General features: G+C 40.7%; 2 protein-coding genes across 6 annotated transcripts; one reads left to right on the forward strand and one right to left on the reverse strand.

Annotated features, from left to right (window-relative positions):
- The first annotated feature begins 12,461 nt into the window (after nucleotides 1–12,461).
- HAPLN1 (hyaluronan and proteoglycan link protein 1) lies at nucleotides 12,462–47,848 on the forward strand. Of its 2 annotated transcripts, none has more exons than XM_086629507.1 (4): nucleotides 12,462–12,561; nucleotides 28,559–28,933; nucleotides 39,437–39,739; nucleotides 47,559–47,848. In XM_086629507.1, exons 1-4 carry the CDS (start codon nucleotides 12,462–12,464, stop codon nucleotides 47,846–47,848), a joined length of 1,068 nt encoding a protein of 355 aa, XP_086485633.1. The 2 variants fall into 2 exon arrangements, with proteins under 2 accessions (XP_086485633.1, XP_086485634.1); XM_086629508.1 differs by having other exon boundaries at nucleotides 28,562–28,933.
- A 47,238-nt stretch (nucleotides 47,849–95,086) lies between these two features.
- Nucleotides 95,087–200,894, reverse strand: VCAN (versican). 4 transcript variants are annotated; one of them, XM_086629229.1, is made up of 15 exons: nucleotides 200,825–200,894; nucleotides 191,573–191,944; nucleotides 179,508–179,682; nucleotides 179,273–179,400; nucleotides 165,751–166,044; nucleotides 151,990–153,534; nucleotides 150,334–151,944; nucleotides 124,869–130,373; nucleotides 122,602–122,715; nucleotides 120,139–120,252; nucleotides 113,137–113,295; nucleotides 112,301–112,383; nucleotides 96,976–97,120; nucleotides 95,660–95,842; nucleotides 95,087–95,217 (listed from the first exon to the last, which is right to left on the reverse strand). In XM_086629229.1, exons 1-15 carry the CDS (start codon nucleotides 200,892–200,894, stop codon nucleotides 95,087–95,089), a joined length of 10,629 nt encoding a protein of 3,542 aa, XP_086485355.1. The 4 variants fall into 4 exon arrangements, with proteins under 4 accessions (XP_086485355.1, XP_086485356.1, XP_086485353.1 ...); XM_086629230.1 differs by having other exon boundaries at nucleotides 150,334–151,541; nucleotides 151,746–153,534; XM_086629227.1 differs by having other exon boundaries at nucleotides 150,334–153,534.
- Nucleotides 200,895–229,913: the final 29,019 nt, after the last annotated feature.

The raw sequence follows: 229,913 nt of genomic DNA on the forward strand, positions 1-229,913 counted from the left end.
TTTTTTCTAATTCTTTGCCTCCTTATACTAGTCTCTTCCTTCCATATCCTAAATAATAATTTCCCATGTTGAGTCATAGCCAATGTTTTGATTCTTTCCTGGAAACCAAGTCGTGTAGTGGGATCAAGTTCTTATCTAGACACAGAACTAGTCTGGTGTGATCTCTCTATAGGAAAACTTTTCTCCTTCGCTGGCACCTTTACCGTTCACTTGTCACAAAGAACCATTCCAGCTTCCCAGATGTATTTCTTCAGGATTGACAGTTTACAACTTTAGTTTTCAAATTATTATCTTTTCCTCTTGAATCCAGTAAATTGTTTTCCCATTTTTTTCCAGTGCTGCCGTTAACTTACTTAGTTCAAAGTGCAGAATTGCAATCACTATTTGCCAGTATCTGCAACTGGTAGATATATGGAATCTGGACCTTTGAATAAAGACTGATTTTTGGCATCTTTCTCACATCTGACTGATGAGGAATGTCTTTGCAAGTCTCTGTTATCATTGCTGTAAATCAGCAAAGAATGCTTTTTTAATAAACGGTTGAGTCATGCACTTTTTTGACTCAAAATAAAAAGTAGCTTTCAGAACATAGTTTGAGTTTGTGGTTTCTTGCTATTGCTGATTGTTTTGTAAACAAACAAAAAAACCCCACCAGTGTATGCATAATACTGAGGTGACACTGTTTAGCAATAAAGTTTGAAAATGTTGCCTTTATCGTTATCTTACAAACATCCATGATCTTAAAAATGTTTGTTTTAAATAGAATTTAACTAACAGGACATTAACTAAACAATCAAATGACTCGTGTTCTTCCAGTGCTCTCAACCTTAAGATATTGCAATGAAAGATATTTAAGAAAAGCAAGGGGAAACTTCGTATAAGTAGACATCTGCATGTTTGTCTGCCTGTAAATTTATGGTCAGCTGTCACATGCTGCTTCAGCACATGAAAGAGTATAGTATTTGTGAGCAGTATTTGTGTCCCCTTCTGTTCTAAGTACTGATGTGTCTCATTGGAGCAATGTGAGAGCTCTTTCTAACTGTAAATATATTTACTTCCACAATACCCTCTGAGCAACAGAAAATACTGTCATGGTGTGTCACAGATAGTGAGCTAAGATAACGAAAATTAGTCCTCCCCACCACTTCTGCACCCCGCCAAGGTCCCACATGAAGGGTAGAGAAGGCAGAGTTGAACTCATGTCCCCTGAAGTCTGAACTCATGCCATAACCTCTAGACCTCCCTCCTCTTTAGAATAACTGATCTTAGTAGAAAGTATGTTTTGCTATTGATTGCTGATTAATTCAATTTAAAAATTGTTGAAAGAATTGTGCTTTTACAAGTGATCCCCATATGGCTTTCATCTGCCTGCACCCACAGCTAATTCTTCGTGACCAAATATCCAAAGAAAACTTATGTATCATTGTAGTAAGAAGCAGATGTTTGATGGAAACAGTGCTGTTGTAAAATTAAAGTGTTTACCTTCTTAGAAACAATGATTCAATGGAGACTTGCACTGGCAATGTGTAACAGCAATTTAAAAAATACGCAGAGCATTATATCACGGTTATTATTTCTTTAGAAAACAGAGTGGCTTGTTAAAGTCATTCTCAATGACACTGAGAGTGCAGACAGGGCAATTCTTAGACCACAAAAAAGAGGGAGGACAGGACTAAGCACTCATGGTTGGCTGGACAAGGAGTCCCGTTTTATGCTTTGTACCAGGATCCATGCCAAAAATGGTATACTGCTAGTAATTCCTTACAGCAGGCTGGCACTGGGCACCTACTCAGTAAGTCTGGCCATCCATCTGTTCTCTTACATAGTGGGATCCTTCAAGGATATCAAAGCACTGTTAATGTTTTTAATTTTTATTTTTGTATTGCTGGGATGATCAGCTTATCTAGGGAAAGGGAATGAGCACTCCGTTGAATTAAATGTGGGACAGTCAGAATAGAGATGTCGCACCTCCCTTAGACAAAACAGATAGGACCTGGCCTATTTGCATATCTCGAGGTATTATCATTACATAGACTGTTTCCTAACTCTGCCATCTCAGTAACTTTTACAATATTTCCTAAGCAATAAGTGTAAGACTACCTTTTAAGTTGTGACTAGATCATTTGGCTTGAGTGACTTACCAAAAAGTTTGACTGAGTTTGGAAAGTTGCTGTCTACAGTGACACGGAACTTCTGCATACAGTATCTGCATGTGATTCTTCTGGCTTCTCTTGAATTGATTCCTTTTGCCACATTTCTATAAAGGAAACTTCCTTCTTTACTTTGTCCTTATAGGGGGGTTGTGTTTGGGGCTCATTTTGTTTTCAGTGTGTAATAACAGTTTTTCCACCAAGTTTACACTTGTACACTTCGAAGGAGATCTTCTAGGTCTCCTTCAAAACATCAGAAGTTTTTAGGTGGCTGAGAGCATGGGACAGCTCTCAGGGGAAGACATGGCATGAGTTGTAGGATGGATGAGCAGCCATTCACCACTGAAAACTAGGAAATGAGACTAGTGCTTAGACAACTTGTTTCTTCTCATCCTGAGTCCTGCACCTGACAGAGCTTAGTAGCCAGGCTACAGTTAGTGGTGTTGCTTTGATGCTCAGTAACCCAAATGTTCCCAATGGGAACTAACAGTCTTAGAGTCTTCCTACTCAAATGTCCCAGTCTAATGCTAATTAAATGTCAGAATGTCGACTCACTTGAATGGGCTTTAAGTAAAATTCTTTGCCTTTCACTCTGACATTCTGTCCACCTGCTTAGAATGGTCTATGGATTGGACTAAACATTCACTTTTAAAGCATGAAATCTAGCACTGCAAGGTTAGATACACAAAGGCGGTTCAGATTCCCAAAGATAGCAATTATAATAATAATATAATCAGATGATTATTTAGTATTATAAACAGGTCAAAATAAAAGTTTATGAGAACCTAACTAAAGATATATCATATATGATTTTTTTTTAGTGATCCAAAGAAGACAGGCATCCATCTTTCATTTATCTTTGGTAAGGGAACAGAGCACTAGAAACTTAAGTCATTTATGCCCCTGTAAAAATCCAAGCATCCAAAAAAGAACTAGCAGAACTGGAGGCATCAACAGGGTGAAGGTCAGAGAAGCTGAAAAACTCTGGCAGAACTTCCCAAAGTAAATGGCCTGGCAGAAGTTATGCAGGCAACTGGGAAGTATAGCTGCAACTAAGAAAACACTTTGAAGAAGAGATGTAGGGAAAAGGAGGGGCTGATGAAGAGCTGGCTTTGTAAATATGACCAAGAGACAAGAAAAATGACAGAGGGAGATCAAGTTTTCTTACTGATCTCCAGTGACCTCCAGGCTTGCATGCTCAAGGCAAAAAGAGGCTTTTTGATGAGGAAGATGTCAGAATACAAGCACAATCTGGCTGGAGAGCCAGCTCTTGAGCTGGATTGCAGAAATTCTTTGAAGACCACTGGTATGTGGAGACTGCAGGAAGTACTTTCTCTAAAGAAAGGGACTGCAAACAAGTGGATCAGCTTTATAAAACAAAAAGCGGAGTTACCTTTCTATGACATCACACTGTGTGTTAGCAAAGAACATCCCATTGCCATACTTCAAGCAAAAACAACTAGGTTCCTGAACTGAAGGCCATTATATAGTACAGTCCATTATAAAAAAAAACAAGAAAGAAAACTATCCAAAGCACTCAGTGACTGATATTCCATCAATGATAAATCTTAACTGCAGCACATTTGCCTTATCCTTGTTTGCCTTAAACCTATAGTAGCAAATTTTCTGACTTGCAGTCATAAAGCCAGACCACATGACCTTGGCTATACTCCATGAATAATGTCAGAAGTGTTGTTACCATTGTTACCCTGTGTATCTGGAAAAAATTTCATATCTAACACAAGTCAGTTACTTCAAAGACAGTAAAGATATTTTCTCTCTCCCTGCAAGCAATTTATCAGCATTCTTCCCAGGGAATTAATTGACTCCAGGGGATTCCAGGTGTCTTTGAATGGTCATGCTGCTTTTCCACTGAACGGTTCTGCCTATGGTTAGGGAACTACTATGACAACCTGTTCTCCAGACATTGACCGTCTGGCACTTTAGATGGCCCCAAGACTCACATAGTCTCACAAATTTCCAAATTGCTTTAACTAATAAAGTAGCATGGGAGGAGGTCTTGGAAATCTTGCTCTAAGTCATTTTAATGGAGCATGTAAACATTATCGTTCTTATGCCACCAATTATTCATTCTTTCTGCCATGGCATCAGCAACATTTCTGTTGTGGGAACAGTTTAGCTTGGGGACTGGTATGCTGAATATGTCTCTTGCCTTAATTCCATCAGCCCGGAGGGCTTTTTCACTGAGAAGAACCTGTCCTCCTAGCAAAATAAGTGAAAGTAGAATCAAGACTACATGATATAAGGGCATATCAGGGCAAGAAGTGGATTTTCATTTGATTTTACTAAGTGGGGCCTTAAGTCTGTAGGTTGAACTGAGTATTTTACAGTTGCCTTTGGCTTCACTAGGGGCAAATCCTGCCTGACTAATTTGGTGACCTTCTATGATGAGGTTACAGCATTGATGGATAGGGGAAGAGCAACTGACATCATCTACCTGGACTTGTCCAAAGCATTTGCCACTGTCCCACATGACATCCTTGTCTCTAAACTGGAGAGACATAGATTTGACAGATGGACCCCTCGGTGGATAAGGAATTGGCTGGATGGTCGCACTCAAAGAGTTGTGGTCAACAGTTCAATGTCCAGGTGGAGGCCAGTGAAAAGTGGTATTCCTCAGGGGTCACTACTGGGGCCGGTGCTATTTAAGGTCTTTGTTGGTGACACGGACAGTGGGATCAAGTGCACCCTCAGCAAGTTTGCAGATGACACTAAGTTGTGTGGTGTTGTGGACACTCTGGAGGGAAGGGATGCCATCCAGAGGGACCTTGACAGGCTAGAGAGGTGGGCCTGTGAGAACCTCATCAAGTTCAACAAGGCCAAGTTGTTGGTCCAACAAGTGCAAGGTCCTTCACATGGGTCGGGGCAATCCCAAGCACAAGTACAGGCTGGATGGAGAATGGATTGAGAGCAGCACGGAGGAAAAGGACTTGAGAGGACTGGTGGATGGGAAGCTCAACATGAGACGGCAATGTGCGCTGGCAGCCCGGAAAGCCAACCATATCCTGGGCTGCATGAAAAGAAGCGTGGCCAGCAGGTCGAGGAAGGTGATTCTGCCCCTCTACTCTGCTCTCCTGAGACCCCACCTACAGTACTGCATTCAGCTCTGGAGTCCCCAACACAAGAAGGACATGGAGCTGCTGAAGCAAGTCCAGAGAAGGGCCACAAAGATGATCCAAGGGCCACAGCACCTCTCCTGTGAAGACAGGCTGAGAGAGTTGGGGCTGTTCAGCCTGGAGAAGAGAAGGCTCTGGGGTGATCTTATTGCAGCGTTCCAGTACTTAAAGGGGGCCTACAGGAAAGCTGGAGATGGACTTTTTACAAGGGCATGTAGTGATAGGACAAGGGGCAATGGCTTTAAATTGAAAGAGGGGAGATTTAGATTAGCTATAAGGAAGAAATTCTTCCCTCTGAGAGTGGTGAGGCACTGGAACAGGTTGCCTGGAGAAGTTGTGGATGCCCCATCCCTGGAAGTGTTGAAGGCCAGGTTGGATGAGGCTTTGAGCAACCTGGTGTAGTGGAGGATGTCCCTGCCCATGGCAGGGTGGTTGGAACTAGATGTTCTTTGAGGTCCCTTCCAACTCTAACCATTCTATGATTCTATGAATGGGAGACCTTTGAAGGAGACTGTAAATATGAAGCTAGGTGCCCTTCAAGAGTAAGGCTGACTTTGCTGTTGCCTACTTTGAATGCCCACTTGGGCATCTAAAAGGAGTGCGTCAGTGCTACCAGGATGAGTCAGAACACTCACCCTCCTCTGCAGTCAATAGAGAGACGAGTATTTGTTTCTCAAAGTTTTGCTTACCACGCTGAGTGGGAAGCTGTCTAGAGTACCTAAAAGAAATGCTGATTATGAGGGGCTCTGAATCACTTGTAAGGAGTTCCTGAGTCACATCTGTGCTTCAGGCACCTCTGTCCATTGCTGTCCCTTTAATCCGGAGTGATGAGTCCTTGACTAAACAGGTCTGCATCTGTACCTTCTTTGCAAAACAGCCTCATGTTAGACCACTCAGTCAAAGAAGCCGTGTGAGGCATGCCCTCCATGTAGGTGTACAGGATCCAAACTTGCAATTCCCACTTCTCCTGAGACATCACGCTGCAGATACTGGAAGTTATTCAAAGGCAAAAGTGGACAGACAAAAGGCATCCTAAGGCAACTAAACAACATCTATGCTCCACTGACTGCATTGGTTAAGTATAAACTGACTGTTACAATAGCTTGAAATCTTAAGTGAAACATAAACATTTTACATACAGACACACTAGCTTATATGTCCACAATCTGGAGCTGAATTCCATCCTTATGGTTTGACTCAGTTACCTAAACCTAGGTCACTATACATATATATAAGGTATGATCTTTCGGAGACTTTGGCCAGTCATTTGATACTAGAAATCTGTCTAATCAGCTAAATTGAAGTATTCTACTCCAACTTCCCAGTTTTAGGAAAGGCTATTGAAGAGAGTGTGTGAGTAGTGCCTAGACTGGTTTTCATCCTGTTCTATTATCTACCAGCAGTGTCTAAGGATGAGAGACTCTCAGGTACTGCAGCTGACACCCTCTGCCTGAAAAGATGTAAATTTTGTCTCCTTAATAGGTACTTCTCTAGTGCTTTGCACCAATTCCCAGATGGAACAGAGCTCCACAGAGAGGAGGCCTGTAAAAGCTTATATTGTACAGTAGGTTTGTGCACAGATGTGAACAGTCCACAGATTTGGGGGCTATTTCAACTCTAAATTATTGAGACTGATTTTACTGATTCTGTTACCTGTTTTAGATATCATTGGTTACTGCCTTTACTTGCTGGGTCCCACTGTGTTTATATATAGGAAACTCCACAGAAAGACAGAACCATTTATGAAGAAGTCCCCTGTGTCTGGCCAAGGAATTTGATTTTCTCTCTGTCCCTGTGCACTGGTACCTCACCTCCTTCTTCCACAGGTACTTGCTTCATAGTCCTGCAAGAATCATAGTCCTGCAAGATCCAGAGCAGCAGGGGTGCTTCCAAAATAGCAGCCAGATTTTTGCACAAGTTAGGTGAAATCTAGTTCAAGAACCTATCTTACTAGGATCACAGTGTCAGCAGCTGGATCGTAGGAGATGGTGGTTGTATTACCGCATGCTCTTGAGCCATACAACTGCTACTACATACTATGGAGTTCAGGCTTCCGTAGGCCTTTCTTCTCAGTGAAAGAATCATTTGTTATAGGACATCGTAATGTCTTAATATAAGACAAAAATTAATTTCTCTGAACGAAGGCATTCCCCAGGTTTTTAAGTACTGTCAGAGAGGGGATATTGAGCAAGGTGAACCTTTGTCTTCACACAGTGGATGCTCTCATGTTCTGTAGCTAGAAAGTAGTTGCAGTAGTAAATAAGAAATTTGTTATTTTATTAAAAACAGAGATTGGTATGTCACATTATTTTTCAGTACCCTGTTCTTCAGAAAAATGCTTGTTACTTATGCAGTTGAATTACCTGGAGGCATTCTGTTAATTTTCAGAATTTTACATTAAAATACAAATGTTGAGGTGTTATAGCCTTTTCAGTTTGCCAGTAGTAAATGAATTATGGCTGAGTAAGTATGACAAAATGGCGATAAATATCAGAATTTCAAATTGTATCTAAGAATGAACAGTTCTTGAGAATTTAAAAACTGAATGTACTGTCACCTTGACCGCTTCCCTGAGCCATGAAGTCTCCTTTTAAAAACTACTTTTCAGCTGCTTTGTATCTCTGTCCAGGGAGATAGCAGATTCATAAACTGCAGTAATTGAAACCTGTGCGAATTTCTTGAGTATGACTAATCATTACCATTCCTTACTAAAAATTCACTTACTCGCAGCCAAGATTTTATTAATTTTAATATGAAAACATCCACACCTATCATTTCTCCCCTGAGATCTTCCTAGGCTTCTGCAGAAATGGAGTCTGACTTCTATTGCTTTGGCTAGAGTTGGGGATGTGAATTCCTCTGGCTAATTGCTTTTTGGATAACCTACAAAACACCAGGGGTCGGATTCTTGGCCTGATAATGTTGCTTCGCACTGCCCTGGCTTGATGCCACAGCTCCCATCATGGGGAATCCCAGGAGGAGAGTGGTGCGAGGTCAGGGTATTCCTGACTTCAGGTACCCACATTTTCTCAGCTGCTGCTGTACGTGGCAATAAAAGGGAGCAGACTTAAAACATCTCTGACTTAAATGGAGAGTTGATATGGCCCCCAGCGAGATGCTTCTGCCCAGCTAAAACTTTGCTCTCAGTTGATTGATCTCAGATATGAAGCATCTGGTGACTTTAACAAAGACAACACGATTTTCTAAAACATTGACCAGGCTTTTGCTCCCCTGGGATACAGTTTTTAAGTTCTTGCTAGTTTTGTGCAGTCAGACAGACAGACCTTGGCAGTGCAGACTAACATTGCCAGAGATGCACAGATGAACCATCTGCGTGTGTGCTCCTGCGCACGCAATGAACATGTCAGGCTGCCCTTTTCTGTCTGTGGCAATTAGGGAAAAACAGAAATCCAGCCTGTAAACTTTCCCTACTAACAAAGCTAAAGTACCACACTCTTGGGTATATCCCTCCAAAAGACCTGTCGATCTGTAACTGTAAGGTTGATTTTGGCTGGAGAGGTGGGCCCGTACCAACCTCATGAAGTTTAACCAGGCCAAATGCAAGGTCCTACATCTGGGTCGTGGCAATCCCAGGCATAAATACAGACTGGGTGGTGAATGGATCGACAGCAGCCCTGAGGAGAAGGACTTGGGAGTACTGGTGGACGAGAAGCTCAATATGAGCCGGCAATGTGCTCTTGCGGCCCAGAAGGCCAACCGCGTCCTGGGCTGCATCAAGAGGAGCGTGGCCAGCAGGTCGAGGGAGGTGATTCTCCCCCTCTACTCTGCCCTCGTGAGACCTCACTTGGAGTACTGCGTCCAGTTCTGGAGTCCCCAACATAAGAAGGACATGGACCAGTTGGAGAGGGTCCAGAGGAGGGCCACGAAGATGATAAGAGGGCTGGAGCACCTTTCCTATGAGGACAGGCTGAAAGAGTTGGGGCTGTTCAGCCTGGAGAAGAGGAGGCTCCGGGGTGACCTTATAGCAGTCTTCCAGTACCTCAAGGGGGCCTACAGGAAAGATGGGGAGAGGCTGTTCAGGAGGGCCAGTTATGATAGGACAAGGGGTAACGGTTTTAAAATAGAGGGAGGTAGGTTCAGGTTGGATATTAGGAAAAAATTTTTTACCATGAGAGTGGTAGAACACTGGAACAGGTTGCCCAGAGAGGTGGTGGATGCTCCATCCCTGGAGACGTTCAAGGCCAGGTTGGACAAGGCCCTGAGCAACCTGATCTAGTTGGAGATATCCCTGTTCCTTGCAGGGGGGTTGGACTAGATGACCTTTGAAGGTCCCTTCCAGCCCTAACCATTCTATGATTCTATGATTCTATGATTCTATGATTTTGTATCATGTCTGTGGCATGTGAAATACGCGATTGTTGCATCCAGGAAGTTGAGGAAAAGGAAAAGCAGGTCTCCAAGTCATCATAGACCTGCCTCTCATCCTGCTTGTGTTACTCTACAGAGTAACATGATGTTTGCCTGAAGGTACAGGCAAATATCCATAAAAGGTTTATCCTACCCTCTCAAGTGCACCAGGCTAATCCTGAAGCTAGTTGTTCTGACAACCATCACCTGATGATACTGCATGGAGGACTTTCCCCCATCATATTAGGGAGACCTTCTTATTCCCCCTCTACTCTGCCCTGGTGAGGCCGCATCTGGAATATTGTGTCCAGTTCTGGGCCCCTCAGTTCAAGAAGGGCAAGGAACTGCCTGAGAGAGTCCAGTGCAGGGCCACAAAGATGATTAAGGGAGTGGAGCATCTCCCTTATGAGGAAAGGCTGAGGGAGCTGGGTCTCTTTAGCTTGGAGAAGAGGAGACTGAGGGGGGACCTCATTATGTTTATAAATATGTAAAGGGTGACTGTCCTGAGGATGGAGCCAGGTTTTTCTCACTGGCATCCAAGGACAGGACAAGGGGAAATGGATATAAGCTGGAACATAGGAGATTCCACTTAAACATGAGGAAGAACTTCTTCACAGTAGGGGTAACAGAACACTGGAACAGGCTGCCCGGAGAGGTTGTGGAGTCTCCTTCTCTGGAGATGTTCAAAACCCACCTGGACACATTCTCGTGTGATCTGATCTAGGTGGTCCTGCTCAGGCAGGGTGATTGGACTAGATGACCCTTTGAGGTCCCTTCCAATCCCTAACATTCTGTGATTCTGTAATTCTGTGACCTTGACAAGGAAGGGATGCATGTGTGGAGTTCTCCATCCATGTAACCAGAAGGTAAATCTTTCTTATTACACAGTAGAACCGAAGTCCCTGTGCACACAGTTTGATGGAGATGTGGGTGCTGTCCCCCAAAAAGGTATTACTGTCATATGGTTATGTGGCTGTTTCTTTTTGCTAGTGACATGGAGAAGAACAGGTTTGTGATGGGAGGTAGAGGCGAAGTGTTAATGAGCAGCCCAAAAAAACCAAACCCCAAACCTTAAGCATTTTTCATTCTTAGAGGAAATACATTGGGTGCTCAGTATAGGATTTGTGAGGGAATGAGCAGTGTGGTTTTACACAAGTGTTCCCTGCTCTCTCAAGCAGCCAGGCATCCTCCCACAGTGGGGGCTGCACTTGTGTGACCCCTCTGGTCAGCCGGGGCTTGGGCTGATGTGCTCTAGAGGGAGCCGCATCTGTCCTTGCTCTCGGGAGTGGAGGTCGTCAGCTTGCCAAGCTTTCCAGGAAAGAGGGAGTGGCCGCGGAGTCTTGAGTTACTGAGCCTGGACCACCTGGAAAATAGTGTGCAGCAAGCACTTGTCCTACCTCTAGACACTTCACAGTAAGGAGTGAGAGATGCCGAATTGGCTTTGAACTCCCACCCAAGCTCGCTTTGAAGAAATGGAAGGGCAGGCAAGTAACATTCATGTTCTGTTATGAAAAAATGGCAATAGCATTTCTGCATTTTAGTCTGCAATAGGGGTTGGTTCGAATTACAGTATTTGGATCTAGGCTTGAAACCCAGAGGTGTTTGGGTTTATCAGGGCACAGGGACTCTTTACAAAGCTAGGACCCTGACCCAGGTTCTGACTGAGAGTACCCTGCAGCTTTGATGTGTTTCCAGCTCTGGTAAAGAAAAAAGGAAAAACAATAAATTTCTCTCTGCATTACAGAGAAAGCATACTAATAGTGCTGCCACTGTTTGGTGACTGGGGAAAAAAATCCTAGTCTTTTGAAAGGCAAAGTTGGGAAATAGCTATCTTTTACTTCAAGAAATCAGGGTCATAAAAATTAGAGCTGTAAACCACAAAGCAGCCTGAACCCTCTACATAAAACCTCTTGTATTTTATGCCTCCTTTTCTATTTCAGGTCTTCATTTGCCTAATTACTACTCAGAGGCTGGCAGAGATTTTCCCTGCAGCGCTGAGCTCTGCTGACTGCAGAGACCCTACCTGGCACACTAAGTTAGTGCGTCAGCATTCTAGGTAGAAATGAATGAAAAATCAATCAGGGCAACTGCAGTGGTAGCATATACAACTCTAACCTACTTTGTGCGTGGTTTCGAGCATTTCATTGTGTATTTAGGCATCTTTTAAAATGGTAAGTGGATCTCAAATAAAATACATCTTGCTAGTCAGCCTAAGAAACGTTTTGTCATCTTTACTGCTGAGCTGAAGCAAACTTACCACCCTGACTGCTAAGCTAACTTGCAGTCTTGATTGAAATGCCGAAACCTACGAGAAGATTGTTTTAATCTTGGAAATCTATCACCGGCAGATTGCATCATGCAGTAGATACAGATACAGTGATAGCTTTGATTGTTTAAACTGTATTTACAGACCAGATCTAGAGTCGGTCTGGAAAAGCAAAAGCATGCTAGAACCTTTTTTGAAACACAGGTATTACTTACACATGGTCTTGCAAGGAGTTTGGTTAATGAATATTTATGTGTGATTTTATTTTTTTCAATTTGTGTTTCTGCATAGGCAGAGTTAAATTTGGATTGCCACTTTCATTTAATGAAAGTCTATGATAAAAATGTCCAGTCTTCATGACTAAAATATTAGTGGCTCTTGTTACTTTTTCAGCTGAGTGGGTTAACTGTGTTATAGATCCCTCATAAGATCATTGCTGTAACAAGTTGTGCAGTGCAACACTGTAAAGGTTTCCAAAAATTCACAAGCATCTTTGTATATGATGCCCTTACAGTGAAGAAGATTCTTTTGATTATAAAGATGAAGAGTCTACTTTTTCTGGTGCTGATTTCTGTCTGCTGGGCTGAACCTCACCCTGACAACTCAAGTCTGGAGCATGAAAGAATTATTCACATTCAAGGTAAGGAAATACGTGAGAAAATACCAGCATCTTCACATTGCTGAGGAAAACAGAATAATGTGCTTAATGATCCTTAATTTTTTATTCTGCTGCACTGTTTTTCAAATACTGCTATTACTGGTGACTAAACCTTTTCTTTTCTGGTTCTGTTGCATTATTATTACTCCTAGGGAAAGTAAAAAACTGAAAGTTGCACTGTTTAATAGCACTTAGTCACAACCTTGCAAAGATTAATGAGTAAAGTACAGTATGATTTAAGATAGAGAAAAAAAGCATGCGTCCTGAAGTAATAGGCAACTGCAATGGTTTGAAATACCTTTGGTTTATTGTGGAATATATTTGATTTTAAGACGACTGTCATACATAGTTCTTCACAATATGGAAATTTATTGCTGTTCATTATTTAAAAAGACTCAGCACATATGAGATCATAATCAGGCAATTTAAACGAGAAAAAAAAAAAGGTAGCTTACCCCAAAAGAAATGTGTATTTCTTCATACCTTTAATTCACACTAAGTATTATGCTGGCCTTCTGCATAATCCTGTTTGGTTCATGTTTGAATCCCGGAGCTTATAGCTCTAGCAGGATTTGAGTCTGCAGTACAATGCAGCTGTTTTCTCAGTCCCAGCTTCAGTCGTTGAGGGTCATCCAGCATAAATCTCCTGTTTTTTCTTATACAGTAAGGACGGGCAGAACTAACAGGGATTTTCGTGCTTTCATTTGTATATTTCTTGAGGCTGGCTAAAATTAATCTTGCAAAATTAAGAAACGCAGCATTATTGTTCTCTCTCTCTCCTTTAAAGTTTGATTCTTTTCTCTCAACAGCTGGCAGATTGTGTTATTTGAGAGTTTGTGTAAATATAAATTACCAAGTTAGGGCAGGTTACTAAGAAAGCCTGAACGTTTTGAAGTTCACAGGAAAGTCACAGAAGTTAAAGGTACCCTGCACCTATTAAAAGAGGCAATCGGGTTGTCAAGGTCAAACAAGGAATAACAGATAGCTGGTTTTGCTCTAAGGAAGCTCTGAGGATGAAGGTCAAATGAACGTGTTGTATCAAAATGAAGACATATCACTGTTGTGAGATAATGAATATTTGTTCCCCAGGGTACCTTTCAAATTCGATGCCGATGTCTAGTAAACATATACTTTGCCTTTCGGCATGTGTACAGTGCAGTCTGCAAGTGCTGAATAGTTCAAAGCTGATAAAAGTTTCAAGATGGACTGTTCTCCCTACTTATAAAAACTCATTTGAATCTCGAGAGTTATTCCTTCAAGGAAAGTTGGATAAAGCTTAAAATTGAGCTCTACCATGAGCATTGTACATCAGCTGATCCAGGCTCTGAAATACGCAGACCGCAAATCAAAAAGAATAAAAACTGCTTGGAATTTTGTATTTTTACTATAATTTTTTCATTCATCTTTGCATTGTGGAATCCCATCAGGGTTGGGGTTTTGCCCTCCCCAAAGCTGCATAAACACATATGATCATCTACACCTGGAAACGAGCTGGAAATTAGGAAAGGCTGTGAAACACATGTGTTATAGCTTCATACAAAAGGTATTTTATATTACATTAAGGAGTGTAGCATCCCCCTCCACAGCTGAGATCCAAGAGATGTGTAGCTAAACTCCTGCTGGTTTGCATGCTTTGGAATGCCTTGGAATTACAAAAGGTGTAGTTAGATGTTGTGTAGTCAAGTAGAGCTGAAAGACATCCCCTGAGGCAATGAGCTAAAGGGTCATCTATTCCCCTTTCTTTACATTGCGTAATCTCCTGTAGGTTTAGTTTCATTTTTTAAAAATCTGGGTTTCAAATCTTGTTACTGCAAAGTAGTTTGGGACCCTATTTTTCTCATATGAAAAACACTCTCCTAGTTCTCCATGTTTATTCACAGCCATCGTATGTCCATATGCTTCTCCTAGAGTTGTTCCTTAGCTTCAACAATTTTTCTTCTTTGACGTTAACTTTAAAACATTGACAAGATAACACCATATCCTCACAGCTATCTTTTGAGTAAACTTTTTCAAATTCTTCTCTAAGTGTATAACTTCCGGTTACCCAATAATATTAGTAGTTCATCTCTGCACTGGTTCTTGTTTGAAGTCACACTTCTGGAGGGTGCCCAGCCAGGATTTTATTCCAGATAAGATCTTAGGCTGGCATTAGTGTTTTTGTTTTCCAGCTAACAATGTTTTGTTTTTCAGACCTCGGATCAAATTTGTGCTCTTCCCAGCCATGCTGCAGTGCTGATCAATAGTCTATTGTGATAGACAATATTTAACAGGCATTCTCCCTCATTATCACTTGCAATTAACAACTACAATGTTTATATCAATAATTCTTCATACTAGGCCTTGAAAATCTAGATTATGCATTCAATATTAAATCTTATCATACTTTTCCCACCCTTCCATCTTCAAACATTGTAAATATCCATTCTCCTCCCTTCCATGATACATAATATGCCATGTGAAAATTTTATTAATTCAACAGTCACATTTACTTTATCAGGTTAAATTAGTGGTAACATTAAAGAGTCTCAAAAATTATACTGGAGACAGTTTACTGGCCTTTTTCTAGGCTAATCATTTAAGTTTCAGCCCAACCAGTTGCAGTCTACTCTGTACCTGGTTGTTAGACACTTAGCAATACACCTATTTTCTCCATCCTGGCTAGTTTCATAGACTTCCCTTATCACTCGCTTCTCTGAGCTTCAAGCAATGGATACATCACATTTTCCTGGCCTTATACATTTATTTTTATTATATAGTTGATATCAAATTAGTCTGACACTCTTTGGTAGGTATCTACTACATTTTATCCCTCTTTCTAGTGACTTACTCTATTTCTCTTTTTCAACAATTTTTCTTCAAAAATTGTTCTAAGATCCTGTTCGTTGTTGAGGTCAGGCTAATCAGCCTGTTAATGGTTAAGTTATTTTTTTCCTTATATATATTTGTGATTTTGCTGTTGTTCCGAAACACATGGTACCTTTCTTCAAGTGATAGATGATCTAATATCTCTGCCATCAGGTTTGCCATACTGAGTGTCAGTAGAAATGTCAGTACTTCGGGCTGTGAGTTTTTCTCTTGTCCTCTGCCTTTATCTGTGTAGTGACTGTGTACTGCAAGATGAACCTGTGTCTGTTTAAAAGACTTTTTTTCACTGCTACAGTAAGATCTTTCACAGTTCTTCCTGACATGGTTTTGATCCATGCTCCGTTTTCTCCTCTCTATAATTTCTTATTTCTTCACAACCTGCTAAAGCACTAATGTACAGTGCCACCTCATCACTTTTATCTTTCATTTGGCCTTCCTGAAGTGCTGCCACCTGTTAATACTGTGTTATGGTCTAAAGGCTATTTCAGCATGCTTCTGACTCCCTTAACTCCCTTAATATCTGTGTCAGGAACCAGAAGATCTAGTTACTCTACTTTGCTGCCCCTCCGTTAGTGTAAAAACTCCTGCTGTCTCTCTCAGGCTCAGCATTTGCTAACCAGAAGAAACAGTATTTCATAATTTGTATTCTTCTCTAATTATACTGACAAGTCATTACTTTCATGAACACAGAGCTCTGTCTTTCAACTGTCCACTCTTTAAACTGTGTATTTCTTTTATTTTTACTAAACACTTGCCAACCCATTTAACATTGCAATAGGCATAGATATGTTCTCTCTCAAATCTTTCATTTTTTATTAGAAATGAGTCCCTGGCTTTGTGAGTGTCTCTGTTCCAGCTGTCAGTGTCAGCTCTAGCTCCTGGTTCTCCCCTTGCTGGTTAATACAGTGAAACTGAACCTCAGAGTTCTCATATGCTAGAAAGTTTTACCTACCTCTACCAGTATTCCTTTCTGCTTCTTCCCTCTGACACACTCGTTTTGTTTATATCTTTTCTTCTTTGGTTTTATTCCAATATCTGTGAACAAAATTTATAAAATATCTAAAGCTGCGTTTTCTCTCTTCTGTGACTTTATTTCCTTTCCTGAAGCCTGTGGTGGATTTTGTGATTTTGGTCAGGCTGCTCTGTTATGCCAGGCTGCTTGACTGTGTCACCTTCCTCTCTTTATCTGCATACAAAAGTCATTGCAGTTTAACTTTTGTGGATAAAAGTGAACGAGAAGACTATATTTAAATAAGATATATTGTCCTCCCAACTGCTCCACCACAGTAAAAAAAAAAAATCATAATCCTAAATGAAATCCAGTTTCACTCTTTAGAAAATATCATAATCCTAAATGAAATCATCGGGTGAATGTGAAAATGGGACAGAAGTATACGCTAGCCACATAAGAGTCCACAAGAAAACAATACTACTCTAAGCATATCAATGCAATTAAAGATTCAGTTTTTTCTCTGAAGTCAAGATCTGCAAAGGACTCTGTGACCCATGGGAGAGAGAAATTATTCTTTTCAGTGCTCAGCTTTGTATATCTCGCTAATCTATCCGTAGTGCTAGTTGCTGACCAATTACTCAAAGAGGCAGAGTACCCTCCAGAGATAAGAGCATTCTTCTGTGTGTAGCTGATCTGCAAAATAAACGAAGTTGACTAAGCCATTACAGTAATTGCTAAGTTAATTACTTAAGGGTGACAGGAGCCTTTAACATCTGCCTCCAGTTTGTTCAGGTTTTAGAAATACGACAAGAAAGGCCAATGAAAAGATTACTAAGTTTGGTTGGTGAAAGATCAACCTTTAACTTTTTAGCTATTCCTTGAATATAAGTGAATTTATATTATGCAGCATTTCTTCGCGTTTCAGATACAAGAATATACCCCTATTCCTATCAAGATCTCTGCACAGATTTATTTATACATACCAAGAAATCTGTCAGCATGGAATGAGCAGAAAACTTTCTAATATCTCCCTACTAAAAAATAAAGAAAGTTGAATCAATTAATCAATAAAAAAAACCCACCAAAAACAGAAGAAATCTTTGCCCAACTTGTTCTGCATGGTAATGAGTTTTATCTGCAGTCCACTTTTCTTCAAAATCAGACAGAACCAACAGAGAGAAAGAAGCTGCTGCGACTTCCTGGACTAGCCAAAAACATGATAAGAGATTAGATGCACTACTGATTTGACCTCTTACACTAATTCTTATCTTTCCAAGTTTCATGCTTTTCCACTTTACTTTTGACTTTGTTGCTTTGGCCCGCCTTTCTACATTTTCCCATTTTCAGTGATGTTACCTGTTATTTCTTTCCATTTTCTTGCATTTATCTTATCCGCTTGAAACTTCTTACTAGTTTGTTGTCATTCAGGACACTTTTTAGATTATGTCATGATCCATTTTGCAATCTCTTCTTATAATCGAGCTGCTTCTTCTACATCGACACTATTTGCTTTCCTCTTCAGAGCACGGCATTTTGCAACAGCATGTAATAGAAACGTCAGTAAAGAGCAAACTCACCTTCTGTGAGCATATTGGTTTCATTAAAGGTATTCAGGACTGCATATTCTGGAATAGAACATAAATGATAGGTAGCAGTATCTCTGAGTTGTAAAAAAATATTACAGAAGCAAAAGGATTCACATTAAACATAAATTTGAATCACTAATTTGCCTTTACTTGTTACATCAGTCTAATTCCACATATACACCATTTAAAGGTAATTAAAGAACTGGAAAAGCTCCCCAGCAATTCTGTGTGATATTTTAGTTTTGTCAAACAGTCTCAGTGCCACCCGTGAAGATTTCCTTCTGTGCAGAAGAGGAGCAGAGACATTGTCATGAGTCATAGATTCATAGATTTCTAGGTTGGAAAAGACCTTAGAGATCATCGAGTCCAACCATCCCTAATCCCCATTAAACCATATCCTCAAGTAGATCATCCACCCTATTCTTAAACACATCCAGGGATGGGGACTCAACCACCTCCCTGGGCAGCCTATTCCAGTGGCTGACAACCCTTTCAGAGAAGAAATACTTTCTAACATCCAACCTGAATCTCCCCTGACTAAGCTTATGCCCATTTCCTCTTGTCCTATCACCCATCACTAATGTAAAGAGCCCTTCCCCCACCTCCCCACCATCCCTTCTCAAGTATTTATAGGCTGTAATCAGGTCTCCCCTCAGCCTCCTCTTCTCCAGGCTAAACAGCCCCAACTCCCTCAGCCTCTCCTCATAAGTTTTATTTTCCAGCCCCTTGACCAGTTTAGTTGCCCTTCTTTGGACTCGCTCCAGGAGCTCAATATCTCTCTTAAAGCGAGGGGCCCAAAACTGGACACAATATTCCAGGTGCGGCCTCACCAGTGCCGAGTACAGGGGCAGGATCACTTCCCTGTTCCTGCTGGTTACACTATTCTTGATACACGCCAATATCCCATTGGCCTTTTTGGCCACCTGGGCACACTGCTGGCTCATATCAAGCCGGTAGTCAACCAACACCCCCGGTCCTTCTCCGCCAGGCAGCTCTCCAGCCACTCTTCCCCGAGCCTATAGCGATGCTTGGGGTTTTTATACCCCAAGTGAAGGACTCTGCACTTGGCCTTATTAAAGCTCATGCCATTGGCCTCAGCCCAACAATCCAGTCTGTTCAAATCCCTCTAAAAGGCCTCCCTACCCTCCAGCAGATCGACACAGCCTCCCAGCTTGGTGTTGTCCGCAAATTTACTGAGGGTACATTCAATTCCCTCATCCAGGTCATTGATAAAGATGTTAAACAGAACTGGACCCAGCACTGAGCCCTGGGGAACCCCACTGGTGACCGGCCTCCAGCCGGATTTAGCCCCATTTACCACCACTCTTTGGGCCCGGCCATCCAGACAGTTTTTAACCCAAAGGAGGGTGTGCCTATCCAGGCCAGCAGTTACCAGTTTCTCAAACAGAACACTATGAGAAACTGTATCAAAGGCTTTACTGAGGTCTAGGAAAACTACATCCACAGCCCTTCCCTCGTCAACCAGGCGGGTCACCCTGTCATAGAAGGTGATCAGGTTTGATTGGCAAGACCTGCCTTTCATAAACCCATGTTGACTGGGCCTGATCACCCGGTTAACCTGTATGTGCTCACTAATAGCACTCAAGATAACCTGTTCCATGACTTTGCCCGTCACCGAGGTCAAACTGACAGGCCTGTAGTTCCCCGTATCCTCCTTCCGCCCTTTTTTGTAAATGGGGGTAACATCCGCCAGCCTCCAGTCCAGCGGAACTTCCCCAGTGAGCCAAGACTGCCCAAAGATAATGGACAGGGGTTTGGCAATGACATCCGCCAGCTCTCTCAGGACTCTCGGGTGGATACCATCAGGCCCCATAGACTTGTGGGCATCCAGCTGAAGGAGCAGATCCTTGACCCGTTCCTCTTGGATCACAGGAGCTTCGATTTGCTCTCCCTCCCTGCACTCAGACACCAAAGGCCAGCTCACCTGGGAACTGCTGACCTTATTATTAAAGACTGAGGCAAAGAAGGCATTAAGGACCTCAGCCTTGTCCTCATCCCTAGTGACTAACGTACCCCCTGAGTCCAGTAGGGGCTGGAGGTGATCTTTAGCCCTCCTTTTGTTATTAATATATTTATAGAAAGACTTTTTGTTGTCCCTTACGGAGCAGGCTAGTCTAAGTTCCAATTGGGCTTTTGCCTCCCTGATTATCTCCCTACATGTCCTAACTTCCTCCCTGTATTGATTCCTGGATGCCTGCCCATTCTTCCAAGACTTATAGACATCCCTTTTTCTTTTGAGATGTTCCCAAATCTCCTTTGTCATCCAAGCTGGTTTTCTACCCTGGCGGCTCGACTTCCGGCACACAGGGACAGCTCGCTCCTGTACCTCCAGAATTTCCTTTTTGAATAGTAACCATCCCTCCTGCGCCCCCTTACCCTTGAGAGCTGTCTCCCATTGGACTTTGTTAACCAGACTTCTAAACAGCCCAAAGTCAGCTCTCCCAAAGTGTTCCCCCTCCTAACTTCCCCTAGAATTGAGAATTCTATTATCTCGTGGTCACTATGCCCCAGGCGTCCTCCAACCTTCACATCTCCCACAAGACCTCTGTTCACAAACAGCAGGTCTAGGGGAGCACCTTCTCTAGTCGGTTCACTGACCAGTTGTGATAGGAAGTTGTCCTCCACACTCTGCAGGAACCACCTAGACTGTTTCCTGACTGCCATGTTATACTTCCAACAGACATCAGGTAGGTTAAAGTCACCCATAAGGACAAGGGCTAGTGAGCGCGAGACTTCCCCCAGTTGTTTAAAGAATAGCTTATCAGTCTCACTGTCCTGATAGGGTAGCCTGTAGCAGATTCCCACTACAATATCCGCCTTCATAGGCCCCCCTTTGATTTTCACCCACAGACATTCTACTAGGTCATCCCCAACATTTAACTCTAAACAGTTTAGACCTTCCCTTACATACAGGGCAACCCCACCACCCCTTCTACCTCTCCTATCCCTCCTGAAGAGCTTGTAGCCATCCATGGTAGCACTCCAGTTATACGAGTCATCCCACCATGTTTCAGTGATGGCAACTATGTCATAGTTTCCTCGGATAACAAGAGCTTCCAGTTCCTCTTGTTTATTGCCCATACTGCGTGTGTTCGTATAGAAGCACGTAAGTTGGGCTTTCGACCCCACTGCACCCCTAGGGGGGGAAGTTTTATTACCTGAGCTGTTATTTTTGGGAATCTCTTTTACCTCTAGGCAACTCGTGTGTTGCACCTGACTACACATATCACCCCCTACTATCACTGAGGCAGCAGGCCGAAGGCACCTGCCTACACTCCTTTCATCAGACAATGGAGGGCCGTCCTCGGCTGTTAATCCTCTAAGTCTGACAATACCCCCCACCCCCTTCACATCTAGTTTAAAGCCCTGTTGATGATCCCAGCTAGTTCTGTAGCAAGCAGCCTTTTCCCCCGTGGAGACAAACCCACCCCATCCCTAGATAGAAGATCTGGCATTAAGGTCAGCCCGTGGTTAAAGAAGCCTAGGTTGTTTTCCTCACACCACTTTTGTAGCCAATTATTTAAATCCTCGATCTTTGTTTTCCATCCCGTGTCATGTCCCAGAGTCAGTATGATAGAAGAGAATATTACTTGGGCCCCCGATCCCTTCAACATTCTTCCCAAAACCCTGAGATCTTTCTTAATAGTCCAGATGTTTCTTTTCCTAATGTCATCCACACCAACTTGGAAAATAAGAAGAGGGTAGTAATCGGTGGGCCTGACTATAGACGGGAGTGATTTTATCATATCCCTAATTGTTGCCCCAGGAAGGGAGCAGACCTCCCTATGTAAAGGGTCAGGTCTACAAATCTGGCCCTCCAGTAGTCCTGTTCTACTCTGCTCTATGAGGCCTGATCTTCATGCAATTTTTTTATCTATACTGAAGTAAGCACATACTTAAAGTTTATTTAAGGCCAAAAGTGGCAGTATTTTAGAAGAGCTGGAAGTTTGTAATTTCCCTGATGGTTTTATGTGCTGTTAGGTCACCTAGAAACCTGAACTTGACTTAATACGCCCCTTTTAACAATTCCCTGCAATGTGTTACTCAGGTTGAGCAGAAGGGATCAGTTCAAAATGTTTTACCTCAATTTTGTCATCTCTGTGTTGAAAAGACAGATTTCTTCTCTGCCATTTATAAAATAGGTATTTTTAGCTGTACTATTTGGAACTTTGTACCTGAACTTTTAAACTGAGATTTATCTAGCATCTCTCTTACCAGTTGTACATCAAAACTTAAAAGTAATCTATGGAGAGTATTTTGTCTTGTCATTTTAGAGGTTTGATGCTTATGTTTTATTTCTCAGGACATAAACAAAATGACAGTAATGCTTGGGCCAAATAAGAACAGATTTTCCCGGTCTTATAGCTGATATACAAAAGTTTTTAGATTTTTTTTTCCAAAAGAAAAAGTAAAAAAGTAGTTAGTTAAACATAGTTAGAAAAAATGTAGTAGGAAAAGTATATGGAAAAAAGTGTGTGCATAATTCTTCCTCATATTTTTCCCTTTGGATTCTCTGACTAATGCACATATATATTTGTGTATATCAGTAATGCAGTTCCGTACATATTATAGCAAGTGGGAATTATTGTTATCACAGAAATTACTTTTGAGTTTTAAATAAGCATGGTATGATAACAAAACATGCCACTGCTATAGGAAGAGTAAGGATATTTTATCACGAGAGTTATGCCCAAGTCCCTGGTAACACTACAGGAAAGCAAGAAACTGATTAGTTAAAGTAGGATGGCACACAGTGTTATTAACCTAATGGCTTGCTAACAATATGGAACATTTAGGCAATACATGAGTTTATCTGACAAAACACATCTATGATATGATCCCTAACTTACGAATTTTTCCCTCTAAAAATGCACATATTTCTCTCAACTGTTGCTCTGTATGCTAGTCCATTAAAATGCAGGAATAATTGAGTTTTGCAGCCAGGTCAGCATAAGCTTCTGGACAGTTCTGATGGATAAAGTGGATAAACTATTTGCCAAGAGTCGTGGCATGACTCATCCTCTCTGCCCCACACTATATTCCTGGCCTTCTAAACCTGGCTTGCCATTACTTTTGAGTGCAGAAGCCACTTAAGAGAGGGAAAAAAATCCAAAACAAACTAAAAGAAAATCCCACATCTAAAAAAGATAAAGCAACAAAAAAACCCAAACAACTAAAGAGATAAACCAATCTGGATACATGTCCAGCAGTAAAATTTGGAACTAAACCAACAAGTCTGCAGGTGAGACTGAGCTGAGAGCTCCAGCAGCATGAGAGCAAGTCCACCGACTGTCCTTGAGATGAAAATCACACTGAAGCCAAGGTTAGAGGTGCATGGAGTAATGACAACCGGAGCAGCAGTGCTAATTGCATAGCATTCAGACAAGGGAGAAGGAGAGGTGGGCAATAAAACAGGTGGATAGCATGCTGCTGTCTGTGCAGTTATTACTTAGGGTAGCAAGATACCTTTTCACCTGATGTGTATACCTGCTTGATTTGGCACCATTGAGATACAGACTGACCAAACAGCGAGTGTCCAGGAGAGTTCTTGTTTGCGGCAGGATCTTTCCCTACAGCTTGGAAACACAGCTCCCAGAGTTGCGTGTCATCCCACACAGCTGGACGGCTTCTGCAACTTGGACAAGCTCATTTTTAGCTAGCTGAGCTGTTTTTGCATTATATTGCATTTGTCATCTATCTAATTGCACCAAGAGGATTAACGAAAGGCCACAGCCTGTCAGGATTGATAGTAGGGAAGGAAGAGTGGAAAAAATATGGCAAATTAGTCACCAGTGGTGCCTGGTTCTGTACTAATAGCTCAGATGCTGCCTGTCTTACCAGGAAAAGTATGTCTGGAAGGGTGAAAACCCCACCTAGCAAACCTTTCTCATCCCATTTCTACCCTTGGAGCTGAGACCAGAGCCAATATCCAGGCTGTTGCAATCTCTGTTCTTAACAGAAGGAGCAACTGGAGTTTGCCCAGCACATTCCTCACCCTTAGTCCACCATCTGAGGCTCTCGAGTGGTCTGTCTTGTCTCCAGCAAGGATCCAAACCATCCTGTTGCAGTCAACTGTATGGAATCACAGAATCACACAGAATCACAGAATGTTAGGGATTGGAAGGGACCCCAAAGGATCATTGAGTCCAATCCGCCTGCCTGAGCAGGACCACCTAGATCAGATCACACAAGAACACGTCCAGGCGGGTTTTGAACGTCTCCAGAGAAGGAGACTCCACACCTCTCTGGGCAGCCTTTTTCAGTGTTCTGTTACCCTTCCTGGGAAGAAGTTCTTCCTCATGTTTAAGCGGAGCCTTGTATAGTGAGGGATTATCTGGGGTTTGCAGAGTTTATAGTTGTTTGGCCATTCACCTTACGAATTCTCTGATGGTACTTCTGAAGAAAGTAGTTCTGGGGAAAAAAAAGTATTGTCGTCTTCGAGAAACACGCTGGACTGTGTGATAAGACTCGTGTGTCTCATCTTTTTCCTTCTTACACTCATTTTGTAGACATTCCTGCCATTTAGAAACAATGATAATTTTATTCTGAATCAGAGAATGGTTCAGGTCAGAAATGCCATGAGGAAAGCAGCACGGAGCCACTCTGACAGGCATTTACAGCAGTGTTTACCCCATCTTCCCTGATCAGATCACCGTTTCACAACAGATCATTGCTCATTGTATTAAGATAACCCAGGAAGCAGGATTCATTCCTCATTTAAACTGGCTTTCACAGTGGTAAGGTAGAATGCTGCATCTAGAGTGCTAAATGTATTGTAAATTGAAGGATTCTGGTTTACCCTGTGTTCGGGCATTTTTTTGTTTATTGTGTTGGGTTTTTTTAACTCCTTCTCTGTCGACTCCAGAAAGACCAAGACCATTCATTTTGTCACACTCCCAAAATATGCAGTTAGGTGAATTTGGCCCTGGTTCTCACCAGCTGCTGGATAATAAAGACCACTTGGCCTCTTGCCAAACCACACTCATCTCATTTTTAATCCTGAATCTCTGCTGCCTGCATGTCTTCTAGCCCAAAAGGAAACTATGCAGCATCCTCCAATCTGACATCTGCTTTTCCTCGAAAGCCAGAGGTTCTTCCTTCATCCTCCCCTAGGTCTGCGAGCAGCAGCAATGTAATTTTCTGCCCCAATGTCCTGCCAGAGAGAAGGGCACATCATGCCTTTTTCTGTAAAAAAGAATTGACTTTTAGAAAACTTGAGGGTGGAGGCATATTTCAAGCATTGCATCTCACTTGTGAACCTCTAGGGACATAGGAGATGTTCCAGGCTGAGAAAAGCCACACTTTTCTTTCCTTTCCCAGGTTGCCATGCCCTCGATTCTTTACACTTAGACATAAACTCAGGCGATGGCTGCTGCAAGGGGCCAGAGGAGGTAGGAAGCAGCTTGTGGAGAGGTACTCCACCGCATTAGGATGCTGATGCTGGAGCCAGAGGTGACAGTACTCTGGGAAGGTCTCCAGGCCTCACTGGCACAGACCAGCTGTTGTTAGAAAGAGCAAGCATTAGCAGCCTGAGTCAGACTCTCCCTCCTGCCCCAGTCCTTTCTGCTAATATTTATTAACTTGACTATTTCAGTATTAAAACCCCAACATAGTTAAGCTCTGATTCAGATTTCTTGGTAATAACCACCCCAAAGCATAACATTTCCCCTCCCAAGGTGGACAGAAGTCTGAGGAACGTCTTTGTCCCTGGAGGAAACAGGGAAATTCGCAGACAAACCATCCTGGCTGCCTTCCATTTCTTCCTTCTCCTCGTCCTGTGGAAACTGTGTTAGCAAACACTTTCCATGGTGCCTTGCCTCAGATCACCTTTCTCCTTGGATGCTCTCCTCTGGAATGGGAAAGATGGGTTATAGCAGCAGCCCTGAGCCTCTGCTCACCTCTGGGGAGAAGGGCAGTGAAATGAAAACCAGTTATACAGGGCTGCAGGTGATCTACTCTGTGATTTTTCAGTAGGTAGGAAGGTCTCATCCTGGTAAAACAACTTGTGGCACTCAAGCTTGTTCATTCTTGATGACACTGGTGCCCTGGCTAGTCTGTGCAAGTAACATCAATGCTCTTGATACGGCATCTCCAAACAAAGAACTGCACACTGGGGATACCTGTTTTTCTTGGCAGATGCACATTTGCACTCAGCAAGCTTGTCTTTGCAATGCCCACCCTTGAATGTGTTTGCATAATCATAAAATATTACATACCCTGGGGTTTCTGCTGCTGCTTGGCGTAGCCAGCGTGGACAGATAGTGAAGTCAAGCTGAAGCTGCGGTTTAGGTGAATATATCATTCCTGTCAACAAGACCCAGAAGCCTAGAACTGTCTGGAGACATTTATCAGCTACAGATCCTACCGTCTGCTGACACATCACAGGTTTCTGCAGTGCTGTGAACAGACAGCTGGCTGGGTGTGAGATTCCTTGGTGGGCTCATCTCCATCCCAGTCCTTCCCTCCTTCAGTCATCCACACTCCCTCTGGCTGATGACATTTTTGCATATTTCTGCTGTTTTGTCCTATCAATCCAGGTTCGTCTTCATGGACGCCAGCAGAAAATATCTGCTAGAATTTGTAGGGTCAACCTCTCACAGCCTCCACATTTAGGAACTTCTCCTTGACTCTTTCTGAAGTTAAAGAGAGCCACACTGAGCCTAAAAGTCAGGAATCATATTTCTAGGCAGTTACATTGACGTGCAGAACACATACAGGGAAGCAGGTTGAGGGAGATTATTCTCCACCTCTATTCTGCTCTCGTGAGACCCCACCTAGAATACTGCATTCAGCTCTGGGGTCCCCAACAAAAGAAGGACATGGAGCTGCTGGAGCAAGTCCAGAGAAGGGCCACGAAGATGATCTGAGGGCTGGAGCACCTCTCCTGTGAAGAGAGGCTGAGAGAGTTGGGGCTGTTCAGCCTGGAGAAGAGAAGGCTCCGGGGTGATCTTATAGCAGCCTTCCAGTAATTTAAAGGGGCCTACAGGAAAGCTGGAGAGGGACTTTTTACAAGGGCGTGTAGTGATAAGACAAGGGGCAATGACTTTAAACTGAAAGAAGGTAAATTTTGATTAGATCTAAAAAGACAATTCTTCCCTCTGAGGTTGATAAGGCACTAGAACAAGCTGCCCAGGGAAGTTGTGACTGCCCCATCCCTGGAAGTGTTCAGGGCCAGGTTGGATGAGGCTTTGGGCAACCTGGTGTAGTGGAGGGTGTCCCTGCCCATGGCAGAGAGACTGGAACCCGATGATCTTGAAGGTCCCTTCCAACCCAAACATTTTACATTTCTAATCACAAAGTCTTTCTTTGCCATCTGTGATGTAGAGTGAGGTTGGTAATTCTCTCCCAGCGAGCAGAGCACTGGTGATTCATTACAGGTTTCGGTAGAGGATGGCAATATCTACAGAAGTGCTGAGCTTGCTAAATCAATTTTACAAACTGCACAAAAGGAAAGGCAAGAGGTACTGAAAGAAGGAAATATTCTCACCTTTGCATACATCTGCTGCCTGCTGTCGTGAAATCTGTATTTTCCAGGGTTTTTCCAGGGTTTTCCCAAGGCAGCACAGCCTCTCAAAGAAGCCCCAGAGACTTAAGATTGGAGGCAATCACCTGCTCAAGCTGACTGTCCTAAATGTAATAATTTCAGAGTGACATCATCCATAGTGACCTACTGGAGAGAAAAGAGAGCAGGGAGTCTGGGATGAGAGTGAGGAGGAGAGGAGCCAGCCAGTTAAATACGGGTTTGTGTGAAAAGTGAGATCAAAATATTGAAGATGAAATAGTGACGTGTTTGAAGGAGATGAGAAAAACAGATGAGGAAAAAACAGATTGAGGTGATGAAGCAAGTGAGCAGGAGAGGACCAGTTTTTACATTTAAAGATAAATTGAACTTCCTTATTTTGGTGAACACATGTAGAAGAGGAATTCAAACTCCAAAATTAGGATAAAATGCAAACAGAACATTTTAGAATTATGCTGACATTTTTCATGTCAATATAAATAGTGCTACTTGATACATTAATGGTTTTTCTGTTTTGTGAGTGTGATTTGCTGCATCTCAGATCATGAGGGACTTTGTATGCTGATGCCTGCTGTCGTCCACACATAAAAATTGAATTATGAAAAAAAATGCAGCATTGATAGATAGCTCTTGAACAACCCACAGGGAAATACAGAACATTTCTGTGAAGACTTTTATGGATGATGGCATTCATCCACCAGCTATACAACTCTCCAAATACATTTATACAACTCCATCTTCCTGACTATAGAGTATATAGGGTGGATTTTGCCTGTATGGGGGGCAATGCTGTCAACGACTTTGCCTCTCTGCCAGTCTGGGAGCGTACACAGACAGACATACTTGCAGCTAATAATTATTTATGGCTGATTTATATGCCCTACTACTGCATAAGTACAAAATGATTGCAGGGAAATGATCCTGCAGACCTAACATGTAATAGAGCTGATGGTTGTCATAGCATTGATCACATCTATTCTGTAAATGGCAGATTGCAGACTAATTCTTGTTCTTGTTTTTCTCCTTGAATTCTAGCAGAAAATGGACCCCGTCTACTTGTGGTAGCAGAGCAAGCTAAAATCTTCTCCCACCGGGGTGGCAATGTCACACTGCCATGTAAATTTTACCATGAACACACGTCAACAGCTGGCTCAGGAACCCACAAAATCCGGGTCAAGTGGACCAAACTCACCTCAGATTACCTCAAAGAAGTGGACGTCTTTGTTGCAATGGGACACCACAGAAAGAGCTACGGAAACTACCAGGGCAGAGTGTTTCTGAGGGAAAGCAGTGAAAATGATGCCTCTCTCATAATCACCAATATAATACTGGAGGATTACGGGAGATACAAGTGCGAGGTGATTGAAGGATTAGAGGACGATACAGCAGTGGTAGCTCTGAATTTGGAAGGTAGGTAACATCTGAATTACACTTAAATTCAGATTTGTGCGGTGTTGAGGAATATCTGCTTTTTTTCTCCTAATACTGCTGATACTGTATTATCAGTGATAAGAGCAAGCTGAGAAGTGGGATTCATTGTGCTCTGGGGATCTTGGCTGGACAGCCTGTGACAATGGTAATAAGTTAGAAGAACATTAAGGCATCTATAACTTATGCTTGCCTACAGTATATTCAGCTCCCAGTGAGACCTGATGTGAGGGGAGCCAAAACAGAATGACCAAGCATAGTACGGAGAACTCCATGTGTTTTTAATTTGCTTCTGTCATTTTACAGAAGTCATTGCATGTTTTTACAGTAGACTTAGGCAAAATTGTATTAAATAGTCCCCTATTAGCCATTTTACAGAACGTAGGGATATTTTAGATTATCGAGCAGATACAAATCTTCTTACAAAAAGGAAAAATGTTGAAGTAGTTTTCCAGAGACAATGGTTTTGTTTTTCCTGCCTTACAATTACGTAGAAAAGGTCTCTATATTGCCTGCCAAGACAACTCCTACATGTAGTCTGTATTCATTTCCCTCAGTGATGTTCTTGAAAACAGTAGAGTACAAAGCTTTAGAAAAATTAGTGAAACACGTTCAAAAAGGACAAAAAATTCAGCTTTTCTTTTACTCTTATGAAATTCATATAAATTTCATGAGATTCAATGCATACAAACCAGCATGTGGCCTTTTTCCCCAAAGCATTGCACTGAACTCAGCAGTAAACTAAAAGTTGCATGAAGATGTCTCCCTTACCTCTATGCTTACGAGCAAGTGTGTGCCAGAGGGAACTTTACAGAAGCCAAGTTATCTGTCAAAAGTATATAATCATAGAATTATAGAATGGTTAGGGTTGGAAAGGACCTTAAAGATCATCTAGTTCCAACCCCCCTGCCATGGGCAGGGAAACCCTCCACTACACCAGGTTGCCCAAAGCCTCATCCAACCTGGTCTTGAACACTTCCAGGGATGGGACATCCACAATTTCTCTGGGAAACCTATTCCAGTGCCTCACCACCCTCAATGTAAAAAATTTCTTCCTTATATCTAATCTAAATCTGCCCTCTTTCAGACTGAATCCATTGCCCCTTGTCCTATCACTACGCGCCCTTGTAAAACGTCCCTCTCCAGCTTTCCTGTAGGCCCCCTTTAAGTACTGGAAAGCTGCTATAAGATCACCCCGGAGCCTTCTCTTCTCCAGGCTGAACAGCCCCAACTCTCTCAGCCTGTCTTCATAGCAGAGGTGCTCCAGCCCTCGGAGCATCTTCGTGGCCCTCCTCTGAACTCGCTCCAGTACTTCCATGTCCTTCTTGTGTTGGGGACTCCAGAGCTGAACGCAGCATTCTAGGTGGGGTGTCACGAGAGCTGAGTAGAGCGGCAGAATCACCTCCCTCGACCTGCTGGCCACACTTCTTTTGATACAGCCCAGGATACGATTTGCTTTCTGGGCTGCCAGTGCACATTGCCAGCTTGTGTTGAGCTTCTCATTCACCAGCACTCCCATTTTCTTTTCCTCAGGGCTGCTCTCAATGCATTTCTGCCAAAAGTAGTTAGGCAGAAAAAAGAAAAGAAGAAAATGAAACCCCTGGCTCTCACATCTGTAAAGAGGTGAAATATATGAATCTTTCATTGAGGGATATTATATATTATGATGGTTATATAGTTACTCTACACAATAAAACTGGCTGAGGGGTTCTTGGAACCAAATAGATGTCATAGGCTTATCTTACTTCTTTACATCAGTTTTTCCATTCTTGGTTGGAAGCTGCTGAAACCTTCCATTTCTGAGTGCAGAAAGACCCTGCACAGTTTCTGTGCCAGCAGGAAAGTTCATTTAGGTTGTTTCACCTGACATAATCCATTTTAATAAGAATGCACACTGTTCTTTCCAAACTTGGGAAATAAAGAAAACTAGACCTATACATGTCCAGTTTCAAATGCTTAAAACAGTTTTGAGTGAAGACAGAAATGAGTAGGAGGAAAAAGCATTTTACTTTATTCTTCTCTGCTAGCTGAAGTCTCTCGTGTGTTCAGTCTCCTCTTGGCTGGGGCAGGCACTGCAGAGGTTGCTCCTTGCAGCTGCTGTCATTGAGACGAACTGCTGAAGCAGTTTCTGCTTGGCATGCTCAGCTCTACCTAAGTGAAAGCAAGGCCCTGGTCAGCTGCCCAGGCTGCAGAAATGGGGCCTGTGATCAGGAGACCCTTCACGAGGGTGGTGAGACACTGGAACAGGTTGCCCAGAGAAGTTGTGGCTGCCCCGTCCCTGGGAGTGTTCAAGGCCAGATTGGATGAGGCTTTAAGCCACCTCATCTGGTGGAAAGTGTCTCTGCCCCTGGCAGGGGGGTTGGAACTAGATGATCTTTAAGTCCCTTCCAACCCTAACCAGTCTATGATTCTAAGAAATAAAAATGCGGTAAGCACAGCTATTTACTGGACCTGAGAAATAGCAAGTCCCATGTAATCCGGTCAGAAACACGCAGCGTCTGTTTATCTGTGTTTGACCCCAGCACGTCTCTTCTCCTTTTGTGCTCTTGTGCAGATGGTCCTGGAGCCCACCCCTGGGTTGTGAGGATGCTCAATAATTGGATAATGTTTTTCTGACAGTCTCCATATATCCTAAGTACATATCTCTATCAGGCTTCAAGAAATTCCAGATAAATAACCATGTGTCTTGTTCCCTCTCATTTCTCCCTGTGTTTTACGGCTTTATGGTATTTCTGTCAATGTAAAAGGGTCACAGCCAGTGTAAAATCTTTAAAGTGTTCATCACACCACACATCCTGACCAGATAACTCATCTGGTCCCACTTAGCATCGTGCCTCTGAAACAAAAGCTCATTAGCTTTCTGCTGTTAAAAGCGAGGCGGTTCCATTACAAATGCCTCCTGCTGTGCCAGGAGTGCTTGGAGAAGGGGAGATGCTGATGACTGTAGTGGCACATCGGGAAGTTTTGCCTGAAGCTTGGTACAAATTCTTGTGCACACACAGGAATCCACACTTGAGGGACAATATTTGGTTGATACTAAAGTAAGAAAGCAATGATAAAATTTTCCATACTACGTACAGTAACACAACTGAAAAAAAGGATATTTTCTGTCTTCTTTACTGTGACTGTTTCATGATACAGCACCAGCCCATTGGATACAAGATCTGGATCCCACCTCCTGAGGTACACTGTCCTCTTTAACTTACTGCTGTTGATCTAAACAGTGTCTCCCTCTGAAGTATGCCAACTCCAGCCCATCCCGTACAGCAGCACCACTCCTTGTTTTCCCCCACTTCCAAAATAAGGAAATTCATAAGGATAGGAGGAATCATATTTCTTCAACCAAGCATGTTCCAATCTCTGCTTGAAAGAAAGTTTGTATACTTTAACTAGAGTCTGGCTAACATAAGGAACAATGTCTTTTTAATTATTTTTGTCAGACATGGGACAGGTGTAAGACTGTTCACTTCCAACTTCACAGAGTGATGTTTCCTAAACTGAAGGGAAAGCTTCATTTGCGAATCCTCATGGAAAAATGTAACCTTTCAAGCTAGATAGGACTAGTGAGCGTGTCAGTGTCAGTCCTGCTTATGGCGACTAAATCCAATGATTCTTGGTCTAAGTTTCATTGAAGTTTCCTTCTAAAATGATAGTGATTAAAATGCTTTTGTATTTACAGTGGACATACACAGGTGATGGAATGTGTTCTTCTGTTTGCATGCCCCTGTGCTTATTTTTTCATCTCATCTGCAGCTCTATGCAGTCCTAGTTTTAATTGTTGTTTCATGTATTTGAGCAATGCAGACCAGATCAAGGAAAAAACTCTCAGTCTTTGGATAAGAATAAAAATATATCAGCCCATCCTAACGTTCTACATCTGTTGTAAATAATAAGGTTAATCTCACAGTGGGAAGGATTTGCATCAATAGCCTGATGCCCTGAGATGGTGGCCCTAAGGATGTTAATTGGCAGCAAGAAAAAACCATTTATATCCAGGAATGCCCACTAGCAATGCAAAACAGCTGATTGCTCCAATGTGAGCTCACTGTACAAACAGTATAGCTTTAACTAGGGGAAAGCATGTTAATATATCAGTATGAAAATAGTTGACCTCTACCTCAATGGACCTTTTTTCTTCCCCGAATGTGGTAGTGTTTTATTCTCAGACTTAAAGGCCTCCTGGGATTGTCGTTAAATAAACTTTTCATAGTAATCGGGTACTTTTAGCTTTGAAAAAACAGTGGAATTAGGTTCAGTCTGTATTTGTTACATACCTTACATGTTTTCAGTATGTTTTCTTCACTGTTGTTTAATGCAGAACCACAGCATTTTCCCCCTACTGTAGCAAGACAGTGCTACTCAGCAGCTAAAGCTTAGGACTAGGATTCATCACAGTATTTCATGACCACCAGCTTTAAGAACTATTCAATCATGTAATGGTTGTCATTCTGTTTGTATCTTTAAGTACAAGGACTGGTTCAAGGGCAGGAGGGTTGGACTGGGCACGGTGGCTGCAAGAAATGTTAAATACTGCAGAGAGTGAGATACTTTTCATGTTGGCCTTGTCACCAAAGCCATTTTCTCACTGAACCAACCTTACTCTACTCCTGCACATAAAATATGGATCATGAGTTTTATACTCTTTGTCAAATGATCTGAGGGTCAAAAGCTTAACAAATTAAAAGGTCTCCTATGGCAGGTAAATATTGTTGGCTGACTTATAAGCAAAGAAAAAATTCTCAGCTTACCTTACATTTTCTTTATGTTGGTGTTTCACTGTTCTACACTAAATTTTCTTTCATGCTAGTGCTTTACTATTTTCCTTTCTTATGGATAATAGACACCATAATGAATCTCACTACATCAGGTTTGCATGCTTCGTCTTCCCTGCCATGCAAAGGTTCCAGCCCTGGCCCTCGGTTACACTGCTCAGGCACAGATTTTATGTATTGTTCCTTCATGGCAGTGAGACTCGTGGACCAAGTGTCAAAGAAAGTGGAATGAGGCTAAACTGCCAAAGGGAGATTTTTATTCCATTAGGAATTTTTTTAATAGTTTCTGTCTTCAGGGACAAGTGATAACTGAACACAGGAGTTTTGCAATACAGGCTATAAAATAATTACTTTATATGTTCAACAGTACCAGAAACATGCAAATCTAGGTAAAGCCTTTCAAAATCTCTGTAGAAAGCTGCTTCTAGACAGAGGCTAACTCTTTGGGTGGCTCCACATGAACCAAAATCCATCAGGTTTTATGATCTTTCTTGGAGGTCTGTTAGCCTCTATGTCCAAGACAGAGTAAGAAAAAGAACAGGTATCCGTGTAAAACTGACTTTTTAGTTCAAAATAGATCAAACAAATCCATAAGCTCCACAGAAACAAATTCTTCCACATTGTCACAGTAATCATTTTCTAATTTAGTGATTTGCTCATATGCTGGATGTAACCAGTGAGGAATTCATAGCTGAAACCAGTATGCAGAGTCTAAAATATACCAGCTCTATGCTCTCAACAGCAAGAGAAATCAGATTGAGCCTAATAATATATTTCATATTTGTTCCTTCTGCGTATTGCTGTTACATTCATACACAAAAAACTATTTCAAATATCCTTTGTGTGACAATCTGTTGTTCTCTCCACTATAAAGCTGATGTTGTAGGACACACTATTTGTGAGTCCTTAGAAGACAACAAAAAGTCAGGTAAAAGACAACACGAGTTTGTCAAGAGTAAGTCATGCCAGACCAGTGTAATTCCTCTGTGACAAGGTAACAGGTCTTTGCACACAGCTGTGTTTGCAAGTGCTGCGAAAAATGGTACTTGAAAGATGCAAGTGATGTAAAAAGTTCGAAATAGAGCAGCAAAAAATTATCTGGAAATGATAACTTGAAAGGAAAACGCTAAAAGAATTAGGACTAATTAGCCTAAGGAGAGCAAGGAAAGACTACCGTCTCCAAATTTTGCTAAAGGCTGTAGAAAAATAAGGGAATAATCCACCCCCAGTCCAGACAAGTCTAGTTTGTATGTCTGTATTTGTCAGAAATAAGCAGCCTCACTGACCGCTTGGTTATGGGATGCAGTGTGATGGAGAGACACCTTCTCAAGCTTCAGTTTCATTTTTAGGGAGGTTGACATCTGCTAACAGCGAGAAGCCCACCCATGGAGTCTGTGCTGAGTTATCAGATATCTGACAGTCCTGATGGGCAGAGAAATTGAGATAGATTGTCAAGGAAAATGAGGGACTCGCCACTTTTCACTGAGTTTTAGAAATCCAGCATGGAAAATTTTGCCATCAAGTGTATGAACCTGCCAGCATAAAACTGTACCCTACAGTATAGTATATAGCAAACCCTACTGTTACCAGGTGTTTACACTGGCTACAAGAAAACTTACTTTTCTGTTTGGGCTAGAACTCAAGGAAGTCCATTTCTTTACTCTGCCTGTGAAAAGACCATTTTCCCCATATGGGTCAACAGAAATTTGTGTTACTTTGTTCTATGTGTAAATACTTCTAAAACGGCTAATTGTGCATGGAGCTGGCTTAAGAGACACCCATAAATTGTTACAGGAGTTGAGCTTTCCAAGGTTATTTCCTCACTTTGTTGTCTTGGGTAACTGTTACAGCTCCCTGCGCTGACAGTGTGTCAGTAGTGACACAGTAAATGCAAAGCACTTGCACTGGGTTTTAGGGATTACCTGCATATAAGACTCTGGAATGCAAATGTCTTACAAAGGACACACAAGCATTGTATCTTTTGCATTCTTTAAAAACCACATTAGCAGAAGCAGAGTTGTACATTTGTCGAATTAAATGTATGAAAGGCATTCATGAAAATACAGGTGTGCATATAGGGAGGATATGTATGCATCTGGTTGCTACATTCTGATTTGTTAGAAATCCTAATTTCCATTACAACAGACATTTTCTGGACTGCGATTGCGTTGTCACAGGTGCATACGACAAGCGTCACCTGGCCCTCCTCTTTCAATAACAGATTTATTCTCCACTGAATTGATGTGTCTCAGGTTCTTCCCCTCTTGCTTGGAGCATGGTAGGTCCTTTGCTGGGGTAGGACCTCTTCCAGAGAACTGCGTAAACTGGGAGAGGAGCCACTCTGTGAAGTCTGTATTTTAAATTATTATTCCCCATTCAGGTTCCACAAGTGTCTCAGCTTCTTCCTTAGGGTAAGGAGCCAAATCATTAAGGTCATCTTAAGACGCCTCAGCTCAGTCTTCCCACAAAACAACCAGATTTTAACCTCTGAGGCTGGAAGTTTTTCTCTTTCTCTGTTTCCTAAGCTGGATTTGTTAATGTTCGGAAACGAGTGTTTTGTCTAGTGGTAAAACACAGGGTTGGAGTCAGGAGTTGAGATTCAGTTTGTACTTTCGGAACAGTAACAAGCCTTGGGACAGCTTTTGTCCATTCAAGAACAGATGGAATGGATTATCTTCTGACGGGTTGTGAGATCCAAGACCGAAGAAGATGCTTTGCAATTAACTGAAGCTCAGCACTGCTAAATTGTAACAAAAGGAAGATGAATTGTAAGATCTAGCTGTGAATTTAACCGTTAGGTTTGACAGGGAAATGAAGAAGAGAAAAATAATATTAACAAAGAGGAAAGCTAATAAAAAAGCTACGCGAAACTTATATCCAGTCAATTTTGCTATACAAAATCACCAATGGCCACCCCCATCTGCAGGGTGAAATTAATGCTAATCAGTTGCAGACTTGTACTGCAGATGAACTCAAACAAAAATCAGCTTCTATGCAGCCTACCCGAGTATAGCCTAAAGCTAATATTACAGTTTTGTGCATATTAATGTTATTAAAACATTATGTCCCAAACTGTCAAGCTCAAGTAGATTTGTAACAAACAAATTTACATACATATTTAACCCCTTTTAAAAAACGTTTTGGAAACCTGAAGAAATCAAATCTGTTTGAATAGTTTCCAGTGAATTGTTGCTCAGTTTTTAGAAGCATGTAAGTTTAGATCTTGATGGAAAAATACCCACCTCTGATGATTTTGTGGTTTTTTAAACATGTACATGCAAATCAGACACATGCACTGGACAAGTAGCTGGTTGTCTGGGGAAATGTAGTTCTGGAAAAATAATAAGTATTGGATTTATAACAAAGCAATAAGCTTGGATTCCTCTGACATGCGCTACATTTTTAGTATAGCCAGTGATATTTCCATCCATTACCACTAAGGGGAATGAATAATTTTTTTAAAAAAGAGGTGAGGAAAAGGAGGGAAAAACAGAGATCCAAAAAATATGAAACGTCTATTATGTTCTTGTTTATGAAGTTACAGCTAATAATGAGTTACATTTCACTCATGCTTTATAGTTCAGAACAGCTCGTATCTGAAAAGCCCTTTAACAAAGGATTAACAAAAGGAAAGATCCTCAGCAGACTCTTTAGTTAATTGCTGAAGGAGAGCAAAATATTGTTTATTATTACCCTGCCAAGTTTACATTTGCATGCTTTATTTTCTTGGACCAAGTTACTGAGGTTTAGTAATGACAAAGATTTTGTTTAACAAAAATAATGCTTCTTGGACGATAGATAGGCGAGGGAGAGAAGGGAAAGAAAGGAGACATTAATATACTGGTGGAATAGACACCAAAGTCAGTTTGAATGTTCAGAAAGAAGAATGACTTCATTGCATGGTGACAGTCTTGTATGGCCATGATATAATTTCTCTGTCCTATGCTACATTGCCCCAGAGACAAGGAACTTGTTATAAGCAGGAGAATTCATCAGCAAGGCAAAAATAAAAAGAAAGATGGATGTTTATACCAGTGTAAAGGTTTTGGCTCATCTTATGTGTTATCTTGTCTTTAGTCTCTCTGCATCCTACAGCATTTAGTTCTACAGAGATGTTTGAGAATAAACATTCTGAGCTGGATCTTCTCTGATGCCATTTTAATTTCAGCTTATGATGAGACTGGGCTGAAGCCAACTGTAAAATTTAGATCTGGGTTAAGTTTCTAAACCCTGCTAAAGTTTACGGTGGTCTGATCCAAACTTTTGTTTCAAGTCTTTCTGTTCTCTTTTATCAGAACCACATGGGGAGGTGGTTCTCCAGCATTTTCTGAAACACCTTTCGTGCTTCAAGAAGTAATCTTTGACTACAGATCTTTTTCATAAAACAAGCAGAAAACATACTGTGGAAAAGTCTGTCAGATAAAGGCAACGACTTTTGATTAAATGTTGCCACTGCAACAATTCTGGGGGTGTCCCCTCCCCACATTTCTCATCTCCACTGGAATGCCTTCTGTTATGAGAAGGTCTCTGCCATACCTGTCTGCAGTGGCTCACCACCAATGAGCAACAGACAGGGCTTTCTTTGGTCTTCAGAGGTGGAAGGAAGCATTTGGTCCATCCTCCTTGCACAGTGGCTCTCTGACAAGCATCCTTTGGTTAAGCCAGTGGTGCTTTTGGCAGCTATAGAGATAGTGAGAGAAGATGGTGTCTCACATGGCTTCCTACTAGGTCTTGAGTTGCCACATGCTGTGAGCTACATGGCTCACCATCTGCAACTAGGGAAGCCTGTCTTCTTGGGGAACTGTGATCCCTGATGCCCTCTGTGAGGAACTGCCCTTCGTTGAGTGGTGACAATGCCAAAAAATAGCTGGAAAGTAGCAGAAAAGTCTCCTTAAAACCACACATGACTTCACTGATTTTATTTCCCTGTAGATTTCCTACTTTAAGACCCCAGGACACTAAAATTATGCCTTCTACCAGTCTAGCCTTGAAATGTTATTATTAAGTTGGGCATGAAATACCTTCCCGTTCCTAAGATGAAGTGAAATAAAATAAAAATAAAAAAACAACTGTCTTGAACCTTTTAGGAAATCTTCGCAAGGGTCCATGCAAAGAACATAGCATTCTTTTATATCAATGAAAACATTTATTTTTAATGTCTATGTGTAAAAAGAAATAGTTCGTGCATCTTTATACTACAATTTCTTCTTTCTAAATGACTGCCAGAAAATCCCCAAGCCCCATCCTGCAAAAAATAGAACTAGGCTAGGTTTTAATTTACTTTTTTTAAATGAGAAGTTGATTTTATAGATGATAAACAGGAATTTTCTGATGAAAAACGTGCAGTTGCAAAATTTCAGCCAGCTGTCCTCATCTTTAGGTGCTCTTAGAGTGCATGAGGGCGAGATTACAGTGGGGACAGCAAAGCTGCGGATGGGAGCAATGTGCAGACCTGGCACGGTTCCCATTGGGAAAGGGATGAGGTTACAGGGAGAGGACCTGGCCAGGTAACGGCGACAGCCCTATCCCCTTCTCAAACCTAATGTCTGATGTGCTGATGGTGCATTTTTTTCCGCCAGAAATGAAACAACTCAACAGTCTGACACTCATCATGGAGTTAACCTTTATTTCTCCTTCTGGTGACTGTAAATGCTGTTTCCCTTTCTTCTGCACTTTTGGTGTCCAGTAACTCACCCTCTTTCTACCACTTCAGGTGTCGTATTCCCTTACTCTCCACGCCTGGGTCGTTACAACTTAAACTTCCATGAGGCTCAGCGAGCGTGTCTGGACCAAGACTCTGTTATCGCCTCCTTCGACCAGCTCTACGATGCCTGGAGGTCGGGGCTGGACTGGTGTAACGCCGGCTGGCTCAGCGATGGCTCCGTGCAGTACCCCATCACCAAGCCCAGGGAGCCCTGCGGAGGGAAGAACACAGTGCCCGGGGTCAGGAATTACGGATTCTGGGATAAAGATAAAAGCCGATATGATGTTTTCTGTTTCACTTCAAACTTCAACGGTAAGAGTCTTCTTCACCCCCACCTTGTAAATGACTGTTTCTGTGCTTAGGAAAGAAACTCCAATGGCAGCAAGTGATATTTGATTTGTCAAAGCTTGGAAAATGTTATTGTCGAATTTATGAGGACACGCACTCTGAGTAAAGTTGTCATTGCCATGTGTTCACGTAGATCGTTTTTACAACTCAGAACTTGTATTGGCAGGAGTATCTGCTTTCACCCTGTTAAAATTTATATGTACTCTTCTAATGTTGATATATGCCCAGTTTATTTCAGTTAAAGTGATGAAGAAACCTGCGATTCATTAATTCAGCTTTCCTGTTGAATTCAATTAGAATTAAGTTGTTTTACAACTTCAATACATCACCAGAACAAAATTCTGATCATTTTGTCTATGCTGTTGTGTCAAGCAGCTCCTGCTCATGTACCAGGTCTGATATGACTAATACTTCCTTATCAGCAAAGCTATTTCTACCTTTTATGCGTAATAATTTAGATTCCTAATATTAGTACATTGCCAAAACCCTCATCACTTCTACTGTGAGCTGGTCTGCTCTAAACTTTATTTTAGTGACTGCAAGCTTTTTTGCTATTAGTAGGTGTTAATTTACATATGAAATGACTTGATGTCAACTTACTATAATTTCAGGTTTAATCTAGTGTCTGAAAAGGATTTAGAAAGCATGGCTGTGAATGAGAGGATCGCTGTAAGTGAACACGTGCAAAAGGAGTCTGTGATCCTCTACAGCATCATGCTTGTGGATAATTCCTACACAACTTTGCACATGTTTGGCTTGCAGCCCACTCAGACCAAGGAGCATGGCCTTTTTGTTTATTCATAGATTGCTTATCCACAATGAAGCATTTTTGTCCTTGTTCTCAGAAGATATGCTCTAGTGCTAGGTCGGCTCCATCCTCCATCAAAAAAACGCCCAATCCTCAAAACAACAACATTAAATTAGACTGAATGCAGTCTGAAACAGAAGTTTAGCTGATTTTTATCATGCTGCATCATTCCATGAAATGCTGGCTCATTTTTTTCTTACTTCATTTACATAAGGCAAAATCCTATATAAGCTCATCTCTTACATGCAGATTTAACTCTAATGTAGAAGTAGCACTGAGGAATAAAATAAACAAGGAAAAATAATTAAACTTTGATAGCTGCACTATTTATAATGTTTGCAGAGTAAACGTTTGTGACTAACGTTCACTAATGTCTCGGTTTGAAAAAAAAAAAAAACAGAGGTCTGCTAAGGAAGGCAGGAGCCTCCCTCGAAATGGAAACTGTAAACCCCCTCCCTCCGAATTACTAAAATTTTGAAATTAAAGGGCTCTCAGGCAAAGATATGGGAGTAGAAATAACAGTTCTTTACTGGGAAGATTAAAGAGAAGGGAAAACAACAACAACAACAACCCAAATGCAATAGTACACAAAAAGAAGAAAAAAAACCCGCTGACAGAGTCAGAATACGACCTGACACCCTGCTGGTCAGGGTGCTGGCAGCAGTCTGATCAAACGGTGGCTGCGGTCCTCCTGCAATGGCAGACGTGGCTCCACAGAAGCAGCGATCCTGCCGAAGGGCGCGGGCCCCTCCGAAGGGCCGGCGGTGCTGCAGATGGCCTGGTCTTCCTCGAGTGGCTGCTCTGTCCCAAGTAGTCCAGCAGCAGCCCGAAGTGCCCGTCTGTCTCCCCCGGTGACTGCCAGAGCCCGACCGCCGCCGCCGCCCCTTTCCCGCGCGCCCCCGGGTGCAGTCCCCAGGCCCCCCTCTCCTCCCCCGCTGGAGCATCTCACATGGGGCCGATGTTGTTCTGGGAGTCTGGCCGCAGATCCTTGATTGCCCATCAAACAGAGATGGCTCCTGGAGGGAGTGATCCACAGTCATGGGCAAGGCATTGATGGCCCATTAACAGAAGACAGTCTGGGAGGAGGAGGCAAGGGAAACATTGCCCCACCTGGTTTCAGCAGCTCATGAAGATGGTGATAGAATACATACTTTTGGGCACATCTTACATCATAACCTAGGACAACTAATCACCACTCTTTTCCACAGTAGCAGCTGGACAGTATCTCCTAAAGAGAGAGAAAAATCATTTTGGGGGGGCAAAAATAAAAAAAAATTGACAGATAAATGTTGTCTGTGCATTGATACAGCAAGAGAGAGAAAGAGGGAGAAAGAGGAATGAGGTAAGGTGAGGATAAGGTGTGCGGATAGTAGAGAAATCTGCAAGACACTAAAGTGAATCTCATCCTTGGTGAGTCTACCCTGCAAGACAGAATATTAAACAGCAATAGGATGATGTATAGAGCAGAGCATCATCTTTTCTAGTTCTCTACAACTCAGTGCCATGTAAGTCTCTCAATGTGTCAACAGAAAATCTGGACTTCTGCTTCTCTCAGTATCCTTCTCCTCAACCAGCAACTCACGAGGTTACGTTATCCTCACACGTCCCTGCTATGTTCTCCACTATTCATGTCCCAAGCTTACCTTAACATCCACAATAAACCCAGTCCCTCTCCCAAAATGCCAACTTCCTATTTTCAGCTCAACACTTCGGATAGCTTATGTATGCTTAGCAGCATACATTCGCTTTCTCACTGTAAAGGGAAAAACTTATAATAACCCATTTTGCCACCAGGTTGCCATTGCCAAAGATAGTGGCTACAGGCAAAGAGCTATTTCTGCAAGACCCAATATTGATTCTTGCAGCTCAGGAGCAGCCAAGGAAAATGAGAAGTGGTTAAGACACCATGCAGTGGCAGCGACTGCTGGAGTCTCCTGATGGTATGAAACAGAGAAGCCTTCAGCTTTATGTAAGGGAGCTGGAAAAATGCCAAGGGCCTCTGGATCAGGGGAGTATAAGGAAAGCTTAAAAAAAATAAAAATCTCAAAGAGTGTGAGGTATGAGAGCTGCTATGAAGAAAGAGAGTGTGAGGTTTAGATTTCTGCTAACAGTTCTTTTTAGGGAAAGAAATAGCTGCAATACATTACGATTCCAGGGACGACTAAATAAATAAATAAATATAAGAGCTCAGTTTTAAAAAGTTCAGCAATCAAAGCTAAAAAGTCTTTTGTCTAAAATACATGCAAAGCTTGCTTTTTACATGAAGAAGAAAGGTACACAACAGCAAAATTATATTCAGCCATTAAGGTGAAAAATGAAGATGTAGTCATCAATGCAGTGAGTTCGAATGCAGGTTCAGTGGTTTTTTCCTCTGGAACTGTTGGATCCCATCTGTGATGAGTGAATACATCAAAAAAAAAAGGTAAAAAAGGAGGGTTTATACCATTAGGGAAGAATTCTACAGGCATTTCTGTTACCTGCACAGGGAAATTGGTTTAGCAAAGTTTGTCTGCAATGCAATACAAAATAATATTAGTACTTTATGAAATTACCCTCTACAGTGTCTTTTCTTGGTCTAGTGTAAGTGCCATACTTGAATATTTTGTTTTACCTGTATTACTGCTTTGTACTCAAGTCTTTCTTTTGGTTCATAGACGTATTCATCTTTTGTGCCTGGGCAGGCCAAGCCAGAAACCTGAAAATGTATCATACGCTTTAGAAACGGTAGTACCAGCAATTTACCAGTTTATAAGAATATACAGTGATGTGTTTCATAAAACAATGCAAAGAGTAACATTAGCATTATGCTGTCCATTAAATCCATCAAAATACTGTGAAATAACGTAACTTTTCTGCCTGTATAGAGATCACTATTGGATGGCAACTGTTTTTCAACCTCCCTTACATTCCTCATGTTGATAAAGACTATTGAAAATGAATATGCCCAGCTGGGATGTATCTAACAAATTTGGAAATTCCATGTTGGAGTTTTTGATGTCTGAGGGCTCAGCTCTGCTCTCTCACAGTCAATTATTCCTCCACTTTTCCTTCACAGTAGGAGCCACTTCAGTCCATGTTCTTTTTAGGAAAGCTAGAGGTTCCTACTCCGTCTGGTGGGACAACCTGCCATGATCCACACGTTTGCTAGGTCTGCAAGCCATCTCAATTTCTCTCCTTGCCATTCCCCAAGGAATGAGGGTGTTCTTCCTTGTCTGAAGGGACAAAGAATGTATGATGGCTATTCTTTGCTTAATTTCAAAGGTTTTCTGAAGGAGAACCATGAGTTTCTCAAAGAACCCACATGGGAATCTTTTGTACTGGCAAATGTTAAGTGAGATACATATAAACATATCTATCAGCTCCTCTATAATTAAGCATTTTCAAAGAACAAAAGGTATAAGGAGAGCTCGTATCACACTTTCTGCTCGTTAACATGCTTGTTGTTATATACTTCGCACGCAGAACCACAGTGCATAATTCGTTATCAGCCCTAGCAGAATCAAGTAAAAAATCTCATGTTAATGAAGTTTAAAATACAAAGAATAAATTTTAGGGATCATGTTAAAAATGCAGCTGTGAACCACCTGTTTATTACAGTAATGCATATGATAAGCTAACCACCTCCACCATTTATGGGAGAAAGGTATAGAAAGTCACCTCTGAATAATGCAGACTGACCGCTCATTTGACCATTTCAAAATATTTTATCACTGATAACATGAAGCTGTTGTTCCAAAAAGAGAAGCAAGTCCACCCAAAATGAAATTAAATACCCTTTCTTAGAAGTGGTTGCTTCTGAGTCACCAGAGTCACTGCTGGTATACTCGGGGGGGGGGGGCGGGGGGGAAGGAGGGGGGTGAGGAGCAGGCAAGAAGAGGATTTTTAAAAATTATTTCCACACATCTAACATAGCAATTCAAAATCAATTACCTGGGGTGATCGGACCTTATGATTAAAGGAATGGAAAGTGTTTCACGTCTCACAGTTTTTTAACATGTTCTTCAACTTTGAGGAACAATGGCCATGCTCAAATGTACAATGTTGCGGTAAGATATACTGAACGGAGTCTGCTGAGCTGACAGTAGGGTCTACATGTTGTGCAAGCTATAGATATACCCTGCTGCCTCCTGAGAATGCCTTTTACAGCTGTATGAAACCACAAAATTAGAGCAGTTTGCTCTCTACGCAGTAAAATACCTTAACCATTTTCTGTGCCAGTAAGCTTTTCGCGTTGATCGCTGTCTGCAAAGGCGGTCCTGCACTTGGCGGTCCTCCTGCGCCAGCTGCCACCCCCCTGCTCAGATCCTGCTGCACCGCATCGGAGCTGCGAGGCTGAGCAAGAGGCTTTCCCAGCAAACTAGTAAGCTGTGCTGGGAGCAGTCCTGGGGCTGAGCCCAAACGCTGAGATGCTGGATGTTTGGCTGCACGTGGAGGCATCCTCTCCAAGCACACCACCAAGAACCTTCTTTTGAAGGCGTTGTGTTGAAGCTTTCATGCAAAAAATAGCGAACAGGGTGGTACTATCTCTGTGCCTCTGAAGATGATGGACCACTGCCTAGTACACGCAGCTGCGAGGCAAAAACTTACCATTTTTTATTGAGATTTTTAAATCTCTCAATTTAGAGCTGAGCCTGGAAAAACTCTCCAAGGGTCGTGTGTCCCTTGAACTCCCACAGTCACAAGGGTGTTGCATATTTAGGTCAGGTGCTCAAGTTTTCATCTTTAAGCTATTCTGCTACGTGCAAAAGCTTAAAATAGCTGTTATAGATGGAGTTTGATTAGGTTTGCATAAACCCCATGATTTGGATGTGAGAAGTCAAATCAAACATGCTCATCCTCTGTAAGAGTGACCCAACTACCAGATATTAGTGAGAGACAGGCAGCTAATGCCTCCTTCTCCTTCCACATCAATTAATAAATGCTAAGATTGAGCAGTTAGGATCCCTTCTAACCTATTGTCAAGGGAAAATCAGCAAATCTATACTGAATTTATTAACAAAATTTTATGTAAACAGATATTCTGGATACACATTGCACCCCTGTGGGGTTTACTATTGAAGTTCTCCTATTTAAGGAAGAGGCAGAGTATAGGAGTTTTTATTATTGATGTCATATGTCAAAAGCCTGACCTTACTGCAAATCCCTAGGAAATTACATTCCATGGACATATGGTTTGAAGAGCAACTAATAAGCTAGGTGAAGTTTACATACTATCAGTCCAAATCCCTGTTCCCCTAAGTCTGAAATCCTGTTTGCTTTGAGGAAACCTCTTAATAGAGTAGGAACAGGTTTCCACTTCATAAATATTCTCTTTAGCAACAGCCAGTAAACACTTTCAACTTGCTGAGATGGAGTTAAGCAAGCATTTTACAAAAGGATAGATTAACTACTCTCAACAGTTTTCTATGGTAATACTGTAGATATTGTCTCTGGCAGCAATTGAATTTTTAAAACTTTTCTTCTCCATCACAACTGCAATGTAAATGTCTTTTTTTTTTTAAATGTTCTCATCATGGTATACAATTTCCAACTTTTATGCAAAGTTAATTTAATTATCTTTATATTATCATCTGACCTGACACTTCTTCACTTGGAAAAAAGCCATGTGTTTTTTGCAAGGCTCTAGAGCTGACATAACTCTTCATCATGCTCACCGCCTTTTCTTCACCAAGAAAGTGATCTGAAACTGAGCAGAATTCTGTTTGTGGTTTTGCCTGTGTTTTTTATGAGGGATAAATAAGGATATTATTCCAGAGTATGCTCTTAGTTAAGAAGTAAAGAGAGTTCTCTGGAATTAGAAGATCTCCACATTAATAAATTTCTTTTTTGTTTTTTAACTAACTTGCCTCTTACAGAACAGTCAGATTGAAAATGTTGTGGATTTATTTGGAAATTATTATTCCTTCAACTAAGCAGCATTCCTCTGCAATCAGTTTCTGCCTTGCACTTGGTTAATTGTCAAATAAGTGATGATAAATAACCCGAAGTATAATGAATGAAGAGCTTACAATAAATTTATTTTGCCTTGTTAAATGAAATTAACGTGAGTATTATTGCTGCTTACGGACTCGTAGGGGAGACTTCCTTTCTGAGCTTTATTTGCTGGCATATGTTTTCATTACCTTGAGAGGGAGGCACGTTTTTCTTGGTAGCACTATCAGTTCAATGCCATCTTAAGGTGAGGAGACACCCTTTGATGCCTAAAGAGAAACAGAGCTGCGGAACTGCTGCCCCTGGTTTTGACGCTGCTAATGAAGCCTTAGGACAGGCGCGGTTTTGATCTACCACAGGCTCAAACTCTGCTGCTGAGAAGCTGCGCAGTATCTCGGCTTTCTTACAGAAGACAAACCAGTAATAAGCTGCACTCGTACTTTGTCAGAAGCAGGGTCACCGCCTTGTCAGAGAGCAAAAACTGCATGTGTTACATCAAGCCGCCCTCACCCAAATGCCACCAAAGGCCACATCTTGCTATGCCATGCTTCGGAGACAAAAAGTCATGAGGGTTTTAGGCTAATGCTGGGAGCATAATGTAGAGATGTGCTGCTTCAGACATTTAGCTGATTTCCCTCTCTGACAGTAAGCTACAGCTGCATGAGATTTACTTTACCTGAAATCTACAGAGTTCCTTAGATATTTCACTGGATTGTCAGTGGCACCATGTTGGTGTTTTTCTGCCTCTGAGGATGAGTATTGAGTATGCATCGCAAATATAGCGCACTTTTTTTGTTGTTCAAGTAGCCTGTTTTCTCTGACTTTTTTCTTTTTTTTTTACTCCAGATATTTCTCAACTCACTGTACAAAAAATTAAGATATTTTTAACAGCGCAATGTCCAAATTGCACGGTTTCAAATCAAGCACTGTTTGACATGATTCTGCAATGGAACATCTCCATTTCTCCTCAGAAGCCACCGTTATATTATCACATTAACTTACTCATGTCGCTGATGACCTTTTTTCCCTTCTTTCTCTTACTAGGTCGTTTCTACTACCTAATTCACCCAACCAAGCTGACCTACGACGAGGCCGTTCAGGCATGCTTGAAGGATGGAGCTCAGATCGCTAAAGTTGGCCAGATATTTGCCGCCTGGAAGCTCCTGGGTTACGACCGCTGCGATGCTGGCTGGCTGGCTGACGGCAGCGTCCGCTACCCAATCTCCAGGCCAAGGAAACGCTGCAGTCCTAACGAAGCAGCGGTTCGCTTTGTAGGCTTTCCTGATAAAAAGCACAAGCTGTACGGTGTCTACTGTTTCCGAGCATACAACTGAAAATACCTAGAGTGCAAAAGTTTTAAATTCATTAAGAACATGTGAAAGATTTCATTTCGATATGAACTCATGCAAGTTACCAAAACTGTGATAAACCTTTTTTACTTACTGTAAAGAGTCGTTTTCATAAACCCAAGCCATTAATTTGTTTTGTTTTGGTTTGTGGTTTTTTGTTTGATATTTTTGTAAAATTTTCATTCCATAGATATTTTAAATTAATATAATTTAATGGAAGCTCTAGGTAAGGAAGTTTTAGAACCAAATTTTTTTAAGCTACGTCATCCCAACAAAATATACTTTACATGAATGGGGCATGCAATAGAGCTTGATTGTTGCTAGGGCACAATTATGGAATGTAAGGCTACTCAAAGCAGAAGCTTTTAAAAGCACAAATTTTACATATTTGTATCAGTTTGAGAAACACTGCAAATTGAGTATATCAGGAATTTTGAAATAAGATAATCTTTTCGTTAAAGGGGATCAGTGAGGTTTTGCAAAAACCTCACAAAAACGTAGGTTAGCAAATAGCTGTTTTCACTGGTTTCACATGGGAATAACATAGAGTTTAATAAAAGCAGCTAAAAAAGTCCACAAAAGTAGGACTAGTTTTACAATTTAAAATCTTGCCTTTCTGGAAAATAGTCTTATGGTCCCATGCATAGGAACAAGCACAATTAGTTCTCCTGAACATTTCAATTCTGTTTTTGCTGTGTATAAATCATTGATAAGGGAGTGAATAATCAACTAATGAGAAAAGCCAATTTTCTTCTTAACTCTGATTAAAGATATCTGAGAAGTGTTGTGTTACCTTTGAGTAGCTTTACTGAGTTATTTTTAAACTCCTAAAGGCCATTTGCTAAGCAGTATATAGCATCTACTCAGGGCAGTTGTATAAATTAACTGCTGGACAGAGAAATTGTAAACTTTAGCAGCTTGATTTTACATTAGCCTTTGAAATGTTATTGTCTTAATGAAAAAACATAACAATATTTAATAGTTCTTACCTATTTACACATCACAAGAAATAAAAATTAGAAAAAAAAATCATTAAAATTATTAAGTCTTAGAACAAGATGATTAAAGAAAATCTGAAACCAGCTATTAAGGTTTAGAAGAGAAAAAAAAAAAAAAAAACAAAAAACACTTTATTTCCTTACATCTCATTTTTATCTAAAAAGTACATCTGGTTTTTAAGCTATTGATGAAAAAATAGTATCACTAGCCCTGAATTAGTTAGTTAATCCTCCTTAGAGTTAACAGAAAAAAGTATTGAAATACTTCTTTTCACTAAATCTGCAGTGGTCCAGGTGGAAGATGTTTACCTATATCTGCCAGTGTCAGAGATAAACATGCACTGTGCATGGTGCCTAGGATTTTCAGAGCTGCCTACAGCACTAGGTCCTCCCTAAATACCAATTTGAGGGAATTTGGATTTCTGATGCAAACTTATTTTGGACACAGCAATTCTTGGTGCTCATCTTCAGATACCTTAACGCCACCAGTTTTTCAGAGAGTGGGTGCTCAAGGCTTTCTGAAAATTTACTACACTCATGGTGTCTCAAGCTGGATATCCAAAAAGCAAAGAGGCCACTGATTAAAAATATCTTGGTCTTGAGTAATCTCTTAGGCAGTTTTGACATTCTTTATCCAGTATTGGTTCTACCACTTAAAAATGGAGAACTATTTTTCCTACTCTACGCTTGCTGACTATGAAGATTTCAGAGGACCAATATTTGTATTATGCAAAGTTTTATACCTTCCCGTTGTTTCCATATCTAAGTGAAATATAGTGGTATTTATCCAAATAGGACACAAGTGGTATGCTTTCATGAACAGTTTGGTGTAGTTATTTTCCCATGGATATGAGTAAATAAATCTCTTTCCCAGAGTGGTTGTGGTCCTGTTTTAAAACTCTTTGAACAAACCAGGAACGATATACGATAGGATTGTAGTGGAAAGATACTATAGTGTAAGAGGTATTATGTTGGAGTTCACTCTCATCGAGCTCAGAGCCAAATTTCCATCCTTCTGAGAATATTTGCATCCACTGTGGATACTTGCTCATACTATACAGACAAAGCAATCTTGCTGTCAATCCCACTCCCCCCACCTCTTTTAAATCCACTAGGAACTAGATTTTCTTGAAACTGTCACTGAGCTATAAATAGATACTTATTACAGGTCAAGCCCCTAAACCCATGTAATCTTTTTCTGAATAGCCATTTTTTAAATCAGTGTCCGTTTCACACATTTTCTGAGGCCATTCAGAACCTTTTCTGAACCCTTTCAAGAAAAAGTGGAAATGGAAAGAGAAGTGAAAAATATCTGTACAGGATAAGGTATGGGGTATCCAAGACTGCACTGTGACCAAGACGAGCACATGTTCTTCCCCCATCCAACCTTCAGAAACACGGAAAAAGAGGAAGACTATCTCATAGCCTTTTCTGAAGCTTGGACAGGGTGGTCGTGGGGTGGGAAAAGCTGTAGGGAATATCCCAGTTGTTACCCCAGCTAGATCCAGAGTTGCTGTAAAGAGGGAGACTTTTTATGCAGCTGGCTCTATCCTCCTCAAAGCTTTGCTAGATCTGGAGGAGGCTGCATAGTTTCCTATTGCACAGAGGTGAAGAGACCCTCATGAATTTTTCTTTTCTTTCTTTTTTTTTTTTTTACCTCTCCAGGGAAACCTTTCACAGGGTTTCACCCAAACACATCTTTTTTGCAGGACTGGGGATTATATTTTGCCTGCATAAAAAATGTACACATCCAACCCACTCGTGGGGCTGGCTAAAGTGCCCTCACTGCTAGACCAAAGGCACTGCGGGAAAGGCGAATTCAGCCTTTCACCAACTTTGCAACGCTCTGGAGATGGCTGGTCAGGTCCTAAAATCACAGCAATCTCAGGCTTGCTTTAGCTTATGCCTTCTGCATCCATATATCCGGGTTGCCGCTGTGACAGCCCGGGCGTAGCATCCCCCCAACCCACCCCTGCTTTGTGCATCACCCACACCCCGGGCCGGTGGCTGAGCAGGCTCTGCACCACCCAGGTGGTCCCTCAGCTCCGGGGAAAGCCCCTGAGCTTCCAGCTTGGCAGCACAAAGAGACCACAGGGCAACAAGGAATTAGGTCTCCAGAGAGATGCTGAGCTGGGATACGATAACGAATGGCCAAATTTATTGTTCAGTTATGCCTGTAAGTTCGCATTGAAGATATCGCTTGCTAGGAATCATATGTTCATGCCATGGAGTCGCAGTTTGCGAATTTGCATTCGTTGTGTTACTTACAAAGAGCCCAATAGTCTTAATTTGGAATCAGGCTAGATTTAGATCTGTGTGGTGATATACAACATTAAGCATTATTATAACAGATACAGTTAATTGGATAGTTTGATGAAAATACATTTGTATGAAAAATTAATTAGTTCTAATGTAAGCAGGTGTAAACACCATAAAAAGTGTATGATTCCAGAGAAGTGGGCACAAATAGACAAAAAGACACAAATTATATTTATTTTTACAGCTACTGACTCCATTTCCTTTTATAATGTCGAATGTCAGGATGTTTTCTTATTTTCGACTAAGCTAGCTAGGTGCTTGAATAAAAACTTTAAAAAGCAGCTTAAGAACTGGATAAAAGTCTGTGCTATTTTCTGTTCATGAGAGAATATTCTATCATTAGAATCGATTCATGTTCTCTGTCATTATCTTGTATTTCACAGTGTATCTGAATTTTAATGCCCATGAATTGACAACAATTAAATCATGTTGTTCTTTTCAATACGATGATTTTTCCTTATTGACTGGCCATTCTTCTACTTCTGTCACAGAAAACACAAACAGAAGAGGAATAGATCAAAGTATGAGAATACTTACTTTGCCATAGTAAACAAAATAATTACAAGAGTAAGGGGGAAAAAAAAAAATAAGACTACTCTGTGAATATGATTTACAATGAAAATAAAGAAAACTGTATTCCAAAGCCTTTGTTTTATGCTTCTTTGAAGCATTTTGAAAGTAGAAATCCTAGTACCAATTTCTTCTTTGTGTTCTCTGCCATCTTCTAAAATATAATAAAGCATAAATAAGGCGCTTTTTTTTTTTTAATATGGTTGGTGTTACACTGCATATGCATCACTAGAAGTTGGATGTAGAACAGTGTTCCATGTACGGGAAAATTTATGAAATTATTTATATAATCCTATGGCCTTAAAAATTAAAACCAAACAAAAATCACATTTTTGTAATGCACAACAAGAAAGATTTCCAATGTCAAGCAAAGAATTAGTTATTCAAAGCACTGGGCCAGCTTTTCGGCTTCTGTAATCACACTATTTCTGCATTCTTTTATTGATCCGTGCTGGAGAGTTAACCCTGAAAGTTACCTACACTGCACCACTTTGTTGAGAAATACTAATCTTCCAGAAGCTTTCTTTATAATAGATGAAAAAGAGTTTAGGAAAACTTGTCATTCGGAATAAGGGAAATCTGTATTACCATTAATACATGATCAAGACAAACGTACTTAATTTTCTAACAATTTAGTTAAAATAATTTTAAAATTAGTAACATTTTCACTTTACAGCATTAAGCATAAAGTTAAAACTTCCTTTGGAAGAAACAGTCCATTAATAGTGGCAGCTTCCATTGAACGACATCCTGCTGTTCAAAATAAAGACACTGTATTTATGTTTGGAAGTGACTGGATGGCACCATCACAAAACCAGAAATGCCTAGATTTTCACCTAAGGACTCAGTAAATTAAGTAGTAGGCTGCCATATTATTTAAGCATTCTCTCGTTTACCCACAAAGGATACCAGCAGCTTTCTTTTCAACAACTGCAGCTAGTTGTTCTTGAAGGTTTTAAGAAGGTGAATCTTACACATTTCTTAGCCATTTTCTCCCTTTTTCAGAAGCAGTTACACAATTTGAACAAATACGTTGCAGAGCAGTAAAATTCCAATGCCAGGCAATTTACTACATAAAAAGAGACAAGGTTTCTCTGAATTCCAGATAAAAAGTACGAAAGTAACAAACAGTCTTAATTTTAGGAGAAAGGAAAGGTAAACTGATGAAAAAATAACTACTACTGAAAAATAATTAATAATTACTAGTGAAAAATAATTACTCCCCTTCACATGCCATGAATAGGGATGATCTCTTTAAAACGAGTGATTCTGAAAGATTCTTTAAGAAGAGAAAGGAAAGACAAAAGAAAGCAATACTTCAGCTCCTGATCTTTCACACTAAGTTTGCTTTTGTTATGTTTTGCCCAATAATTATCAAGCCACAAGTTTAAATATATAATCAAGAAAAACCCCTAAGAGATTAATAATAGACGAAGAGTTTGCAAAGAATTTCTTCTTTTTCTTCGTCAAGCCTCAAACTGGAAGTAGGAAAGTCCTTTGAGTCTAATATTTTCCCCTTTTTGTCTGAGAATGTCTCAATCCATAAAGCCACAACAGGGTAAAATGTAAAGTCCATCTATTTCTTCAATATTGTGCCTGAGGCAAGCAATTGTTTGACTAATAACAGCAGCCCTAACATGGCACTCAGCTAATGAATTATGCACTAGCATATTTTCCAATGTGTCCAGTGGGTATTTAATGGATTCTTTTTTTTTTAAAAAAAGCCTGCAAACAAAACCAAGATAGTATGCCTTGAAACTAGTCAAATGAGAACAGTTTGGGTTTTATTCTTTACTAAAAAGATATATTGTAATGCATTTCAGCTCCTTACTTCCTACGCTGCGGTTCACTGTACTTATATGCATGATGCCATTTGCTTTCTACTTAATTTCATCCTGATTTCTTTAATAGCTAGAAGATAATTTTTCTTTTGGTTTTCTTTTGTATAGAAAAAGATCAGATTTCAAAATTCTGAAGTTCCAGCTCAAACAAAAGATAGAAATATGAAGAAGTCTTCATTTCAGCAGACTGGCTTTTGAATCAGTGGTTGCTTCTTACAACAGCAAACTTTCAAATCCCAGCATAAAATGAATTCATATTTTGTGTTACTAAACATGAGTCATCAGTGACTATTCTTTTTCTTGACTTTCAAGGATAGTTTTATGAAGGTTTTATTAGTGCTCCTGATGCGGAGTTTTTTGTTTTCACCAATAATTAAAATAGAATTAACAAGAAAACCACTGCTCAAAAAAACTACTCACCAAAAAAAACCCACAAAACAATAGAGAAAAAGGATGACAGGAAAAAGCCAGCAAACTAAGTGGATAACAGCAATATGTTAATAATGATACTGAAGTATGAAAAACAACAGGCAATTTCACAGTTCCTGATCTCGGAGGGTGACATTGCTTCCTTCTGTTGAAGGCTTGCCAGCAGACCCAGGTCTTTGCAGCTCCAGCGTAGCTCCATGTCGATCACCGTCATGCCACTTTGCTTTCCTTTCTCCAGCTTTCTCCAGCCCTAGGAAGGAGAGCAGGGATGGGAATATCCATCAGATAACACGACAGGGTGCTTGCACTGTGGAAAGGGTGAAGCTGCAAACAGCCCAGCTGGTAGGAGCTCTGAATTCGCTCTGGTTGCTTGTAGATTAGGAGAGTATCTCCTGTGTAGTGCCCCAATACACCCATTTACTAAGGTTTTTGTGGGTGAACGTTTGAGACAGGGACACTCAGTCACACTCCAAGGTGTCTGCATGCTCAGGCAATTTGTATCATGTTGACTTTCATATTTATATTATTAATGATCTCTAGTGGAAGAAATACCTAAACTACTTACTTGACCCTGCTTAGCCCTTTCTTGAACTTAAACATCTGCTAGCTAAGTGTTTCTAAATTTGTGAATATAACGAAAACAATAATGATTTCTTTAGTTGGATGACAGTTTAAATGCTGTGCACAGGGCTTTAGGTCACAGCTACATATGGCTGCACATACATTTAGAAAAATCAGTGCAATTAAATGAAGGCATGTGGTTTTGAAGTGTATCTTCCGATCGTCTCTGCTTCTTGCCCTCTGTCTTGTTTCAGATGGTAATTTTGGTGTACGTGAATTAGGTTCGCTTTGGAGGAAACTAAATTGGAAGCTCAAGCTGAGGTGGACATCAAATGCATCCGAGCCATAAGGGGGATATAAGGGTCTAAACCAGCCCTCGATGCTTCATACATCTTCAAATCACATCTATAATGTGGATTTTTTTTTTGTTTCAGGGCCCAAACTAAAATCTAGTGAATCTGATGAAAAAACCCATATAACTCATACTGTGCTGATGTAGGAATCTCAGCACTAACTGCTCCAACCCACCAAACTACTCCTCTTGCATTGAATTACTTACTCATGCAGGCACAGCTCAGATGGAAAACTTGGGCCACTGTTTATAAGCGTATGGACGCAGGGACAGTGGCTGAACGATATTTCGTAACAGTTTTAGTTCTCAGCCATCATGAGTATTAGATAGGGCATGCTTGTACCTGTAGTACAGATCTCCTCCAAGTCCTAGTGAAGTCAAAAAGCCTGCCACCTTATGCAGTGAGGCTTATGGAGGGTTTTGGCTTGCCACTTATCTTTATACCCACAAGTGCTTTGGGTACAGATATTAATAACATTTTCTTTTCTAAATTTTGTAAGAAGAAAAAACTTAATATACATTGTTGTGTTGAGTGGTGTGCCCAGCTGGAGACACAAGCTGGATCCTCCCTTCTGCTCTGAACCTTTCATCCCCAGTAAAAGGGATGGAGTGGAAGAAGTGGCTGGCAGTGGTCAGTGCGTAAGTCTCAGACGATAAAAACTGGTGAACCAGCTACTCCAGTGCAGGCAGTTTGGAGCAAAACCACACGACTGTCCTCCAAAGCCCACTCTCCCTTTTGCAAGCTTTCTTGTAGGGATCTATTAGGGTTGAAATACAGTGACAGCATTGGGGTCAGTCTTGGACACCGAGTGTACCTCAAAGCGCGTAGACATGAATGAAGAATGCAACCTGTTTGCCTAACCTCTCCCAAGCTGGACATTAAAGCAAACAGCTCCCAAACACATTCTCAGAGCTAGACAGTTTCAAAAATATGTTTTAAAACTGTTTGTGTGCAGCCTGTCAAAATGACAACACAAAAATTAGAGGTGAGAGAGGCTTTCAGGCTCATCAGACTGTGTTTCAAACCGACAGTGCTAAACTTCGATCATACTGCTCTTATCAGGTTGTTATAGCCTAATCAGCTCCAAAAGGCCCAGGTAATATGGTTTCTGTCCATTCATTATAGAAAATGAACAAACTCCTTTTTGTTTAGTTACCAATGCGGCACAACATTATTAGCATGCACCGAATGTTGCTTGGGTGGAAAGCCAGTTAAAATAAGATTTTATGCTGCTACTGACTGCAATCAAATATAGCTGAGCTTTACTGCATCAGCTTGTCTCAAGGGAGTTTCTTCAGATACTTAGTTCTGAAAAATACGGTACTCAGCACAAAACTAACATTCGGGATATTTTTAACCCTTCATTTTGTTTCTCTGCCTCTTCACTCTATAGTGACATGTTCACCTTTATTACAGCAGGAAGTGACATCCTAGTGCACAAAAATGGCCTCAGCTAGAAAACACAGAGCTATGAAAAAGTTTTCAATTCACACGGCTTTTCCAAACACCAAATTATCTCTAAGATAATTATCATAAAAGGAGTGCACCAAGGATTGCACCAGGAAAGTCAATCTGTCTGATTTTTAAAACATGACCTTCAAGGCTGAATACTTTCAGAAAAATTGTATCTACATCTAAAATTTCTGAAAACAGATAGCATGTAAATCTTGATCTGCTCCAGCAAAAAGAAATCATTTGTACATGCACCCTAAAAAAACCTCACTCTGCGAAAGAAACACTAGGTTTCTTTATAATAGCTCTCAATCATAATTAATGTTACTTAAATAGGTGTTCACTTTTCCAATGCATTTTTCAACACTGAGGTTTCCCCAATGATCCACAATGCAAAGGAACCTGATCATTTTCAGCCAATTCAACGATATATTCTTTAAAAAGGTTTTTCTCGGGTGTGTCCAAGCTGCAGTAGCAATGCAGTAATCAGCTGTGCAAGGTTAACTGTACACAGAATTCAATCAGACTTTTTAGAGGGAATTTTTCATTTCTCATAGACAAGCAGATTTTTAAGTAACACGCATAATAGCACTAATTTGAGAAACATGGGGGATCAATATAATCAATAATGCAAATTTGTTTGGATAATTTGGATTATCTTTACTTCTAAAACTGTTAAGCCTCAAAAAAAAGAGAAAAATTATAAAAGAAAATTATTATTTTATTATCAAAAATTATGGAGAGTCACATGGGGATCAGGGCACTTCCACGTGAGTTCTGCTGCCCCAGGCAGGTAAGTGCCCGGCACGGGAACAGATACACCAAAACACCCTCTAATTGGGAAAATCAGTCCCCCAGGCCTGCCTTGCAGTAACTGCAGCAGAGCAGGAAATACGTCAACTATCAAATGCCGAAGAGAAGAGCTCTTAGACAGCTTCATCAACAAAAAAAAATAAAATAAGATATCCAGCATAAACCTTCACTTTGGATGCAGGTAGCTGAATCACTGTTTTTTCTTAAAATACAATCAAAGCCAGAGGAGTTGCAGCAGTAAGGATGCAGTATCACTCCATCCTAAAGTTTTTTAAAGCCTAGTGAGCACTGGAGATGAAATTACAAAAAGCCTTGTCTAAGAGAGAGCCATCAAGCCCCTCAGCACAGACAACTTAATGGTGTTCCCAGATGTGTGCAGCAGTAGATGTGCAACAGCTGTGTGTGTTCTACCACAAACTGCTCCACTAGAGCTGCTTAAATTTAATCCTTTATGAACACAGGTCTGTCTCTCAGTGTCCTTTAATATAAAGATATGGCTATAACTTAAGGCTTTGCAGCAAACCCTGACGGCTTAATACATTACATCAATGCACTACATAAATTCAGATGAAACAACTCACTAACACAGATCACTGTGGCAGGATTCACATCATTTGGGGTCATCTGCTCACCTATTGTTGCTCGAACATGAAAATAAGTATTATTGGCCATTAATTCAGCCAGCAACCATGGAAGAGTCAGGTCCTGCATTGCAAAAGGTATTGCAATATGCAAACTGAGCACGCACATCTCTGTCATTCCTTTCACCAGTTTGGAGGACCCCAGTTTAGCTCCTTGGTGCTGAGTTAGGGTGTCCTTTACTCCACTCACAATGCCTGGAAAGGAACCGCTCAACAACATTCTTCTCAAGAGGCAGCACCTTGAACAGGCAGCTGCCTGGCCTGGGAGCTGCTGAGAGGGAGAAGTGAGATATGATCCACACTGCAAGAAACCAAGGAAACCACATTTGCAAGCTGCTCAAAAATAAGTAAATAAATATGTAAATTAAATAACTCAAGACCCTCACCCAATCTGTCCTGCAATGCAAGATATCTTCTTTAAAGTTCCTCTATCACTTGATTTGGTGCTAAGATATAACTTACTTTTTCTGTTTGTTTGTTTGTTTGTTTTTCTCCTAAAAATGCCCTATCAGGAAAAAAGGAGCAAACAAAGTGGGAAGGACTGTCACTCAACACTAAGGGGGCAAGGATGGAGATGGATGGACATGCATGCATATATTGACAGTCCTAGTGCTCTCCCCACAGCGATGGTACCTGGACAAAAGGCCTTGTTTAATCTTTTCCAAAGCCTTGGCTTAAGTCAGGGCTCTGAGTGACATGAAGGCGTTAGAAAAAATCTGTTTTCCATATGTTCACCAGTAAAAATATATCAGCAGTTGAGCACAAAGGACAGTTCAAGTCCCTCAGTGACCCCACCAGAGACCATGCTGAAGGGCATCAAGAACCCCCTTTTTGGCCAAGGGCAAGAACCACTTTAGAGGTGGCAAGTGCTGTAAAGTGGGAGAGCAGTGCTGATGCAACTGCAATGCACAGCACCTTGGTTCACAATACAGATCAGCTAGAAACATGGAGTATGTAAGTATTTTGTGGACCTCAGTCAGTGCTAAAGATTCATGTGTCCAGCAATGACACAGAGGTCTGCTGTAGCGAAATCCAAGATATTCACTGCCTTTTTGTGATGGTTGTGCTCTTCTCCAGAAGCACATTCAGTTTATTCTAGAGAGGAAATCCATCCCTCTCCATCACTTCTGGAGTTAGAAGATACTGATGGTTACAAGGTTGAATCTGCGCTGCACTGAAAGGTTTTTCTGGAGACAAGCACAATCTCTGTTTCATTTCCCATCTAGAAGAGTACTTCAGTGTAAGTCGTAGAGAGTCTTAACAAAGCCTTATCCACACTTTTCTGAATAACCTTTCTCTGTTACGGAAGGGTGAAGACAAGGCCTTGGGAAGAGCATTAATACCAAAAGATAGCTTTGTGTGAATGTCCAGACAATCACGTTAAAAGGTGTTGAAAATCTGCCCAGAGACGCTGGTAATTTCTAATTATCCCTCCCTCTCCGTCCCCAACCCCCTCACACTGAGTTTTGTCTGCCGAGCAAGACAAAGGTCTGGCTTGCTTGTACAGCTTTACTATTTTCTAAGCAGACCAAGTATTGCAGCAGTGAAGTTGTGGCAGACAAGCACCTGGCCAGTTAGTCATCCGAAACGTATCTCGTATGGTTTAGGTGTCTTCTGCTTCTAAATAGAGCCGTCAAAATGGCCAGCTCTGCACATACATCCTAGATCAGAAAGACAAGAAAAATGAAGTATTATTTATATGATCTGTAGAAAACATTACAGACCATTCCAGTTAGAAAATGCATGGAAGGAAAGCAAGAGAGCAAAGTGAAAATACAAAGGAGATTGTGGGCTCATACAGCCAGACTTGTCAAGCTTTGCCCACTGCATGCGAGATACGTACAGGACTTTCCTCGTTTGCAGCTGTTGGTGGGGCAGCCCCTTTCTCATGTGCGCAGCCCCACACACCTCAGCCTCCTGTCTGCACCTGAGATGAAAAGGCCTCTGCTCAGAGGTACATTCCAGAAGAAAATGTGAAAACTTGTACCCTACAAAATAGTGATTTACATGCGTATGGTAACAGTCTCCCTTGTGATTGCACTGGGGACAAAATTTATGCATGTCAGTGGGAAGATGAGGACATGACTGATTAGCAATTCATATCTACTCTTGCATTGTTTTTAAAAATTCGTTTCCATTACAAATTAGGCAATCATTTCAGCCCAACTTTGAAGCAGAAGTCCATCTAAGCCATAGCCTAAAACATAAATACATTCATAAAAGTCTTTGCCTAAACTGTATTTAGCAGACTAAAAGTCATATCCAGGAAAAGTGACTTAGATTTATGAATGAGAACTCTGAAATCAAGCATCTGAACATGCACTGCTGAAAATTTCCATCATGGCAGGGATTAAATTTCACACTAATAAATCCACTACATTTCCTAAATGCAAAGTAATGGTTTGTTAATCAGAACTCTTTAGTAAAAATTTGTTGTAATGATTTGTCGTAAAGTTGTAACATTTGCTTTGCTGTTTAAAGATTCCTTGACCATGTGGTAAATGCCTATTTATAAGCATTAAAAATGCAAAACAGTATGTATATCTCATTATTTCTTTCTCCAAAGCTGACCTAACCTAGTGAATGAAAAAAAACCTCATCATTTCAGTAACACAAGGGCAAGGACTCTGAGGTATCTGTGCCCCACCAAATTGTATTCCTGTACCAATTACTCAGACTTTTAGTCCTAATGCATAGGAGTAAGTGGCCACCTAGGTTGGAGAAAGTTGGCAGATGAACCTGAGAAACATTACTTTTTATGGCTAGACATAGCTGTGGTGGGAATGAGGCAGCAGCTAACGGCACAGGGAGGTTACCATGGCCCCTCCATCCCCTTCTCTGCAAATACCTTTCTTGTGTGGCCAACAGGGATGTACAGCCAGTGCCCATCACCTTCTCCAGCTAAGGGTGTGAGCAGACGACATGCGTTACACACACCCAGGGCTTGTGTTCCCGTGGGGGCTGGCACCTCCAGCGAAGCAATGCAGGACAGGAACGGCTGTCGCCTAATTCCCAAACCCACAGGGATCACATCGCACAGCCCAGTTGTTCACCAATGGCCTTGGAGTTACACTTTTCAATCACTCCTACTGAAGGCTCCTTCAGGTCCCAGATCATTGATTTTTAGCCAGAAAATGGAGTATTCAAGCTTTAAGTCCTCTAAAAGTAATGTTAATGAGCTATATTGAACTAAACGTAACCTCCTTACAGCTCTTTCAGTATAACATCACCTTTCAGTCTTTTTCCAGGAACCACGATGAGGAGCTTTGTTTCGTTTCTCGGGATAACTGCAGTGCAGCTTCACAGGCTGCACAGAACAGCTGAACAGAAACCTTCAAGTAAAATAAAAGGTGTTGCCTCCTTCTGGGACAACATTAGGAGCATCCAAGTATTTAAGTAGCTTACAGAGAGCACTGATAGGGAGAGATGCTTTAATGCTCCCTAACAGCAGCTAATCAGCTAATTACACAAAGCAATTTAGGCCTGACTGGTAGCAGATATGTTGAACTGTGGTTTCCTAATAGGAAGAGTAAACAAGGCAACTGCGAAGTACTACTTGCCTACAGATTAGCACAGGCAGAGACTTTGCAGAGAGACTGGTGTTGTCCAGTCCTCCCCACTCATCCAAAACACCTCGTATCTCATAGACCAGTGGGTTTCGTTATACCTTTTCCTACAGTTTTGCTGCAATTATAGAAGGCATTATAGTTCTTGGCATTATATTAAATATACAAAATTGTATTTAAATGTAATTTGCCTAGACAGAAATTGTTTGGCCAAGCTCTTCTGTGACATCTGTCAACCTTATATGACCACTGTCAAAATAGTAACTTCAGTTACAATGGTGATGACAGGATGAGAAGAGATGCCTTTACTCCGTTAGTCAGCACTTTCTCAGGTGCGCAACCAGAAGCAGAGATGCCCCTTGGTAAGTCAGTGTGAGGTCATCTCTGGTACCCCCACATGTACTGCAAGCATTATGGGAATACAAACAAATACAATAGTTTCCTGGCACAATAAAGACAAAATTTGCTGTTTTAAAAGCAGGTTTAATTTTCAGGTTTAATTTTCAGGTTACAATGCATGTTGTGTTCTCTATTTCAAGTTGGGACAAAATCATTTTAAGTAGATAGCGAAGCACTCAGCTGCCATCCTTTATGAATGAGACTGGGAAGGTGGAAGGGGCCCCTTCCAATTCCTTGCAAAAAGTGGTCTTTTCTGTATTTCTGATAGGGTGAGTAGGGGCCACATCAAGGAGGACAAAGGGGAATCTCAAGGGCTACCTGTAGCAGGAGGGCTGTATCCAGAGCACACGGACAAACCTGGGCTGGTGATGCTGGGCATGCGCCTGACCCATGCCATCACATCACAGCCCAAAGAGGGGTGACTTAACACAGATTCATGGGGCCAAACATGGTTCACTCAACCCAGAAAGCCAAAGCTGCTCACAGGAGCCATTGTCTGAACACCACGTTACATAAGCATGGACCATAAGCAAGGTAAACTCAGGGCATGGAGGCCAGTAGAGAGCGTTGTCCTGTCTCCACTCTATCTTTACAAGGCATTGAAGCCTCTAACTGTGGCGCTTGGGAATGGGTCACTCGACAATTATCAGGCTTAACCTAACCAGAAGGAGAAAAACCATGGACAGGTCTAAATTCAGTACTCAGCTCAGTACCATTCCCCAAGTACCAAATTTAGACCTGTTCCTCATTTTTCCCTTTCCTAATCTAGGGGAGAGCACTGCCAGAGCTGGTTCAGCTGCGACAAACCAAGCAAATCCAAACCTTTAATCCACTTACAAAAGACCTCTTTATTTTTGAAAAAAAAAAAGTACTTGTCCTGTGATCCTTTATACATCCCCTTTGTGTCTGTGATGCTATGTAATTTTTTTTTTCCCCTTAGATAGGGTATCCTTTCACTATTCTTCTGCTTTTCAGTGAGGAGGCAGAAAAGGACAGCAGGCTTATTTAATGTGCCCTCCCAAGGCAGTAAAACATTTCCTCCTCTCCTTTTCCAGTGGTTCGTGAGTAACAGAGACAGTTTGTGAAGATGTAGTCTAAAACTTCAGGGTTTTCTGTAGGGCCATTTGTTTGACTCAAAACCCACGATGTATGCCAAGCCCACGACATCATGTTCAGAGCCAGCAATTTAATGGAAATTGTTTTAAGTTTTTATTTCCTACCACAGGCTTTCTGAAGCGCTCTCAGAATTTTCCTTTCAGGTTAAGCTAAAGCTGTTCTGTATAAATATTTATGTAAGGGTGTGAAGGGGGAATCACCTTCCGTGCTCCACCCAACAAAAATGTTGGAAAAAATTATGCATTTTTGGTAGTCCATTTTAAACATGTGGACAAGGACAGTCTTTGACTGTATTTTACTTACTTGCTGGCTGGCATCCACTTCAGTCTTTGCCAAAATAAAAAAATACAGAAAATATTATAATTTTTTGAAGCTAAAGGAGAAAATATTTTCCCTGACCCTTTAAATTTTTTTTTTCTGAGTTTAAATGTATGGCTGTCTGTAAAAGTATGACTTCTGCTCAGGAAGTCAGATCTAGACATGAATAAAACACTGCCCCAATCAGTTACAAGAAAAAGGCCTTTTAATGATGTTTCCACACCGGAAAAATAAAATAGGCTGGTTCTGTAACATGCTACAGCAGGCCGGGATTCCTTACTGCCTGTTTCTCTCTGACTTCTCAGAAAAGCACGGGGAGAGAGAGCTCATTGTTAGGGCACATAGAACTGAGCGGGTATAATTTCTGGAAGGGGAAGAGAAACCAGAGGCCAGTTCTGCACACTTTTTATTTGAGGTCTGAGGATTTTGGGATCCTGACATTTCTGTCTCCATACTTAACTCCTAACTTGTTTTTCCTTTTATTATCTTTAATTTTACACCATTGGATTGACTTCAGCTGGGGCTTACTCTGATACTCAGCCAGATGAGCAGCAAAAAGTTTCAGGTCCCAGAACAATAATAATAGATAAACATGAAAGCAAGGCTGCTAAGGAGCTCAGCACCATGACACCCTCCAAAGTGGCCTCGAAATTGATTTTGTTGTTCTTCTGTTATTTATGGAAGGGGAATTTGGGAAGAAAAGTCCAATAATTGTGACTATCAGTTGACACCACAGAGGCAAATTACTTCTGCCACCTCCCAGGGTAACTTTGAAGCTCTGTGCTTGCTGCTACCCTTTGTACCCTGGTCATTGAGTCGCACAGGATAACTTTTTAATTACTGATGTTCAAAATCTGTCACTGAAATGTAAATTTGCCGAGACACATTGTCTTGTCAGACTCCAACCTTCTGTTGGACACAGCCATGATATAATCCTCTGACCTTCCTGAAGGACAGCAAAGTCCCAATCCCTGCTCTGATCTCTGTGTGCTAACAGATCTACCGTACTCTCTGTGCTTCGTCAGAGGGAGAAGGAGAGACATATGCTCTGTGGCTAATGAATAAAAGAATGAATGAAAACTGTGTCAGGATGTGCCATTTAATTCCCACACTTCATTTATTTGCTTAATTTATTTTTGAACTCACACTGTTATAACTCTATGTCAGTTCATGCTCATAATGAGTTTAGATCATTATTTAAGAACCTCACTTTGAACGTATTTGAAAATCCTGTTACGTTAAGTTTATATTGAATTAGTGAACGACTTCTGATCTAGAAAGTAATTATAATGAAACCTTGGCAGTACAAATCCATAATATCAAGGCAAAATTTCAAAAAAGAGTCTGTTCATTCTTCCCTTGCTCCCCAGAAGTATAAATATTATTCCAAACAAATCCCAAAGTATTGTTTTAATCAGATTGAGGCCAATCAGTTTGAGGGAAATTATTTGTGGAAATTCTCCATCAGTTTCAATTAATTTCATTGCCTTTAAATCAAGACCAGATGACTTTCTAACAAATAACACTTAACAAATAATTGGGATAGAACTGGAGGTTGCTAGATTAATTTTACGGTTTCATGGAGTCCAATTTCTACATGAAATATAATGGAAATTGTCCCTTCTGAATTGAAAAAAAACCCATAGCCCTAACGGGGTTTATGAAGGCAGTAGACATTTCTCTGCTGACATCTTTCTGATCAGCGCTGGGGCTTTCAAACCAACTCAGGTGTCCAAAAGGAGCAAGAGAAAAATACAGCGGAAATCTGTCAGGATTGGGCCAGAAAAAAGTGCCTCCATGACAAGTAAGGTCTGCAATGGAGCACATACAGGGAAAATTGACCTGATTGGAACAGGCAATGTAACTCCATTGCTGTCATAAAAGTGCCAGAATAGAAGTCTAATTCACTCAAGCTGAATCCATGTTGTAGTACCTAGTACAGCCAGTTTGGGAATTGATATTTCTTTGCAATGGCTTTTCTAAGGGAAAAAGAGATCAGGTTGGGATGGGAGTAAAGGTTCCTGTGTCAGCATGTTTTATTTGTTTTTAAAAAAAGCAATTCTTGTTTTCAGAAATAATCGAACATTTCAAACTCAAAATTTCTTGCTCCCCTCCTTCCCATTTTGGGAATTTGTCATCAGGGGGAGAAAGAATTCCTGTAACTTCTCCAGTTCGTTAAGAAAGTATATGTTTCCTACAAACTCAGCTGTTTGACAGCATCTCCAGATTAGTTATCCTGACTCTTGCATGGTCTTGAAACAACTGAGAAGGGAGCATTTTTATCCGTCCTGGTTGCAGGCGACTTTTCTTGTTACCGTACCAGAGAGGGCTCGTGCAGAGGTTTGTGCTCCAGACTATGCGGAGGTTGAGCAATCTCCAGGCCTGTGCCAAAGAAAAGAGGGCCGAGGAAAGGGGATAGCAGAGTGCATTTCACAACACGGTGAGCACTGCTGATGTACCCTGGCAGCTACTTTTACAATGCCCATTTGTCACGGACTTGCCATTAAGCCTGTTTTAATCAGTTTTACCAGGAATTAGGAACAACCACAGAGAAAAATATTTCAATGAGGATATTCAAGGGTGTATTTTCCTGCACAATGGATGTATCTTTGTGAAGAAATATCCTTGTGAAGCAGCACAACCTCGTGCCTAGGAGGGCTGGTCCCGAGGAAAAGCAGGGTTCATCAGCTGTATGGAGCATCCTGCTAATAAAGCGAATCCCACTGGCTCTGCAAACTGAGCCATGCCCTCGCAAAGTGCTATGTCTTTGGCTCTAAGGATCCACCATCCAGTGCTCACTCGGACATCTTGCACAACATCTTTCTGTATGGGATAGCCAGGCTTTGGGATTGCTTTTGACACGCATCTGCCTGGCTGGCTGCTCCTAAATCTGGGCAGAGTGCAGAAAACAAAAACAAAACCTAAGCTAAACAATCCAGGATATCTTGTCAGCAGTTTGCGTAATGACAACATGCTTACAGGCAAACTCAACACAGCAAAGCAGAGTTTTCTTGCCTGGATGCATACAGCCCACAAATTTTGTTTCCTATAGAAGTGGACACAGGTGCTTGGTTTTCTACCTCAGTTTGGGGATGCACCTCCTGCCTCCTGTGTTCCCTGCTGAGTGCCTGGACCCTCAAGCTCAGTTACCTTAAAACTCCAGGTTCAGTGCCTGCAATACTGGCTGAATCATCCCCTCTCTGGTTCTCTAAAGCCTCACAGGCAGTACATGCTTGCATTTAAACCTAGCTATATTTCCAGTGTAGACTTGTGAAGGCTCCAAGTACACGCAGCAGACTTGAGTTAAGAAAACAGCATCAAAACCTGTGTTATTTTGGATTTACCTTATACAGAACAGTTCAAGTCCTCTAAATATTATTGTTCTGACATAGAGCGTAAGCACCCTTGAACACAAACCACAGCAAAACATATCATTGTGCTGGACAATGATACATGTCAGCTGTAAGCACTAAAGACCAAGGAAGGTCTCAGCTGACCCTCAAATGATTCATTGCATTGTGTATGTCACTCAGTTTTCGTTGGCACCTATGTTTGGCTGCATAATGTGTTGGCTCAGTAGGTTATTTAACGAAAAAGGACAATGGCAAGTAATCCCAGAGACTGATCATAATAAAGAAATTGAGTGCAAAGCAGAGGAATGCATCATTTTTCACATCTTTTGGTTAAAAGCCACAGAGCTCTTAATTCTGACGTGTCAGCTGCTAAGATATGCCATCTCCAAAAACGTGGCAGCGTTCAGGAGTTGAATACCTAGCCAAGAAAGATAGCAAAGACCACCCATTTGTGAAAGAAAACTTACAGCCTTGAAAATTCAGCAAATTCCTATCACTCATGCTGTCAAAACAAGTGCCTGCAGGTAGCTTATCTTGTATCAAGCATGCCACACAACAAAATAGGGTAAAGAAATCATCGTTCTCCTCTTGATCAGCACAGTGTCAAAAGTTTAGGAGATAAAGCAACCACTGTCCTGGGAAGGGTGGAATCTCTTTTTTAGATGTTATTGCTTCATGCTGTGTTAGAAGCAGTGATGACAAGGTCCACAAAGATACTGTATAAATTTGCTTAACAAAACTAAATCCAAGACCTTCAAAATAGAATGTGGCGTTTGTTTTAAACAAATCTAATATCAGTCACACTTTCAGGTCTCACCTACTCTTTTTTTCATACTCACAAGCACCAAAACTAGTCCGGCCAGTGTTAAAACACACAGGACGAGGGACAGCAGCAAGTTTCTATCATGTCTCCTAAGTTTGTCTCCATCGTCAACAACAAGCTATTTTTTGCGCAAGTCCTTTAATGTTTCTACGAGTCATAAGCCATTACAGAGTCAGAGTCTCCAGTAAGGTTGCTGTCTTAGAAATATCCTCAAGATTTAATGGCATGTGGCCAAAGACTTTCCAAGAGCCACACGGTCTCAAGATGCATTGGTAGTGTATGGCCATGGGTTTGAAAGGACTCGAGGTCCCATCCTAGCCAGCCAGTTCACCTCCACCGAGAGAAAGATGTAGAGATTCAGAAAGACTTTTCACAAAGTTGCCCAGCATCACATAGCTTTTACATAGTGTCAGAATAGAAGGGTACAGGCTCTTTAGAAAGGATAGGCAGGGGAGGAGGAGGGGTTGCCCTCTATGTCACTCCCTCTAGCTGGAGTGCATGGAGCTGCACCTGGGGACTGACGAGGAGCCAACTGAGAGCTCATGGGTCAGGATTAAAGGGAGAGCAGGGACAGGGGACATAGTAGTAGGGGTCTGCTACAGACCACCTGACCAGGAGGACCAAATGGATGAGGCCCTCTACAGACAGATAGGAGCAACCTCACGTTCACAAGCCCTGGTCCTCATGGGGGACTTCAACCACCCCGATATCTGTTGAAGGGACAACACTGCAGGGCATAGGCAATCCAGGAGGTTCCTGGAATGCATGGATGATAACTTCCTTCTCCAAGTGTTAGAGGAACCAACGAGGAGAGGTGCTTTGCTGGACCTTGTTCTCACCAACAAGGAAGGGCTGGTGGGGAATGTGATGCTCAAGGACAGCCTTGGCTGCAGTGATCACGAAATGGTGGAGTTCAAGATTCCTAGGGAAGCAAGGAGGGTGCACAGCAAGCTCACTACCCTGGATGTCGAGAGAGTAGACTTCGGCCTCTTCAGGGATCTCCTTGCTAGAGTACAATGGGATGAGGCCCTGGAGGGAAGAGGGGCCCAAGAAAGCTGGATAATATTCAAGGATCACCTCCTCCAAGCTCAGGAGCGGTGTATCCCGACAAAGAGGAAGTCAGGCAGGAACACCAGGAGGCCCGCATGGATGAACAAGGAGCTCCTGGGCCAACTCAAACACAAAAAGAAGGCCTACAGAGGGTGGAAACAAGGACAGGTAGCCTGGGAAGAATACAGAGAAATTATCCGAGCAACCAGAGATCAGGTTAGGAAAGCTAAAGCCCTCATAGAGGCCAGGGACATCAAGAGCAACAAGAAAAACTTCTATAGATATGTCAGTGATAAAAAGAGGTCTAGGGAAAACGTAGTCCCTCTCCAGAGGAAAAGGGGGACCTGGCTACCCGGGATATGGAGAAGGCTGAGGTTCTCAATGACTTCTTTGCCTCAGTCTTCACTGGCAAGAGCTCCAGCTGCACAGCCCAAGTCACAGAAGGCAAAGGCAAGGACTGGGAGAATGAAGAACTGCCCACTGTAGGAGAAGATCAGTTTCGAGACCATCTAAAGAACCTGAAGGTGGACAAGTCCATGAGACCTGATGAGATGCATCTGTGGGTCCTGAGGGAACTGGCGGATGAAGTTGCTAAGCTGCTGTCCATCATATTTCAGAAGTCGTGGCAGTCTAGTGAAGTTCCTAATGACTGGAAAAGGGGAAATATAGCCCCCATCTGTAAAAAGGGGAAAAAAAGAAGACCCAGGGAACTACAGGCCAGTCAGACCCACCTCCGTGCCTGGCAAGATCATGGAGCAGATCCTCCTGGCGACTACGCTAAGGCACATAGAAAATAAGGAGGTGATTGGTGGCAGCCAACATGGCTTCACTAAGGGCAAATCCTGCCTGACTAACTTGGTGACCTTCTGTGATGAAGTTACAGCATTGATGGATAAGAGAACAGCAACTGACATTGTCTTCCTGGACTTGTCCAAAGCATTTGATACTGTCCCACATGACATCCTTGTCTCTAAACTGGAAAGACATGGTTTTGATGGATGGACCACTCGGTGGATAAGGAATTGGCTGGATGGTTGCACTCAAAGAGTTGTGGTCAATGGTTCAATGTCCAGGTGGAGGCCAGTGACGAGTGGTGTTCCTCAGGGGTCAGTACTGAGGCCAGTGCTATTTAACATCTTTGTTGGAGACATGGACAGTGGGATCGAGTGCACCCTCAGCAAGTTTGCAGATGACACCAAGTTGTGTGGTGTTGTGGACACGCTGGAGGGAAGGGATGCCATCCAGAGGGACCTTGACAGGCTGGAGAGGTGGGCCTGTGAGAACCTCATGAAGTTCAACAAGGTCAAGTTGTTGGTCCAACAAGTGCAAGGTCCTGCACGTGAGTCAGGGCAATCCCAAGCGCAAGTACAGGCTGGGCGGAGAATGAATTCGGAGCAGCCCTGAGGAAAAGGACTTGGCAGTGCTGGTGGATGAGAAACTCAACATGAGCTGTCAATGTGCAGTTGCAGCCCAGAAAGCCAACTGTATCCTGAGCTGCATCAAAAGAAGCTTGGCCAGCAGGTTGAGGGAAGTGATTCTGCCCCTCTACTCTGCTCTCGTGAGACCCTACCTGCAGTACTGCATTCAGCTCTGGAGTCCCCAACACAAGAAGGACATGGAGCTGCTGCAGCAAGTCCAGAGGAGGGCCACAAAGATGATCCGAGGGCTGGAGCACCTCTCCTGTGAAGACAGGCTGAGGGAGATGGGGCTGTTCAGCCTGGAGAAGAGAAGGCTCTGGGGTGATCTTATAGCAGCCTTCCAGTACTTAAAGGGGGCCTACAGGAAAGCTGGAGAAGGGCTTTTTACAAGGGCATGTAGCGATAGGACAAGGGGCAATGGCTTTAAACTGAAAGAGGGGAGATTTAGATTAAAGGAAAAAATTCTTCACTCTGAGATTGACGAGGCACTGGAACAGGTTGCCTGGAGAAGTTGTGGATGCCCCATCCCTGGAAGTGTTCAAGGCCAGGTTGGATGAGGCTTTGGGCAAGCTGGTGTAGTGGAGGGTATCCCTGCCCATGGCAGGGGGCTTGGAACTAGATGATCTTTAAGGTCCCTTCCAACCCTAACCATTCTATGATTTTATGATTCTATGATTCTATACTGAAAGGATATTTCCTTTATTGTGCCTAATGCTGGGACCTGAAACACTGCTTTCAGAACTCAGGAAAAGAACCTCATTGGAAAGTTGAGGGATGTCTCAAACACAGCGCATACTCTAGTACCGCCATCACATCCACATCCCTCATGCCAAAAACATCAAGCGCCATTGCTCAGCTACGTCACAGCAGCCAAGGATTTCCATGTTAGGTCACAAGAGCGTACTTCAAACAGCACTAAGATAATAGAAGAAATAATAAGGACCAATCTATAAAAAAACAATGAAAACAAAACACACACAATGAATATTTCCTGCTGTAAAATTTCAAACACCATCAATTTCTTTCAAGCTTTGAACATTCTCAAGAAACCTGTCCAGTCTCACAGGAAGCCATCCAATGAACACTTCATTTCAGACTGATTTTTTGTGACTGTTTGCCACTCGGTCAGTAAGTCTTCTACCCTCTTGCAATGAGATCTCTCCTCATGTGAAGAAAAGAGGTTAGTTAGATTGTTATCAGGCACAGAGACGCTACAGTTGTAGGAGTCGCACAGTGCCCACAATAAAGCGTAAACCCAATTGTCTGGCCAAAGAGCAACACAATAGGTTATCCCAAATGGCACCTGTAGAGGAGGTAGCTGATATGTAAAAATCCATAGCCACTCTTCTCTGCAAAAATTTATAGGGATAGAAGGATGATGGGCACAAAGACTCCATCAGAAAACCTGGATATTGTTTTTTTTTCCCCTTGAGTGCAAAAGAGAAACTTCAGAAGGGTCCTCCAGGTCTCAGATTTCAGAGGGAGGATTAGGGGCCTTTTGGAAACCAGCAGGAACTCATAAATCAGACAGGAGGGGACTTCGGGTCCACAGAGGAGGGGAAAGAGATATCACTAACCCCTTCATCTTAAATGTTGACTTAGCTGCATTGACTGGACGTCTCAAGATAAACTGCCAGACATCTTTTGAAGAGATGGCCCTGCTGCTTACCACCTCTTGCCAAGAAATCAGCAAGTTTTGTCTGCATCTCAGCTGGAGTTCACAGCTGTGGTCACAGAATTCATGAAAGTGCCTTATCCAAATTCTTGCCTCGCAGTTTCTCACTTTGTACAATGCTCACGGGTCTCCTCTGCTGCCAGCCCTCCATCACGCGCAGCCGCAGTGACACCTCTGCTGCAATACGGGACCTCAGAGCAGTAACCTGGATTACCTTTTATCGGCTCATCCATCCTTTTGGCCTGCCGGTACATTTCAAATTGTACCTCCTTTACTGCCAAACAAGACTTGAAATAGCTGTGGGCCGTGGCACTTCTGCTATGGTCTTGTCACAACACTCAAATTTGGGTCTGGGGAAAGTGAAACATCAGAGGAGCACACGCCTCTACTGCAGCTAAGCGTCTCCTCTTGGCAAGGGGAGGCTCGCTGGTTTCAACGGGGCTGCTCAAAGAGTAAGGCACTAGTAGCTTTACGTGTTGGTGGCAGGGTCTAGCTCTCGGCCCCAGCTCACCAAGGCAAAAGCCCGTGAGACCACTGCCTCCCAGCCTCAGTGCACAAGTGAGCAGCTGCCCTGCAAAGAAATCAGCAGAGACTAAGAAGAAATATGACTTTATTGCTCCTCTGCATCAAGAGGAGCGTGGCCAGCAGGTCGAGAGAGGTGATTCTCCCCCTCTACTCCGCCCTCGTGAGACCTCACCTGGAGTACTGCGTCCAGTTCTGGAGCCCCCAACGTAAGAAGGACATGGACCAGTTGGAGAGGGTCCAGAGGAGGGCCACAAAGATGATAAGAGGGCTGGAGCACCTTTCCTATGAGGACAGGCTGAAAGAGTTGGGGCTGTTCAGCCTGAAGAAGAGGAGGCTCTGGGGTGACCTTAGAGCAGTCTTCCAGTACCTCAAGGGGGCCTACAAGAAAGATGGGGAGAGGCTGTTCAGGAGGGCCTGTTGTGATAGGACAAGGGGTAATGGTTTTAAAATAGAGGGAGGTAGATTCAGGTTGGATATTAGGAAAAAATTTTTTACCATGAGAGTTGTAGAACACTGGAACAGGTTGCCCAGAGAGGTGGTGGATGCTCCATCCCTGGAGACGTTCAAGGCCAGGTTGGACGAGGCCCTGAGCAACCTGATCTAGCTGGAGATATCTCTGTTCCTTGCAGGGGGGTCGGACTAGATGACCTTTGCAGGTCCCTTCCAGCCCTAACCATTCTATGATTCTATGATTTATTGAGATGTTCTGGGGCAGGTCAAATTTATGTCAAGGAGGTCACACTTTTTTTCCTTCGAGGGCAGCTGGAGTTTTCCTGGGTGACCCCCAAGAAGTCTTGAGAGTGAAAGTGCTGAAAGTCTGGTCAGGTCTCTCCAAATCGATGGTGAAAGCTGCTGCTTTCAACACAGAGACCAAATGCTGGGTCTGTGGAGGCTCAGGACTCTGGCCAGGGAGGGAAGCACACCAGAGCACAGCCAGGATCTTCCCCACACCACCTCATGCCTCCATTTTTTCATAAGAAACACTTAATACTCCTCGTTACTTGGGTTTTATTTTGCACATACTCATACAATAATTAGTATCTTTTATTTAACGCCCCATTTTGAATAAATATAAAATAAATGTACTTCTTTACTATTTGAACCCTATTGAAACTTGCTTGTTTCAACTCCATGACAGAAAAAGAAACTGAGCTTGTATTAATCATATTACAAAAAAAAAAAGAAATCTGATTAAATTTTCTTCCAGACATTTCACAGTAAACAAAGCTCAGATAAACAAATTTCATTCTGGAGGAAGTTTCAACTAGTAAAAGTAATCTCTGCCTCTGGAAGACTGATGCATTTGGCACATTTAGATATCGAGTTTGGTGCTTAGCACTATTGCAAACTTTTGCGTTATTCAGTCAATGAAAAGGAGACGGAAAGCTGACTTGAATTGCATTAAAGACACTCCTCTTGAAGAAGATGTGTAAATAACTGTACATTTCCCACTCTTTGACACTATTTGACAAGTTTCAAATGAGGATGCTGCACTCCGGAGATGCAGCACAGACTCACAACTTCATTGCTTTTGCAAGTTAAAATAACAAAAACCAATTCTCACAGGAGCCCCAGTATTAAGGCAAGAATACTTATTCAGCAAACCTTCCTCTGATCCCACTTTCCAGGCTGGCCCTAACCATACACAGCAAGGCCTGATTGTCTTGTGTCACTCAGTATTGGACTGTAACGGCTTCCGAAAAGGATCCCTGGACTGTGCACTTGGAAAATTTCCATGGACCTTAAAGTGTGTTTAGGGCAAGAAACGGAGAACTGGCCTAAAATACACATGGAAAACAATTTCTCAATGTTCTTTTTGTATGTTTAATGTTACTCGCTACTACTTCTGTGGTCCTTATAAAATATCTCTAATGCTGTATAACCAGACGTACATTTAGCTCTGTAACTCCTCCCCATGTGTGAGATACCACAGCTAAGTTGAGAGCGTGCTTGGGTCTTCAGACAAGTCTTTCGGGGATATCCACTGTTTAGCTTCCTGCTGAAAAACAACAAAAAGTAAACTAAAACATCACCTTTCACGGAAATACTTTGAGTTATATGTGAGCACTGCTTTTGTTTTGCAGAATGACCCTGGATACAAATGTTTTTAGAAGAAATAAGAACCTATACAGATGTTGCAGAGGTCTGTGTCACTGACAGAAGAAACTGTGCAGACACCATTGTAGATAATTTTTGCCCTGCATGCCACTTTATTTGGGTAAAATATTGCACTATTTCTAAAATTTGTTTTTGTTTCCAACTTGGCCGGTTTACTGTCACACAAACAAAAACGTCAATATCAAGGTTTTGAGGAAAAGTCTGGGGCAAGGCTGGGAGTGTGCCAAAAGAAGATGTGAAGAGAACAGAAACATAAAAATGTGCCTTCCAAATAACAAAATGTCTTAGAAAAATTATGAATGATCCAAAGTCAAGAAAAAATTTGAAGCATAATTCTGGAGAAGAGGGAAGAGAAAACAATTATTTTGTTTCTAATATTGGGCAACTTTTTATTACCCGGTCAATAGTGGGTTGCATCCGAGCTCAGATAGGGTTTCAATCATGTGACCAGCCAGTTAACCAAACCAACAAGAACTTTTAAGATTTTTAAAAAATTCTAAATCTAAAAGAAGAAAACAAAAAGAAAAATAAAAAGTCCAGATGTCCTTTATTTCCTCAGTGTAAGATGGAAAAAATAAAGCACACCCAGCCATTATTCACATTGAGAGTTACATTTGTGGTGTGATAGATTTGCAGCCTGATCCTCAAGTGATCCCATATGAATGCAGCCAATTGGGCACAAGCATAAACATACAAAATAAGCTGGAGGACTAGCCAGCTGTCAACAACTTATAAAAAGACTGTTTCTCTCCTAACTCAGCAATGGTCTGTCACACTGTGACTGTACTTGGTTCGAGGTCAGATTCTTGTTGCCAGCACAAGAGACAATAACCCCCATCTGATTGGCATCTGCCTTCGGCACACGATCCCAGGGCCACCACAACAAGGTTTCGTTGCCAATGGCTTTGCGGAAAACTTTGCACAACAGGAGAAGGTGCTCAGCCCTGGCTCCCGCAGGAGGAGCACCATGGGCACTCAGTGCCGCTTTCGTGGATCGGCTCTTCTGGGCTGAGGACTAAAACCAGTACATACGTGAGGAATCAATGCTAAATCCTGCAGGGGGTCACTAGCAGATAGCTACAATGCTAAGTCCAAGGTCGTGTTAAAATAACCTTTGAACACTAGTTGCACAGGGATTATATCATTGCTTTATGACTACAGGAATAGATCCCCTTAAAAATGTCACTGAATTAACTGAAAAAATGATAATTTGCAGGTTACTCACAGCACCCCAAATCTTGACTGATAATGGAAGTAAACAATCACTGAATTACAGTTTTACAAAATCAGAACTTCAAAAAAACTATAATTTGTTATAAACAAATGGAAATGTGTTTCTGCTTCCATTGATCTATTCTGGATCCACCCAGCACTGCCCTTTCACGCTGACAGCCTTATTTCACTCCATGTAGTGTCCAATTCACAGGCGCTAGTATTATCAAACACTAGCTCTGAACTATTTATTTGATTAAAAGGCCGACATCACTTGGCGGATAACCACTTTTGCAGGGCGCTCAGGCAAAAGACATTGCTGCCTGCCTCTTTCACATGACATCATAACTTATGAATAACTGTAATATTTGGCCATGCAATCCTGCACCTCAGATACTGCTGCCAGAGATACAGCTCAGCAGAGGTTCGCTTGTACTTTGGATCTTGTGCTTGTCACTAGCAGAGACACTAGTCTCAGCTAATCTCTTAGAAGTCACATGCCTGTATTAAACATCTTAAAATTGCCTTCTCTCTGAACTAGCATTACTTGCGTAAGAGCAAATATTCTTCCCGATCCTACTTAATCTGCATCTGACCTTTGCAGTTGTACCATAACAAACTTAAAGTCTGGGTACACTTCGGTTCAAATATTTTTCTTCTTACAGCAAGTGTCCACTCTATGTTAAGTATGTATCATATGCACATCATCAACTCTCTGATGGCTCGTCCTGGTTTTGGCTCTGATAGAGTTAGTTTTTCTTTTTAGCAGCTAGAAGAGCTCTATGTTTTGGATTCTGTCTGAGATTTGTTATGAGAAGAATGCTGATAGTGCACTGATATTTATAGCTGGTGCTGAGACGTCAAGGACATTTCAGCTTCCCATGTTCTTGCCAGTGTGCAGGAGCACAACAGGCTTGGGGGGAGCATGGCCAGGACAAAGGGCCCACAATTCCCCTTATGATTTGAACTTAGACTTAGGCTTGAGGGCCAAGTTGGCCAATGTCATGTAATGTCATGCCCAGTATATAGATGAGGGTTGACCAGGAAGAAGAGCTCTTGTTCTTCCAGTAACTCTTTCTCTTCTGAGTGGTCTCTCTCTCTCTCTCTTTCTCTCGTTCACCTTTTGGGCTTCTCACTTGTCTGGGATTATGGTGTTGGGACTTAACTGTTTCAGAATCATTTTCCAGGAAGGGACAGGCATTGGTCACCGGGTGATGAGCAATTACACTGTGCATCATTTGTTTGTATCTATTATTATCATTATATATACTCATATATTATTATTATTATTACTACTATTATTATAGTAATAATAATAATAATTATTATTATTATTATTATTATTTTATGTTATTTTCATTATTAAATTGTTCTTATCTCAACCCATGAGTCTCTTTCCTGTTTTCCCTTGAATTCTCTTCCTCATTCACCGTGGGCCGGGGAGGGAGATTGAGCAGCTGCACGGTGTTTAGTTGCCGGCTGGGCTAAACCACAACATTTGTGAAGAATATATGCCCTGTGAAGAAGAAAGAAATTGATTATTCTAGGAGGTATCTTGAGGATATCACTACAGATTATGACTCATAATCAACATTTTTGGTTTTGTTTAATGATATATACACACACACACTTTACGTATGCATATATAAAAATATGTATATATATTACATATAGACAAGGAAATATCAGAGCAAGTCCAGCAACAGCCCACACAGATGACTAAAGGGCCAGAGCATCTGTCATACAAGAACGGGAGTTTCGGAAAGCTAAGACTGGAGCATCTTCTCCAAGCTCAGCCTGGAGAAGATGAAGTGCAGGGGGACCTTATCCACAAGTATAAACACCTGATGAGAGGGAGTGAAGAAGGCTTCTCTCAGTGATTTCCAGTGATAGGACAAGAAACAATGGGCAGAAACCCACCCAACTTTTTTGTTGTGAGGGTTGTTGTGAGCTTCAGGACAACTCACACAAAACTGCTGGGCAACTGTAATGATTTTATTAGAATGAGACACACAATTGCCCCCATTCCCCAAAGAATCTTCAAAAAATTAAGTAATAAAAAGTAATTAAGTAATAAAAAGTTTGCAAATACAACTTGTAGAATTCTGCATGATTTCAGGAAAATGTAAGGCTCATACTTCAACTAGTAAAGGTCTTAATCTTTATACCCAGGAAAAAGAGTTACCAAGAATGATGCACAACCCCAGACTTTTCACTATTCAATTCAGTACCTAATGTGGCATGAGAACTGAGGGTATTAATGAAAAGAGAAGATGAATAGTTAAATTGAGACAGACAACTGTCTGTACCAAAAGCATGTGTGATTTATCTGAAGCATCTAGTGCAGCTCTGGATTCATTTAAATTTTCTTCGTTGTCAGTAATTGCAGCAAGAGCTTGCATTTCTATAGCAACTTTCAGCAACAATCCCAAACGTCTGAAAACACTTTTAAGTAATCTTCACCTACAAATGGCAGCCTTCAAACTACCCTAAGCATGCCTGTGACAAGGATAGATCACTTTCTCCTTTGGATAACGTATGCAACACACTGTTTTTATTTGCTATACCAGTGGATGTTTGTATAGCTGTCGGTCTACCATGAGTTAACCCATATATGAAGCTGAAAGACGTAAAAAACCAAAACGAAACAGAATAAATCTCTTCCTCGCCGGCTGCTCCCCCGGCCCCCGCCGTCCCTCCGAAGGGTGGAGGGAGGATCCCATGCCATAACCCTCCTCCGTGTGACATCTAGCGTCGGTTTGCCTGAAGGACAGGCCCCTGTAAGCCCCGTGCAGCTTCGCAGAAGCCGTCCCGGAGCCCACCACACCGGTCTCACCACCCACCCCGGCAGCGGGCAGCTCCGCTACCCCCAGCGCCGGCTTCCACCCGCCTTGCAAAGACAACGCCTGCACATTCACTTCTGCAAGGCTTTCCTCACCCGGCTGGGTTTTCATTTTTATTATTTGAGAGGGCAACTCTGGCAGCAGTAGTCCCCTTCAACGGAACTAACCAGAGAGTGACCACGGCATGGAAAACACTGGGCAGTCACCCACCAGCCAGAGCCGAAGGAGTCTGCTGGGCTGCAACTATACACTTGCATTATCAAAACGGGGGAGAAAACCTAAGGCTCCTCTCATCTCTAATACCTCACCCAAAAGTGACCATTCTGTCTTAAGCTGTGATAAATTCCATCCCGTGCTTGAAGCTCTCCTCCAAGAACAGCAGAGAGGACATCCGGGGGGTACCCAGCTCAGGAGGCGATGGCACTGTGCCCTCCCATCACTTATTTCTAGGTCACCCTCTTGGTGCTGGAGGGGACCGTCCTGCCACACGCTGTGAAGGAAAGAAGAGGAAAGAGCCTGGAGCTTACAAGGGTCATCCAAGTTGATCCAGCTGCTTACTCAAAAAAAAGTGAAAAAAGGGGAAAAAAAAGTGCATCATTGTGATACAATTATTTGATAACACGGATGGAGTTGCTTTACCCCTTCTAGAGAGACCATTACTAGTACTGGAAATAAATTAACCAAGTATATTCATCTGACGGTGAATAGAAGAGTGTTTCATGGGCATTGTCTCAATAGTGCACAAGATCAGCTCATAACCAAAAACCATTTAAGGAAATAAACTTTGCTGAGTGAGTTCTCGTGCTCTAATTTCCATGCAAATTGCAAGGAATGCTAGAGTTGTATTTTAGATTCTTAATTGGATATGAATGCAATGACCACTGCTGTACAGAGTTATTGACATTTATAATTTCAGTCCTCATCCATGGACAGGCCAAATAGATAAAGCACAGAGAAGAGATTTTCAGAGGCTCCTAATTATAAGATAAAAAAAAGTGCAGAAAGTAAATAGTACTTGTGTCCCTCAATACTTACTTTTGATACCATTGCAAACCTACTCTCAGGTTTTCACCTTCCTTGGTATCCCACTTTATCAATTACTGTCAGAGGAAAAAGCAAAAGCTGCAATAGTCTTTCTTGTTGACTGACTGATAGGAAGAGAGAATACGCAGCTTGTAGTTTTCATTTGAAACAGTATTTCTCGCTTAGGATTTAATTTGCAATTTTAGCCAAGGTCGTCTAGGGATATAGTGAAAGGTAAAGGTAATAGGACAATACAGGATCTTTCATTCACTAACCAACATAGTTTGGATAAAAGATATTTCTACAGAGCAGGGGAAAATGAGACCCTTTAAATCCTTTGTTCTAAGAGGAAAGCTGAGAAAGAGCTCTTGGGAGTGCAGTGCTGTCTTTTTCCTTGTCAATGCAGACAATGTTCAGGTCAAACTGCAGAGGTCTAGCTTGAATCTGCATTTTGCTAAATATTTTGCAGTCCTTTGATACTCAAAAATCTGTCAGGTACTCCATCACGTCTACAGATCACTGAAGAAAGCCGTTGTAAAATTCAAGGATATTCCTGCTCCATGCAGGAATACCCCTGGAGAAAGTGTGTGGTTCATTTTCCTTGTAAGAAAGCAGAAAAGACCACCGATTCATAGGCCATGTGAGGTCACTTTTTCTTATGAACTGGAAATATCAACAGATGGAGTACTTGAGAATGATTTGGCCTGGCACTGCCAGAAACCAAATCGAATTGCAAGAAAGACACCCCATATTGCAAAGGACAGTAACTAATCACAAAGCTAATAAAAAGAACGCTGCCCATACTAACAGAAAATAAAACTGCCAATGAAGCAGCAGAGAATCAAATGCCCAAGAAACTAATTTAGAAAGTCTTGGCTTGCCAAGCACTGATATTTTAACTCAAAACACCCTATCACAGTAAATTATTAAGGCCATCAGTTTAGAGCCTTCAGGGCAGAAGGACGGAAGCTTTAGTACCAACAGCTTATAAGCTCCTTCAGCCAATTAAGTCCAAAGTAGTTATGGAAGACATACATGACAGAAGAGAAGAAATCCTAAATAAAATCTTCGAACGCTTCTCCCCGTTGTGGTGAAGAGAGAAGGTTACGCTCCAGCCAGCAACAGCTGTCAGCCCTAAGCCCCATCCAGGTTGAGGCTGTACACCATAGTTACATCTCAAGGTCAGTCCCCCAGAAACTAATCAGGATGTTACCAACAGCACTTTGAACCTGACGTATATAATATGTTCTTACCTGGTCAATGGTAAAGGGGAAAAAAAAGAAAGAAAGAAAGAAAGAAAGAATTAATCCCCATCAGAAGAGCAGACACTGTGCAGAGGTTTTACTGCATTGCCTGGTCACTGTATCTGAAAGGGGAGTTCAGGAAACTACAAGGGTTTGGAGTTAAAAATTTAGTTGGAGTCGATGTCATTGACTTTTATCTGTCCTAGACATTGCTATTTGTATATTTTAGCCAAAGGGCAGCTGTTTTAGTTTAGTTGGCATTTACCTTAGTTGATTATATACCATTAAAAAAAGATAACATAATAACCACAAAGTCAGTGGACACTCATCCTTAGGTAGGATCTGTTAAATTACTAAGACTATCATACATATTACCTAGAAAAGGTACATCTCTGTCTCACATCAGGTAGCATTGACAAGCAAATGAACAGCAGCTTGCCACAAGCTTCTCAAAGCTTTTTTTATTTTTATTTATTTACCTTAGCTTTATTGCATCCCGAACAGTGAAATAAATTAGAGGAATGTGCCATGCCTTGGCACACATGAAGAAAGCATAATCTGACTGTAGCCAATTTATTGGAAGAACAATGAATCCCTCTTCTTCCTGGGTTTCCCTGTAAATATGCACGTAAATATTTTAAGGGATAATTTTGTCATGAGTCAATCAGCCAAGCCCCCTCCAACACAGAACGCCGGTGGTTTACCCTTTGGACTCAAGCGTGCTCTCCTTTGCAATGCTCTTAAACCTTTTGCTATTCTCTCCAGGTTTTTCATGCATTGTCCAGGAGCTGCAAGCCCTGCATCTGAGGTTTGTCTCTCTCGTATAGCCACCTTCGTTTCTTACTTAAAATAACCCGGATTTTCCAAAGTGCGTAACTCACCTGAGCTTCGCGCCGAGCTAAAATGCCCAGAAGCTTCAAGGTCAACTGGTCAGTGCTCCTATAAATCCCTCTCAGTTGACACAGTATAGAAATTTGTTTTTCCTCCTTTTCTCCTAACTCGCTTGCAGAAATCCCTATTCACAGCTGCCTTTCTACGCCTGAAAGGAAAAGGCTTTGTGTGTGCTCTCTGTATATTTAAGTTTGACCAAAGAGTCCCTAAATGGACCTTGTTCTACTTCAGTAAAATGCACAGGGAAGAAAGAAAAATAACATGTCATTTCAGGATTGTTGTTTTACAAGGACAGACTGATAGCTGAGAGCTTTGGTTACTGCATGGTGTTTGTTGCTGTTAGTCTTCTTGGTGAAGAGGAGGCAAATGTTGCACACACTTACTTCAAGGTTAAATCTGAAAATTGATCCTAATAGGGTAACAAATGCCAGGTTTCTCTTGAAGTATCCAATCCACCAAGGGGGAAAAAAACAAGCAGCATTTTTACCGTAAACACATATTTTTACACTTCCATTAGTCTTTTCTGCTTTTATAAAGGATACATGACCCCACCATGAAGACTCAAATGATGAAGGGAAATAATATTTTTTTTCCATTTTCAATTTTAAGCAACTTTAACAGTGGTCACAATGGAAGATATATTAATAGGCACCAGAACTTCCCAAGTCAGTTCACCATATTATTATTAATAAAATGTACATAGTAGTCATCAACGCAAACCTTTATGCCTCAAAGGGGGCTTCTGAATGTGTCTATAACCTGAGAAGCTCTTTTTTTCAGTTTCCCATGCAGTCTTTGGATTCAACTCTTACACCACAGGTCTTGCAACATTCAGAGTTTTCCTTGAAGTCCCAATTGTGCAACTATGCAGATTTCATTAAAAAGTGAAAAAGTTCAGTCTAGTAGTTTCTGAGCAAAACCTCACAACTTTGTACTGGTAGATGGAGAAACATTGGTGTCATTATCGTCATTTGTGTTAAAATAGCAGAAAAGAGTTTGGTGTAAAAGATGAAGGGACCAAACTACAATGTATATATAGTAGAAGCTGTAGGGTAGATCCATGCAGTGTAACACTAAAAATCTCAATATAAATGCAAGAAAACACACATTGCTGTTGTTCAGCCTGATAAATTCTATTAATGACCACAACTTAGAATAGCTACGCTCTTGCAGATATTACAAAAAGAAAAAAGAAACAAGAAAAAAGAAAAAAGAAACAAGAAAAAAGAAAAAAAGAAAAAAGAAAAAAAGAAAAAAGAAAAAAAGAAAAAAGAAAAAAAAGAAATAAGAGATTTCATTGGACTTGCAAGGGGAACTTTTGCCTTTTTCTTAAGACTGCAGACATAATGTGTGGGCAGTGCGTAACCTGTTGGGACAGTGAGGTGTGTGGTGGTAGAGACCAATCTTTTAGTGCCGTGGAGGAGGCCAGGTCGTGTGAGGTCAGAGAGCTTCAGGAGCCAAGACACTTGCATCTGATTAGGGGAAGAGCATCACCAGAGCAAGAGACAGGTTTTAGAAAACATAGCAAGGTTAGAGCACAAGGCTGAGAAAATCATCCTAACACCAGTGTCCGGCGAACGCGGCAGCAATGCATGATGCAATGTCAAGTCCCAAGAGAAGGATATTGTCATAATGGGTAGAAAATTAAAGTCTACACTGGTATTTTGAATACCGGGGTGGCTTGAGAGACTCATGCATCAGAGATTCAGAAAGGATTTGCAGACATAGAGGAGATGCAGGATCTCTCTCCCTTTCCCAAAGTCCTCCATAATGTGAGGTCCAGGATCTGGGGAGATTCCTTGCATTACACATTAAAGGGCCAATTGGCAACACAGGAGGAGGACTGGGGAAAGACTGACTTGAAGCAACCAGAGGAGGAAAGAATTTTGAGCTGCACTCGGTGCTGGTGGCAGCTGAAAGCAGAGGATGAGCCCAGGATCCTTCAAGGCCACTTCTACAAAATGAAAGCAAGTCAAGGGCTGAAGTGAACAAGCAGAGACCCATGTAGGCAAAAGAGAAATCACTATGATCAGCTTATAACGTAATGAACTATAGCCAGGTGCAAACAGCAGACAGTGGCCTGTAGAGTCAGAGGGTGCATCCCCCCACACAAATAGAGACGCCAGCATCCCACAGCCACCCTGGAGGGACTTCGGGAAGACAGGCGTTTATCGACAGTAACACCAAATTTTACATTCTTCTGTAATATTTGAGACAGTACCTGGCTTGGTTAAGCTTCCAGTCCTGCTTTCAGGGGTACATTTGTAGCTCCCACAAAAGGCAAAGCCTGAAAACTGAAATGGGATTGTACCCTTGATACGTGGCCATTATATAGCTTGTCTGAATGTTTGATATTGCAGATAGTCACATTTTACAGCTCTCCCTTTTTACCCAGCCGTTTTGAACTTGCTTCTGAACACACACTGAAGTAAAACATGGAATTTCATCATTTGTCAGTTTAGTTGTCTTTGGCTTTATATTGGTAAATATCACCTCTGGGTATAATGTAAACTGTGTTGTACAATAAGATACTTATTACACTAATATCAGAGCAAAGCCTCAAATCCCAGGTATACCAAACCATTTAGTATTGAAAATTAGTTTGCTGAGATCTTCATACTCATGCATTTCTTCATGATCCTTGGACAGAAGGTATTTCCATGAAGTATCTTGAAGAAGTATGCTGCTATAAAAAATATGGCTTGTTGGCGTTGCTCATACACTGTAGATACAATCAGCAATTAGTACACTAATATTTTAAGCTATCCTGTGTTTTACTTCATGACTCTGGTCCATGTCAGCACAGATTATATAAATCTGATGATGATATGAAACTGATATTGTAGCTATGCAAAGAAATCGTCTAAATAGCTGAAAAGCAATATTAATTCTTACTGACCAAAAATGTATGCTTAAGATTCGATCCTTGGTAAGTTCCCAGTTTAAAAAAAAAAAATCTCTGAACTACTAGGGAATGCATCATCAACAAAAATAATTTTTAAGGCAATGAATTTTCCCTAACGGTATCAAATATCTCCTCTGTTCTGGCCATTTTTCTCCCTGTGAAATTTTGAGAAAAAATAACCAATTGTTTTTCCCTTTTCTCTTTTCTTGACTTTTCAAGACTTTACCCCCTCAACTTTGGAATTTTAAGTAAGTAATTTTACTTTTAGATAAATTATACGGGGAAGCAAATAAACATGTTTCACCTCTAACTCCCTGACTATCTCAGAAATTAGGCAGCTATGTCTGCTGCAGGAAGGGTACAGAAGAGAGATACAGTCCCTTAAAATGCAAAGATTTCCATTCTGCTGTTGTCATCTTGCTGGCTATTTCATCCAGAGATGTTTTGCCCTGAGGCATAACTTTATGGGTTTAATTTCTGTGCGTATGTGAAGTTGAAGAAGTCATAAACTTTAATAAAATCCATGTAGTCCAATACCTCGTGGAGCTTATCTTGTTCTTGGATGCAGAGAGACTGATCTTGGAAGGACGCTTACTAACATCCACCAAAACTTATCTCCAGGCAATTATTTTTTTCATAATATTTCCCTAGCCTCTTGCTCTTCTTCCTCATCCAGTCATGCAAAATATACATATACATATATGTATTTGTAATATTTGTGCCAAAATTGGTGCTTTTCCCCGGTTGTTAAGGGAAGGCTGGATGAAATACCTCCTTGCCGTTGCATTTCCATCTACCATGTTAATCAGTTCTGGCTTAATCTACATGGTGAGGGCAAACATTTTTCCCCTTAACTCCTACTGCAAGTGAAGGATCTCAGATGGCATTTTCAGCAGTGGGTGCAACTATTCCTGCTCGTTCCAGAGTGAGCGATCCCAAGCAAGTACAGCTTCTTTCTTCAGGCAGGGGTGGTTTTGGAGCACATTGTTACTCGTGGAAGGGCACAAGCTGCCTCTCTGTCTGGCAGATGGGACTTGCCACTCCCACCCCACATGAAGGGTAATAAACCTCCTGTCACTTCTAGTCGCCCTCACCACAAAACGTCGATACTGAGTCGAGGGGAAAAGAGAGGTAGAGGTTTGCATTAGGCCTTGGTTACATTGTGCTCCAAGACTATTAAGCACAGCAACATTTCCCAAAGATGACCCTAAAAGTTTCGCTATCTAAAAGTATCTACCCAGTAGGCTGTGGGGGTGGGTCAGATTCCAACTGTAGTTGCCATAAAACCGCTAAGAGATGTTATGAAACTGGATATTTCAGATCCAAACTCAGGTGGGTATCGGTCCCTTGATTTGAGAAGATCCCTTTTCTCCCTCAGCTGTACAGTTAAATCCCAGTTTATTTGTACATGTTCTGGCCCCAGTTTCAGATGGGTTTGTTTGCCTCTGCAAAACCAGATTACAATAAATCACAGCAAAGGATTTCTCCTCTGTCCTGCTTTCTATGACACCTCCAGCAATGATTTTAGATCTGAATGGTACCTTCATCTTTCTTCCTGGGAATCTCTGCTGAGTTCTGCCGCACTTGGCTTGCACAGAAACACACAAGTGTTTGAGTGAACGCATGAAATACTGGGAAAATACTGCTCAATTTTTTTTAGTTACTCGTTACCTATACCTTATGTCACAAAAGTGGTCATGGCACAACTTTCATTTGAAGGGTCTGTGGTTGGAGTAAGGCAATATAATTGATGATAGGTGAACTTGATTTCTTCCAGTTTTGAGAACGTAACATCCCATTTACTCTTGACTGAATCTGTTCTTAAAACATGTGAGATAACTAGTTTGCACAAAGATTCATGCTCTAATAAAGGAAGATTAAGGCTACTAAATATTTGCACTTTCTCCTTACTCCAGGAGAGACGTTTCTTGTTATGATATGCAATAAATAATTGAAAAATAAAATCTGTCAGCATTTAATAATTTATGAAACCTGGAGAGCATTAATTAATGAAACACACTTCTCAGGTGAGATGGAGGGATAGCTGTTGATGTATGTTGAAAACTGCTGTGGTATTTTTTACACTCTTGAGAATGAAGGGTCATGGAGAGATATTGCCATTATCATATCTGAAGACACACAGGTCTCAAAAAATTCTATTATAAAAAGCAAGGAGATTGGAGCAGTTAAACGCTAAGATTATTGATGACGTAAATAGTGATACAACACAGATGAGAAAGGAAAAAAGTTTTTATTACACAGAATTTACTTGTTTCGTTTTTGTGGAACACAAGTCAAAAATTTACAGCCAAAAAGGATTATTTACGTTGTATGAGATCGGCTAGAGGCATTTACACTCGATCTATCACACAGCATATATATAGGCCAAGATCCAAACAGATGTCTCTGCCATGAGGAGGTCATAGAAGACATCAAGAGGCGGTCCTGGATTTCCAGGTACAGACAACACCGTACTCTTGTAAGATGGTAAGATAAACAATGGAAAATAAAGCAATGTGTTAACTTTGGCAGATTATTATCATAGAGGTTGAGAGAATTATTTTGAACGTGCAGTATTATTTCTTTGCACAGAAAGAGCAAGATCTGTGAACTTGACAGAAGTAAAGTGAAGCATAGCAGCAGCAGAGGATGGTTTGGAGGAGATACAACCTCAAGGAAAGGTGGGTATGCCAAACCATGAATGCAGCAGAGTAACTGACTTTGCTTCATATAGGGGAAATAGTTTTGATCTGTACCCAATTCTGAAAAGCCACAATGATTTAACAGAAAGTTAGATCCTTTCCCCAAGAAAGGAACTGAAACTGCCCTAGTAGCCTGACCTGATGACTTGTTGGACCACGTGTATCATCATTTGCCTCAAATTTAACAGTGGTTACAATTGCATTACCTTGGTCACTCTAGAATTGGGTTAGCCCAGTAGGAATGCCCCAGCATCATACGGCCAAAACCATGAGTCACATCACACCAGGGGAAGATCGAAGTCTGATGCCTGCTGGGTCAAGGTGACAGCTCTCGTGGGCACCCCAGCCATTTCTCCATGGGGCTCCTGCAGGCCGAGGGTTTGCTCCCACACTGTCTCGGTGACATCAGCATCAGTCATTCTGCTTTCTCCCTCTGATGGTACTCCCCTGCTATCCCATGCTGGCATTGCTGTCCTGTTGCTCCAGGTGCTTGGAGCACATCTCAGCTGCTCAACAGCTGCAAACATGGCAGCCTCAGAGCCATCCTCAGCAGCCTGGAGGAATCCTCATGGCCTTTCTAAGATCAAAGCTGTGCTTGGGTTGGATTTCTGCAATTTTATTTGTCTCTCCTTTGGCAAATAGTTTTTCCTCTCAGGTTAGCCCTGAAGCTGTTAATGATGCCTTGGACACAATACATTGAGTCAACCAAAATACACATATCTGATTTTTTACCCCTGAAAAATGAAAAATTTACTACCTACAACTACATAACTGTGCCCTAAAAGGTAAAGGTAAACTCGCTTCTCTGTGTAATTATGCAGCAGCTAGTATACAGGATACTCTAAATCTCAAAAGACTTCCATAGACTAAACCCCAAGCTTTTCTTTAACTTTCACATTTGGAGTCTCTTCTTCAGGAAGAATCTTCCACTCAAGAGGGACAGTAAGTGATGCTGGATGTCCTAAGCTCTTCTATTAACTTTAGAGGCCATTTCACTTCATCAGTAAGTTGATGTCACTTCAGGCAACTTGAAAAATCTCTGTGTCCATGTTACCTGTCATATTTAACTAAAATGTTTTGCTTTACAAGTACAAACAGCTGTTCCTAACAATTTTCAAGGACTGGAGAGTGACTGAAAGCATAGACCACTTGTACAAACATAGGCTAAAAGGTTTGTCTTAAATAAAGTCCTGAAGGATTGAAGTAGCTTTTTTAAAAAAAACCCAAACCTGTAACCATAGAGAGCAAACAAAAACTACTACCAAAGAGCACACACATTTAGGCCAGTTTATCGAAAACTACAATAGCATATATTTTATATTACAGGCAGCTATTATACTGGTGTGTGCTTACTGGTGATATCACTGTCTGGTTGGTATAAATGCATTGGTATAAATTCAAATTTCTCCCTAATACAGAGTTAACATGAATTGATTTTCCATTTTCAAATCAATACCATGTACTTTTCCTCCCATCATTCTTCCTGCATTTTTATCTCTCTCATCACAATTCTCTTTCATAACAATATTATTTTCTGATGATTTTCATCTTTCTTACTCTGCCTTTGAAAATGTCAGTCTGGAAAGCATGACCGCAGCGGGGGAACCAGGCCACTGGCATGCGAAGTACACAGGGGAGAAGGGATCAAAACATCCCTTTTTCCAGTCATGTCTTCTTCTTTAAAGCATCTTCCACTGATTTCTGTCAGTGATGGCACAGTGCAAGCAGATACACCTTTGCTCCAACACGCTCAGAGATACCTGACTCAGATGGTTTCTGCAAGACTCAATAGGGTGTAATTGATTTGGTACCATGATCAATGACTCTGTGCTAGGTTTAGTATTCTTTTTATAGCCTGAAAACATGAGAAAATCAGCATGACCTGTTCAGCCTATTAAGAGGAAAATGTCTTTATTTTCCCCAGAAGCAAGGGGAAGTAGTTGACATATAAGCACTGTATCATCAGCCACTCTCAAGCTGTAAACATCAGCCTGGCCACAGCACGGTTCAAAATACACCGAAGTCCATGGGTTTTGTTAACAGAGCCCACGTTCCCCTTGAAAAGCCCTTTGGGGAGACACGAGGCATGAGTTCCAGCCTGGCACTTGCACCTCTCTGCTGCCTCATGCTGCACGTAATGCAGGGAGAGCATCACCTCTGCAGCCACGTGCAGCTGGGGACTGCCTCCCCTCTCACTGAGGGGTCGACATGGAATGTGTACCGAGAGCGGCCACTGGCCCTGTTACCCTGCCATACCCTGTCCTTGGTGAGGATTTGAGCGTATCTAGAAGCTGCCAGGGTTTAAGATGAGTGAGCTGCACTGGAAGAACAGGTACGGCTTTTGTGATTGAAGGGAGCCTTCATTCAGCAAGCAAACAGCACTGCCAGAAACATCTGCTGCTTTTTACCCCTTTTCTAAGCTTATTTTAACAAAAATATATAAATATATTAACAAAGAAGTGGTACACAGGTGAGTTCAAGGCTTATTTAAACCCTGAAGAGAGAAGCCTGAGATCCTACTGCATTTGAAATCAAAACTTCCATCACCTGCTTAGAAAAGTCAATTTTTTTTTTTTTTTTTTTTTAAACCTGTGACGGAACAGGACCCTTAGTAAACATGGACTCGTTGCCTGGGTCTGCTGCAGGTCTCTGTGTATGACCTCTGCCAAGCCTCTGTGTTACTTTTTTCTCCTACCACGTAGGAATATTGTATAATTATTACCCCAAACACTGCAGTGTAAGAAACACAGGACTAAAATTCCTGCCTTTCTCTTGCCACTGAAGACAGCCACACCATTTATTCCCTTTCCTAAAGTGATTGCCTGTTGTCTTAAAGTAATAAAGGCCTTTACTATCACAGGACTTCCCACCAGGACGTGATGCAACTTCTGGAGCTTAAAACCAGAAGCCATGTATTTGCTCCTGAAGACTATTGCATCTGTGCAGGACCAGCACCAATGTCTGTCTTCCTTTTAGCTTCTCCACTCTTCTGATTATCCCAGAAGCATTTCCGTCCCAGAAGCTGGACCATTTCCAGCTGGAATTAATTTCTCCTGGCTATTGGCAGCTGGAAATCTGGATGCATTTTGGCAGTATCATGAATCGATTCCCACCCTCGCAATAAGGTCCTCACTAATACATCTCGAGGTCCCATTTCTTTTTTTTATCTGCATTTATACAGTAACTTAGCTTCTATAGCAGTAATAGCTGATGGCTTCCCCGCTTGAAAATATTTATTTGGTGTGAAAATCAAAATTTGCTATTAAATTGCACTTTACAGGCTCTGAAATTTCCCTCCAGGTCTACTGCTGGACTGTTCAAATGATGCACCTTTGTCCAGATGACATTTCTGTCCTTACAACAAATAACCTTCTTGGCTTCACCATGCTAACGACTTTGCATGGCCTGTAAGCTTTTGTCCATGCTTCGTGCAAACATCGTTTGCATCCCTTTCATCGTTTGTCAGGAAAAACAGTGTGCTCATACAGTTCTATGCAAATTACTGCTTACAATTGATAATACAAGTTGCATGTGTTCTCTGAAAAAGAACACATTCCTCTTTGTGCATTAACACAGTTGCACTGAACTCAGATTTCTCCGGTTGTTTTTGGTATGTGACACCTTAAACATTTCCTGGTGAAGGAGCAGTTTTGTACCTGAAGAGCTGAAGCCTACAGAGAGTTTGAGTCATCTTCTACCTCTGGAGGACAGGACGGCATGTTGCAAGCCTTTTAACTGAACAAAGAGCATGACCACCCTTTTTCTTACCATAGCTCCAGTTCACACCAAGAGTGATTCATACCCCTCTGACATATCCATATAAACCCCATCGAATATCACAGATCTGCCCAGAAGCCATAGGAGGCATCTTTGCAGCTGCTGCTCCTTCAGCAGCCCTATTCATGCTGATGAGGAACTGTCCAGGGTTTTTGTTTTTTGGGGTTTTTTTTGAGACATAAGAGCAGCAAGACTTCTTAGCAGACAAAAACATAGCTCTTCCAAACACAGAAAGTCGGCAGTTACAATGTGGAAAATAAAAAAACCCAACCAACTAACCAAACAAAAAAGCCCCAAAACTCAAATTTACTAGAAGTGCAGAGCTTCACTGAAGATTTAACTATATCCACAAGTCATGCTTTTAGCAGGATCCAGGTTTTCAAAAGTTACGTAATATCATTTACATTGGTAGCTGCTCCTACTTCTCCTGCTCTTGCTTCATTTCCTCCTCAGTCACCCCAGGTCACTGTGCTGCTGAGCATTTTACAGCTCGAACTTGCACCAGCTGCTGCAGTTGCCAGGAGAGTATCTCTGCCTGCACGTGCTGGCTTCTGCATATGCTCACAGCAAAGATGCTGTCTACAGAAATGAAGACTTTTCACTTAAAAAAGTATTATAGACATTATAGACCTTAACCACAACCATAGGTTGAACTTCAGACAATGTTCCTTCAGCCACTGCCATGGCAAATCATTTTTTGACTGCAAAGCCCTCTCTGCAGGCTATCCTTTCCATTTGCCACCCCTGGCCAGCCCATTTGTATCTTGCTGGCCCACCTGTTGCATTTCCAGGAACTTGTGTTTTCTCCCACACGGTTCATCCATCCCGTCTCTGATGAGTTGCTACTTGCAGTGACACCTCCGGCAAGAGATCCCATAGAACCCAATGTACCTCAAGGAGATCTGCCACCAGGGAGCTGTCTCTTCCTCCCTAGCTTCATGGAGTTGCTCATCTTCTAGGGTCTAGCTAGAATACAGGAATACCAGCACCTTCTCTTGCTATTTGAGAAGCTCTACCGAAATAAGTGGCCTGGCTTTTTTCTATCCTGTGTGGTGTTAACCTCTGCAGGACTTTAATCATCAGTGCCCCATCCTCTCCTAACCTTTCCGCCTCCTAGTCTACAGCTGTTTCTGTAACCCTTTTAAATGGCAGACAGCGTGTTAGTAGAGACAGAAAGTTTGTTATTTATGGAACAGGTGAAGATTGCTACAGGAATACTACTATGATACTTGTCTTGCCTGTATTTGTAAAACACAATTTAAAGAGGACCATTCCATCTTTGCAGCAGACACAGGGTAACTTTAAAAAATCATTTAAAAAGAATTCTGGTTTAACTTGAAAAGCAAGAAAGCAAAGCTAAGAAACACTCAGCAAATCTGTATTTAAATCTCTAGTTTTGTCTTCCATCCCTCTACTCCAAACCCAATGCACTTCCGCATACTGGAGTGCTCAGGCAGGGGGATTGGACTAGATGATCCTTTGAGGTCCCTTCCAATCCCTAACATTCTGTGATTCTGTGATTCAGAGATGCTCCACCAAAAGGAATCATGGCACTAGCTGTGATAACGCCCTGGCTTCACAGCAGACCTAATTTTGTGATACGAGTGGGTGCATTTTGCAGAGTGTTGGTATTGGAACGTTTTGGGTTTACATCAGTCTTAGAAAAAGTCTCCAGAATGGAATAAAGTTCCATTCTCTGTCTAAATAAACAAGCATGGGTAACAGTTTGGGTTTTTTTTAATAAGGAATGTTGTCAGTCCTATTTTATTATGCGTAATAGAAGGAAGTGAAAAAATCAATATAAGCACTGTATCTAACCTATTTAAAACTACAATCACAATGTTATCTGAACGCCTTACAACATTGTTTAAATCCAACAAGTAGACAAGAAAACAACAAATCTATGCAGGGTTTTTTATACATATGGTGAGAAAGTTTGAAAAGTGTTAAAATATATTTTCTGTTCTGTATGTTGCTGGTACAGGAAGTGATGTGTAGAATACTGTATATTTATGAACAGAGCCTTGACTTATACAAGCAATAATCGACTTCAAAACATACAATGTATATCTTAAAATATCCCCTAGAGCTGCTCATATAAAGTCAAATCCAGCACCTGCTAAAGTTCAGCCAGCTGACTCTCTTTGACTCCAGTGGGCACTTGACTAAGCCCATGATAATTGTGAAATACCTGACAGTCTAGTTGTATTCATATGAAAAAAATCACATTGCATAGATTTAAACAGGAAGACATGCAATAACAAGACAAGTCACAGTATAGCAAAACCTTGTTTCTTTGGTGAAACAGAAGCAGATATAAAAGTTACAAAGATTTTAGATTTTCATTCACAAAAACACCCCAGACATTCACATTATACACTATACAAGATAATAATATAAATAGAGAAAAGTATTATGTGCATTGTTTGGGGGCGAGGGGTGGGGATTGATCTGGCCAACACAGTGAGGCACTGCCACCTTGAACGCACAAAGATTGGGTACACTCGGTGGAGCAGTCACCGCAATTTCTTAAGAGATGTTCTTGTCTGGAACTGTAATTACTGTTCCCGACGAGCTATGGCAAGGTCACTCCGTGGGCAGCTCAGCCTAGTAGGAACTCTTACGTGTTGGCTGGGTTTCAATTCTTTTCCTTTCCCTTTCAACTTTTTGCATTGTATCCCCACACTGACACAAAGGCGTGAACCTCCCATCTGTGTTTGTATTTGTGATGTTATTTGAAAAGGTATATCATAGCGAACTTACTTCACTCTTTTTTTTTATTTTTCACTTTTTGTCCTGTGCCCAAAGGTGTGCAAGGCACTTTGCAGAAATAACAGTCCTTTCTGTGGAGAGGTCGTTTCAAACATCACCTTCTACACTTACTGTACACGTCCAGGTCAGTCACCGAGCTGACCAGGGTAAGAAATCATAATAGAAAACTCCTATGTACGCACTGCACCAACTACAACCTATAATCTCTTTGTGCACACACTTCTTTCTAGAAAGCCAAGATTCTGATTCTTCTGTAAGTCACACAGTTCTCACCCATCTAACTGCAAACAAATGATCCCGTTTAGCAGGAATTTTGTTCTCCAGGGAAATATAGCAATTGAACTGAAAGATGGTTCCAAAAGTGGAGCTCAGGGGCTAATACTGCACTGGCGAGCTCTTTTAATCTTCTTTGCATGGGTAAAATAACATCCAATAAATTAAATCAGTATGGCTTACTTCATTTATTTATGTACGCTTCACAGCTGCAGCATTCATACACAAACATTCATTACTTTATAAAAAGATTAAAAAATGGTTATATATACAAAATTATTTACTTTTTTGATTTTTGCTTGTTTTTTACAAAAAAAAAAATCCCCCAAACACCAGGTCTATCTCCATTTTAGAATGCAGAGAACTGTAACATAGACCTTGTGGTTAATGTCATGAAACTAATTTTTTTTTTCTTTTTTTTTTTTTCTCAAAAAAGTGGCCCTGGTTGATAAAGTTAATGTATTAGCACTTGGATTTTTACAGGCCCTCCTTGTCATACGCAACTCCTCCATGCAGTCCTTTCTCATGAATGGTGAAGCTGGAATGGAGAGCAGAAAAAAAGTTCCACATTGCAATCCCTAGTTCATGCTTCATGCCACTTTTATGTGCTCTGTCTAAACTTCGCATCACATGGACACAAACTGTGCCTTGAATGGGAATCGGCACAGTTCCCATTAAAAAAAAAAAAAGTCATGTAACTTGTGTGTTTATCTTCACCTGATAATAGCAAATTTCAGTCAGTGAAGTTATTTCAACCATTTCCAGCCTAGGTAAACAACAGAAAAACAACGTCATAAATGACTGAAGACCTCTGAGGCCGTTCTAACGATAAATATGCCTGAAATTAGTGTGACTTTTCATTTTATATACAGGATTTTAAAAAACAACACACAATTAAACAACATTAAAATCATCTTATTTACATTTTCATTGGTGCTAAAATCGAGCTGTTTAAATATTGCAGAAGGCTGGTATATATCATAAAATGGTCCACACCGATGGCATATAGAAAACTAATAATCTTTATAGGCTGGAAATGGTTTCCTTTTATCCCCATAAGCACTTCTCCTTTTGTTTTTTTAAAAAAATTTCTGATAAACACCATATTTTTGCAAAATGCATTGTGAATACCGCAGTCCATAGTTTCAAAACAATTTGATAATACTCCTATAAGTGATAGAAAAGGCACAGAAAGTTATGACTTTGGCTGAAATGGTGGAACTCCCCATTCACCATTTAGCTCTCAGCGCCTTGAGTCCTGCCACGTCCTGATCCAGCGATGATAGTGTTTTGATGAATTTAACGATGTTCCCTTTCCTGATGAAGAATGTTTATAGTAGTATTTCTTAGAGTAAGTCCTTTGGTATGTGGACGCTGCAATGAGAAGGAGGAAAAAAGGGATATTAATTAAAAATTATTTAACTGTGGATGGGCTGGTTACGCTTCACACTACAGTTCCATTTATTCTTGATTAATTAGAGGGTTAATAAATGATTGACTGGTACTATGACCATGTTACAGACAGGAGAAGCATCTCTTACACATGGTTAAACCACAGTTGCAGAAAGAATTGCTAATTGCTAGGAACCTGTTGATTTCAGGAGCTTTAAAAGAATCTTAGTGGTTTCTGTAAAAACAGAAGAGGAATGTGTTTTGGAGGCCTGATGTTTTTTCCTACAGGTAGAGAGAGCAGTATTGTTGTCATAATCTGTCATACCAAATTTGCACTTCTCTTAAAATACATGTTCATTATTTATTAATCTTAAGTTAGTCTACTGTTTCTGATTCAGCACTGGTTTGCTTTCAAAGAACTCACGATTCATGCAAGTAATTTTAGGCATATCCCATCTTCCATTCCCTTGACACCGGATGGTTGGAATATGACGCTGGATGAAACCGTCTTTGCAGTGATATCTAATAAGAGAGTTGATCTCATAACGAGGTTTCATCTTCCCAAAGGTCTTTGCGTTTTCCACAACAGGAGGCTGACCACAAGCAACTGAAAGGAAGAGAGACATAAACCAAAACATCAGTTTGTAAATGCACTTCTGAATATGGTACTGACCTCTAGACCTTGGCTAAGAGAAGATGTCAAGGGACCTCAGTTAAACTCCCAAGAGACACATTCAAACAAGGACAGGGAGATCACTCTTTTCTGTAGTTCTGCAGTCTTGTAGACCAAATACAGTAACGATAAAAATTGGAAAACAGCAGATAGTATGGTTAGTATTGTTTGTTAAATTTCTGAGGTAAATTTGAGCCAAAAAGGTTGGCATACTCACACAAATAAGTGATTTTCACTGGTAAGCTGTGAAACCTGAAAACCAGGGAAGTTATTACAGGCATTTAAGAAAAAAGTCTCATTTTGAATACTTCTCATGTCTTCCTCAACAATAGGCTATTTAAAAGCACTTAAAACTGATGGATCTGTCAAGGCCCAGAGAACATGTTAACAAAAAGTTGTAAATAGTAATTAGGAACAATGTGTGCACACAAGATTTTGGCTGCTTCTTTACTTTCCCAGTCTGAAGAGGCAGAAGTGATTCCTAAAGTATTGCTATATAGCTCCTGGTAATAGTCAGGTTTCCTGGCTCCTGGCTCTAACAGCGTATAAACCAAATATGCTTTTCAGATTCCAGCAGTGCCATTAAACTAGGTGTTTTGGAAAAGAGGAAGACAAAGGTCAGCATTACTTGATGGGTGAAAAGTATGCTCAACTGCAGCTGAAAAGCTAACCACATACCAGTGGCCAGCTGCCTGCTCTGACTGCCCACCAATCTTCTGCTGCCCACATACTCCACAGCGATGCCATCCCAGGAAAGAAGAGTTGGTAATATTTTCATGGTATGCAAGTAAAGCAGGCCTGCAGGGTACATAAACGTCTCTTGTGCTGAGATCTGTACTTATGAAGAAATTTGCCTGGTTTTAACCAGGAGTTTGAACTGCCTACACTTTTGTGCCTGACTCAAAAACAGATAAGGTAGAGATGTAACGTGGATACAGACGAAGGATGACTTTGTGAGGCTAAGTCTTTTGAGGGCTCACTGCACTGGTCACCAGAAATCAGCTAGAATTTGTCATTTTAACTTTATAAAACCAGAATTTAGAGAATTGTTACTGGAAAGTTTGTACCTGTTCCTTTCTTGCAGGTATAGGTGAGGTGATAATTGCATGGTACATCATTCCACTGCCCATTCTCATGCCATATTATAACAACACAGTCTTCTCCAGCAGAAAAAAAGCTGTCCGGCTGATTTGGTCGCCAGTTCTCATATTGCTGCGGAAAAGAGGAGCAACACCGTTATTCCCAGTGCCGGAGTATATTTACATTCCATTTTACAGAAGAACATGCAATATTACCTTTGGTGAAGAGCAATCTCAATTGTTAGATTCAGGCTGTTAAGCATGAACTAAACACAGCTAGATTTATAATATCCTCCCACTCTATTAACAGATTATCTCAATGGGAAAAAATATTCTGATCTAAATTCTCACTTACTGTAAACTGATGTCAGGTGAACAAAACAAAGTGACACAATGTAGTCTAAGCAAAATCTGATCCTAAGTATGTTGAAACACACTCTTTCCTACACAGACAGACTTGAAGTGGAAAGCCAGAAAACGCAGTAAATAGCCCATTACCCTTATTAGTCCATGTCTACAAAATGGCAAATTACAGGCTAGCTAGGCTCAAATTATTTATTCTCTGACCTCATTTCATGAAGTCATTCAATGATGACGTGCAGAATTAGGTGTAAAATAAGTAAAGGTGTCAGAATGTGCCCCCAGATCACTGCAGAGTGATATTTCCATTTAAAAGGCCTAGGTGGCAGACTGAACATACACAGCAGCCTTTCAGCTTTAGAAATGATGATCCAAATTCTGCCCTCTGTAGAAAAAACTACTCCAGACTTCTATGAATAAATATGAATAAAATCAGAAACTGGCACACTAGTTTTAGAAGTACAAATCTGACTGCTGGTATATGACACAAAAAAAACCCAAACAAAAAAACAAAAAAAAAAAACCACCACCAAAAACCTTCAAAAGGCTGAAAAATATCTTCAGTATTAAAAAAAAAATAGTCTCTTAGCCTTGCGCCTGGGACACACATCTGGCATATCGATTTGGGCAGGCTCCGTTCTTTGGGATCCAGGCTGGCTACATGTGGCACTTATTCAGCTAAATATCTACACAGTTCTGCATCTTTCAGCTCTGCATCTACCTAAAGATATATCCCTACCAGGAGCTGTGGATGCTGGCTGCCGGCAGGCTGTGCCCGGCTCCATGTGTGGGCAAAACCCGCATTTATTCCACTGTAGAATGCCCTCTTTCAAGCATGGCTAAGCTCGTCATTGCACAATGTCATTTTTGGATGAAAATTAGGGAGGATTCAGGCTGTTTTTTCAATCAATAAGCAGGAAAAATAGAAACAAAGAGAGTGTCATACCAATTGAAAATCTACTCAGTAGTCCTTGGTAGGAGAAGTATAGCCTACTGTCCTTGCCATCAGCAGAGGTGGGATAATCTTTATCCCACTTCCTGTTTCATCTTGATACCAAATGAAGCACAGTAATTTGAGATTTTCATAATTTACGTAAAGAAAAGCGAGAGAATATTTGGGAAACTGTTCTTAGAGATTTTTTTGAGGATTTCTGTTGTGTCACTCCAAGAAGAATTTAATGAAGGATAAAAATAGGTATCTGAAAGAACTGGAATTCACATAAATGCCAGACATTAAGCAGGCAGCTAGCCCCTTGTATGGTCAAAATGACACAGTTTCTACAGTGCTTATATTTTCCTCGGTGCTTACATTGTCTAGAGCTGGCCTATATAAATGTCATAAAAGTTTAGCTTTCTATTTTCTTAACTTTATGAAGTAACCACTGTTCACTGCCTGGGTGAATATAGTTTAGAAATAAAGTTAACATACCCCACACAAGTACTGTTTATCTTACAATGAATCAAACTATGAAAAAACTGAGTTAAATACTTAACCTTTTCCTCCCACATGTCATCTTACCCATCACAGGTTTTAATTATCCAAGCAATTTAACAATCATGATCTAAATAAATTTGTTCTTCACTGAATTTATTACCTCTAATAAAACATCCCCTTTTTCATGTGGAACTAACTTAATTCCATCTCTACATTTCAGTGTCTAATCGTCCTAAACTACAATACACACTAACTCATTTACTCAAGTCCAGAATTCAGAATTTCACATTAGCTTATAAATCAGAGTACAAGTTTTGCAAGCCTGGTAGCCAAATGTCATACATATGAGTCAAACGGGACCTGCGGTGTGAGGGGCTTCCTAGTGCAAAAAAAGAAAAGCGAGGTCTGTGCATATCTCCTGAGAAGGAAAATGGGGAGGAAGGCATATGCCCATGCATGGTGTGCATTAACGTAATTTAGAGCGCTCCAAGACCCCTTTTCCAAAAGGGTCTTTTGGAACGGAAGCTGAGCCAAAGTTGTAGCAAGTTTTTACGGCAGAGCTGGTTAAGGATGCAGGAATCCGATCAGAAAAGATCATGTACCACAAGCTAGAAAGCTAAACCAGGATAAATCAGGAGTGCCTGCACACACTGAAGGCTTAGGCTTGCCCATGGTACTGCCCCAGATACCCGCTCCATCTCCTCTACACAGTGGCTGTGATGCGCCTTCAGAAGCACCACGAAGTATAAGACATTGAAGGAAAAATGGGTGCAGGTTTCACTCATGCTGGAGGGAAGTCTGCCTGACTGCTGTGGAGGTGGGGTAAGCAGAAAGAAGTGATTGCTTCTCACCTCTGTCTTTACTACCCAACCCAGCTGAAAAGTAGCATTTACTAATGTAAATCGTGAGTGTATGCATGGTTGGTTACACGGCTCAGGTAATGGGAGGCAACTTCTTGAGCTGAGGCAATCCAATCACTTTCAAGAATATGCCCAGACATAAGGACACATAGAAAAATTAAAGCAAACAGCCAGAGTAGTGGTAGAAAAGTTTGATCAATAAAGTCCTGGCAGCAAAAGAAAGACTTCAACAAGCCTTGCAGCTGTTTCTTGTGGAAATGATACCAGAGAGCTGTTTGCTTCCACAGGGACCGGAGTGTGGGAATGAAGGATGTTTAATGGCTATTTAGGGGCGTGTGAGCTGAAGGTGCTCAGCAGCTTGCCAGCTCCCACCCTAAAGCACATAGGCTCCGTATGCTCTTACTTCCCTGCCATAATGACTCCAAAGTCTCTGTTTGCTTTGCTGGCAGGGTTGCAGCGTAATGACAAAGGATCATATCTAGGCCCTGTGGTTTCTTCAAGAATGTCTGATATCCTCCAGCATGACTTGCTGTTACCTCACATCTGATATCGTCATTGCACGGATTTATTTTGGCTGAATAACTCTGATTTTGCTTGGGTTTACTGCCAGAATTGCTTAGCAGAGGAAGTTCCAGACTGCTGAATTGCTTTCTTAGGTCTCCACCCAGCTCTTCTGTAGTTTTTCAAGTCCTTATTTAGCCACTGATAATGGGATAATGATAGAAAAAGATTCTCACAGTTGGAGTGGAATAAGTTGTTAGACAAACAAATTAATATTTTATTTTCCTCTTACGGATTACATTTGTGCATGTTCATGAGCATGATTCTGTTTTCACTTACACTAGTGTAAATCAGAGGTGGTCACACTATCTCCAGTCAAACTACATCAGCCAAAAATTAAGGGGAAAGAACCAAATCCCCAAAGTCACATAAGGATTTGTACTGTTTATTTTCAAAGGTATCCCTTACAATCTCTCATATCAAGTGTGCTAAATGTAAAGATACCCCTACCCTTGCAATAAATGCAGTAAGGATCCAAGATACTCAGATCATAATTATTCTGTTGGGAAACACTGCTCAAAATACCCTGAATAAGATGCCCTTTTTGAAGTAGCTATGTCATTTAGAATCCTTGTATTTCAATATATTACTATCTTTTAGAAAAACACATTGTACAAAAAGAAAAACAAATAAATTAACTTCCTTCCTTGGCAACATGTACCATTTGGGTCTGTTTGGTTTTTAAGATCGCGTCCAAAAAAGATCAGCCATATTCAGAGATAAGCCAAAAACTGCTGGTGTTGTTCCAGCCACCCTGCTGCTAGGTTATATCTTCATGTAAAGAGCTATTGCTTCAGCAGACCACCGAAGCTAAGGAGCGCTGTGTTTGAATTGATAAGGCTCAAGACATCCTTTTTCCAACAACCGAGCTTCAATTGACACCTTTAGCAATACTCTTATCTGTATCATTCATAAAATATGAGTTATGTTTCTGAAAACCTAAATAGATTCAAATGCCAAGTTAAACATGGAAGAAAAGCTGCTACGACCTTTTTAGTCCTCAGCAGAAATACTTACATGGGATGGTCGCACAGAGGGACCTAAAAACTATTACTACTCTGGTTTTGAAGCAACATTACCATAACATAGGTGAAGCTTTCCCTTGGATTAAAATGCGAAGCACTTCCAGACTGTACATTTTAGGACATATAATCTTCATTATGTACATGACTCAAAACATACTTCAAAGGAGGTTTGGCCCACTCTACTTTTCTCCTCCAGCTATGAAGCATGCTTGCAGGGGTGGCTGTGGAGAGGGAAGTTCAAAGCAATGCAGAGGAGCAAAGGTTGGAAGCACACGCCTCAGGCTCAGTTTGAACACCCATGATGGCAAGAAACTTATGGGGTTTTTCATTAAAAAGCTGAGGTTTCTGTGTAATCAGGTAACTGCAGGACCTAGCCTTGGGGACAGGATTTTGGTCCCTGTGCATTCATTTGGTGCTTTTGGAGCCACACCACTAGTCCGTCTTGCCATCATTTCAGGCAGAAAACTGCAGCTCCTGTTATGCTCTTTATGCCTTTAATTATACCATAATAATTAACTAATCTTTCTTGTACAGTTGTGGTTTTTTTTTTTTTGTTGAAACCAAACCCTGCACTGACACGCTGAATTTACTTATTCTAGCTTTCTCTGCTAAAAAGCACTGAAAATTTTTCTGCAGAAAGAGGGTGGCTTGTCAGTGGGTTAGAGCTGCAATGGCGATTGGCTTCAGCTCTTCAGGCTTCCTACGTGGCATGAGACAATGCACTGGGCTGGCTGTGTCTCAGTCTGTAAAACAGTGACAATGTGCTCTCTTGCCTCACAGGAGGAGCTTGGATATGATGGTTACAAAAGCCCATGAAGACATTTTGCTAAGTTCTACATTTTCGAGGAGGATTTCCTTATATGGCATTGCATTAACTCACAGCCATAATCTGCCAGTTGGATAACAGGCTGACTTTTCACGTAAATTAAATCTAAGAAATCTAGGATTATGGCAAGAGCTGTAAACCTGATAATTTTATTAGCTAGTCATTACTTTTTCTCCTTCAGATGGCTGCTAATTAAACTGAATGAGCACAGCCTTCCCATCATGAGCAAGATCCTACCTTGGGGGAGATTTTCTATTTAAAATTTCAGATAACCAGCCTTGTTTCAGGGACTCATTTCCTTATTAATGAGTAATCCACTCAGCTCAGATGTTTGCACTGCCAAGGTGAATCTACGAGTAAGCAGTATCTCAGCTTTGTGACTCTTGTTTGGAAATTTCAGCCATTCCTTTATCTCCAAAAGGCACACTAAGTGGCTGAGATCAATCGCTTGGATTTTGCATTCCAAAATAGTCAATAAGCACTGTGTTTAATGAAGCACAACAAAATAAACTACTGATGCAAACAAAACTTTACTGCTTGACCTCCTTATTGTGTAAAGGCCAATAATCTTTTGTACATAACTAAAGCTAGGAGATAATTTACTTGAAATACATCTATTCAGATTTACAGGATTAATGCTTTTCCTTTTGGGAAAAGGAAGCATGTTTTCAGCATGTTTAAATAAGCTTAAAGTACAAATCTGTCTTGGCACTTTTTGGCACTTGTAATTTCCAAAGTGATTTTTATTTTCTTTCATTCTGGCTGCTTCCCTATCTGATTGCTTCTTAATGCAAGACTAATGAGGCAAATAAAAAAAAAAAAAAAAAAAAGAAGGAAAGATGTAGGGATTGGCTGACTGGATACTCTATGCCATTTCATTTTAAAGTGAGGCAACATTTCCTGCCCAGTATTTATCACTAAACAAGCTGAAACCAACACTGCAAAGCTTACTGGCTGTTGTCCTTTTTCCCCTCCATAACTCTGCGAGGAATAGGAATACACTTCTTTTACAATAGCAGACAAATTCTTAGAAACCTTTATCAGGAAAGCCCCTGAACAAGTCCCTCGCTGTGGATGTTCTATTACAATTGGATAGTTTAACTAAAAATTACATCTCACTTTCAGTAAGTCCTGGCAATTACTCAGTTTTATAGGTTGGCTGAACTACAACAGGATCAGCACAACATTACAATGACTATATGGATCCGTTCAGAAAACCCTCGTTTGTAGCTCATGCGGTTATACAGCATCAATTCTGTTACCTGAGACACTCATGGAAAGTTTGAAAGGGATTGCATTTTCATTTGATAGAAAAAAAGTCAAACAGATTACTGTGAAGATTTGGCAATGACTGAAATGCTTCCATTAAGTTCGTCTAATGCATTTATACTTTGGGAAAAACAAGAGACTACCTTACAGCATAGGCTCTGTTTCACTGAATATCACCTCAATCCCGCAAAGGATTTTTCTGTTTAATTTTATGAACGGGAGCAGTCTGACAGAACTCACCAAAAGCATTCATGAGATTAAAAACTCCATTCAGTGAGCACTTAAGCATATACCTTGCTTTCAAGACCTAGGTCGTGCCCTAAACTCTATAGGGTGGATCACGGGCACAATTCAGACACATGCTAAAATAACTTGCTGAAGGAGAGACGAAGCTAAGTGTGTTGGTAAATCTTTGCTGGGAGAAATTCTAGTCAATTTGAAGATAACTGCTATATTTTAAACTTATCTACAAGTACACAGAAAAAACACGTCACGATCCTGATAATTTTTAGATCATAGTTGAATGGCTTCCCTCAAGCCCTTAATCTGGGCTTTATTCACATGGGATTTGGGAAACTGGAAGGGTTTGGATTAGGCAGGCACCCAACACTCCCCATTACAGAGTCACACTGTGAGCAAGACAAACTCCCAGAAGGAGCTTTGCTAAGGACCTTTGCAAAAGATTTCACTTGAAAGGGTTTTTTGGTAACAGAGCAGTGGAATGAATTGAAAAACTCTTTGATTTCCTATGCAACAGCTTGCAAAAAAAGGGACTTTGAATAACATGCACTCATGTATATCCATGAATATCCACAAGCACTGATTGCAGATTGAATAAGCAGTAAGATCTATGCAAAAATAAGCACTTTGGGAAAGAAATCTAGGGAATACTAATGAAATAAGTAAAAAAGGCCAGCTGATGAAGCTGAAACATACAATCACTATCGGGAGCTGATCATGTGGTGGAGCAGAGGAGTAGCTCTAACATTTTTTTAGAACAATACCATAGTATGACAACTCCATGAGAGGCAGAAACCACCAAGTATGGCAATAAACTCCCACTAGATGGCAATGTCTACTCACGACTGAGCCCAGATACTAATTCTAATTGGTTCCAAAACAATAATTATTCAGAAAAGACATCTCTTTTATTAACTCTTTAAAAGCTAAATGAAGCCAGTGGACACAACTCCATTGAGTTTTATCTGCTCTGTACCAACTCCTTCTAGAGTAGTAACTTTCATCATGCTTCACACACTGTACAGTTCAATTTTGTGGATATACTGTGTGTGTGCTGGGCTTTCAGAAGCCACCTAGTACAGAGACTGAAAAATGCATGGCAAAGAGCTGGTGAAATTCTTTTGCTAATAGGCAGGTGTGTTACTGTGGAAGAAAAGTATGGTAGGGTGCTAAACTTTGGTTGGCATAATATACGTTCTTTGGGAGTTGCGCTAACATGATTACATATTATTGACATGATGTAAATTGCATGGGGTGTGACTTATTCTTTTTGAGCACAACTACTAGGAGAGCCACTGAAAAAAAGGAATATCCTGCACTTTGTCATTTACGTCAACAATTACTGCAGGTTTGAAGCTGTCCAAGAGTTTTAGCCAAGACCCAACCATAACGAGGCTCTGAAGTAACTGCTGACCCCCTGCTAAAAATGAGACAAAACCCCACTTTGTCCAACAGCCCCTCCTTACTGCCTATGACATACTGAACTAAAATATACCTGTCATTAATAACATTATATAGTTCTCCTCCATTTAAATGCAGGTCAAACGAGCGTCTTAAAAAGAGGCTGTAATGACTGACTGCAGCACAAAACCAAAACATTTGGTAGGTTTAAAATCTCCTTCTCCAAGGATCCTGTGGGACATGGGCACAATGAGCTTTTTGTTTGCAGCTGACTACAGTACTTTTTAGTTTATTTGCTTTATTTAACCCTCAGAGGCAGGCTCCTTCCCTACAATACTCCATGCCTTTTGAAGGTTTTTGTGTTCAATAAAGTTACTCTTTCTGAGAGGGGTGCAGTTACAGATTTGTTCAAGTTAAAGCATTCTGATTCACTGACCAATAAAACAAGGAAAAGAGGGGGCTTTGTTTTTGCCAGAATTAAACTTCTGTTTTGTCTTGCTTTTTTTTTTTTTTTTTTTTTTTTTTTAATGCAGCTACCTAACACTGACAACCTGAGGTCCAGCTTTGCAAAACACAAAGCATAAACGCTCCTATGCTGAAGGGAAGAAAAACTAACGTAGGGTCTCTGGACAGTTTTAAAAGTGGCAATATGCCCCATTACTTTCCTAGCTGGCAGCATTCTCCAAGTGACAGACAATCTGGCCACAGACACTAGCCAGCTCCTTATTACAGCACTAATCTTATGTAATGGGAGTGAGCTCACCGCCCTACAAAGCACTAATTATCAACAGCATTTTCCAAAGGATATGAATAACTCCCCTTGTGAGACGGAGGCCCAAGGCACAACCCCAAGTAGCTATATGCGCTTAATCCATGACATGAATAGCTCCAAAGGACTCCTTTACCGCTGTGCCTGCTCACAAGGGTCCTGAACGCTGAAATGCCAGCAACCCAAATACAATGGAGAAGCTGCCAAAAGCAACACCAGTTTTTCTCTATTTGGATGAGTGTGCTTTACAGCTGTAAAAGTTACTATTCACAGAACTAAGCAAATTATTTAAATTCAATTTCCCTAAGATATTTTCAAATGTCACGTTGTGCTCACTCTTCCTTCGATCAAGCCAATTATTAAATGTCACCACTGATAATGTAAGTTTTGTTACTTTCTAGATTGTATTACACCAAATTCAAAGTATACAAAGATCCAAGTAGGCATGGACAAATTCCTCTTTTCATATAGTTGTGTGAGAATTTCGGCCTTGCTTTCTTCTCCTGTATCACTGTGATTTTCCCAGATGTATCTGTTTTTATTGCTTAGAGCTTTTTATAATAATCGTGGGATGAATATTTTCCATGATTCAGCCTTAAAGAGTTGTTCACTATCACAGAAAAGTCTAAAGAAAAGTAAAGGCATAATTTTGATTCTGTAATTTTTTGAATGTAAACAAAATCTTACTTATAGCCATTTTCATTCCTGTGTAGAATACAAATCAGAGGAAAACTAATGCTTTCTCAAGCCAAATGCCAACAGAACAGCCCTATAAGCACACTGCAAAAGAAGAAAGGCAGGGATAACCAAACACACTCTTTAAAATACTATATTGTTTTCTTCTAACACTTGCATCTGTCAATGCAATCGTACCTGAAATGTCTTGGGTAGAAATTGGCGTGATTTTCAGGAAGTAATGAATAATGAAGCTCTAAAAATGTTGAGGTGCTGTGAGATCTCAGAACACAATTCAGTACCTGTTCTCACTACCTTCACCTTTCAGACAAATTATCTGAAGGTAGGGACTAGGCAGATACGCTAAAGTTTGCAGCTTACAAATTCCCTTCCTACTGGTCCATGAGATCTCGGATGTTATGGGTATTCCAAGCCCAGGCTTATGGCAGTGTCCCCTAATCTCCAGCTCTCACTGAACTTGCACCACAATACTAACACAGTGGCAATCAACTCTTTTCCCTTGATATAAAAGGGGAATTGATGCTGCTTCTAAAGTGTTTTTCACGTGGCACATCAGCTCCAGAAAAATGAATCCACCTCTCCCAATGACTGGAAACACCGAAAAATTATTTCTTTCAAAACAGAAAAAAGGAAAAAAGAGAGAGAGAGAGGGAACACGTTGTAGATGAGAAAATATTGCTTCTTGCCATACGGATACAGCACAGCAAATCAGAACAAAGTAGATTCATATAGGTGGCCAGCAAAGGATTCCACAGTTTAATTATAGCTTATTTTGTTCTGCATACTGGACAAGGTAACCCGAACTTAGCCAAGGAGCTCCTTTGAAGACGTGCTCTGACCTCAGCCAAGAAGCTCCCGATTTGTTTTTAAAGACTTTTTACAGGCTGAAAGAGTTGGGGCTGTTCAGCCTGGAGAAGAGGAGGCTCCGGGGTGACCTTATAGCGGTCTTCCAGTACCTCAAGGGGGCCTACAAGAAAGATGGGGAGAGGCTGTTCAGGAGGGCCAGTTGTGATAGGACAAGGGGTAATGGTTTTAAAATAGAGGGAGGTAGATTCAGGTTGGATATTAGGAAAAAATTTTTTACCATGAGAGTTGTAGAACACTGGAACAGGTTGCCCAGAGAGGTGGTGGATGCTCCATCCCTGGAGACGTTCAAAGCCCGCTTGGACGAGGCCCTGAGCAACCTGATCTAGTTGGAGATATCCCTGTTCCTTGCAGGGGGGTTGGACTAGATGACCTTTGAAGGTCCCTTCCAGCCCTAACGATTCTATGATTCTATGATTCTATGACTTTGCAAAAAGACAAATATAAGCAAATCTGCCTGGCCAATAAAATCTAGTATAATATAATATCAGGTACCTGGAAAGCAATTTGTTTATGGAAAAGTAACACCTAGACTGACAAGTAAACTTTAGGGTATGAGAGGTATGAACCAAATATATTTTGTTCATGTTATTTTACACTTTTCAAGCCCACTGTGTGGGACACAGTGGGTACTGCATGCTGAAAGGCATCTTTTACCAGGAGACGGTGAGACTTTATCTACACAACCTGATCCATAGCATAAGATTATGCCATTTTGCCTGAAAGGCAGGAAACTGCTGAGCAGTCTTAAATTAAAAACCACTTGTAATTGAGAAATAAACCTGCCAAATTCCCCTAAAAGCACACAGATAACTATGCATCAAACACTTCACTGAGGTACATCAAAAACCCTCCTCGAGTTCTCTTTGCAGAGACAGAGCCTACAATAGTCATTTGGGAGTGCGCCTATTTCTATTTTGTTAAGATAATTTTCCTTGTCTTAAAAGTTCTTGTTATGGAAAACAGGTAGACTCGATACAAATATGGACAAATGTCATGTGGACCAAAAGCTTTTAAATACTGTTCTCACTGAATCTAATTGTACTTGCTTCATTATTCAAGACACCAATATTTTCCTTTAGCAACTCTGAGAATCAGAGCATGTATTTACAAGATCACTGTTCATTTATTACAAGACTTTCTTACTGGCATTATTGTTGCAAGTTAAACATAAATTCAAGTTGATACATGAATAACATGCACAGGAATAGAGGGACTTTTTTGACTGCTGTGATTTTTAGTGAATTGCTAACAGCCAGTGTTTTCTATAGGGGTTAAAAATAAGAGTGCCAAGATATCAAAAGTTACTAACTATAGCTAGTCCACTACCAGGTACCTAAATAATTGCCCCTGTTTTCAGTAGGGCTATGAGCCTGTCAAGGGCAGTTTGGGTTCAATGTAGGTTTCCCAGTAAGAATCTTAATTATTTAAAAATTTTAAAATTTTTAAAAATCACTTTTTAAAAATCTTAGTCACATTGTCCCACATGCCTTAAAAAACAGACAAACCTCCCATACCACTGAAGGGGCATGAGTTGGTCTCATCTGGACACTGCACAGAAAACTGAATGACCCTTGTGTATTTGATTGGTGGAACTATCATCCACTGATTCATGAAGTAAGGAAAATTTCCACAACCTCATCTGAGAACTTAAGCTTTCACACATTACTAAGCCAATGACAAAGGTGAGTTTATCACTTTCAATTCACATGAATTGACAAGAAGTGTGTTCAAAAAAAGCCCCCCTCTCTATTTTGAGAACCAGTGGAAGTGAGACAGCGTTAAGATTTATAGGCTAGTGCTGATTATGACTATGAAGACAAAAAAAATAGCTAAGGTGAGCATGTGTATTCAATAGCTCACTGTAGTCAGAAACAATATGCAGTGCACTTGGAAGTACGTTTGTTGGTTTTCACTAAGGAACTCACGTATGTTCTTTGTCCAACTATCATATTTAATGGCGGCTGGCACTTAGCTTCAGTTTAAAAAATCTGGAAAAACACAACTTGGCATGAGCTGAAAACGTCAAAAATGACTGATTTCCTTCCATTGAACTCATTGGTTGAAATACCTTTTAGGTGTAAAGGAAAAAAAAAAAGATATTTGATCCCTTTTCCAGAAATTGCTAATAAAATACATTGCAACACCTGGCAAAAGAGTTCCTTTCAATATGCTGAATATTTAAGTTGTGGGTTTCCTTATGACCATGGAAAATAAGTACCAAAGCAATTCAAACCTCATTCCATAATCTCTAGTGGTAGAGCCTGTAGTTCAATGATTCCCAATTCTAGGGGTTTTTTTTGGTTCTGAAAGAAAACTCATTTGAAAGAGAAATCACTAAAATCTATCACAGCTATTTCATCTGGGCAGTAGTAGCACTGGGCCAACAATTCCATCCACAGCATGTCTTGCTGTTGCTGTTGTTTTTCATTCGCTTTTTCTTTTAAGTTTACCAAGCACCGGAACTTTTGTTTTAGTCCAAAACTTAATAAAATCATGTAAGCATGATTTTCAGATTAAACCAAGCTGTTATCGGTAGAAAATTCAAACAAATATGAAGATAAAGGTCAATGTACGTCACTTTTAGATGCACAGTCTAAGAGCTGGAGTGACTTTTCTGACAGTATCTCCAAGAAAATTCTTGTATCAGAGGAATTCTCAAGAGACTCGGCAAATTTTCCTCCATGCCAGAAGTGTTGAACAGAGTTGTAGATGGATATATTACCTTAGAGAAGACATGGTGCTGGGCAACAAACTTAGAAACACCTAAATTAGAGATGCACTCTGATACATAAAACATAAGAAGGTTATTTAAATTTTGGCTATAGACAAGAGCTACCTCTAACCTCAGAAATTCAAGTTAGAACCTGAGTGCTGATGTAATAACTCTGATTTTTACAGTCACAAATTATATTAATGCATTTAATGCTATCATGACTACTGTTCACCTGCAAGTACACAAATTATGTAATTTTTTGACCTACACAGTATTCAGATACATTGGAATTTTAAGATATTATGAGGGAAATGCATTTGATGCATATATTTAATTATGTTATTGTTCCAGTTAATTACTAGAGAAGTAATAAATCACTGTACCAGAAAAGTGGTTAGAAAGTATGTAAAATAAGTTAAAAACTAGGGAAAAGGAGCAAAAGAGGAAGTTGCTCAGAACCATGGTATCCAAAACTATATGGAATAAGTTATGAGAGAAAGCTATTGAAGCGATGGACATAAATGATTTCAAGAGACACCTAAATTGTTTCCGAATGAAGAGACAGAGGGAAGTCATTCAAAATAAAAGAAAAATAAAGTGGAAAAAAGCTCAATTAAAAGACAAATCTGTTGCACATATGGTCTTACTCTGTTCCTAGAATATCTTCATTTCTTAAAATTGAAAATTAAAGTAAAAATGTAATATCATATTTGCCCAGTAGCTTGAATTAAAAACCAGAACCTGAGCCCTAATTTTAATTTCCTTGAATTCATTGTTCAGTGACATACCAAATTTGGATTTGGAATATATATGAGCATGTATTGTGTTTTACACCTCCCACTGCAAGACAGGCTGCCCCCTCAGGCACTACCTTTATGCTCAAATTTATCTCACCTAACTTTAGATCCTTTAGTGAAGTGTAGGCTCCTTGACCAACCACTGCAGACACCCTGGACCACCCCTGAGCTCCAACCAAACCTAAATTAGCCTCAGAGGGGGCCTGGTTCTGTCAGGGAGGTGTAAGAAGCCACATTAGGAGACAGAGAATGAAGTCATCCAGAATGAGTACAGTTCAAGGCCACTAAAAACACATGAGGGGAGGCAAGAGAAAATGATGAAATGAAACTCTGCTGCTTATATCCTGAAAGACTTTGTGGCGCCAAGCACAAATGGGTGTATTGATACCACCACAGATGCACTGAGCAATCACTCAGGCAAAAAAAAAGTTTCACCAGCGTTTTCTTCCCCCCTGTGTTGTCACCTGCCACACAAGGTAGCTTTCCCAAGAAACAGCTTATTTACAAGTCATTATAGAGGACTTCAAACCTCTGGTTATTTACATGAGATTATAATAAATGAAGCCTGCTTTGCCCCAGGTGCCTTTCTGCATAAGTTGTAGCCACATGGTACGCAGCAACGATTGTTGCATGCATGTGTGAGCATGTGCATACATGTGTCCACATGCTTTCTGCTTTAAGAAGAATTCACAACTGGAAAGGAAAATAATAAGCATAACCAGTGTGGATTTTTTCTTTAATGTAATGTTCTTCAATAGGTGTTAAACAGTATTAAATCACCTGTCCATTGTACAAAATAGGCTGTTTTGAATTGGAAGGAGCTCAATCATTTCCTGTATCTGTCAGCAATTTGATTTAGGCTAGTTAAAAGTGGGTAGAGAGCATCTTCCCTCTGCTGCTGATTTTTCTTCTTGTTTTAAGGCAATAAGAGGTATCGACAGCACCTTAAATTTTTATGAACATATTCTTGGTTACAGGCCTCTTGAACCACCTAAGGATGGCTGCTGCTTGACCCTAGCTGTAGAGCTGCCATACAGACTAGAACAATCTCCAACAGTACTTGGGAGGCTCCTTTGTGCACTGTCGCAGACTCGGCGAACACAAGAGCTTGAATGCCATATCCTCGTCCGAAAAATGCATTCTGCTCCACATACAGAAAGGAGAGGAGCATTGCCAGATTTGTCCTTGTATAAGATGAGAAGAGCACACACCAGCTCCAGCAGAGACCCTTAAATTACAGTCTCAGGCTTTTTAAGTTTTCCTGTTTGGAAGCTTTGAAAGCTCCCGCATATACAAAAATAAGAACTAAGACGAAGATTTTAGGACTATACTACAAAATAGTAGTTATCTCAAAACAAGAGTTTGCTGGCTGTTTGCTTGGGTGCATATTTAGTGACTGCATTTATTCATTCAGCTTCCCTCATTGCTGGTGGGAATTTGATAAGCCACCACAAAATGAAATGAATGAGTGATTTCATTTCAAAGGCATCTTACCAGCGGGCTACCATCAGTCCAGCGGAAATCACGCTCAAACATCTTGTCGTTGAGGCCAATCCACTGGTAGTCATGCCCAATACCTAAGGAATCAGAAGGATATTTTTATTAACCTTCCCATAAATGGAAGAGATTTCACCAAAGAAAATAAAAAGAATTTGAACCAAATGAATCAGACATCCTATTCTTAAGATTTTTCTACTCATTATGCAAACAGCTATTTACAGGCTGTTTTTCAGCTTTTCGAATTTAATTTGGGATGTCTATAAAAATGCAGATTCTCATCTAACAGTTTTAAACAATCCTGTCTCTTCCCTCCTGATGGTATCACCCAAAGAAAACAGATTAGTTTCCTACCTAAGTCCATATGATGGGGGTAAGAAAAAAAAAAAAAAAAGATTAAAATAATAAAAGCCCATATTTCAATCTATGTTTTTCAAGTTTTGGTTAGGCTGTGACCAGTGTTTTCTAGACTGTGCAACACAACATATAGGAACTGTTTCTTTATGCCTACCTAATACAATATATGGTGGTGTGGTCACTGATGTCAAGCCCTCCAGAAAAAAATGTTTCATCAATTTCCAACGTCAAAACAATAATTTGTGTTCTCTTCCTCAAAATCAAGTATTTTCTATGTAACAAATAATAATTTAATAGTGATAGAGAACTTGCACTGACTGCAGAAGTAAACATGGAGAACACAAAGTGTACCTTTTAAACATTATAGAAGTATATTTTAAGACGGAGGTGTAAAATTTGAGTGATCAGGAGGATGTTTCACCAGCTCTGAACTCTCAGTGCCTGCTCTTGTTTAGAGGAATCCTAACAGTACATACGGTTCACAAAGATCTGCTCCTCATGAGACAAGATGCTTGTCAAGTGTGCACCCTGGAGACGGCATTCCCTTTCAGCCGTGTCCCATGTACGCCGATGGGCAAAGTATTTGTAGCACTGTCCTTGGAACTTGTGCCAGCCATAATCACAGGTCTCCGTGTCTGTGACAAATAAACAAAAAATGAGTCTGTCAACGGGTGTCAAATTCAGGCATGTTTCATGCAAGCAGGGCAAAGTTTCAAGAAGATACCCACCCATTAATCAGTACAAATGCAAGCAATCAACACTCGTCCTTGAGACCTCATTACATTTTCAGGTAGTTCTGTTTACCTAGTTCCAGTACAAGCTGTAAGAATAGTAATTATGTAAGGAGTATAATTGCAACTGGCAACTTTGTCAGCTTCAACTGATTGAATTGTGCTGTATCTGGACAATTTCAGGAGGACATCTTCAGTCCCTAACTCTGCATGAAATGCCTGGATGTTGAACTGCAGCTAATCTACATTTCATCTGAGTTTTCTGAGCTTGTGTATGACGATGGGAATTTTTACTTCTAAGGGTAAATAGTTCTTTGAGTGACTGTACTGAATTACCTTGGTTTGGAAGAAACTGATAATGGAAAATAATATGAAGGAAAGTGCTTGTGATTGTTCAGTCCACAGATGCAAAGCTGCAGTAACATCTTTCTGAACTTACCCTTGAAATCCTCCTCCAAAACTCATCTTCTTTGACAAAGCCTAACTTAATATACTTTAGGCATCAATTTCTAAGGAAGGCTGTAAAGATTAAATACAAAAGAATGAAATGCACATTGTCTCTGCTTGTATGAGGGATGATACTGGTAAGAATGTATAATAGAGAGAAGTTCACATCAGCCAATATATCCTTTCATCAAAAGAGAAATGAACACGAGTCTTGGAACAGTAACAATCCATGGATTTGACATTAATTATTTTGTCAAGGTTAGGCAGCTGTAAACAGAACAGATGGCAAGAAATAACAAAGTTCTGGTTCCAAGTTCGCTTTTGCACCAGAGGTGCAGGAATGAAAAACAAAATCAGTATTAATGAGATGGGCATAACAAATATGATGCCTGAAGGTGTCTGAGCTGTGCTTGACGATGAGAACAACTTGCCACTCAGAAGAGAGTGTTTTAGGGAGGAATGAGAGAAACAATAGGAAAACCAGGTGAAATGTCATCATAAAGGACGCTTCAGCACAAGATTATGGCTTGTTCCATCTCTAGCCGGTTCCTCCTATCATGTACATCATGGCTCACCCCAAGGGGCCTCAGTTGCAGGACGCTGAAGACCAGAAACACAAAACTTGTCCTTCCTCACCCACCAAACTGGAACTTGCCACTCCCCATCAAATTCTCTCAATCTCCAAACAAAACTGCCTGGAAGCAACTACCAGGCCTTTCCGGAGGTATAGATATGTTCCGGGTATGGAACTGGATTTTTTATTTTCAGTAAGCCAATATAGTCAATAGACAATAACATACTTTGGCCAAAGAGGCTCTTTTTGCATTAACACAGAAAAAGCCAAACATTACAGAATATGCCAATGACACGTGACTGCAAATTCTTTAACTATGATATTTCTTAGGTTTAGGCAACTGCCATCTGAAAGACAATTGTGCAATATTTTTTTCACAGCACAAGGCTAGTTCTTAATTCATAGCAGGAAAAGGCCAGTCACATCCTGAACTTTTTTTTTTAAAAGTTTTTAAATCTCCCAAGATAAACCCCTAGATTTTACATGCACATAAATGGATTGAAAAGTGCAAACATATAACTTCAGAGGTTTACCAGAATTTCTCTGACAACTCCTGGTAATGCTAATAACACAGCAGTTGTTGTCTTAGGCGCTAGTATCAAAATAATTTTTTAAAAGTCATCAGTACAGACATAAATGTACAAAGGCATAATAGAGTTTAAACTTATTCTCTCTCTTCTATTTTCATCAAGTTAAGCTGTAGAAAACTGCTTGTGCCTTGAGTAATCCCAGCTATGAAAACGGAATGTAATCTATACTACCAACTTGTTAGTTTATCTTTTTCCTCCTTGCATTCTGTATGAGGTACAGGCTGCAGATACAGCTTTAATCTCTGGCATCTAGGCCAGTTTAAAGTTTAGTCTGTCTTTGGCTTTCTAGAACGTTTGTTTAACCACACAATGCTGACTAACAGTGCTATGTCCTTTGTGAAGGCATTTATTATTCATCTTGTTCAGGGACTCCTTTGTCCCACAGGAAAGAAGTCAGATAGTAACAACCAGCATTGCCTGCTGAGAAAATTGTGGCCAGACAGCACTTCCAGGGTATTCTAATCAAGCCTTCCCTGGCCTCTGCTAGGGAAGCAGTGCACGATTCAAGAGAAGATCTGCTGAAAGGCACATGGGGGAGGCAAAGAGGCTTGAAAACACAAAACCTAGATGACTGTATTCAAAGAATGAGATATAATGGCCTGAGCGTGAATCATAAATAACAAAACTTCTGTCCTCAAGATAGAGGATGCCAAATGGTGACATAGGTACTCTTAGTTGAAATTCATGCACTGCAGTGCACGTACAACCTTTCCCTCCTATCCAAAATGGTATGATGTTTCCCAAAGGGGAAAAGTTGAGTAACTTCTTCTGCATCTGTTTGTAGTCCAAATCTACAAAGACAGAAAAAGACAAGGCTGATGGCTGTAAAATACATAGGAGTTTTAGAAGGGGAAAAGAAGTTTCTGGTTTGGTTTTTTTTTTTTTGAGAAAAGAGGTTGATGAGAAGAGGGGCAAAAGGAATGGTGAAAAGGAGAGTCAGGAGGCTAGAGGATGAAAAATGCAAACCAAGCAAGTAAAAATACGGGGACTGTTTCATCTCTGCAGTGCTTTGTCCTGAGTGTGTATATTTTACTACATTAACAAAGCTGAAAGGGTGACACAAAGGTAAGGGCTCCACATGGGTGTAAGTTTTTAACGCCTTTACTGAACCAGTAAAGCCTAATTGCAGGTGGCTGTAAATTTTCTGACCCTATCACCTGTGAGCAGAGTAGGTACAAGCACTTACTGAATACAGTACTCCATGTTCATTGTATATTTGTTCAGGGAGGTAATCACAGCTTTCTGTAACCATATTCCAGAACATGATGGAAAGACTGAAACACTGCTTGCCATATTTATGGTGTTTCAAAAGTCGCCTGACTAGTCTTAAGATTTATGACAATTTACAGGCTTTTTAAGTGATGTGTGCAAGGAGTTACTTACACAGCTCCTGTGCTCTGTAACTGCAATTGTGGATGTATAACAACATCTCTAAACACAGCACTAAAAAAAAAAGTCCTCTGTAGGTTTAACACACAGATAGGTACTGCTTTTTCAACAGCTGCAATAAGCTGCTGACAATAGGTCCCTTGTCTCTAAAGAAATTCCATAAGAGGCTTAAAGAAAATAAAGACCAAAACCCAGGTACTAGAACATAATGAGAGTCTTACTCAGCCATGAATTTTATCTGTGACTGTCTGCCTTCAGCTAATGAGCAAATGCCTGAGGCTCATTAGCCCACACATCTTGAGGAGAAACCATTTCTCTGGTAAATACTCAAAATAATCCCTTCTCAGTCGAAACACATCAATTAGAGACCATCTGTTTTCAGAAAGTATCTTTGCACTGAGCCCTTCTCAAATACTTCCATCCCAAGCTACCAAGCCCTAGGAACAAAGTGAATCAAATGAGACCGGAGTAATCACAGATATTTGAACAATGAACTTGGGTTATAAAGAAACATTGTTCCTGATACGATGACTAAAAAAAACAGTTGTTTTGTTTTCAGAACCCGGAAGACAACAGCTGGCTGTATTATCCCAAGGAGGCATGTCCCGTAACAAACACTTATGTGCCATTTTGGCACACAAGTCCATGCATGCAGCTGCATTTGGTAAACAGGCTAGCCTAGGTGCATCTGCAGAGATCCTGCAGCAGAGAAAGCCAAACCTGAAGTTCAAAGCACAAACATCGTTCTCTGAAAGCAGGTAGACACCAGTTAGAATAGCAAAAGGAGGAAAAGAAAAGGAAAGGAAACTGTAGCCACTCAAGGAAGGAAAAGGAAAATTTAAATGTGCTCATTTAGTTCTCATAAAGAACACTTAATCTTGAAACTGTGGCTCAAATTACAATTCTCTATCATTTTGTTGTTTCCCATGTAACTACTGATGAAGTAAGGTACTCCTTACCACAAAGAGAAATGGCCAGATAATGCAACAACAGCTGCAGTCTTTCATATATCCCACTGGTTCCTAGGGACTCTTCTCTACAATTGGTTCCGCCAGCCTGGTGTGAGACGGGGTATCAAACAACCCTCCTCTCCTCTTTCCCCAAACATGGAGCTTGCAAAGCAAAGCTTCAGGCAGCAAAATTGGGAGTATCTGAGCTCTGGGCTCATTTATCTGGATGTTGAGAGCTTTCATAAGGGCCTTTCACAGAGGGATGACAATGGAAAGATTGATGGTTCCCTCAGGATAAGACTCACATCAAGATTTGCTGAAGCCTGCAGTCACCCTTTGAAAAGGTTGGTTGGGGATACTTCTGCATTTTATGAAGTGATGTTCAAATGTCACCAAGTGACATGTAGAATATGCAGCTGTACTTTGAAAAGATACATGTGGTGGGCAAAAAGGGATGTTATCTAACAGAGGTTCTCCACTCACTTTTAATCTAGTCTGAACCAGAAGCGATGCTGGTTTACTGAGCTACCAGTCTAGTTTAAAAAGGAAACACCCTCAGCTGCTCTATTTCTATCATCAGACAAATGTAGCTGTCTTCAGGAAGAAGTTCCTCGGCTCACATTGTCTGCTGAACTGTTTCCACCTGGCAAGAAAAACAGCTGTCAGGGAGCCAATTGCAGCTCCCTGAGTCTCAGGATTGATTTTCCTCACCCTAGGTTAGATCGCCCTGAAGGCTCCTCTAACTTCTACCACCTGCCTGATGTGCAGCTGCACTGTCCTCTGTTCACATCCCCTCTTAACACTGCAACAGACATGATACATCAACCAAAGATCCTTTAGTCCAGAAAAGTCTCACGGGGGCATCTGGATGATATTCTGAGCTCTGAGTGTTTTCTACACCAGTGTCATGGCACCAGGATGCAGTGGAGTTGTCTCCTACTTTGAGGTTCATTTCCAGAGGGAATGCACACTTGCTGCTTCCATTCCCTTCCATGGCATCTTGAACACTCAGCACCATGTCTAAGAAAACCCTTCAGCCTGACTTTTTTTTGAAGCTTTCTAAAATGAATAGTATATATTGGAGGGGGAAAAAAAAGTAATGAAATATAATCTCGGTGTGCTCAACTCCACCTTTCCTGTGGCACCGAGGTACGCATTTTGTCGTTCTGGCTGGTCTTTAAATCTAGTGAGGTCAGGACTGGTGCCTTGAAATAAAGCCTGCTTGCCAGACAATCGTGTCTGAATTGCCAACACAGTTTTATTTTGTCTGGTGGAGTGGAAATTTGGCACTAAATGCTTTTCCCAAGTCCCAAACCACTGCAGGACTTTAAGTGGAGGAAATTTAAATTCCAAAGCTGAGTGAGCAGGGCTCTGGTTCTGATTGACAAACTAGGAAATGTTCCCATTAACCACCTAAAATGCGCTCTCAGGTTGGTCATAAAAAGCAGCTTAAAGCTACCACAGTACTCAGAGCCACTCGCTACTATGGATTTGCTGGAATGAAGGGGAGGAGGAAAGGAGAGAGAACACTTATTTCTTTTGTTGTGAAAACACAGTCAACTTATAATTTTGGAGAACCAATTCAGAAAGTCCTTTCAAATTACAAGGTTAGCTAGACTACTGAAAAAGTTAAACAGTGAAAAGAGCTGGAGCTGATCAGCTTTGAGAGTTCTTAGCTCTAACAAACAAATCTCTATAGGTTGAGCTGGAAGAGTTTGCAAACTGCCTTTCACTGAAGATGAGAAACAAACATGAAAATACACAATATCAATTAAACAAATCCAAAGGTCTAGTTCATTCACCTGTGACCAAAACCATTCAGCTGAATAAAAAGAGGAAAGTGTTTTCATAAGCTTTAGAGAGTACACTTTAAAACACTATTTCTTTTTCCCATGGAAATGCCTTTATTAATTTTACTGACAGAACAGATTTTGCTACCCTATGACTCCTCCTACACACACATATTGAGTAAGCATCTTGCACTGTAAATATTTCTTGTAAATACAACGGGATATCTTGCAGGCAATGTTCTCATAATTACAAAGACTTAGATGTTTAACCTGATGTCAGTTGTCCAGTTTAGAAAGCCTTTTACAACTTCTTTGTAATTGTAATCCTGCACCTACTTTCCCTAAAATAATCACAGAAAAAATCAATTTGAAAATTCTGAGATGAAGTTGTCAAGGCTATGGTCCCCAGTGGATGGATATATAACCTGCCATATTCAGTAGACCGTTCCTACTTTCCAGTGATGCTTGTTGGAAGTGATGGATTCTGATGTCGTTCACACTGTATATAATTTTTTAAGACAGAAGCTTGGTCAGAGAGTAACTCCGCTCCCACGCATTATCCCATAAGCATCACTACATTAATGAGAGAACCTCCTTATATGTCTTCCCAGTAGTTTGCATGCCAATATGAGCAGGCTGAGCGTGCCTTGGAGCCACCTGAAAACTGTACGGCTGTTGTTATATTGACACAGAAACTGCCCAATATATCAGTTTATATTCAATACAGTAGTAATGTAGCTTCAAGTCAGGTTAGGATGTGGAATAGTCTGCTCTCATCCACCTGAAACAGACGGTACAGATATAACCTTAAATAAAAAGTCCTGAGCCACAAATCATGAGAGTCTAACATACTCAAAAATTATAATCTCATCATTGATGACTTCCCACAGATTTTGGCAGTTTCTTCCATCCTTCCATTTTTAGGAGGCTTTGCCTAGTTACTCCAAAAGGGTGTTGAAATGGAAACAGATGACCTTGATCTCCATAGATTAAAGCATACATCTTACCTTGTTCACAGAGAGCACCTACATAGCTTGGCAGACACAAGCAAGTAAAGGTATTGAGGCCATCTATACACGTGGCTCCATTCCGGCATGGGTTAGACTGGCATTCATCAATATCTACAACATAAAGATAAAAATCTTTTTGTAATCCGCCCACCTCCTAGAAGGGAAATGTTCTTCAGCCTTAGTTATACTTATTACTAGGGCCAGTTTAATCTAGAAGAATGAAATATTGCAAAAGACCCAGGTGACAAGTTTATTTGCATGATAACTCTTTTCACTACGCACAACCTTCCTCTCTCTTCCTTCCATAAGGCAAGGAGCAGTTTCCTCAGGAAATGTAACATTACTGATCCACAATGCTATATCCTGCACTCTGACTCCTGAGTTAATTTTTAAAATCTAGACTATCCATTCCTCATTATGTAGCTGAGAAAGAAGTGAGTGTGTGGTGTGTAGTATCTTCCCATACTGGTGGAAAATTTGACTTGAGACTACGACCATGGCACAAAAAATTCTCATCAAGTACCAGAGACCTCAAATATCTTCATGAATCTCAAATATTGGAAATCTTATCATATACCATCAAATAAACAGCTAATTTCAGTCTGCAAAGCAGCACACCCTGGCAGCTTATTGGTTTGCATTCCTCATTTTGTCCTTGTCTAACCTCATCAAGACAAGGCCAAAGCATCATAAAGGCAATCTCACTAAATGACCAGTTAGTTGGTAACATTCATAGTCATGCGCAGGTTTGCTACTGATCTTATGGCTCTAGAGCAAACAACATTTATCTCCCCCACTCCTCTGGCTGCTTAAGCCTTGTCTTCACCTTTTAAATGGGAGCATTAGTTCATTTAATAGAATTACTTTGCTCATGCATTTGCACACATTATAAGCTAGTAAGGCTCTTTATAAAGATGATATAGTGTTTCCTAATGAGCGCTGTTACTCAGAAACAATCACAGCTTAAACTGCAACGCAGATTTTGCAAACATCTTAGTCCAAAGTGAACCGCTGGTAGTGACTGGCTACTAAAATATGAGAGAGGTTAAACGTATCAAACTAACAAACAGTTGTGCAATCCTAGAAATCGCTGCATCATGTGAAAGGCTTTTTAATTTTTTTTTATTTAAAAAACCTACTTCTGTTCAAATTTTATGCTAGACCTTATTTCTTCCAGTCATTTTTAAAACTCTCAAGTCAATGTTTGACGTCTCATCTACAGAATATCCCTGAATCCAGGGCTAAAAATGCTGAGGTTTACTTTCTTAAGCACCACGGAACATATTTCTATATGGTGACTGTCCATGGAGTGAGTGTCTCATTCTAATTTGTTAATAAGCCACTAAGAGTGCTAGGGGACAAGAACTGGCCAGATTGTTCTTTTATAATCTGAAAAAAAAAAAAGTGAAAATTATTATCTCTGACTTCTGGTTTGCAACCAGATGCTATATTCCTTGACAAAGAAGAATAGCTAGGATGCAACATCTAAAACCTGATGTCTACCAGCAACAACCCACTAGGGAACTGGCAAACTAACCAACACGAGCTAGGAAAGCAGAGGAGGACATTGGCTAATTTTTTAATCATATACTGTCTTGCAGAACACAAATAAAACCATAGTAGTCCTGACAATTATGCTGCACTGATACTAGCCTTTGGATGGAGTTGTCTTTTTTTTTTCTCCCAAGCTATATATGATGAGTTAAATGCATTTTAGCAACATTGCATAAGGTTTTTTTTTCTTTTAAATTTGATAGGAAACTGTGTTAACAGGCAAATCCATAGTATTTATCAGGGAATGAAACATCACTTTTCAAAAGACTATACCAACTCTACACTAAACAGCCAAACTACCACTTTCATCATACTTTGAGTCGCTGGTTGGAAGGAAAAATTAGTTATTCTGAACTGTACTGGAGAGTGTCTTCAAACCCACAGACATAGCAGTTAAACACAGATGTCACCGGCAGCTTGAAGAGATCCTCAGCTAGAAGTCACCAAAATACTAACTTATACGAAAGGGATATATGATTATGATCATATTTACAATTTCCTTGAAAAAATATCAAGCTGGCATTCAGTGCTCAGCTTCCCAGTCACATTGGGATTAGTTTATTTTACCAACCTTTCAAGTAATTAAACAAAGCTCTTAAGAACTATTCCAAATATTAATGTTTATTTGGCTTTATTTATGAATTTAATCTTATGAATTCTGGGTCATGTAGTTCATTTACAATTCTCTTAAATTTGTCTGCATACACATCTGTGCACTTTATAGGAAGAGAGAAAAGGGGTAAGTGAACCTCCTTCATTTTATTGTTCTCTTCTTAGGTAAGGCCTCACTGTAGAATTTTTCAAATGTTTATGTATTCTTCAACTTCAAAACACACCATTTCTGCAGATCTCATATATGAAAACATTATATTAGACTTTACCAGTATCTAGATGGCATCAGCTTACCTAATTCACACTGCTCGCCATTGAAGCCCGGCAAACATGTACAGATGTAAAATGAACCACGTGGATAGCAGGTACCACCATTAAGGCAGGGATTGCTTTTGCATGGATCTTGGCCTGTTAAACAAGTAGAAAAAGAAAACTGAACTTTCAAGGAACTGATGTCATCTTGATATTTTGGAAGAAGAAATCTTTCTTCATTGCTGCATTGATGTTGCAGGCTTTACTGTAGTTATAGAAACTCTATTAACCTAATAGACTACTGAGAATAATATAGTTTTGTAAAACAGTAAAGCTTATTTTCAGACATCACTATTTTCTACTTTAACAACAACAAGGCATTTACTATGAACCAGTATAAATAATTTTCAGAGTTACATTTTTTCATAGCAATTTGTACTATATTTGGCAGTCATGATATTCTATTGAGGATTTAGTTTGCATGACATGACAATTAATTATAGCTGAAAACAGTTAAACATATGCAAAATGAATGGAAAATGCTTTTTTTTTTTGAATAGGGTTAGTTACGTAGAATGATTGGGTACACAGAACATACTGGCTGACTGCTGTTGTTTTACTTTGTTATATTTAATAAACCAATGCCCATAAAGTCTTATTTCTTTGAAAGAATGTTTTCATACATGCGTATTTCCCACCCGTCTTTCTTAAAAACACATTTCAAGAATACAAATAAAGATAGAGAATACATTTGTAACTGAACTAAACATTAAAATAAAAGCTTACCTGCTGTGAAATCCTCAGTTGTTACAGGAGTTATCATTTAAATAGTTTTTCCTTGTAGAGCTTTGTGCCTTCTAGTGATGTTTATTTCAAATGAGTTTAGATACCTAGGTATTTGCATTTGATTTAATGCCTAGGAGCAATCACTCGCACAAACAAGTACGCACTAGGTAACCATTTCTAAATATGAGCTTCTCAGAAGTAGAGGAAAATCATGAAGACAGTCCTTTTGGGATACAAGAAGAAAGCCCTGGCTTTTAAAACTCACAAAATAAGTAAGAGAATTCTGTAACCTAAGTTAATTCAGAGACACGAGGAAAGTTTAGATTTGTGGTTACCTTTTTCCAAAATAATCTGACTACGGTTTATGAAATAGAAGATAAGTAACATCTATTTTACCCTTGCAAGATAGACATTCAAAGAAGTCTTCTTAAAGTACCAAGTTCCCTATCTACTCACTGGAAAGCAGAAGGTTCAGTTGAAAGCCTCCAGAAGAAAAACCCATCTACATAACCTTGGTATTGTAATGAAGTGGGCAGGATTAACTTTGGAGGTTTTGAAAAGAATGTGATCATATCCATAAAATAGGATGCTTGCTTTAGGACTGCTTCACTGAAAATCCCAAATGTAGGGCTATGTTAAGCACCTTACAATGTTCATTGTGCTTTTACTGCCTGTTTGTCCTCCTAGAGACTGAATGTTTTCCCAATAAACGTTTTCAAATTGACAGCTGCCTTGATTATTTGAGGAAAAATAATAGAAAACCCTATAAAATTAAGCTAGTTTAAATCTTTCCTCAGCTATATCTAGATAAAATATGAATTGAAGTGACACTAACCATACTGACCCTACCTGCATCATCTGTGTATTTGGTGAAATGGTGCCTAATAAACCTTATGTAAAACAAAATATTGTGGCAAAACACATCTAATAAGATCTGTAATTTATAAGGGACAGGCACTGTATCAACGAGTTAAAGCTACAGACAGGTTGAAAACATGAAGTCTTCGTTTTCTCTTCTCTGGAAAGTTACATTGTAGGTCAAGGGAAGTTAATTTTTATAGAAAATAAACGTGCACTAGATCTGCTCTCTAAGTCAACTGCAAGATGTTATAAAACAACTCTGCCTATAAACCAATTGTATAAGCACTATCATCATGCCGACACAGAAATAGGATCAGACAAAATTATCTGTTGGAAATTAGAAAATGAAAGAATTACAGTTGAATTCTTTACTACAGTCAATGTTACCTTCCTGTCTTTTAGAACTGGCTGATCACCTCAAGTCTGATCCAGAGCTCCACGATGCAAACACTCAGGAAGAGTCACTGAGCTTGAGTTTTGGTACCCCCATCCTCCTTCACTTTGTAGGGGTTACAGTCGTGCTGATTTCAAAGCTTGAGGCTCACGAGTTCTGTTGTTATTTCACATGGTGCTCTGATTGTCATACGTCTTATCATAGTTAAGACACACATTTACAAGTATCACAACAGAAATATACAACAGTGATCATATTTGGAAGTTACCTGGAATCTGCACTGCTGTGCCTTCAACTGAACCCACACTGGTGCCAATCAGGAAATCTGATCCATTAGTGACTTCCGGAAGGGAAAATGTTGAAGTTACAAGTTCAATAGTGTTTGGCTCCTCAGAGCTTATCGTTGACTGCTCGTTTTGATACGGACTGTTTCCAGGGGCAATGCTGTTTGTTGCAATGTTAGAAGAAATTGTCGTGATTTCCTCTCGATCAAACAAAGCTGATTGTGTTTCTGTGCTTGCATCCAAAGGTTGTGAAGATGAAGCTAGCATTGTAACCGCTTCCTCGTCAGGTTTAAATACTTCACTTTCAATGCTATTGGGTGAATCTGAAACGGGTGTGGAAAAAAGCCATGGGATCTCTCTCTCAGTACTCCTGTCATCTTCTTGGTGGGGGTTGTTCACTCTCCCTGAGGAAGCTTCAACTTTTACTGTGCTAACTTTCGGAACATCTGTGCTCACTCTTTCTCCAAAATTCAGAAAAGCAGTAGGAAAGATATGTATTGATGGAGAATCTCCAGAAACAGTAGCTTCTTCATCAACAGTTAAATCAGTTACAGAGGTTTCTGTCTCCTCTGTCCTGTCTGTTACAGGCCTGTTAAGGTGAGGAGTACTTTCAGTAGTTGTGCTTTCTGAAACAGTCTTGGGAGAAAACTCCAGCAGAGAAGATTCTGTACTGTCGAGTAGCTCTGTAGTGGGTGGTTTATATGTTGCAGCAATATCAGAACTAACCTCTTTGAAGGTTCCTTCTGATGAATGATTGGACTGATCTGAATCCTTTGATGATGATGTACTTGGAACCTCAGGATACTCAGATATTCCATTAACTAACTGAACAGTTACTGAGGACTTAGGAGTTTGAGGTGCAGGATAAAAGCTCACTGAATCTGTTTCTTCATACTCTACTGATGACGATTTTGTGTTTGTGTATACTGTAGGATGCTTTTCTTCATTCTTGCTAGATGATACAGTTGTCAGTTGGGAGGTATGCTGTGTGGTGACAATACCTGCATCAAGCATGCCAGTTGTCCAAACCTTTTCTGTCTCAGTAGTTAAAACTGGTGTAAGAGAAGGAACCACAGGCTGCTTATCATCCAGTTCTTCTTGGCCCATTCCAGAAAAGCCAGAGACAGTTTCACTTTGATCTGCTATTACTCGGTTGTCTGCTGAAGTATTCAGCTCATAGGTGTCTTCTGTTGTGCTTATTACAACATGTTTAGTCTCATGAGGCACATGAGGGCTTGCCAGTGATGGTACTGTAGGAAGGAAAATGCCCAGTTCAGAGAGTTTGGTAGTGATTAGAGTTTCTGTTGCAAACTTCATGGGATTACCTGAGCCCAAATCCTTGTCATCTGATTTTGGTCTGTGCTCAGCTGTTACTGATTCACTACTTGGCTGACTCAAAGTAGTCAAAGAAAGACTATCACCAGATCCAAGTATCTTCTCTTTGGTTGTGGAAAATTTAGGTGTTGAATCATATTTCTCCCCTTCAGCTGTCGTGCCATCATCACCACCATATGTTGATTGCATGACAGGGTTTGGCATTGTCTGCACACTTATTATATCTTCAGGCATTGATTTTGAGTGATCCACATCTATAATAGCTGTTTTTTCTGATGGTATTTGAAGTCGTTCTTCAATTAATGTAATATCACCATATACAGAAATGTTCAATATAACACTTCTTTTATCATCAATCATGGGAATAATTTTCTCATATATCCCAGTATCACTTGTTAGTTCTTCTGATGTAGCTGTCTTTGGTTGAACAGCAGATTGATTTGCCACAATCTCTTTTTCTTCTGTAAAAAGGGATGATAGTCCTGTGATCAGAGTCTGTGATCCATCTATCGGTGACTCTGTTGTCAAAACTTCGGAATAAATGTCCCCAGGAACACTAGATGAAGCATTTAGTTCTACTTTTGACACAAGGGGTATTGACAAATGAGTAAACATATCAGGAGAAGATGAATCCAAAACACCCACCCAGCCAGATCCTTCTCCAGAGCTTTCAGGTAATACCCTGCCTGGCATTTTCATTGTTGATGTTACAAGCAATTCTTCTGTTTCAAGATTAGGAGTTCCAGTCAGTATCACAGAAACAGGAGTTACACCATCTTTAACCAGCAAATGTGACGTTTCCTCTTGAGAAACAGCTTTAGAAGTAGCTGTTGTCCTACCTGTTTCATTTTCTCCTCTCCTATAGTTAGTTTCATTATTGTGAGGTTCTTCAATTGCAACAAAATAATGTGTCCTATCTGTAATCTCTTTGGAACTGAAGCTCTTGGAACTCTCTTCTGCCAAAGTTGGGGAACTAGTGATCACTGAGCTGGCAAACTGGCCTTCTGTTTCTAACAGCAGTTCAGTTACAGCACTTGTAACTTCTTCATTAACTTCAGAATAAGATTCAGTACTTCCTCTTTCAAAGTCTTGTGTCTTGTCAGTTGAAAGTTTGGGTCCCCTATCTTCAGGATGAGAAGTCTGAGGACTTGAAGTACTCATGATTTCTTTGACAGCCAATGGCACTACAGAAGGAATAACAGCAAGGCCGTCTCCCGATCCTTGTCCTGAGAACAATGAATCACCATTGAGCTCACTATTTGTTAGCTTTTCTTCTTTAGGTGTCAGGAGTGATTTGGGAACATCTTTTGTAGGGAAAATATTTTGTAGCAACTCCTCGTCTTGCTCTATACCTGTAACTGGGGAGCTTATGTATTTCCTTTCAATCTTTACAGACTCAGTTACTCTGTAATCATTAAATGGCAAAAGTATTTTTTTAACAGATTCAGTTTCTAATTCATTTTCTTCTGAATACGGACTGACGGTTGGAACACTTAAAAATCCCAGATGTTCATGATTAGCCTGTGTACTTTTAAAGAATGGGTATGTTGTAGTTTCTTCAGAAGATTCTGTAACTTTTGGTGAAATCTCCCTTGGCCTATCTTCCCTAGAATGCATATCTTCCACCAAAGGAACCTTCATAGTAAAAGCTCTTACTGTCAGTTCATCTATTGTTTTCTCTTCTATTCTTCTGTCAGTTACAGTTCCCAATGTTGTTACTTCATGTTCAGTACTTGTGACTAGCTCATCGGGTTTGGTAGTGAGGGCATGATCCATAGAGGGTGTGCTGACAACTTTTTTGTCATACTTCTCTTGCGTTTCTGGTCTCCCAGTGTGTGGAACTGCTGTTTTTGCAAATGATTCAATCAATGTGCCTGCTTCTCCAGATCCCTGATCAATAAATGAGAAATGACTTCCAAGTATTTCTTCAGTAGGTCCATTAGACATCAGTTTTGTGGTGCTGCTGTCACCTTTGAATTCTTCTCCAGAGCCATGCTCAATCAAGAGAATCTTACCTAATGAGACAGTTGAACTAACTTTTGCATTTTTGCTTTCTGTAGATTCAGCTACTGCTTTTATATTGCCAGTAACATGTGTCATCATGATGTTGTGAGGGCTGTTACTAACCACTGATTCTGGAGCTGATGTGACCTTACCTGTTTCTAAATCTTCAGTTTTAACTCCTGGTGCAACATGGGATATTATCTCTTTTCTAGAACCAGGAGTAGATTTTACTTCAGAAGGAGCTGTGTAAGGTGGTTCTGTTTCCTGGTTTTGTTCTCCTGGGTTTCCTGTACTAAATACATCCCCGGACATCTGACTTGCTACTCCAGACTCCTTTGTCAAGCCATCTGACCTGGTACTTGAAACTGATATTGCTGATTCATCTGTTCTGGCATGTTCCTCATATTCTGTTGTTGCATTCTTCAGTGAAGTGCCATCTATGCTGTAAACTTTTCCTTCATGCTTTTCTGTTTGTGTTTCAGTGACAGGTCTTAATGGAACCGAAGTCAAAGTTGCAGACTCAATGATAACATCTATGTCTCCAGAACCCGGATCAATAAACGGGGAGTCAGTACTTACCACTTTTCTTGTGGGACCCCCTGAAAATATGTCTGATGGTTCTTCTGCTGATCCTTCACTTATAAAAAGCTTCTTCTCTCTCAAGGGAGGAACAGTGGAGACCTTTTTGATTTCAGAACTTATGCTACTTGTTACCAGTACTGTTTTTCTGTGTGGGGTGGGCTCTTGACTTACAGTTCTGACTTCACTAGTAGTGCTTACAAGTTCATTCAACTCTGAATTTCCCCCTGCAGCAGTAGGTGAATTTTCCTGACTTGAATAAACAGTGGTCTGTATTTCTTTTTCATCTTTAATATTCTTTTCTGTTACAAGAGAACTGGCAACTACTTTTTCCGTAACAAACTCAGACACAGAATTGGTGGCAAGAGTTCCTTCAGAACTTTGATCAAAAGCAGAATAAAGAGTGCTTATTCCTCTGGGCAAAGAGGAGGTGATTCCTGAAATGGTTACGGAAGTCTCTGTTGGCAGTACTGTGCCAGGGCCCAAAGAAGCATCTTGCATTGAAAGTGTTTCTGTTACTGCTGTTTCCGTTGTCATGGCTGAAGTTATAATGATGTCTTCTTCTACATATCCAGAGCCTTCTAGGACTATAAAAGAAGAAGCACTCATCTCAGGCTTTGCTGTATGACTACTTGTTTCCAGAAGATTTTCAACTGGGGAATTTGCATTAAGTTTAATGGTTGATTCATAATGATCTCCTGGAGCAGGGGTTGCCTCTTCTGGAGTAAAGTCTTTCACACCTATGCCTGCCATAGCAGTATTAAAAACTACATCCAGAGAAGCAGTTACAGCAGAACTTTCCACAGTAAATGCATCAGGAATAGAAGTTATAGCAGAGTTTTTTTCGTCATCTTCCTTTCTTGACATTGTCACAATTTCTGAGAAGACAGAACTGGATAAATCAGATTCGGTGGAGCCATCTCCAGAAGATTCACTAGTAATCAAAAGCAAGTTTTTTGTATCTTTAGTAGAGCTCTCCTCAGTTCTATGCCATGTTATAGTCTCTTTATTTTTTTGCAGAGATTGTTCATATGAAGAAGTAATGGCTGTTGATTTATCTGTTGTGGCAACTTCTGACTCACCACTATAAACAGGTTCTAACATTGCAACATCTGCTGTCGGTTGTGTAACTTCAAATGCCCCTATTACTTCTCCAACTTTGCTTGGCTGCATAGTACCGGAAGCTTCCGTTTCAGGTATTATAAATGTGTTTGTTTCATTGATTTGGGAAAAGGTTACATTTTTGGAATGTGCAACGCTTTCAATTTGGTCACTTCTCGCTTCCTCAGCTTTTGTGCTCTTAGGTGCACTAGTAACTTGTTGCTTTCCATTGATAAACTGCAAAGCTGGAGGAGTTGTAACATCAGTAGTATTTTCACAGTCTTCCTCTTCTTCAAAATCTATTAAGTTTGGAAAGAAAGGATCCAGTATTATAAATTCAGACGAATCCTGCACAGAGTCTGAAGTACAGGGTTCAGTCTGAGCTGATTCTGTATCAATGTGGGGTTCATCTATTGCATGAGGAAGCATGTGGCGACTGAATAGATCCAAAAATTCATTCACCGGATGATCTGCAAAAAAAAGAGAGCTTTTCATAATCCCTAAGTGACAGTGACGGTTGCGCATTATAGTAGACATATGAAGCACAAGCAATCCATGGGAGAAAAACCAACAACAACAACAACAAATTTCAAAATTAAACGCAGTAAATTCAGTGTGTTCTTCTATTGACAGAAAGTTAAATGCTGCCACAGTGTTTGAGTTTCTAGTTGAAGCCTTCGTGTATATTGAACACATTGATGATGTAATACTGTCAATTACCATGCATGTTTAGTCCCAAACCCACACCTGAGCTAACATCCTACGCTATTAAGGAGAGATAAGAAACGGACAAGATGAAAGTCATTTTTAGACTAAAAGGCTCTGGTCCCAACCTGCAGCAACTGCTTGCATGGATTTGAGCCACTGACTAACCTTTACCGAAAACTGAAGTTAGACAGAGATAAGCAAGGCAAAGTCTAAATAAAATAGGATATAAAGAATATGCCTATGTAACTCCATTTATTCTCAGTATAGAGTAACTCAAATTACTAGGAACATTGTAAAAACTACACCAATTGCTCTACTCTTTACACTTGGACCCTAGGTCAGTAAATAAAGTCTCACTTTACAAAGTTGTTGCTATTTGGCATTATAAAGCATTGTGAAGCAAACACGAAAAAATATCCCGGATGCAAAAATCAATCACCATTCAGACAGTACATGAATAAAGTCCAGCTGTTTTCTTCTGCTTACCACTCCTTTTGAATTATTTACACACTCCCATAGATCGCACACCTCTCAGATTTTTTTCTAGGTGGGCAAGCAGATAAGGAGGAAGAGGAAGTTCTAAGTAGACAAGGTTTTAGCTGCATAAACCCTCATGAACTCGTCTAAAATTTATGATACCAAATTCCATAGACACTTTTAAAATGTGCCCTCTCAGCACAAACATTACTTCAAACCTTCTGTTCCAGACAATAAATGCTACTCTCATTTTTAAAAAGAAAAAAAAAGAGACTATCCAACAGACTCAGAAAAAAAGCCAAATTTCAGGCTTGACCAACTGACTTGAAGCCGGAAACTTTGTGCTGAAATCTTATTCCATTAATTTATCTTTATTCTGAATTTATGTTGATAACTGTTTTGTCCAAAGCAAAATTACTGTTTGCTGGTATAAACTGGTGTAGCCAATGGATCTTTGTCTACATCTGCCAGTAGAGGACCTGAACCTACATACAAGACTCTTACAGCAATGATTGCTCCCCAAAGAGTATCTGCAGGTATTCAGGCATACTCAATATATGACAAAGCACAATTATTAAGTAAATCTTTCTCATTAAAACTATTTACAAGACTCAAAAAAAAAAAAAAAAAGAGAATCTGACAGGAAAAGTATTTCATTAGTTTGAAGTAATTCCTCTACACACAAACATCATTTCACCTCTGTGACTACTGAGCCCTCAGAGATGGAGTAATCAGCTGATCATTCTGCAAAAGAATGTGTTAAATCACATTAAATTGATGCAGAGTACTGTGAAAGGTTTGTGATTCTTTGGCTTGAGCTGTTTTGTGTGTGCAAATTGACTGCAAGAGGTCATTGCAATTAAGGTCTATTAAGAACTAACATTCTAAATCTCATGCTGTACTTACAGCTAAACTCACAAAGTATTACTGAATCTTCATTTTGCTAAACCTCCAGTTGAAGAGTAAATGGCAACTTCAGGTCTGTTTTACCAAGAACACATAATAAAGTACCCTGAATTCAAGGCTTTGATCTAATTCTTAAACAACTTGGAAAAAATTAAGATCCATGTCAGCCTTACAGAGAATAAATCACCTTCAGCATTATGTGTTTCCACTAAAATATTGTTCGTACAGCACTAAGCTCAGAGTTCTCAGTGTAACAAAAAAAAACAAAAAAAGGTTGCTTTTAACCTCATTTCTACCTGGCTATTCTATATTGCCCCAATGAAGCCTGATGTTTATTTTGTGCTATGACAGCTCTATTAGATGACTATGGTATTGAACCACCTTCTCTCTCCCTTATGTGTGCTTGGAAGTTGTTTTATGCAATGCTCATAAAAAATGCTCAGAAAGAATTTCTCCCTGTTCCTTCCTCCAGAAGGTTAGAAATATTTACGAGAGGCTGCCCGGTGCCATAGAAAAAGATAGCTTCTCCAGCCATTTATTTGAGTCTTCCCAGATCTCCCTTTCAAATTTTGTTCAAGCAGAAAAGCAAGAATTTAGTTTTTTGTCCAAGATTTGCAATATGCAATGGAGAAGTATGTCTAATAACAACACTTTCAGAATCCACAAATTTTAGAAACGAGAAACACTAGATACTGAGGAATCATATCTTCATAAAAGTAGAAGCTCTAATCAACACAGAATTGTACACCTTCTTTTCAAAACTGTGAATGAAAAAAATACACAAGTAACTGAAAGAGGAATAGCAAGTCAAAGCTGCTAGGGAGCTTTGACAGTTTCTGATTCTCAGCAAATTCACTATAAAACAACTGCACCAACATACAAAACCAGAGAACCACATACAGAAATGTGCATGGGCAAGAAAGATGGCTCATGCAGTGTTACTTGAGAAGTATTATGTACAGTATTACTTAAGAAGCAATATGTATAAATAACCTGGTATGTAGACTAATGTGGCATAAGCATTAATTACAGTTTCATACACAGCTGTTGGGATTGTGTGCACAAAGTGTGTAGTATGCTTTTGCACAGAACTATACATTAGAAAAGATTATAAAACCTGGATGGGACTGGATAGGCTGTAATTTATAGTAGGGTACCATGACTAACAAGTTCTGACCAGTGTATTATTTTTGTAGCAGTGCACACCTGGGAGTCCCTCAAATTACTAGCTCACACTAAATCATTTATGGTAGGTAATAAATTTAATGAACAACATCTGTTCCAAATTCACCTAGAAGACATACAAATTCTTACATATGCAAAGATCTCTATCAGACCTTACTTTTACTTTGTTAGCTTTTTCAAGATCTCACATGCCACAAAGTTCCACATAAAAGAACCTTAGCTAAAGGTATATTCCAATAATAAACTTTCAGGAGGCTCTTTCATTAAATACTAAGTGGTTTTGTTCTTGTCTTTTTTTTTTTTTCCCCAAGAAAATAATAACCAGCTTTTAAGAAAATAGTAAAGAATCCAATTGAATTATTTTTTTATTAGAATTCTTATCCTTTTTTGAGCTTTGATTATTCTGTATTAGAAATCAAGTTGCCAATACTCATGGTTAACAGCTATGGAAAATTCTCTTAAAGCCCAGAGATGGCCAATAATCTATATAACAATAGACCTCATACAACCTTGTCCTCTAAGAATAAGTAAGACACTAGGATGAAAACATAAGTGCTACCATAAAATACGAATACAGGAGGGAAAACTGTTATCTGTTGAACCAGTTTGTTAGACCCTTAGGGCAGACACATATACACTTGCAGTAGTCTTAAACTGGCTAGATGCAACTGACATATGTTGCCCCTATTTATGTTCATGTACATTCCAGCTGCAGGTAAAGACATATAGACCTGACCCTATTAAGAGATGAAATGAGGACTTTAAAGGAAAAGAGTTTGGCTCCTAAATATGTAGATCAATAGTTGACACATATCATGGCAAACAAGCCAAAAGGAGCACTTGTTCAAAGAGGTGCTTTGTTCCCATGGCTTCAAGAAAAAGAAAGTAAAAACAAGTAGCTTAAAAGTAGTAAAACCAAGGGTTGTCAGTTCAGACTGCCAATCCAAACAAGTTCTAAAGGAGATTTATCAGTCAAGCCTCTTATTGAGGAAAGTGATGAGGTATGCACTGAAACAGAGATGGAATAGATAGGTGGATGAGTGTTTATGCAAACCTAGAGTGCTTCTTAATCCATTTTAAATTACTTGTATGGAATAGGCATCTATCTCAGTGTCAACTATGTGTAAGAAATGGAAATCCCTCTGACTACAGGGTGATTTTTAGCCACAAGAGGACTTGACTGCTACTATATATAACCACTGAGCAACTGACTGAGGTGGCACTAATTTCCATTACAACCTTTCTAATGACAATTGGTACTAAACCCATATTAATTTTTTTGCTGAATCAAATATAAAAGTTGCCTCTATGTTACTAATGGACAAACTAACTTCTGCACATCCAAAAAATGTGTAACGTGTAGCAACATTTTTTCTTGAGAAGACTTTTAATATTCTACAAAGAACCCTAAAGGGCTTTTCCAACACCATTTTTGAGGGGGCAGGCAATAAAAAGCATTTTCTCTCTCAAAACCTTCAGAGAGGCAGCTGGCAAAGATTTAACAGAGAATTAAACAAAAAGTAGATTCTGATATTTTCCAAACTTCAAAATAACAAAAACTTCATTCAGAAGACTTATGGATTTAGCACCGTTTTGTGAAATTCTGGGCCTCTCATTCAAAATGAGACTCTTAACATCTAATCTGGCATCCTGCACATAACAGAATTTTACCTATAGATTCCTGCAATTTCTCCATTTACTGCTTCAGAGCAACATGCTGAGTTATTTGTGAGTAGTAACAGAGCTCAGTCTTTAGTAGAAGGACTAGAGGTCGGATAAACCCATGAAATTCACAGAAAGATTCATGAAATCAGGACTTTGAATCAGGCCCTATATTTTGTTAGAATAGAGCTAAAAAAAAAGAGTTTAAAAAGAAGACCAAAAGCATTCTGGACTGTTTGTTTCAAAAGCATGCATTTCATTGCATAATGTGACACTATCACAAACTCTGTAATATTCACCACCAAGAACTCATAACCACAAGACAGGTTAGGATGAGAAAACAAAATAGTTTCCATCAGTCAAATTTCTTTCTGCACTCAATAACCAGAAAATTTTGGGTTTGGCTTCAACAGAATTATATCAGGGTAGTCAATTCAGATGATAGTACGACTAAAACTCATTAAAATATTGTATATATAAGGTTTTGTATCAAATTTCTGCAAATGTAACATTCGGTGACTGTGAAAAACATAATGCAGTAACTTGCAATAAAAATAAAAAACGTTTGGCTCAGGGAGAAAAGAAAGAAGCAATTTAGTTTAAGATAAAAACTGAGAGCATGTGCATTTTTTCCCCTCTATGCATACTCATTAACTACTTCATTTTCCTTGTTAAATCGCCTTGTGTCTTCTCCACAGATATGTACTCTACATTTACTTTTATATGCCTTCTCTTCTTTACTACAATTGGTCTGCACAATACCACGGTCATCACCTCTGCAGAAGACTCCCATCACACACATAATGATAAATTTGCACTCCTTGGCAATGGTCTTAAACATCACTTCCAACTGATCAGATGGTCTGAGATCAAGGTCAGAGGTGTCTGGGACTAGGACCAGGTGACAAGCAAAATACCTTATACCTAGCAGTTGGCACAATGGTTCAGCTCATCATGGAAGAACAGGCCATCAGCTTAGGTAGGCTGTTAAATGATTCAAGTCAGATGTCTCAAGCTTCATATAGCTATTGATCAGACCCTCACTCATTCAAAAAAACATTATTCTGTGAAAGTCACTGCAGGAATAGATTGTAAAAAGGTGCTATGAAAAGCACACTGATGGCAATGAGAACCGAAGGCAGACTCACAAATCATTACCTTCCTCATTTTTGTACATTCATAGAATTTCCTGCAGATTGAAGCTGGTATGAAAAGTGGATCCAAACAGACAATCCACAGAATAATTCAGTAAACATGCACACTGTGCTTGATTAAGACTCTCTGAATAACCTACACGAATGGCTTTAAGGTGTTATCTCAAAATCCCTGCACATTCGTGGGACACTCCTGATGGGTTTCCAAAGGTGACCTACCAAGAGCGAGCCTACAGTCAGCAGACTTAAATTCAACCAACAGGCATCTCCACTTCATCTGGAAAATATTTTAGAGTCTTCAAAGTAGAAGAGGTTCAAAATGGTTTATTTAAACCCTCTGAAAGTCCAGTGAAGTCTCGTATCTGGGCTTGGGATTGGATCTAGCATGAGGAAAGACGTAAACTGCTTTATGTCACATATTGACCCCATTGAACCTCAGCTCTGCCAGGAACCAGATTTGCAGTCTGAGTGGATTCAAGTAGTTTTAGGACTACAGCTTGCTGAAACTCTTCCAGTGAAACAAACTCAACCAATTCCACAGGAATGTGTCAGTCTCATTGAGTACATATATATTTTTTTTTTTTAAAGCATACTGAAAAAGTAAAGAAGCAATCTAACAAGATGATAACAAAAAAAAAAAAAAATCATTTATTTTATTTCAAAACCTTTGTATAAAAGATTCCCCTCCCACCCCTTAAAATACTACATTTAAATTGGAACAGTCAGCTTCAATTTTACAGAAATAAAACATTCTGATAACATCTTTTGGCCATTTTGCTTCATAGAAAAGGGATTTTTTTTTTTAATTGTTCTTTTCATCTCATTTCAAAAGAAATAAGATTTTGAAATACAGACGTTTCCTGCTGAAGGAGAATTCCAAGTGTCAGCCTTCAGTACATGTAATTCCTCTAACTTGTGCCATCTTGTAATATCATTAACCTACCTAAGCACGGTCAAAGTGCAACAGCACTTCAGGCATACCTCATCTCTCCCATCAGGAAAAGGTGGGAATATTGCCAAAAAGCTGGTCTAAGGTGTTAAAGAAACATGGCTACTATTATACACACCTAAGTAAAAGACAACAAAAAAAGGTCCAGAAATAATCAAATTTTTGATTATTTTAATCCTTCTACCTCATATTAACATGGCTATTCCGTATGATGAGGTCTAGTAAAATCCAGTTCTTGATTATTGTTCAGTCTAAACAAACAAAAAATTGTATTTAGTTTACTTTAAAATGTTCCCTAGTTAGATATATATTTCTAAAAGTTTTGTTAACTTTGGCTCCCTTTAGAAACGCTTAAGGATGTAGGGAACATTTCAATAGGTGTGGGTTTTCTTTTCACCTTCTAAATTTTATCAGAATTTATGTTTTGTTCTCCCTCTGATAGACAAAAGAGAAGTCTGCATTTTTTAAATCTCATCAGCAGTAAAAAAAATAATATATATAAATTGATATTGCATAAAAATCTCAACTAGTCAAGTAAATTTCTGGAAGAAAATATATGAAAATAATAATTTTTGCACAGCTGGCTGGGTAGGAGTTGAAAGTAATTCAAGGTGGGTGGTCAGTCTCGTCTACTCGAATTCACTTTTTTTTTAAATTTTATTTGGGTGTCTCTGTTTCCATGCAAGATACAACCCTGTTGAACATCTGAGTATCAATTGCTGGCATGTTCCTAAACTGCAGCCTTTTCACAGTTATACCGTTCCCCCAAGCTCCATCTTGACAGAGTTGTTGGCTGTGACCAGAAACACCTGTGGAAAGTGGATGTTACTTATGTGGACATCTGTTTTGCACAGGGCTCTGGCCTGCCTGGCTGTGCTTAAACACCCCTGCCAAATTTTAAAGTAATAGACATGATGATACAAAAACCATGTCAGAAATAAAAGAATTGTTTTGTTATAAAAGTGTATCATGAAGCCTCCTGGCAATCTCTGGTGTCTCCTTTAGCTTCATTGCTTCCTGTGTTCCCCCCTCAACGCAGCAGTAAACTTGTTAAGAAAAAACAGATTGAGTAAAATGTCAAGTTGTTAAAAATGGCAGCCTGGTAGTGTCAAGCCTAAGCCCCAGCAAGTGCAAGATACAGTTCCCTGGATAATGACTGAATATTTGTCATACAATATTCTAAGGACAACTATTCCCATTTCCTTTCTACTCCAATATGTCACTAACAAAATGACACTCCAGCCAGCAGTGTCTCCTCCTGAGCTGTCCACGACACGAGCATCCTTCCAATGACAACGTTTTACTTACTGCCTATGGAGAAGACAATTCTAAAACTCTGCCGGGCTAAACAACCCCAAAAACAACCAACCTGTAAGTAATAAATCATGTTCTCCAGCTGAAACTCTAAACAAAGCAAAAAGTCAGACTGTGAAGTCACATGGTAACTGGATTAGCTGGTCTGTCTGGATACATATATAGAAAAGTCCAACTCCACAGGACAACTCACCAGGTCAGGTGGTAAACAGAAGAGCTGGCTGGGAAGGAAAGCAACTGCTCACCAAAACAACTTCAGCCTTGATCTCATGTGTGATATTCCATGGCTGAGGTGGAAACGGTAAGATATCAGCAGGTCTTGTCCTTTCCTAGCCCACTTCACAACCATCCCTTGGTTACACCTACACCGTGTTACACCAAGGCAACCTCAAATGCTTCTGCCATTACACAGATGGAACAAAAAGGAACCAGTTCTGGTCACACGGGAAGAGTGTCCCCACCCAGAAGAACCAAAAATGACTTATCAGAAATAAAATTCGGGGCAGAAGTCAAAATACTACAGTTACAATGTCAAAGCAGGTGTCCATCATTTGACTGCTCCTTTGGCTGCTCAGGTGTGAAATGGCCTGTAATGAATCTTCCTTCCTCTGTCCCTTTCTCCACTAATGCCAACAATATTTGGCTTTCAGAGCAAATTTACAGTATATTCCTTAACATGGCCGTTCTGGAAACAATTAGGTTATATTGCATTAGTGTAGGAGTAATAAAGGTTGGTTTACATAGTAGGCATGCGCTGAATTTTACTTTCGTCATCAAAGTAATATGTCTCAAAGGAGGAATTTTATGTGGCAAAAATAAAACCAGAAAATATTCTGACGTTCAAGCTCTAAGACCTATAGTAGTGTTTATATATGTGGCTGTGTATTTATGAGAAAATAAAGAGGAAGAGAGAGGAAGGAAAGAAGGGAGGAAGAAAGGAAGAGAGGAAGTAAAGAAGAGAGGAAAGACGGAAGAGAGGAAAGAAGGAGCAGAGGAAGGGAGGAAGAGAGAAAAGAAGGAAAAGAGGAAGAGAGGAAAGCAGAAAGGGAGGAAGGGAGGAAGGGAGGAAAGGAGAATCCTCCCTATGCAAAATGGCCTTGTTCTGAATAAATCTGTTCAAAGAACTAAAGCCACGGTGATGATTACTCCACCTGAACTATCCCACAATGCTCTTTTTACAGATATCTGGAGAAGTTTATGTATCTGTACTGTCACTTACCATGACGCTTTTCTGACATTTTATCCTCTACAATTTTACAAGTATCTTTCAAGTACTTTGTGAGCACACTTTTAATTTAATGTCTGCACAACCCACTGGTCATAGAGCTAGCACTCAAAATCACAGCTGATTAGCTACACTGTTTGGCTGCAGTCCCTGTTCTTTTTGGGGAGATACTTAGCGCTATTAATCATGTGTCAACATACACTCATTCTGTCCTGGCAAATCTTTTTTTAAGCTTCAGTTTCTTCATTGAAATATGACCAAAGCTTTACTCGAAAAGTCTATTGTGGGGTAAATCACTCTTGTCTTAGACCTATCTGCTTGTGCAATATGTTACAGTAGTAGCAGTAGTAACTCAAGTTACTACAGTATCTTCATAATATCTTAAATGGAAATATATGTTTTAGAACATACAATAGAGTGATTATGCACATAAATACTGACATACACGGCACATGGATTTTTGCAAATAGATCTGAGTCTTGTGCTTTGTAACTATTATTCAGAAGACACAGAGTGGATTCTGTAATTGCAATTTAAATGGAGTATTCTTAGCGTCATCCCTTGACTTGTGGGAAAAAAAAACCTGAATAAATTTGAAATTAGCTATAGGGATTAATAAACATGGTTGCTTTGGGTGCTAAACATCCAAAGCAGCCTGGGATAAATGGCATTCTCAGTTAAACGAACATAAGGCTGTAAAAAGCCCACTGCTGCAGATGGAATGATGCAAGTGTGACTCTCCCTTTCAGACAAAATTGTAGGAAAAGGAGTGCAGCACCATGTTTCCAAAAGCCTTTCAAAAATTAAGTACTAAACAGTATTTTGAAACATAATTTCTACCTGTATTAACTTTTGGGGTGCCTTTGATCCTCACACTTTCCTGAACTCCGCAGAAACATGTGAACAGAAGGTGAAATAGAAAGAAGAGCAGAGCAGAAAAGGAAGTCTGATACAGCAAACACTCTAAAATAAACTTATAACTGAAGCAGACCTATCTGTGAGCAAGCTGTAGTGTATCTGTAAATATTTAACCATTTCATTGCTCAGAGCTGGAAAAAGAACATATGATGCATACAAAGCATGAGCTTCTTTTTAACCATATAATCACATGCACATATAAAAAGGAGAAACAGTTTAATTTTTCTTGTAAAAGTAGAATTTTTTCAATCTAGATTTTTTTTTTTCTTTTTTGCAAAAATTGAATATTTGTTTTGGAAAAATATTCACTTGTTTTTAGAAACATTTGTTTTTTGAAAAAGACATTTTTATTGGAAAATACTTGAGAACAAAAGTTTTTGACCAACTATAGCTAAAAATAGATGCATAGCTGTGGTAATCTTGGTGCAGCACTAAAAAAATGGCAGAAGGAGACAGACTTTTGACTTAAACCTATTAGCACAAAGTCCATCCTATACTAACATGGTTATACGGCTACTGACTCAGAATCAGTTCACAGCAGACAGGTTCTGAATGTGGGCAGACTAAACTGAAAAAAAAAAAGCATATAGCCCAAGAAGCCAAACAATTCAATTAAGGTAAGAACAAATAAATGCTTGAGCAACATTTTGGAGATGTATAAGTACTTCAGTCTCATTGATTTTCATAGTGTTCCTACTTCACACAGGGTAGAGTATACAACTAGCTTATGCCCTCTTAGGTCATCTGGTAATCTTGGTAACTCAATACCATACTAAACTGCTATCCATTATGTGCACTGCAATGCTCAGCTGTGTTTCTCACTTGGTGATGCTGAACTCCTACATCCAACACCCACAAACTGCAAAGCCAAACATTAGCATCTTTGTTATCTATTGCAATTTAGTAATTTCCAAACTGTGACAAGTTTGACATTAGTGTCCTTGTCCCTGATGGCATGAAATTAACCAAATTTAGTTGTTGTTCAGATGATTAGTTCAAGAAATTCTGCTGGAGCTTACACCAACTTTGGTTTCTTTGAGCATGAAAAGTAGTACCTCCGCTAAAGCAAAAGACAGTGACCACTGAAAAGCTTTTTCCAGGTTCATTCACCACTGCAACGCTATTATCATAATCTAGTTTCACCACAGGATATATCCTGTGGTCTTTATCCTTGCCTGTTAGTTGGGCCAAGTGTATATAACATTTCCAAAGGACTGAAGAATTTGCTTGTAGTATTTAATATTTAACGAAACATATCACTGGAAACTCACTACACGCCTGACTAGTAAATACATGAGCAATCCAAGAACTGTTTCACTCACTACTGCCAAGAAAGGAAAATAATAGTTTAGACAAAATCCCACAGTAAAATCTTATTAAAAATCTCGATGCTACTCTATGTACATATAGGCATATTTTTTGCTATTATTTTGGCAAAAAATTTACATCAAATACAGGTAAATTCTTTTCTTCAAGCTAAAAACTTCCCACTGAAACTATGGAACTCTTCCTTGATGAGGTACTATATGAAAAATCAAAGATCATGTTTAAAAAAGTTAAAAATTAATGTTTCCTATGCACTCTTTAAGCTAATGCTTGGTAACAAGAGAGTAATGAAGTGCAGCAGAGGTAATATCAAAGCAGGCACAGACTGCTGGAAGATAATATTGCTCCTGATCAGGAATAAAATTCCAACTGCACTTCTCCTCCTCATGGATTTCAGCTCTAATCATTAATGAAAAGAAATTTCTACACAATTTTTTATACTGAGTTCTCCTCATTTTATACTGAGTCTCTCCACATAGTAATATGGGACTGCTCAGACAAGTGCTAATATAACTCACTGATCAGTTTTTCAAAAAAATGTGAATTACTCCATAGAAAAAGATAGATAACTTTAGCTCCATGTTCCCAAAGGCGATACAAAACATACAGCAGAAACCCTGAACACATTCTAACTTGTGCCAGGAAATAATTCATAAGTATCTTGAAAGACATCAGCAGGTATTATGTATAATTATTGATCAAATTTATCATCTAAACACTTCCAAAAAGAGGGAGATAGAAAAAGACTAGCTGGATTAGCAAGGATTAATTCAATCATTAAATCTAAAATGTATAAAGAGCAACTGCAAAAAAGACCACTGATAAGTATATACTCAAAAAGAAAGAATAGGCAACAAATATTTTTTAAAGTGCTATTATTAGACTAATTATCAAGTGACTCATCTTAAGGGAATTACTATCTATTAAGATTTTTAGCCTTTGGGTCACTTGTAAAAGTATTTTTATTTTGATTTCCAGGATCACATCCTTACATTCTGAAAGAGGCAGAAAAGGTTATATCCTCATCATAAGTACTAAGATTCGTTACAATCTGAATATATTCAGAAAACTTTGATACAGAAAACCACTTTCCTCAAAAAAAATAATTCATACTGTGTTTCCATGTAAAAGACAGCTCATCTTTTTGCAATAGGATTTCTTAAGACTTTCTCCAAGTGTAAACAAAACTCCTAAAAGGATTCCTCTCCTTCACAACTGAAGTATGAAAAACTACATTGCACCTATGAATAAAGTTCCTTCATTTCTCTCATGAATAAACAAAAAGAGCTATAAGAAAGCTGGAAATGTGTAATCCCTATGTCTAGATCTGAGACGTTTCCTTGGAAACAATGCAAAAACAGCAGGGAATGTGTAGGCATCCTCTGAACAGTATTTAATGTGAGGGCACTGTTTCTTGTATCTATGGAAGTCTATAAAGGAATGCAAAAAAAGAAATTATTGTTCTATAATAAGTCTTCAGGAAGAGCCAATAGTGGTCTAAAGACTACTTATTAATTCACAGTCTTAGCTTCTTGTGAGACTTTCTAAGTATCAGGTTTCAGCTCTGTTGGTTATGGGGTGTGATTTTTTCTTTTCCTTTGTTTTGGAAAAAGGAGCAGTGTAAAAAAAGTTCAGTTTTATTACAATTACTTGTTTATTGGAGCTTGCTTTCACATAGGGCATCATTTCTTAAATCATTAAATATTATTTCTATGTGATGGTGTACAACCTGTTTTAAAAAGCCGTCCACAGCACCAGTATAACATGAGCATTCTAACATAGAAAAATTCCAACTGGTTTAATTAAGCAAAAGGTCTATTAGTTTGGGTTAAACATGTGACACAAATTTGTTCTGAAGAAAAAAATCACCTAATTATAGGATGAACCAGAAGCCGTAAAAGTTATGAAGTTACTCCGATATCTACCATCCCCACATTCCCATAACAATTCTGCTCGCAATCACCTAATTGGAATTACTATGGTGTAACTACACTGGGGAAGATGATATCGGAATCTGGCCATGTTACTTAGCATTTAACACTTCAGTTACTCTAGACAAAACAAGAACTTGGCTGTCTCTATGCCAGGTTTTATGAATAACACAGAGAGTTCAGTTATTCAGGGCACGAAAATGACTTGCGTATCTGTTGGACATTGACAAACCTGCTTCATTTGGAAATGTGTTTCAAAACCACCAGGCAGATTTTTTTTCTTAGCTGAACACACAAGCCCAGAGCTCGAAACAAAACACTACCGGGAAGGACCACCATTACTAATTCAAACACAGAAACAAGACCATGTCCATTGACTGCAGCATGCTCAGGGCAGCAGGGAATGTGGTCATTCTCCAGCGTTGATGAGGAACAGCAGCTGCCATAGGCTTAATATCAGATGGAATATTACAGTTAATAAAGAGACAAGCCCAGCCCTCCATTAAATAAATCAGAGATTTTGCATTTAATAAGATGGGAAGTTGGTTCAGCACACTTGAGGTCACTTTTACTATTGTTTCAACATCCCACCAGAAATAAATTCAGGTCGGTCTAGTTGCACAATACCAATAAACCATGGCCACATGCATACAAGATGAAATATACTTGCAAATGAAATGGTACTTCGCTCTCCGCAATGTTTAGGTAAATTTGGAACTACTCTTAAATGCATGACAGTGCTTAATTCTTATTAAGCACTTGTTGAGAAAGCTGAGCAGCTTGCACAGACAGGAAAGTCCTACTCATACAGATCCACTTGGGTGTGTTATCAGTCGCTGCACAAAGCAGCAGAATGCAGTGAATGCAAGACAGCATCTTTCCTTTCAATAAACTTTGATTTGAAATAGGTCCTATGAACAAACAATAGCTTTCAGCAGCACATATTTTTCACCTGAGGAAAAACAAATGATGATTTCAGCACGTAAAAGACAAAATCTCCTCACCTTCAGCAGACTCCTCACCTTCAGCAAAAGTCTCTCTAACACAGTAATTAATATATGTAATTTTTGAAAGGTACACCAAAAATTGCACATAGCATGTGTGTGCATACTACAAAGAACAGTGTCCAGATAGATGTTTGCCAATGGGCATAAACCAAATAACTTAAAAGAGAATGACATGAGTACAGGTGCAGACAGAGACAAGCCTACATGCTGCATGATTTTAAGCTGGCTCTATTGCAAGCGACGTGCTGCCTGGAAATAGTGTTGCGAGACATGCTGCTCCTATCCCTCCACACCATCATCTGCTCTGGTCATAACACCATCCTGACACCCACAGCCTCCAGAACAGAGCCCGTGTCTTTCCTCCCAGCATGCTCCCAGCGCGTTTTCACTCTCCCATGCACGCACGCCCCTCAGAAGTTAGCAAAATGAAGGTTGAAAGGGGACCTGGTTACTCTCTATAAATGAACAGAGAAATAAAAGTATCAAGGGATAAGTGTCAGGAAGAAAAAAGACCTATTCAAGCTAAAGACAATGCTGGCAAGAATAAATATGGGTATAAACTGGCCAAGAAGCAATTCAGGCTAGATATTAGAATCAGACTTAAAGAGAGCCATGACGATCTGGGACAGCACTCCAGAAGGAGCTGTGAAGACAATAAGACTAATTGAATTTTAAGACAAGGCCAAAGACAGACCTGAAAAGACTTTATTCTGCCTTCTTTGTTAAGGTTTATGACTATGACTCATTACCATTCTGCATTTCATTCAAATTTCACATGCCCTCTTACACTGCTAAGACAGAAATATGCATGTCAGTGAATTACATGTTGAAACACAAAGGTTTGTAACCTCTTTCCATAAAATTCCACATCTACAAAGCACAAGTTCCTGCAATTTCATTCTGTTCAAAGCTGGAGGGGACAAGAAACCAGACAGAGCTGGTGTGAGTCCCAGGGTCCAATAAGCACTTTGAAACATATTCACTACGCAAAGACTTTTAAATGTCTCCAAAAAATGCAGGTGTGCAAATTACTCCTGATACAGTCAGGAGTTATGTTTCCAGCATCCCCTCAACCACTGTTAAACAACACCCCCACAAGCATTTTTCAGCTCATAAAAGCTTTATGAGACGAAAAGTTCCTTCAGGTTTGGGGTTTTTTTCAGCTGCTAATCCATTACCTTCTAGCAACAGCATCAGCCCTCACCACTACAATACATGGTAGCTATGAGAACAGAAAAGGGTACGAGGTGCCAAGTTTTGCGTCTTTGCAATGAAAGACAAACTCCTTTGTCCTATCTGATGCAATGGAAAGCTGCCAATGCGATAACACATCACAGTGCAGGGCTATTTTGCTTTCTCACTTTCACAACATGGTCACAATCCCAAGGGGATAGCCTGCTGTTTCGCTCAAGTGAATGAAGTCCCAAGCTCATTCTATCATGAAACATGTGCATGGTCCTTTTTGTAGCATAAAAAGGGATGTTTCCCCACGTACAAATATATTTTCCTCATTAATTGGAACACCTGCCCTAGATCTGCCCATGTGCCATAGGCTGTCAGAAAAACCATGCCTTATATCCCTCATTAATTTGTGCACCTGCCTTACACTTGCTCACATGGAAGTATATGGATTGTTTGTACAGTACATTTTCTCAATGAAAACTGCCTTATTCTTATACAAATAAGCAGCTTAATCCATTCATGGGTGTGTTCTTTCTTATCAGCACTAGAGCGCATTTTCCAGAATTTAAGCTAATGAGCTTGACCTTCCACTAAGCCCCCAAATCACTTCTGTTACCGTGGGTAAATTTTTTTATCTAAAAGTAACAGAAACTTTCTTTATGAAAGTTTTAGTTGATTGCAAGCATGCATTTTAAAAGCTAGGAGTGTAACTATTTACCTCTTGGATGGCATAAGAAAAGAAGTTCTCTAGGAGAAGTTTTATCTGGTCTAATAAATGTAAGGGTTTATTGTATTAAAAATCGAAAATATTTAATATCAACTTTCAGTTATATATTGTACTATGTCATATTAAGGAAGGAGTGTGTGTCTAAGACAGCCTAAGATCCTTGCCACTATATTTAATTTAATTTAACACAGTCAACATTCAACATCTTTCAAGTGCATCTTGAGTCTAAAATAATAAAGAATAATAACCCCCACATTCCATGCATCCATAAGAGATTCCATACATCTACAGCACATTCCAGCCAAAGGCTTCAAAGTGCTTCAGCGAAGTTGCTGCCAGTTTAGCAAGGGTTTGAGACTGAGAAGAAAGGCGCAAGAAATTCTTCCCACTTCTCCCTCTACTAGTGGATGGCCACAGGTGAACTCATCAGACCCAGAACAGCAACCGGCTGCTCTTGCCACACTTCACTGGGAGGTAGGACACTCACCAACCACAAAGGGACTCCTGTGCTGCAAGGGATATGCTCTGTCCTGCTTGCCGGGAACTGCTAAAAACATCTGCATCTCTCAAAACTCCATTTGTTTGGCATGACTCTTCTCTTCCACATGGAGTACAAAATATTGCTCCTAACTTACAAAGCCTAATAGCACCTCCATGGAGCACTTAAATATTATTATGCCTATGTTATAGATGGTAAATGGAGCTGTAGAGTGTAATATTCAACTGTGTTAGTATAACAGCAGGTTTCTACTGTAATTAAGTGATACAGCTGATAGGAAACATGGTACCGTATTTCTGCTAAACCCCGATTCACTATTGAAGTGTTGCTTCAGGCAAAAACTGAATAACAAGGAGGTGAAAAAAGATGAAAAAAAAAAAAATCTCATAAATACTTCCAACACTTGTGCATACACAAAAAGGAAAATATTATATTCATTTATACACAATACTGTTTATACAACAAACCTCTCATTATTATTCCTGTTTGAAACAGCTGTTATCTGAAGGGCTTTGGTAAGCAAGTTGTCAATTCTTAGGAGGCACTTTTGGAGTCTTGACTTGAAAATCATGAATAAGGAGGAAAAATCTTTGTTTTATGAGAGAGGTGTAATGATGAAAACTGTATTTCTTGTTCCCATTTAGCTGAGAACAAAAAGCCCAAGGTACAGTTTATGTAGTTCCTCTATGACTGCAGATCAATTTTCAAACAAAGAGTGATAGCATAAGAAGTTGAACTATGTCCTAGTGAAAGGCATATGTTAGTAATATTTGCCAAATTCATTCCTCTCCAGTACTTCCTATGTACATTTCCTTCAGCACAAAGAAAATTTTATGGACTAAGGAACAATGAAGCAAAACTGGGCTTGATAGGATTTTTCAGATGCAGTTTTTCATTTCTGGAGAAAGAAAAGAAAACACTAATTTGAATCCTCAGACAGAATAAATCTTTGGCAGCTCTACCTTAACTTGCGGCAAGTAGGTATAGGTGCCTTTTCTCTGTGGATAGCTAAATGGAGGAATTTCTACTGTCAGATTCTGAAAACAGAAAAAAAAAGAAAACTCCTTTTTGACCTTGCACTAGATACATGATAAATCCCTTTATGTTTAAAGATAATACAGATACTGCCACATAAAGAACTTCTTAATTTTTCAAGAAAAAGAAAAATTTTTCCACGCTGACAGACTAAACCATTCCTAAAGGCAGAATTTTAAGGAGGTACAGCTTTAACTCTGCTTATAAACACCACCACACATATGCACATCTATATCAGGAAAACGCATGCATGGCTTTAGAAAGTTTGCGAAGATGCAGAAGGCAAATCATGAAGAAAGTCTGTCCTAAGGATCTGATCACCTGAGTGAAAGCAACAGTAGCCATGAAGAGCGGCTATGCATTGATCCACTGTCCTTTAGATTATCTTAGATAATCTAGCTTGAACTATTTCCTCATTTAATGAATCACAGTACCCACACTATTGTGAAAAAAGTATAAAATAAGACTCTCCTTGATGTATACGCAGAGAAATCCTGAATCATACACCTTGTGCACCTGTTATCTGAAGATAACACCAAGTTTCCACACCCTTCCAAACCATTCTACTTCCTTCTGTCCACTTGGAACACACAGCTGCCCAGCACAACCCACTCTCACATATGCAATAAACCATAGAATAACTCAACAATGTAACAGGGAAAACCAGTTCACTACTACACATGCCAATTATTAATTATTAAGCCAAACTAACCAAATTTCCACAGGTACGAAAGCATTTAATATGTGGCTTAACTCTAATCTTCAGAAATTACCCTTCTGTTATGACTTACCGGCCTTGTCTTATTTAATTGAGACTTCCAAGACACTGGCAACATATAAAGCTTCAGACAAAATAATGGCAATATATCTCAGAAACAAAAGTAGTGTTTAAATATTAAAATAACAGAACTATTATTTTCTGAAATAGAAGGTTAAGCTACTGTTGATATGACTTGTGCAGTTTTATATCTTGTAAATATAAATGTAAATATAAAGTAGGAAAATAAGCATAAAGTGAATAAAGATACAAAATCCAAGAAAAGTCCAATAATGATATGCAGTAGGAAGCTATTTCTGCCTTTTGATATTTGAATGTAACTCTACTCAGCACAAACCTGATAAAACCAACAAAAAGACTTCCATAAATTATGAATTCTGTTGGATAAGTTCTTCAAAGATACGGAAGTTATGGCGAAAAAATAATGAGAAAACAGTTTCTTATACAATTATTCAAAAGCATTGCATATAATTAAGGTATATAAGACATAAACAAATTTTTACTCTGTTCCTTCAAAAAATAAAAGAATTAGAAAATAACTAAACAGAATGCAACATTAAACCTCATAGATATTTTGAACTTCATACATCTTGTCAGTTCTTTTACGTTTCATTTTTTTAAAAAATAAGGTTTTACCAAGACATCTTAAATAATAGTCAGTTGACAGGCTTCTTTAATGTAAAATTGCATAGCCTTCAGCTATTCCATTATGGAGACATATTCATCATAAAACTCTACAGTTCATTGCTACTTCAAGAGTTTCTGTTCTGGATACCCATGGAATTGAAGCTACATACACATGTACAGTGCCATCAGCTAAAAAATGTGATGAAACTAAAAATTATGACAATTTGCATCACAGATTTTGTAAAATGGATTATTATTATTATCATATGCAACGAAACCAGGCAGAAACCCTTCCCCCAAATCACGGGAGGTCTACTTGTGAACGCAGTACAGTGTCTTGACTCTTAAACTTTTTTAGCTGACTACACCATACATGGCACTGTTAATTGCTACAGACTAATGGAATGTTAAAATAATCTAGTGCTTCATTTAGGACTAGTAATGCATGGAATGGAAGCTGTGGAATTAAAATGCTTGTTTCACGTATAGCTGAAGTTAAACCAGTGACTTGACAACGTTAAACAAGAAAACTGGACTATAGCCATCATGACTTTTAAGAGGAAATGCAAGAGTTTCATGTTCATTCTTATACAGAAATTAATCTTACCCCAAACCACATATATAACGCATTTCTGAGGGTTTTTTTAATGGATAGAAAAATAGACCTACCAATATTTAGTAAGTTGCTGTCTAGATAAAACTTGTACCTTGCATCCTTCAGTGATCCAAGAAACACCTCCAGTATATTCTAAAATACATCAGTTTGTTACGATAAACTGCCCGTTGTGATGGACTGCAGGTCTAAAAGGCAAAATCTTACCTGTATCATTGCCTGTGATTTGAATAACATACAATCTTATGTCTTTTTCACTATCAGGGTGTGAAGTAGAAGGAGACACCTCTTGAGGTTGTAAAGCCTCTGTGGCCTCCTTCACTTTGGGTGGTGCAGTAGGTCGTGCAACTGCAGTAGCAGTTGATGCTGTGAAATATTCCTTATCGATTTCTGGTTCTAACATCTTTCCTGTCAGATCATCATCAGCTGTGGCTTTACTAGGAGAAACAGATTCATCGATTATGATGATGTCATTGCTTGTTATCTCCTCTTCTTCCTCAGGAATGATACGTGGTGACTTTTGAGTAACAAAAGGTTTGGATACTGATGTAGGCTGAATTTTTTCTACGGAATTAATGGAAGGTATTGTTACATTGCTGAGAACTGTTGCCTTATCTGTTGCATTAGCTGAAAATATAGCTGTTTTCATTTCCTCAGGTTCTTCTGATATTCCTGAGCCTTCCAGAGTTTGGCTTGGAGAAGCTCCCAAAGTCAGATGAGTAATGCTTTCCACAGTAGAATGACCTGTCGGCATTGTATAGGGGGGAAGCACAGATTCCCAGCTCACTACGTCACTATCTTCTTTCCTGGTGGGGGATCCTTTGCTTTCGTATGTTTTTGCTTGAGTACCTGCTGTTACAGGTGTCACTTCAGTGACCTTCTCTTCTTGATCGGTAGCAGTTTCAGCTTTTGGAGTCGCTGTGAGATGCAAGGTCCTGGTGCTAGTTTCATCAGGTCCCAGAACTCTTCCATAATCTGTGAGCTTCACTGCAGGCACTGATACTTCTGTTGCTGGATATGTCCCATCATAAGCTGAACCTGTCTCATCCTGGTTTTCCTCAATAGCCGTTTGAGATGATTCAGATTCTGGTGCCGTCTTGTGTTCATGTATTTGGACAGACGTCACAGATAAGGTAGACTCTGTGGCAGTATCTTGTCCCTTATCTTGATCTTTTGTGGAGAGTTCCTCTGGGAACACCTCACTATCTTTTGCAGTTGTTTCTGTTGCTTCTGTATGAAAGATACTATCAAAAGGAGTCTGATCAGTAACTGGCATATCTCTACTAGTGACCTCACTCTCTACAGTAACTGGAACTGGGGAAGCATCATGTTCTTTCTGTGGAACTGTAGCATCTACCTTTGTTACCTCTGTAAATATAATAGATTCTTTTGTCCCTCCAAAGCCAGTTGATGGTGTTCCTTTTCTGTCTTGAAGTGTTGCCACTGACTCCTTCTCAGTTGATGTTGCAATGTTTGTCTGGCGTTCCTCTGTCACTGTGTATTTTGAGATCTCCATTTCAGTAGAGACTTCTTCAGCAGGTGTTGCTACCGATGTTTCAGTAGCTTCTCTTTGTTCAACTTCTGGGGTAGGAATGGACATTTTCAAAACATGCCCTGATGTTTCATCTCCTTCATGTTCAGTTACCTCCATGACTGTGGGCATAGCAGTTAGTAATACAGTAACACTGGAGGAGCTAAAAGATTTTATTACTGCACTACTTTCATCCACTGTTATTTTGGATATTGTGATCATTTCCAAATCCAAAGAGCTGCTTGTGTGGGAGACACCTGTAGTATCTTTACTCTGATTAAAATCAGCTGATACAGCTTCTTCATCACTTTTCGTTTCCGCTGGCTCCATGCTTGTCTCAGTTTCATCTGTAACTGCTGAAATCAGAGCTCCTGGATGCTTTGTATATTCTGTAATTTGCCCTGGAGACAATGTAGGCTCCATTCCAGAGATACCATCTTCTGTATCTAACTCATGTATTCTCTTAGTGTGAGATGACTCTTCTGTCATATACTCCTGATCTTTATCTGTTGGCAGCCACATGCCAGAAGCTGGAGGAGCCTGTGTGAACTTCTCACTTGCAGACCATCCCTCAGATTCTGTTGTAACACGAGTAGGAATGATGGTTGTGGCAGGAGGGATCTTAACATCCATTGGTCTCGTTTCTGGCTCCTTTGTTTTTTCCTGCTCCTCTAAAGCGACTGATCCTTCCATGTGCTGAGATGACTGGATAACAGATGTGGTGCCTTGTCCAAAGTTTTGTGGGGAAAGAGTACTTCCTGAGAGAGTGATGGCCTCAGATCCTGTTTGGTCAACAGTTGATACAGAAAAGGATACAGGTATTCCAGATGACATGGTAGGCTGCACATCTCTCAGGTCCTCTCTGCTTCCTTCAGCTGACGCTTCATTATCAAACACCGTCGCAGAACTAAATTTAATGAATGAAGTTGACTCATCTGCTGTAGAAAACTGCCCAGTGGTTACTGCACGCTCGTCTGTGAGTGTCTCTGATGCAGCAGGCACATCTGATTCTGGAACGCTACCAGTAGCCATGCCAGAAACTCTATCAGGCATAATGGTGTACATGCTCTTTCTGCCCTCCCCCTCTGTAGTAAGATCATACCGATCAGTGAATAAAGCTTTAGGGATTACAACAGTTGTAAGTTTCTTGTCAGATTTCGCCTCCATTGACTTTTTTGTGGGTTCTTTTGTTGAGTGGGCACCAAGATACATATTCTCTTTTGTTAGTGATACTGAAGTCCCTGTCCTGGGAAACTCTCTCTGAGAAGTTGGTGACAAGCTATCTGTAGCTGTCATCATAGGACCCACTTCTATTTGTTCAGTCTGATTATCAGCATCATGTTTTTGTGTATCTCCTGTTTCAGTATCTTCCCATGAACCAGTGGAACTCTTAGCTACTGCTGTGCTATCCTGAAAAATTATAGAGGTCAAGAAAGCGTCCTCAATGCTTTCAGACCTACCTTGTTCCTCGGGCAATTCTGCTTCGGAGTAAGTGTGCTCCAGTTCCAAAGCTGCAGATGTGTTCTCTGTTAACCTAGGTGAAACATCATATTCAGTCCTTCCCAGTGTATCGTAAGTGCTTATTTCGCCATCTGTGACAGTCTGAGGTAGAAGGGTGGTTAACTTAATGTTCTCCATAAGCACCTCCATTTCCCTTTTCTCCTCAGCCTCATCAGTAGTCATTTCTGTATCTTCTTCAGTCTCTACGGTTGTTTCCTCCAAAGCAGGGACCTCTGTTTTGGTGACAGCCACTTCAGTAATTGAAGGCTCAAAACCAGGAGGTTTAACAGTAACTTTAGCAGATGACGATTTCACACTGTCAGTTTTCAGAGACGTAATCAGCTTAACCGTTGTAGGCTCTGATATGATTTTTTTACCTTGAAAAAGAAAAAAAATGTTAAGCAATCATTCAGTCAGAACACAAACAAACGTTACTTTCATTCAGTTTGAATGTCCCCAACAAAAACTAAACGCTACAATAAGAAATATGTATAAAGGTCAAAGGCTTTAGATAGTTGTTTAGCATACAACATAGCTTTGAATGACATAAAATATCACATTAAAAAGCTGCATGACATCTAACTTAAAGTCAGAAGAAACGAGAAGTGTAGCAGTATTCTTCGTATTCATTGCTTATATAACTACCCCTAGAAGTCCTCATTTAGTAGAACTACCCCCTCCGAGAACCCATCAGACAGCTAAGTACCGATCAGGGAATATAAAAGTTTATTTCATGATATCACGAATGAGTACTGAAAACCTGTGGGTTTTCTTCAAAGCTTACTGTAGCATACAACTCAAATGTATAAAGGGAGTGAAATACCACTTTAGTTTATTTTCAGCACATAATTACAAATTGCAAAAAGGAACCCTCACTGAAGTGAGAGCATGCTTAAGCAACAGGAACAAACATGCCATCAGAAAGTACTGTTTTACAATGCCGCAAGAGCTGCTGCTCTGCATTTAAATTACACTGAGAGAAATTTATTATGGGGAAAGGTGAGAACAGTAAACCATAAGATCATAAACTTAATATTATAATGATGTTGATCTTTGGAAAACACTTCAAAGATATACATCTGAAACTCCTTCACACAGAAAAGTGCTTCTATGGGAATGCTGAACATGAAAAGGCAGAGTGTTGAACCCTTTGAATGACGGGAAGAGTAAAGGGATAGCTATCCTATATTCACAAGAAACACAGAGAAAGGTCTTTCCAGGGAACCAAACTGTGATGTTTTGAAGAATCTTTGTGCCTTATGCTTTGTCCACTCTCTCTGTCCCAGATTTCCACCCTATCTGAGGAGGAAATATGTGCCAGCAACCATGACACTGCAAAGTCTCGTATCAGGTTTTAAACACCAGAAAATGGTGAGTTTGTGCTCAGAAAACAGGATTTACACAGAAAAAAGGCCAGGGTGGAAACATCTTCTCTTCTGCTAGTTCTTCCAGGTCAGTAATCTTCAGAAGGGCAATGGGAACAGACAGGTGGAAGACATGAATGTCTTAAATCAGTGCTGTTAATCACTAAATGACTGAGAGTCAAAAGTCTTATATGGATGCAAGTAAAGAGCAAAACATGGTTCTTTAAATCACACTAAGTATATGAAGAATGCATTAGATAAGCAGTTACTCCTTATATACACAGCCTACCAGACTGGCACAACTACACATACAGCTTTTGCAAAAGAAAATAATCTTCAATTTCTAATAAAGCAAAGATGTCTTTTCCCCTAACAGACAGAAATCAAAACAGTTACCATATTTTACAAGAAAATATTGAAGCCAAAGGCTCATTATTATAGCTGTGAGTTAATACAAGAGATCAGGAAACTTTACTCAATGTAAGGTATGACTACCAGTTATCAGGGAAAAAAGTGAGTGCTGAGATTGGATTTTTACTGCCTGGCATATTGGGATGAAGATGTTCTAGATGATGGTGCAGCCTCTCTGACTGACTTGGGACTTGCAGGAGCTAACAGTATGAGCAAAGAGGAAGAAAATAAGTGAAAGATTTAGAAAGACTGAACGTAGTCACATATTTGTGCAACAATGGTTTATATCAAGCATATACAGTATGTATGCACAAATCAGTTCTTTTCACACATTCATGTCTAATTAGGTGCCCCTTTGATATTTGTAGATATGAATTCCACATGTGTAAGTTAGGGTCACACAAATATTTGTTTAGTTTCACACACCAAGCTTTGAAAATGCCACCTTTGCAAGAGATCTATTTGATTCACTCCGAAGGAGACAGGCTTGCCAGATGATGGCTGCTTAGGATTTCTAGAAGAACGGGTAGATTTACAGAGTAGGGAAATGAGGAAAAAGAGCTGATATTTCAGCTATCTTGAATGAGAAGTGAAAGTGAAAAGGAAATTGTGAGGGTAAGAAAATATGATGTTGCTATGTTTAGCAGTGGTGGTGGTTTTTGCCAGCAGAAAAAAGAGCGGATTCTTTTCCCTACCATCTGTTAAATCTTTTTGTGGTTTTACAAAGAAGACTTAGCTACTTATATGCTATTTTTTTTGTAGGTTAAAACATTCAGTTGAGCAAGAAGGAGTAAAGTTCTTGAAATCTCACTAAGAAAAGCGCAGTCTTGACACAAGTGATTTTTGTGTCTTGGGTTTCTACAAACTAAAGTGGATGTTTATTGCTCTTTCAATGTCTGTATGATTCAAGTGTGAGATGGTGTTCACGCAGTCAAGAATCAACAAATTCTTACAATTTATTTCCCTCTCTGCTTGCCTGAGGATGGTTTTAACTGTAGAGTTTTGCTTCACAACTAGGGAGTGAAGAGTGCACACAAGTAAGTTAGCACTGTCCTCCTGATTGGTAGTAGGTAGCTGTTAAATTTCTACCAAAGAATCCACCAATTTGCCTTAACAGCTTTTTTATGGCAAAATGGAAAGGAGACAGTATAGTCCTATATTCTCCCTTTTAACCACAGGATGAGTCTCTTTAATGCAGATGGAATTCGTTTTGCTGCCAATATCAAGTACTTATTGAGACCCCAATCACCGTATTTTAAGTGTCTATCAAGATCACTGTTCGAAATAATATGAAAACATAATATCCTCTAACAAAGCTAGACAAAAACGAGTGCGTGAGAATAGATTTTAAAATCCATGGGGGAAAAAAGGTAACTTTATTTCATCACTGCTAGGAAATTGCGTACACTTACTCGCAAACATTTATGTAGCTTCTCAATTTCAAGAAATGCTTGCAAGTCTCAAAAGTTCACATATTTATGCTTGAGATGCAGTTATTTCTTGTCCATGACTCATTATCTGCTAATTACTTGAAAAAATAGGTACATATTTATGAAGTAAACCTGAAAAAACAACAAACCTATTTGATTCACTTATATCAATAAGTGAATCAATAAATATTAAATTCATATACTGGAGTAAGAAAAGCACATATTTTTAAAAGCTTATTGATAAACTGCTGAATTTTCTCCTGTGGAACCTGACACAGGGTTAGCAGTGTGCGAAGAGCAATGCAAGTTAAAATCAACTACAGGGCTTCTAAAACTGCTTTGTCATAAATATGACATATAAGGTTTTTCATACAGTCATTCAGATTTGCAAACTTGAGTGGATCAAAAAAAGATGATTCTTCAAAGACAAATCTATCAATGTTAGGTTTTGTGGGGTTTTTCCTTAGGAAAAACAAAAAAAAACAAACAGAAGGTTGCTTTTTTAGTAGACTGTACATCAGTTTGAACTGTCGTCCACTCCACCCAGATGTTTTGCATTACTGTATTCCTTGCATCATGCATGCAATACTCTATCTCCTTTGTCCTTCTTCTGATTCAAGACATGAGACAGATTTTCCTAATAAAATTCATGAACATATTAGCAGCAAGAAAGCAAATTATCTCACCAACAGCTGCTCATATCAAAGACTATCCTGACATTTTCTAATCAATTCCTTTTATATTGAACAACCTGCGTGAAGTTGATTTTGGATCGAATAGAAGACTTTGCAGAGGCACTGTATTTTTTCACTCTGTGTTCATTTATTTTGTGCTTTCACTGTACAGGATTTTTTTCCTCTTCTCTCCCACCATTGTTTAAATAAGGATTCAACATAATTAAGCAATATTAAAACTTAATATTTTTTCAAGGAAATCACACTAAACAACTTTAGACATGGTTTAACTTTGTCATTACCAAATTAGGATTTTAATATGATCTGTGTTACTTAATAGTAATTTTGGAATATCTGGGTGTACTTTCTGGAGGAGAAAATGCTTATTTTAAAGATTATACATTATATATACTGTAGTTATTATCTAAGCATTTTCAACATAACCAGTTTCATAAAATTTTTAGCCATGTGTCTAACTTGAACCACTTGAGCAGTTTCTCTGTGCTCAGAAACATTGTTTATGTGTTTACATTTAGGTATGTACTTATCCTGGAAGGACATAGACCCTACTGATAGAGAAAGAAATTGTTTTGAGTCATTGCCAACAGCCAAAAGAAAAAAAAATGTTTTAAGTCAGAACAAATCCTGGAAATAGTGAATTCTCTCTGTGAATAACAGCCAAAATAAATTATTCCAAAATATCAGTAATGTTCAGACAGTCAAAATGAATGCTTTGACGCCTTTAGTCTATTTGGATGGGCTATGCAGAGATGCCTGTGTGGAGAGGTTGCTTTGCTTAATTCATACATATTTTTGCACGTGAATTTGTTTGCTGCCTTATTCAGTTTGTTCTGTGTGTCTGTCCCTTCCCTGCTACCAACCCTGGTAGAGAGGACAATCCTGGATGTTCCCCAGACTCCAAGAGTTATGCCAGCTGGAGTTTAAATTATTGGCAGAACCTTCCAAACTGGACAAGTCTAAGAGGAAGAAAAGATCAAAAAAGTAAAAAAATTGGTAGTCTGAGTTACAGACTGAGACAGAAATCTCTCATTATTACACTGACTCAGTACCCACTCAATCACTCATTTCAGGAAGCAGAAAGATGGACAGAGGATGTAGAGTTTTGTTCATTACTTACGAGACACATGGTATCATAAAAAGGATTCAAAATCTGATACTGCAGCTATAAGAGTCTCTCTATAACTGTAGGTGTATACTCCCACTTACCTACACTGTCTTTTGACATCAAAATATGAGCCAAATGTAATGAGAAAAATAATTAAACAATCTAAACGCAGTATCCATTCTTACTTACAAAATATGTGCAATATCAGCGAAAATGAATGAGATTCTTAAAAAAAAACCAAAAAGCTATTGGTCTTTCTTATTTTTAAGGAAAAACTTAAAAACACAACAAAAGGTCATGTATCCTCTTTACACCATTGCCCAAGGTTTTTTTCTTCTGGCTAACAAAACAGTAGAGGCATCAGCTCCTTTAGCTCTGTGAAGACAAACACTCTTAAGTAAAACCACGTGCTATTTCATAACTTCTAAAGTCAGATGGTTAAAGGGAATGATATGTTATCTCCTGGTTTCTCCACATGCAAGTATAGTTCTGTGAACAAATTGTAACCTGTCAATCCATCCACAAAAGAACAACAGCAAAAAGTATTTCTCTTTCCATGTTATTTATAAGAAAACTGCCAAAGAGGACAAAAAATCAGCGAGCCTCTTTAGTCAACTCTTCCTTATGAATCTGTATCCCAGCACCAAATAAAAGAACAGTCTTTGCTTGCTGACTGAAATAATCAATTGAAGAACAAAGCAAACCAAGATTGTCACTCAGGTCAGGAAATGACAGCAAAATTCTTGCTGCTTTGCTCTCCCCACCTAGCATGAAGAAGACAAATTACCCGTATGTCCCATGAGTGGTACTCAGTTCCCACAGCAGTGAACGAAGGCATTAAAGAGCAAAAATTATTTATCTTTTCTGTACTTGAACACCTAAAGAGGCAGATCTTTTACATCTTGACCCTGTCTCTCCTAATCCCATCCTTGTTACCTGACCCATTCAGTGATCTGAGGTAATGAAAGGAAAATGCCTTCAGTGTTATCTTCTTTTCTTTCCCCTTCCCTCTGTTCACAATACTTGCATTTGGGGACTATTCTTAAGGAACTCAGATTTTAATCACTCAGATCAATGCAAGTTCACTTGCTCTGGCAAAAGAAGCATCATCTCCTCCTGAAGCTCCAACTCCTGAGGCTCCTAACAGTTGCTTCACATACATCAATTCAATTGATAAATCAGGTTCTCTCTGTTCACATTTTACACAGCATTTAAAAGGTCAAGCTGCACCCAGCCATCACCTCCTCCTCCTCCTCCTCCTATTAGTGGAGGACTAGTGAGGTCTATGGTGCAGGATTGCCTGAAGGAGACTGAGATCTTACTGTTCTCAGCATGGTCTAACTGACTTCTCACAATTCCTTCACCATGTGACTGAAGCAGAGTGGGGTAAGAAACGTGCTGGAAGCTGTCCGTGTGCGCAGCCTCTATGATGTTTGCCTGTTGCTATAAACCCAGCAGAGAGCTTCAGGGATTTATTCCTCTTACACGTGGTCCAAGATATTATTGGAGAGCTCCGCAGCTATGTAGGTCTTGCTAAACTGCATATCTGAAAGAAGCAGAGAGATCTACCTTCTTAGCAAAATAATAAAAGCCAGAGAATTGTTATCTGGCGGTAGCTGTCCCGTAAGGCAGCTTAAGCCCCTTGCATAGCTTCACCTTCACAGAGGTGAACGGAAGCAGAAGCAGAGCCAACAGCCTTGTATACACTGTGGTCAGTGCCATGACCTTGAGATGCTTGCCTGCATTTTACCCATTCTGATACTGGACTGTGAAATGACAGAGGACACTGACTTTATTATGTTCAACACTCTATTGTGTTTCATCTAAGATAAACTTTTTTCTGGTTCTTTTTCTTCAGATTGAAAATTTTTTTTCCCCTGGGTGTCACCACGCCCTATGTCTTCAGTATTCTGTGGTCATTCCCAAACTGATCAAAAATCCACAGATCTCCTGTAATACAGTCCCTGACATCAGGCTGGAAATAATTCCCTCATCCAGGAAATAGCTGGGACATGTAGCTACTAACGGTTGCTGTGGAAAAGGGCAGAGCTGCCTAGCTATTCAAAGTTTTCCAAACTAAGTCACATGCAGCAAAAGGGAAGACAACACTTCTTCTGCCAGCTTTTGAGCTATGCCTAAAAATCTAATCCTTTCTGTTGCCGGGCAAGTGGAGTGAAGTTGATGTTTCCTGAGCCTTAGGCTGCAATCATGGTGGCTTACACTGTAGGACCTCCCAAAGGGCTTTTTCCTCTTTCCCTGCTCTGGAGTCCTCCATAGAAAAACACTGCTTGCACGTCACCTTGCATTACTAAACACCCCCGTCCTGGCAAAATACTCTTACTTGAACTGACAAGAAACAGAGGGTTTGGCTTGGAGAGGTTTTGAGGTGGGCAGGGGATAGGTTTGCAGAAAGACAATTATTCTCCACTTTGATCTTACAAAGGTCTATCCTGTTACATGTCATGGAGGTTCCCGCTTCCTATATTTGTTCTATAAAAGTGCACTCTAATTTTGAGATTTAGACGGATGAAGTATCAAAGAAAGAGGCCCTCAGTCACAAGCAGCAAATGACTTGGATACACTCTTGACGAGACTGTTTTGAAACAATCAAAACAATGTGGACTCCATTCATGATGAACACATATGGCAACACTGTCTTGGATCTGGAATTTTCCAATCTCCAGCTAAAATGAAATCATAATGCTAAACCAAAGTGGCACAACCAAAGGCCATAAAAAAAAAAAAGGTGCATGAAATAATGTCAAAATGAAAGAGCAATTCTGAAACAAAATGGTCAAATCCAGAGTAAAATGGTCAACACGTGTTTTGAGTCAAGCAAAAAATGTTTTGCTGAAAGATTTGCCAAAATCAATACAGGTCTAAGAAAGAATTTAGCTTTAATAAATCAGTGTTTCTCAGCAAAACGCAGATCTATGTTTCAAAAATTCAACCACCTCTGTGTATGAAGTTCATCAAGTTCAATTTTGTTGGAGGTATATAAGACAAAAACTGTATACATTTTGATTAGTTCATTTTCTGGAGCAAAATTTATTCTACAGATACTATAGTATAAAATGCCCCATTCAAAGTCAGTTCAAGTCTGTGGTAAGATTCCCACAAACTTCAGTGTATTAGACCTGGTGGGACTGGGGGGCTGAGGGACAGAATTAAATACCCTTAATATAGCTCTATGCCAGAACTAACTATTAAATAGGTACTCATTAAAACCAATATTTTTCTCGCTGATACAATATTTTATTCTCTTACAAATAAACATAAGTGTACAGCAACATTTGTTGTACCTTTTTTTTTTTTTAATTTTAAATAGAAGCTCTATAAGTTAACACTTGAAAAACTTTTCCTCTGATGATGGCCTTCAAGAAGCTTCAAGTACTTAATCATATGTCTAACCTGAAAACTTTTCAAGCCCTATCAGACACATGATTAGGTACCTCTCAGACAAAAAGAACTCAAAAGTCTGGGAGAAGTCTTGAAGGGATGAGAGGAAACACACGAATAATGTTTCAGAAACTCAGTCATGTGTTTTCTGTAGAGTGAAAACCGCTTGTGATCAAAGTGAAGAAGGTTTTTTTAACAAGGTTTTTTGATTCTAAATCATGTATTATTAGTCTGGGCCACTTTTCTTTTCATAAAGTCAAGACATTTTGTACAATGTAATTTTGAAACCAGAACACTGATGAAGTTAAAATCCTGAACTTAACTGTATTGTTAAATGTTGTCCAGGTTGGTTGTTTTACCAAAACTAGTGGATATCATTTTTAAGTTGAATTTACTACTTGGGTTACTATTTTTCATGTATTTTAACAAACATGATTCCTTTCTAAAAGTAAGTCAAATGTTCAAAATACAGATTAAGGTTTCTTTTAACTGCAGTTTAAAATCAATATGTTGAGATTTTCCACCAAAGAGACTTTTAATCACAGAATAGGAGTAAAGACTCTAAGCAGGGCTGGAGAAAGAGATATCTCCTTTCTTAAATATACGATTTGTCTTAATAATGACTAAAACAGATGCCTGTTTTGCCACAAATCTAACGCTTCAGAATACGTGTAAATCCATGCATTGGACTTATCCTTTTTGTAGGTGGGAGGCATATGTTTTCATGGCCTTACTCAGGGAGTATAGTATTACTCAGCATGAGTAAAAGCAGCACACGCAGCTCCTCCATCATCGTCGTTTCACTTCAGACTAAATGTGCAACATGTGGCCATAACCCTTGAAGCTGAGTCAATGGGAACTTCACTAGCTTTCACACCGGAGACAGAGGAAACTTTACAAGGATGCTGTAAAAAACCTGAGATCACCACATCTGTGCTGCAGACCTTCAGAGCTGGTGCTACCTCGGTAGCTGGCTTGATCCTGCCCTGTTCACAGAGGCACTCTGTGTTTTTCCCTTTAGCTGACTGAGACGTCATAAATGCATGTAACGACCTCCCTTTTTTCTTCTTTGTCAGCAGCAGAAGTTTTTTGCTGGTGTGACTGGGTATTCAGGCAAGGAGGGAAACATAACAATGTAATAAGCACAGTAAGAGCTATAGACACCGTACTGAAGTTACGTGGCAAGAGTCAAGATCTGAGGGAGGACTGTTTTGTTGTCTGGCACGGTGGGAGTTGCTGCGTAAAAGCTTTATACCAAGCTAAAAGCAGTCAGAGCTTGGGGACAGTGGACTTTATGTGGTGGACTACTGCACTGAAACTTTGAAATAGAGATAATGGGAAGCTTTGGAAGAAACTTCCAGATAAAAGATGAATTGAAACAAGAACTTAATTCAAGCCTCCTACTATATACTGTAGAACCATTTTTTTCTCTCTCTCTCCCTTCTGCCCCCAAAAAGGGACAGGCTCCAAGGTTCCAGCAGGAGAGAGTGACTCACTAAACAGACGCTGCTTCAGGCAGCTGCTTGAGATGTGAAAGACCAAGATGCTAAGCAGCAAGTCTCATTACTCACTACTTGCATAAATCTTTAGCAAAAGCAATGAAGAGTTATAGCTGGATCCTGTGTGATGCTGAGCACCTTCCTGTGCTCCTGAGGGGAAGAAAGAGCTTCCAGTAACTTCTGAAACATGTGGTAGACAGGCACCCTGAAGGAGGGTAGATGGTTCACCATTACACTCCTGCATTTCCCCTCACAAAACCAGATGTATTTGGCAAAACCTGAGTCATCTAGCTAGCAGCATTTAATTAATTCCGTGTAATGCTGATTGTAATTAAAACTGTTAGAGAGCAGCCCACTGTTACCAAACTGTGTTGGTTCTGTTTAGTCTTTTTTTTTTCTTACAGAAGGGTTGATAGTCACAGGCTGTCTCCTTCTTGGGTTGCAAACTGATGAAGTATCTATTCTCTGTGTATCAAGGGTAAGAGTTTACAGAAAAAGCAGTTATACAAAAAGCAACAATCCAATACTTATCAAGAATATTTCTAGAACAAACGGTATATCACTGGAATTTGTTTACTAAAACTTCCAGAAAGAACATTGCAAAGGCACTTGGTTTTTGACAGGGGTGAAATTGACGCAGACAAACAGAAAGCTGGAATTTGTCTTAGCTAAAGACTAGATAACAGGCAAAACATCCAGTCCCTGCTTCTGTCTTTTAGAGGAACTGATGACTTTCATCCCCTTTAAAGTCAATTTGACTCACAGCACTTAAAACTGATCATAAACAATTTGGACGAGGGACAGAAGGAGTGATATGACAAAACTCTGCTCTGTAGAACACACACTCCTAAACTTATCTAGTCCTTACTCCTCTGTGGAGTTCCCTTGAGGTCTATTAGGACTACTTCCACGTGCAAAGTTTTGGAACATCTTACCCACAAACAATACAGGAAAAAATCCTGGTTTAAAATATTGGAGAAAACAGTGTCTGAGAACAGCTAGACTGTAACATTACACCAGATGTTGGGATTTGTTCTCAAGCAGTAAGGTTTGTTCATAAATAAGCCTCCAACGCCTTGAGTTGGAAAGATCTGTAGCTGCAGTTGGTTCATCATCACAAAAATGGGGACAGTAGAGGCAGCACATTTCAAGCAGCTCTGACTTACAGTCACAGGACTGAGTGCAGAAAACCTAGATACTCATAGTTAAAGACCAAGTTCTGAACTTTTAACTCAACACAAGTAGACTGTACACCTTAATGTCAACTGTGCTATTTGCAACCATAGGACGTTCCTTGAACAGAGAAGCTTGCAGGAAAACTGTTCAGCAGTCCAACCCCCCTATGCTGCTGAGAAGGCTGCAAGTCTCAGGGAAGCAGAATATTCAGCCTGGAAGAAGCACTCTGATCGCTTAGATGTGATGCACTTTGCAACAGAATCAGTGCCCTCTTGCACAAAGAACACTCCTGTGACGGAGAGCATCTTAAAGGATAAAAATAAGGTGATGGGATCCTCTCTTAGCAGACACAGATAGCTGGTCTGCTGTATTTGACAGGGCTACACAATAACTTACGTGTTGCACATCATAAGATGCATGGATGGGTTTCTGAAAGTGTAGGGAAAGAGTAAGCAGCCATCACTAATGACAGAGAGAGACGTAGAAGGGATGTTCTAGAGAAGGCCAGGCTGATGAGACTAGGGCCTCCATGGCGACGGTCTGTGAAGCACTGCCAGGAAAGCCTGGGACACAGGCAGGGATCTGGAACTGATGCACAAGTGAGATCATATAGGGAAGAGAAACTCAGGTAAACTAGAAGCTGGTGAACCTTTTGGGACAAAAGGAACCTAGGCAAGGCTAGGCTGCACCATAATAATAGCAGAGCCAGGCTGCTGACACTGAAGATGGAAGAGGTTACAGAGAAATATTTAACCATGAGGCCAAAGGAAAGCTGACAGATGTGGAAGAGATGCAGTTTAGATTGATGCAGTCTACCAAGTGAATGTGGCAAATGCTTAATGCACCTCTGAAAATACAAGAAGGGAAACAAGCAGCAGTAAGAAAGGCAATTTAGACCATTCACAGTACCGGCTGACTGCCACAGCAAACACTGAGCTAGTGAGAGGACAACTTACAACCACTTTAGAAGCCTAAAAACTATGACAGGACAAAATCCCTGGAGTCCAGATGTAGCCTTTAAATTACTGGCATCTCAGAGACCTGAAAAGGCCAGGCTTGTACGCAATTTGTAAACAACTTCTCTTATTGCCATGATTGGAGACAGAATATCAAGTTAGATGACAGTCATTCACCTGGTCAGGTAGGACATTTCTTCTGTTCTTATATTCGTTTACATGATACAAATATAACAGGGTGCACTTGGTCACCAAAATTTGTCACATCCACAGTTTCAGGGTGATTGTGGATACGGTGTGTCACTCAGTGTAAAAACACTACTCAGGCTAAAATCTTACCTTAAAACTTTGCCTATCTTTATCTACCAATATTACTTTAAAACATTTGTTTTAGTTGGGCTTTCCTCTCTTTTTTGTAAACGTAGAATACAGCAATAGAACAATTTTTTAAAAACTCATGCACGCTGCAAGAACTGAAACAAAACACACAGTAAAGAAAATACTTTTCAGGGTTAGCATGGAGAGCATACCGAAAATTGTAACTGGAAAAAAGCTTACGTTCATAGCAGTAGGCATCAAACTTGCTATCTGGGTAAGGAAAGCCTGTTTGGTTCTCATAGCGATACAGGGTTCTCACCCCAAGTAAACCTCCACCACACTGGGGCCTCGCCACCGAGGCCGGGTAACGAACGCTGCCATCCGCCAGCCAGCCGTAGTCACACTGGTCAAAGCCATTCCTCCAGGCAACATACATGTTCCCAACGGAAGCAAGAACGCCATCTCTTTTCCGACACAGCTCTTTAGCTTCCTCAAAGGTGAGCTTCTCAGGGACTGAGACATGAACCACTTCATCTAGAGGAAGAAAACAAAGATAACAAAGACTGAGTATCATATTCCGCCATCAAGCCAGCTTAGTTGTAAGTTAGATAGTTGGAAAATCAAACGTCCCAGATTTTAATATGAAAATGAACCTACCACAAAGCATGAGCATTTATGTTCAAACTTAATGCGATGAAGTATACTGTGGTTGGAGACTGAGTCCCTCTCTCAGTCTCGAGGCAGAGGTAACAGTAGCCTCGAAGCTCCTCTGTGACCTCTGTTGGAGTAGACTTTGCAACTTAACTACGTTAATTAAATCCAGTCCAACAGGATTTACTTTCTCCGTAAAACAAATCTTTTACATCTGCAAGCCTCCTACCCAACCTTTTTAGTCATCCCTAGAATCTGACTTGAGACACAAAAAAAGCAAATGCTCTTCACTGGCTGCTCCACAGCAGCTTCTAATGTCATATTTCCATCAGTCATTTTCCCTCATGGGGAAACAAAGGTGAGGAAACGCACTAGACATGTTGCATGCACAAAGCCCTTTCTGCGTGCAAAGGTTTAGTTAGTGTAGAATGTTGCTAGTACAGCTTAGCTTCCATGGAATAATAATTTTTAAAAAATAGCCTTCCCATTGGAAACTGAAACAAAACAAATAACATATCTAATATTTTACTTCCAAGCCAAATCACCACTACGCAGTTGGCTTGGTTGTCTCCTTTACCCAAACATGATAGAGAAAATCAAGGCTGTAACGTTCATATCCTGGGAAGGGAACGGTAAACTGACTCCTTTCTAGATTTTGTTCAGTCTCTGGGTAGAACTGATGAGGCCTAAAATCAACACATTCAGCTGTAGAAAACAGCGCAAATTCAAAATATTTGTTACAAGACAGTAATTCTCTTCCTCAACTACAGTAGGCCAGAACACAACAGTCACTTGCAGGAGGGCACTGCTTTTTCATATCAGACATGCAATCTGCCTTACCTCTGCAGTTGTCTCAAGGTAACCTAGCAAAAGGCAGAAACTGCATCACCTCAAGCAGTTTCATTCATCATCAATATTACACTTCTTTCGGACTTGAAAGGAATGCAAGTGTGAAAGGAGGCAATGTGTCAATTTTCTTTTTCCTCCTAGGCAGAAACTCTGATTTGTTATTACAGCTGTAACATCAATTCCATAGTGTAAGTCTCTTTATACATGTAGTAGGGAGTTTCTAAGTTAGAAGCAAAGGGACAAGGCATGTCTATTGGACACATTTTAAGATTAGGAAAGCAAAGAATCATTCACCCTCAGAAATACCAGAATGCTTCATTGAGCTCGTCAGACCACAGGAATAATGTACTTTTTTATTAAATACTTCTACAGAAGACAGCTTTTCCTGCATCAAGGGGCAGATCTGGTATCATGGCCAACACAGAAAGATGGATGCAGTTATCCCACCATACTGTCGAATGACAGCATCATGAAACAACGGAGTAAAGAAAGATCTCTCCAGGGCAGCCTCTCTGTTCTGAGGATATACAGCACCCAGGATGTATATGAAAATTAGTAGTTAAAAGATTGTAATTAAACAGCACATAACATCAGTCCAGTTAGACAAGAAAATGAAATAAGTAAAAAAAACACACAATGTATTTTAGTGGTTTTCTAGTAACAAAAGCGAAGGATCAAAAGTAAATAATGTCAAACAATCCCACAACATTCTTTCTGGGAGAAACTTATTGAAAACATAGGAAAATAGTTAAACAGTACAAAATTAACAGCAAAGCAATTTTTCCATTGACTGATTTGGATCACTGCCTCCAAATAGAGCTTGTGCATACACCATTATAGTTAGCTCTGAGCTGCCATCTGCACTCTGTTAAAGCAAGGAAATTTCGTGAATAGCTATAAGACTTCAAAATCCAGGTTTCAATCAGAACATGTGTAAGAGAGGTCACTTTAGCTGAGAATTTACTCATCAAAGTTGCACAACAGCATTTCTATATGGAAATCTGTCTTAAATTTGTCTTGAAGTGTGCCCATATATGTAATATTGATAGTACCGCACATTTAAAAATGGGTGGCATAACTTGCTTTGTACTGAATCTATTCTACTGACACCACGTGTTTATGTGGTTGTCTATTAAAAAGTCAGCTGCTGTCAAACAGATACCATTTTGTCAAAGGGTGTTTTACCAAAAAAACTAAACAATAAAAACCCCCATGTGTTTAAGGAAAAATACAGCCTAATTAGAACAGTCGAGTAAGTTAAATCCAAAGTCAAATTCTTTGCCAAATGTTTGGTGTATTAAAGAATTTGTTAGGATAAATTCGCAAAGAATGCAAAAAGATACCAGAGCAATCAGCAAAATGCCCTTATTGTCATTCCACCATATACCAAGTAAATATTCATTTATTTCAGGAACACTGGTGATAAGATAAAGAGCAAAAAGATGTTAAAACATTGCAGCTCGCAATGGCTTTAGTTAAAGAGTGTTTTGCTATGATTCCAGAATTCCTATTTTAAAACAAATACCATAAAGTGCAGAAATCAGCTTCTACACATTGTTGCCCAATCAGCCTACACAAAAGCTGAGCAATAGAGCAGGAAACACAGAAGAAAGCATGTGAAGAAAGGTGCTGATCGCTGAAGGAAGAAGAGCGAGCTCTAGGAGTTTCCTCTGGCACCACTAAGCACTTGGGGGAAAAATCATACCATGGAGCTCAGGTTCTGTTGAGCTCTTTCATGGTCTCAAACTGAAAACTGAGAGAGGCTTTCAAGAGGTCATGGAAAAAGACTCGTGCTCCAATCCTGACTTTCAGCAATGTCACTCAAGGTCATTGAAACATCCTGACTCCTTCAAAGCACCAAAGAGAGAAGGATTAGACACTTGCACAGTAATTTCCTCTAAGAGCTAAAAAGTTAATGGTGAAGCTATTAAAATGTATTTAATCCATGCAGTCTCTAAAATAACTCTATTTTTTGAAGCTCCATTTTTAACAGAAGGATTCATCTTGTCACACTCTTACAGTATCTTTATCATAATGTCTGAAAGCACCTCAATTTCCCAGCCAAAACACTAGAAACAAGGAAATTAAGATTTTTTATCTTAATCTTGTCCGATCAATTAACAAATGACATGGCCACCAATACCAGAAGGGCAAATTCAATTTATGTGTGTGTGTGTGTGTAACATTTTCATTGCTGGAGGACACTCCAAGTAACTTAGCAATAATATGCAAGCAAACCCCAGGGCTTAGACCAGCAGATGAAGAGAAACTAGTCCTACAGTACCAGGGGGTGAAATGAAGACCGTGACAATGTTTAGACTGCAGACAATAATGTAATGTATATGATTGCTGGCTCCTGTTTAAAACCAAGCTTCAGGTCAATCGTCCAGCCTCAGCGATCAGAGCACTTGAAGAATGCCCAGGATTTTCCAGTTACATGTGTTTGTTTTGCTTGCTTAAAACAGACACCCGATGAAAGTCATACTTTTTCCCTCTCTTTCAAATATATCAAGCTAGATGAAGAAGCTAGGTTTTTCTCTTGAAGACAAGAGCCAATTTTGTCAACCCCCAAGGAAAAAGCTTAAGATCTACAGACTTATCAGCTGGTTTTATAGCAAGTTTCATTCCTTTGAAGGTTAATTAATTTATTCTCTCTCATCGGGAGACGTCTCACTGAGCTGGGCATGTTTGTAGATGAGAATTTCATGAATCACACATCTTAAAAGCAAGCACAGAAATAAGGGCAGGCTGGAACAAAATGAGCTACAAGTCACTTGCACCTGGCAGATAAAGGCATCACATGCAAGTCCATGACAAAAGTTTTATAGTTGTCTGAAGGATTCTCCCAAACTGCAGGGAAGCTTAAGAGGTAACTTGTGAGTCTCTGACTGAGTGCTTTTGACACATCTGGTAACACACCAACTGCTGTGGATGGTGTCTGGTCAACCACCTATGAAATGTCCTCGCTACTAAACAATTCATGTGAGGGAATGACAAATACTAAGGAGATACTTACACTTATTTTATTGTAATATTTTTAGTCTTTTCCCCCATTTTCCTCTCCCAGAGCAACAGGAGCTTTCATTATTACTGTTGCATCTGGAATTTGGTGCTCACAAGCTTTATCTTGTGGTTGGGTGCTCAGATTCTACAACCTCCACTATCTTCAGTATCAACTAAAGAAAGACATAAGAATATCCAAAGGGATATTAAATACACAAAAAGCAAGTCATTCCCAGAGATAGAAATGCTTAACTCTAACTATTTTAAATTAAAAAAAAAAAAAGTACCAATACCTTTCCATCTTAGCTTCTTGATGGTGTTCTTGTTTGAGAAGAAACATTATCCCCCACTAAGAATTTGGCATCTCTCCTTTTTTGAGCTTAATGGGTCTGTGGTGAAGTCCAGATCTGTTCCTTAGTTGTTTCTGAGACATGGTGGAACCCACCAAGCTCATCAAGCGAAGGTGCCCTTATGGGGATGTTAGAGTGCCAGAGTTCTATCACTACAGTCCAAACTTCATTTCCAGAACACAATCAAGTGTGCAAAGAAGCAGGAATATTGTGGCCAGTTTGGGGATTAAAGTATTTACCTTTGCACCTTGAGGACCACATATCCCAAGAACTTTCATTTCCTCCTTCTCACTTTGCTCACACAAAAAGGCAGTAGCAGCCACTGACAGGAGTACCAGACTGCTTGTGTACCAAAGAGGGAAGAGATACTGCCCATATTCCTCCTCCCCACACATGCATGAAGATAACAGAGACTGCTACCCTTCTCTTGAAAGCTCTGAAAAACACATGCAGTCAAAATACATACATTCAGGCCAAGACGGACCTGAAAAGTTTTGTCTGTCTTCACGACAGGCAGGAGCCTTAGAGGCTACACGAAGTTAGCCTGTTTATTAACCCCACTCATGCTCCAGCCTTCCCGCTTTCCCAAACTGTACAGACAAGATGCCTGTGGTTCTCTTCCTTCATTCTGCCGCTGTCAAGGGCTGGTTCTCTGACACACCAGGCTAGTAGAGAGGTATCCTTAACAAAGCCAGAAATTACTGCGAAACACTCTCTAGACCTCGAGAACCACAAAGACCTAAGCAGATAGGTTCAGCTTCGCAGATAGGTTCAACTTCAACCAGCTGAAGCAGTCTTTTTCTCTTACACATTAGAACAAGTTAGTTGATTTGTTTTGATACACATCAGTAATGATTTAATTAAACTCTCCCGAATGTTTTAGGTCTACTCTATGCAAAACCATAGGCTGAATAGGAATTCACTGCATTTGACAATACTGGAAGTGTATACTTTTCCCATAGACTTACCCTCAAGCATGATGAATAAAGCGGTAACTGCAATATCCTTAGAGAGCTCTGCTGCAGTTGCAAAGTGCCACTGGCTTTTACTTACACGAGGGAGGAAATTAACTTTGCATTCTATACCATTCTCTGTTTTTTGTGCCTCGCTGCCACAAAAATAATTTAGACATTAGGATTTTCAGATTTCCCCGAAGATGAGCTTTATCACACTATGAGATCAAATACAATGTCATGCATTAAAAAACTACGGTATTCTTTCCTTTTTGGTTTCTTTTGGTTTTTGGGCTCTGCACCCCCCTTGAGAACTCACGGATCCATGACCCTGCATTAAGTCACATAATTCAAGGCTGGAAAAGTGTCCAGTGTAAGCAAATGCAAAGGATGTGACCCTACCATAGGCCCTGAACTAAGAAGAAAAGACCCTTTTCTCTGTGTCTCTGTTTTAAAAACTAAGGTAGTTTTTGCTCCAGAATCAGAAAAGGCTTCAAATAAGATCTTTAGCTGCCCAAAACATAGAGTAAACTTCTTACCTGAAGCCATATTTTAGACTATGACTTCTTTAATTACTATTATTCTCACAGAAATTTCCATGACAACAGCAAAACTGCATGAGACTAGGTGGAAAATATTTAAAAGACATCTGGTTTTGTTTTTGCTTTTTCTTCCCGGCACTCACTCACTCACTGGGGGGGGGATGAGGGGAATGGTGCATAGAAGAGAGACTGTATAATCTTCCCCACTGCCACCCCAAAATAACTTTCTTAGCATGAGTCCCCATCTGCGTATCACACACGCTTGTTAGACATATATGGCTTCTAACTGGCCTTGGCCAGAAGACAGTGCTGCATGGAGCAGTTAGTGCTTTGGCTCTGCACCACACACTCACAGCCCCTCACTTCATCAGTGGGCTTTGGCGAGCAAATCTTGCTTTGTCTCAATTTCTGACACCACAGCACTGTCAAATCAATCACACACATGCTTATCTAAAGACAGAATGGAAACCTCTCCTTCCCCCCATTTCCAGTCAAAGGATTATTCCACAGAAGACGCTGGTGTGCACGCTGCTTCAACTGGAGGTGTTAAGAGAACCTAAGAGTTATATCCAAACCTTTGTAGCTCAATCACTTCAGATTAAACTCTTCATTGGTAAATCATCTCCCGCAGTTAAAGGTATCCTAAATGTTTTCGTTAATGCTTAGTACACTGAACTATGCAATGAAATATGAGGAATGTAAATAGGTTTGGAGTAAGAGATCACGCCCAGTACCTATTTAATGATATTTTGACTCCGGATTCTTATTTTTATCACTAGGAGCTCACAAATTTCAAATCCTTGCCATAATTATTCTTCTGTGTTTTTTAGCAAAACTCAAAATATTTAACTTAAAATTGTACAGTCTTTAATCTCTCTGGCTTTCCTCAAAACAAGGAAATGGTAAGAGTTAGCCTAGGCAGCTGGTTTTAATTTATGGTAATAGTTCGTGTTTCAAGGAGAAATTGATGTCTCTGGCTAACTTTGTGATTTCATATGGCCAGAAAGGAAGAAAAATGAAATGATGTTGCACCTACAAATCCTCAGTGCAAGTACTCAAATTAATACTGTAAATTCAATACACATTTATGATAAAATGTGTCACAAGAATTGATACTACCATTTATGGCCTTCTGGGGTGAGACACTAATAGCGGCCAACAGACCAATAACTGTTCAATGACTTCCATGATGACATTCTTATTATGGCCCAGATTTTGATATCATTAATCAAGCACCATCTTATTCCACGAATAGTCATCTCACTGATACAGGCTGTCCAAAAAAGGATCTACTTAGTGCAAGTAACTCTAATAGACTTGGCATTGAATCAGAATAGGCTATGGAGATATGAACTTTCAAATTCACGTGGAAAAAATCATGTCTAAGCACAGTTCTACAATATACTAAGTATCACGAATGTCCTTTGTTATTAATGAAGTGTTGAGAGGTGCTCATGACAAGAGAAAGTTCTATACCTTATAGATTCAGCCTTAGGTTGATAGAGCAATTAAAAATTTGGCATAAACCTAAATCTTGAACTGTTAATCTTCTAGTAATGTATTAATGTGTTACAATGCAGCAAACAAACCACATGATTTAGTTTACTGCAATGGTCACTTTCCAATAATTTCCCTTGACATTTTGTCTAATTATTTGCCTTCTGCGGATGAGTAGTTCCAAAGTGTAATCTCATTGATGCTACCTATGTAACTTCAAACAAGCTCTCCATTTGAAATTAACCTTTGTTCTTAAAGAAACTGCTTCTGTTATATAGACTAAGCCATCTTGGCTCCCTAGCCCCATCTTAAAAAGGAAGTCTGGCTTAGAGGCTCAGGTTTCTGTGAAGGCACTAAAGAATAATTTATCCTGCACTATACCATGATATGGTACTCTGCCTTCCTAACACGGATCTGTTTCTCTTCAGTCAAACAGAATAAACTCCTCTGCATGTCAGTATAACATGCCTATACCGTATATCCATAAAACAATCACGCCTTCTGACTCCTAGAGCTATTTTCTGACTTGAGTTCATTTGAAAACTTCTGAGAAAATAGGTATTAAAAAAAAAAAAGAGGTAAAGTATCTTTTCTAACTATTATAATAATCTTGCATTAAAATTCATCAATATAATCAGAAAAAAAAAAAATCCCTGTGCAGTGCGTTGAGGCTGTACAGCTAATCAGCAATTATCTCATCCACAGCAGTGATCTCTTCACAGAACTTACAGAACCTTCCACTACACAAATAGCTGAAGGATGAGTTTTACTATGTGCTCAGTGTTGACCTGACTCTGCTTTCTTGAAGTCAATGGTAAAACTGTAAAGGGAATGCTCCTCTTTCCTCAGGTTCAGCTTGCTGCCACAGCAAAGCGCTTCTAGTAGCAATGCCATTATCCATTAACATGACAAAACATGCAGCCAACATTCATCACACTGTTTGTCTCACACCCTCTTCAGTGCGAAAAAAAAGCATGCAATATGTACCAAGCCAAGATGGAGTGCTCTTTTCCCAATTTGGGAGAAAATATTCTAGAATACTTTTACTAATGCATATTCTGAGAATCATTTAGATAAAGGCTAGGTCGAACACACTTTGCCTTTGGGAAGGACAATATCGAAACTTGCAGGCATCTCTGTCTCCTGCAGAGTTTCATTCTGAACCTGTACTCATCTCTATAAGCATGTTGTTACCATACAATGGGCTTTGTAACAGTCTTGGAGAGTTTCAGTGGATCCCAGAGGTGATGTGGTCAATCACAGCTTTTAAGCCAGACCTACAAGCTCTTGTAGATCTTGTCCTTGCAGGTCTTTAACTCTTGTCCCAGGCTATGGAGCCTTTAAGATAAAGGCTGAAACTGTGCATTTGCTTCATTCAATTTTCCACAGGAAGCTACTGTGCAAGAAAGAAGGTAAAATGAAGGTGCTTATCGTTACCTGGGTTGATAGACCAAATGTCCCCAATATTCTATGCTAGCTTGTATTTCTTAAATGCTGAAGGTTTCATATCCAAGCAGAACACATCACCGCAGTTCAGCTGACAAACCACAAAGACATGCATATGTTTAAACAGATCATGACCCACAACAACAGGACAGAAATGTCTAGCTATCCCAGGGAGGAAAGGCAGCTCATAAATCTTGGTAAATAAAATTTTGTAACAAGGAAGAATCAATTAACATTCATGAGAAATTGAAAACCTATGCATGTGCATCTTCACCAAAGACGACTGCACAGCTGCTGCAACCTCTTTGAACCGCATGGCCTGCTTCCACATCATTCTGAGCACAGAACATTAGCCTCAGTGAAATAGGTTTCATTTTTGACTTTTTTTAATTTTTATTTTTAAAAGCTCAGTAAGCATATTTAACCCTGAGAAACTGCTGGCTCACATGCATCCACGATAAGCTTCTCCATATTAGTTACACTTCTCTGTTCTTAAGAGGGAAAGGAACAAGGCACTGGCTCCTTATCCAGGAATGATACAGATTAGCCAAAACTTATTGTAAGCTAGGAAAGACCCAAATTGAATTTGAAAGCTTTGATTCAGAGATGATTCAGAATTCAATCCCATCAAGGATTGATGGAGGATCAATGTTATGAACTCTAGGTGTCTAAGTGTGCTGCTCACTGACAGACACAGGTGAAACAAGTAAAATTAACACAATGTTGAGAACTAAGAAAATTCCATTACTTAATTTTCAGAGTTTCCAAGCTTATATGTTTTTTGATTCTTTGCAAGACTTGTATTGTTTGCATTTCATAACTGTCTAAGGTGAACAGTCTGGGGTAGATCCTCAGCTACCAACGGTGAGAGAAAAATGCTTACTGATTTCAGTGACTAAAGTCTCTATGCCATCAGCAGGCAACAATCTGATTTATTTCTTTTCTAATATAGAATAAAAACAAACACTGAGCACCTTAATTTTACAATTGCTTGTTACAAATACGTGTACATATACAAAGGCAGGGTGACTTAGAGCCATGGCTGATTTATTGTTCTGCTGTCTTCAAGAGCACTAAACTAAATGCATATCAGTCAAGTATCAGCCCCAAAGATATTTAATTAGGAACTATTAGTATTTTTTTCAGAAAGAAACAATGAAACTGATATGGAATAAAAACCTGTCAAGACAGAAGCAGTGTGACATACTCAGACGTCTGCAGTAAATGGAAAATGTACTTTGGTCCTGGTTGCAAAGTAATTCTGTACCAAAAAGAAGTTCCCACGTGCATAACCAGCACAAAGCCAAAAAAAAATAGGCTACAGGATATGAAAGGATATTTTTGCATTTATATTTTAAGTATATGTATTTAATAAGTCACAGTAATGTCTAAGCATAAGGATATCTGGCATCTGGAATATATCTATAGGCCCACTGAAAGGATATAGTTAAATTCATAGAATCATTGAATCATAGAATGGTTTGGGTTGGAAGAGACCTCACAGATCATCTAGTTCCAACCTCCCTGCCATGGGCGGGGACACTCTCCACTACACAGGTTGCTCAAAGCCTCATCCAACCTGGCCTTGAACATTTCCAGGGATGAGGCAGCCACAACATCTCTGGGCAACATCTTCCAGTACCTCATCATGCTCAATGTAAAAAATTTCTTCCTTATATCTAATCAAAACCTATCCTCTTTCAGTTTAAAGCCATTGCCCCTTGTCCTATCACCAGATGCCCTTGTAAAAAGTCCCTTTCCAGCTTTTCTGTAGACCCCCTTTAAGTACTGGAAGGCTGCTATAAGATCATCCCAGGGCCTTCTCTTCTCCAGACTGAACAGCCCCAACTCTCTCAGCCTGTCTTCATAGCAGAGGTGCTCCAGCCCTTGGATCATCTTCGTGGCCCTCCTCTGGACTCGCTCCAGCAGCTCCATGTCCCTCTTGTGTTGGGCACCTGTCATGGTTTGATGTGGAGGGGGTGGGGGTTCTGGTGGCAAGAGAGGGGTTTTGCTCCCTGTGACCTCCCCAGTTTTGGAACCGGGTTAGACTTGGTTCTGGCCACCAGATCAGACTGCCATTCCCCTCGGGGTTGAGCCAATAGGGCGCCTCTGCGTATTGCCCTATTTAAGTCGAGATAAAGGAACCGGAAAAGGTGCTTCGCCCAGGAGCAAGGAGAGAAGGGAGGAGGGCACTGCCCCCGCTCCCTGGCTCCCGGCCGGGCAGCTGCCTGCGTCGGGCCGGCGCCGCCCACGGAGAATGGCGGCGGCGGAGCCAGCTGGGGAACTCAGGGGCACCCCACTCCCGGGGTGCCCACTGGGCTGAGTTCACCCGGAGAGGACTGAGATCTGAGAGAAACAGCCGCATCGACAGCAGATCAGTGAGGATGGAGCGGGAGGATGTGTGCCGGAGCCGAGTTTCACCTGCAGCTGGTGGTGAGATGGCAGGCGGCCCCCCTGCAACCAGGACGGCCTCGGTGGAGCAGAGACCCACTCGCAGCCCGTGGAGAGGAGATGCCTGAGCCTGAGGATGGTCATGTTGGGGTGCACGACAAGGCAGAGAGGCATCTGGAGTCTGCGTGACGACCCACGCCGGAGCGAGTGGCTACAACTCCCTAAGTATCCGAGACTGTGGTAAAGCCCACACTGGAGCAATCTGTGGGGAGGATTGTTTCCAGTGGGCTAGACTCACGCTGGAGAAGTTTGTGGATTTTTCCTCGTGGGTAGGGGATCCACTGGAGCAGGGAAAAAGGGTGTAAGGACTCCTCCTCCTTTAAGAAAGCAGCAGCAGTAACAGCACGGAATGAACTGACCTGCACTCCCCCAGTCCCTGCCCCTGTGCTGCTGGGGGGAGGAGGTAGAGCCGGGAGGAAAAGGAAAGTGGGGGGGGAAGGTGTCAGTTTTAAGATCTGGTTTTGTTTCTTTCTGTCCTCTTGAGTAACCGGTTTTGTTTCTTTCTGTCCTCTTGAGTAACCTGTTTTGTTTCCCTTTGTCCTTCTAAGTAACCATTAATAAACTGTTTTGCTTTAAGAAAACCCAGTCTGTTTTGCCCGGGACCATGGTTGGTGGGTGCTCCCTCTGTTCTTGTCTCAACCCTCAGCCTCTTTATTTTTTTTTCTCCTCTCCACTTTACTGGAGAAGGACAGACTGTGTGAGTTTTAGTTGCTGGTTCAACCTAACCCACAACAGGACTCCAGAGCTGAACATAGTATTCTACGTGGGGTCTCATGAGAGCAGAGTAGAGGGGCAGAATCACCTCCCTTGACCTGCTGGCCACGCTGCTTTGGATGCAGCCCAGGACACGGTTGGCTTTCTGGGCTGCCAGCGCACATTGCCGGCTCATGTTGAGCTTCTCATCCACCAGCACCCCCCAAGTCCTTCTCCTCAGGGCTGCTCTTAATCCATTCTCTGCCCGGTCTGTACTTGTGCTTGGGATTGCCTCAACCCACGTGCAGGACCTTGCACTTATTGAACTTCATGAGGTTCTCACAGGCCCACCTCTCAAGCCTGTCAAGGTCCCTCTGGATGGCATCCCTTCCCTCCAGCGTGTCCACAACACCACACAACTTGGTGTCATCAGCAAACTTGCTGAGGGTGCACTTCCAGAAGAGAGATTCACTTCCAGAAGAGAGATTATAAGAAACAATTACCACATCACACCTGTAACACTGAGATTTGTGCGTGCTAGAACTGCCCAATCACAGAAAAATTTACCATGTTCTTCATTTTACCATCAAACTCTGTTGAATTAAGACTGATCATAGAGTCTAAACATGGATCACAAGGTGCCACGGAGTTCACAACAGGATCTATGGTTCATAGTCACCATGTAGCAGAATCTTAATCACACTGCTGTATTAGAGTCATTTAATTAGCAGCTTTTGCAATGACTATAGTCTTACTATGGAATTGCAAAGAATTTTACGAAAGAAGATCTAGATTCTTCACTGGAAAGTTTTTGCTTGTTTGTTTCTTTTTGATGTTGAGATGCTCCCTTTTGAAAAAGATATTATTAAACTTGTATTATAATTAAATATCTGTCTAATTTTATACCATGGACACATAAAACTTTAATTACATACTTTATGAACTATAATACAGTTAGCCCATGTACTATATCCATCTTTTTATATATATATTTTATATATAGCTTCTCAAACATTAAATTTGTTTCTTTGAAAATCCTTTTATAACATTCAAAAAATAAGATACTTCACCAGCAACTTTAGTGAGATCTACTAAACTAACTATAGCAGCTTTAAACCTGACTATCTGTTTGCAGACTCCACATTCGCCTTTAATTAAGGCTTGCTAGACCACAAACTATTGGTTCACTTCATTCAGCAATTCTCTTCAGGTTCAAAAGAACTAAAACTTATTTTACACAGAATTTCTTATTTCTTTGCCTTTCCACATTCAAGTATCCAGTCATTTCTAATTTTTGCAGTGCAGAGTATATATGGACCTATCTTACCTTGCATGTGTTCCACATAGCAATATACATCATAAGTCTCATTAGGAAAACGGCGCCCATATGTTCTGACTCCTTTCTTTCCCATTTTATCTCCAAAGCAGCCAATTCTTGGATGTCTAATTGGATATCTGAAATGCAGCATGCTCATATTTATTATTATGGTAATTTTAAGTCTATACAGGCTAAATATATTAATTCTGGGAAACTGTGTCAGAGGGCCTTTTAAATGTCTCACCTAACAGTCTGGTCAGACAACCAGCCAGCATCACACTGCTCAAATCCATCTTCATAGGCTGCTTTCAGTTGTTCTGGGCTTGCTATGACAGCACCGTTGTCCAGACAGGTCTGCTGAGCTTGTGTAAAATTCAGAGTATATCTGCTGGTTGCTGCACGATAGTGAAATACAACGCCTGAAAAGACAAAAAATTTACATTAGTGACACATTTCGCATCATTTCTGCAACCACTACCATACTGTGACTTTACCTAGGTATTGTTACAATGCTGAAAACAGGTGGGTACAACAAGAATAGTAAAAGGCCAAGAGATATGCCATCACATAAATGATGTCCCCCCCTCTAGTGGCTGCTACCAGTAATTATATAACACCTTATGTTATTAATAGTTGGTGAAATTATATTCACTGTACACACAGAAAAAAGTAATTAAACCATATAAACATTTTCACTGCTCTATTAAAGAAAATCGTGATCAAAAGGGAGAATAAATGCTGAATTATGGCAACGACATCACACAGTTATCCAGTTTCTTCCAGTTCCAAGCACTGATCGGCTAACTGAAGGCACGGTTGTTTATCCTAACAGTGCTACCTGACACATTGGCTTACTGGCCTACATGACACATCCGATTGCGAGTCAAACTGTGTGACCAGACAAGACTAAGCACATCTAGACCTCATAAAAAGTGGGCTTAAAATCAGACTTTCCAAAGCAGCCAGCTGCAGCAACTGCGCGCAGAAGTGCCAACAGTGAGTGAGGGATCCCTTGAGTGCTTGAGGTCTGGTAGCTGCAGTGAGAAATGTGACCAACGGGCACACCAAAAAAATTGTGCCTTTGATGCAGATTTGATAATCAGTGATGGCCCTGAGGTCTGTTCCTATGCATCCAAGCTTACTACAAATGTAACATTTATAAATACATGGCTGTTGGTCAATTTTTCATAACCATGTTTTCCTGCACACACTACAAACTATACAGACAAAACAAAGCTTGCTTTTATTTGGGGCCTTTCTGGTTCTGGAAAGAATCTTGACAATTTCAAAAGTTACTTGAGCACGTCAGATGTTTGGAGAGGGAGGCTTAGAGTTAAGATGGTTTTGGTTAAGACAGGATCTGTCTAGAAGCCATGTTCTGTTTTCTATATACACGTAATTCCCACTGAGTTCAGCTGCACACGCACACCTAAAACAAGCCATAAAGGGCACCAACTCTGAAGGGGCAGAAAAGAGACATTCTACCTTGCAAAATCACTTCCCCGCTATTGCCAGTGTCTTTTACAATTTAGCATCAAAAGGATGTCTCCTAATGATCTCTGAAAAATAACATTCAACCTCCCTTATTTCACTCTAAAATCTTCAGAAGCATTGCAACACCATAAATCATCCACTACACAGAATGGCTACAAAGCAAGAGAAATAAACCATAAAATGTTCCTTTTCTCTGATGATTTTATTGGAGTACTTCATGATGAGGAAATAACATACTGTAATATAGTTTGGGTAAATGGTGCCATTGTAGCAATAATGAGTTTAACAACAAGTCTTTGTTATTAGAGCATTGTTGAAAGACGGAAGAAGACTACTAATTTATGAATAAACAGAAATATGGGTAACTTAATAAAATGTTGATTCAAGAGGTTCCAACATATTTAGAAATACTTTTTCTCATGCAGACAAATTCAGTAGAATTTTGTCATTTATCAAAGGTCTGGATCCAGCCAATAAATAGAAAATACACATTTTTCTTCTTGTCATGATTCACTAAGAAGGTTTCTGAAATTAAAATAGAATTCATTATCTGAAAAATACTCACAGGTAGGTTAAATCTCAATCATCACACACCAATTTTATCAAAGTTACTGGCAGAGAAACAGGAAATAGGAAATACCGGGAATTCCCAAATTTCATCATTTAATATGGAATTACACACCAGCTGCAGCCACTAACTGGACTTTTACAGACCACTAGCATCCCCATAGAATCCCTTTTCAGAACCACTGACAGAACCATCATAAACAATGCTTCTTCCAAGCAATGATGTAATTTCATCTTCAACTGGATCCAAGCATTGTTTGGCAACAGTGACAAGTAAAGAATAGACCCTGAAAAATTATGGTTACATTTCTATTACTAAATTAAATATTCCAGGTGCCTGCAATTCAGTCATCAAGGCTGTTAAATTGTTAGGTTAATTCACTGCACTATTTGGCCCAGGCCCTATAACACACTTCCAAACAATTTCTGTGCAGACTTCAGGAGCTAGCAAAGACCAGGGACAACTTCTAATGGGCACCTTCATCCCATGCTGGCAGCCAAAGGAGCATAACAGCACAGATGGGGCCACACCACTCCAGACAGACTCAGTGCTAGAGCACAGCGCATTTTCTTACTAACGTGAACTATCTGTAGTGGGAGACATCGAAAGGGAATATCAGAGAGACAGCTTTTCTAGCTCCTGTATCCGTGCACTTTCTCTGTTAAAGGACATCCTCCATTGCCTGGTTAGGGTAAATTCACATACCATTGTCTTAAGATGTGCAAAACTTTATTTATACATGTAAGTCTATGTTTATATATGTGTGTGTGCCTATTTTGGCTTCGTGTACCCTAAACAACACAGTTCTTTACTGCATGCCCAACACAGAGCATTATCTCACAACATAAAAAAGAGTTAGATGACAGTAACTAATCATGTTTGGAATTTAAAAGCCTAAACCAACAAAAATATGATTTGGAGATTTTTTTTTAAAGCTGTGGTATACATTAAAATACTTACTTTAATATATTCAGAATTTAGTAACATTGGTTGATGCTGTGAGCAAGATACTTGCTGGTATAAACGAGCATGGCTCTATTCAGTGGTACAGTAGCAAATAAAAAAGCAAGTTCGAGTGACCTGCTTGGTGTTCTGAGTTGAGAAATAAGAAATGGGCAATTTTTACAGAGCTCACAACCAAAGTGCATAAAATATTTAACCTGAATCATACATATGAACTCATAATAATAGTGACAAGCTGGGCATCTGTCTTTACCGCATGTTACTGCTGAATATATACAAATATTTTAAATTTCTTTTTTTTGGTAGCACTGGTGTTCGGTAGTATACAATATTTGACACTGACTCTATAACTCAGGGTCAAACCAGAAATGCACAAGTATGTGAAGCAATTTGTTCATTTGATTTGTTGTTTTAATCTTAATTAAAATTTATTTCATATGAATTTAGAATAATTGCCTGCTTTTTGGTTTGGGGTTTTTTTTTGCAAGGTTGCGTGACTAATGCTATATGACTTCAATTGGGCACAAGAGCACTGCTTCTCTGAACAACCACAAAAAGGTTCATTAACTTAGCAGGAGATGGCAACATATTTCTCTGAACTCGCACTTTTTTAAAACTTCCTACTGCTTAAACATGAGTGCGTTATCCACAAGTAGCTATCTCACCTCTCATTTCTTCCATGTTGGAAGCAATCACTGCCCTTCCTATCCGGCATAAATTTGAGATTCCCATGATACCTGAATAAGGCAGGGCTAAAGAGTTAATATCACTGTCAATTTAAAGTAGCTTTTGCAGTGCTGAGAAGAGCCTTTGGTCATTTGTAAATCCTGGAAAGGAACTTGGAGAATGCTTTGTTCTCCTTGCCCTGATCCAAAAGGTAAACTTCACCTATTCTTAGAGTTGAAGGCTCTTCCATTTCCAGTGAGGAGCTAATGGACATAAAGGAGCCTCCAAGATGAATGGGAAGGAGGACGTCAGCACGTATAAGCCTGTGCAACAGCTGCAATAATTAGAAGACCCCCTGGGGCTAAGAAGATTAAAGTGCAGGACTTTCATTGTTTCAGTTAGACAGAGAGAGAGGGGCAAAATCCATTGTCCGAGTTCTTGCAGTTTAAAACATTTGTAAAGGATTTTTTCCCTTTGTCTATTTCCTCTCTGAAAGAAAAGGCAAGAAAGGAGTTGTCCAAGGAACAAATAAAGCAACTGGAAAACAGACTACAGCAGTATAATGTTGTCACTGAACATCTGGCAAACAAAGTCAGTGTAATTACAGGAAGGAGCAGCAGTGTCTGCAAGAAAGAGCACTCACAGGAAAGTAATTTGTAGCATCCAAAATTCACTTCTGTCTGAGCAAGAGAGGATGTCTTTTAATCATTTGTCTCTGTCTTAGACTGGAAAATGAAAACATGAAGTATTTCACTTTTAACAAACGAGGTCTTCCATGATTAAGAGCCTGGTTCGGTGGGTTCACGCCTTTGGGTTGCAGCTTTGCTTTATTACTTGTCAAGGTATCATGCAGCAAAACCTCGTGGAACTGCAGGGGAAGGGCTCCTGCTATGGCTAATAAGTTACAGTTCACTTTCACTAGTGAGCTCACACTGCTGCAACGTGCACTCTTGCAGTCACAAAAAGCCCGAATTTCACAAGGTGTCACATACAGCAAAGAATATCTAAAAATAAAAGATTACTGTGGTAGTAATTGTTATTCAGTTAAATTTTATGTTCAAACCTTAGCCACTGTAGCGCAGACCGCTGAAATAACCCCCAACCCACTGCCAAAGCTACCACACAGTATGCTGATCCTCCTTGCTTTTAATGCAGAAGACAATTTACATTACAAATACACGCCAAAGTAGAGGTTGCAGGACTGAGCACAGTATGAAAGGAAGGAATAAGGCAGCATTTTCAGCTTCCTGCATGAATAATTCATTCGTGTTCTGCATTCGAGGTTTTGCACCCATCTTCTGACCCCTGTCTTAGGCTTTCGCAATCTGAGAAGAACAGGCTCGCCTTGGATCAGCAGGAGCTCCATTGCCAAACGCCTCGGGGAACTTCTCATGGTGGGGAGAGAAAGTGCATACCACCTCTCTGCTCCGTTAGCCCCGTGCCTCCTGCTCTCCAGCGACAGAAACTCCTTGCATTCACTAGCATGTCGCTCCTCCGTGCAAAATCTTTGTGTCCATTCTCACAGAGCAACACAGCTGTGTGCAGGTGTACGTGAGCTCCTCTGGACAAGTCGGTCCAGATATGGAAAGCGACTGATGCTGAGCTTTATCTGTATTTTTCTCAGGGGAAGGACTTTTTTACTACATCTGTATTAATCTCTGAATACGCAGGGGGATCACCTGCCTCACCCCATTATCTCCGCACAGCAACATAGTGTGTGAACAAGTGTTCACTGAGGCCGAGGCACTGCTACTTAAGTTAAAATTACTTAAAAAGAAAAACAACAGAGTGTCTCAGAACTGTCGTCGTACTAGGGGATGACTAGCCTTCTAAAAGCAGTTTAGCCATTAGTACCGGTCTCTGCTTTACCACTCTGCATGTGAAGGCATGCTATGCGTTGCCTGGGCTCAGAGCTCTCCCACCCAAGGTCCTCCATCCAGCCTGATGCAGAAACCCCATCAGTCTGCCCATCGGCTGACATGTTCCCAGGCCCTACATAAGAAACATGGCAGCTTGACCAGAGCATTTGCTTCCCTGTTCCTGATGTGCACTGCATGCAGACCCTGGCTCTTTCTCACTCAGAAATGAATTTCTCTCTCCTATCCTCTTATGGCTGCTACCCATTGTGCTCTTTTCCTCCCAGCTGCAGAAGCTGGAGGTTCCTTCGGATCCAGGATGCAGGAGAGTAAAACCCAAGCTTAAAAACGCAGCTGCCCACGTTAATTTAGTTAGCAAGGAAGCACAGAAGCTCAGCATCAAGAGACTGTAAGACAAGACAGATAAGTCTAAAAGATTAAATAAATATCTCTTCAAATGCCATACTTAAGAGATAATGAAGGGGAATTGGCTGTAGAGAGAATAAATCAATTAGCTTGTCAACACACAATGTCTCAGGGCTAACAGCACAATTGAGTGGCAACGTTCTCACATTGGAAACAACTTCCATTTATTACCATTATAATGCCTGCAAGAAAGAAGAGTTTGCATAAAAATGAAAACGTGAATCACCGTCTACTCTGCTTCTCTAATTGCTGCTTCTTCCCATTAACAAGGTCAGTATCTTAAGCCCAGGATTTTCTTTACCGGCTTTTAAAGAAATAAAAAACAAAAAACACACAACCAAACAAAACAACTAAGACGACTAGAAAAGTCTCTCAGACTTGCAGCAGAATGAAACAGAAACTACCAAAATTAAAACAGTGGGCTCCCAAAACATCAGTAATAAAAGGATAAAGCGTTCTCCTTAGTAGTAAAAAATATTCACCAACAAGATATGAAAAAAGAGTAACAAAACTGGAAGGATCCCATTTATCACTGATCTCTTTAAATCCAATCATCTTCATGGAATATAAAAAAAAAAATTAGCTCAAATGAGTGGTTTCTTCAGATATTTTCTTTTTGATTACACTTGGGTCATACATGTTATTTTTCGTTGCCCAATATCATAGTACCACTCAAAATGAGAATATTTTTCGTTGCCCAATATCATAGTACCACTCAAAATGAGAATTTCAATAAATATTCAATTATATTCCAGAATGAGGAATACTGTTACATTGCTCTTCTAGGTCAGCTTTTTACAAGATATCTTGAAACTACTTTATAAGAGTGGACTTTGTTGTAATTGGAAAGAGGGAATAAATATGGACATAAGACAGGTACGGCAATACTTTTATAAAATACTTTCTGGGTTTCAACTCAAAGTTTGCTTTGCCTATAGGTTAGAAGCCTAGTCTGAACTAGTCATCTAAATCTCTCTAATCGGTGACCAGAGAAATGAATTGTCAGAGAACTCATCTCACCCAAAACCCTTATCAGAGAGGAGCTGAAGGTAGCATGAGCCTGAGTGTTTAGCTCAACTGAACACTTGGGGATGGTCTTCAGAAGGCATTATCTGCTGGTTGTCAACCTCTGCCTTGTTCCCTAATGTCTCTACTGGAACCCAGTGAAAACCAGTGCTCAAAAGCAGCTTAAAGTTGGAAGGAAGTGGCAGCTTGGTGTTAGCTACTGAGAAGGGAAAACCATCTCTCTTAAGTATCTGAAGGCTCTTGAGACTTTACATTTTCAGACACCAGCGGCAAGGAAACAACTAAGAATGAAGACAAAATAACATTAAGCATTCAAAACTGTAAGGCCAAGGACTTCTAACATGAGACAGTTTGTGGGTTTAATAACATCAAGAAGTGTGAGAAGAAAAGCACAATACATGGTAGAAAGATGAAATTATAAGAGCTGACAAAGGAAGAGTTGCTCCTGACCAAAAAGGGAAAATTTCAGAGGGACATGCAGAGGAGACAACAGGTGGAATGAAAACCAAATATGAACGACTTGTTCTGCATATTTCTTTTCTTGTAGGAAGCTGAAGCATGTAATACTGTGTAAGGTGTAAGGAAAGCATTTCCCACAATTAGTAATAGAAAATGAGGTAACTAGTGTGAAAAAAAATGTCCTTCTGCAAGAGTCTGCAGACCTGTTGGTGCTGGCGCAGTCTGCTGCCTCAAGGACAGCTCTGCAGTTGCAGTTAACAAGCATGGCAGCCATCTAGCTGCCCTGAACCTCTCATGTGGGCTAAAATTAAGTGTTTTGCTTCTCTCTTGTATGCTTCCACCAGCTGTAGAATGAAAATAGTAACTACAGGGTACAGTTCAATCTAACCTCACTGATCTTGGGGATGAAATATGCAAAGCATCTGATAATTCATGCAAATAGGTGCTTTTGCTTGATTTTAGCATTAATAAAGGCATGGAGCACAGCACGTAACATGTTTACTTACAATACCCAAGGAACTAGATTAAGTGACCCAGCATGTCCTTCTAGTCCTACATTGCTATGACTTTCCCAGATCAGTGCCCCAGGACTACACACAACTGAGTCACCCCAGTTAGTAACGTGAACGCAACGACTCTTATATCCCTGGTAAAATCAAGGCAGTTCCAACTTAACTTTAAGTTGAGCATTTTAAACAGAGCTAAGATGAAATTATTTCACCTCTTTCACAACGATGCTCATACAAGGAATCACTGCTTAGAAGATACAAGATACCATGTTAAGCCACAGTGCCTCGGTGATGTCTCTGCACTCCTAGTGAACAAAATATAAGCAGGTATTGATATCCAAGCAGTTGGCATAGACTGTGCCTATAACCAGGCAAAGAAAAAGCACAGAATTATGGTAGTTCCCAAGATCTTGCCATTCTTTAGAAAGATTTTACCTGTCAAGAAAGAATGGAATAGAAATATGCAATGCAGAGACAAAGGGAATGTGGGTGATTAAACATGTATATCTTCTTTGTGAATAATAACTAACTTAACAAGCTGTGGTTAAGTGGTAGCTTAACCAGAAGTCCAGCTGCGGATACTAAAAACTTACATAAGTTCAAAAAACAAATGGTGAAACCCAATAAAATCTGTGCAGGACTGTCTAATACAAAGTCATCACCTCTACCTCAGGAAGTCCATGGGTGACAAGTCTCTTACAATAATATAGAGTATGCAGGAAAAATGGTTACGTTTGCTCTTTGGTGTTAGCTGTTGCTGCTTTCATTAGAACAGGACACTGAGACAGACAGATCTTTTGTCGGAAATGGTACAGACATGAGTTTCGCTTTGATCTAATTTGCAAGGAGCAAAAATTAGGCAACAGTTGATTACATTAAAACCAAAATCTTCTACTTAGACTCTATATAAATAATCCTATGGCCAGGTAGGATTCGATGCTGAAGCATTTTGAGTCAAAGTACTGAAAAACAGGTTTGTCACGGTCAAAGAAGGCAGTTTTGTATTTACATCTCATCTTCTTTGTAAAGCCAGTATTTATACTGTTGTTAATAATATATAAATCTGACTTTTCTGAATTTTGGAAGTTTATTTTACATCTAAAAATATAAAACAAACTGGATATTTACATACAAATAACCAAATTTGTTATGACAGCTACGCAGAAAAAAAATAGATGCACAATTATACACATCTTTGGTAGATGGTCTTGGTCTTCAGATATAGGCAAAAAGATTTGGCAGTGAAAGTTTTATTTTTTACTTTCAATGACTAATACCAACTGTTCAGCTTGCACAGCTTGACCTGGGAAAAACTATATGCTAGAGAGAAAATTATTCTTTCTTAGAAAACCCATTTTTCATTCACAATACATTCTATCACCAGTAAAATATATTAATTTGATACACAACTGGTTCAACAGGAGTTTTATATTCTTAATGTTGGGTTTTTTTTTAATTATTATTATTCAAGTTAGCTCTCCTAGTTATCTATTATCCCGCTTGCAAAGGTTCATTTGAAAAACAAACAGCACAGCTGTCTAAGCTTATCTATCTGGCTTCCTTGATGCTGGAATGTGATTTTTGTTGGAAAGTTTTGAATGAGAGAATGTCCATAAAACAAATGGAAAACCTGAAAATATGTAGAATTCAAAGTCCTGCATTATTTTAAAAATACCCGAACAGGATGTAAACCCCATAAAATTATCATAATAATAAAAGACAAATTTCACCTAATTCAGCAGAATAATGCAGACAGAAATGGGTAAATGAAGCAGGCCAAAGTCTGAGAAATGTATTAAACTAGACTTAACACACATAACAGTGTTGGCATGTCAGGAAACAGATGAATGTTTCTTTCTGAAGCATTAGTAATATTTCTTCCCACACCTCAATCGTGCCACACAGGGAATTTTGCAGAAGCTTCCTATCTTTAATAAAATGATTCTGCTTCACTTTAGGGTTAAGCTGTATGATCAACCAAGTACTAACTAAGCCAGAGTTACCACTTATTCTGTATACTTTTAACCCACTGAAAAGCTAAAGCAACCAATGACTGCTTAGATCTCAGAGAAAGAGTGCTACACAAATGCATTTTATGTTTCACTTGTGATAAGCATAAAATGTAGAGTAGCAAAAACCAGTGATAATTTTACCAGGACTTCACGGGTTGCCCTGCAAAGATCAGCCCCAGCTCCTCTTGGGAGAGGTGACCAAAGCACAGTCCTGTACCACGCTGGCTGTCAGCTCTGAAGTTACTCCATGGAAAGATCTCCCTATACCACGCTAATGACAAGCAGTGAAGAATGGACAAAGAGAACGAACAGATGATCATGTATCTCCAATTGTTAGCGTTTTAGGGTGCAGATTCAAAAAGACAACATAATGAAAATGAATTACATTTGAGACTAACAGGTGAGGGCTTTTTTAAAATAAAAGCTGAAATCACAAAACAAACTATAGTCTTACTGAAATGAGGGCAGAAGACCTGAACAGCAACAGTCACATGAAATCATTATGAGTCTAACAAATGGCATTTGTTTACGTAATGCAGAAAATAGAGAATGGAGTGCACAAATGACAGTTTAGCAATGCTATCTTCCATTTGGGTCAAGATATGACTTTTTGCCTGGCTGAAATTTTGACATTAAAGCAATCATGGAAAAGAACGGTTGCAGAAAGAAAATGGAGCGTATGAAACTTTCTTTCAATTACAAAAATAACCCTGATCAGTTCATCTCACTGCAGTATTTTGCAGGAGCACTAACTACAGAAGGTGAAGTATTGCCATAAATCACCAGATATTTTATTGTAGTAAACATCTGCTGCTCCTGGATATAGATATGTAGTCAAGGGAGCACTTGAAAAAGAATAAGGAACAAGGAATGCAGGTACACCAGTTACTGAAAAATAATGTTCAAACCAGGATTTCTTTTGCTTTTGCCATTAGGACTAAACAGCTTATGAAGTTATACAGATATTAATGGTTACACAGATTTATTGTATTTCCAAATTAAGACCACACCTTCGAAACCTTTCATTGAATCGGTGCCAAAAGACTATTCAAGTTAGGTTGAGCATATTGAAAGAATAATGCAGTATTAAGCTTACCAAAAATAAAATCTTAGCCAAAGTCATAATTTCCAGCAGCATATATTAAAGTTTGGTTTGGGATTCAGTCATGTGAGTAAATACTGAACTTTCAAAAAACACCTAAGTGCAAAGGAGCGCAAGGCAGGGTCCAAACTAAGACTCAAATGAGCTGGTACATCCACACAGCACAGTGTTGTTCTAAGCACACAGAGTAATTATGGTCCAGAATCTGCATTTAACGTGCTTCAGAGCCTGGGCTAATATGCCCTGCCTTCGGCACAGTTTGTTAGCTCAGGCTCAGTGCCAAACTGACAGTGTTATACCGCACAAGCCTCTGGAGCGGCCTCTACACTGTACTCATTGTGCTGTATAAACAGGCTCTTAGGAGAAAAACACCTGTAGATCTAGATGCTCCTTTTGCCACCTACATGATTTTGAAAGTCCTATCTCTTCTGTATCTTTTCATGTACACTACTTCTTCTCGAAGTTTTGGAGGCTGTTTCATTATAGTGATGGCAAGCAAACTCTTAACCCTGGATCCTCCACGTGGAAGAACATAAGCAGCCGCCTCCATACTTTTTTCCTGTAATTTCTGCCAGATGGGTTTCCTCCTACCTATCCAACCTTTATTACTGGGACGAAAAAATTCTTCCTTTGTGCCTGATGTTCCTGTCACAGAAAGAACAGCTCCTAGTTTTGTTGGTGTTACGGTTTTGTACATCAAGTGGCAAGGTAGGCCAACCACAGCTCCAGTAGCAAGGCAGTTGCTTCTTTCCATCGTATACGAACAACTGAAAAGAAACTGCTTCTGTCTGCCAAGTCTGTCTTCTTGTAAGAAAACTGACATTTTCAGACAGATGTAATAGTACAATATGTGTCATGTTTCAAAGGGCTGGTTTGAGAAAACTTTAGATGTATCTCCTACAGAAAAACAGAAAAAAAGTAAAAGAAGGAGCTTATCTTGCAAAGGATTTAAACCTAATCAAAGTATCAAGCTACTTTTGGAATAAGCTAACACCATTTTATTTGTCCAGGAATCAAGAGTAGCGTCCCCAAAGGTGTAAGTGAGAAATGAGAGAGCTATGGATTGGAAAAGGTTCATAAAATAAATAAAAGACAGAAAGAGAATGGGAAGAATCAATATTGCTAAAGATGTTCCTTTAAATGCTCTCTAGTCATATGTTAATTACTAATTTTCACTGTTTCAACTGGAATCACTGTTGACTACAAACGAAACAGGATAAATCCTTACCTTCAACAGCCAATGATACAATGCCTTGTGTATCTTCAACTCCGTACATAACGTCACAGCGATACACCCCAGCATCACTGGCACGCAGCTTAGAGAAAGTGAGCGAAGCATCACCAGTCTCCTCTGAATGGGTCGGGACAGACACTCTGTCTTTGTAGCTTTGACCTATTTTGATGTTGCCATTTTGGGCCACCAGGACTGTAGTTTCTTTTGCGTCTTTTCCACTTTTATCCAGTTCAACCTTTGACCATTTGATTCGAAGATACTCAGCTGCATAGCTGGAGGATATAGTAGGGGTGGTTGAAAAGAAGCATGGCAGGACTGAAGTTCCAGAGAGGGATCCCTTTACCAGGGTTTTTTTTTCTGCTTTAACTAGAAAAGGGGAGAGAGGGGGAGAGAAAAGAAAACCACATTAGTGTAACAGCGAAACAGGAAAGAGCCACATTTCATTGTTATTTAATGATTCACAGACATGCAAGACCTGAAATCCATGAACCTTAGTTGATTTGTAAAAGGATTGATTAGTATAAGCTAAAAAAGAGTTTGCACCAATATCCTAGGCTGCTGATGGAGCCCTTTTGTGTTTGGACAAATTTAATTCACTGCTCTCTGACTTACCTTCTCCATTTGTTATAGCCACCAAGTTATTGACCTTCTTCGTAAACTGTTTTGAAACTTTAAATGACAGATGAGCTATAGAGTTATGGGTTTTTACTTCATAGGAGGAAGACCACTCTGAGTGAAAGATGGTGAGTTACCTCACATTTATTGCTGGCCAAAAGCATGCATATAGGGGAGCTACTCATGTTTACACCTTGCCTTATCTCACAGTAGCTTGTTCACTTGCTTCTGTCCTTAGAGCAAAACATAGCCCATGACTTTCACACACATGGCATCTCTTACTCCACTATTCTTTCAAGGGTTAACTCTTTTTATTGCATACATGCTGAAACAAAAGCCTTTGCAGAGAGATTCTCCCAAATAGTCATTCTTTTAAAATTATTTCCTTGTAGCCTCAGGGACTTTAACACATTGCAGAAATTAAGTATTTTAGGATGTTAAAGCAAAGAAGGAAGTAAAGTGCACAGAAAGTCCCTACTTGGCTCAGACTCGACATGATAGGACTTTTATCATTTTTTATGACATCCCCAGCTGCAAACGCTTTACAGTGAAATGGTTCCATCTCATAATATCCTGAGGGGAAAGTTGACTACCGTTCACCCAACCTGCACACAGCAACTGTCTCAAGAGAGGATTTCTGTTAGATTTATTTTTTTATATGAAGTTATTTCACCATACCTAATAGCTTAATGAAGATTAAAAGCTGATGCACAACAGTATCTATCTTACCTCTTTCACTGCCCTGCACTCTAACATTTTTTGAAAGGTGGAACATGATCATCATTAATCTGAACTATGCTAGGATTCATAAAGTTTAGAAATACAGTAACTTCAAATACCAGCCACCAACAGAGTCATACATGAAACAGGAGACATCAGCACATGAAAATTATTTAGCTATTTACCTATCATCAAAAATATGATCTGTCCATAAAGAGTAGAAGATTTTGGGGAAAAAAGGACAAGGAAAAAAAAAAATTTTTTAAAAAAAAGGAAAAATTGGTCACTAAGCTGATTATTTTTAAAAAAGACAGATGCTTTTATACAGGATAAAGTATTAACAGTATTATCTAAAAGTTTCAACACAAGAATCATCAGCTTGATGGCCAAGTATTTTAAAAATAAATTTCTAACCAGGAAAAAAAAAAATAAATGGACTGACCAAGGAAGATCCAGAGGAAGACCTAGAAGTTTGAATAGAAGTCCTCAGGTCCTTTCTATCCATGCCTACCTAACTAGAAATTCTTGGGAACACAATACAGATACAGTCAAGAAGACTGTATCAAAATTGATTAGACCAGAGAGAGCATAACACCGGTGTAGTGCAGTGCTGAAACAGCTGCATTGCACCCAAAGTTCAGCCGAAAAGTTAACATGGATTGGCACTGTCTAAGCACATTAACCAGAAAGATGCTCACTCTCTGATTCAGGCACGTGGTGAGATTTCCATTCTTCCGTTAACTCACAAACAGAGATCGGTGATGGTACAACTCACATTTAATAGTGAAACAAACTAATCACTTCATAGACTTCAAGCCTGGATCTAGCAAGAATCTGTTTGTAAACCAGGAAAAGACAAAACCAGGTCCAATATAAAAGTGAGGACTGGCGAATTCAGAAGGCTTGAAGACAAGTCTGTAGAAGTTACCAAAGATTAAACACTAGCTTAAAAGCTTTAATTTTATACACATTTCTTTGGGAAAAAGATTACATTGAGGGGGTTTTGGGTTTTTCTGGTTTTTTTTTTATTTCCACAAGGAAATAAAAACTCAAGAGCCAATTGATTGCTAAAAACTAGAAAGTATTGATTTTATCTTGAAGATGTACAGTAGGGAAACACCACTGCCTTTTTGTATCACCTTTAATTTCTTGAAACTTCACTGAGTTATAGTGGGGCAGAGACAAAGAAACAGAATGAATGCTCAGTCCTATCACTTTTGATGGAATTGCTGCCAAATTGCACAGGTGGGAGATTAAAATCAGTCTCAAAATATTTAGTATTTATTATGATCTCTTGTCATCTACATACATTACAGGAACTTCTTAAATGAAAAATGACCTAATTAGAACTATCCTGACTGACAGAATTTTAATAAACTTTTCAGAACATTGTTTCTGGCTACAAGTGATCTGGAATATCAGCACTGAACCCTGAGGATATTTCCTCTCTGAAATTTGTGTCTTCACATCAGCAGACTGAAATCCTTGGCAAACAACACATACCATCATGACATGCAAACTAGATCTATCCTAGATTGGGTTACGTGCCAGAATAGGAGACCATGCAGCTACAAAAATGCTCGTCTGACTGTAGAAAACACTATAAACCACTATATAAAAGCACTCTCTTGTTTTGACAAGAGGAGAGGAGAGGAAGAGAGGAGAGGAAGCGGGGAGAAGCTCTTCCCAACTGGGAAAAAAAAAATATTTGGCACTGAAACATAAGATTAAATGATGTTCCTCCATAGTTCCAAAAAGCATGACTTCTTGTAGCAGTTCAGGTTAGGTAGTCAAGCAGAATTTACCGGCCAATCCACAAAGCATCAATATTTTCTGTTAATCCATATAGCCTGTTTGCTTCTTTAGCATTTTCGCTAAAAAATGTATATGTAATACATGTAATGTCTGCTTTTCAGCCACTATCAATGGTATGTGATAGACTATTACTTAGAAGGGACATGATGAGCAAAAATACGAACAAAGCATTGTGTAACTGTTTGTAAATTTAAACACAAGCTGAGAAAAGTAGATATTTGCCAACATTGTTTTATACTATATCTCCATCTCACCACACAGGACCACGTAACATCATGTACTCTTAAACAAGAGGATGGTTTTGAAATGACTAAGCTGGTTGGCGATTAATATAAGCCATTTTTTCTGTTGCTAACTAATATGTATCACTCAAGCATCACTAATTCATTAGGGAAAATACATAGACAATAAAGTAGTTAAGTATACAGCTAAGTTCAAATCACCTGGCCACAAACACGTATCTTGGCAGAACTCCCAGCAAAGTCAATGGGAGATTTGTACAAGATAATGGGACTACAGCGTCGGGCCAAGAGCAGCACAATGCAGTCAGATTACGGGCAGACTCAGTAGACAGCGTGCCTTAGCAGTTGGGGTTTTTGTTGTCGTCCCCTGTTTAAATACTAAATATCGCCAGCATCAGAATATGTAGCAGGAATAGAATGCAGAATGAAAACTTCTTCCATGTGATGCCCTGACAGAAGACGGTCCTGTCAGGTCTAACTTATCAGGTGAGAGTTTGCCACAACTTGTTACTGCCTTATCTTCTCCAAACGTAAAGCTATGACTGGGTATTTGTATCAGTTTATCATGGGGATGATGGCATGTGGGACTCTCTTTCTTTAAAAATATAAAAATAAAAACTCCAGCTTGCCTTTTCAGGCTTTTTCCCCTCCCCCAGTAAAACTGTCTTAGGTTCTCCCAGTCTACCATTTCAGCTGTAACATCAGCTTATCTTACCAATAACATATGTCTTGATATCTTTCTTTTGAAGTGAGAGACAAACTACAGAACTTCTTGCTTGAGAACAAAGTTTCTTTCCCTAGGATTCTTTGTACATTCTTTTCTGTTGTAAATGTTACAAAACTCTTAAAATAGAAATCCAAAGAGGGAAAAAAAAAAAAAAAAAGACAGAACTCTGCCCTGTTGTATTACATTAACCATAACGACCACACCAGTAGGTCCGTACTGGACAAGAAGGCAGAAGAAAAGAATGCCCTACATGAAGTGACACTGCTTAGAGGAGCAATTTCGCTATGCAATTAAGCTTAACTGAACAGAATGCTAATGCTGAGTAGGCAAATAAAAACATATGCTCAAAGAATAATAGATTCTATTTATTTTAAGTCAAATTTATGATACAAAAATTTTGAATCTCATTTTTCAGTTCATCAACAACCTACCTAGAGATATGCTCTACTGTCCTGTCTACTAGTAGCAATGGAAAGGATCAATGAAATTATCTGTTAATCTGTTAATTCTGTTAAATCTGACTACTAACAGTGATTCTAAGAGAAGTCTTTTCATTAACCATAAATCTTTCAATGAAGATAATGATAAATTAAAATGAACGCACTGCTTACACAAACTCGTATGAAGCTCTGACAGCAGAGGTAACAGACTGAGACCCAACAAAACCCTCACTGAGCTCTTTACCAGGTCATTTGTGGCCTGAGTAAGCAGAATAAGAGGAGGCACAGAGTAATGATGAACCAACTACTTCCATATTCTGCAAGAAACTCAAAGGAAGCCAGACAAATGTAAATCTCTGCTGCAGAACTCAGCATAACATATGCAGTCACCATAGGCATGCACACATGTATTTTCTAGCACATATAGAACATAAACATGATTAGATAAACTGATGTCTAAACTGGTATATTGTTTATATACCTTTGAAAGAGCATATCACACACTGCCATCTCAGGGATTTCTACAGTCTTTTGGATTACAAGGCTTTCACAAAAGCATACTCACTTGTGGCATGACAAGCAGTCACATCAATAGTGTAAGATAAACTCCAACATTGATCATAGTCACAAGGTCCAGCTTGTAAACTACAATATCCTAACACCAGCTAGCTCAAAGTGAGTAAATGCCACACTAGCAGTAGGCGTAAACCTTGCTCGTGGACTTCTGTCATTAATCCTTCACCTGTACTGGAGCAAACAGTAAAGGTATTGCAAAGGGGCACTCCCGTGACCCCAGAAGCTTACATCGTATTTCCTGCTGCCCTCCTGACAAACATCTTCTGAGAATTTAAAGTCTTAAAGAAGCCATGAAAGACCTTTCTTAATTTGCCCTCGAAGGAAAAATACTTTTGTTGATACATAAAATCTAACAAACATGCCATGCAAACATGCTAGGTATTTATGAACATGATCATTCACAAAAGTGAGAGTGGAAGAGGAAATAAAGACGGGAATAATGATCAGTGGTAAACCCATAAAACTATGCATGCTTGTAACTTGCTGTGTTCTAAATTAAGCTTCAGTTTTGTTACAACTTAAATACTGACAGATTCCAGGATTTACACTTTAAAAATAACTGTTGATTTTGACAAATTTTCCATATGATATTAGAAAGAAAAATTTTAAGCTTTCAGAACAATTTTACACAAAAGCTTTTTGCAGGAAATCTTGCAATCATACTGAAGTGATTATTTAATTAAATTTAATTAAATCATATGGAGTAACCCAACTGATTGTGGAAATGGAAGCATGCGAATTTGTGTTTCATGACAGGTTTCAAGGCTTCAATTTTATATTCAAATTCAAGATTTTAAAACCAAATAAATTTAAACTTAAGGTGTCTAACTCTGAAGAGTTAGAAAATGCAGAGATATATTTCATTTTTAGAGTATTTTTTAAAACAAAAGAAACAGCTGTAATCTGTTTTTCTATTTGAAAAGATTGTCTGTAATCTTCTAACACTCATCTTCAAAAATGTTATTACACAAACTAACTCACATTTCTACAAAATAGAAGGATAAGAGTTGATCCCACAGAATCTATCAGATCAATCCATGAAAAAGAAAAAGATTTTCATCTTTGCCTCCTTCACCATGGCCATATTTTGAACATGTTTAAGGCTCTCTCTGGCAAAAGTAAGTCCTCCAGCTTCAAAAGTAAAACCCACAAAGTTCACAGTGTAGTTTAGGAACACAAGGGTCTTTCTGAATTCCTTCCAAAAGATTCAGGTAAACAAGGACCAGTCAGAACCTGGTCTATATTCCTAAGAAGCTCTTACCAAGACGTTCAGGAACTTGCTTAAGTACTAAGAATTCTACTCTGCAGACAACGCAAGCCATTTAAGAGGTGATAAAAGGCAGAGCAAGTCAGGGGACATCTAAAGGGTGCCATCCCATGTTCTAGCACTATAAGCATCCACCCCACTCCTCCCCACTTCCAGTGGTGCACTCCCAACCCCTGAATTTTGTCGGCATTAACATTTGCGCAAGGCAGAGAGTCAGATCCCCTGGCAAAATAACCTGCAAAAAATGCCAAATGCTTTTTCAAACAAGTAATTTATCTGGTTCAGCTGGTCATATACCCACATAAATACTAGTGTCAGCACAAAGGAAAGCACAAAAACTGGCACTAGGGGATGGAAAAGGGGCAAGACTATCCCATCTAGTGCTAAAATGCATGTACGATCAGACTGACCCTGGAAATATGTCCTATGTAAACATGAAGAGACTTTTAATAGGTCATAACAGAAAATTTAGGATTAAATTTACTGTCAGAATCCTTTGCCTTACTTATTCTATCTCCTTACATGTTCTCCATCCCAAGGTTGATTTTCAGATAAAGTCTTATCTTTAGACCTCTACTTGTGTGAGTGATGTACTACCATTTATTCAATTTTGAAGCTGCCTAATTATTGCTAGCACCTCTTCCTCTATCTTAAAAGAAACATTTCTACCTTAAAGAAAGTTATACCTTAGAATCAGAGAGAGGTTTGGTTTGGAAAGGACCTTCAAAGATCATCTAGTCCAAACATGCCGCCATGGGCAAGGACATCTTCCACCATATCGGGTTGCTCAAAGCCCCATCCAACCTGACTTTGAACACTTCCAGGGAGGGGGCAGCCACAGCTTCTCTGGGCAACCTGTTCCAGTGCCTCACCACCCTTACTATAAAAAAATTCATTCCTTATGTCCAATCTAGACCTACTCTCTTTCAGTTTAAAACTGTTGTCCCTTGTCCTGATGTGCTAAAAAGTCCCTCTCCATCTTTCTTATAAGCTCCCTTTAAGTATAAGAAGCTTATAAAACAAAAACTTCCAAGTTCACCATGTAGACTTACATTGCAAGTCCATGACCTCATCTGATGATCACTTACTTTGTCTCTCATGATGCGTTATATGAACAAATTATTAAATGTCAGGTGTGGATCCAAGATCCATACATCAGTCTGCACTTATAGACATTTTACTAAGTAAAAAACTGAGGAGAGAAAAGAAAACTTGACATTTAATAACCAAATCAGTCTCAGCCCTCCACAAATAAGAAAACGGAAGCTCAGTTTCAGTGGATTATCCCCTGCCTGAAGCTTTGAGTCTATTGTCCCTGAGGACAGGTCTAATAGTCCTGGCCTGTTGTAAGTGTGATGAAGAATGGAAAAACAAAACTAGCTTTAAGGAGGAAGTGATGGTATGAAATGGTGAAGGATGGGGTTCCCAATCTGCTTGAGAAAAAAAATCACTTTTTTTTAGTTGGCTCCACTAAGGAAAACAGTATTTTCTTTTATCTTACAAAGCAACCTAAAGACTTTACTAGCCACAGTGTTCAAGCTGGGAAAAAAAAAAAAAAAAGAAAAAAAAAGAAAAAAGAGCACATTTGGTTTTCCCAAAGGCTAACATCAGTTTGAGGAGTTGCTAGAAAGAAAAGTAAAAAAGAAGAAATCAAGAAAAATCTTGCTTTGAGTCTTGGGAAAGCTATTATCCCAATTTTGTGAGTCTGCAGCAGCTGTAGGGACCTTTTCCTTACTAAAGGCTTGACTCAAACTTTCAAATAACCGTGGCAACCACACATGAATACATACTTTACTGTTAGCATGTAATCACCAAGAGAAGTAGTAAGGGCTCCTCTTTTCCACCCAAACCGAAGACCTGCAGCTGCTCTAACACACCCGTGCTCCAGACTCCAGCAGACAAGGGATCTGCCACCAGGTTAGCTCATGGCAGCCCCCCCACAACAGGCAGCTGGCAGCCAGATTGCGCACTCCAGAGGCATGTATCTAATTGCTCCTTGACACATCACAGAGCAAAGCAGAAACAGGGGCTACTGGTTTTCCCTGTACCCTACTTGCATATGGCACCTTTCACCATGAATACAGAGAGGGTGCGAGCTGTGACTTACGGACCCAAAAGGCTGCTGGGGCATGATGTACAGGAGCACAGGCATTGGGATCTGACTGGGAGGTGTGCCAAACCAGTATTCCTGTAGACCCCTAAACTCCACCGTTTCAATCACCTCTTCTGCAGTGTGGCTGGGTCTGTCCCAGGAGCCTGCTCCTGTTCTCATGCCACCGACACTGCTTGCTGCTTCCTCTGTGGCACCAGGCTGAAGCTCCTATAGAAGGTGTCTGCCCTCCAGTAAAATTATCCCCCCCCGGCAGCCCTCACCTCATCTACTGCAGCGAGATCCTTAGCAGACCATGGAAAATGAAGGTGCAAGACATGTCCAGCCAACACGTCCAAAACTTCATAAGCACAGGTTAAAGGATAAAAATGCATTATGAGTATTTGGAGAAGGCAATCTATTTTGCTTTACACAATCTAATCCTATGGCACTTTTTAAATTATTACTTGAATTGTAGTAATGGCACTTACAAATCTCAGAAGACATCAGGAAAGCATGTTAAAACCTTGTCAAAAACACGCCCACCCACCAAGAGTTTTCTGTATAAATCAGGAAGCAATGAGGAGAATAAAGAAACAAAGTTAAGTTACACAGTGCAGCAAAAAGAGTGGCAGAGGCAAGACTAGAAACTGAATCTCCTGAATATGGGTTGTTTCCTGAGTTGTGGGAAATACTCTGCCAATTGGACCACTAAAAGGAATTTTAATAAATGGTTCTGTGTGTAACAGACTTACCTTTAGGTAGCATATATGTTATAACTAACGTAGAGTACATCCACAAGATACTTTTTATACTTAACAACATCTTGACCTACAAATAAAGAAAAAAGGAGTAAGTGGTTAGAATTGCATTGCATCCTTGTCAAGCGTTATAACTCAGTACATCAATATTTGTCATTGATACTAGAATATATTGATCTTCTACCATTTTATTCACTGTTTTAAATGTAGTCCCGTACAGTGGTAGCAGTATATGAGTATAATCTGATGACTTTTTCCTGGTGTGGTGTTGCTAGTTTAGATCCAATCTATGAGTAGTTTGTGTTATGTCCATAACACAAACTACTCGGTCATTTAGCAACAGCAAACAACCTGCTTCATGTCAGAAGGGGCTTCCATGACAAAATCCTCATTAATTTTGATGGTGAGTCAACGTCCACGCTATGATCCTTCCATCTGTAAGTAGGTTGCCGGAAGATTTCCTGCTTTCAAGATTTCTCCATATAATATTTTAGGGTGGAAATTTGTTATAATGACAATGTGTCTCTATCAAATACAAATTCATCATGAGTTTCAGGTTATTGAGTCCTGAGCGATACTCAGACACATCAGCTCCCTTTGAGTTTGCTTCTCACTTTCTTTCAGGCTCCAGCTTCTAACAGCTGAAAAGTTCTCTACATATATTGTATATACATCACAATATATTGCATGTTCATAATAGTATATCTTCATTTTTATTCCACATCTTAATTACACACGTTGAATCTGTAAATATCCTGAAAATTTCAAAAGTTCATTAACAAAAGCATTACAAGTCCCATAAACATCAACTGTAATAAATAGTTTATAAATAGCCTCCCTTACATATAGTTAGACATATGTACCATCTAGCCAACGTAAGAAATAACTTTCAGCAACAGTTTGTCAAACACTGCCATTGAAAACTTTTTATCATAAAGTCCTGAGTTTCCTGATAGTGCTGTCAAAATGTGCTACTTGAGCTCTTTACTTGGGCAAGTAGCCTGAACTGGTAGTTTTTTTCCTGTCCAAGAGAGACCACAGTTGAACTGCTTTAAAGAACAGTGAAACAGAGATTTAGTAGATATATATGTGTTATAATCTACGGAACTTGTATTGCACATACGTATTTTAGCACTTTTTACATTATCATTTTTGTTCTTCAGTACTTACATACAACGCATTAGGGTTAAAACATTAACTAATACATTCAGAAACCTCCACAAGCTGCACTGAAATGACAGCAAGGCATACCGAGAAACATCTTCAGAAAACTACTGGTGACGTGTTCAATCTCAGGAAAGTTTTCTCCACAGCTTACAGCTGTAGCCTAAACTTCACATGAGTCTGTGTGAACTGGCATCTGTCCTGTAATGGCTGAACAGTTCAGAAAAGATGCAAAACATCTCAAACCAAGCCTTTCCAATGAGGCAATCTCTAACATAACAGCATCATGTTAAAAATTCCCACCCACAAGGGCTGAAAACCCAGGAGCTTTTCATTCCCTATATGTGGATGGCCAGAGCCGGCTGGTTGCACTGGGAAGCATATGCTGCAACCTATTCCCAGGGCGTGGAGGAAAGAATACAGCTGCTTTCCACAGAGCAGACTGCAAGCTGCCAAAGACGCCCCATCTCTGCTTCAGTCGTTCAACACAGTTGAGTGTATAATGTGATATCACTCATTTTGCAATATTAACTTCATGGAATTTGCACTTTTTATGACTGAATCCCAAACAAGAACCAAGACTTCTTTGACTTCATTCAGTTTGAGCCCTATCTGCCATAAAACTTTTTCTAAAGACTCTAACACATACCCCCAACACTATCCAGCAAGTTTTATCTCTCCCTACACTTACACAAGCCAAGCTGTACATGGAGAAAACAAAAGTAGCTATTTAATAACTAACTTTAAAAATCCATACTGTGCTCTGGCATACCATGTGTGCCCTAGTAATTCCCTGTAGGAGGTTGTTACAAGTGAGGAGGTTGCACAAGATAAGAGCTGCAGACACTGAAGTCCTTTTAATGCAATGGACCAGCTCTCAAATACAGACAGTCACGTGTTGGCTTAGATAAACACTTAGATGATCCTCATTATTACACAGCATTAAAAAAAAAAACAATTAGAGGTCATGCTGAGCCTATAGACGTGCACAGACTAGAATGCTCTTCAAGCAACCCTTGTCTCCTGAAACTGCTGGAAGCCTCAAGCACCAAAACCATTGCAGACTCGTTCCTTCAGTAACACCAGCACTCTGAAGAGAGAGCAAAAAGAAGAGCTACAGACTTTTCCGCCTTCCAAGGCAATGAAGGCTGGACCTGCCTGCAAGACAATGTGAAAGCTCTGGCCCCTGTGAAAGCAGAGTGGCTCCAGACCTTCTTTTGAGATGTTCTGTCCACATGTTTTCCATGCGTCACATACTGGCTACATTAACAGCTGAACGAAAATCTAGAACAAACTGTTTACAAGTTTGGTTTTCCATGTTTACCCATACACTCTATCTCCCTCCTCCTCCAGAAGGCAACCTTGGCTTTTGGGACCAGAAAGAAGGGAATCAAAAGAATTCTCAGAGAAAAAGAACAAAGGATTTTCTTTTTCCTGGAAGGCAGGCAGGCTGCATCTGAACAGAGCTGGTTGCATGTTGCAACCACCACCTGCTCCATTGCACCAGCCATGACCAGGAGTACCTGTGTACTCAGCACATGCCAATGGGAGGCCCATTGTCCTCAGAAGTTCATTGCAGCACTGACATAAGAGGCAGTGTAACCACTTCAACATTTGTTGAGATGACAAACCATGCTGCCACACTCAGAGCCAGATGAGAGCTCTGAACGTGAGCTTCTGCCCTAGGCTACAAATCCAGAGTACAGGGAGGACCTCATCTTCCCATTTCTCTCCATTTCACACACAACCACAGAGCACTGATCCTCTGACGCTGTGTTGGCGATTGTGTTATAAACGCAATTCGAGGAATCTTATTGAAAAAAAAAATCAAATCCTCAGCTTTCAGTCACTAAACACAATACATACACCCACAATGAAATATGAAAACAGAATGGCAACAGTTGAAGTATAATTTTCAAGATATCCTGTGACTGCAGAACCCAACAGAAGAGAGTATTCATGGCTGTGATGGCTACTTAGCCTTTTACTAAGTAGTGCAGGAATTACACCTGCTGCACCAATGGCTTGGATAGCTCAAAAAAATTGCACTGTTTAAGCACGGAGCTTAATATGAGACACCTGTCAAAAATCCACACCCAACTCTCAGAAAATCAGCTCTCAGTCTCTTCTTTTTCTAAATATCCTCTAGCCGGAGGTGCTTACTCAAGCACTGAAACACGCTGGGAGAAGGGTCCGATTTCCAGCCCTTAGGCTCACGAGCATGATTCCTGTGCAACCCTCCATGCACGAAGGTTTTCACACTCCGGTCCTTGGTGGGCTCCCATAAACACTCTTGGGTTACTGAGTGCAGTTCCACTACAGCTGCCAGAACGAAACATACAATTACCTCTGCCACCCTCTCCAAAAGGCAGCTTGCAGATCATAACAGCAGTACCTCGCTCAGCACCCCAGGGCAGCCTAGCTTAGGTGAAAGCAGAGCTTTTCAGAGCCGGTACAAGCATCTTCCTCAAGAGCCACGGGCAAGGCAGAGGCTGCTGCTTATTCCTAGCACCCCAGTTCTCATTCAGTGCTGCCCACGTTTGCAGGCCCTGCTATCAGATGTGTCTGCCTCTGCCTCCTCCCCTTTTGCTTGCAGAGGCTGCAAGTGACTGTGATCTCTTGTAGCCTCCTGAGCAAAATCCCTGCTCTAAAACCGGTTTGTATTTCCCATTCCTGCATTCTACAGTTTACAAGGCCTCTGCTGGCTGGCTGCTGTACTGCCCCCGAAGTCCACTGTAATTAGCCAGAATACTCCTAATCACACCTTTTTCTATAAGCTTTCTCCTCCTTCCCCCTTGGTGTCACTGCACCTAGAGTAAGAAAAAGCCATGACACTAGAGACACATTAAGAAAATCCTGTCGACTCAAGACTGCAAGCCTTAAGTAAGTGTTTAATATCCACCTTCTGCTAAAAAAAGTGTCTCACTTAATGTGACCAAACTTGGGTTGCCTGCTGGCTTGTTTCCAACTGGACTGATCCATTTTATTAGGAGCTACTGCAGGCAGACTGATCTACAGTAGTAATTTGCACTACATTTTTAAACCGGATGAAATCCTGAGCGCAGTGTCTTTTAACCAAAAGATGCCAAGACCTTGGCAAACTTCTTTAAAAACTAGCAGCAGAGGTTTTCTCTGTGGGGAGAGCGCAGGGCTCCTATTTTTGCAGGCACTGCTACCTTCCCTTACCACAGCTAAAACTCGTAGGAGCAGTAAGTTCTGATCAAATTCCAGCTCGTGTTTAGTTTACAATGTAAGCTTGATCTCACACCAATGCTATTTTAATTTAACCAGATGGGAGAACATCATGTCTCTGTTTTAAACTCCAGGTTAAGAAAGACAGTGAATTGTCCTGGTGTGGAATAGACTAAAATCTACCATCCAAAAACTATTCCCGATTTCTCTGAAGTTGGGACAATGAGAAATTAGCTACTTTCCTAGAGGTGACACTGTCTTTAAAGGCTGCAGCTTCTCAGGTCACACTGAGGTTGATTCAGCACATGCTCTACAGCTGTGTTGTGAAAGCTGGACATGTTCCTTAAACACGAACAAACAGCCTCTGCCCATTGACGCTCTTTGCCTGCATAGTGGAAGTCAGGTTCACATGAAAAGTTAAAAAAAAAAATAAAAAGGAGAGCGAGAACTCTAACAGAACCTGACACCAGAGAAGTGAATTGAGGTTGCCGCTCCTACTAATGGGTAAAACAGTAAGTTACACAGCTTTCCAGTGAAAACTCGGCAAGAGAGAAACGACCGATCACAGACACAGCACACCTCTAGCTACCTTCCAAGCTCTGCCCGAGACCTGCACAGCTGCTCTCCTTCCTCAAAGGCACACAGCCCACACTTTCCTTTTGCAGTCCTTGGATCCTTTTACGCCATCCAACTGTTAATTGCTGACATGTATCAACCTCACTATAAGTGCTGCCTAATTAACTTTGCTAGTTTCACCGTGTCTCTGCCGTGTAATTAGCCCACTGTGCTGCCACATGGCGGACTCGCCCGCGCCTGGTTCATCAATGGATCTGCTTTGCCCGTTATCACTTCCAAAGGTCCTCCTAAGGCCTCCGAGAAGGTCCTAGGGGCACCTGCATCATTCCTTTCCCACTGCCTCCAGCACCAAGAGCAGCAAGGGGAAACCCTTTCCCGCGCTGGAGCCTCAGCAGGCGAGCAGTGCTGCCTCCAGACAGGAAAAGTGACCGGAGCACAGCGTGTTCCAGCGCTCCTCACTCTGGCAGCTGCTGCGGAGCTGCTGCCTGAGGACATCCCTCCCAGGCCTCCGATAATTTATGCCAGAAGCGGCTCTGGGCTCTCGGGCCGCCTCACAGAGACACGGTGGAAAACCATATCGGAGGCAGCGCACGGAGCGAGGTCCCGGAGCTGACGTGCCTGCGGGGCCTCGCGCACCCCCGCGCTCCTTCCAGCCTCGCCCCAAACGCAGGCGCTGCCTTCTCGCCTGCCAGCCCGCTTCCCAGGAGAACCACGGACCTCCTCTGTCCCACCTCTCCCCAGTGCCCACGCCGCGGGCACGGCGAAGGGAGCAAGAGGCACGTGCGAGGAGTAGTGATGGGGAAAAAAGACGTAAAGATGAAGCTCACGCCACGACGCCCGCAGCACCATGGCGGGGCTCAGCACGAGAAACAGCGTGTTGGCCGGACGAGGGTTTTCCGCAGCGCGCCCTACGCTGGGGTCAGCACTGGGCACTCAGGAGGCTGCGGCTGCCCTTATCCGCCATCGCTTAGCCGCCGTGGCCGTGCCCCAGCCGGGACCAGCGACCCCGCGCCCGCCGCACGCCCCGAGCCCGCTCGGCCGGAGGCGGGAAACCTGCCGGTCCCGCCCCGCTGTCAAACACCACCCGGCGGGCGGCCATCGGGGTCCGGGGACCGCGAGGAACAGCCCGAATCGCCGCGGCGACAATTTTTTTAAAAAAATCATTTTATTACGACGAGGATTTCCCCCTCCCCCCCTTTCCTCTTGAAGGTGAGGGAAACCGGAGCCCTCTGGCGGGAAACGAGCGACTACAGACACGACGCGCTCGCCGCCAGGGGGCGCCGCGGTGCTGCCGCCGCGCCCGTCCCGTCCCGTTCCTCGAGAGCGGCGGGGCCGCGCCCGCCCTGCGGCGGGACCCCCCGGCCCCGGCCCGTCGCTCCCCGCCAGCCCTTCTCCCCTCCGCCCGCCTGGGGACCGCCCTCGGCGGACCCAGGACGCGTCTGAGCAGAGGCCGTCGACGACCCCCACGGCTGAGCCCCGGCAGAGCCTCTCTTCCCCCGCCCCGCCCGGCAGCGCGTCCCGGGAGCGGCAGGGTCCGCCCCGCCAGCGCGCATCGTCGCCGCAGCCAGGGCTCCCCGCCGGGTGCTGCGCCCCTTTCTCTCCGCCAAATCTTACTCACTCCTTTTGGGAAGGAAACTTGCCCTTTCGCTCAGCCTTTTTAAGCCAAAAAAAAAAAAAATAATCCACAGAAAAAAAACCCAAACCCACCCAACATTTACACTCTTCCAACCTGTGATAGGCTTCTGCAACACGTTTCAAACACTCATTCCTTGAAAAAAAAAAAAAAAAAAAAAAAAAAACAAAACAAAAACCCACAAGCCAGAAAAAAAAAAAAAAAAGAGAAAGGGAAAAAAAAAAAATCCATCCGGGCTTAATCCCGAAAGCCGGTACCCGGAGGCAGAGGGGACGGCCGGGGAGGACGTGACAAGGGGGACAATGAGGGCTAGCCCCGGCTCTCGCCCGCTCCCCGTCGCCCCTTTGTGTGGGGACGGTGCATGGGGGCCGCCCGGGCAGGGGCCGGATGGAGGCTGCCCGCGGGATCCCATCCCCTGCCGTGGGGATCCCGACCCTCCGCCGATGCCGCCCCACACACACACACCCACCCGCTTTTTCCCGCCGTCGAAACTCCTTTAATTCCTTCCACGATGCTCTCACTTTTTCTTTGTAAAACAAAGGCGAAATCCCGAGGAGCGGAGGGGGAAGGCAGTGCCCGTGCCCTGAGAAGCTGGACGTGGGTGTAAAAAGGGGCGTTTTACTCCACTGACCTTGTGATCTTCCTGCTCACCCACCGCCCCCCTTTCAGCAGTGAAAATGTGGCTCAGAGGACGCCTTGCTCTCCGTCTCCTCTGGAGAGATGCTGCCTGAGCACCTCAGCCCCGTTCTGCCCTGGGAGCAGCTTTCCAGGAACATCAGGGGAAGGGAGGGGGTGGGAAAAATAATTAAAAAAAAAAAAAAAAGTGGGGGGATGGGGGAAATACACAAGAGCGGAGGAGACTGAGCGCACGCTATTCCCAGCGCAAGAAAAGCTGGTGGCCGGAGGAAAGGTCCGTTCTTGTCGCTCCTGCCACACGGGCGCTTTGTGTATTTAACACCCGTAGGAAACAGCGTCCTCCTTTCTCCCTCCTGAGCCCCATCGCACACCAAGGTGCAGCTCTACCTTCCCGGCCATTCAAACAACCAGTGCCAAAGACTTCTGTCAGGGGTCCCACCCCAAAGTCTTTTATTTCCTAGTTTTCTTTGTTCTCCTCTTTGCACTAGGGGATTTTTGCGAGTCCCCGAGCATCCCTTCTCCGCTCCCCTCCTCCCCGCGTGTCGTTGAACTTACCCCAGGTTGTTTAAATTCACCAATCATCGCTATTCTCCTGCTTAAGGTTTGCGGTTAAACTCTTTTGTCCTTACAGGTACCAGCAGTAAAACAATCGTTTAAAATCTTACATTAGGTGTTTACTGGCAATCATATGTAAAGGAAAATAAAAGAAAAAAAGGAAAAAAAAATAACCCACACAAAATACCAACCCGCATTAAAAAAAAGTTATAGTTACCTTAAAAGGTAGCGTATTGCAGAGATTGCAAAAAATCACAACGTGGTGGCTAGGCTAGTCCAGAGATCCCAGTGGCCGCATGAAAGAATAAATCCCCTCGTTAGTGCTGGAAGGAGACGGTGGTTCCGGGGTCTCCCCTTCTCCCAGAGCTCTGTCTCCCCTCCCTCCCCGCCGGCGAGCACCTGACTCCGAGCTGCGGAGCCTGAACCGAGTTGTGGGCACAGGGAGCTCGCCTGCAAGTTCAAATGCGAGCCTCAGCCACCCATCATTATTATATCGTTGTACCGTCAGCGCTGCAGAGGAGGGGCGCTGGCTCGAGGAGAGGAGGGTTCACAAGCTCTGCAAGAGCCTCCTTGCAATTTGCAAAGCTCCCGCGGCTGCTGCGCGCAGGAGAGAGCCCCCAGCGCCTGCCTCCGCCGAGCGGAGCCTCCCCACATCCTCCCCCCGCACCCTGCCACCCCCTCGGGCAGCCCTCGGAGCCCCCCAGCCCGGGAGCGACCCCGAAAGTACCGGGGAGCCGCAGCCCGTGCGGCGGGACGGGTCCCTCCGCTCTGCCGGCATCGGCCCTCCGGAGAGCGGCAGGCGGGTGCGAAAGGCGCATTGTTCCTCAATTAAACAATTAACCGGGAAGAGAATGGAGAGACCTCCTCCGCTCTGGCTCCCGAAGCCGGCTGAAGTGGGGAAAGTGTCTGGGACCGAAATCCCTTTTTCCCCTTTTGCCTCCCCAATCTCAGCGGAGGTTGCAATGAAAAAATATATTGCTGCTTGTTCCAAACCTCCCCTGACGGTGCCAATTCACAGGCAGCCTCGCATCAGCAGCCTCCGGAGCCAAGCTTCTCCACCCTACTTTTACGCATCTCCAGCCGCTTTTCTTTTTTCTTTTTTTTTTTTTCCTTTTTTCTTTTTTTTTTTTTTTTTTAAGATTACACTCCACTTTTGCTGTCCAAAACTCTCAGAGATGAAGTCATAAGCAGAACTCTAAACCACCCTTCTACAAGGGACTTTCACCAACTAATAAAGGGTCTGCTGTGCTCCTCAGGCAGCTCCCTTCCCAAAAGGTACCTATCTTGATATGTGGCAGACGCTTAAGACACCTTTTACGGGGCACAAAATGCTGACAAGAGCAGTGCTCTGGTGTGCTTCCTCTCAGAGGAGTGTGTGCCACAATGCCCCCTCCTCCAGGAAGGTGTAAATCTGGAGCCAGAAAATAAGCACCTGGAGAAATAGGTGTGTCTCACGGCATGACTCTGGGCACGTTTTTGGCAGCTCCAGGTACGACTGCTAGGAAGAGGCAGGAGGAGTTTGCCTTCAGTGCCTCTCGCTGTTATTGTTCCAGCTACTCTGTCCCCAGAGTTCTGCTGACAGTGGGTTTGAGACAAGCCCAAAGCCCTTATTTCCAAGGACAGCCCTAGGTGCCAAGCTGGAGGACTGGGAGGTGAAAGAGATGACAGCCACACAGGGGGAAATGAAGACCTGGAGGCTTAAAACAGATCAAGTTTGCATGAGCCGTGGTCTGGGTGTGCACAGAGCTGGATCCCTGGGTGAAATCCTTAACTTACCTTCACAGAACATGTTGGTCTTTCCTCCTTAAATAGTGTGAACCCGCAATTGCTTACTTGCTAGCCTCCTGACCACTGCCACCCCCTGGCACCAGTCCCTCCAGTTCCTCTTCCATGGATCAGTCCCTACACGGTATGTGAGCTTTCTGAGCAATGTTCCGTCTCAACAGATGGGACCTGCTCCACGTTGGCTTACGGGTTTCTCAATCCTTTAAACCTTGTACAGTGGAACAGCTGACAGAAATGCAGCTCTGTGCTTTCAAACAGGCACTGTAATTAGCTGCAGGCATATTTCTGAGTTTTTTTGATGCAAATTCACAGAAAAGCATTGCAGTTCATATTAAGTCACGGGAAGGGGGTTGTCAGAATTAACTCCACTCTTTGCTAGCCTGCCCTTCCTTGCCTCGCCACGTGTAGATGGCAACCTTCACTGCGGAGGCTCTGCACACTTCCTCTGCACAATGTTGTAATGAAAGGAGAAAAGTAACACTGAATTTCTCCAACATTGGTTCAGACAAGCCTCTTCAGCCCTCCCAGACATAAGGGGGTTGCGTGAGATGCACAGTTAGGGCACTGTTCCCTTTCCCAGTACAATCTCAGCCCCCACTTGGCCTGCAGATGAAACCCTTTGAGGACACAGGCGTAAGGTGGGAATCTCTCTGGACAAAACCCCTCCTTTGCACCAGTCTCAGTGACCCATTCCATTTTCTGGATGAAGTAGTGGGACTTCTGCCACCATCTCAGGCTGCAGGAAAGGAGGGCAGGGACACATCCTGTAGCATCGGTTATCCCCCCCTTCTCCAGGCCACCCTCCGAGACAAAGAGGAAACTCGTAAACGATCGGGCATCATGATCAAACTGAAGGTATCTCAGTTGTCCCCTCTCGCCTTCATCATTCACCCCATCTTTCCAGCTCCATCTATTCCTACTCTGCTCCCTGCTTTGGCTTCAGGCAGGAGGGGTGATCCTTAAGTAAGCAAAAGCCATCTCTGCAGCCCTGATCTTGCTTCTCCATCCTCTCTTGACTCTCCGCCACTGGAGATTGAACAACTACTCCCGGCAAAGGAAGGGAAGAGGGAGTCTCTGACTTTGCTGTCCCTACGGTGGGGAGATCTCTTCTCTCCTGCGGAGCTGGGGTACAAGCATCTTCTTACAGCTGTGGCTGCCCTGGCAGTGCGTAGGACAACCCCAAGAGGGGATGTTGCAGCTGCCTGTGCCTACTGGGGCACCAGCTGTGCTGAGGGTCTGGCTGAAGAGCTGCTCAGCCCTCCTGGGAACGGGAGGCACTGTGTATGACCAGAAATTTGGGGGAAATTTCTCTCTTTGCCTACAGGCACCACGACGAAGGAGTTAAACCCGGAGGCTAACCCAGCCTCAGGTCTGCTTGCTTGCATCCTTTTTTTTTTTTTCACGACGGGAAAGAAAATAGATTATTTTTAAAGAAAAGACCTTTCCCCCCTCTCTTTTCTTCTCCCACCCCGCGAATGCCGAAGACCTGATGGGAACCGGACGACCAAGCCACTCATTCACAGCGGAGGATGCAGAAACCACCCCCTTCCTCCCCTCCCCGCCTTCCCCCCGCTTCTTCCCCCCCGCCCCCCCCCCCCGCTCCTCCTCTTCTTCCCCCCCGCCCCCCCCCGCTCCTCCTCTTCTTCCTCCTCCTCCTCCTCCTCCTCCTCCTCCTCCTCCTCCTCCTCCTCCTCCTCCTCCCCGCCCGCCCCCGGCGCGGAGCTCCCGGCGCCCCCGCGGAGCCTCGCGGCCCCGGGACTGGAGGCACGGAGCCCTGCGGCGGGGGGAGCGGAGCCGACCCCCGCCTCCCCTCACCTTTCCGGCGGGGGAAACCGAGCGAGGCGACAAACAGAGGACGCAGACGAGTCACCGTGTGTTTGTGTCGAAACAATAGACTTTTGCAAGTTCTTATATTCTGTGTTTAAGAAAAGCTTTTCCCAGCTCTTCTCTTCTCTAGGCTTCAAGTCAAATATGTTTTCAGAGCCAAATTAAAACTCTCCGAAGGTTAGCAGCAGCGCTAACCGTAGCGTATACAACCACTTTCTCAAATGAAACACTTGATGGCTTATGTCAATGTTTCTTTTGTGGCAAAACCCTTCTCCACCTATTTTTACTCCATATTTCTGCAGCGGAGGAGAGAGCACTCAGCTATGAAAAACTATGAATAGAGTGTTTCATTTGGTAACAGAACAAACCACAATTGACGGTTACGTATTATTTCTGCATTAAATGTAATGATGCAGACACAGTGTTATCTGCACTGAGATAGTCAGCTTCCAGGATAGAGCTTATCAGGAGGAGGTCTAGGACACGGAGGCCTTCAGCAGCACTTGACGATGGCAAAGGCATAGTATGTTTTTCTCCTGCGTTTTGATGCTGCCTTCTGTTCTGCCTTGAGTGTTTCTGCCCTGATTCCAAGGACAAGGGGCCCGGCTGGGACGGTTTTACTTATGCTTCCATGGCTAGTCCCACCAAAATCTGTGTCAGAAAGCTGGTGGCATTTGGTTGCCTGGTGTGAGCCAAAGTATCAGGATCAGCCTTCAAATCGGGCTGAAAAAGCGGTCTGCTTTATGCAGCCAGATCTGACTCTGTAAAGAATAGCTGCTTTGTAACTTTGGGGAGGAGTTGTTAGGGTGGGCAGGTCACTGCTGAGGTCCTTTTCAACACTGATGGCTATAAGGACCAAATGCAGGACAAGGCAAGCAAGGGGGAAAAAATCTAAGAAACTTATCAGCACAGGGCGGCCTGAGCCATAGTCAAGTGTTGTGCTAATCCGTACTGTCCTGGGCTTCCTCTGATAAACTCCGTCCTGGACATGCATTATTTTTGTTCTGATAACTCTATGGCTGCATCATAAGTGTTAGTGCAGAAGTAATCCTGAATAACCAAATGTTTTGTTCACTTACTGTTACCAAATGAACCAAGCCTTTCATAACTTGTTTTTTTTTTTCTTTTTATGATACGAAGGTACCACCATTGTGCAAAGAATAAACTCACTAGGTCTGGTTCCACACTGATAGAGCAAGCTCTTGAAACAGATTAAGAGAGATTTTCTTAGCTAATCTCTTTTTCCTAGACCTTCTCATCCTTTGCTAAAGCAATAACAAACATTCGCAATGTGATTAATTCAAAACCCACTGAAGTCACTAGAAAGATCCTGCTGACTCCACAAGTGTCGGTCAATAGTTTCTTCTCCTTTGCCATTTGTGAAGGGGAGAAAAGTAATGAAATAGAGCAGGAAGACCCTGAAAAGAGGAGGAAAGGGAGACTGCAGGCTTTTTCTTTGTCCTCCATCATGCAGTAAAATCTCTACTTTTCTTCCCTGGGGACTCCTTTTCGCAGATCAAAATGAAAAGATGGAAATATTGGTAGCTGTTAGCAGGCGAGGAAAGATGAAAAGAGCCATGTCTATAAGAAAAGTCATAACCCACCTTGAGAAAAAGATAATGTGAGCAGGTTGAAAGAGCTGAGCCTGGCCTGTTCCTGGCATCACACATCTTCTGGCTGGCTCTCAGACATGGCCAGGATAATATCTGTGATACCTTCATTTAAAATAAAGAAATACATAAAATAGGACAAGGGGGTCTGCAAATACGTCTTGCACAATTTTTACGATTCTTGAGGTGGCTGCAAACATTTCCCCCGCAAAAAGCTTATCGTTTCCCATATAGGAAGCTATTCTTTTTTTCTCAACAGGGAAAGGGTGGGTATAAAAGCAGAGAGAAGTATTCAGTCCTTCCACTGGAGAAACTGTCTCCCTTTGGTGCTGAGGAGCAGGCAGGGCTGCTGGTGGTCTTGGTTCCTGCCAACAGCTCTGATGGCTTTTCTGCTCTGCCTGTTGCGGGTGCCACCACTGCTGACCTCAGTGCAGCCTCCGATCCTTACACTGCTGGAGGAGTCCACCTCTGATGAAAACTATCCCACATTGTTGAATGTTCTGTGATTTTTAATGCTGTTGTGGGTTTTGTTTTGTTTTGTTTTTTTAAAAAAAGGCCTCAAAGCAGGAAATTTAGTAGTCAAGCTCACTGGCATTTAACACAGAACATGGCTCATAGCGGAGAAAAGTTTGGAAAGAGGAAGCAACTTTGCCCTGAAGACTCAATGCACAAATAAAAATAATCAAAGACAGAAAAAAGCGATTTGTAAAGCCATCTCATTGTTTGAGAGGAAGACAAGCTCAGTGTTTTGGGAAGCCTGGAACTGTTAATAAGTGAGAATCATTCGTGGCGTACATCGTGAGCACCAGCGCTGTGCTCTGCAGCTCACACCTCCTTCAACAGTGTCACAGGCAGATACAGCAAAAGAAGACACCTTCCTCTGGAAGCCAGGCATCAGGCAATACTGCTAAAATGCCTCTGCAGACCAAATCGGGGCACTCTGCCTGAGGAACATCAAGCTCCATGTCCCTGCCCTGTGCAGTCCCCAGATCTCCGTTATGAGCAAGTATCAGCAAGGCTGGGTTATAATCAAGGATTGCTCACTGATTTTTGCCACTCTGTTAACAATGGCCAGATCCTGAAGACACATGCCTTTATTATCCTCCAGCTGCTGAAGGAAGGGTAGAGAGAAGTGTTTCTGGTATCCAGATACCCAGGTTTCCTCTCTCGTGTTGAGTGGGGTCTCCCAGGATGAGAGAGAACAGGAACAACTTTAGTATTCATAATGTTGGCTATAGGAAATAAAAAATGCCCGTCTTAGTATAAAATCAGACAAAGGTACCATAAACTTTGTGAGACTTGTCCTGTACAAATGCCAGTGGACCTACCACTGCGGTTCGCCTGGTGCAGGACTGCAATGGAGGGGTCGTCTTTTCTGTTTTGAGCCGGACACCTCACTGAGCACATGCCTTCAGCACAATAGCCCCAGCAGTTGACATTTCCATGCCCAAAGTGCTTAGATAGCAGCTTGTGCTATCTCTCCTGGGTGGTGAGTTTGCGAACAGGAACGGTGATGGGCTCGGGAGCAGATAAGGAGCTCTCATGCTGGGGGCATGAGCTCCGCTGAGACCCAGCTCTCTCTCTGGGTCTGCTCAGATTGGGAGGGGATGTCTTTCTTTTTCCTCTCTTTGGCTTCAGTTACTCATTGCACAGACTATTCCAAGAAAAGCCTCTTAAGAAGGAGCTGTTTTCATTACCTTTCTCATTTTTTTTTCTTCCCCTGGTTCAGATGTATGAGGGATATGGGAAGCTGTGGTTTTAAGTGTTTCTACTGAAACCAACAGTAATGCTACTCAGTAGCATACCTAGCTTCACAGCTTCTGTGTCTTTCCTAGTATCACAGGATATCGCACTTTTTTGTGTGCAGTGGCTCAAACAGCTAACGATTTGAAGGTGGTGTCAGCCACGCTGGTCGTGAGATGGTAGGAAAGACCATAGTTTTGGGGGAGCTTACTTCTTGGAGCCTGCTTTCTGGCTAGTTCCCACCAACTATTCCACAGTCCCAAAACACGTAGGGCCTATCAGGAAAACAAAGTAATACCAAGTGTGTAAGTTAGAGGAAATCCCACAGCATGGAAGCAATAACTCATAGTGAAGCAAAAGCTGGCTGGTCCTTTGGACATAGCTGCCACACGACAACTATGACCAAGCTGTTACAACAAAGCACTTTGGAGTACAGCGACTTCCCTCTCTTGCATTAAGCAAGTCTTTAGCACGGCAGGCTCAGATCAGCCCAAGAGGAGACAAGATTCCCCTGATACACTCCAGGGGAGCAGGTCAGGGCAGGAGGGTCTTCCTGATTCTATGCATAAAAGTGAACTTTTGGGCCAGGGAATTTGAGGAGCCATCGAGACAGCAGAGACAGAGAATGGACCTGGCAGCAGCAAGGCAAAAGTACTCAGAGACAACATGAGTTGTCCATGACAACTCCCATTGCAGGAGTGTAGCCAGGCAGAGGTAAAGGGGGTTGAGGAGCCGCAAGATGCCATGAAAATGGAAGAAACCAGGAGACGGTATCGCTGAAGGAGGATGAATGTCAAAACAAACTCCACAGAACAACAAAGGGCAGGGGAAAAATAAGTGTTTGTTTTGCTCTCTGTTGGCTTTTTAATGAAAATAGGCAGGCCAGTGTTTGCGAGTCATTAGCATTTCTTGCTGACCTGCAGCTGGTGCATTTTTCACCCACTTCTGTCAGAATTTATTTGAGTTTGGTAGTGAACGCTGATCAGACTTTGCCCCTTGCTTTACTTAGGCTTGGAATTGCTTATACAGCAAACAATCTCTGCTAGGGTTCTCATTAATCCACTCCTTTGTTGAGGTTTCCTGGAGGAATTCCTATTTGGTAAACCAAACAGAATTAAAAGGAATGCATCTGCACCAGGAATATCCATCTTGGGTCCCTGGGCCCTATTGTCCCATTGAAATTAGACGAGGAGGCCTCTGTGTTTGCCTGGTGCCATCGTTCCCGTTGGCAATCGATAAAGAATTAATAGCGTGTATTAGTCTAGAGCGTTTAGGAAATTTAGGGGGAGCCCTGGCCGGGCAGCACGTCCTCGCTCCCTCTCGCAGGCCGAGCTCCGGACCGCTAGGTGGCGCTTCCCTTCTTACATATTAGGTCATCGAGCCCAGCGTCTGATGCCGCGGATGAGCATCGCCCACCCTTTTTCGTCAGCTAATGGGGATGGAGGCTGATGTACAGTTTTGCGGTGTTTTTCTTTTTTACTAAAGGCAAAATTGGTGAATATTATCCGGCTCGGCTTCTAATCTCTGCTTTTTTTTTTCAGATGATCAGAGCTCACACTGGTTTCTTTGCCTCTGCGTTTGTTTCGTTGAAGCTTGTCAGCCTCCTACACGCGCATAAAGCTGGATCCTTTCCTCTCAAGATAGTGCTCGTTATTGAAAACAGACAACTTTCAGTCCCAATTCCACGTTCATTCCTTCTTTGTTGCCTTGGTATCAGACTCAACCAATACGCCGTGGAAGAAGACAAGACAGGAAAGCCAATTCGGGCCTTCCAGCTACTCCTTTCACATCACCCACAGAGAAAGTTTAAAATGAGTGAAAAGTTCAGAGTCTGGCCCAAGAAAATGTACGTTTTCTTTAAAAAAAAACAAAACAAAACAGAGCCAGATTTTACTGTGGATTATGCGACATTTCACCTTGTGCTTTAAGTTTCTATAAAGCCTAGTTTAGGTCAAACTGATTTTGGCAGAAAACCAGGCATAACTAAGAGCTTCATATAGTTTCCATCTGAAAACATAAATCAAGCAGCAGGCTCATGGACAGCCCGGCCAAGGTTTGCTGAATCTTACAGCTCCAGACAGTGAGGCTTTCAGTGAATGTAGTCTGATACGTAGTTTTGGCTATGATATGTAGATATAGTTTGCTTGTTTTGCAAAGCATCTGGGCGCGAGGAGAGGAGGAAAGATAAGTGAAATGTGGCTTTTTCCAAGCTCAGAAGCTGCCCCCGGTGCCCCGGTTGCTGGCAAACAGTGGGCTCTTTTACACAGTCCTGAGCGTCTCGGCGGAAGCATGTGGGATGCAAATGGGAAAAGGGTACGAGGGGATTTATACATTTTTTTAATGTGTGCACAGATGTATTTATACTGTATCATCTGTGATGCAACCAGATACCCATTCATACCTGCACACTCCTGTTGCCCCTTTCACTTCTTATCCCTGTTTGTTAGGTCTATTTCTCAGTGAACTTAGAGGCCTCAATTTTGCTAAAAGTCTTGCATGCTTTATTGTGCTCAGCCACTTTCCTCTGTGTTTAGTGGGACCGCTGTCACACGAGGATCGAGACTGTAGTTGGCAAGGCAAGGTCTCTATGTTTTTTTGCTGAGTGCCTCAAGATGTTCAGTGTAACAGAGATATTTGTATTTTTTTTAAAAAAACGAATGAGAATATGTAATTTCGTCTTTGTGGAATGGTTTAATAAGCTCTCATAGGCTTAAAGCAACACAAAGGCTTGAAGAGTGCTTTTTCTCAGAATTCGCTCAGTTCGTTGTAGTTTTGGTTTTGCACTACAAGGATTCGAGCAGTTTCTAGCAAAACCCTTCACATATAGTGTAACCTCTGCTGATGGCCCTCTGCTCCCTGCACTACTGCCGTCATTGCGCTCTGATTCACAGAGGGCTGGATTGTTTCCTCCTGTGAGCACCCCTCAAGATTAATGCCTGTTAAAACTTCCTAACATATTCCAGTCCATTCTGCTGCTTTCAGCATTACACTGAAGACTTTCAGCACAACACTTTGTACTACAGATGCGGTGCATTATTAACAAATACTAATTATGTCACTGCAGCCACGCACTGCAACAGTTGCCTTATATGCAACCCAGGTATGCAAGATGGGGGAGTTAAAAAAAGAACAAATGACCAGTACAAAATGCTGGATGGATAAAAAGCGAAAGCGTTTCTATACCTACAATATTTCAAAGCTGACAAGAAAAAGCATGCTCCAGTTTGTGAATATAGCACTGAAGCCAAGAGCTCTAATGTTGGTGAAATCCGTTGAAAGTGATTTGTGTCTGAAGACTAGAATTTTTCATTTGTTGCAGATGCTGTATTGACTGTGATTTTTCCCTGGGAAAAAAAAAATCCTGGAAAAAAAATCCTGCTGGACATGTGAGAGAGCTGTAAAGATGCTGGACTGTATCAGGAGACCCTATGGAGAGCTGGTTTGGGGCCAGCGGAGGTCCTAGAGCCCTGTTATCCCCTGGTAAATCTACTGTTGTACTTGTCAGCAGCAACCGGAGAAATCTTTCCATGAGCTTTGCTTCTTCTTGCATAGTTTGCCCAGTGTCTTCTGTTCATACATGTCTTTCCTGAAGGTATAGCATGTCTGCTTCCTTCCAGGGCCTCTCCTTTTCTTGGGCAAACACTCCTTCTATTTTGACTTAAAAGCCGAGAAAATCCTGACTCTTGGTTTGTGTTTGAGTTCCCACACACCAATGCTTACAGTATCTCGGGGCGCTGATGGAGAACAGGATCTGAGGTCTTGTCAACATCTGTTTTCGCAGGATCGTTCTTCAAATTCCCAGTGCCGCAGAGTAGCTGATTGTGTCCGAGGAGCATTCAGCAGCACTAATTCTGTTTCTGAAATCATAATCACTTCCATCAGCACGAGGGAGACTGAATCATGGGTGTTAATACCCCCATTGCACATATCTTCCTGACAATCCTTGTTCCTCTTAATTAAATTAAGCAACTGTGAAAGCAAAGAGAGGAGGGCTGAACAGGGCGAACAGAGGAAGAAGAGATTTTTACTTTCATTGCTCTGTGCTAAATCTTTTTGCAGAAACTTCTTTTGATGTGACAACGGAGTTAATTCCACCCCAACAAAAAAAAAAGCTAAGCAAATAAAGCTCTTCTCTTAAGCAGGAAAGTTGAGGAAATCTTTAGACTGTTCGATTTTGCTTCATTCTTTTACAGACAATAAAAGGAAAAGAAAAATTAAGGAGCTAGCTCAAAAATGTCCCCTAAGATATAAAGTAGTAATAAGCTATTCACCATAGTTAGGGTCACAATTAAAATACCTGTGGGATATATAAGTGCCATTCCTGAGACAGCTCCCCAGCAATGTCCTGCTATTGGAATGTATTTATAGATGATTCTTGGGTGCTGAAAAGCCACGGAGGTAGTCATTGACTTTTAAGACTGAAAGGAACATGCATGACATGGATAGAAATACCTTACATGAAAGTCTTCCCATAATTTTTGCATGAGAGTTAATGGTTTGTGCAGCAAAGAAACAGCGAAGAATTAAAGTCAAGGAAAAAAATAGCTATTTCTTGTGTGCGATAGCTCTTCAGTTTTCATTCACAGTCTTCGCTTTGTCAGGAGATAGCTGGTACCTGACTAACAGTAGCACACTCCTCAGCCTGGATGAGCAAAGTAATCCGTGGCTCCCTTGTCCTGAGAGAGAACGAGAGGTTTCATGGGAAGATGCAATGGAGGCAGTCCCCCATGTGCAGCTCATTTTTGCAGTAGATGAAGATGACCATGGCTACTGTGCAACCACTGCTGATGGTACAGAACACGGCTGAGTCTGATAAGGAACCTCTCTCTTGGCAGAAGAAGGGAAAAAAAGACAGCAAAAAAAAAAAAAAAAAAAAGTTTTCACTGATATTCATTACTTCATAGTCCACGTTCTGGATCTGATGATTCAGGGAAAGGGTCGGAGCCATGGTTAAAAGTGTCAACTACGAAGTGAGCAAACTCACTGGTGTGAAATCCTTGTGGAAACAGAAGGGGTCATTATATCTGAAAGACATTTTAACTTCTAATAGTTTAAAAGATGTTTAGCTATTGAAGTCTTCAAAGGAACCATTTCTGGATAAAGGGAACAGATATTGGGTCTCTCTAGCAGAGCATAATCTACAAGGAAGGAACTTCTACAACTACTGTCAAGGAGCCATCGCAGTCTTACCTCTGAATTTTTTTTTGATTTCACAAGGAATTACATGGATTGTTAAGAATTACTTTGCAATTTTTGCTTGTGGAATGTGTATATGTATCCATATAGTTAGAACTTATCCATATACTTTTCCTACACTTTAATTATTATTACTACTGTATTAGTTATTATAAGATTTTATTATCAGACTAGCCCAATTTTTTAAAAGAAGAAATAGTGGAGGTATCTTTATCTCTTGTGTCTTTTTACAATATATATCTAGGTTTAATCCCAAGTCTTTTGAATTCCCTCAGAATTCTTCCATTGACTTCAAAGAGCTTTATGCTCTGATGTGTTCAGTAAAAGGTCAAACAAAAATGAATATGTTGACTGTGCTTACGCTTCTATAAAGGGAAACCTGAAAGCATTTAAATAGAAAAATGCTATCTTTGTGAAATGCATGTTTTCAGGGCCAGGCATTTAGCCTCCCCAGAAGACTGCAATAAGCTCTTCACATAATAATACAATTATTTTAATAGACTAAGATAGGACGCCCTGTTTGCGTGAGTTCATGCACCCATGCCCACGCATACATACACCACACACTTCACCTATCGAGAGGACTAATAGCATTCCCTGGGTTTTGTTATTGCATGCCTATTACCCTCGGAAAAAAAAAATACATTAACATTCAGTTCAGGGGCTTAGTTCACAACTCTGAGTTTGCAAACTGAAAGCTGAGCCCTGATTTGACTTAGGCAAGCTTTGAAGAAAGGCAAGATAAGGCAGCATTAATCTAAGTGAGCGGTTCTTTTTGCCTGAAGGCAGAGAGAGAGAGCTCCTTTGGGAGACTGGAGGCCACCTGGGCATTCATCCTATCGGTCCACAAATCAGTGTGTCAATAGCATGTGTACAATAGCCTGCCAGAAAGAGCAGGGGGAAACTTTGAATGGTGCCTCTAACAGAATGGTCAGAAACTGAGCGTTGGCTTTTTTTGTTTTCAGGGCCTGTCCTCAGGATAGGAAAAATAGATATTATTTTAAATGCAGAGGAATATAGCCCAACATAGTAATTTCTCGATAATCCTGATAATTTTGTATCATTAGAGCTAGATGTAGGTGCTCATACAAATACACTATTATGTATACAGGTGGAGTCTTTCTTAAATGAAGGATCATGGAAGGAAACTAATGTAGGTGCAGTTGCAGCTGTTTTATGGGCACAGCCGATGCTGGTGACTGATTCAGGCAAACGATCACAATTTTAGACTGAGATTTTCACTTTGGGAGACTGAGCTGTGTATCTATCATCTGCTCGGAGGAAAGATATGAGCAGGTTCCACAGGCTCCTATGAAAAGCCCAGCTATAGCATTCATGTAAAGACTAGCTCAACAACAGCAAGCTCTGAACTGAGAAGCTGTGACTTAAATGCAGCAGGGCCACAGCTCCTGCTGGTGTGTAGCATAAAGGAGCTTCAGTTCAACCACGAATCACATGTCCTTCAGAAGGATTTGCTATTAGAGACCTTCTGCTTACATATTACCCATATATTAACATTTCTACTGCCATGCAGCAAGTCACAAAAGAATGTTTTTCATATTCCTGACTTTAAAAAGTGCTCCCACATAGAGAGCAATTCCATTATTGGGTCCCAGATAGCAAATGAAAGCTCTTACAGAAAAGGACTCACACAACAACCTACTCAGACTAGAAGTTGTACAGCCAGCCCTTTTTTTAGAGCAACAGATACTCTGTTAGTAGCCAGACAAACTAAAAAGAGCAGATATTTTAATATTGTAGCCGTTTCTAGTTTGGTGTGAAGCACCGTCCAATAAATTTTTGCATTCATTGGCAAAAGCTTTTCTAATTGCCCATTCCTGACCTACACCTGTACTAGTATGAAACAGGTGACCTATGTCCGTGGACAAAATGCTAAGCTGTAAATATTCAATATCTTTGTACGTTGTAAGAACACAGAAGTGGATATGGTATAAAATACATCTCACCACATTAACATGAAGAAATCAAAACCACAACATCTGTTCTTTTATTTCTCCAAGCGCACAGTAAAATATCACTACATTATCACTTTTCAAATAGAAGTATTTGGACCTTGAGAGAGCTTTGTGTCTAGTGAGAGACACATTAAATAATTTGGGAGATGGTCCCCCAATACACTACTGCTGTAGAGCAGCAAATACTGTATTTCTTCCACCTTTGAGCAATAAGTTAAAATCTTTACATCTTGTGTATAATGTTTACAAGACGGACAGACTGAAAGGAAGAGTTGGATAATGGTGGGAACTCTTAATGAGCAAGTACTAAGCAGTGATTGAGTGTGTCTTTGGAAAGCAAGGCGGATGGAAGAACTAAAGTCACCAGGCACGCGTAGCATATGGGGGACTATATACACTACAAGGATGTATAGTGATATTCCTGTTTGAGCTATACTGTGACGCACAGAAAAGACCATAGTTTGTTAGCAGCCATGTGTATATACACAAAAAGGACAAACCTCACTTGGATTTAAAAATTACAGGTCATCTTTTGCCATTCTCTCTCCTTTTAGCAGCTTATTCTGTAAAGAGCTTTCTACCCACAGGTGAGGCACTAGTGTGCAGAAATAAGTCTATCAGAAGGCTTCCACGAAAGAGGTGAGAGAAATAGTCCTGGTCCTGATGAGCTCGATCAGCCTTTAATGTTCCGGTTTCTACAAGCTTTGAGGCCATTGGCACACAGTGGCCGAAGTTTCTGTTCTCTTCCTTTTTATGCTGTGTTTTTACAATTAGCCTCACAACACTACTTACGCTCAAGTGTCACATTTTTGATGCTTATGTAGAATGTCAATGCAATAAATAATACAAAGAGTTTAATACATAGGGCTCACAGAAATGTTATTGCTGTCTTTTTAACATGTATCATTTTCTGTTGATTTACCATGAAAATGTAAAGCAAATGCTTTTATTATATAATGTGATAGCACTTTCAATTGCTAAAAAGACATTTTAAAGTTGAAAATGTCAGAGGCATGGGGACATTAGAAATGAGCATTTCAAAACCTATTTAAGAGGAAAATAAGTTCAGCAATCATAAAGTTCCACTTTCTTTTTATCATCATTAGAAATGTCTCTGCCTACAGCCCAGTCAACAGCAATTCAGTTGTGATTCATGGTTTTAAAGCCTGAATTATGACAAAAGAAGTCATAAATTGCAGGAATTATTTTACTTTAGAGATGATGGAGTATCTACTCTGACCAGAAGGCTTTTAATCTCTTATGTTTCTTAAATAAATATGCCTAAGCAACTAATCACTTGCTATTAGCACTCTCCTATGATCACTTCAACTAACATAACACTGTATCACTTAAATAAACTAGCAATGTGCACAGGATAGATTTATGGGACTTAATTTCTCAGCTCACACTTGTCTCTCTTGCATTCAAAACAAATCCCAGAATGTAGCTGTTGGCCAATGTTTGTAGGATCCATTTGTTTCTCATTTTGAAAGCAACTAGAATAATCAACCAGTTTTTGCTTGTATGTTCTGCATTGTAAAAAAAAACCCAGCATTGTAAAAAAAACCAGCAACTAACAAGATAACACCACCACCTCTGGATAATATGATAGCATTGGAAAACACTTTAAAAAAAATTGTCATTATGACATGTTATCTATATTGTTTCTCCAGTTGAAAAGGTATAGTTAGTGCCAGAAAAAGCTTTATAGCTCTGCTCAGTTACAGAATGTCCAACTTGTGTAAAAAAGGGGTGTCTCAAGGGGATCCCTGCTAAGCCGAATTGGCAGATGTTCACTAGATTAGAAGTCAAGTACTGAAATTCTGGTAGTTCGCGACCAAGAAAGTGCCCAAGCATGTCACATTTCAACTTGTGTAATAAGCATGGAGTATCCATCAGTTGGTGTTAGTCAATGCAAGTTATACATCTCAATATTTTAAAAAAACTATTTCAAGTATAAAAACATCAAAAGAAAAGTTTAGTGTGAAAAAACTCATTAATGCTGATGGCAAAAGATGTAACTTCGAAAGCAACTCTTCATCAAAGATGACCTCACCTCTGAGGTAGGTTCTGTCCTTCATCTTTCCTAAATACATTCAGAAGGCCCCAAGGGCAGAAGAGTCAGGCTGCCTGGGGAGGATAGGGAAAGGTCAAACTCTCTTCATTGCTTCATTCGGATAAATACCAGCAGCTCTATTGGCACTTCTTGCCTATAACCAGAGCTGAGGAGAGAAGAGATTTTTGTTATTTTTTTTAACTACTAGTTGAAAACAAACAAAAAAAAACCCCAATAAAGGACAAATAGAAAAGAACACCTTTATTTCGGGCTGATCCAAAGTTTATCGCTATCAGTCAACTCAAAAATTACTTCGGGATTAAGCAGTGTTTTCTCATCCTTGAAAAATAATTTTACTTTGGATTTAGACTTTTAACTTAAAGAAGAAGAGGAATAAAAATCTAGCCTGAATGGAAATCCCCAAAACAATGTGAAGCAATGCTTGGACTTCTGATTCCTCTCTGTTTCCAGTTTTTCCTGGACTTTTTGGGAATTTTTATAGGACAAACAACTTGGCAAAAATCAAATTTGAATTTCTAAAATGTTATGATATCACCACATCTGCATGTTTAATAGAAAAAAATGTTAGCCAATTCTAATAAACTTACCCACTAGACAGAAGTGTCCTGTGGCAACCGTAGTAAATACAGCTCAGAAAGGTGGTTGTTTCCCGTTAATAACTAGTCTATCATTTGGAAGTGAAAATAAAACCAATTTCCCTATTTGGCTGTAGGACAGTATCTTTTCCAAGCAGTGTTTCACTCTTCTACAATTACTATTTTCAAGCTCATTGGATTTATAGGGATGTAGTATGGCATCAAAGAGATATACAGCAGGAACTTGGAAGCAAAGTCAACTTTTGTTTGCCTTAAAATACCACGCTGCAAGCTGTGACATGCCTGCAGCTGATCCACAAGCAACTCAGGCATCCATACCCTGAGGTAAACCAAAGTGCAGAGGTCCACCACCCCTAACCAAGCCACTGTGCCATGAGCTCACCCTGGATGTTGGACGCAGCATCGATAGAAGAGGCTGATGCTGGCTGAGCGCGCTACTGGTGTGCCGCTCAGCAGAAGGTGAGAGGGTGCCGATGCTCTGCAGCATCCTGGGATCAGATGGTTTGTGTTGGGTGTCTGCAGGGATCTGTGATTTCAGAGACAAAGGCTGTCTGTGCAGCGTCTGCTCTGCCTATGCTTCAAGCTGTTCTCCAAGGATGTTATCGCCAAAGCTGAGCTGTAAGTGCTGCCTGCTTGCAAGCACCAAGAGCTCACTCGCTTTTGCAGGTGGCTTAATAACTTGTCTGATGGTGATCACTCCTCCTACACATGCTTCAGATCCATCTCTAACCAAACAGGGCCTCGTGTATCCATCTTCTACTACTACTTCAGGTTCTGCAGCTTGTATATGGTTTCTACAGGTGCCTTCTACCAGCCCAAGGACTTCCAGCCATTTCCTTCAGTCTTCATTGGGAAACTACTTATTTACGAGAGTTTACTGGCAGTATCTCACTTCTTAGATTTTTCTTTAGGATTTTTTGCTCTTTGTCTTGGACAAGTTAGTCTGACCTTGGTAAGAAAGAGTATGAAGATCACAGCTGATCTGCAGTGATTGAGTAGTAGTCACGCACTAAGGCGTCCAGGTAAGAGTAAAATTTCCTGTGAGGAACATGAGTGCTTTTGTTATTTTAGAAGATAAATGGCTTGACATTAAATTTTTTTCACCTTTTTTTTTTTTTGTTTTCTTCCAAAACCAGGCCTGGTTTGAACCTTTGGTCTGTATGTAAACACGGGTGATATCTGAGACAAATACTATACAGAAGCACAAAGTTTTTGACTATGACTTAAGCCAGCTGTAGCTGTGCTACAGTAAAGCTTGGGTTTTGGACAGGAGTTACATACCAGGGATAGCATCCTGGAAGGATCTGCTGGATAGTAAGGTTTGGGTCTAGACTTCATAGCATGTAAGCTTAGTGCTTAGACAATCTGGCCTTTAATGCAGGTGACCTTGAGAGAACATGTACAGAGCTTGCTTATCTCTTTCGGGTACCTCAAGTACCAGAGCTCTTCAAGAGATTGCAATGGTGTTTAGACAAATTCAGGTAAACCAGTCTCTCCTATTTCGGGATGCTAGCCCAGCCCCTGAGATATCTGTCATTTATCAGCCTGTTATGCCAACTAAAAAGTGCAACTAGGTTTAAATTCAGGTATCTGTTGTGGAAAAGGTGATTGAGGAGGATAAAAAAAATCAGTGTTTTTATTTGCTGGAAGGATACAGACCAGTTTTCCCATTGCTCTAAGTTCCTCTACCTTACCAGTGATTTAACTTTGCTTATATTAACTGTAGCCATCACTAAATTTATTTCTGGTCTTTGCAAGTGAAGAAGAGAATTGACTAAGATGGCATCCATGTACACCCCCTCCCTTCACATGCACATTTGTTTTACATATATACCCAGCCTGACCAAAACCAAGAAAAAAAACCCTACCTCAAAACCAGAAGAAGCGACAAAATCGAGAATATTTCCAGTGCTATGCCACTAATATTTTTATTTAGATTATTGAAGGCATTTGGAATAGCAGCTTCCTACTCTGTGTAGACCTGGGCTTGTTTTGTGAAGCCAGAGTTAGAATTCATCTTTGGTCCATGTACAGTCAGAAGCAATTAGGGCATCTGCTCTGGTATAATTTGAGAGAGTAAAGATGTTCACGCAACAGTATTCCAATGTTTGGCAATTCACCCTAGAAAGCCATGACTTTTCCCTTTTCACATATTCCATTCATATCACCCTCTAAAATTAATTGGCTTGGTTCTGTAGGAAGTATTTTTGCAGAATCTAAATATTCACTTTTATTTAGTTTGTGCTTATTTTATGGAAAGCTACATGTTTTCAGGTCAGTGGTCAATGGAATTCTTTTTACAGCTGCCTCCTCCTGTTTATCTTTATCTGTCAGTAAAGTAAACTCTTCTAGTTGTTTAGAAATGAAAGTATTCTGCACTGTAGCATCTAGGCACTGTGCCACTCACGGCAGAGTATGACCTATCATTACATTATAGGCAGTGCTTACAAAGCCATGCTCTGCAGGCCGGGAGGCAAAACTCCTGTTGTCTTCAGCAGGACCCCTGCGGTACAAAGCTGAGAGCTCCTGCGTGGGTGGCAGTGGGCAGAAATGATGTTGTATCTTTAGAGTCAAGGCAAATTGTAGATGCCTCATCCCTGGAAACATTCAAGGCCAGGTTGGATGGGGCTCTGAGCAACGGGATCTAGTGGAAAGTGTCCTTCCTCATGGCAGGGAGGTTGGACTAGATGATCTTCAGAGGTCCCTTCCAACCCAAACCATTCTGTGATTCTGTGATAAGTCAAATCAATTCTTTTTGTTGGCTCCGATCTACCTAGAACCACACCAACAGATTGTTTCCAGGTTAATTTAACTTACTTCTTTATTCAGTCTTTTTGTGGCTGGCTTTCCTGCTACTCTCTTTTACTCTGATTCTTTAGCACATAGAAGAGAGTCCCCCAGGAACCATCTCCATCACCTCCTACCCCCTAGGCAAGGCACACTTATTGGATTTCACCCCAATCTAAACCATTCCTTACATCTTTTGTGCTCAGTGATTTTGTGTTATAGTGTTTGCACTTCATTCGTGTCCCTCCCTAAAACCTCACTCCTACAGCTGAAAGTTCTTCAACAAAAATCACCATGGAAGCAGACTGCATGTCTTGAAGAAATATTCTGATATTTTAGAAGGAAAACAAGCAGGTTAGCTGCAGTGAACAACACATCTATGCTCCATTCAGCTTTTGCCTTTCCCTTTCCATGAGAACAGCATCTCTGAAAGGCTGGATTCCTTCTTTTATTTGGCCATATGCTCTTGCTGTAACTATGCTCTTTTCATAACAACCCGACACTAATCATACATTATTAACCCCCAGAGACAGAAACTTCATTTTAACATTTTCCTGCAAGCACCGCGCAAACCTAAGGTATAATACTGTCTTCTTTTTTTTTTTTTTTCTTTTTTTTTTTTTCCCCCCTCCTGTTTACACTTTAAATATAAGGACAAGGGAATTCAGTTTTAAAAAAGAAACAAAAACTGATCCATTGCAGAACATTCAAATCTGAATTATTTTCTGGTAGAAAAGAGTGTGCAGGTGGCAAAACATCTGTTCTCTCTCTGGGCTTTAGGTATCTAGGGTTGGCTTGTACTTAGCAACTCTCCTCTTCCATATGTGTTTCATGCAGAAGGTTTAACATTTACTTGTTGGACTCTCTACAGCATTTTAAAATTCAAAACAGGGAAAAACGCTTTAAGCAGTAAATGATAACATTATTTTCCAGAGTTTCTGCAATGAAGATTCCCTTCTAAGTTACAATAGTTAGCACTTTGTTATATATAAGGTTCGATTACTTGTCTAATGGAGAAACCACTGTAGTCTTTAGGTATATCTGCAATACACTGCTGCTGGTAGCACCATCATCATCAGTACACTGAAGAGATCTACCATGTATGAGCGGGACGGCTCAAGAGACCTAAGAGAGAAACATGAGATATTAAAATGAAGGTGAAATATGCATATCCTGCAGGGTGGAACTTCAACGAGAAATGGGGTTCTTGTTGTCTTGTTGTCTCAACCCTTCCCTTGCTGACTACGTGGAGGTGTAATCTCAGGTGTGGTGTCGTGGTTTTTGGACTGAGGGTCGAGACAAGAACCGAGCAGGAGCACCCACCAACCATGGTCTCGGGCAAAACATGACTCAGGCTTTCTTAATAAAACAAAACAATTTATTAACAGTTACTTAACAAAAAACATAAGGGAACGAAACCGGTTACTTGAGAGGAGAAAAGAGAAAACAAGGCCTGATCTTAAAACAACACCTCCCCACCCCCTATTTTCCTTTCGTTCCTGGCTCTGCCTTCCCCCCAGCGGCGCAGGGAGACAGGGAATGGGGGAGTACAGGTCAGTTCATCCATGTTGTTCACTGCCGCTCCTTTCTTAAAGGAGGAGGAGTCTTTACACCATTTTTTCCCTTGCTTCGGTGGATCCCCTACTCACAAAGAAAAAGTCCCCAAACTTTTCCAAAGTAAGTCCTGCCCGCAGGATTGCAATCCTCCCCATGGATCGCACCAGTTCGGG

Source organism: Tauraco erythrolophus, chromosome Z (assembly GCF_009769465.1).
Source record: "Tauraco erythrolophus isolate bTauEry1 chromosome Z, bTauEry1.pri, whole genome shotgun sequence".
Lineage (NCBI taxonomy): Eukaryota > Metazoa > Chordata > Aves > Musophagiformes > Musophagidae > Tauraco > Tauraco erythrolophus.

Excerpts from the sequence above, each read along its gene's own strand:
- VCAN (XM_086629227.1), bottom strand. The coding sequence starts at position 200,894 with ATGTTGTTAAGTATAAAAAGTATCTTGTGGATGTACTCTACGTTAGTT. Across the intron at positions 130,374-150,333 it reads AATCACAGGCAATGATACAG|ATCATCCGGTGAATGAATTT; the intron begins GTAAGATTTTGC and ends TTTTTTTTGCAG. Across the intron at positions 112,384-113,136 it reads GGAGCAGATCTTTGTGAACC|GTATTGGGCATGACTACCAG; the intron begins GTATGTACTGTT and ends CTGATTCCTTAG.
- HAPLN1 (XM_086629507.1), top strand. The coding sequence starts at position 12,462 with ATGAAGAGTCTACTTTTTCTGGTGCTGATTTCTGTCTGCTGGGCTGAA. Across the intron at positions 28,934-39,436 it reads GGTAGCTCTGAATTTGGAAG|GTGTCGTATTCCCTTACTCT; the intron begins GTAGGTAACATC and ends CTACCACTTCAG. Across the intron at positions 39,740-47,558 it reads TTTCACTTCAAACTTCAACG|GTCGTTTCTACTACCTAATT; the intron begins GTAAGAGTCTTC and ends TTCTCTTACTAG.